The sequence below is a fragment of the Nymphalis io genome, chromosome 20 (genome assembly GCF_905147045.1).
Source record: "Nymphalis io chromosome 20, ilAglIoxx1.1, whole genome shotgun sequence".
Taxonomy (NCBI): Eukaryota; Metazoa; Arthropoda; class Insecta; order Lepidoptera; family Nymphalidae; genus Nymphalis; species Nymphalis io.
The window spans coordinates 3569255-3835116 of NC_065907.1; the positions used below are offsets into that span (position 1 = coordinate 3569255).

The 265862-nt window shown below is 34.1% G+C and overlaps 7 protein-coding genes across 22 annotated transcripts; 3 read left to right on the top strand and 4 right to left on the bottom strand.

Annotated features, from left to right (window-relative positions):
- The first annotated feature begins 1403 nt into the window (after positions 1-1403).
- LOC126776539 (CDC42 small effector protein homolog) lies at positions 1404-45783 on the top strand. Its single transcript, XM_050499135.1, has 4 exons — positions 1404-1565; positions 32234-32682; positions 43096-43190; positions 43848-45783. The coding sequence occupies exons 2-4, from the start codon at positions 32541-32543 to the stop codon at positions 43854-43856; spliced, it is 246 nt and encodes an 81-aa protein (XP_050355092.1). The 5' UTR covers positions 1404-1565; positions 32234-32540; the 3' UTR covers positions 43857-45783.
- A 565-nt stretch (positions 45784-46348) lies between these two features.
- Positions 46349-54559, bottom strand: LOC126776607 (serine/arginine repetitive matrix protein 1-like). Its single transcript, XM_050499255.1, has 14 exons — positions 54434-54559; positions 53336-53442; positions 52578-52655; positions 51663-51735; positions 51479-51570; positions 51112-51228; positions 50234-50348; positions 49329-50147; positions 49142-49252; positions 48689-48805; positions 47623-47733; positions 47167-47274; positions 46855-47023; positions 46349-46499 (listed from the first exon to the last, which is right to left on the bottom strand). Exons 1-14 carry the CDS (start codon positions 54557-54559, stop codon positions 46429-46431), a joined length of 2214 nt encoding a protein of 737 aa, XP_050355212.1. The 3' UTR covers positions 46349-46428.
- Positions 54560-55921: 1362 nt separating this feature from the next.
- On the bottom strand, positions 55922-150017 carry LOC126776558 (trithorax group protein osa). 11 transcript variants are annotated; one of them, XM_050499163.1, is made up of 19 exons: positions 148836-150017; positions 129047-129211; positions 115658-115807; positions 103976-104038; positions 81245-81374; positions 68416-68708; positions 67982-68156; positions 67405-67565; positions 66975-67016; positions 65871-66056; positions 64458-64674; positions 64152-64268; positions 63105-63179; positions 62077-62164; positions 61681-61972; positions 60837-60929; positions 59306-59581; positions 58425-58490; positions 55922-58181 (listed from the first exon to the last, which is right to left on the bottom strand). In XM_050499163.1, the coding sequence occupies exons 1-19, from the start codon at positions 149376-149378 to the stop codon at positions 56280-56282; spliced, it is 5034 nt and encodes a 1677-aa protein (XP_050355120.1). In that variant the 5' UTR covers positions 149379-150017; the 3' UTR covers positions 55922-56279. The 11 variants fall into 11 exon arrangements, with proteins under 11 accessions (XP_050355120.1, XP_050355121.1, XP_050355122.1 ...); XM_050499164.1 differs by having other exon boundaries at positions 64152-64265; positions 65871-66059; XM_050499165.1 differs by having other exon boundaries at positions 59306-59569; positions 65871-66059.
- A 1797-nt stretch (positions 150018-151814) lies between these two features.
- LOC126776572 (katanin p60 ATPase-containing subunit A-like 1) lies at positions 151815-186115 on the bottom strand. 2 transcript variants are annotated; one of them, XM_050499198.1, is made up of 10 exons: positions 185658-186115; positions 172145-172250; positions 163516-163645; positions 162407-162561; positions 158043-158201; positions 155280-155401; positions 154712-154891; positions 153818-153976; positions 153407-153630; positions 151815-153019 (listed from the first exon to the last, which is right to left on the bottom strand). In XM_050499198.1, exons 1-10 carry the CDS (start codon positions 185847-185849, stop codon positions 152821-152823), a joined length of 1626 nt encoding a protein of 541 aa, XP_050355155.1. In that variant the 5' UTR covers positions 185850-186115; the 3' UTR covers positions 151815-152820. The 2 variants fall into 2 exon arrangements, with proteins under 2 accessions (XP_050355155.1, XP_050355156.1); XM_050499199.1 differs by lacking the exon at positions 185658-186115 and adding an exon at positions 173607-173843.
- A 2267-nt stretch (positions 186116-188382) lies between these two features.
- Positions 188383-204102, bottom strand: LOC126776562 (trafficking protein particle complex subunit 10). Its single transcript, XM_050499181.1, has 15 exons — positions 203842-204102; positions 203553-203764; positions 202987-203379; positions 202584-202883; positions 201373-201582; positions 200843-201078; positions 199556-199738; positions 197938-198369; positions 196531-197014; positions 196157-196339; positions 195061-195291; positions 194348-194614; positions 193865-193946; positions 191771-191899; positions 188383-191583 (listed from the first exon to the last, which is right to left on the bottom strand). Exons 1-15 carry the CDS (start codon positions 203903-203905, stop codon positions 191450-191452), a joined length of 3540 nt encoding a protein of 1179 aa, XP_050355138.1. The 5' UTR covers positions 203906-204102; the 3' UTR covers positions 188383-191449.
- Positions 204103-204577: 475 nt separating this feature from the next.
- Positions 204578-218080, top strand: LOC126776568 (mothers against decapentaplegic homolog 4). 2 transcript variants are annotated; one of them, XM_050499192.1, is made up of 14 exons: positions 204578-204704; positions 205080-205318; positions 205575-205749; positions 206315-206524; positions 206629-207108; positions 207237-207356; positions 207554-207700; positions 208413-208511; positions 211591-211721; positions 212058-212149; positions 212713-212881; positions 213276-213402; positions 213851-213995; positions 214284-218080. In XM_050499192.1, the coding sequence occupies exons 2-14, from the start codon at positions 205082-205084 to the stop codon at positions 214351-214353; spliced, it is 2202 nt and encodes a 733-aa protein (XP_050355149.1). In that variant the 5' UTR covers positions 204578-204704; positions 205080-205081; the 3' UTR covers positions 214354-218080. The 2 variants fall into 2 exon arrangements, with proteins under 2 accessions (XP_050355149.1, XP_050355150.1); XM_050499193.1 differs by having other exon boundaries at positions 207249-207356.
- Positions 218081-223799: 5719 nt separating this feature from the next.
- LOC126776566 (putative uncharacterized protein DDB_G0291608) lies at positions 223800-237537 on the top strand. Of its 4 annotated transcripts, XM_050499191.1 has the most exons (6): positions 223800-223960; positions 230889-230947; positions 232472-232538; positions 232789-234902; positions 235116-235157; positions 236081-237537. In XM_050499191.1, exons 2-5 carry the CDS (start codon positions 230934-230936, stop codon positions 235132-235134), a joined length of 2214 nt encoding a protein of 737 aa, XP_050355148.1. In that variant the 5' UTR covers positions 223800-223960; positions 230889-230933; the 3' UTR covers positions 235135-235157; positions 236081-237537. The 4 variants fall into 4 exon arrangements, with proteins under 4 accessions (XP_050355148.1, XP_050355146.1, XP_050355145.1 ...); XM_050499189.1 differs by lacking the exon at positions 235116-235157; XM_050499188.1 differs by lacking the exon at positions 235116-235157 and having other exon boundaries at positions 223816-223965.
- Positions 237538-265862: the final 28325 nt, after the last annotated feature.

Below are 265862 nucleotides of genomic sequence, written 5' to 3' on the forward strand. Positions count from 1 at the left end.
GATGTGACAGTTGGATAGGCGAACATTGCTAATATAACCTACATAATATGATTGATCTATAACAAATTTAAATTACTGCGAAAATAGTTTCAACGTAATTAAAATACTGTTTCAGTTATTGATTTTTTATTTATAGTTTAATTTCATATCAACAAATAAAATATAAGTAATGTTTTTTATTTATTTACCGACACAAATGTCTCGCTCGTCAGCATTTCAGTCTTAAGTTTAATTATAAGACGCATTAGACTAGATTAGCCGTCTTAGTAAGGTAAATGTGCATGTACCTTCTTTCTGTTTAATAAGATAGTTTGGAGCTTATTCCACTACGTTGCACTACTGCGGATGGTGACACATGCGGCAGAATTTAATCTGAGACCTTTAACTCACGAGTTTTTCCTTCACCGTTTCAAATTAAGCACATGAAACTTTATTAAGATTTAAACAATTAAGATTCACGTATTTTGTCCATTAAGACGTTTCGTAGATAGAGCCGAAACGTCTAACTAAGGAGATCCTGCTGTAATTAAATCTATACCAGTATATCATGTCTGTATCAAAGCTTTATAGCAAGCTCTTGCAATGTCAACATCACTGTCCAAAACGCTGTTTTCACATGGTGTGAATAAGGCCGTGTAATTTAGCGAAGTCACGCCATTTTAAGGTAAGGTCAGAGTTGGGTGTGAACTAATTTATAATTGAATAACTAAACACGGTCATTGGAACGTGAAACAAGGGTTTATATAAATACCTCTAATGTACTTAACATTTCCTGGGACTAAATAGAAATAAAACGAATATGTTAAATCTTCTATTATTTTATAATTTCTAGAACTTAAAGCAGCAAATGTTTATGTCATAATGTTGTTCATGTTTTGTACATATTTGTATAATATAACATAATTATATGTATGTGACGTTGTTTTAAATTGTTTTGCATGCAAGATAATTAGCATTTACTTGCATTATATTAACGTCGTATCTAATTATGTATGTGTGATACAAGATTATGTTATATACCTTTATCTGACGGATTATATAGATAAGATAAATAAAATGTTATTTAAATAAACACAGTTATCTAACATTTCACTTTACGTCTCGAGGTAATCACAACCACACGCTGCAGACAAACATTAAGTCGCGATATCCTTTCGCCTTTTCTCTCCACTTAAAAGAAATGTGTAAACGGCCGTGGCATACACAATTTGTATGTAGAGCGAAACTAAAGAAATATAACTTAAGAATCAGCCAAGCGAAACACTTCATTAATACGCATGCAATAAAGGTGATTTTATTGAACAGGATATGGTATTTTTTAGACCTTTCAGAAACTTAGGGACAAGTCGACCGGCGCGGCGACTCTACCACGCTTGCTTCACGTCATCAGTCATAAACGAGACCGCGTTTGGACCGCACGCGTTTTTTCGCTTAAATTAAAATCGTTATCAAAACTTCAATTATATTTCAATTAACTTAAAAAACACTCAGCTATCTGTGTGACAATTAAACCGTGTATAATTTTATCTGTGTGCAACATTATCAACCGGGATTTTGTTTTATAAGTAAGTATCGATTGTACGTCCTCGGAAGTCTAAACTTTTGGAAAGTTTTCTTAAGATACATAAGTGTATTTGGCTATCGTATGTGATTAATTAGATCCATTTAATGGGAAGCATGTTGCGTCCGCAATTCCGTTACTTGCCTTCTTTTGAACTCGTCTGACTACTATTATTTTAATTTGTTTGATAGTTTGACGGCTGTTTGGACTTCTAGTTTTAGAATAATTGAAAACATAAGCAATCCCAGCTCATATTCATTGACTGCGTTTATTTCATACTGGTATTAATTGTATTGATCTATGAAGTGGATGGTTACCGCCATGAGTAATCTGAGGTTGCTCATGTGTATAATAAATATTTATAAGCGGTACGTTTATTTAGATATCAGTAACAAGTACGGTATTCATAAAACATCGAGTTAAAAGCATTCGTGACTTCCACGGACAAAATAATTGTGGAGGTATCCAAGTCATACGCTATTGTTCAAAGTTTGCATTTAGGTAATAATAGAAAACTCGTATCATGTATGGTCGAAAATCGCAGTTTTTTTGTGTGAATTGCGATAATTTTATTTGAGTACATCAATTACATTTTTCATTAATTTTTTTTTATTTTTAAATGACATAATTTTTTTTAAAGTATTAAGATAACAAAAAAAGACGTCTATTTTCGGTGTTCATGTGTATACATAGAGACTGTTAGGGCTCCCTTCCTGTCTCTATGATAGTTAAGCGTAGTGCTCATAAATATATGCTGTCGTTATGTTAATGCAAAGAACCCCAAAAACATATATGTATGTTTTGGCAACAATAAATCTTAATACAATATTTTCAAAACATCCATATATATATATATATATATATATATTTAATTATTTAAATTATTAATTAATGAAAATTCTATATATTTTTAACAGTTTCTTAATTGATATTATAACTTGTTCGTTGACATTAAAAAGAACTTAATATTTCAGTCTTTATTAAATATTAATAAACTTCTAAAAACATTTATAATACATGATATTATGCTGTTATTTTAAGTTAACTGGTATTAAATAAAATTTTAATTTTGTAACGTTAATCACATCAAACGTTTGATATTTTAAGCTCTATCTGAACTTGTCATGAAGTCCTTAGCTATTTGAAGAACATTTTTTTTTGACTAAGACATTCTGAGTAATGGATAATGGGGTAATGAATTCGCCAGTATTCTCAAAATACAATGAACAGCTAGTTTTGACAATGTTTTATAATTTTTAGAATCTTTATTCAATTTATGTTCTTATGCGAGTGCTGTAAAGTTATTTTTTTGCTGTTGCTGCTCTCAATTTATCGTTTGAAGTTATTTTCGACGTTAAACTTCCTCGGATGGGATTATTTTTAAATTTGAATTCTGAATTTGATTGTAACATTTCTCTGTTTCGTTTTTGACGCAAACAGATATACAGGTAACAGATTTACAGCAGTACTTGGTATTGTTCCGGTTTGAAAGGTGACTGAGACAGTGTAATTACGGGCACAAGGGACATCTTAGTTCCCAAGGTTGGTGGCATATTGGCGATGTAAGCGATGGTTAACATTTCGTACAATGTCAATGTCTATAGGCGGTGATGACCATTTACCATCTAGTGACCCATATGCTCGACCGCCGTATTCTTAAAAAAAAAAATATAACTTCTGTCACGTGTTCTGATTCTCACGAGCTGTTGTTTTTAGGATTAATTGCAATCCTTCATAACATTTTAAGCTATATATCTTGTAAATTACAATTAGCTATCTACATAGTAGAATTAATTTAAAGAAAACGATCGTGAAATGCCAGAAATTGATATGCGACATTGACACTAATAATTATAATATGTCAAGAATATACGCATCAAAACAGTATATCACTATAAGTCAGTTGTCAACATTTCACGGGTGAGTAATGTTGTGAGTTTTCAGTGAATAGCACTACTGGTTACAATCAAGAGAAAAAAAAATATGACTAATAGTTCTAACTAAATAAAACTAAACCTAATGAGGAAAAACGGTACATTCTGTTAAGTTGACAATGATTGAAGCCGGTCGCATAACAATGAAAACTCGGCTAAGATTTATAATGATAAGAAGATAAAAATATAAAGCGACCGGAGCCGGAAGTCTTTCTTAACAATGAACGATAAATATCTATATATCTATGGAAACTATGTCTTAATATTAGCATAATGACACACTGAGGTCAGATACGAACCGTTAAAGGAACTAAAAGGTAAAATTATTTAGCATCACAAATTTTACACTTGAATTATAGCCGTACCAATACTTTTGTATTTTTAAAATGTGCACGCGTGGCTAATAGGATATTGTCGTTAGGAATTTCTTACAAATTAAAAAAAAAAAAAACGGGATAACGAGCCCTTCAAAAAGAAAGGAGCTGGGTGAAAAATTTTCAGGTAGTCGAAAAAAGTTATTACCTCGTTAGTCTAGTGGTTAGCTTATAAGGACCGAGATCCTGGACTCGAATCCCTCGATTGGGTCTCTTAAAAAATGTTTGGTTCTTCGATTGAGAAATTTTCAGTAGCAGCTGAAATTACTGGCACTGACAGTGTTCACTAATCTTGTGACTCGGAAAGCAAATAAAGCCGTTGCCCCGGAACTCTTTCCGCCGTGGCCGAAATTGGTTAGGAGGATATCACACCATAAAAATAAAAGTAGGAATAAAGTTAGCTCATATTAAAACTTATACAAGTTACTCTCTTGTCACGCCACTTTAGTTGGTATTCGAAGGTGCCATAGTTACAAAATACAATAACATTCAAGAATGTCGATTATCGTAAATGAATTCAGACAGCCGTTTGCGGAATAATATCTTGCGTGCTGAGTGTTTTGTGAAAAAAATCTAAACTTATGTCCGTTTGTCACGAGCATCCTCACCAAGGTCGTCGACCGAAGAAACGAGCATTACTTTATGTCTATTTCGAAACGTGAATCATGTAAGTGTTTTGCCTTATAACCTCAAAATGTTTATTTAAGAAATTATTCATTTATACAATTCTGATGTTTCATTGAAAAATAAATCACATCGTTTTTGATAAACGATATTTTTCGTAATATTTCACACCATTAATAATGCTAATTCTTATTGATTATATAAAAAATACTAAGAGTAGAAATACGTTCACTTTCCAATTAAATAATAATAAAATATCACGAAACAAGACGACGAATCCAGACGATTCTTCCATTTTGAAAAGACTCCATTTTATTTTTGTCTAATAATATTTTAATCGTTCTTCGAGTAAAGACACGTATAATATTTAATGGTACCTAAAGATAATTAAAAAATAATAAATTTGAACAAGTTAAAAGATAAACGAGAAATAACTTTGAAAACTAATTGACTACAAAATTATCATAGTTATAATTTCATTTTCATGTACGGTTTGTAAAATTAATTATGTGAAGGTAAAGTACCATATAGAGTATAGATCAATTTAATCTGATTATGAATAATATTTAGATTGAATTCTATATATATATTTAAATAATATATAATTATATAGTAAATATATATATATAAATTTTTTTTTTATTACGTTGTCATCCTCACACTCTTCAAGAAGTTAGTTAAACATCCATTACATAATGTTCACTGCCTCCTTGGTCTAGTGGCTAGATATAAGGCTGCTAAATCCTGGGTACAAATCCCAGGTCGGGCCAATAGAAAATTATTGGGTATTTTCTGTCGAACATTCTCGTTAGCAGCCCAGAGTTTGGAAGTTAGAAGTTGTGCCTCGGAAAGCACGTATAGACGTTAGTCCTAAACTCTTTCCGGTCGTGTCGAATCGCCGGCCCATCGGATTATGAGAGCAAGGGAATAGAGAGTGCATCTGTGTTAGCGCACATACTTGTGCACTATAATATAAATTAGGTCAGAAGGACATCAATCAACAAAATTCCGCCTTCACAAAAAAATAAATAAAAAAAGTTAAAATTGTCACAACGAACAATGTCCTGTAAATGTAAATGTTCATTTATTCGCAAGTATATCCTTTATATTCTATTTATTACAAAATATAATAAAAACAATGAATATATTTCGCTATGTCAATAATTTAAACAAAAAAAGAAAATTCGGAAATTTAATTTAATTTATATAAAATGCAGCTGTACATATAAGTTAACAAAAGAGAAACGACCTTAGAAAAAGAGGTTGTTTCGATAATATGTCCAATTTCTTACCTTCACTTAATTTTACAACAATAGTGTAGCATTTATGAGATCGCCCGCAACAATAGATATGGAACCATATTTATTGTGTGACGTACGTACTCCGATCCATTGTTAAGAAGAATACAATGATTTATGTTGACGGTAACAGTTTGCTGAGCTAAATTAAGCCTTATGACTTTGCAATAAGAAATAGGACAATTACATCAAATGCAATAGCAACATCCCGAGTACGCTAAGCTAACGGTCGGAATTGTCAACAAACTAAGATAAGCTAATCTTTGCGGAGTGATATAACGAATACATCGGACCGATCTTGTGAAAGTTTGATTATGTTGCTTTTACTTTGAATAATATTATGATTGCCTAATACAAAACAACATGTTTATTGTTATTAATAATATAATTTGTTTCGACATTTGAATTTTTGGCTAGTTCAAAGCCATATACTTTTATATAAATGTTTATATTTTCAAAATATTGATATTTATGAAAACTAATTTCTTGATATTTTTTCATCTTAGCGCATAGGCTTCTGTCATGGCTTGCCATATATTTATTAACATAAGAAACACCATCAGAATCTTTTGATTTTCTTAATTGCTTGCATATTCTAATGAAGCAAGAGAGAGATTTTGTTGAATCGATTGTTCTAATAATATTGGAATTAAGTAAAGTCTTGAACACAAGTGCACTCTCATTTACCTCGCTTTCATTAATCGATGGTACGGTAATACGACTGGAGGACATCTGGTGTAAGCCCAACTGACTTACGTACTCTACGAGAGTGGAACATAACCAAGTTCCAATTGTGAATTTCTTGATATAAAAACTGAAAAAACATATTGGCTTGACTCGGATAATTGAAACGAGACAATCAAATTATATATCTAGACCTAACACTAAAAATATTTTAATAACAAATAAAAATAAAAAAAACTTAAAACCAAACTTCTAAAAAAATGTGTCTTTTGATCATGTTTACTATAATAATGCATTTTCATTTAAGCCGAATCAACATGTGATATTTCAACTCCCTCTAATAATAGGAAGTAGTTCAAATCCAGGTTTTACGATTTAACATAAACAAACCAAAAAACATTACCAGTTACATAAAAGCTTGTAAAAAAAGAAAATCTTAAATACTCTTTGCAATGTTGATGGAAGTATTAATTTTATTGCAATCTGCATTCTTCACCCCTTATTACATACCTAACAGGATCTAGTCCACAATTATAGAAACTGGCTACACTTCCCACGCGAATAAGCAAGATACTAAGATGTTATTTATTGCAAGAGAAATCGTCTATCAATTTATGGTTATTTAACTGAATCTTAATATGAAATTAAGATTGATTTGATTACGTTAACATTTTAATTGATACTTTGAAAAGTATAATTGATTGGAATTTTCGAAAGATTTAACATCCTGTACTAATGAGTAGGATTAAATTTTTCCAAAGATAATTGTGATTGGTAAATGGACCTGTTAGAAAGTGGTCAGCATCTATAGACATTGGTACCCACTCGCCAATACGGCACCAACTGCTAATATGTTTGTCCCTTGTATGTGTACACTGGCTCACTCCCTCTCAGATCGGAACACAACAATACGAAGTATTGTTACTTGACAGTAGAATATGGGTTGAGTAATAACCTTCCCTGGTGGAATTCCACAGAGCCCTACTAGAGTAATATGTATATTTAATGTATGCTAACATAAATACTCATATGATTAGATTTAGAAGGCTAATTATCATAAATAATACATTGAGATTCGTCAAACACAAAACGAGCCGACAGCATTTTTATACATCTTGTCGATGCAGTAATATGATTGATAGCTCAGTTACAATTCAATTAAAATTTATGCTTAGTATGGAACAAGAATGAACACCAAGGTTGAAAAAGGTTACTTTTTTATACATAATACCTGCACCCCCCACCCCAAACAATTAGATTTAACAATTTGAAAAAGAAATAAGATATAGGTAGGTGTTTAAAATCTGAGTTATTTACGTTACAGACATTCGCTAGTTTAAACATAATCGCTAAGGCAATCCATTTCTGGAGTCTTGCAAGCGGGAGGTTGCCATGACAACGTTAGACGATGCTATTTCGGTTGCGTGCCTTGATCTCGCTACGCGGAGAATTCCTCACATGTTACCGTTTCGACAGATCCCATGATGTGAATGAAATTTGCGTATGAATTTAAATTTATGTTTTAAGGGCCTAGACATTTAATGGATATCACAAATGTTTAAGTATAGTTTAATAATACTCTTATGCATAGATACATAATAATAATAATGTCCTCCAGACCGATTTCGGCCACAGCGGCTTATCTCAAGGGAGATTAGCCAACTACGCTGGAGATATTATAGAGTGCGTGCTTATGCACACAGGTGCACTCTCCGTTCCCTAACTTTCATAATCCGATGGGACGGCAATCCGATACGACCGAAAAGAATTCAGGCGCAGGACCAACGGCTTTACATGCTTTCCAAGGCACGGGAGTGTACACACTTCCAATTTCCAGACTCCGGGCTGCTACTAAGAATTTTCTGACAGAAAAACCCAATAACTTTTTATTCGGGCCGACCTGGGAATTGAAACCAGGACCTCCGGGTCTGCGGCCTTTCATCAAACCAATAGACCAACAAGGCAGTCAAGATAAATAATTACTTATATATAACGGATTTGTTATTAAACATCCCGACTAACATTTTAAGGCGGAAAGGTCTGTCTGTTTGTTACCTGATTAATATTAAATCATTAAACCGTAGGTAATATTTAAAAGAAAGGTTGTCTGGGATATGTTTAAGAATAAGCAAATAAAGTAGGATTTAGGGGATTTATAGGAAAACTAAGTTTGTCACGAGCGGTGACATGGTATACAGTACTTATTAATAAAATACAATTTTCATGAAATAAATGAACAGCGTACTATTTATGTTTTATAGTAAATATTTAAAATGTTTTTAAAACTTTTTGGTCAATATTATCATATCGTTAACATTATTATTTTGTTTTTAAACCAATAATACCTATACCAACCAATAATACCTGTTTTTTTTTAAATAAAATATTATTAAAAAAAAAAATGTTTTTCATAATTATACTCATTTAAAAGTCAACTTTTGATTCGTGAACTATTCTTGTCTCCACATTGATAGGTCAGTGAATCGTGCGCTATCTCACACTCATGGATGACTCAACTGGCGCTGTTGTCTGACCTCTGTTTTGACGTAAACACCAATCAATCGAAACAAATACCATCTACAATTGCCTAACAAAATTAACCTCACAATTTTACTGTCTCTTACTCTCTATGAAAAATAAAATGCACTGTGTTCGAAGAACGGCAAATGGGCTCCCCGATGATAAGTGGTCAGCGCTGCTAATTGACATTCGCGCCAATGCACCACCAACCTTGGGAACTAAGATTTATTTATTTATTTATTTTTTATCCCTCGTGCCTGTAGTTACACTAGCCCACTCACCCTTGAATCAAACAATACTATTGCTGTATTGTTGTTATGCGGTAAAATATCTGATGAGTTGGTCGCTCCTTCACGGCGAGATTGCACCAAGCCTTACCGCCAAGGAAAAGTTGGAGCTTACCACATCACTATCATGCGTGATGGTGGACATGTAGCAGAATATGAACCTACACATGTAGTTGTCCTCACCATACCACATAAATTCAAATATACAGTATGGATATAATTTCTTTTACACATTATATAAACATATTTATTATTTTCATATAAACACGGACAAACATTGTATAAGCACGACGAGTAAAAATAAACTTGTAACATCAAATTTCCGATTGCACGAAGTCAATAAATATTTCCTGAAGCAACGTATTTATTTCTGTAATAAAATCACCCATATAATATTGTATTTACCAATTAAAAGTTGAAAACCTTTTGTGAAAAGCATTAATAAATAAGGCATATTGTTCAATACAATGTGTATGTAATATACGTATTATGTAATAATATAAAACAGTAGCTGCTAATTTTCATACCGATTTTTGATAGAATCTACTCTCCGAATCGATACATTTACATCAATTTTTAATTTTGAAAAAAAAAACTCGATTAATTAAAATAGTTTTCTTTTTTATTTGGATTTTTAACAAATAAAGAATATTGATTGTCCATTATGATCATAATTAAAATTAACTGTTTTGTTTTTGATCTTAAACCGAGTGTGAACATTCCTTCATGCATAAACAAACGCATCTTATCTGACCCCATTCTATTTTAACTCTTAGTGAGTAATGTCTGGAAGTTACCAACTTGCTCTTTCCATACTCGAAATATAATACAATCAAGTGTACATGGTTAATAAAAAAATATTATTTATTAATTGATTTTACAGAATAAAAATAGACAATGACAAAATTGTAAAACAGATTATTAATTTTTTTTAATTTAACATTATAATTGTGTTCAAAAGTGTGCATAAACACAGGATAATTAATATATTCGTATCAGGAAATAGAGACTCCATTGGGATATGAGGATAACGATACACTGGACCAGAGTATACCCCGCAGACAACTTCCGTTTGATTATACATTTATATATTCTCATGCATAATAAGTGCATTGTAGTGAAGGGTTAGAACAAAGTGAATATTATAAAGTACCTTCAACATGTCAAATAAATATTTGTGCCAATTTTCATTGTAATCGGACGGTGTCGAATTACTTTTACCTCAAACATATGTATATTGTATATATGTACGAGGCATGCCTTTTAAGTTTTGTCGTTTGAAGAAAAAAACACAACTAGAACCTTATAGCACTGTTTATTGTTTTTCAAAGTATTCACCACGTAGCTTAATACACTTTTCCATTCGCTCAAACCAGTTATTATAACATATATTCCACTCTAAAGTGGGGGTGTTCAAAATGGCTGACTTGAAAGCGTCGACTGCGTCTTCACCGGACTAGAACCTTTGACCACGAAGACTTTTCTTAATTTTAGGAAATGTAAAGAAATCGTTAGGGCTTAGGTCAGGACTGCACGGAGGATGGTCAAGAATTTGTACTTTTTCTTGCTTCAAATACTCAATCGTTTGACAAGCGCTGTGTGAGCTTGCGTTTTCGTGGTGCAGGATGATGCGTCGCTTTGAGTTAGATTTTTGACGTTCGGCGATGACTTGTGGTAAACAAACTGTGGTATACAACTCTTCGTTAACCGTTCTACGATCTTCAAGCGCAACAGTCGCAAAACGTTTGACAGTCCACAGACATGGGGCTTCATCACTGAACACAGATATTAGCTCGTCAAAACACTGAAGCCGTGTCAGACCTCTTCTAAAGTTGTAGAAAATTATGGCACGAACATTTTCCTTAGAAAGATTCATTTTCGTACGTAACCTGACAGATTCCAATCGACGCTGTGACTAGACAATATCATTAATCCTAATACTTTCAACTGTTTTGAGATTCAAAATTTAAACACATTCGAATATCGAACAGTTCCAAATTCAAAATTGCCGGGAAATATAGAAACGACAGAACTTAAAAGGCATGCCTAGTATATAGCTATGGCATAATAGCCAATACAATTTTATTCGATCTCACAATAACAATAATGTAATTTTAAATATACAACGCGCTTACTTTCGAGGGTCGTGGGAGTGGGACTGAGTTAATGGTTGAAACAATAAGATCATTGTTCAAGCGTAAAATAATTAATACATAGATTTAATTTAAAAGAAAAACTCGCTTAACAGGAATCTTGCGATCTTATCATACTTTATTATGTCATATATCATCACCAATATATAATAATTAAATTTTAATATTAACAAATAAAAACACACAAATTTTAACTTTTTCCAACTTATAACAAAATATATATATTTGTCTTCCTCCCTTATTACTAATGGGATGTCGTTTGACCAATCAACGACGACAATAGTTTCGCGCCATCGTGATGAAACTTCTGGAGCGTGAGGCTGCGGCAGCCGAATAAAATATATGTGAAAATTCGGTGGTTAGCAAAGGCAGCTCCCCAACATCAACAAAAATCAAAGTTAATGATTGAGTAATTGTGAAGGACTAATAATTCAATTCTTAGGATTTAACTTATTAATTTATTAAATTATTTATATAAGAAATTTTCAAGGAGATTTTTTCATATGATGTGGCATCGCGTTCACACTTCCAGGCGTTCCTCGATCGTTGTCAGTTTTAAGTCCCTCGACAAAGGGTTCGATCGAATTAAATTATAAATCGATAGAACAAAACCATAACGTTGCTAATGTAGAGGGGCATAAAGTCCGCGGATCATGGCTAAAGTTCGTGGCCGCGATTCACGGGCAAGTGAGCCGGCTTTATACTATTGTTATATCTTTTATACATTGTTATAACTCACCTTTAGCTGCAGTATATCAACTTATATATACCATTTAACCGATCGCTATGATAATTTGTTAATATGATTTTTATACCTATACTTAAAGTAATGTCTTGATTGAAATATTATTGTTACCAACAATTTGAAAAACACTCTTGTTTTATAAAGTAAATGTAAATATGTGTATCATACAACCACATCAAGATAAATAAATACGTTTTTGAGATAAAAACGCGTCGAGCTGACAACTTAACAAATATATTATTGGTGGGTGGTGGATGACTGCCTCGTTGGTTTAGTGGCATGATGTAAGGCCGCAGACCCGGAGATCTTAGGTTCAATTCCCAGGTCGGGTCAATAAAAAGTTATTGAGTTTTTTTGTTTGAAAATTCTCAGTAGCAGCCCGGAGTCTGAAAGTTGGAGGTGTGTACGCTCCCGTGCCTCGGAAAGCACGTAAAACCGCTGGTCCTGCGCGTGAACTCTTTCTTTCCAGTCGTGTCGGATTGTCGTTGTGTTTGCGCACACACTTGTGCACTATAATATCTCCTGCGCAGTTGGCTAATCTCTCTTGAGATTCGCCGCCATGGCCGAAATCAGTCTGGAGGACATTATTATAGTATTGGTAGAGTAGTCATATTATCCTTAGTAATTGGTAGAAATATAATACAAAATCAAAATCATAATTAAGCTGCGATGGCCCAGAGGTTAGAAGACGAGAATCTTAACTGAGGATTTCAGTGCCGGGGACATAGCATAGCAGTGGGACATTCACAGGCTGTTACTGTATATATCCCCTATATAAACATAAATACTTTTAAAAAGGAAGCATGTAAGTTGTATTTCCAAACTACCCGCGTAAATTAGCCATATCAACTTAACGGCCATTTAAGTACGTCTCAAGTATACGCCTGATTCATTATAGCAATAAACTTGACGCTAGAGAAATATCTTATTTATCACTGATGAAAGAAATTGCACATTAAACGTTAACTTCACAGAACAACCATAAAATTAATGTTCATCATCGAGGAAAAGATATAGGGAGGAATAAGGATTCAAGGAGTCAATAAAATTCTGCAGACCATTTACAATTAAATAAATAAATTTAAAACTTAGAGGAGGCTTATAACTAAAGGCACACTAAACTGAGCGACATTTTGTAAACACAGAATAACAGCAACTATATTTAAAAATTTCAGAATATAAGGCTGATTTATTGAAATTTAACTCATATATTTTTTTTTAATAAATAAGGCTTATTATACTGTTCGGGATAAACTTAAAGAGCTTGGAGTTATTATTCGTTGTTGACCACTTAATATCAGGTAACCCTTTTCCCCTCCCACCTATCTATAACATTGTGTGCAAGTATCGAAGTATTTATTATATTTTACCTCATCATGAAATAATTCCAATATAATAATTTACAATATAGTAAATAATACTTTATCTATATAGTAAATATTACTTTGGCTATATATAATATATAAATAGCTTCTATACCTTATAACGTATAACTAAATAGGTCACAGATTCTCAATCCATTCCGAAATAGATCCCGGAACTGTTTAATGATCGTCCGATCGTTTTGCAATTCCATTGAATTAAAGGTTTACGTCTCTCTTGACGTCTTTATTGTCATTATCTCTGTTCTAAGAAGAGATAAGAATAATTTATAAGGCATCGCTGGACTAAACATTATTCAACCAATCGATGACGTAAGCTCTATCTTACTTAGGGCTTAACAAAGAATAGCAAGCGTTAAAAATAAATTATATAGTCACTATTTTTCATACCGCGTCATAATATTAAAAATAATTAGCTTGTTTTATTAAATTATGCAAAAATAAAACAATATACAATGTGAAAATTAAAACTCGCGTGTTTATATTATGTTAAAAAATGCGCCCACTTTTCTAGTTGGAAATCAAACTTTGCAAAAAATATACATATTAAAATCTGGTTAACAAAACAGCTGCGGCTATTTTTTTATATAGGTAACTTGTTTTCGCCCGTGGCTTCACCGCATATTAGAGGGGCATGTGTTAGGTTCAAGTTTGCTTCATAACAAATTTCATCAAAATCGGTTCTGTGGTTTAGTCGTGAAAGCGAAACAAACAGACAGACATATTTCCGCATCAATAATATTTGTATAGATAAAATAAATAAAAATTTTTTTTTTCGCAATAGATAATCTTTAGCGAAACAATATTTCAACAATGTCATAATAATTTATGGACAAAACGATTAAGTATACCTACCTATACATAAATAATAATGATCGTGTTATTTGTTATGGCTTTTCATTAAAATAAAGTTACTGAATAAAAATAAATTTCATTTGAAAGTCTAAGATTTACGTAATAATAAGAAATAATTTCTTGTGTTGTGTAATACGACTTTCAAACTTCAAAAGTTGCAAATAGATTCGAAAAATTAACTTTATGTATATGAATTCCGCATATTTGAAGTTTTATTGCTTATTATTATAATATCAGCCTTACTAATAAACGTTGCTTAGCTATCATTATTGATGTCAAATCAATAATGATAGAAAGGGTGGAAAGAGATTTAGGTAGTAAGCTAGCTCGTATATGCGTATATACGTACCTATAATAATACTTAAGCCGACGATTTATAGGCGGAAATAAACAAAATGAGGCGTTTGTCACATCTCATAGGCGTATGTAACTATACTAAATGTCTGGATGTTTATGAAATAATTACATGTCAAAATGAGCTTGAACAGATTTTAGCAGGGGTCCGTAATGCTCATTAATACAAAACGCAGGTCTCCAATTTGGAGTCTATTTATCTATTTATACTTTAAAGTATATTATAGATATACATAGATATGCAAGAAATCTGAGTTTAGGTAGTGTGTTGTTTTCAGTCCAGGATATCGTATTTTATAAACACAGAAGGTATTTACAAATATTTTGTTGTACAAAAACAATAAATAGTTTCGAAATATTTGTATCATTTTATTATCTTTATATATTTTTGTCAGAGGGTTTAAGATTAGCATAATACATTAATATAATACAAAGTATATTAATTTAACACCCTTACAAAGTTATTTTCTTGCATATATTTTAGATGACAATATTTATTATCACTGAACTATAGTGTCTTCTTTTGACAAGTCATGCGTGCGATGCATTTTTATAATACTAAGAAAAAAAAAATACTTCTATTATTAACAGAACTCTTTTTTATAATTTTACTCCATATTTATTTATAATTAATTATAATGTTGAATGTTTCATCTGCCGGACATCTCGTGACGGCGATATTTTTTTTTATTTAATATAATTCACCTTTACCAGTATACAACAACATTCTAACAGTAAAAAAAAAATAGGCAGAATTATTTACACATAAAAAAACTCAGAGCCTCTCAATATAAGCGTTAGGTAGATCAGGTTTAATTAATTGCCAGTTTACGACTGACGCTCAACCCACTTTTGAGGTTGTTTATTCGTTGAGAATATTATCTTAAATTTAACCCGGATACATAGATTTGTAGCTGATGAAAATCTAAAGTTCCATTATGAAGAATTTGTTTCTCATAATCAAGAAAGATCATGAGGACCAAAAGAGTCATTAAAAGGTGATTTGATTTTATTTGTCAATTTATTCTAGAGTTTGGAACCTTACACCTTGCGCACAGTCCCGTAACTCGCAAATAACTTAAAGCTGTTGCTGGTCCTACGGCTAAACTCTTTCTTATCGGATTATTTGAGTGAGGGAATAGAGAACTTATGTTTGCGCTCACACTTGTGCTTTATAATATAATAGTCACTCTTGAGAATGGCCGCAGTGGCCAAAAAAAAATCTGGAAATCCTTCTCGCGGACGATTCAGTAGACATATATGTGGCAGAATTCGATTCGACTAATACAGATAACTGTGGTGTATCTCATTGGTGTTGCTATGGATAAGACTCTCTGTTATACATGTTATTCGGGGTGTCATGGACAACTAACTCTTGAATAAACTAGCTAGCAAATGGACGTGTATTTCTTGTTATCCAAAAACATCTTAGTAATCTCATGATATTTCCCTTCAACGACGAGCATAAGATAAATAATTATAAAAACAAGTACATGAAAACTCAGTGCATATCCAGCTTGATCTAGAAATAATCGGTTAAGATTCACGTGTTCCAACCACATATGAATTCCGGCGCATATAGGAATAAAAAAAAACCAACAATGACGACAATGCAAATAATATGCTAAAAAATACTATAGTAACTTCAACAAGTAACATCGCCCTCCATTTTAATGTCAAATGACGCAATTTGGGGGTCAATGAAATTGTACGGGTAATACGGGTTGTGCCGACCCTGGGTGAAGCAGGAAATTTATTGAAGGTTAAGATTCTTCGTGGTTTATTCGATTTTTTGAACTTGTAATAAAAATATTTAAAAGTTTAAGTAGTACGGTATTTTTATACAAGTATTATGCATTCGAAAGTTTTAATGAATTAATTATATAAGAATAACATATGCACTCTTATATAATCAAAATAGTGTTTATAATCAAAATCAAAATATATTTAAGTTGATATTCCCAATCACTTTTGAATCGTCAATTTACAAGATAGTCTTGTCATCTTTTAAAGTATAACCGGTTCGGAATGTGGATTCTACCGAGAAGTGACAAGAAACTCGGTAATTACTTATTTATTACGCATTATAATAAAAGTATTAATGCATATGCTTTGCATGAAATCGAAAATTATGAAGCGCAATTTAACATTTTATATATAGATAGGCGTCTTTTAAAAAATAAAGCCATTAGGTCGTTGCAAATGTCTGCGGAATATGATGAACTATTTAAGAGGAGTTGCATTTGCGTATGGAATATTTAACAACATATTATTATTTTTATAATTTAAATTTAAAATATTTGTTTATAATATATATTGCACCATTAACATATATTAAGGTATTAATACACTACTATACTTGGTAACTAAGATGTTATGCCCCTTGTGTCGGAGTTATACTGACTCACTCACTCTTCAAAACGGAACACAACAACACAAAGTATTGCTGTTTTCGGTAGAATATGGGATGGGTGGTACCTACCCAGACGGGCTTGCACCCTACCACCGAGTGAATAAATAATTGTGTATTCCGAAACTATTTACGCTGAGTCTGTTTAATGGTAATTCACTTCCGATTTACTCGTTAAAATAATGAAATACACGAGTCAAACAACGCGGATATGTCGTTATTCACCGAGATTGGACAAAGACATTGCAGGGACGACTGGCCAAGTATAAACAATTATAAAAAAAACAACATTACGCGCTATTTAAGTGCATGGCGCATTACTGCGTGGATTCTTGGCGCCTTTTACGTAATGAAAATTTAATGAATATGAAAGATTCATTTAATGAATTATATAAACAAAAATTAAAATTTTAATTGAATTATTTTATATATATTTTTGTAATTATAAATATTAAGCTAGAGGATTGATCCGTCCTTACTTGATCCAAAATGATACTTATTAAAAACAATACATCCTTATTATTATCTTTTGATTGGAGTACGTTTGAAAGTGGCCCTTTTGTATAAATAAAAGATTTCGTCCCGGAAGGGTGTGCTTTAACCGCCAACTTGGGTGATATTTTCTCAAAAAATAAACATAAAAACTGTTGCCGTTGCCGTTTTAGTAAACATTATAGAAATCTACAAATCTTATGTACCTACATAGTTTCATATCGCTTATTTTTTTGGTGGTCGCTCGTTTCGGAAAGCGTAGGGACAGAGTTATATTTCAAAAAATTTATAATATATAAGCAAACTGTTTTTCGTGTTGACAGTAAAACTTGAGTTTAGGAAACATGTAATAATTTACAGATTATCGTTTAAAGGGCATTTTCCTTATTGCTGTATTCAATCCTAATTTAATATCCTAGTTTAATAAACAGTAGAAGTTTAATTATAATAGTTAAAAATGACATAAATATAACTTAAAGTAACAGCCTGTAACTATTTATAACACTGAGATATCCTCTTCTTATTGAGGAGAAGGTTTGAGTCTTACTCCATCACGCTGCTCTAATCCGGGTTGGTGGACATGCATATGGTTTCCGCACGATTCACCACAAACCACGAGATGAACTATAAGCAGAAATTAAGTACAAAAATTCAGTGGTGCTTGCCTGAGTTTGATCTAGTAAACATCGGTTAAGATACACGTCTTCTAACCATTGAGCCATCACGGCTCTGTAAACAACATATGTAATGCTAAATAAGTCATAAATAATTGTTTTTGCGAAGGAAATTCTTTGATATAAAATTGCATTCAACTGCTGTCTGTGTGTATTCCCGTAACATGACGAACATAAGCTCAATCGAAAAGGGGGAATATTTGCACCCCTCTATAAATAGTCGCAAAGTAAAACACCTGACCATTGAGTCACTCGCATTTCTTCGGGTATGATCGTGTCCTTTCGCTATATAAAGGTTTGATTGACGCTTCCTTGCTGTTTCATTGTTCATTTTGAGTTAATTTTAGATTATCTGTTCCTTTAATTAAGAATAAGAAACTGTTGTAATTTTTGTTTTGAATTTTGATTATTACGGTTTACGAAATTTTTTATTAAAAAGATTTCGTAGTTGATGAAATGATTTATTTATTTATTACATATTTTTACTTCTTTTAAAGTATAAACTAGTTTTTATTAATTAAAATATTTTTAGGACTTATGAATATTTTCTTTGCTTTTTTCATGCAATTTTAAAACGAATAAGACACTTTTTTCCTTAAAAACATTGTCATAGTTGGAACAATATTCGTGAAATGTAATATAAGATAATGTTTTCGTAAGTCGTTAATAAAACGTTAGATGTTGAGTCATCGAGAAATAACTTTTAGTAATTTTCTCATGGATTGCAGTTTTTTAGTATTTAAACTTTGATCATAAAATTAATTTTATATACTTGTTATGAAACTATTACAACATTAACAATCATAAAAGATGTTCGTTTCAGCAAACAAGCTTACTATTCATCGTACTGTTTTATGATTATTTATTTTTAAATGAAATATTTTAAACAACAATATAATGTAGTCATTAATATGGCTACATTTTGCAAACACCGACAAACAACACAAAATAGTTTAATAAGCAAAAACTTTATGATGTAATAATAGTGAGATTTCAAGCCCCCACAGCTTTATTTTAAACACCATTCCGCAGATGTCCGTGCACTTGTTTAAGTAAATTGCTATTTATTTAAACCAATAATAAATGAATGTATTTCGAATGCTAACCATACCACTATATTCTTTGAACATGTTATCTAAGTACAAATTATTAAGCAATTATGAATTGATCTTCACCAGAGAAAATGGTAACTTAAACAATGAAATCATAACGAATCATACTGGTGGTAGCGCTTTGTGCAAGCTCATCTGGGTAGGTACCACCCACTCATCAGATATTCTACCGCAAAACAGCAGTACTTGGTATTGTTGTGTTCCGGTTTGAAGGGTGAGTGAACCATTGTAATTATAGGCACAAGGGACATAACATCTTAGTTCTCAAGGTTGGTGGCAAATTGATGATGTAAGCGATGGTTAACATTTCTTACAATGCGAAAGTCTATGGGCGTTGGTGACCATTTAACATAAGGTGGCCCATATGATCATCCGCCTTCCTATTCTATATAAAAAATCATAATGCCTCCTCTTATCTTTTGGTAATTTAAGAAAAGATGTTATATCCATTGGATCATCTATCCATATATTCACCTATCCGCTAAGGACCTGGTCGTCAACATTCTTTCTTCGTCTAATATAAAAAGCTCAATTTCATTGCACAGAGTAACAATGTAACACATTCTATTACCGGTTCGTCCACATCCAAGCACAGATAACATCTGACATAAAACGTTGGACGTACAACATCATGCCAACGTCAGGGTCTGTCTCATAAACAAGTAAAGCATACTGCGTAAACACATTTTATTCTTAAAAATAATAATTGCTATGCATATTGTAAATTATATTGGCTTGAAAGGAGGTTTAAAAACGTGGTTATGTTGTTGTAAAGCCGTGAGTCATGCTATATTTTTCGATATTATAGTAAGTACACTTGTGTTTGCGTACACAGTTGTGCACTTTTATGTCTTCTGTGCAGATGGCTTGGTGTTTGAGTTTGGTCACTGAAATTTGGTCATGTTTGGTTTATGCCTAGGCCTACAAGTCACTGGCGCAGGGGGTCCACCAAGCAAAAAAAAATTATTTTACTCAAACCGATTAGGAAATTGCCTTGGATCTTTAAGTCTGAGCCTGTCAACCAAACCTTATCCTCAAGAGGAGAACTGTAACTTCCTCATTAGGTCTTAGCATTAGCAAGACTCCCAGACTTTACCTTAATCCGAAAATTAGATCCAGGCTTGTACTAGTCCTATTCATAAAGCCTTGAATTCTTTCACAACAGATTAAGTACAAAGTGAAACCATAAACCCTAGCGTGAATACGATTTCTTTTTGCACAGCAACGGGAAAGTTACAGCATAAAGTATATTATGTTCATTAAATTGAACGAGATCCTTCTTTTTACGTCGGGATGGAACTTTTTTTAGGTTTTGACTTTAGGGTTTTCGTATATGCGATGAATAATCGAAACCTTTATAGGGCCTCTCTTTTGTCTGTCTGTCCATCTGTCGAAGTCTATTTTGATTACAGTATTTTTGCTTTAATAATTATTTAGCAAAAATTAAATTTTAGTATTTTTTTATTGCAGCAAAAAATAAGGATAAATTTCACTAAATATACTAAAATGTTCGTCTTTTCCAGTGTAGCGCCTAAGCTAAAGCGTATATACAGTTCAGTGCGTTATTGAGTCCCTTTTGCTGCGTTCTGTGACGTCATATTAATCCAACATGGCGGAAATGACTTGCATAATAAACTCGGCAACAATCAAAAAGACGTATGATTCGCGTTTGGTATCAGTAAAACAACCCGAGCTTTGCGTGTAGTTTATAGTGTTTATGCTATTTTTAAATAAAGGAATTTGATGAACCTACTTTAAAATAAATTCCAAAAACATAAAACAAATGGACAATAATTATAAAGGTTCTGAGTTATTTAGAGCATTAAATACAAATATAGTTTTAGCTTATAACGATATATTGCATGATATAAATATCGTGTTAAACGCATAAGTTCGTCGGTTCGTAACAGACAGCAGTCAGGTATCAAGATTAACGCAACGCGACCTAATTTTTAGGATACCTATGACGTATTGAACCTCTATTTAACCAGCCAAACATTACTGACGATTGCAATTGTTTCGTAATTTGTAAATACATTAATGGTTACGATGAAATTATTGTTATTTTTAAATATTATTATTCTTAAGATTTCTTTATAGTGCTAATATTTTAAAGATTGTTTGTAGACTCTAATCATGTGATTAGGCATTATATAGCCCATTTACCGCTATAGAATTTTGAATTTTAGGCCATTATGGCTTGTTTTATTTTATAGAATAGGAAGGTGGACGAGCATATGGGCCACCTGATGGTAAGTGGTCACCAACATTGGCATTGTAAGAAATGTTGACCATCGCTTACATCACCAATGCGCCACCAACCTTGGCAACTAAGATGTTATGTTCCTTGAGCCTGTAATTACACTGGCTCACTCACCCTTCAAACCGAAATACAAGAATACCAAGTACTGCGTGATTCTGAAATCGCGTGAAGTGGCTATTTTATATTATAAAACTGGAGTGTTTGTATGGTTGAACATCCTTAGGTCAAAAACAAGTCCGATTTGAAATTTTTTTTTATTCGTCAGATACGTTTACTGTGGACGGTAACATGATAGAGAACTTTACGATACCGCCCTAAGGAGCGCAGTAGTTGCCATAAACGACAAGTAATACGGCAAAGTGTATAAAACAAATATATGTTTTATAAAAAAAACGCTGATGAAATCTCAAAGCATACCTCGTATTTGATAAAGTATACAGTTAAGCCTTTATACGCGACATCATTCACTTAAATATATTCATATTTATGCAGATAAAACTTATTTATTATCTTCTGAAATCATTTGACACATTTTCGAAATCTCCAACTAGAGTAAAATGTCCCACCATTATTATTTTTATAAATATTAAATTAGTTTAGTAAGTTATAATGTTACAATTCTGAAAACCCAATTTACTCTATAAGCGAATAGTAAAAATATATACACATTTTTTATAGCATTTTTTTATATAGCTTTGGCGCACCTTGGGAGAGGCCTATGTTCAGCAGTGGACAACGAGTAGCTGTTGATTGATTGATTGATTGAATAGTTTTATATTTACCTGTCCCAAGCTAGCAGTTGAACCTGGCAACACTAGCAAGCCGACCTATATGCTCAGGTGACCTAATTGGTTCTTTTAGATACTGTTTATAACATTGTGTAACGGATAACATCATCCGTTCCCATTCTTAAGCTCGTTTTGACTTAAAGAAATGTTTTATACGTTTCAAGTTTTAATTTAATCATGGCTACGACTACACTTTGAAAACAATGTAGTATTTTTACGGTTAAATACATTTATTTTCTCGAAAGATTTACATTCGAATCACTTACAGAAAAAATTACAGAACAGTAAGAATAATTTTTTTTTTTAAATCGAATAGGCGTACACAGTAAAACAATGAATGTTACAATAACCTAATAATACCATAATAATATCGGTGCAGTGCAAGCAAGTACGAGTAGTTTGTGACGTGAGTAGGGTAGTCCAGTAAAAAGAAAACATAAAAAATTTATAAATATAGTGCATCTATCCATCATCATCATCATCCATCCATCCATCAGATATGTTGAAGCGTAATAAAGCAATCATATATGCTAAACTAATGTCAAATATGTCAAGAATTTTTTTTTAATATGTGTGAATTAAGAAAATATATAATTTGAAATGGTGTATATATTTTTTTTAATTTTCAAGCCAAAGGTGTAAATGTATGTGGCATAAAAGGGGTATTTACATTCTCGTTTTTTTAGAAGTAAACATGTATGCTTACATTGTGCAATAGAATTATTTGTTCTCGTTTCTAACCTCGACTCGTTTTGACTCACAAAAGTGTTACACTGATCCACTGATACACTCCGAGAACTGGTTAGAAGCGTCAATTGCGACACAACTATCACTTTATAATCGAGTAATGACTTGACATTTCTGAACGAGTTTCTTCATAACTTAACTTTTTTTTATTTATTTTAGGATGTTATATAAATGTTGATATGTAATTTAGAAATTATGAAGTTATATACTGTTATTCGTTTCTATGTTTATTTTTAGAGTGAGAAATGAAATGTTGTTTTGCAATAAATGTATTTATCCTTGTACTATAAATAACACAGGAACGAAGCAATTGTCTTGGGCCGCTTTAGCTACGACTAATAACTGCGTTAAAAAGTGATATTATTCTATAGTATTACATTTATAATCAAAGATTCAACATTGAAAATAAACCGAATCAAAAAGAAGTAAGAAATACCAAGTAAAAAGCCTACGATTACTATGTATTATATATATAAAAAAACCTGATAAATTGACCTCACACTTAAGTATTACTTTACATAATTAACTTACGTCATTTTTAAATAATTATAATTATATATATAATAAATATTATTTAGTATTTACGCCAAACTAATATCGGAGAATCAACCAGTAAATAAAAGTAAGGAAGATCTTTCTACAGTTTGCACAACTAAAATTTAATAATAATAATATCCTGGGACATTATTCACACACTGCCATCTGATCCCAAGCTAAGAAGAGCTTGTACTATGGAAACTAGACAACTGATGTACTACATATATGTTTTTTTAAATACATACTTGTATAGATAATTACACCCAGACTCAGGACTAACAGACATGTTCTTGCACAAATGTCTGTCCTGGGTGGGAATCGAACCCACAACCTTCAGCGTGAAAGTCAAGTATCTACCAACTATGCCAACCAGCCCGTTCTTTATTTGATCAAATAAAATGATTATTTGCATACTATATATACTCAGTAGCGCATCTAGACAGCGCGATTCAGAAATGTGACAGATTCAATCAACGCCATCTATCGCTGCCGAGTAGTTATATACGCCTTTATATATTAAGCTAAGATTCGTCTGTATTGTACACGCTCTACGTTAATTTTTCAAGATTTTATTTAACTTGAAATGTTTGCTAGCTAAGGTCAAATCTTGCAAGCTTAATTAAAACTACTTCCTCTTATCCTACGGTGTTGAAATTTAACGTGTCGGATTATTTCTCATGATAATGTATTTTATGGGAAGCCTGATCTTATTCTACATGCTATTACTATTGCTACAGACGACGGCTCCTCAACGGTCATAGCATAAACACGATGTTTTATATAAAAGCCTGTTTTCGAACTTTAAATTCATTCTGCATTCAAGTTTCTTGCAATATGTCTAAAACTATTAATATTAATATGATAATCGAGAGCTATTTTTATATTTTTTAAGCCAACAAAAACTATCTAAGTAAGTGCATGTACTCGGTTGAAAATCCGTTCAATTCAAAACGACGCGGGAGACGGGATCAATCAACTATTTATAAGCACACGTAAATATGTATCATAATAATACGCTATAGGAACTTAACAATCAATATATTGTTTTAAAAGGAATATCTGTTTCTATAAATTATTTAAATAATACTACAAGACATATTGTTTTTCTTATATATTGAAATGGATTATTTTAGAAATGCGTACGTGTTTTATAAATTATAAACTAGCGAATATTTGCGACTTAAATGAAGTAATTAACTATATCTTAATTTCTTTCATTATGAAATCTATACATATATATAATAATGTTATTATATCTGTTTTTGATGAGTAGCTCGGACCGTTTGAACCGATCGCCATGAAAGTTAGCACATAATAGTACTCTGTCATGGGGCAGGTTTTTATACTATCCATATATTTCTAACTCGCCTCTATATGGCGCTGTAGCACGAAAACTTCTATACCTCTCAACAGACGGTCATGGCAATAGATCTAAGCACGGAGATCGCGCAAGTATCGGATATTACTTTACAAACAAAATAGAGGCATTGCTATGCAAGCGCAGCTTTAGCTGGCATATATAATTCCGAAAAAGGGTTTCATATATAAACGTAAATTAAAAAAACATATACAAATTAATTTTATATATTATCTAAGTTGTTTTGTTTTCCTTATAAAATATTCCGCTTAAGGAAGTTGGATCCAAAACAATCGTCGTGTAAAGCCTACTCCAATAGCAAATAATGAACACTGATCTTGAATTGAAATAACTTCATTGAGGTCTATTATTCGATGGTATTACTTTTATTATAGATTCGTGAAAAAATGGCGCATTGAATAAAAGTATATAAATTAAAGTAAAAAAGTATATAAGTAGTTAAGTGTAAAAGAGTTGTATTAAAAATGAATATAGAAAGAAATAGATTCGTTTCGTTCTTCCATTGAAAAAGACAAGATATTTACGTATTCAACTTTACTAGAATCAGCTTAATCGTTGATTGTGCAATACGTAATTGTGTCATTGCTAATCGAAAGCGTATGTCTTTTAAACAATACAAAAAGCCAATGAAACTAATGGAATTGTAACATTGCGACATTCGTATCGTATTACTGACTCCGCTACTCATTCATGTGAATAATTCCGATTAATTGCTTCAGAATGTAGAATGTATCGTGTGCTCCTTATTTTGTGGTACATTCGATATATAATAAGAGCCGAGATGGCTCAGTGGTTAGAACATGTGAATGTGATGACGATTGCGTGTTCAAACCCGTTTTTAATACCACCTTTTTAACTTGAATAATCGGTGTTTGTGATTCATCTCGAGCTCTACGGTGAAGAAAAACATCTTCAATTCAATCAATCAATTTCTCTACTACAAGTATATCTAAAACTCCAGCGTTGTGGCATAAACATATTTCCTCCTGACGTTTATAAACACTAATTACGAAAATATATATAAATCAAACTGTAGGAAAACAACAATGACTCTATAAAATCACATATTACTATTATTAAATTATTTACTGGTGGTAGGGCTTTGTGCAAGCTCGTCTGGGTAGGTACCATCCACTCATCAGACATTCTACTGCAAAACAGCAGTACTTGATATTATTGTGTTCCGGTTTAAAAGGTGAGTGAGCCAGTGTAATTACAGGCACAAAGGACATAAAATCTTAGTTCCCAAGGTTGGTGGCGCATTGACTATGTAAGCGATGGTTGACATTTCTTACAATGCCAAAGTCTAAGGGCGTTGGTGACCACTTACCATCAGGTGGCCCATATGCTCGTCCACCTTCCTATTCAATAAAAAAAAATATTTGAAGGTTGCCACGTTAACTCGACTATTTATATTTTTAAGTAAAATGTATTAAAAACAAAATACATGGTTATAAGTTGTTTCCTAAGTAATTTTGTTCAGCTTAGGTAAATGGCTTTCTATTCATTTTGAAAAAGCTAATTTGCTCAAAATAGCAGATTATTGCAGGTCTGAGTTAATTTCAATATTCTCGACAGTGATTAGTGACAGTGAGGAGAGACTTGAAAATGGGATTATCCCACTCAAATTGGGACGTATGGTCGTATCTGTTATGGTAGAATTTTTGTAGGTTTCAAAGTAGCCAAGAGTATATGACACATCACTCCTGCTTGTTATCACAAATACCAAACAATAACATTAGTCGACTCGAAGTAAAAAAAAAACATTCCATAGGATATCGGTAGCATGCTTTTTCACAAGCATGCTCTTCTTAACAATCGCTAATTGTATAAAAATTGATTTGGTGCTACTACATAGCAATACACCTGCAACAAAAATTGATAAATGGAATAACTCCTTTCATAACTATTACTTAACAATAACTTATAAGCAAGTATTACCGATGGTGTGATAACAATATTTTATCATGAAGTAACCGAGCAGTGAGTCGTGAAGCTGATCAAATTACCAACTGCGTAAGATGAAAGGGCTTACAAGTTATGCAACTCATCTCGAGTTCACTACTTTCCGGCTTCGACTTTACTTATATTAGCTAATATTGCTTTCTAAGCGTGATATATTTTTAAGCGTGAAATATTTTTATACTCAATGATATTTTTATAAAAAGATATATACGATGTTTGAAATATTGCAAGAATTGCAATTAGTCACCCCATTGTTGCAGATACTTCAATTTCAGAAGCGTGTGTCGAGTGTATCGTCTACTTCACGATAAGTAGAGCTTCCTGCATCTTAACTTGTTCAGGAAACTGTATATTTCACTAAGCTAGATATTTATTTATTTGCAAACGCAATCATTAGTATATAAAATGAATTATCCTGTAAATTATAAATATATAAATAAATATATCAACTTTATTTCATCTTAATCTTTATAGATAAAAAATATAAATTAAATTATATGCAATAAAAAATAAATAATAGATGTGAAGGAGATATTTTAGAGACATACAAACAGTTAAAAAATACGCAGTTCACATAGGCACTTCATATAGCAGTTAGCACGTACTTGAGCAAATTACTTTGCGCAGGCACGCGCTAAAGGAGAGTAAAACGGCAGACAGAAATTTTGTATAATCATTGGGTTTCTAAAAAACTGTACTATTTTAAAGTATCGAAAAAACATCAACAGCATAATTTTAAAGCGCGAAAAACATGTTGAAGTATCCTCCAGCGCTTACAAAGCAGATTATGCACGAAAGCGTCTGCTCGTGGATGTCAAAATTATACCTCGTTCAAGTCCAATAGCGTCGCTTATGTGTTTTCAGAGGCATTAACTTTACATGGATTACATTGTTGCCACATTGAAAAAATAAATAACGTGATCTAACTAGTACAAAGATTTTTATATTAATAATTTGCGTGAAACCGGCCAAAACTTTTGTCCGGTGTCTGTATTAATCAAGAAACGATTCGTTTTTCTTATGGATAGTAGGATTAGATACGAGGTGTAATTCAAAAGTGCCCAATTTAAAACATTTCATAAGTTTCGAAGTCACATATCGCATATTACTGTAACGGTTCCCAAAAACGAACAGTTCCTAATAATATTATTGTCATTAACGATTTAACATTAACATGCTAACGAATCGATACATGTACACGGGGTCTTTAAATAAAACAAAGACAATCACGGTTCAAATCTGTTTATCTTGTATCAGTGGTCAAGTAATCCATTGCACCGATCACTTTCGCTCCCCTTGTCATTCTCCGATCAACCATAAACTTTCACTGTTTTGATGTCAACGGTCCTCATGAGCTGATAAGCCTTTATCTCGACACGATAACCAGCACCGTTATGACGTAACATTTACAATATATATATAATAGGTATACAAGAGTTTCATTTATGCTAAGACAAAACTTTACTTGATTACTGTTACCTTTATTTATTTAATGTTATAGTTTTGTCATATTCATTTTTAAAGTAATATTAACAAGACCCTGAGATGTAATGCATCTTTAATTTCTTTTTCTAAAAAAATAATCTAGCACTAACCACGCGCCACTTTTTGACGGTGTTATTTCAAGATAACGTATTATCACAGCCAACATTATGTTTATATATGAGTACGTACGTGTCTTTACGTTACTTTACATAACATTTCAAATCCTACTAATAAACGCGTATATTTATGAGGATGAAACAACGAAGGGATTTGTATGAAATTTGGAACAGAGGTATCGTTTACCCCCACTTAACGCATAGGCTACTTACAACGTACAAAAATAATCCTACCCACGCATATCAACGCGGAGCCTAAGTGCGTTCAAATAAGACCCCAGTGATATACTATCCAACGTCATACAAACTAAAGTACGTTGAGTACGTATCCACTTTTGTGGCTACCGGCTCTAAAGTTGTCTCAGACAATACGAGTTCTCTGCTTGCTTGTCTGAGTTTTGAATTGTTACCTTTTGTTATCAAAGACAACTTCTGCCGCAGACGCCTTAATTACACAACGAACAAATGGAATGATAATGGGTCGTATGATACTTTTAGTGGTCAGTAGTAACTAACACTGTCAGCAATTAACGAGCCCTTTAGCCAGTTTAACTATCAGCGGATAAACTCAAATGTAACGATTTATTTTATTAATCGTTTGTCAAATCGTTATACACAAAACACGCATGATAAATAAGGATACATTACCAACCAGCGTTAGAGCAGCACGGAATAAGCTCCAAACTTTCAATAGAGCAAAAAGCCTAAGGCCTAAATACGCATTCAAAAGTAAAAATAAGATTGTTTGTTAAAGCAGTCGTAAGGGGTAATTACTATATATACCAAAAATATTATCTACCACTTAAAGCCAAAGATATTCGCATTATAGTTGTAATTTGTCTATTTACAATAGCCCTTATAAAGGGGCTGTGGAAATGTACTCATAACTTAATTTTTATTACAATTGAATGAAGAAATTCGCTAAAAATATTACATTGTTCTACTGAAAATACTCTACATCTAACTAGATACTTAAGCTAAGTGTCTGGCTCCATTCCAACGTTTCTTATTACTACGCCATTCCTTGTCCTTACATTGGAAGAAGGATTTTAAGACTTTTTTAAGTTCTTTATATATCTAGACAATTTCACATTTAATACTATTAAATAAGCATTACAATACAAAATATACTATTTATTTTGTACAATAGTAAACATTGGAAAAATATATTTTCGAAATTCTTACTACTATTATAAATACGAAAGTTAATATGTTAGCTCTCTCGTCTTAGCCATTCAACCGATCATCATGAAATTTTGCATACACGTTGTCAGGGATACAGAAAAGGAAATAGGTTCATAACGCCTCCCCACCTCTCCCTCCCCCCTCAAATATTTTAAGTATTGTATTTCTTTCATCAATAACTAAACACGGTAATTATTATATACTGTTTGACCATATTAAAGGTACCTTAATATTTTATATAATTAGGCTTACATATCGTTTTTTGAGAATATGACAGGAATAGAGGGTAGCCGTAATTAAATTTTACCCCTCCGCGGGATCAACGGCTTTCAAAGACACAAAATAATTATAATAGAGTATTTCAAAATAAATATAACTCGAAAATAAATCAAATACAATTAGCTATAACAAAAAAAAATCCTTTTATATAAGCATAATAAATAACACCAGTAAAATAATTGCACTTTCTGATAAAGTCGCGAACATTCAAACAGACATAGAAACAGAGAACTTTTCTTATTATGAAGTCGGTTTATAATACTGAACAATGATTATAATTGGTTTTAATTTGTCGGCTTACATCTAACGTATTATCTTTTCAGTTTTAACAAAACCGAATATGTCAACATGGGTAACTAGTTGCTCCACGCGGCTTCGCCCGCGTTAGACATTACTACCCCAATCTCATTGGTTACTGCGTGATGTTTAATAACCTTCATTAGATATTTGGCTGTCAAATACAAATATATTTTTTCTGTTTTTTACTTCTTGTTCCAGATCTAGTGTGTTTAATCAAATTAATTCCGAAGCTTTATTATATTAGTATAGCCTAATATACCAAAATCAAAATAATTTATTCAACATTGAAACATTAAACTTGCTTATTTAATGATAACAGACCAGAAACTACCACCGGTTCGGAAAAGAAACACCCAGACCTGAGAAGAACCGGCGAAAGAAACTCGGATACCTTTTAACGTTAGGTTGAATATTGCTCAATTAGAAGAAAAAAAAACTCAAGAGGCACGTCCAAATAGTGATATCCTTTTAATCTCAGCGATCATCGCGACTCTGTAGCAACTTCACATGCTCAGCGTCCGTCAGATGCTTATCTGAGTTATCACATCCATCCTCACAACTGACGAGATAAGTTAAAGATATGATTAATACAGGCATACTGCGTAAATTTATTATTAACAATTTAAACATAATAATCAAATTTATATAATAATCCAAATAATTATAAACATATTTATTTATTTGTCAATAAGTAGACAAATATAGATTGTAGCCGAAATTGATAATTGGACCGATGATGGTGGGACTGGTGTTATGATGCATCTTTAGAAAAGTTAATGTATCGATTATGATTGGCTAATGATATAAATAATAATAATAATTATACAAAATTCATATTGTTTTTATTTATATACGAAAAAAAATTCTATTACATAATAGAAAAGATTAAAAATATGTGGCAAGTTCAATATGGTTCAGCTAATAACCTAAAAATTTTACATTTATTAAAAAACACAAATTCAAATATATATATATATATGTTTGTATAAGTAATGAATAATATTCCTCTTGTGTTTGCATCTTAGCTCTTTAAGCAATAGTATAATTTTATACTAGCTGTGCCCGCGGTTTCAACAACATTAAACTCGCATTACTCATGCCTGTTTCATAAACGCTTTCAAATGGTACGCACTTGCTACAGTGTGTAAGATTGGTTGACGTTTATGGTTACTGCTGTTGATTGTAGCGCGTTTATAACCTTCCTTAATAACTGGTAAAAACCAGACCGGTTCCTGAGATTAGCGCACGCACAATCCTCAGGTTTTTAATATTATTTTAGGTATATTGCATTGTAATTTTTGCAAATCGAAGTATCAATCTTATTGAATAAATTTGAATGTTCATATCATTAATTATGCCTTTATTACATTCAAAGTTTAATATAATTGTGAATGTTCCACAGATTATAAATATTATTAAAAAAAAACTTAAAATACCTACTAAAACCTGTTACTTATTTACCGTACGATAATAGTATAACTATATATGATAAGGTATTTAATATTTTATTGTGACAAAAAATTTTTGCTAATATTATTTTTGTTTTCATTAAACATTTTTATAATTTACTTACTTGTTTGTTTTGCTAATTGGCAGTCAGATGTTACTTCATTATATCGTATTTCGAAATAGTTTACAAATATTAATTAGCTCATAGATCGTTAAGCGTGTCGTATTTACTGTATTTGATCGATTCGAGGAACATCACTTAATATTGTTTTTTCTTTACAGTTTATTGGCGAGCCATGCGGACATCACTATCAGTACACGCGAGATCAACGGAGAGAACGCATCTCTCAAACTAAGATAAACTTATCCGATAAAGAAATAATCTGCGTTCAAGTGAAAATTAGATCGAGCGAGAGAAGAAACATTCGTCGGCCATTTTGTTATATTGAAAGCTGAAGTGGCTCGTATTCGATTTTCAAAATTTTCAATAGTTCGATCACATAACATCCATTGTTAATTTCGTGCCGCGTTTAAACGCGTCACTACTTGAAAGACTAGTGTGGTGAAGTGGTGTCGTAGACTTTTAAAGATGGCAACTACGGGTAGTGAGATGTGGCTGCAGTGGTTTGCTTGCTGCTACCAGCCAGCTGCGCAGGCGCAACGTACCCGCCGGAGAATAGATAGATCTATGATTGGTGCACCTACCAATTTCCAACACACAGGACACATCGGTATGTTTTTACATTTATTTCTTTTAATTTTGTTCGATTTTTGTGGTGATATTTACAACTGTATGTTATATTTATTTTTCATTTGTCATCATCGAAAAAAACGGATTTTTTTTATTATAATTATTCCATATGTGTTGTATTTAGTATGGCACCATGGAAGCCCCATTTTAATTTCAATCAGACATCGAAGACCCACCAGTGAACTCCTCAAAATCATATAGGAAAAGTAAAGTGACTTAAGAATTGTGAGCCTCATGATAACTGTGGTTAAAGGGCGTACTGGACGGAACTGGGTTTTGACTACGAAGACACACAACGGAAACTTAACGAAAAACAACACGAACAAGTAGATTGTTCTCTGACTGATATTAATTATTTACTTAAAAAAAAACATACGTATTTTGGGAATTCGTTCAGTATTTACTTACTTCTATAGTTTAAAACAATTTAATAAAAAAACCAAATGATTTTTAGTCCAATTTCTGTCATGTAAATATGATATATTATTTAATTATTTTTCGTTATGTAAGATTAGATCGTAATTTAATTATTTTTATATCAGATTAACATAAACAGCATTCCCTTCAAGCGAAAGGAACTTACTCTATTATCAACAACTTAAATACATTTTAATAGTACTTAATGTATTATTAATATCATTTTTAAGTAGCATTTCAAGGTAATATTTACAATCGATGATTTGATATAATCCTTACAATTGATATATCTTTCAATCGATTAATGACAGTCTTTCAAACCGATGTGAACGACCCAATGATATTGCTAACAAGATACACGACTCAACAGCATGTTGTTGTGATTGCTTAGATTCTGTGCGTATTTGGTGTTACCGTTATCCAAATTATTAAAATTGTAACACTGGGATTGCTTACTATTATATTTTAAGCACGTTTCAAATTCACTAGGCATTCATCATCATCATTACGGAGATGCTATATACACATAGTAATAAAATATTTATATGAATATATAGCATCTCCGTAATAAAAAACGTTTAAATTGTAAAAAATAAACACTGCTATTAATAAATGATTATTTATAAGTTCCGAGAAATTGATATAAGAAAAAAAATGGAATTGTGGTTTGAAAGATCAATTATGTCCAAATAGAGTCGACATCATCTAGCGTTTTTTATTTGCAAATAGACTTAGTTGTTTAACTATTAAATTATTTTCTTCATACAAGCGACTTTATACGAGTCCTTAAAGTGTTATAAAAAACGAGACAAACGTCGTCATACTACCTTCTGTGGACTAGTTCTAGACATAACCAAGATACGCTTACTAAGTTCGTTACAATATATTGAACATGTTTTAAAATTTGAAAAAATACAAAGTGTATAAGGATGAAATATTTTATAAAAAAGGAGGCTACTAACGATTTCTCTGTATACATGATTAAGTCCTAATAGTACAAAGTCAGGACAGGGCTTACTACACAATGAATCAATAAGTGGGTTGGAATGTTTCCAACAAAAATGCTTTCCAAGCTCTCTCTAAAAGGGTGGGTACTCATCACGACTCCATACTAGGTCATTTTGTCGTCACAATGCAGAGGCTGTTATGTCTGCATCTGAGAAAGTACATACTTAGTACATACAAATAGCTATTCTATGTCAATTATTATGTTTAGAGAAAATAAACATAATTTAACGTAATATCCGTTAGTTTATTGGTTTTACAAGATTTTTTTTACGTAACTTAAAGTTTCGCAAACAACCGTTCGAAATGTATCGTATCGTCAAATAAACATGGTAAGCGGTAGCTTTTTCAAACGTCACAATATCTAGGCATTACTGATCCAAAGCAACGCAGGTCTTATGTCATTGAACATAAAGAACCATTTGAATATCGATGGTTACGTATTATAATTATAGTTACATAAAAGCTATATCATTAGTATGCTGGATATACACGTGTGTTCCCAATTCGGAGTCGGAGCAGCCAGTTGGACGTCTTCTTCCGTATATGGCAAAGAATTGTCGCAGCTTTGCTACAACGAATGAATTCATACAAATTACATGTAATGCGTCCGACGTCTGCAGTCTGGAATAATTATTGCGTTTATTCCATGGAAATACTAATTTATATCAGTCACGTAACACTTTGCATTATATAAATGCCCTGGCGTATTTTGACTACTACGTTTTCAATATTTTCGAGGCGTTTAAAATAACTCCCGTCGAAATTTCCGGCAACTAACGGTTATATTAGTCGCCCAATACGTATTATGTAGTGAAGAAGGACGATACATCTTGATGACCGATAGAACGGATTATGTTAATCAATACGACTTTACGTGCGATCATATGCGTTCAAATTATCATATCTCTAGATACAATTAATTCACTTTCTTATCGAAAACAATTGATCTTTCCAAAAGTACTTCATCGATAATGTTATCAATATTTTGATACTCAAAAAGAACAAAGAAAGAACAGTACTATATTCTATAGCGTTGTAATAGTAGAAAAATGTGCAAGATTTGGTCAGTACCGTATACCTACTCAATATAATCTTCACTAAAAATTACTAACGTTTTCGGATTACATATCACAACGAAGTGTGAATGAACTTATATGAAAACTATTTCAAAGTATTATTAACTGTACAATTATAATAACTATGTATTATTTGTACATCATACTAAGAGTAAGGAACCGGTTGGCGTGGTTGGTAGATATCTTTCACGCCGAAGGTTGTGGGTTCGATTTCCACCCAGGACAGACATTTGTGCGCATGAACACGTCTGTTTGTGTAAGTATTTACAAAAGAAAAGTAGTATATTTAGTATATCAGTTGTTTGGTTTCGATAGCACAAGCTCTGCTTAGCTTGCGAACAGATGGCCGTGTGTCAATAATGTCCCAGGATATTAAAAAAAATTAAAGAGTTTCAGTAATACAAACCTTCCTAACTTGTCAATATATAAAAACAGTAATTATATTAGTCTTACATATACATTTAAGTTAAAATGAGTCAGAATTACGAGATACTCTACAATTATCACTCGTTTGGCTTCAGTGAGTTTTAATCGATTTGCTGAACAGTTGCTCTGTTTTGGCACTCATTTAATTATTTCAGGAAGTATTATGTTACAAATCAACGCAAAGAATTTAATTTGTTTGTAATTTTTAAGTTAATTTCAACGAGTCCTCCTTCCACTTGATTAAAAAAACTGCTAAAGAATTTGTTTTACGAGATAAATCAATATTAAGTAAATTTTAGGTATTGATTGCGTTTACATTTAAGGTTTCATTACTATTGCAGATATAATAAACTATTTTATGAATGACAATTTTTTACGTAAAATATCGATACTTTTATAATATGTATAAAAAATACAATGACACTGATGTCGTTTAAATTTAAATTTAGAATACCGAAGTACACATTCAATGTTCAACCGACGTTCGAATGTTGAAAATAAACTAAGTTCGCCGGCCGAGGCGAGTAAGCAGGCGAGTGACTCATCTCCGTTCTAAACGCGCACAAATGCTGTTTACTTTTAACTTTTTTTTTCAAACATTTGACCTCGCAAAGAAAACTTTTTTTCAACTTATGGAGATCATTTAAATTGTCTATGAGTGTTTTTTTTAATACTATTATAATGACGAAAGCTTTATGCCTAGTGCTTAGTAAATGTGATTATATGAACAAGCACGTAGGTACTTTAAATTAGTAAAGATCACTAACCTAATTCGTCCGCCAAATTACTGACCAGCATACAATATGTTAGCTTATATTTTTAACAAGTCGATGTGTCGACATCGCACATATGGTTTCATATAACATGACGTGACACTGGGTTATTAATCGTTTAAACATAACATAGCTAACACACTGGCTTACATGGCGTTAGCGAAATAATCTGTATCCATAGACATAAATAAAATTAAAAGACGTAAAATTATGTTTTTTAAATTTGTTTTTAAATTCTTTCCTGTTTAATTAAATTACATTACCAATTTGATTAAAATATTACAGATGATTCTGTAAGAAACGAATGGACTGACTTGTAACGTCGCTAAGCGGCTGCTTAGTTAAACAGTGACTTCGCTCTTTATGTCATTATTGATTTGACATTTGAAAGAAGAAGACACAAAATTAACTAATCGCCGTTATAAGAAAGGCCGTAAGTTTTTTATTTATTTAAGAACAGTTCACTTTTACGCTTAAGTTAAAGATGTGAGTTTACAAAAGTATAAAAATATGAAACGATATTGTTTAAGAAAATACGTTACATGGAGAAATTTAAGATAATTAAGGTGCGTGTGGCATAGCTTAGAACATAGTTGAAAAAAAGTTTTTTTATGCGTTTTCAAAGCGAGGCGTTTCTCGTGTCACAACTCTTGATATAAATTCTATTATTAGCAATATCCGTCGCAGTTTCTACCCCGGAAAATAATAAATATGTAGCGCGGTTTTATCGCAGTAATATGTTTAATCCGACATACACATATGATCGTATTTATTTATCTCAGCGTGCTAAATGATACATCGAAATTCGAATCGAAATTACGCAAAAACCTCTCCGTTGCGAACCCTTTTTTTCAAGTTTACTACTTTAAGCTGTGTTAGGTGAGTTGTATTCAGTCAGTCAGTCAGTCAATCAGTCAGTCAGTTAGTCAGTCAGTACATTGTGCTATATAATAATCAAGTGGTTCTAAGGTATTTAAAAGAAAAACAGTTGTATATTAGTGTCATATTTATATTATGATTTGATAAATTTGTGATACAGAATTGCTACCAAATTACCCTCCAAAATATCTCAATGTAACAGTCTATAAATCCCCCAGCTGTGCTAAGGCGACCTTTCTTCTTTAAGAGAAGATTTGGAGATTAATCCAACACGCTGTTCCAATCCAGGCTAGAATATGTTACCAGTACAAATTGACCAGAAAACATGACCAGTCGTCATAAATGTATAATTCAACATATTGTTAATATCCGGCAACACCAACACGGCCTTGTAAATAGTTGTAACAGATAATAGATAGATAAAATGTCAGACACAATAAGATCGATTCACTCAATTGACTCAATATTATCTGGGAATTATTGACAGACGAGGTATTTATCAAAGGTTCATAATTCATCAATAATTATATCGTCTTTCCTTTGTATATTAAACACTATTTAAATGTAACAAGAGTTCTTTTCATACGGTTTTTGACAATTCGTTAATATATATAATTATTGACTGCATTGTTGGTCAAGCTTGATGTAAGGCCGCAGACCCGAAGGTCCTGGGTTCAATTCCCAGGTTGGGCCAAAAAAGTTATTGTGATAGAAAACTCTCAGTAGTAGCCCGGAGTCTGGAAGTTGGAAGTGTGTACAATCCCGTGCTTCGGAAAGCAAAAAGCACGTAAAGCAGGTCCAATGCCTGTCGTGTCGGATTGCTGTTTCATCGGATGATGAGAGTTAGGGAATAGAGAGTGCACTTGTGTTTGCGCACACACTTGTGCACTATAATATCTGCTGCGCAGTTGACTCTCCCTTGAGATTGGTCGCCGTGGCCGTAATCGGTCTGGAGGACATTATTATTATATAAAATATATTAAAAAAATATTGTATAATAACATATATAACTACGTCGTTTTTACTTGTAGAATAAAAAAAATACATGTAGGTAATACGCAATTCGGATCATCTTGCCGAAATATAAACCGACCTCCTTGTACCCGTATAGGCAATAAGACGGGTGTTATATTTTTAATAAGGTATAATAGTCTAGTGTATAAAAAATATAAACATAAAATATAGTTAATTAATTCATAAGTTTCAGAAATCTTCGTAATAAGGTTTATTAACTGAAAACAAAATATTTATCTTAAAATGTTTTAGTGCCTAGATATTTCTGATAGTCAAATTCATATTGACCTTAAACTTAAGGTCAACTCAATTTAAAATAAAAACATTTCAACCTTCACCTTTAGCTGCATATTAACCTTTTTTTTGTACAAAAATACAATATAAGAATTTAAAACATTTATTACTAGCTGACCCGTGCCCACATCGTTGAGCGGTAAATATTTTTACTTGTGATGAAATTATGATTGTGATTCGGTCAGTACTGAGTGCTATGATTTATTTCCTGACTGCCAAAAGCCGCGATGGCCAAACATTAATAAAATTGTCGCGTATTTGATATTTTAAATTATTTCTAAAACTATGCAACCAAAAAACATACCATAAAAACGAATTTTATCTAAATAAAATTTCCTTGGTGATAAAGCAATTTATTTATAAATATATTGACATATTGTACATGAAAAAAACCGTCTAATAGAATATCACCCAATAGATTACATCACAGTCGCAGTACCGTACCTATATCGTATTATCTCTTTAACCATTCGTCCAAATTAAATACAATAAAAGGGAAAAGTATTTTGTTTTAAACACTTTAGATGATATGTTTTCTTATTTTGATAACTATTCATAATTGTTGATATTATGAACAATAAACATGATCTAATGATTTAAATTATTTTTTTTAATATAATAAACTACTTTTTGTGATTTAAATACAAAAGTTAGACACAAGCTGTCGGTAACTTTTTTGGCATTATCAAGCTCTACAACTTTTCTCTAGAACTCAATCGTATATATCTCATCGTTAAGGTAGCGTTCGTAAGAAATGATTTCGTTTGGCCTTTTTTTCTCCGACTTACTTTGCAAATTCGTCCACAAAAAAGTCTTTTCATTTTTCGGGTTAATATATAAAAAAATGCCTATGACACTCACAAGTAATGTAGCTTTCTATCGGCAAAAATATTTTCAAAATCGGTTCAGTAGATCCGGAGATTACCCCCTACAACCTCACAAACTTTACCTCTTTATAATAATAGTTTAGAGATGATGTTAATCTAATATCTTCATTTTCTCGTAAATAAAGTATTTTTGAAGTTAAAAAACTATCTTAAAATAAATTCTAATATATTTTAATATCAATTAGTCGATTTGACTAGTTAGGTGATTTTCAAAATTTAAAGACCTATTCAATACCCGATTTTGTTTTTATTAATTTCTTCACCCTTCCTCATCCACAGACAGAGCCATAGATATCAGCTATTCCACAGATTGAGCTTTCAAATACTATATTATTTTACTGTAGTCTACTCGTTACAGGCCAGGACTATACATCGTCTTACACTGTTAACTTAAATATTATTCCAATGAGGCAACGTAACTAATTACCATTAGTTATTTACCTATACACTAAAATAATAAAAAATATAACGTTATAACGCTATATTTTTTAAAAGAAAACATATCATCTCAAGACATATCTTATAGGACATTATATTAATCTAGGGATAGGGAACTGTTTTATAGGTTCTGTTTTTAATAAAAAAAAATACAACGATACATTTAGGTATATCTTCCATAAAACGCATTGAATATTATATAACTTGTATATTTTACGCACATATAAAGTAACTTAAAGATGTATATAAAAATGGAAATTAATTTTCAATTCACGTATTAGTTAATTAAAAATTTTATCTCGCGGTCGAAGTAGAAAGCGGCTTGGATATCACTTCTAACCCATTAATACTGGCTTCGTTATTTAGAAAATAGAAATAATAATTTACACTCATAATTACTTATTATTAATAGCAGCTGTTCGCAGATTAATTAAAAAAAAAATAGCTCGTCAACTATATTTAACTCGCGAACCATTTAATTAAACGATTTAGTTTTAAACATATATTGAGTTATATATTATTTAATTGTTAATGTTGTATATTTCTAAATTTGAATTTAAAAAAAAATCACATCAGTTTCATTAAAATTTTTAAATCTCAAAAATATACAAGATGGAGTTTGAATATCAACTTTAATTTGTGAAAATATAGAGCATGACGGAGTACATCATTATAATATGAAAATACTACATTTCTCTTAATAAATAGAATTTTAGAATAAGTTCATAATTATAGCTTTAATTTGGTACATTTGACTTTCCTAATTTTGGTTTTTGCAAACTGTATTTAATCTATACTTTTTTTTTTCGCTGGAAAAAGTATTTAATCTATACTTACATTTCAACCTAATTAAAATTCGTATTAACTGCAAATTAATTCATATAGCTTTCATTTGTTACAAGTCAGCAGCTTTTAATTGAAGAAAGAAATTGAAATACTATTTATTTAGCACGGCTCATACAACAATAATTTTAATTAATAGAAGCAATTTGGAATAAGTCAAATTTAATCATCAAGTTAATAGTAACTTGTGAATTAATTTGAAGCATAACATAATCTCAATTATGGTACAGAAAAAAATGTAAATACATAATTTAAATTATTAGAAGCAATTTGGAATAGGATTCAAGGAACCCGCTTAATTCGAAATATAACTTTATCTTAATTAAAAAAGTTAAAGTAAGCCGTGCCAAATTGAAACATGTCTTCTTTTGAGAAGGTTTGGAGCGTGTATCATCACGCTACTCCAATGAGGGGTGGAGCTTACACGTGTGGCAGTTTTTGATCCGACACATGAAGGCTTCCGCGATACTTTTCTTATAAAACAAATATGAAATCAGTAGTGTTTGGCCGAGCTTGAAACCGCAAAATTTGTGAGTCACATTAAGAAAAGTCGCTTCTATTAGTAACATGGAAATTACTAAATAAATAACAATCTAATATCAATAATGTTGTTTTTATTTCATCTATATAAGAAACGACGATACGTCTTTTAGTAAATATATGTATATATAGGAATAATCAGAATGTTTCTTGAGAAAATATGACGTCTGGCAACCCTATTACATAAGTATTTATATTTATATTATAAGGAATTTCAGGTGAATCAAGGACGCTCTCACAGCCGACCCGAATGGCGCCGTAACTTGGCCGACGACTACTCGAGCGCAAGGTCGTTATTGTTGCACGGAAAGCTCGGATCACGTTTGTTCGTGCTGCCAAAATATGTTTTTAATTGTTTTTAAATATATCGGAACTAATTTTTATTATATTTTAGTCATCGAAATATAAATATGTTTTAATTAAAACATAGCAGCGTTTTCGTTTAGGTCGCTGCCATTTATAAATATTTTTTTATTTTAATATTAAGAAAAGATAGAAGAAAAGATTGTCAGTCATAAATGAAAATATATATGTTATATAAAACCTAATCAATACATACACATGTAGAGCATTGAGAGATATAAAAGTCTAGAGATGAAAGAAAAACCGTGCGTAATATCAAACACTATGTGTGCAGAAAACGAAACGAAAACACGACTTAAAGTAAACTAACTACTGGTGGTAGGGCTTTGTGCAAGCTCGTCTGGGTAGGTACCACCCACTCATCAGATATTCTACCGCAAAACAGCAGTACTTGATATTGTTGTGTTCCGGTTTGAAGGGTGAGTGAGCCAATGTAATTACAGGCACAAGGGACATAAAATCTTAGTTCCCAAGGTTGGTGGCGCATTGGATATGTAAGCGATGGTTGACATTTCTTACAATGCCAATGTCTAAGAGCGTTGGTGACCACTTACCATCAGGTGGCCCATATGCTCGTCCGCCTTCCTATTCTATAAAAAAAAAAAAAAACTAAGTGTGTGTGTGTATTACGACTTAAGTGTAGTGTAAACTAACCGTGTAACATAATGTGGTGTGTTCCGGTTTGAAGGGCGGGTGAGCCAGTGTAACCACAAGCACATGGGACTGAATATCATAGTTCCCAAGGTTGGTAGCTCATTGGTGATGTAAGGAATGAAACTAATATTTCTTACAGCGATGTCCATGGACTGTGGTGAACACTTACCAACAAGTCGCCCATTTGCCCGTCTGCCTACCTATATACTAAACGAAAACGGGTTAAACGAGAAGAAAAAGCGCCTTAAATTGACTAATCATTTATAATATGACCTAATTTTTACAAGACTCGCGTGACCAGGCCAATCTAATCCGTGCTATATAATTAATTCCAATAATTAACGTCAGTGTCAATTTCATTGTCTGGTGAACGCGTAACCTTAGAACTAATTAGATTGAAACGAAGATATCTTGAATGCGATTGAATCCTAATATTTATTATATATTGCTGTAGTTCGGCTCAATCAAAGTTAAGAATTATAAATACTTTTTCATACTAGTAAAATATTTATTTACGCTTCTTCTATTCGCTTGAAGAACATTTGAAGTAATTAACTACTAGTTTCCAATCGTGGCTTCCTCCATATGTAGAGGGGGTGTAGGTGTTAGGTAAAAGTAGACTATGATTGGGTCCTTGGGGTTCAAGCTTACCAAATATCATCAAAAACGGTTTAGGCATTATACATACATACCTTGAACTGAAATTATTTCTTTTAGAAAAAAATATCCCTATTTTACTTGTGTTTTAGTAATGTTTAATGGATTCTTTTTCTCATTCCAGGATCCACCGACGTGGACATGCCCTCATCGCTGCTTCACTCCATACAGAATCAGATGCAAAGCAAGGGAGGCTACGAGATGGCATATAGTGTTAAGGTGAGAAAAAAATACTAATATCAGCTATAATTATGTTGTTCGAGGTATGATTCAAAAGGGCTGATGATTTTTTCCCTTAATCCCACAATTTTCAGTACCTGAGTGGATAGTTTCTTTCTTGTAATTCACATTTAACGACGGCGGACAAGCATATGGGCCACCTGATGGTAAGTGGTCACCAATGCCCATATACATCAGCATTGTAAGAAATGTTAACATCGCCAATGTGCCACCAACCGTGGAAACTAAGATGTTATATCCCTTGTTCCTGTAATTACACCAGCTCACTCATCCTTCAAACCGAGACAATACCAAGTACTGGCGTTTTTGCGGTAGAATATCTAATGAGCTTGCACGAAGCCATACCCCCAGTGGTTGTCTCAAACGTTCAATCTTACCTAAACCTTAAACATAGGTATCACTTAAAAACAGGTGGACGTTAGGCTTAAGTTATTTATACTATATATATATTATAATTTTTAATTCCTCGAATTAAATTATAATATAAAAAAAACTACGAATAAACTATAATAAGTTAAAACAAATAACGTGTTTATTATTATATTTTGATATTATATTTTTTTATTTATATTATAAAACAAGGGAGGGTTTTAACTGTTCATAACATTACTGATTGTTTTTTTTTATTATTTCCAGGTTTATTGAGCGAAGGCGGCTTTATCAGAGACGTTTGTGACAAAATAGAGTGAAAATATTCTAATATGATCTTAATATGTATTTATTAAAGAACCTTTAATTTTAAGTTTAGATAGTTATGTTTTGTTGTGTATAGAGAATAACACCGGAGATAAAAATGAGTTACCTAAATTTAGACGATGCACGCACATAGCGATTATATTATTTTGTACCAAATAATTATAACAAGTCATTTACTATTTGACGAAGAAAATTTTCTATAAATTTATTATAATTTTTCTAAATTTGTACAATGAGTACGGTACTCCATTTTGCAATGTAAATTGTAAGGCATTTTTGTTCATATGTACCTATTTCTAACTAAGCCATAAATAAAATAGAGTAGGTAATTCGAAAGATCAATCGTGAAAAACATAATTATATTTCTGTATATGTGCACACAATCTGCTAATGATACAAGAATTTAAATAAAATTCATTAGCAAAATACAATAAAGTAGAGTTACTTCATACATACCTGGGTATATTAAATACCTTACCTTTTATTACTAAAAAAGGTAATTCTATGCAAGTTGACTTTGATAGTTAAATTAAAAAAGAACAAGCTAAATGTTAAAAATTATCCAGTTAAATATAACTTTGTATTTTTATACACCACGGACACTTTTTGTTTGTTTACACTTAAAAAAATTTAATAATAGCAATATTATTACTTATTGTTAAAACTAAATAAACATTATTTACATTCTTTATAAATGGATCATATGTTTATAAATCCACATATTAAACGTATTTAATGTTACTTATAAAGAACTAATTGAAAATATTGACACTGCCCAAGAAAAAAAAGGTTTTAAAAAGAAAATATTTACCTTCATTGGTAAACTTTCTTAATAAAAATATGTGCAAAATGTATTCGAATTTTAATCGTGACTTATTAAATTATTTGAACTTGTAAACCTGAACGCATTTGTAATAGCGAATAGAATAATTATCAACAGTTATACCAAATTGTAGCCTCTATAATCCCTTAGGTAAACATTCTGTGTGAGTTTTAAGAATTAGACGAATATTTCTCATGAATATATAGAATAAGATGTCTGTATTATCTTCCACGTATGAAATTAGTTGTAGTTTGTTGTGAATTATTAGTATAATGTCTTCATGCCCGAATGTTTTTGGGCATACGAATGACGAAGAGATTTCAACCCAAATCTACAATAGAAGGAAGTTCATTTATAGTCTATAGAGTTTTATATCTATTTACATCCTGTGTATCGTCGTTGCATTTGCAAAAACTGAAGTGTGTAGTATTCTGTGTAGGGCTTACTGCAAGCCCGCCTGTGTGCAGCGTGCCTCCCGCTTACTCTTCTATAACTTTTTATTTTATTTCATATTAGTTGGCAGACTGGCAAATGAGCCATCTTATGGCAAGTTATCAATACCGCCCATAGACATTGACGCTGACGGAAATATATACTATCCCTTACGTCAACGCAGCACCAACCTTGGGAACTAAGATTATATGTCCTTTGTGTCTGTAGTAACACTGGCTCACTTATCCTTCGGAAATCGAAACTTTTGTCGGTAGAATAACAGACGAGTGGCCATCAAGTAGCGTACCAATGTGCCGCTTTGAAGGTACATCACATCTTAGATCCCGCGGTTGACGACAATGTACTATTTGCATTGCATTGGCGATAGCACTAATGTACGTAAACATTAGTGTCATCCTAAAATAAATAAACAGACTATTTCCGCTCATGTTCATTTCGTTCAGTTTTTGTAAACGTAATGTCGATACAAACAAAATAATTATTTGCAAACCTGTTAATAATTTTGTCATTTTATTGTTAAAACGACAAAGTTGTCTGTAACTCGATATAGTGATTTATACATTGTAATTATATTTGAAAAAATATGAATTGTGAAATCATCATCTTTGGTTGTTTTATTTTAATATGAGATACTTTAAGGATCTTCAAAAGATATTAATTTATTAATCCGCCACATAAAAGCATGGATTAGATATTTATGTTTCTAATAAAATCGGTACTCTTTTTATTGGTAAAAAAAATCGTTTTTTTTATAAAATTCCATTAAAAATACCTATATAATAACATTAGATTACATGTCTAAATTTAAAATGAATTACGGTCTTACTTATAAACTTTGTTCAGCGCCTGTTTAGTTAACACTCATCTCACTCTTTCTGTCATTATTGCTCTGACATTAGAAAGAAGATGGCGGCATTGTTTAACTAATCATTCGCTAAACAACGTATAAAAAGGCGATAAATCACACTATACCAACTGGAATTTTGACCAAATTAGAAGCCTTTTCCACTTTATTTTATTCAACGATAGTGCTTAAATGTCGATAAATAAAACTACTACGATTGATATTTTTCTTTTAATAAACACTTAAAAAAGACTATCAAATCAAGAACAGATTATACAAATTTTTTATTACAATCATATATTTTTGGACAATCAACAATAATTTTAATATCACTTGAATATTTAATACAAACTAAAGTACAGCAACACTTTACTTAAAATAATAATATCATTGAATTTTTGTCATCGTTTTCTGTGTCTATGCTCGGAGCGAGCGCCGCCTGCCTTAGACTTCTCTTTGTACCTTGTATCATCTATAAAATTAAAAACAAATATATCAAATTTCATCGTCAAAATTACACCTTCTTGAAACCATATTTACAGTTATAAAGTCAGTTCTTTAATTATAGAAGGATATAAAATACATTTGTTATATAATAACATTCGTTGACAGATTTATAACTACAACTAAAGCTATTTCTTGTAATCAAATTTATTTATATTCTAAAGGTAAATGATTCGAACTCTTGACAGATATTGTTACCAATCTCTCCAAGGTATATACGTTACGTTTGGGATTCTATGAAGAAAATAATTTAAACTAATATTAGGTATAGCTGGAGAAGTCTTTGGAGGAAAATAGTTGATAGTTGAGATGTCTTTAATTACCTCGGTCCCTGTCCTTGTGTCGGTGCCGGCGCTCCTTGGACGTATGCGAGTCGGGAGAGGATCTCCGCCGGGGGGAAGGCGCGTGGTCTCCCGCCCACCACCACGCCGGTGGAGCGGACACTCGTGACTTCAAGGGCGAACCGACGTAGCCGGGGGGTATTGGAGGCATCTGACACATTGAGGAACTATTCAAAATCCCGAACTTAACCTAAATAAATGCTATGTAAATATACGTCACATATTAAGAAAGCCGAGAAAGTAAAAATAAATGTCAGAAAGTTGTAATTTATATATTTATATCAATAAACATACGGGAGGATAAGTGGGTGGCAGTCGGTAGGGCACTGCCGATGGACCCTCGCCCTCCACGCACACCAGTGGGGGAGCTGCGGCACGGGTAGGGCTTTCGGATGTTGCCAGCTGTGAAGAAATCGAGCTTTATTATCTCTTTTAGTCCTCTTCCCCCGAACCATTGCAAAGTGTTTTGTAGGCGTGCAGAGAGAGATTATTGTTTTACAAAATAATTATTACTAAAAATCAAAAGTATTTACACATAAATTGAATTTCATAAATATTGATGAGCACTGAAACGTTAAATCGGGGGTGACGCTATTGATGTGTCAGCAAAACAATGAAAGAGAACAAAGGCTTTATGTACATACAAATTATAAAGTCTGAGAACTGCTGCTACTGAAAATTTCTTGTCAGAGAAACCTAAAACTCGATCTCGGGATCTGCAGACTTTTTACTTTAATCAATTCAAATCACCTGTTGCTTGAGGTTGTTGAAGTCATTGCTCATGTCGCGGTATCGCTGCAGGCACTCCTGCCACATGTTAGCCATTTCTGACATTTCTGATCTTTGCTTGTTTATTTCCTCCTAAAAATAGAATGATAACAAATTCATGACAATCAAAACCTTGGTAATTTTGGTAATAAGTTAATATTACATCATAGTTCCGAAGGTTAGTGGCGCATTGACAATATAAACAACGTTTAATATTTTTACAGCACTAATATTTATGGGCGATGGTGACCATTTACCATCAGGTGGCACATCTGCATCTCCACCTTCCTATTTTATAAAAATAGAATAAATTTCATCCTTGTGCAACGCAAATATACTGAATGACTAGAAACGTTGCACGCAGTCGAGATTATGCTATTTAGAGTTATCACAAGCGTGAAGTGGCAAGCAGTCGTCAGCTTCATTATTCATTAGTCAATTACCATAAACAAGTCGCTAAGGGCCTCTAATGACAACGTGAGACTAATCTTCCGAGATAAGAGGCTGGTACGATTTTGTTAATTTAAAATAACACATATATTATTATAAGATTTCAGGAGTGATTTGATGAAGATTTCACATGTAGTTCTGGATGTACTCGTATCGATAATATTTATAACCTAAATTTTAATTGACGTGGTATATTCATAGTCAGAGCGCAAAATCTCCCATCACCCCCTTTTGCTAAGACGCGAAGTTTGTAGTTATATTCACGCTGCTTCGCGTGGATAAATGTAAGTATGGATATTTACGTTGAGATACTTTCGCCGATTATTCAGAGGTGTTTCTTTCCGAACCACTGGTAGATTTTTGACCATCAATAAGAAAGCGTAATAGTCTAAGTTTACTACCTTACCTTACTCCTAAATTTACTACCTTTTGGATATTAGATAAATAATAAACCATTGGCCTGGCGCTCTGTAAGTTGCCACTTAGACTATTGCTTTCTATATGCTTTTCTTATGTTAAAAAAAGATTTATCGATATATATTCAAGTAAGCCAATAAAAAAGTATCTATCTATCGGATGTTACGGGATACACGTGTACCATGAGCCTCGCGTCGGTGTCGCCGACGTCGCGAGCGACCGTCTCGTAGCGCCGCATGCACTCCCGCCACAGACGCAGCTGTTCGACGGCAGATTCGCGTACATTAGCCGCAGATTCCTACGTGCAACATTAATCATTTGAATCAATAATATAAACACTCATAGAACACTCACGTTGAATACGAAAATACATTTTCACTCATAATTGTTTTCTGACGGTTCTCATCCTTTTTTTTTAACAAGAGATACCTATATCATCATAATTATTGATATCATTATAATTATTTAAATTTATGAAATTTGATTGTGCGGGTTCAATGGTTATAGATAATAGTAGGTAATACGGCCTTTTTGTTTTATAATGTGAAGTACATTACACACACACCAGCAGTTTTGTTTTTTAATTCCACTAAAATTATCACAAACATTTCAAGCAAAACATAAAAATACTTACATCAACTTTATTCGGACTTTGTGTTTGTGAAACACCTTTGAAGCACCGCATCAACTCCTTCCATAATTTCATCATTTTGTCCATCGCCTCACGCTGCTCTGATATCTCTTGCTAAAATAAAATAACAAACATATAAATAAAAGTCAACGCAACCTTTCCTAAGGCATACTTTACAACAATCACTTACCTTAACAACTCGCAAGTAATTACTTTTTCCACTCATCGTACTGGTCTCACCGTCTGCTACGCTCAGTCCTGAATCTCTTTCTCTCTCTGAGTATCTGTCCCTATAGTCATCATCTCTCGATGCTACTGAGACACGTTCAAATTTTTCCAAATTTCTTCTCGATCTTCGTTCTTTACTCGGTAATGTTGAAAATTTTCTTTCTGGAATGTCTTTATCATAGTATTTTTCTCTGCCTTTACTTGCTTCATATCTTCGCTCTGTATAATCTCGGTCGTCGTAAGGAATGTCCTTAATTCCATCACTTCTGGCTGTTCTTCTATATCCTCTATCGTCAATGTACCTCTCTCGTTGCATATCGAAACTTCTACTAGCTTTTTGCTCGCATGGTCGACGTCTGTCGTCATATTTTCTATTTATTCGTTCATCGAATGCTCTGTTGTCTCTTTGTTCTGGCACGTTAGATCTATATTTTCCGTTAATACAACTTTTAGTTGGAGAAATTACTGGCGGGTAACTTCTGTATCTTTCGTCTTCGTAATGTTTTGTTTCAACGTTAACTTTGCTGGAATACCTGGCTGGTTGTTTTTCATATGGATCGCAACAAACGCATTTTTCCTTTCTGCTGTTTATCGGAATAGTTGTATTTTCTTGACTTCGGTTTCTACTATGAAAATGTTCATGGCTTCGAATTCTCGATGGGGACAAATTTTCTCTGGAATAGTCACGACTGCTATGTCGTACTGTTCGTTGTGTTTCATCGAGCAAATCTCGACGCGATGCAACTTCACACTGCAGTGATTTATGACTTTGCGAACGAGGCTATAAAAAACAATTAACATCATTAAAAAATATAAGAATACCTAAACGTAATGTATTATAATTGCAAGTGATAAATAAAAGCTTACAACTTGGTTAATGGGGGCATAGTGTGCAGTTTTCTCATTCATCTGGGCACAAAGCTTTGCAAATGTTTCGAAAAGTGCTGCTTGTTCAAGTCCAGGAGTTTCTTCTTTAGTTAGTCTAAATAATTGAAAAATAAAATATGTATACACATAAGTAGTAAATGGTTTAATTTTTACCAATAAACACGATTAGCCAACAATCTGATTCTGATATATAATTGTAGTCATATCATTCCTGCTTCCCCCTTCTTCTTAAGTCCACGCGAGCTGGTTCTCGATGTCACCGCCTAACTGTGACATCAATTCCATCGCGAACAAAGAAATTTGGCAACTCCTTTCTTTGTCGCACTTCCAAAAAATGGAATTCGTTACCAGCTCACGTGTCCTCTTACAACCCGGCTTCCTTCAAACGAGGCGTGAAGAGGCATCTTGCGGGCCGGCAAGGCGAAGGCGGCTAGTGCAGAACGTTTTTCCGGTCTGTACTGGCCGTCGTCGCGTTTGGACTCTACTACCACTTACCATCAGGTGGAGTAGTCATTTGCCCTCCCGGCGAATATATATAAAAAAAAAAGAAACAGTATGCACATTAGCAAAAATAACACTAAAGTAAATAGGAACATTTTAACACACAACATTATCCTAACCAAGTTTTTTGTCCCTATATATAATATCACAAAGGATTTCAGACATTTTCAAAGCGCCAGGGTTTTAAATAAATCGCGTTTGTCACAGGTACGACACTGTCTAATGTGCAACAGGTTCCTCAGGGTAATTAAGAACTGTTTGTAATGCATAATATCACATAATTGTTAGCAAATCTCTTGGGTTTGTTTATATTTACTTTAATAATGGCAGCATTGAAATACAGTAAGTATACATACTTTTCACGTTCCCTAATATCGTCTCGAAGTCTCCGATGGTGGTGTCGGCGCTCTCTCGAAATGGAAACATCACGATCGCGACTCTTGCGATCATCATGGCGTCGGCTATGACGATGTCTAATCATAAGCAAACAATTATTAGGTCACACAAGCAATGTAGTTTCCTCGGCTAAGTTCAACTAATACTTATTTCACTTTTGTAAGATACTTAAAATAAAACATTTCATTTAAGATTCTATTCATACGATAAAGAACAGACGATCGAGTGAAATCTACACCAAATAATAAAAATACACGAGATGATTTATTCATATTTATCTTTACTAATAAATTATATTGTATTATTGTTATTTTATAATTTACTTACTTTTTCTTATCTCTTTTTATGGCTTCTTCCAAAAATGCATAAATAAATGAATCTTGGTCCTTCGGAACAGATGAAATTTGGTCATCAGCGACCTGAATACATGCGTTACGTTGAATAAAGTTAAACACGATAAAAAAAGAAAATTTTAAAATTCAAAATATATGTGAAAAATGTAAATAATCACCGGCAAGTTAGGCGAAATAGACCGTGGCGTTGATACAAGACCAGCTTTTAGAGCCAGAGATATTCCATCTCGCCTGCGGTAAATAAAATTCAATGTTTGAGATGCTTCGAGCACATTCTCTAATTTATATAAGAATTAAAATAGGTACAACATAAAACAGGAGTTCTATGAATTAAGAAATTTAAATTAAAAAAAAATTAATTATATAAATTAACTAAATAATGGAGTAACTCTCATTTACCTGTATTATACATAGATATCAAATTTAATCGATTTTATATAATTTGCTTTTATTTTATTTCACATTTTTTTATGTTTAAGCACATTTTTATATACATTATAAATTGTTACAAATATAATCGAGGCCCATTTTTTCTATATACCATCGCGTCGATCCATTTTTCTTTAAATATATTTTTATTACATTGCGTTCATTTACGCAAATGAATCACATCGAATCAAAGTAATCAAATGAATCCATTTGCTTACCTAATTACTCTACGTCGATAAACGATCACTTCCAAGTAAAGTAGTAAAAAAAACTATGGCATGAAAAATTGTTTTAAAAAATATAATACAGCTGAACTTATTATTTGGATCTTGTCATGTCCGAGATAATTTATGATAAATAATTGGAACATTCGGATTTCCATCGCCGGCGTTCGTGTTTGCGATTATTAATGTAAACGATAAATCATAATATAGATATATTATAGAACATATAACTCATAATAGATAAATTCTATAATAAGATTTTTGTGAAGAAATTTTGATAAAAATTAGATGTTTTATAAAGACATTCCGAGTAGAAATGGATATTTTCCTACTAAGTTGTTCCTAATCCTTATAATGTGATTATGTCAAATCTGTATCATATTATTATATTTCTAGTAAATAAGTATTAAGTAATCATACGCTAGTCGACGGTGTCGGCGCGGTGAACGAGGTCGGTGTACGTCGTCGGGTGAACGAGATATTGAAGGACTGCTATCTCTGTATAATATATTATCCTAAAATTATTTTCCAGATTTCAAATTACTATAACAGCTATAGTTAACTGCGGAGCGAAGGCTCCTTTAAAAAAAGGTCTGAAAATTCAAAGCCTGGGTAAGTGGATGTGAGCCCGCCGTTATACCTACGTCCCACTTTTGAAAACAGCCATACTCAACCTTTTCTTTATAGGGGCTACAAACACATGTTAGTCATTATATCGCGGGCCGCAAACAAAACTTACGAAATGAATTAAACTACTATGAACGGATTTATCGCGCATATTTTAATTTTTTTTTATCATTTCCTGACATTTACGTGTCAATAAAAACCTTTGAAATTTAAAATAGTTGTAAAAGCCCTGCCGCAAGTTAAGTACAGCTGCATTAAAACATATTTGCACATCTTTTAGTATAGTATTATGGCAACTAAATTTGAAATACTTTGTAGAGTAGAACTACAAATGTAATTGATCACGTAGCGCAGCATACTTTTAAAGCTTTTATCCGGCAAGCGGCCGCATTCAACGAATAGATTCTAATTTATCACTCTACTAAGCCTTCCTTTTTTCTCTGGAACCAGTCTACGTGTCTACTTTTTAATCAGTGTTCTAGTCATACTATTAATACATGACATTATCAATAATATAAATTAATAGGGTTTATTGCACTTATTCCTTTAACCTCTTAATAAGATTTTGTTCATGATCCCCGTCGATACATTGAGCATTCGGAATGTCTTGAAGACTTGCCTTTGCCGATATCATCCGACGCCCGTTCCCTTGACAACCCTGAAGGAATTCTTTGATACAATATTTTGTATTTATGTAGAAAGCTTTATGACACGAACCCTATTATTGATATTATGTTATATTGTTTAACGCAATAAGTTATATTGCCATTCAATCAAGATAGTTGAAAATCCTTTAAATAAACAGAAATGATGATATGATTATGATTTGCAAGAAATGCGGGGGAAATCACGATATCTCTGGCGCCACAGATATTGTAATTTATAATCGTGCTAAAATGTCACTGATGTAATGTTACGTATTTTTTTACATACAAGACCGTAGATACATTTTGGTTTTATACATTCAAAATATATTTATCCCACAGAAATTTTATTTAAAAAAATACGAATTTTAATAAATAACACAAGCTGTAATATTACTTGTTTCACTGCTAGCTTGATAAAGCTAATTTCATATAAACAGGTTGTATTATTATAATAAGCTTCTATTACATTCTTTATGATAATGTTCGACATTTTTTTGTTAAGACTATTTCATCATATCAAGGAGCGGATGCGTATAGATGACGCCGCTGAATAGAACGTAAGTATATTACGGCTCAGTTAATTGTAATATACTTAGAAGACGGAACTTTTATTACTTTTTATTTTAGTAAATTTTATGTAATTTTATGAATTACAAGTATAGTAATAAAAACAAGCCGAGATGGCCCAGTGGTAAAAACGCGTGAATTTTAACCGATGATCGTGGGTTCAAACCCGGGCAAGCACGACTGAATTTTCATGTGCTTAATTTGTTATTATAATTCATCTCGTGCTTTACGGTAAAGGAAAACATCGTGAAGAAACCGGCATTTGTCTAATTTCACTGAAATTCGACCACATGTGTATTCCACCAACTCGCATTGGAGCAGCGTGGTCGAATAAGCTCCAAACCTCTCCTTAAAAAAGGGAGAGGAGGCCTTAGCCCAGCAGTGGGACTGTTACTGTCAATAAAAATATTCTCGCTGGTCCTCTGTCATACTTACGCCAGTGGAGTCGTCGGTAGCCATAGAATTACTATCGTCTCCTTCACGTTTCTTTCTGGTACGCTTACGTTTTGATGCATCGAACACTTTAAATACTTTTTTACTATCGCTCGGCTGACATTCCATCTTATATCGTCGAATGGATCGCGTAACATCTGATTAATTAAACTAAATTTTATACATTATTCTTACCGATTTCAAATATGTTACTTATAAATTACGTAATAATTTCAATAGTTAAAAATAATTCGGAATTTTCATATGTTGGATAACCAAAAAAACACGGTCAGAATTTATTGTGTCATATCCAGTAATTGAAAAAAGAATACTGTTTTATTGACAGATCTTAAATGCCAGGTTTGTTTTTTTAAGAAAATATAGATGTATGTGTGGCACATATTTTGACATGATTCGTCCCTTAATATGTCAACGAATAATATCCTAATCAATGCGTTGGTCCGACTTAAGTAAGAAATTGGTTTCAGCAGTCGATAAAGCTTTGGTCAGACATCAGACGGGGCGATGTAACGACGACGTGACTGCAGAGTGCGTCACGTCGTGGATATCACGATGGCTATCCCGCCGTACGTGGCGTGATTTCTCGAGAATTTAGCAACAAGATATCAAGTGTATCTGTTGTCAAAGCGGTGTTGCTTTTATGTTATATAAAAAAAAAATCTATATTATATATATAACTTATGCATTTCAGGCCGCTTTGCCGACGTGCTTCGTCCGCCATCAAATGTTAATCCGCATTGGTTTGACCGTAGCTTTTAAAGACGATTTAGAATCGGATATAGCCTTAGCTTGATAGAACAAGTGCATTTGATCATTTATCAGATATCACTTAAATTTAAAATGCTTTGTATACATTATTAAGAATAATATGTATTTGACTATTTTTTTGTTTGAAATCTTATTATTTTGTGGTAGCAGGCCATATTTTGATCCTATTTTTAGGACAAGAATTGCAACAATTTATTTTAAATGAAGGTTTTTTTAATTTGTTTAGATACAATCCGTACAAGATTTTTTGCTTAAAATTTGTAAACCACAACATTTTTTTTAATCATTCAGCACTGGATGCCATGAGCTCGACTCCCGCAAGCAAGTTATGTTTCATAACCACTTAAAATAAAATGGTTTTTAAATCAAATTTATGCAAGTATATTATAATTAATAATATAGTTATTGTATTTAGATAACGAGTTTTTTATACTTGCGCACTTATAATTAATCTTTATTTATATATAAAAAAAAAAAAAAACTTGTTGTAATTTTGGAACCAAGGTGTGTGGAATTTTAAAATGCCAATTAGAAAAGAAAATAATGAAATCAGATTCAATTTCAATATATTATAGATTATTGTAATATTTCACATTAAACTTAATTAAACTTATAGCCCACATAAGCTCCTCACTCCACTACTCTCTTATAGACAAGGCGCTAAGGTACTCGGTATAAAATCTCCATCATAAAACCAATAAACAGATTCAAGTCCCATTTTATTATAAAAATCAAAATTACGAGTTATAATACATCTGTTTCTCAATCGAACAATAGAAATCGATTATAGCACATTGACATTCTTGTAAATAAATCATCATGGACATAAATAACAAAAATCAGATTGTACAGCCTAACGCTCGAAGCTCCGGCGCATCGAGCGATCGCGGTCGCGGCAGGCGCCGTATCACTATATGTACACGTACCCAACGGTAGTCAGTCTGTCGCGCCCGCCACGCCGCTCGTTACGCGTCATGTACGAACGTCACGTCACCGCGTCACGATATCACGTCACGACACAGCATTACGTTTCCGCGTCACGTGGCACTGAATGTCCTCCTCACTTGTCCTCCTGTCGCGGTTCGTCAACTCGCTGTTGGCTGCAGTGGTAAAGCACATCCGCCAGCTCGTGCGCCACCTTCTGATCGAGGATCTGGCTCATGACAAGTGATAGCAGGCGTCGTTCGTGGCGTCGGATGAGAGGGCGGTTCTCGGGGTGTTCGGCTAAGCGCAACAGAGTAGCGGCGGCGCGGCGCAGCATGTCCAGCGACGTGCCCATCGCGTCGGGGTTGTCTCGTAGCGCCGCCACGCCGTGCTGGTTGGCCACGCCCAGAGCTGTCTGTTCGGCTCGCTCGATGAACGCCACCAGTTGCGCCACGGCAGGCGCGTGCAGCGCCACCTCGCGAGCCGCCGCACCACCCGCACCCGCCAGGTAGTGGAGGAGGTTGACGGCGAACTCGCGCACCACGAGTCGCTCGGGTCGGCACAGGTCGCGAGCGAGCCCCGCGCACAGCGCTGCGATGCGCCCGCGCGGCGGTGTCGCCAGCACCAAGTCGACGTTCGCGTCCGTCACGCACAGCTTGCACAGCGCCTCTAGCGCGAGCCGCCGCGGCGACAGCGGCGACCCAGGGGAAGCCGCCGGCGGTGCGTCGCCGGCTACGGCGGCCGGGCATACACTCCAGTGAAGTAGCCCGTCCAAAAGTGGTCGCGCTACCGCCTCTGGCTGCCCCGAGAGTTCAACGCTGCCGGCGATATTGGCGCAGCAAACGAGCGCATCTTCACGTAATTGCGCTAACGTGTCCCACCACCACTCGTTCTCTCCGCGTAAACTCGAGCAGCACGCGTCGGCGTCAACCTCGTCTCGCGCTGCCCGTTCGTAGGCGCGCGCTCGGGCCGCTCGTGGAGCGTGTTCGTGATGCAGCAACAATAACTTGCCGGCTAGCGCGAGAAAAGCACCCGATCGTGAAAATTCCGCTTCATTACCGGGCACGAAAGTGAGTCCGCGTAGAATATTGGAAAGGGCTATACACCGCTTGGCGAGGGCGTCTCTCGACTCGTTGACCAGGTTGAGGCTTGGCTCGTCCCGCGTGTAGCACTCGTCTTCGTAGTCTTCGAGCCGACGGCGCTTAAGAACGCCTGCAGGATCACGAATCTGTAGTGGCGGCCGGCGCTCGGGTTCAAGTTCCATGGGTTCAGCTTCGAGGTTATCGCCGTCCGGCTCGACGGAGACGTCTCGCGGTACGGGCTCCGGTTCGGGCTCGGCGCGCGGGGAAGCGGTGGGTGCGGTCACAGCGGGCGGCGACGGTGGCCTGGAGCCGGGCAGCACGCGCACGAAAGGCAAGTGTACAAATTCTCCTCGGAAGCAGGGCATTACGTGCGCTCCTCCCACCGAATCACCGCCGATCTGCCAGGGCTCGAGGACGTCTTCAACGTCGCGATCGGGCTCTGGGTCTTCCGGCGCAAACAGCTCTTCATCAGAACGGGTCGCGAGCGTCACGGGCAGACGGCGCCTGGACTCGAGCGTAAAGTTCTCACAGGAGAGCAGACGCACGCGGTCGCTGGGGTCAGGTGGCTCTGCTCTCCGCCGCGTCTTGGCCGCGGGCTCAGGGCTGGAGGGCGCCGCGTACCACGGTTCGCTTTCAGCCGCAGGTGCGTCGAAAACGTCGCTGAGACTCTTGTGGAAGTGTTCCAACAGTAAATCGAGCAGACCGGGCATGTGCTGGAGGCCGAAGTAACCTATGCAGTTGTCATCAAACAGGAGTATATTCAGGATATCTAACGCCCAGCAGGTTTCTGCGAGCAACCCCGACTTAAGCGCCATCATAATGCGCCACGCATCGACCGGGGCCACATCTGTCTTCGTCAATCGACGTCGCTTTTCTGCGGAAGGCACAGTCGCCTCTATACACTCCGCGGGAAAAGTTAATTCTCTTTTTATTTGCCCGACGCCCGAAGCTGCACCCTGTAAAATAAAATAGAAAGGATATTTTAAAATATAAATATTATAAAACTAAAATCGAATTACAGTTAAAGTAAAACCCGCTTTTAATTTTGATTTTAGAAACCCTGGTGCATGCATTACTGGTAGATGAAATCTTAAATAACTTATAATCGAAGTAACTGATATCTACTACGATATACGAAGTAGTTAGAGAAGCAGATGTATGCACGCGTGCAAGTGAGCGATGAGTGCGGGTGAACTCACGGGCGAGTGCGCGGCGGGCGGCAGATCCTGCGGCGGCCGCGCGCCCCACGCCGCGCCGCCCGGCGTCTACAACACCCAACAGCGCGGTTACCATCACTACCCCCTTCTCGACAAACTACACGACAAGCCCGAACACAACGCGATACCCTGACAATACCCTTTAAAATCTTTGTGACTACGATTATTGCTTTAAATTTGTGTAAGATATTTTTTTTATAAAGTTAAAATAAAAAAAAAAAGATAACATTCGTTAAGCGTGCTTGTATATTAATGTTATTAATATTAGTGTGTAAAAGTTTTTGTTCCACGATTTGACTAGGAATATCGTTCCTTTACACTTTTCATTTAAAAAAAAATATTTAAAAAAATGCAGTAATTATAAAGCGAAATGAAATTTTCAAAAGTAGCCCAGGATTCGTGTGCAAATTGATAGTCTTCGTAAATTTCGCATCGACAAGTCTACATACCATTACGTAAGTAATGTATAGCAATAAAAACTTACAATTTATAAAAATATTAACAAATCGTCACAAATAGGATTAGTTATATTATTTCAAGCACAAACAAACTTTAATGGCCATGTATATAAGCATGACATGAATTAATGAATGGATGAACGGGTTAAACATTGACTTAAAATTACCTACTGCTGATCTATCTTAAACTGTTTTAATAGACTTAATTCAAAGCAAGCGGAGCAGCGAAAAACTAGCCCTCAAATTATACTCTCGAGCTCTTTTTACCTAGTCTCGACGAGTTCGTGTGTTTTGAAATGTTCATAGTGGCGTCTACTTGGAGCACTCCGAACCCGGTATAATTGTCTTTCAACATTGACAGCTAGAGGTCGTGAACTGTGAAATAAGTAAGAGAAGTATCGTTACCGGCGGATGGTAGGGCTGGTGCTGGTGCTGGTGCGGGTGCTGGTGCGGCCAGGCGGGCTGGTGCTGGTGCAGCGGCGCGTGCTGCAGCGGGCCGGGCGCGCGCCAGGCGGGCGCGGGCGCGGCGCGCGGGAAGCTGCCGCCCCACGCGCTGCCCGCGAACCTGGCGCCGCCGCCGCCCGGGTACGGGCCCTCCGCCTTGGCGAAGTCGGGGTGCCGCCGCGGGGCGCCCGCCGCCGCTGCCGCGCCGACCGCTCCCGCTCCTCCCTTCACGCCGTACTGTCCGCGTTATATATGCATATCATTTATACTCGAGCTGTGTGCCCCGCTAAGGCGCGATCGCGGCACGCCGCCGAAATACCGATGAACCATTTATTGAACATTTTGTTCACATTCGATAGCGTCATATGGACGGCATCAAAAATCCGATGAAAATCACAGTTAAGCAAATATAACATTGAAATTTTATTGAATGTGTTTATGATGACGAATATTTGTAGTAAAATAAAAACATATCATTTTAAATTTAACCTTAGCGGAGCAACTTAAATAGTATATTTATTTAATTGGTTGTACGGGAAGCTGAACGTTTTTAAAAAATTAAATGTTAGTGCAATAATTTAAAAATGTAAAAAGTATTTAATTGAAAACAAAAAGTCCAGCTTCCGCGTTACGTATATTACACTAGCCGTGAGCCCAAATATGATTATAATGATGAATAAACCGTCGAATGTTCCGAACGCATCTCGACTATGCCATTTTATTAAATAGTTTTACCGGCTCGTTGAGATGAGTTGAAACGTGCCGCAATTTACAAAGCTACAACGTCGATGTTCCACTTATAGCTAAGCTTACATGATAACTGTGAAAGCATGCAAATGAATCAGTGACAATTTTTATCACGTAAAGCCACCACCACACACTCTAAACCTTAACTTCCATGTTCTGTTTTCTTTGTTAAATTTTGAGTCGGGTTTTTTTTTCGAATCGTTACGGTTCTTCGACCGAAAATCGAAAAGCCAATTAATCACACCGCAAGCCAAAATTTAGTTAAACGAAAACTGAAGAAAAAATTAATAGTGACAGCTTGAAATTTCGTTAAGCGAGTGGTATTATTTATAAAAAAAATAATTAAAAAATTAAATGAAGCCAAAACCACGGATGAGTTTCACCTTTGCAGTCCACCTGTAATTCTCGACACAGAGATATCGGAGTCGAACCTTACAGAGGACATCGACACCACTTCATAATTGGGATTTACCGAAGATGTAGCAGAGTGTACTAACGTGTTTAACGAGGGTGAGAAAGTGTTGAAAAATTCGCTCATAGTGTAACGCGAGTCCGTCGATCGTCGGAAGTGACATCCTAATGAAATCGTCTAGGAGGGTGCACTATATAAAATCGCTAGGGTCTATATGTGAGAGATGGTAAGTGCCCAATCACGAGAGCGGTGCGACGGTGATGCGGCGGGCCGAGACCGATCGCCAATATGGGAAGCGGTGTTGAGTGCGTGGTACAAACGGGGCGTCCGTACGTAGGGGCGGACGGGCGACGGCAGCGGCGCCACGAGCTGGCGCGCGAGCTGCGAGCTCATGAGCGCGCCCGCCACCTGCGCGCCGCCGGACATCTACACCAACACACTGCGTCAGCGGGCCTCGCGACTGAACCTACTCCCCCCCCCCCCCGCCTCGACATCTCTAAGCGCTACGTCGACAGTGCTTCGAGACTAAGTGTCTAACTGTTTCGCTCAATTCATTTAAGATAATAGTTTGTGTTCCCATAAAATAAGATTATGTACCGGATTATATAGATCTCTTAATATATTACTAAATAAGGTTTTTATTATAAAGTAAATTTAAATCGCAGCAGACCCATTCTTATTAATCTATGGCATAAGGCATTCCTTCATATCGAAGTGCGGAAACGGTTACGTTGTGGGATCTGTTTCTTTCAATCTCGCATATTGATAAATTTCTTAAAATGTATACAACTTTATATCAGCAGGCTCGCATACAATTACATGAAATATTTTCAAATTTCCTTATCCCAAAATATTTAACGTAAGTTTAACAACATTTAGAAAAGCACATGTTACAATATAGAAACATTTATATAAATCTGTTCCTTACACGCTAGTCATGCGTAACAGATACGTATCTACACAATACACTAGATATAAATATTAACGATATATTATATTTTATGTAATTTTTATTTAGAATCGAAACGTCGAACTGACGTCGAGAATCCATCGAGAGCTGTCGATCGACTCGCCAATTACGTTTATAGTCAAATACAAATGTCAGTAGAATGGCGACCGTCGGAGTTCGTAATGGATCTCAAATGTTCCGCTCGGCGCGGGACACGTCGATACACACCTCGTGCGGCTGCTGCGGCGAGTGCGGCGGGTGCGGCGGGTGCGGCGGGTGCTGCGGGTGCGGCGGGTGCGGCGGGTGCGGGTGCGGGTGCGGCGCGCGGTAGTAGTCGGGGTAGGGCTGCGCCGGGTGCGCCGGGTGCGCGGGGTGCGCGGGGTGCGCGGGCTGCGCGGGCGGCGGCGCGGCGGGCTGTGCGGGCGCGGGCTGCGCCGCCGCCGCGCCGCCCGCCGGCGCGCCCGCGCGGTACCCGCCGCCGTAGCCGCCGTAGCGGTACTCGCCGCCCGACCCGTAGCCCCTGCGACGACACATCTCGTTATTAGCGCTCGAACGAAACAAGCTGCGTACCGAGCTTTATACTTTATTAGACAGATTATAGTGGATATACTGTGAGCGACTGACCTGTCGCCGTCGGGGCCGTACGGCGGGTAGACGGGCCTGTTCGACGGATAAGGAGATCCATATTCGTACCCGTAACCTTGTTGGTAACCTGTAAATAAAAATGGCACGCGTTAAACGTATTCTACCTAAACGATGATAAATGTATAAATTTTATTTCAAGGAGTCGTTTTCTTCTATAGTGTACTTATTGCTTTACGTACGAAACTACTTTTACATTCCTACACTTACCATAGCTGTCTAAGCGAATTGATAGAAAGTATGCAACTTAGCAACTTATAGTAGCTAAACTCGAACAAAAACATTTATCAAGCAATAGCTAATTCACAAAGGTAAAAAAAAAGTCTGTCCATGTTAATAATTTCAAACTATGACCAAGCATCAAAAAATATAAACATTTTTATGCACGAGATAAATCTAAGTATCTACTAATAATATTATGATTCGATTAGATATTTATTTAATCGCACAAATCGTTTATTAATATACTATTTAAAAAGCTCGTGCACTACGTTTATTTGAATTAAAGATTATTAAGCATTTTATTTTGACAACTTCATATTAAAACAAAACAGTTTCAATGGCATTCACGGAATATATACATTTTTATTTTATATTAAGATAACATCGACATCATAATATTATTCAATAAACGAAAAACGTTTCAAAACTTACGGAGGCGATTGTAGTTTCAAGCTTTAATCGTTCACAGAAACGAGTACTTAACAACATCGATACTTTAATGGGCGGCTCATTAAATAATTTAAACTTTTATTATTAATAAAATTACGTCGAGAACAAGTTATGTAGATCTAATTACATAGTAACATAAGTAAATCTAACAAATTAATTGCTTTTATAATGAACGCATATTAAAGTATGGATATTTCTCTTTACACGTATTTTTAATTATGATTGAACAAAAAATTTGCAACACCCATTCAATTTTCGAACCAATATAATAAAAAGCAGCATCTCCGCCAATGGTTAGATGTGATAGGGGATTTCGGGGTCAAGCGTGGGTTAAGTACCTGGGGGTCGCCTCGGCCCCGGCGGCTCGTCGAACGGGTTGGAGGCGGCGAGGTTGTCGCCGCCCGGCCCGCCGCCTACAACCACACGAGGTTATACCACCCGTTACGTGCTACGTGGAAATCTACTGACCGCCGGGTTGGAGACTATACGAAGTATACTTTGAAAGTGGAAGTGGAAGGCTTAGTCGTTTACTTTTTAATTTTGACTTGTGCTCATTTACGTCATTTTAAATTTATAATATCATCAATATAATATAGTTAAATGTTAAATTTAAAACCATTAACTTAAGGTAAGATGATAATGACGCCAGTAGATTTCCTAAAAATATATTATTTTATCATGATAAGATCGCCATGAAAAATCATTGTATACAAAATTTATTTTTCGATTCTGTTATATATATGATTTAAATATAAACAAAAAATAACACAATCAATTTTTACGATAGTATTTTTAATAGCGATCTTTAAATAGGTCGAACTATGGTGCTCAATTAGTGAGGAGTTAGTGACAAGCAAACTAAAGCCAAATAATTTGTTAGCCATTGTTAACAAAACGAAATACACTTATGTATTGCAATACAGCAACAACTTCACTTACTACATTATAAACATGTAACACGAATATTATATACGTGTATTTCGTTCTGATCGGACAGCCAATGAAAATTATTTTATAAGGGTTAGTTCAGACCGCATAAATAAAAACAAGCATCGGGCGTCGTTCTCTGTAAACCACAAGGAAGCGGTTTCTCTAATACTATATCTATGTAGCGCTTATTTACAGCGAATAGAACTCGGTCCGTGCAATCGTTTTAAACTAATCGCTAGTGATTTCATGTTAAGGTTTATACACGTTAAAAGCGAAATAAATACACTTCCCCGTTTCGAATTAGCAATGAGACTGTATAACCACTGGGAGGGTCAAAATGTAAACAATGTGACGCTCGGTGTATATAATGTGTATCTTTAATGTGTTCTTCAAGTGTAAGAGGCGAGTCAGACAAATGGTCAGTTTGTTTGGGTAAGAGGCGATGTGCGCGGTACCTTGCGGCTGCGCGGGCTGCGGCGGGTAGGGCGCGTAGTGCGCGGGGTAGCCGTCCAGCGCCGCGCCGCCCTGCCCCGCGCCGCCCACGAACTGCTCCGCCGAGTTGGACGAGCCTGCTGCGCGGACACACGACATACATTCGACACTGTTCACATTATTACACGCTCCGATTTCAATTTCAGTTTCATTGTGAGGACTAATTATAATGTCCCATACGATATTCAGGTTGTACCTACCGTGAGTGGTACGCGTATTTATATATTTCTTGTAACAGAATATATTTTTGGAGAGCAAATATTAATTACCTGCACTAGTGGTGCTATTGGACTTGCCGCTCTTCTTCTTCGTGGAGGCCTCCACCTGGTTGATGATGGGCTGCGGGTCGATGCCGCCGCGGTCGAAGTGGCACTCGTACGCGAGCAGGTTCTTCGTGTAGTGCTTCCGCAGCGTGTACGCGGCCGACGACGACGCGCCGATCCCGAGCAGGCCGGCGATGTCCTTCCACGTTTTATTTTTCGTCACCTTGAAAATACATACATGTCCCACTTGTTATACGATCCGAACACGCAAACGCTTGTAACATAAACTATACAGATTTACTGAAGGCGAAGGGCGATAACTCGTATTATTAACGAGCGGATACCTTACCATGTTTTTCTAGTAGGCTACTTTGTACTAAAGTACGCGATGAAGAAACGTGCGCTCCGTTCGACGGTCAACGGTCTACTGTATAACAATGTTCGTGCAGTCGAAGCGTTCTAATGATAAAAATTTATTAACTATCGTTAAAACGCCAGCGGGTTTATGGCGGCTATTCACATAACACCGACCGCACATGCACTAACATAAATCCGACTTGAAGTATTAGCCTCTCTTACATCGAGTACTGTGTGAAGTTTTAATAGCACTCGCTCGAGTCGGTTTAAGTCTTATGAATGTTTGCGATCGCGCTTAAATATAAACTGTACGAAAGTCTAACTGCTGTTTACTTTTATAATTAATGTGAATCTAACATTAAAAGTTACAATATGACATAACGAACGGCCAATATTCGAACTTAGAACGATTTACGAGTCATACTAAGTCTTGTCATAATTATAATTGTTTATTAGTGCTTAGATCGAGGTGGTTTTGTTTTTGAAATTTTATACAAGACTACGAGATAGAGAAGTTAGATTTTTATAAATATATTAAATTCAGGTAATTCAGTTTAGAAATTTTTACGAATACTTTTTTTTGTTGACCCATGTAATAAATAGTTAAAAAGCCCTACGCCAAGTATACCTTGGCTAACGAACTTTAAAATATTCATTTTTATTATGTAATTCAATGATGCATGTTTACAATATGCTTGATAATGCGTGATCAAAGTGTTAAAATGAGTCGTGCTGTTTATGACGCATCGTTATATATTTCAAATGTTTTATTCTTTTTTACACAACAAGCAGTTTCTGAACGGCCTCACTGTTCAGTTGGTCGGCTGGACAATACGATAGCAGACGTGATGTATGTTCTGACTGTGATATCACCAGGTAAGTTAACTACAACTTGAATATACTATGTTATTAGTTTAACTGTATCCCAGTCCCCTTTCACCTTTGTCGTTGTATTTCTATATTTAAACTAGCACATTTTGTATAGAATTCAGTCGTGTTTCTGTCACGGTCCTCCTACTTTTCTAAGGGATAAGGCTTAGATGGATAACGCTGGGGGCTCACCTCGACGAACCCGCCGCGGTCGCGCACGAGCAGGTAGAGGCGGTAGAGGTCGAGCGGCTGCTTGGAGATGGTGGGGCAGGCGGCGATGGGCGTGCGGCGCTCCTCCATGAACGCCAGCAGGCGCTCCACCCAGCCGCGCCGCTCGGGGGCGTCGTCCATCTCGTACAGCTTGCCCAGCGAGTCCGACTTCTGGCGCAACCACACTCATTATACATACAGCGCAATCACATGCAATGTCGATCCGCGAAATATTATTGCGGTAAACGATGAATGCAATAAATATTAAAAAAAAAGAAATGTAACAATATACACGATATCAATTAAGAATCGGTGCATAGAATATCACATATTGAATTCATATGACTTAATATAATTAATGTTGTTAAGTAACCATAAGAAAAATACAAAATATTATAAAATTTAATATTTAACTATTGACCCTTATTATCTTATAAAATAAAAGAGTCGAATACGTTTAAGTCAATATTAATGAATTAATATTAATTAAAAAGTACTTCTAAATCATACAACATTCTACCATTTTTAATATTCTTTAGATTTTAAAGTATGCATACCTTATCCATAAACGCAACATGCTAAAATATATATCAAATTAAAAATAGAAACTATTACGAAGAGACATATATATATAAACTACCATACTCAATCAACGGAAAAAAGGCATAGATCGCCTTCTATATCTATCAAAAATATCATTAATAATACTTTTAAAAATTAAAAATCTTTATCATAGAAGAAATGTTACATTTTATTAACTAATAGGAAATACTAAAAGCTAAGTATACACTCATTATCGGATTAACGTATTAAAAAAAAAAAAAAAAAACCCAACACCAATAAGGAAATAGCTGGAAGCACAACAGATTGTAGTTTTTCAAGCTCAAGCATAATAAAGTAATTTTGGTTAATTTCGCATCACATTCCAGATAAGGTCTAATTATATTCATCTACGGGGCTTTATTGTGATCGCACGGGTTACGTTAACTGATATATAATATTATATGGCGCCATGCAATATTAAACGCGTTAACGTTACGTTTCGAGCACTACACATGCTTAGTGAGCTTTAACTTGGATATAAACCTTTGATCTGTAGGACTCCGGCGCTATGTGACTGTTAAACACCTGAAATACACGAACACAATGCAATGCTTCGTCTCCTACGTAAATAATGTTAGCATAATGGGGGGGGGGTTTGGTGTTCACATACATGAATGGCAATCTTTTAAAGGGGTAGTGTAGTTGAAAATTAAAATGTGCGGGTGTTATTATTGACAATTATACATGTATTTCATTAACTATACAGAAAGAGACCACTAAGATTAATTTAGTGTGGGAAGGTAGAAGGAAAATATTTCAAATCGTCTACTATTATTAACCAAGTTGACTTACAAAATAAAAATGTACATTTAATTTGTACAATGACAAAGAAAACAGACTTGCTCACAACAGAAGTGATCGAGTGAGACATTAAAACGGTGCGAGCAAGTGCGTTCCCTGGAGCGCAACTCACGGGGCTAGAGGGCGGGCGCGGCCACGGCGAGGGGGAGGCGTCGTAGTCGTCGTGCGCGGACGAGTGCGACGCGCCGCCCGGCGACGGCGACGGCGCCGCGCTGCCCGCGCCGTACTCCTTGCGCGAGCTCTTGGGCGTGCCGCACTGCTCCTCGCCCGACGCTGGAAAATCAAAGAACCTCTATCACTACCACCGACTTACTGCGTTATATGACGTCCAATTGTTTACATTCGGCCTACGGTACTCAATCCTGCTTAGACCTCTTTTTTTTTCGCTGGAAAAACGCGTTACGCGTTTCCCCCACGTGAAACGTTGGGATATATGGGGCTCGTCGGTGTCCAGGGCGTCGAGTGCGCCCCGAACATACCCACTAAAAACCAGCGGTATCCTTTCCTTTAGTACAGTACTATACAGTTTACAGTAGATGCGGTTAGAACCATAGCTCAGTTGGCGCTGACTCATTTCGTTTTCGTGATTAATACACCCATTTGGGAAAATCAGGTCGAAACTAGCACGAGCAGCCAGAGATACCGCTCACGAGTTGTATCATAGTGTGCATGAGGCGGGTGTCGCGTACCGGCGGAGGCGTTGCTGAGCGTGCTCTGCTGGCTGCCCTCGTCGAGCGGCGCGCCGTCGGGCCCGGTGGTGACGAGCGCGGTGGCGGGCGCGGCGGGCCCGTTGTCGTGCGCCTCGCCCGGCGCGGTGGGCGGCGGCATGGCCTCGCCCGGCGGGCCCATGTGACGACCCGCTTGCTGCAATGCAAACGAACAACTCGTTTGATTATTATATTCCTTATAATTACATAAAGTGGAAGATACACGTAAAAGTATTTCCAAATATATTCTGTGTATAACTTATATTTAGTGTTGTGCAAATGTTAAGTAATATAACCGATATTTTTACTATAAACCCAACAAATATTAATACATTTTATGCATTGTAATCATTAAGAATAAAATAAATCACTTCTTCTTTTTATATTTCTGATTACAGAGTTCTTTGTGCAATTACCTTGAGTGGCGGATAATGTTGTGACGGATGTGGCGGTGGAGTCGGCCGGTATCCGCCATACGGGTAGGGGTGGTGGTTGCGTGGCGGGTAGGCATAGGGCTGCGGCGGATAGGGCGCCGGTTTATATGGTCCGTGGTGGTAGGGCTGCGGCAGCATCGCTCCGGGCGGTGGCGCAGCGGACGGAGGCGGCCCTGCGCCCGGATTGCCTGCGCCAGCACCGGCCCTTACGGTCGGTCCGCCGCCGTCCGATAACGATGACGATGGCCGCGGTGGCATCGGTACGTTCTGGGTACCTACAAACATATATGTTTTTTTTTAAACATGTAATACTATAATGAAATATGTTTCATTGATATGAAACTACAACTAGGTAATGACCAATTGATCTTTCTTTCATCATCAATTCCACTTGTACTCAAAATCAAGGTTTTGAGTACAAGTCGGAGCCGAATTACTAAAACAACCCATAAATGTTTTGTTAATTGCTATAACGAGCTAATAAAGTTTAATATCATCATAATCATCATTATCATCATCACCATTTGTTCCTATTCCATTTATCTGTGATAGGCGTATTGTGTAAGCTGCATGTAAATATTTGGCAATTTTATGCCTGACGTAAATTACCTTCTTGGTAATGCTTTGACTAGAGTTGGTTTCCCGCCATCATACGGATTACATCTCAACATCGCCAAGTGTTGCTGGTGCGCAAAAATATCTTATTATTCTTACGTTTGCAAACAGAGCCACATTCTCATTAGAATAAAATTATTCTAATTTTCTTACTATAATTGTTCATATTAATTTGTTTCTTTGGTTTTTAAAGGATCATTAACTAATTAGTTAGCATTAGCAAACAAGGCAATAATAATAAGATTCAATGTTACGATAATCGCCTCACATTAAACAGAAAAGCATTTGAGATAACAAACAATTGAAGGATACTTTTATTGGGTCGTAAATATCCCACAACGGGTACGAGGTGCGCTGAGCTTTTGTTAAACAACTACCACTACATACGTAAACATATACGTTGCGGTTAGAACTTGAATTAAATTGTATTCGAGAGTGCAAGCGGCAAACGTTTCCGTGTGTGATCGATCCGAACGCTCACGGTTCCTCGTCGTACACACAATTTGAATAATACAGTTAACGAGGGCTCGCCTAAGCCGGGGCGCATCAATCGAGGGCGGAGAGACGCACCAGATCACTTTCGTTTTCCGGCGGCACGTGAGCCGCATACACCGCTAGCCTGCGAATTCTCGCTGCACTTTATTGCATCCGTATATGTGCATACGACACACGCAACACATTGACCGAGGCCGAGATACGAACGGCAGTGATTTGCGACGACGAAAGTGGTATTACAGCTTTTATGTAGGTCGATTTGAACTTATGCAGTTATGTCAACATTACATCATATAAGTCGCCCTACTCTCAAACGTTCGTACATACGTCTCAGCAATCGACTTATCATTCGTTTATAACTTATCATTACGAATATAAACAATGCGTTATCACGTGCACGAGACGACACTTTAATCTCGTCAGCGAGCAATTATCGGGGCATTATAATATTGTTGGTGCGATCAGACGGTCGGCAGACGGCGAGGCGCCAGTGAATCATATCGAATGAGGCATATGCGCCCATCTATAATGCATCTATTTGTTTACGGTGACCATTAACGGTTGTAGCCAGAATATCGGGGTCGGTCGGTCGGCCACCGGGTCGTAAAAGTAACGCAATATCAATCTGACCATAGTCACGGTGCTACTATCTCCAGTAGTTGTATTTATAAGGTGAAAATTAATACTCGCATTCAAACGATAACGGTAACAGCAGTAAAAAAAATAATCAATTAAATAAATTTATATGTCTGGGACAAATTATATTTTAAGGTACTTTTGTCTTTTGCATATATACTCAATTATAGTTCAAGTAGAGTATAGTTCGTACTTTTTAAATAATATATTTCGTATCATATGTCAATAACTCAATTCAAAATAAAATCCTTCTAGTATTATATAAAAGTTGGTAAGGTTTAAATCTTTGTAAATGGCAGATTCTGTAAGATTTTCGTGACGAACAGAATTCTACGGAGCAAAGCCGCGGGTTCTGCTAAGTAATAAAATATGTATATTGCAATCTTCTTGCTGTTAAACCGAATATTCTATAACGTATAGCCAGGTCCTTTGCGAACCCCTGTATATTAGATATCGTCGCGGGGGAAGACCTTTAAAAATTATATTATGTAAACATCAAGTTGTCCAACGCACAGTTGTAAGTTTCCGATATTCGACCTTTTTTGGTCGGCATTACAGTCCTACAAGTAAAAAACTTACATATACGAAACGATGTAATAAGTAAATACTTACTTATAGGAACGTGAAGTTTTCTCAAAAAATATTTGGTTTACATATATTGTATCTTGTTCAAATCACATAGGTGAACTAACGTACAACACTTCTATTTTAATATGACAAAGAAATATCACATAAATCAAATAAAAAAAATGTCTAAAAAAAAAATATACCGCTATCTCCAAAGACTACACGTAATGAAATAAATTAATTAACACATTTAAACATTAAAATTATCTACTGTACAAATCATGACCGCGTAGAATGGCGGCAAGAATGCTAAAAAAATAAATCATAATACTTATTATTATGATATAGAATAAATTATCAAAAAAAAAAAAAAAAACTCATAGAATATTTAATAAGTTATCACATGAATTAACCGAAAGATAATTTTATCATATTAAAATAAAACTACATCCTGTTTTGCATGTATGCCTTAATATCCTATTCAACCTTATTACCTTTTACGCAGCCTGCTCTTATCGCAACAGTAACACACACATACACCTACAAATTTATTTCAGGGAGAAATATTATTTCTAATAATTACGTTTATAATATTAGAGATTTGGACTCGAGCTGAAGCACAGATTAACTCTAGTTCAGTCTGTTTAGTCTTAGTAGCTAATTAATAAAGCTTTAAATAAATAGGATATTCAATTATTTTTTTTTACTAGTGTAATATTTATTATTTATAATTATTGTTTATTGTTTAATTAATTACTATTTTTGTGTCAATTTTACTGTTATAATGTTCAAAAAAATAATATTTTAATGAAAAATTCTTATGTTTTTCATACGACGAACTTAATACTAGGGATTGGGATATCTACAAGTTAACATTTTATTTAATTAAAACGGTGTTTTTAACCAATATAACAAATTATTCATGACGTTGCACTGTCATAGTTATATGGTTAGTTATAAGTTATAGATTACGAGGTTAATTATTTCTCTACATTGTCGTGGAAGTTGGTGATCCGTAAAAACTGTAAGAAATCAAATATTCAGATATAAGAATTTATTTATTTTAATATAATAATAAGCAATATAAATTTATTTCGTGTATTTCGGGAACAGCTCTTTTGTATTTAAGATAAAGTTTATTTATATTGTCTTGCGTGAAAAAACGCATTTTTTTACAAAAAAAAAATATTAAAAAAGGCGGTCGCCTAGATACTTTTCATAAAATATTCAAACAATGTAAGTTTTTTTATTCAACAAAGCGGACCTCTAGCAGCTATTATTATTATATAATTAATATATATGTAACTATAATATATGTTTTGAGTAAATCTATTTTTCAAAACTAAACATGTAAAATTTATTTACATTACTATAAATTGTGAGCTACTCAGTAGCAAAGCGTGTTCTACAGAGGCATAATGGCACTTAACGCACACAAACGCAACCAGCTCTGTCAAGGGCAGCAGCAGGCCACGACGAGGTCTTTACTTTCCCGCCTCCGACGGGCACGACGTGAACGTGATCGAGCCGTTCGAATGTATACTATCTTACAATTAATAAACTTTTATTTATCTTCTAACTTTTACTGTGGTAAATCGATTGAGTAATAATTTGTTTTCTTTTAAATTAAATTTTATTATTTATTACCTCAGAAACTACGTTTTCTATAGAGTAATAAATGCTCTGAGAAGTCGAATTAACTTTTCTTATAATTACCGTATTGTGCTGTCTTATCAATATTTTAGTGAATCATTAGACTCTTAGTTTAGTCTTATGTATTTATAAATTTCGTATTTTTCGTACGTTATGAAATAAATAATAACAAAATTATGAATTTAATTTTATTCAAATCCTTCAATAATTATTGTTAAAGTAAAGTTATATATTACAAAGATCTATTTTTATTGTCCTACCCATGTAACTTAAGAAAATCTATAAACAAATGATTGTTGCGAATAAGTCTACGTATTCGCCAAAAGATAATTAATTATGTTAATTTACAGTGATGTCAATTGAAAGACGTCGTTGTCATATATGCGTCATAGAAAAACTATATTTCAGAATACCCACGCAGGTGAATCATACCGACAAAGGGCACTTTTATAGGCAACGTCTCGGCAACAGGTGAAACGATTGTAATTTTCTGAATTTCGCGCCTTAGTCATGCCGCTCCACAGAGAACAGGAACTACACTATTAACGATCAATTAGTATAACAAACCCTAATCTAAGGCACGTAAGGTTTATTTCGCATCGGTTAGTGTCGTGCGGCTAACTAATTAGTGTCGGTGTAGCGCTACGCTGTAGTGGTGTACATGTATCGATATCACGTGTGGAGAATGCGGTGTTGCGGGCTGGTAATGTGCGGCGGGCCACGTACCGCTGAATCCGCCAACGGTAGTCCGACATTCCGTGAAAATGATCACATACACAATATACGATGCAGTTAACGAGCCAAAATGTAACCACTCTCTTTAGACAAACATTTCCATCGTGTAGCTTGATATACACGCTACATTTTATATGCATATATATATATTTGTACGGTATATAATTGACAACTTTCACTTTTTCTTTCGCGAAAAGTAACAAGGTTACATACATCTTTCATATGTAATTTGTGAGCCCTCTGAAAGTTATATGTATATATTATGTATAATTTAATTTTGTTTAATATATTTAAATACCTACTCGGCATTTGAGGTAATAGATAAACGACAAAAAAATACAAAAAATAAATAACATGATATACTAACAACTCCTTACATACTATACAGTATAAAATAAAAACTTAAAAGTAAGCTCTAATTGGGGGGCCCTTCTGTTAAAAAAAATAGTACAATAAGTTACACGTGTACGTAAAATTTCAGCTTTAAGCATTTGTTTACATAACATCTGATAAATATTCATACGTATAAATATATATCATACATACAAAAACGTGAAGTTAAATAAAACCTTTTAATTGCTTATTAGTATTTAAACAGTAGGTATGGATAAACAAGTAGATACTATCTTCTATAGAAAAACCGATGGTAACCATACCATGAAACCTGTTTTACAGCTACCGTACAATTACAATATTATTTAGACTTTTTTTCTTTACCGACTTTAAGTTACGATGACTCATAAGCAATTTTATCATTGTTTGTCAAGTTTGAAGTAAATCACTTTAAATTGATATTAATCACAAGATTATAAATGTTTTACGTGGAACACATAAAGAAAAAGCTATACGTAATAATTTAATACACTTATTTATATAAACCCACCATTCAGGTAAATATTTTATCTTTAAGAACAACATTTAATATTTGATAGAAACAAATTACTTCTATTAAATTTGAATACGTAGATGAAATTTATTTACTCAATTAACGTATAAAACCGACTGGCTTTCAATGTTAAATTAGAAATAAACTTGAATTACGAATAACTGGTTCATTATGCATCACATTGGCCCATTAAACCGATTACGTAAATAAATAGGTACCGAATGATTTCAATTTTATTAATTTTAAGTTAAAATATTTACATTTATAAATAAGGTTTTTTTTTTGTTTGCAGAGCTGAAAAGATCTACTAAACTAATATAGATAAAACTATAAGATAAGATATAATAAATATAAGAAAATACAAGAAGATGCAGCGCGATTCGGAGATGGTTCGTCGTATAATATAAGTAAGTGCGCTTCACAGATTCACTCGCTTTAAATTTTGACAATTGATCTGACAATCGTGATGGAACATAACATAGTTAAAAGATATATATATTTCATAATTAATTATTATGATATGGTGATATCTCAAGACGTAGGAACACAACGCTATTACAGTACACGAGAGACACGAAATGTTTACCTCCTCTTAGTCGACGTGCGCTAAGTCGATTGTGTATACAATGGGGAACGTAATGTACAATGTACACTCGAGTGCGCTAACAAGGGCGGCCTAGTTGAGACAAACGCTGGCGTCACGATGACCAAAACTCGTTTGTGGTCTATTTAAATTGATCGTCACCGACGCCAACATCTAATAAACACTGCTAACTTTCCACCCTGGAAAGACATTTGTGTGAATGAACATGTCTGTTTGTCCTGAGTCCGGATTTAATTATCTATATAAGTATGATTTTACAAAAGAAAAGTAGTATATGTAGTATATCAGTTGTCTGGTCTATTCTGGTCTACTATGGAAACATAGTACAAGACCTGCTTTGTTTGGGATCAGATGACCGTGTGTGAATAATGCCTATTTTGTGTTCATTAATACAGGTTGATAAATAGACCAATCGTTGTAACTATTACATAAATTACGTCTAATATACGGTTTCGATTTTAAGTTTAGAAGTGAGGTCGAGGTCACTGTCATGTATTAAAATTTATCAAATTATTAATCGACGTTACATAACAAATGTTCCTTTGCATAAAATTTTATATTAATACGCTCAGGCTGACAGTTACATGACAATTGACTAACTGAATGTATATATACTTTCAAAATTAGCCTCTCTATGCGACCTGTTTCGCCTAATTATACTGCAACTATTCACTTCATTAAATTCAATATTACATTATTATAAATAATATTTTTGTCTTATGTCTATGTACATAACTACATATGTATATATTTGACGAGCCGATTGGCGTGGTTGGTAGAACACTTGCCTTTCACGCCGAAGGTTGTGGGTTCGATTCCCACCCAGGACAGACATTTGTGTGCATGAACATGTATGTTTGTCCTGAGTCTGGGTGTAATTATCTATATAAGTATGTATTTACAAAAAAAAGTAGTATATGTAGTATATCAGTTGTCTGGTTTCCATAGCACAAGCTTTGTACAAGCTTAATTTGGGATCAGATGGCCGTGTGTGAAAAATGTCCCAGGATATTATTATTATTATTATGTGGAAATCGTAGCAAAATAATCCTGACCGGATTGTTAAGAATTTTAATCACATAAATAAAGCAACTAACTCTTTAAATATCGATTTAATTTAAGAAAAATATATGATAAGGAAACAAGACTCGATTTCGGTAACTGCAAAATATATTTAATTCAATAGATTTTATAATCTCTGTCTAACATACACAACGACCTTTTATAACTGGATGAGCCCTGATACCTAAAATAGTTTGTAACAGCAAATGCCTGCCACACCTCGCAAACAGATTGAAATGCCTAGAGTTCTATGAATTCCTGTTATCCGATAAATTTATATCAATAATAATATTGTCTAAATTTTATCAAATAAGCTTTTTCTTTCAATATATAAGATAAATAATCTTGTCCTTATATGTTAGACGCGAATATTTTATATTAAAGTCTATTTACTTTACTTTGAAGAGCACTAAATAATACTTTTACTGTCTTTTCGTGTTTGTATACTCTTTAATATTTATTGTACCTCATTTCACAATGTCTATGAAAACATTCTTCTATAAAAACGGTATAAGAATCGGTGAATGTTTTTTTTACCAAAGCGAGTGGAGTTAAAAGAATAACCCACACCGTTAACAGGGGGTGGAAAGGGGTGAATGAAATACCGAAGCTCCGGTTGACCTTGGCGGAAAGATTTATTACTTTCCGGGTAATACTGAATACGATTAAACGTTGAACTGTCCGGAACAGATGTCTTGTACCAACATAAAAATTTACAATTTTAAAAATAAGTATGTACTTGAACATGTAATATATTTATGACTAATATAAAGCTTGCCAATACGAGTATGTAGATAAAATGTTGACGTTAAAATGCAAACGTATCTTAAGTGATCGGGTTCGACTCGGGCCTCTGATACAGATAAGAAATAAAATATCCGACACAATTATTAATCGACGACTCAGTCGGACCGTGAAACGTCATGAATAATAATAAAGAACATCAATCTCGTTACAAACAAACAAACAAACAAAACCAAAACAAGATCTACGGATCGTTTACGTGAAAACGATCAAAACAAACATTATGGCTGGTATCGAGGCAAAAAGCGTTTTGTTTCTTTTTTTTTTCTCAATTCATTTAAAGGTCGTTGGCCTTGCCAAGGACGCGAGGCACGTGGCGGTCGACGGATAGGCAGTGCGACAAACATTGCAGGTGCCCGCGCCTGTACATGTACCCTCGGTTTCAAGGGGACATCAACTCTCCCTATTATTATTACTAATGATAACCACAAATTGGAAATGTAACGACTTTGTCAATTCAAATTATAAAGTTTGCGACCAAGTATTTGGGCATTTCCTTTTTATATACTTACATATAATTTTCGTAAGGTAAGTAAATACTCACTATTAAGCAACGGTCATTTTTCCTTTATAGGAAGGTTTTGGAGCTGTTATTTGAGCAACATAGTGCTTAATGGAGGGTACACCTGTGACTGAATTTTATAAGAAACATGCAGGTTCCTGACGATGGTTTTCTTCACCGACGAGCATGAGATAAAATACAAATAAATAAATAAAATCAAGCTGAGCACATGAAAAAATATCAGTGCTTTCGTTCGAAAAAATGTAACCCGCGATCTATGATTAAAACAAACGTGTTCTACTCACTGAGCCACCTGTCTCAAATGACTCAACTATCATAATCATTGCAAATACAATCGACAGAGAAGTTATTTAATACTAGGCAACTATTAACGTAATTGGTTTTCCAGAAACCGACTTACGCAAAGATCACAAATTCAATTTCGCGTGTCGAAACCTTACAAGCTCCACTTTGATACCGCTTGACCTTTGCCTTAAAATACACACTTGTGTTATTTATAAGGAAAATGAACGCAAGAAGTTGTAATTATTATTGTGAGTCATTCAATGCGTGTCTTTAGAATTATCTTATCAAATGATTCGATGCGGCTACTTATTTTTGTATTGTATTTACAATTTATTGTTGTTTAGTTATATTTTTGACACTTTTGCAAATTCTAATTTACTAAGAATTTAATTGAAAACAGTGTGTAATTAGATTTTTTCTTAATTTCATTATATTTTACATTTTCTATATCAAATTTATGACAAGGATTTAAACAAATATTTATAATATAGAAAGGTAAAGCAAAATCCAAATGTGTATCTCGTTTTTGGCTGAATCCGAGCTTGACTTATCTTTGTTGATGACATTCCAGCTCGACCACCGACAGGCCCAGCAAACGGACTGCGAAATGCTTTTAGCGCCCGTATTTAGCACGACAACTATTATATGTTGTAAAATGAACTTTAAAGACATCGCTATAGAACACAAAATAAGTAATATAGTAATTCGATACAAACGGCGAGCAAAAGAAACCTTATTCATCAAAATTTAAAGTCGGTTTCAAAAGTCACGTTGCATGCGGGCTTCGAACAATACGCAATTCACCTTCGAACGCGTCGGGTTGCGGTATTGCGGCTTCATTGTGTTAAAATAACGATGGAACTTGGATTGGAAACGGGCACAACGTGCCCGATAAACTGAACTTTATTTTTATTCATAAACGGTGATAACAACATTATTTTATATGGACTACATTACATAAAACAAACAGACGCGTATTTCACAATACTTTCGATATGAGGAAAAACATTATTATTTTTTTTCTGTCAATTTAATTCGTAAATATATACAAAATACTGTTTTAAATATTAATATTAATTAAACAACTCATAATAATTTACACTTTTGTGCTATATTATACGTATTTTAACTCTTTAGCATATATTCTCGGCTCTTTCCTTAAGCGCTTCGTATAATTTTCCAATGAGACTTCATATTCATTGGGTGTTTGTCGAGAGTCGAGAAGCCCGACGAGCCGAAAGGTTGACGTCATGTAGTCATGTTAAACTTCTACTGGCTTAGTGACTTGTTGAACGACAGGCACACTATTATATTATACATTGCTGGTTACGTTCGAAGCCTCGCTGGATATATACAGCGAGCAGGCAGCATTGGAATATATACACTGCATAGTCAGTTGTGATAAACAAGGTTCGGAGTGAAGGCGTATCGCGGTCACATAACCGGTATTCGAACGCTCAGTCGCCATTCGCCCAGTCCATGCTCCGGCCTGATGTTTTGAGAAAGCCGTGTTCGGCAATCGTTGACGTTAACAAAACAAGATTGCTACGGCCGTTCGTTACAGACCAGTGTGATAAAGCGAATACTTTTAAGGCATACTCGACTGAGTAAATAATGAGCAATGAAAGTAAAAGGGTTTTGTGTTATAATTATAATGGAGAATTTGGTCAACTTATTTATTTTAAACGTAGCGATATATAAATAACCTACGTCTGGGAGGATGACTGTCCATGTGTATAATAATAACAATTAATGCAAGACTCGAATTGTATTAAAGCAAGATAGATAAAAAGGAAAACTTAATATTTACAAAATACAATAAAACCGTGTTAGACGCCCTAATAAACACCGTAAACACACAACACGATTTATAATAATAATATCATAATTTACGTAATACATTGTTATTGGCCTCGATCCCCTCGATTCATGAATGAACTCTCCTAGTCTCGAGATCAAATATCTAGGTCTTTACAGTTGTAAAACAAATCTAAGTGGGGGTATATAATAGCAACCCCAGTCAATGACCTCGTCAAGGACAATCCGAGGGAAGCCCGACAAGGACGCAAATTATTTTTGTATTAACATTTTTAGGGAACATTCTTTTGTATTGAAACGAGGCGAGAAAAAACGTATAACGAACTTCGTCTGTATAAGATTTGACGCTTATTTATTCGTTTTTAGAAGTCGTTCAATTTGCTGATTGTCTAATTGTTCGTATCTAACTACACAAACGCACCAGACAAAGTATGCTGTTTGTTTTTAAAGCAAACATTGTATTCAAAATGATTATAAATACAATACAGTGATTGACATTACTTATAAGCTGTATTAACATTCGTATATACGAGATTTGATAATATACGAACGATATTTATTAAACTTTTTCATCCGTTTGTATATGTGGGTCCAATATTGCGACTGAATTAAAACCAATTCCACTTAACCGATTAAGTTGAAATTTTGCACATACTTTTAGCCGTGGTGACCAAATAATCTAAATACTGATAAATAAATACTTGTTTTTTAAAAGTTTTTTTGTAACTATAATTAACACTTTTATATTGGATAACTAAAAGAATTATTGTTTACTAACAGAACAATTTAATACGATGGAAGCAAAATTACAAAAGATAATATTTCATTGTGATCATATCGCTTATTCTTCGTAAGATCAGCTGATGCTCTATGCGGTCTCGGGGTTGAAACGTATCAACAAAGATTCGTAGTTGTAGTGAATAGTCTCGCTCCAATTTATCTCTATATACGTGTATATGTAAAGTAAAGAATCGTAAACAGAGGCTGTTGGTCCGGCGACTGGCACATAAGAGTGACGCGTCGACACCCGGCGCGGGTGGAAAGGTCCTGTTTTGCGTGCTCGCCGCCGGTGGGGGTAAGTTTTTCACGAGACCCTATATACCGCGACCACCCCTCACTCGTACATAAGGTGGGTGGAGGGTGGTTCGCGCCCGCAAAAGGGGCAAAATACGGTGTACTCTGGGCGCCCGCTCTATGTGGGTCAATGTCGGGAAAGCCCGCGTCTGCTAGTGACGAAGTATGCACAATGAATCTGATCAACACGCCTTTGGTGAAACTACGAATCCGGCGAACTAATCTACGAGTGAAAGTTTTTCGATTTTTCAATTTCGTTATTAATTTTATTTTTTTACGCAATACATAATCTTTTCATACATTATTAAAATATTATTCTGGTAGTGTAATAAAAAAAAATTGTAGTTAACTGACGCGACTCTTGTCACGATGCGCCGGCCGTGATCAAGAAAATAAATTATGCAGGACAACTATTTAAGAAAAACAAAGCAGATCATATTCAAAGACCTCCCACGTACTCCATCAAAACAACAAACGACCTAAGAAGAGTGTCCGACTAAGAGAACGACGCCGTGTAAGTGCTACACTTTGAGTCAAGTTATAAATATGTGTATATTTCCTGTAAGCTAAAAATAAAACATTGGCATGTGTATTTTTGTACAAAGTCGGTCTTGTATTTTTGTACATTAATTTGTCTACTGGAACAGTAATCATTGTCATTTTCCAATATTGGTAACTGAAGCAATACAACTTGCATCTAGTACCAATCCACCGTATATTTTTCTCGCCAAAATATAATAAATACAGGATTTTTTGCTCGTTATATAGCCGTTTTAGTCGTACTTAGTTAGGGGTCATTTCAACCTGAAGTATCGGAAGGGCCGACTAAGGAAAATATTTGCAAGAAGCTCATCCATCGGCACATTGCTATCAACAGTATAATGTCTCACCAAATCGTATGTTGTCTACAATATAACAAAAACATTTCTAAGGTTTAGACAGGCGACCGGCCGTAAAAATATGTCAAAACCATTTTTATGCTGTATAAACATATACAAACAAATGTTATAAGGGTAAGCGAATGATGAATGATGATGATTATCGAAGCACTCACCGACAGCCGGTGACATGGATCGCGATCCACTCGAGCCTGTCGGGCTCGGCGTGGGCCTCAAGTGCGGCGTGGAAGCGCGCCCCGCGCCGCCGCTGCCGCCAGAGTCATTGCTGTTCTGACCGGTCAGATCCTGAAACAAATTTATTATAAATACATTTATAATTTCATCCAGTTATATCATGTTTAAAAGTAATAAATGCCGAGTCATTTTGATATAAATTATTGAGAAAGGTCTTGTTTCACTATCTCTAAATTTGCTATAGCGGAAGTTTGTAAGAGTTTTAAAACCCATCGTACACTTATATTTTGAGAGTGCATATATTATTATACTATCTCACTATCTACAGATTGTACAGTAAAGTATGTCAGTGTTGAGATTAGTTTTCCTAAAGATACATTTACTATGTGAAAAAAAATAGCTTTTAAATGTTAATTTTAAGTCAAAAATTATTAATGCATTAAATTTTAATTTATTCATATTATTATAATAATAAACAAAAATATGTTTTCAAGTGTGTATGTTCACCTATTATGCAAATCATAAACGAAATAATTGTATTTAAAAAGAAAAAACAATTATATATAGTAAGATGCTAAGATTATAATATTTAAATATTGAAGCTGTTGTTAGATCTCAGTATCGTAGTTATTAGATTTAAATACATAATAACAAAGCGAGTGAAACACCTTGACATTGGCTACCTGTGCACCAGTACTGAAGCAACAATAGTTCGACTGTGTCAATAGAGCACGGCCGCTTGCGGTAATCGTCGCACAATAAAACAACTAGCAAAACTCACATTTTTTCCACTACCCACCAAAATAAAAACAAAAAAAAACAAACTCGCTCCTCTTTTATACCAAGATACATTCGTAATATTACAAATGTTTTGTAATTTATCCATAAAGCGATAAAAGCACACGCAAATATAATATAATTCACAAACTTTTTATCACTTATATTTTTTATCTCCAAAAGTTACAAGACTAGAAAGTAGAGGTGATGTTTGCGGCACTCACCGTTTCAAGCGACCAATGGTCCGCCGATCGTAAATCAATCGTTAGTCGCTTTCAATTGCGAAGTTATAAACAACGGTACCGGCCACTGGAATATAAAGTTCACAGTCGGAAGCGAAGAGAAGCAACGCAAAGTTGCAGCTTTTTAGAGTAGAAACTGAATCGTAAAACAAAGTGGCGAGAATGGTAGAGCGATGTAGCTCGTACAGCGTACACACTGGTTGCGAGAGCGAGCGAAGGAGCCCCGGCGAGGCAAGTTTCGACCCCCCGCTGTCGAGGTTAGCTCGGCCGCGAGAGGCTCCGGCGTCGATCAGACGAGTCCGGCCGCGGTGCGGCGGGGTGCGGGCGCGGCGTGCGGGCCAGGGAAGCGCGATAACCGCGCCGATGTTTTTGCCGTGCTCCAACTCGCTCGCTCGACGCAGCGGCGCGTTCTTCATTTAGTACAGAGTCCATTATCTCTCGCTCCGTCCCACTCGCACCCGCGGGCGACTCGTCGCGCCTCGCCGCACCGGCCGCTGTTTTATTGCCAGCCGACGATTTTAACGTGCGCTCGCAACGTCCGGAGCACAAAAGTTTTTATGGAAATTTCATTCCGAATGCGCCTCGCTCGCTTGCTCGCTCGGGAACGTCAATATAAAAGCACGATAACGAACGGACGAGTCAATTAATTATTATTGTTGGAAGCTGTCGGAACGTGCTGGGCGGCTCTATCTAGATACTGTACTGAATGTGTTGTGCTCTCTGAAGCGAGCGTATTTTACATTGTATTACAGAATTGATTCGAGTAAAGTTAAACTGCTCCACACGAGCCATTGCAAATTCGACCATAATATCGTATTTTACACACTTTTATTTTACTTTCAAGGTAGTATGACTTGGAAAGCGAAATCACATCGAGTATTGAGAAACGTATTAACATTAATCAAGATTTTAATATATTTATTCAATTCAATTATTTGCTAAAGGATTTCAGATGTGGCAAATGTTCATATTTCTTTAAAGCCTAATAAATGTTGTACCTTAAACAGATAAGACGCATTTGAAATCACATTATATATATCATTATGTATTACATTATAATCGCTATAAATTAACGATTTATTTATTTATTTATTTATTTATTTATTTATTTATTTATTTATTAGGGAAACATACAGCATATCGTATATTACAACTTAATATAATAATCATATTTTAACACTTATGCCAGTTAAGTTTCCACTACTGTTTTAACAGGGAAGTGGACTAATTTTGATGTTACATAAAATATAACTATTTATGACAAAGTAAAATTTTAACGTAAATATGGTTATGGTTAATTACTAATAAGTATTTTTCACAAGATATTATGAACTTTTAAAGTTTTATTTGGAATACGGATTAGTGTAACGCAATACATCAGGATAATTATAACCAATTTACTGAAATTTTTATTAATAAACTTAGAAATCAAAAATTATATTTAGTGTATATAGTGTGTGTACAGTTATTGCTTTAAGATACATTTTTTTTGTTAAATAGCCATTTACTTAAATTTAATTACAAATATTAAACATGGAACGTAACAATTTTGATTAAATATTTTAGTTAATATTATGTTTTTTAGTTAATGTTGTTTTATTCTCAAAAATAACTTTATAGTGTTCTGTCGGATAATTATGAGCTTTTATTTAACTTACAATGTTGTAAGTTTTTTAGATGAAAACTTGCAAGCACAATTAGAACCACTTCTCGTTCTACGGAGTTGAAATTTTACATTTTGGTTCAGTTCTGATGAAGTATGACCTGATGCTACACCCAGGATTAGGTTCAAGACGATGAAACTCTTCAACGGTCCACGGCATAGATACCAAAATTGTATATATGTTAATGTTCAAGTATTTGCATAATGAATGATACTACATCGAAACTAAACGTATAACCGTTTAGTTTCGATCGTTTTTGTATATATATTAAAAAAAAATCTCTACAAACATAACTTAGTACTAGATTTTATAAAGAGTTTTATTTTCCTATAAGTAGTAAATCACAAATGCGGTCTAATTATACATACACAATGGGCAGTTAAAGCCGTGATACATTGACTGTATAATTAAGAGATAAGGTTTTTGTTAAAGCGAACACAATATAATTAAAAATTATAAACTTGTTTTTCCATATTTTGTATAGGTACCTATTCATTGTAATGACAAGGAAAATGTAAGAAACTTCCCTTTGTATCTACTTTACAACTTTTGTCTAGTATTTTCAATGTCAACATTTTTATGATTATATCGATGGTCTTTAGTATTAATTGTGATCTGAAATCCACGTCAGTTTTGAAGAAAATATTATGAGAAATATTCCGTTTCATAAATATGTACAACATGTACAACTCTTTCGGGTCTGTTAGCTACTACTATCATCATGATCAGTCTAATTATTATTACAGGGATTAATTATTATATTATTACAGGGAGCTTTGGCGCACCTTGGGAGAGGCCTATGTTAAGCAGTGGTCAATGATTGGCTGTTGATTGATTTTGAGACTAATTATATCGACTAATTTCTTTCTCCTAAAATTCACCTTTAAAAAAAAATCTTATTAAATGATCAATTGATTTACGTAAATAAAATTAAATCAATCAACCGTTAATCGAAACTGTTGGAATAGTCTCATATTTATTTAAACTTGCGTAAATACAATTTATTATATTATATAATACCTACATCAAATATTATATATTATAAATAGAGGTCCTAAGTCTATTTGCTCCTATAAATTTAAATTTAAAAAGTAAAAAGAATGAAACGAAAACATTAATCAAACATTCATTATTCGAAACGAAATAATTTGAACACACACAGACACACACACAGGCGTTATCGTTTCAGCGGAGACGTTTTATTACGATTTACTAAGCAGTTGTCGGTCATAGTAATAACCAGTGGTACAAGATCAGTGGGACAAGCTACCCCTGTGCGCTGTGGCTATAAATACACCGACTGGTGATCCGATCTACATAGCTACGTGCACGGCATTTCGCCTCCGTATTTCTACAGCGATTATTAATGCTAATGTACGTTCTATTTTACACAACTATGCTCCACAAACTTTATAATAGTGTTCGCTGTATCGACTACGGAGAATAGTTCTAGCTGTGTTATTTGTTAAAATAACGTACTTATATCATATAAACTTCGGTTAGAATTGTATATTATTAGAATGAAGGGAATGTAAATTCTATACGTGAAATATATGTATGATCATGAATGTATGAATTTTTGAATGATAATGATAAGAGATAGTCTTGATGAAATTAATGTTTAATTCGTATTACATAGAAAAGGAGGAGAGTCGACGTCATCAAGACAAAGCCAAGATCTCGAGGTCTATTGCTTTAGTTACTTATTATTTAATTTAGAAAATAAAGCCAAACATTCAATACTCTTCCTAAAAAAAGACCGTATGGACCGTAAGTTGTACTATTTTTCGTAAGTTACTTGTTATATTCTTATTAAATAGTAAATGAATGTTTATTAAATATGAAAATATTATATGTAATATAAAAAGCAAAGGAAACGATTGATATTCTAATTAACGAAAAAAAAAATGCCCCGGTGAGTTTTAATTAGTTACCTTATAACATAAAAATCATTTTATTAACTGCGAACTTGAATTAAAATTAATTATTGTTGTCACTTTATGGAATAAAATCAAATATTTTACGAGGAAATAAAAACTAAAAATGCCTAAAGCAATATAAAACGATAGAGGTCGAATCGGATTGCCATATATCAGCCCTCTTCTACATAGTGATGAATGTGTTAGTTAATGTAGTTCGTATGTAATGCACTCGGTCCATCAAATCTGTAACGAGAAAACATAAAAGCGACAAGTGAAACGTTTCGACGTAGAGACGGTACACGGTTACGTATAAACATATGAAGACACATAACAAAAGGGTGAGCAATGTCACCCGAGGACACGGAGAGATTAATCGGCGTAAAAGCGTTCCAAGATCATTCGAAAGTTCGTCGACCGGCGTGTGAAAATGTTGCCTCGTAAATAAATAATTCACAAGGCTAGTATTCTCTCGGAGCACGTGGTCGCGGGCACGTGTAGTAGGTACATACGTAAACATTTACATTACATAACCGGCTCGTCATCGGCGACCGCGCCGTATCGAGAGCGAAATGCTGGCTGTATTGCGATTGCCTCCTCTCAGGCGTGCGCCCTAAACGCAGGCCTCGACCAATTATTGCGAACGTGCTACCTACGCTTAGTATCTCACTCGTCTACGCGACTGTACAAGTTTCTGTACACAGCTCCGTAGATAGGACAAAGGACGATAGGTTTCACTCTCGGTTGAGAATTTTAAAGTCGTGCCCTATTTTCTTTTCTTTATTTTTTCGATGTACTCTCAATTGGAATAGTTTAATTTTATAAACAAATATGTATTTCGTGCATATATTTCGACGTCATCTAAATCGACAAAAACGAAATCATTCAATCGCGTCCGATTATTAAACTATTTTTTTTACGAAATATTTTAATGTCTGACACATTCTTTAGATAATATTCTATATTTGTGTAGTACAAACATTTTTAAAAGGAAACACATTTTTGATGTTTTTAAACTTACCTTACCAATGTTTCTATTTTCTAATCTAAGACGACACGACAATAGTCCAAGGGGTCGTCAGGATCTAACGTACCTTAAAACTTATAAAAAATCTTGCAAGATTATAACCATATAACGTACGGGAAACGTGTGAGGTAGTAGGTCATTAATTTTCCTCTTTAAAATTAAGAAAAATTAAACATATTTTTTGAGAAATAGTATAAATGTTTTTAATAGACATTTTGTGTGTCAGAGATAAATTACAAATTCGTAACTTCAATGGAGTTAATTTGTTTCAGTTTACTAATTAAAACACGCCTATTGATATTTACTCATAAATAATCAAACACAAATAGAATTTCATATATGACTACTGTCCTGTAGTCTTAGTTACAAATTAAATATTTATTATTCATTAGTACGTCGTGTGGTCTAACCACTATTTTATAGGCATTAATAACCATGTTACATTGCAAGGCAGTTTGAAATCCTATATCGGAAATATAGCATGGAACTAACTCTTCGTAAATGAGTTAAGAATTTAACTATCCATATATGTAGATCTCTTTTTTCGGTATTTCGGTTGAGCTTATAGAAAAAGAAACAACTTTTTTCATTTTTAGTTACCGGATGATATATATATATTTTCATATAAAATAATTACAGTTGTTTTTATTTTTTTGAAATAATTGTATGAGTAGTCTCATCGTATCCACAGAAGACACATTATTTATAATAAAATATATCATAGTGCACAAGTGTATGCAAGCACAGGTGCACTCTCTTTTCTCTTACCCAAATGATTGGTTAGGAGGCAGTCCGACACTACCGGAGGTCTATGGAATTTAGATGCTTTTCGAGGCACACATTCCAATTAATTAATAACATAATTTAATAAAATGAAACTTGACATACATAATATTTAAAAGTAACTAACGTTAAAAAATGTGTTATCGAAACTGATAACTCCTTTTATAAGCTCCATGAATCAACATTTGCTGTTCGTTAGCGATCAAATAAATTCAAAGTATCATGATTTATATCAACATATGTATTTTTAACTTAACAATTTTCGTTTGCAAATATCTTTTTAGCACAAGTAAAAATAGAACCGAGTCGAGAGCATAACATTTGTGTTTGTATAAAATCGACATTGAAGTGTGAAGACGAGTAGAGTGGTAGAGTTTATTGAATCTCTTTATAGGCCACCTGTTACTCGGGATCGGTGTGGGGAAACAGCTGATCGGGCCCGAACGAATTATTATTATTGTCGAATGGCCCTTTGCTTATTTATTTGTAGCTGAGCGAGCGGGGGGAGGACTCAACTTTCCCCGACGACTCCTGTTTGATAACGTGACACGACGACCTAATGAACCAATCTCGGCAAGATTGCTTCAACTTTCATAACACCGAAATCAAAACCATCAAAGCGCATTCCGCATTTTTCCTAGCTATAATGACAAAACGAAACCGACTAAAAACAAGTGTTTTCGTCATCAAAACTATTCAAATATTAGATGTTGATAATGACTCAAAATTACGATGACGTGAGAGAGGTATACAAAAAAGGCCAAACTAAAACATCATTCAAAGGCTGCGTGTTGTCATTTGACAGTTAAAAAACAGGCATCGGACGATGATGAGTGGAGGCAAATAAGGCCGGTAAAATTACGGTGCGGCGACGGCGGAGCGGGTTGCGGGAGGCGCTCGTAATCACTGGTCTGCATGCTTTTTCTACAAATGAGACGTCCGTCGTCCGTTGCTTTGCTTCACGGGACAGTGTTATTTTCAAACCGTCAATATTATTCGAGCACGATGTTTGTACGGCACGTAGCTACGCCACAAGTTTCAATTGGAAAATTTTTAAACTTACCATCTATTCTGTAGTTTCAAGTACCAAACGTTCAACTTTCATCTTATAAGTACAAAGTTGAGAACTTTGACGGTTTTACGATTATGAACGAGAATTTACTGGCTACCGTTAACTTTAATAACTAGCGAAGATAGTTTCGAATAACATTACGTAAAAACCAAGCATAAGTGAATACTGGGCATGGTATATGATGTTCTACTTTGTCGTTATAATCAGGAATGATTAACAAAATAGCTTGGTTAATTGCGAAAAAATAGTTCAAAATGTACCTACACGGTCAACGAAGCGCATTTAACGATGTCGAAACTCGAATGGATTTTTCCCGTTTATTTAGATAAAGAATTCGTACGAGTAAATGAAAATAAAAAAGCGACAATCCACTTCAAATGCGCCAAGTGAATAAAATATAGGAGCAAAAAAGCGGGAACAATGCGAGTGTCCAATTAAACAAAGCTCGCTCACGTCATCAAAAGGTGTTTCCCGAAGAACGTAACACACACATGCGTGATCAGCTGATTGCTCCGATTTTAACTCACACTACTGAGCGACTGTTAGAGAACATAAATAATGACGGCCCACCTAAATAGCTATACGTAACATCGTATAATTTGTATAAACGACCGGCCGACGGAATAATGTGCGATACGCCAGTTTTCACCGTTATAGGTTTTACGGCGTTCGAATTAAAGCGAACTGTTCGATTTGATGTAGGCACTTAGGACATTTTATGATTAGGTGTCGCCGAGCGTGAGATCGCATTAAATAATCACTCTCATAAACACGCACACTCCCGATTGTTGTGCTCTACTATACCATTAAGAAAGTCGATTCTGAAATGTTTTTACGAAAGCATATTCTTAAAAGTTAAGATGAAAGCTGTTTCTATTCTTGTTAATGTTTACTATTTATTATGTAGGATTCAAATAAGTGTAGTAAAATTGATACTAACGATTAATCGTTAGTATCAATTTTACTTGGTACCGCTTCGCCTTTTTTTTCATTAATGTTTTCAATCTAATCGGTGTCTTTTGTAACAATGTAATTACTTTGCGATTAATCTGATCTGATCCGAGGCAAAATTAACAAAAGCGAAGGAACTGTGGATTTTGTTTTGTTATTGATTTTTATAATTACAATAGAAATTTTGATTTTATTACAAAGGGATCATTAAGTTTAAGTGTAATTTGGAGAAATCCAGTCCATATTAACACTTCAACATAAATTACCTACATAAAGACAGCGATTAATGTTTACGTATATTTTTATCATTTTCTAAATGCCATGAAATTATAATCTGTGTGCGTGTGTGTGGTGCAAAATACGCCTCAACAAAAACAAAACAAGTTAGAGATTAATTGATATTAAAGATCTCATTATATCTCATTAAAAAAAATACATTTTTATAGAAAAAAACTACAAGCCGATTCGCAGTAGAACTGTGCGCAAATACGCCTATAATTTTACCGACGGCAAGAGAAATTCAGAAACTGAGAAGGAATGTCACGTTCGAAACGATTCCCATCGTAGATAAGTTAAAATTAATATTAAACTTCCAAAGTAATCTCTTTATACTTTATAAGTATAAGCAAATAAATTGTGATAAATAAGTAATAATTTAATTAAAAATAAAAAATATATTTAATATAAAATAAGAAATACCTAATTTTACTTTGTACGTGATACCCGAATTCAATTCAAACTTTCCAGCAGTCACCGGTCATATGATAATAAAAACAAACATCTAGTCACACTGTCACAAAATAGAATCCACGAGTATTGAGCTAACGCACACCAACGAGAAAGCGGTCGGATGTCACGCACACATGAGTGATACCGCGTTCCTGTACACGCACACAGGGGAGAATCGGCAATAGATAAGAATCGTCCCATTTTACAATAAGGAGTCGTGGCTGCGATTACTTACTGTGTTCGCAGGCAGCCTTATGATGACGGCCGTCTTGAATCCTTCTTGGAACAACACCGATACACAGATTAGAGTTGCACGCACATGCACTCTACACACACACACACTTGACGGAAAACGATAAGACTCGACAATGTAGAGTCGAGAGATAAGTTCGGAACGTAGAGCGAGCTCTTAATTTGAACACGACGAGAAGAGTATTTATGGTGGGTAAGGGGTCTAGGGGAGTGCGAGCGACGGGCGACAGTCGTGTGGATATAACAGAAGTACGCTCGATTGCACTAGCGGTGCGCGCGTTTCAGTTGGCGCACAGCGACTGGCGCAGGCGAGGCGCGCGGTGCGGCGAAGCGGGCGGGCGAGCGATTTCACCGGGCTGATATTGCGACGGCGGCACGTCGCTCGACTCCGGCCCATATGTATAGCTATGACGGAGCGAGGGCACGCCGCGCGCCGGCGAGTCGAGCGGGGGGTCGCACTATGCCAGCACTGCACGCACCCAATCGACTCTCCTACTCGACCAGTTATTTGTTCGCGCACATATTCGCCTTCTATGCCAACGTACATGGCAAATCAGCTTAGTTCTGCTATGGCTTTGCTTTAAACGATACGTTTAATTAATACAAAACTGTAATATTTATCTTTATTTACTTGTTTATATTTCTTATCGATACTTATTTATGATACACAGTTAACTGTAGTATTGTTGTATAAACAATAACACTTAATCAAATCGGATATACATCTTATCATGGTTGTAGGAACAAATAAACTCCCGTGTCAAGTAATTAGTCATAATAACAATAAGACAAACATGTAGTTCTATATACAACGGTTCGTAATGAGCCTCAACAGGAAACGTGAGAGATCAATAAGCCACTAACGCCTAGCCTAGTAACAAATTAATTAGGCAATATTGATCGGTTTGTGTGCGGTTGTCATATAAATACATCTATCAATATAATGTTATGCATCTCATTACAGTTGCGGTACATAGTAATGGCCTATTGGGAATGCGGGTCAATTGCATTTGCGCACTGAAGCTTCGGTTCTTGTACTGGTAATAAAACTTAAAAGTCAAGAAAAAATATATACAAAAATTCAACAAATATGTGCAATAATACGAAGGGCATCATACGATATCTTGAATTATAGCAAAATAAAAAATAGCAGACGTGAAATAAGAGCTTGCGCAGTTAAGAATGAGGTAAGAAAGATAAAAAATCTAAATAATGCGAGGCTTAAAGGCCGGCGCCATTGCGGCGCCTTAAGGATATGGAACAAAAGACGCCTAACGGTCTGCGCGCGAGTTTATACTGATCCACATATTAATCGATAAATTTTAATATTACATCAAGGTCGAAAAATTGATAACTGAATTCATAAAACAATCTTTTGAAGGGCGTTTTTTTTTCTATATGTAGTCACTGTATAAGTACTATCTGCATTTTAAGTGAGTTGTATGAATCATTTACGAAAATTAAGAATATTTAAAAGATTTAAGTATGTATTAATTGAGTTGTATGAATCATTTACGAAAATTAAGAAGATTTACAAGATTTAAGTATGTATTAATGATGATGTATGATATTTATTTATAATTTCAAACCGTTGTTCGAATTACGATTATAGCGATTTTATCAAACAAACCAATTACTATATTAAAAGTTAAAACTAACAAATTTCGCCCATATCCAAGTTAAATTGAAACAAAATATGCAGAAGAATTGAAGCTGCTCTGGCACGGCGGATTAATCGTAATTTTTCAATATAGAAACCTGTTCTCTAAGAGCCGAGTGGAAGGCAGTAGGGTGTTGCGAGAGCGGGCGCTTCTCAAAATAAAAGAAATATGTTTTAGTAGGTTAGCGAGCGTGTTTACGGGCAGATTCCTCTGATGCGATTATGCTGCTATCAGTTACATAAGATCATGTAGCAATTATAATTTATTCCGTGGCAGGCGATATAACAAATGTCTGTCTTTCACAGATACTTCATGTAAATGTGGCTAGAGGGTAGAAAGAGTAGTTAATTTTAAATAAACGTTATATTCTATACGTTGGAATTTTTTAAACTTCGATAGAGCTCTACGATTTAAATATAAAGCGAGCTCGTGACGCCATCTGTCGGACGGCCAGCGCAGTTCGGACCGGATGCTCGACCAGTTTCGTATGACACCGAACACCTGCAAGCACTCGCCTACCGAGCCACTATCGCGTCAACTTATAACGTTGCATACACGACACTAACCTTGTTCATGTACGTAAAAGGAAAATAATAAATGGCCGTCGTATTAAAAGATTCAACGTATTAAAACGTTGTAGTTGAAAGAGACTCATCGACGTTCGTGATCGAATTCCTTTATATTCATCGGGGCATCTTCGGTGAGACAATAAAGTTACGTAAGGAAACGCAAGACGCGTCAATGGCATTTCGACCCTGCCTCCGTTCTCGTCACTGACCCACATTACTCACATACACAATCACAATTCCGGTGTAATAAGTTTATTTGTTATTACATCATTACCAACCGTTGCCGTGCTGACTGCTACGTATTGTTTGTTTGATACCAGATATAATTATTACATTACATGTAACTGTATACGTCTATATTGGAATATATATTTCAGAGTCGAATTGATCGAGTGTATTTAACACGTAGATATTAATTGAAGGTCGTAGAAATCCGGGCATGGCACCACAGAATTTTGATGTGATTTTATGAATTCACCACGTTCTCGGCTGTGACGGAAAACATCCTAAGATACCTTATGAATTACCTTCATACGTAGAATGAAATTTGACCATACGGCATATGTATAAATCAAGCTGCACTTGAACAGTGTTGTGTAATAGCTTCAAACCGTGTCCTTAAGAGAACTAGAGGCATATATAGGAGAGGAAACAAATAATAAACATTTTTATATTCGTATTTGATAACATAAGAGGTATGCTGAATACAAATTTAATAATTTATTGAGTTTGCTCCGTCAAACATTTAAATACAAGTATCCTTGTTTTTTTTTCTGTACATCCGACAACGTTTATACAAGAATTCAAACCCGAGCAGTGAAAAAGACATTCAAAACATTAAATACATTTAATTTTTATATAAATACTACTATAGAGATAGATGACTTGCAAACTATTTTTGCTAGAAAGGTGCTCTACCTTATATATCTTCACTTACTTCATAGTAATAATTTATTCTCGTTCATTTTTTTTACTTTTTTTTTTTAAATCGTTTTAAACTCACTTAAAATACATAGGTGTCATGATAAATAAATACATTTAGGATCATTCGCATAATAATGTAATTACGTTACATGCCCGCGTTAAACGAGATGCGTAAGATAGCAAAATTAACGTACAAATTCGCCAAGTACCTGTGGCATTGACAAGGTTGCACAAGATAAGAATAAAAATAGCCACATCATGTAGCGTCTCTTAAACACGTGACTATTATTTATAGTAGCGTCAAATGTTGAACACTGAATGAACTTTTCTTTTCGTGAGAAATGGCCGTGTGTGCGTGTCCCGGTGTCAATGTAGGCCACTGTCAAGGTCGAATGTTTAATATAAAGTCTGGCGTCGGGACATTAAAATGGTCGGCCCCTCCCTTAGACCCCCTTATCCCCGGCCCGGGCGGCGGTCGCAATCGTTGCAACTCGTTATTTATTATCTAAAGGCAGCCAGCCCCCCTCTCTCTCAAGATGCTACCAAGCTTCTCAACCTACAGACCTAAGTATTAAAAAAGGCAATTACAAAAGCGCGCTTATCAGAGCCGCATTGTGTCGGGGGCCAGAAACAGCTGATACGATAACATAAATACATCCCTGACCTATTCTACGTGTGACGAAGCCAGCGTCGGCTGATTACTAACATTGAGGTAGATAAATGAAAATTATAGGCGTGACAACGACTATCAGAACACGGTAAACGAACGAGTTGAATGACACTATAGATTTAGTGGAGTAATCGATTGCTTAGGTCGTAAATATTCGATTCGACTTATGTTATTGCATAGGATTTTGAATGCGATAAGTTCGCAAACCTTAATAGTATGTAAAAGAGCTAAACAAATTCGCGACGTCGCGCGTTGGTCGACGCATCGTAAAGCGTGCTCCCGAGAAACTTGGAACTCTCACTTTCGTACAAGAAAGGCTTGGTGGCTGTGCCTTTACAAGTTCACTATAAATACACAAACAACTAATACGAAACAGCTATGAGTCGAGCGTGACATTCACCCTCACACCCGCTCCAACGTGATACGCCGTTGTTTCAACAAAATACTGATTAATCTTTGATGAGTAGTGTTGCTTTTATTTGTTGCTTATATTAATGCGATCGTTTAGAAATCTTTATGAATGCACTGTGTTTACCCTAGTTTTAAACTTTCTATATTTATTATGGAATTAGTTAATGAGACTTTTGTGATATTTATTATCTACAGTCATTAAAATATTATTGTTATTAATATACTTTTATATATTTTTTTAATAATAGGACACGCATTAGTGCAAGTTATTATATAGTGGCTGTTTATGGCCGAATTGAATAATAGAGAAACCAAATTTAATTATCCGATGATTTTAAAATATAAGTTTCGTAAATGAGTATGTATATTTTAACACAAACAAAAATCCGTAATAATCAAATCGTCTAGTAAATGTTGGGGTTTCCCCGTTGGAGAGCTGCCAAAATCGAGGGGGCATCTTAAAATAAATTTCGGATTATAAAATTCGTTAATGACGCGATTATATTTGGCAGGTTTATTTACAGAAAATGAAAACTATTTATAAAAACAGAAACTAACACAAATAACCAACACGCTATAGAGATGGAATAATTAAAAAAAATAACAGATTGACAAACCTATGACAAACATATTTTTGTACTTGTGTATATAGAACATTTTCCTGATCTTAAACCTTAATTAAATATAGAGAAACTTAGTAATGGTTTGATGTGCTATAACGTGAGTAAACTTATCGATTTTCTAGTTCAACGACCACATCTAAACTTCAATGAAAGTATTATATAAAAACTCATCTTCCGCCCGCGGCTTTGCCCGCATGGAATTAGGTTATACGGCGCCCCACACGAACTGCTTAAAAACTGGTTAAAAAGTGTGTATCATACGTATATGTTGTTACAAGACTCAAAGAAACTAATATCCAAAATCTAAATCGTATAACCGAAGGCAGCTTTAGGATACGACGAAGACACTTGCGTACTAATATAAACATATTCAATTATAATATTTGTGTCATGTGATTTTATGAAGCTGAGAGAAATTATATTAAATTTGGGGTATTCAATATAAATGTCTCCAATGAATCCTCTCACGTACCGTTCAGACTTATTGAGTTAGACATTTAATATAAATATAATACTCTTGCATAGACCCCTTTCCTTATGGTAGAATATCTATCTTAGTTCAGCGATATTGGTGTAAAAATCTTACTTAAAATGATCGCCCTGCAAACTCTACCGTTGTATAATGTACCTATAACGCATAATTAAGATTTTCCCAATCTATTATCCGATTTATACTATATTTACAAACAAATAAATTTAAAGTCCCCCCCCCCCCGGGTTATATACATACACACATTCTGTATGTAAAGTCACCACTGAAATTAATAATTTATGTATGAATCCACTCATATACAAATCAACATCACTCTATCCACATATCCATTATGTATCTATCCATTATAAACTCTTCCACCAATATGAGAACCCATCTAAGTATATATCATTATTACCTATACACGTTAATATGAATTTAATATTAAAATAAAAAGTGTAATTTTTTACCTGTCTCGTTAAAAGCTAAAAATGGTAACTTAACGAAACTTGACTTGTGACTTAACTTAATAAAAGACAGATAGGTCGGGAGGAATTTTCAATATACATTTTTAAAATAGGAAATCTTACAAACAGCGTTATTGTGTAACTGTTATAGTTTTGGCAGCGTTTGCAAGGAAACGGGCCGGTCCGACAATTTTTCCCCATTTGCGTTGACATAATAAGCTATATCTCAAAGTATGCAGCATATTATATACATCCTCTCTAGTAGTAGTAAAAAGTTCAGGAAATTTCATCTATTTATGATTGAATATTCAGTATATATTTGGAGATTAAGAAAATAAAAAAAGAAACTTTGTTTTGAAGTTTTGACGACTAAATTTTTTTATTCGACCGATGAAAAAAAATCCTTTGGACAGCGATATCTGCTCTGCCTTGGTCAGTAAATCAGTATCTTCTTTTAATATATCCAAAAGATCTGTCTCAGCTTTTTAACCACTACAACAAATATAATGAATCAAATAAATCTATTTATAGAGGCAATAAGTTATATAAATAAGCGCAGTAACAGCCTGTGAATGTCCCACTGCTGGGCTAAGGTCTCCTCTCCCTTTTTGAGGATAAGGAAGGTCCCTTTTTACCTATGCTTATATTATATATATATATATATAGTTTTATAATTAGTGCTTATGATATTCCGCCATGTGTAAAAGTCCCAGTGAAGCAACGAGATGAAATAAACTTGAAACCCCAAGGGAAGGTTTTTTGTTAGCGATGGATCAAATATTTGTAATGCAAATATGCAAAATATTTCTATTATTTTTAGAAGTTTCACAATAAGTGTCAATTTATATTTAAATAATATAATAATAATTCAAATGCACGTTCCTGTGAATGTGTCTATATAACGTAAGCAGACTTACAACCTTAAAACTTAAAAACAAGCTTTAAACAAGCGGACGAATATCTTTTCGTCAGGTATAAAATATTTTATTACAGTAACAAGAAATAACAAAGTTATTATTAAATCAAGAACAAGTATAAATGCTTAAAATTATAAAATTTTAATAGAAGAAATTTAAAGATTAAAAAAATAAATAATTTTATCAAACAAAAATGCTTAAAACAAGTTTTAGTTCTAACTTAAATAGGAAGATATTTCTGTCTTCGTAGCATAAAATTAATTGCCTTTATATAGTACTTAATTAGAACACTTTATTTTTAAACATAATTTTGTATCCTAATGTATAATTATAAATCGTATAAGCTGAAATATCTTTATGTAAACAAACTTATTCTAAATTTAATAAATTAATCTATATTTTTTTTACAAAGCTTGAAGCTTGAGCAGAAACTACGAATCCGATTTAAATAATTTTATTTGCGTTAGATATATTTAAGAATTTTATCGGTAATAAACTCCACATTAACAAAACATATTTCATAATTCACATAAACAAAAACTTATGTGAATTGTATGAAATAGACGTGTAAAATCCAAGTTTAACACGGGTATAACCGCGGAGCTGGCTATTAACAATATAAAAAATGTGTTCAACTAATTAGTCTTATAATATTAGTATGTAATGTAAGTATAGTTGAATAATATGTTAAAGTTTTAAACCTTTATTCTTAAGGCCTTCCGAGATGATCACTTGAAATAAGCATTGACTTTGACTTGAGTCGGATAAGTACATATATAGCAATGTTTGCTCGGAACTCAAGTCAAACCTCCATGTAATTTATATTGATTGACACTTGATGTGAAATTATATTTATTTGCTTAGAACAATAATTTCAAGTGAATCTTTGATCATATATGAACGTAAAGTAAATGTCAAATGGGTGCCAATTGTAGTTGCAGAAGAGCGTCACTTTTTGCTCTATTCATGTCTATTGACATTATTGGTCTTAGGGTTTCGTTAGCATATATTTGTCACGATGAAACATAAAAAGCGCATCGCTGTTCGCTTCAAGAATGCACACGTTTGTTCAGCATGAAGTGCGACTAGGTATGCGTTGGACGGTCACGAAGCAAACGCGAGGCGTGCTCGTTCATCGCAATCAAATGACATCATCCTGCCGTGAATACGATTCACTTGTTGAATATTGATCCCGAACCTAACCAACCCCTAATCTATTACATGGTTTATATTTAGAAAATCTATATATTATACTATAGCAGAGTATGCAAACGTTTCTAGTTCTGCTTTTCGTCAAAGTCTAAATTAAAGTTTTTAATTCATTTAATTGAACTGACTTTGTATCGTTATTTGTTCACTTACATAGCAATTAAACGTTTTGTTTACAATTTAATTTATCATGTGTCCAATAATGTTAGTGTTGAAACGTGCGATGTCCCATTAAAGGCAGCGTCGGAAATGTCGACAAAACCTTTAATTAGAGGAACTACATTGTCCGGAATGAACGTTTGTTACGTTCTAACCTGACATGACGTAAATTAGACAATATGAAGTTAGGGGCCAGGTTAGTGCCGGTCGGGAATTGCGGACGGCTCGCAAAACGTCACAAACAGGCTCTTGATTGATGGCTGCGGTGACACTCGTTGCGTCAGACGTAGGTCGAGGGGTCAATGCCAGAGTTATCATAATAACCACGAGAAAAGAATGAAATTTTTAGTCTATCGAATCTACTATTTGCCGCATTTTAAGAAACCCAATCAAGACGAAAAGACAATTTTGAATCGTCATATTACAGGGTTAAATTGAAACTAAAGCAACCACCGTTTCAAAATATTGATCATATCGAGAAAAAACGATAAGAAACTTTGTAGTTACTCTTGTTACACCAATCAAATGACATGAGTGTAATAAATAAACATAATGCTATATATATATATATATTTATATTTATTTAATTTAACATGTAGTTTTAATTTCATTAGTACTGTATAACATTGTATGTGTCTAATTATAGTCATGTCCAGAATGTTAAATTATCATAACAAATGTTTATTAAATTGCATCTGCATTCCTTTTTTATTTTCCTCTTCCATATTTTATAAATGTTTCTAATGATAAAAAGGCACCCCCACCCCCGCACACATTCTTTTACTACTTAACATTTGCACAAACACGGCGTATTTTAAAACGGCTCTCTTCCAGAGAGATTGATACTTGAATATTACTGGGAAATGGAAGCGCAATCGATGCTTACATTGTTTAGTTTATGAAAATTCATGAACAAGTAAGGTTGGACGGTCTCCGGTTACGACCACCCGGAACGGTGACTGTTCGGCCCCATTTCGAATACGTGGGGTCGCCATAAAACGGTTCCTTTTACGACAACGGCAGAGAACACATACACATTAGAGTAGGCATTCTAAAACAATAACGATCCAGCGAGGGCCCGCGATAGGATCCTCTTTGATGTCACAAACGGCCCTTGTCGACACAATACGCCGTCACGTAAATATATTTTGCCCCACCTGTTCGCACCTTAATGTTATTAACTACCATAAAAGTTATATCTCGCTGTCTACCCTACTGACTGTTATCTAATGAGAATCCATATTGCAGGGTACGGGCTCGCGTTATTATTGGACCATCGGTTTTCTTGAGGGATTAAAGTCGTTTTATAAGCAAAACTTTTACATAAAATTGTTTGCTAAGAAGGAAATGGTAGGCACATTTGTTAGATGAGGTTATCATAATATATACGTAGTGAGCATTCGTGCAATAGGGTTTTGAATAATCTTTACAATACGTATAAGGTTTAATATCATTCTATGGATATACTGATAAAACTTAACGTCGCATATTCGTTATAACCCCTCTTTGCGAACAATGTATGAAGTTTAGCGTAAGCCTGTAATAATCTGCAAGTTAGCTTAGGTTGATGGATAAACGTTGGTGTATGTATGAACGAAATATGGTAATGCAGACATTATTAAAGCGTGTACTCGTGCAGTTAGCTAACAAAGTAACCGCAGAGGCGACAGAGCACGCTTACTCTACACGAGCTCGGCGGCTCGGCCACGTACTTTAGCGGTTCATTGCGGCTCTCTTAATATTTCGTTCTACATAACTTGTAATGGTTCTACAACTCGTTAGTCAGGAAAACGCAACACGTTCTGTTATGACACTATATGACAGCGCTTGGTTGAAAATTAATTACTTCGCATTTACAGTTCCGATTGTGACTCACGTGAGGATCCGGTAACAGGAAAACTACATTTTTAACTTGTTAAAGGAAATTACTGAACAAACTTCGTTTTAATTTAAATGGACTCGATACAGTGTTGTATGTAAATCAAGATAGCGAATCGATTTCGTGAATATGGATGGCTATTAAGAAACGATTCGTATGGTTGCGGGACGGGTCCGGTTTACAACCTCGTTACCGGCGATCCAAGGTTTTTACAACGCGATTATACCGCCCACTTTGCTCGACCTACGCACCCAGTAATTGGGGTAAATCTTTTTATTAGGGACCCGCTACATCCCGTATAAACATTTATACGACTATCTGAATTTCGAAATAAAACCTTATTTAACAGGTGATTTCAATTGAAATTTTAATCGAAACAAACAATAATTATCTATCAAAATAATAATTGGATGCATTCATCATTCGAAATATTTCATAAATACAATACTTTGTAATTAATGCATTAGTGCTTTTTGACGTATTTTCGGCGGGAAACAACACGAGAATGCTTTATCTGTTTTTGGAGCGGTATCAATTATTAAAATGCAAGTATAACGAGTGCCCGACCACATTTCGTTCGCGTTCGGCCTCGCGGCGCATTATCGAAATCGGACCGCAATAATTACATTCGAGCTGAATGCGGCCGGCCACTCCATCCATGTCCGAGCGACTGACCAAATAAAATATACGCCCGCGATAAACTTATCATCGAGGGATTCATTATTCGTCACGTTAAAAAGAACTCTTTTGAAACTACTTGCCCGTTCATTTAATGTTATCAATCCGTAATAAATATCAATACACTTACGAGTCATTCCGTTCTCAACCATCATAATGACATAACTAAATAAAGACAAAACTCAACTATAGCTACGGCTAGATAACGTATGTAAGTGCATATATTTAAAAAACTATTACTAATATTTTTAGTAGTATTTATAAATTGGTCCTAGCCATAGTCACTGATACAGAAAAAATATATTCTAAAACACAAAGAGAATGTTTCAAAAGAAACCTTCAATGTAACTATCAGCTGGCAACGTATTTCATTTAGTGGAATATATTATCGATGACACAGACCGTTTCATTCGGAACGGTAAATAATCTAAATGTATTCGACTACACGATGACATTTCATCTAAAAATTTTGGGATAAGAATTTTTGTTTTGTTTTTGCAAAGCGGTCGCCGGTCGCCTGTCGGCTGATTACGTACTCTACCGTCATTCATTTGCGTCTACACCGCTCTACTCAATCTCGTTTATTATGAACGTGCAGCGAGCGGCCCTGTCTCCCGCATTTTACATTGGTACATTTTGCTACGTAAAATGCTTTTAGTGTTACTGTTACGTAAGTTTTTATAGACATTATTACCGTGCCATGTTTAAGGGAATTACGGCCATAATGAACGTAATACTGACTACCGAATTCATTCGATGCACTTTAGTGGAACAATTATTTTTAATAAACTCTATTTAACATTTAACTATACATTACGCTAGGAATATTTTCTGACATTATTATGCCCCTAGTGTCTTGTATGTAACAATGAACTCTTACGTAAGCTTTTTTTTTCTTCTATTATATATCTTCCCGCACATTTGAAGCAATTACAACACGACGTAGTAGGGTGCATTCGTGACATTAATGAATAGCATTGTAAAAAGACATTCTTATAAAACCCCCCTCCCGTTTCTAGGATGCATAATATTTCTTTTGAGCTGTCATTCACCGCCCGACGTATAGTTGCATAAATAAATAATTCGAATCGGACCCTTCTCGACCTCAACTCGTTACTTGAATTGAATGACTTGCTTAAGATTTCAGAAAGTATATCGAAGAGAAAATTATATTTATTGCAGAATAACTTTATCGTCAAATTGACATGTTGGTTTTAATAGTAAATTCAGTATTTATTCTAACCCACATCTTAAAGCAAAGACTTAAAAAAAATGCTACATTAGGCAAAATATGTATTAAATATATCTTGAGTAAAGTTCTCAAACCGTAAAATCTCGTTGGAATTATGGAGGAGTATAAAAAGTTAATAAAATACTCCGGCGAAATTTCGTTCAAAACAGAAACGCGAGGGTCGACGACTCGGCAGTGGGCCGCGCTCACTCGCTACAGTAGAAAGGAGCGGTCCCCTCGATTTCGGCAGAACGTTCGGTACATTCATTACAAAAAGCGACACATAGCCCGGGCCCCGGTTTTATAATTCTACTCATTTGGTTTCCCCCGAACGAGTCGCGAGACAACGCGCTCGGCTAACTGTATCAATCAACATCAAACAAACTCGCTCTATCTTTACAAATATCGTTCGCTAGGGCTGGAAATGAAATTCTATTTTATTAGTTAAAATATTATACGACTAGAACCAACAAAAAATTAAAGCACTTCGAAAATGGTTTAGCGTGACTGATAGGGGATCCTAAAATAACAAGACTCGGGTCTATTCCTATTCAGTCGGCCCGCATCCAACCAACTGCGACCCAAAGAATAAATTCATACAAAGAACTCCTCGAGAATAATAAAGACGTTAAAGTATACGTATTATGCGTCGCGGCGACTAGTCATGTGGCAGCCCTATGAGTTAGGGTTGCAACTGCCACTGACAATTCTTTTTATCGTTCCATTTGTAAATGCAGTTCTGTTATCGTGGAAGTACGCCCGCGGCTGTGTGTCTCGAATAAAGAGGCGCGTGCTTTGATCTACGCTTAATGAAATAGCAGGACGATATACGCTTCAAAAGCAAATATAAATCCCGATCGAACCCTTTGCGTGAAGGTGGAGGCGTCCAATTCAATTGCGAAATATGTTCAATATAAATAACAACAACGCTCTTCGATTTCCTTCGTCATTTCATTGCATAGGAAATTGCTTTCATTTTTTAAGCGTGGAAACAATGCCGACTATAAATAATATTATTCACGCCTACACAAATTGGAGTAGGTTTTGCTTTTCCAGCGCGTCGGGTGTCGGGCGGCTGGCGGCACAATTTAGCAAACAAGCTTATTGTCAAGTGTCGCGGCGGACGGCTCGCTAACTACGTGTATGGAGTATGGAGTGTCGTTTCACAAACAGACACGCGAGGCTCACTTGTTTTCGCAAGCTATGCACTGATGAAGACACGACATTTATGATTTTAATTAATGTTATTTTTATCAACGTCATTTCGGATGCATTCGGCTTGCGAATATAATATAATCACATACATATATACTCACTCAGGTCTGGCAACTTTGTATTTCTGACTACGAAAATTTACTTTTGTCTTCATTACATTTTATAGGCGCAAAGCAATGATTGTAATAATTATTGTATTTAATTGACTTACGGAGTCTTGATCATGAGCGTTGGGTGTGGACGGCTGACCTGGCCGGGGCGGTGGTGGGTAGCCCTGAGAACAATTAATTTTAATTATATTAATTAAATTATCAAGCATAAAATATAGTCTAAAGATATTCGTCAATACATGAGAACTATAATAATGCATCAATAATAGCTGTATTTTCTAATAGTTGCATTCTATATAATGATGGATTATATTTGTGAATTGTCTGTTCATCCGCGTTTTGTATAATTTTGCTTAATAGTAAACTCTTATATACTATAGCAAGAATGGTAAAGGTATATAAATACAATTCCTGCGTTCGGTTTAACGGCGATCCTGCAACAAGCCTGACCATGTGGCATGATATTAATTGAGAGCGACGCCGGCGCCGTCTGCGCTACTAAACAATTATTTTCTTATCTCCTTAACGCTGAATCAAATTATTTAGCACTCGACTGTGCCTTTTACAGTATTACCTCTACCTGCGCACCTATATTGTTGTATTTTTTGCTTAACCTTACCTTCGTTTCTTTTAAAAGAATTATGAAATTAAAGATACACATGCATTTCTATAGCTAAATTAGTTTGTATTAACTATGACATAAATTAACAGTAAGAACGTATGTGTATGCATATTTTGCAACTTAATTATGAACTATCTTCAACGAAACAATTAATGTTTTGCACACATTTGACAATTAAAGGAAGAATAAATAAAGTTTTATTTTTATCAACGATGAGTGAATTAGATTTTAGCAACTTTACTGAATATAATATACTATTAATATTTATGTAATTATATAACACATTGTGTGCGTTCTAATGTGCTGTTTGACATACGACGTACATTTACTGTAGTTCGTACCTGCGTAACAAGACAAATGGCTACTAGATAAAACATTAAATCTAAAATATAAATTATAATTATTATAATTCCAGCAACCGACACAAAACAGTAATAATATCTCAAAATGTCAGCCACGTTTAATGTTTATCCGACGTTCCGAGAACATCTTTACAGTATTAACGTAGATGCACGTAATTACAAACGGTCCGCGTCGACAAGTCGAACGGGCTCGCTTCAAACTTTCTGAAACTCAGAGAGCAAAGACGCTTAAACGTTTAACGCTAAAGATATCTTACTCAGCTTGTGCAAAATTATATGAACTATATTATTAACTTTAATATGAGACGGCCGAGTCGAATTATATCTATACATTTCAATTGGCAATGCCGGTTAATATTATCTTTTGTACATTTAGAAGTTTTTACTCAAGTTATCAATTAACTATTCATAAACTGACAATAACGATCAAGACGAAATCTTCAACATCGAAGCGTTACACCCTCGTTATTAATAGCCAAATTCGTCCTTCTGAAAAGAAATGCCTCGGACCTGATAACAATCGGCGTTTGGAACGATTCGAGTCTAAGATAGGCATCATGGAACACAAAAATTACCTCTTAAGGTACTATCTTTTTACACGCTCGGGCTTTTATGAACTCGACCTACACATACATATGTAACAAAAGTTATAGAGGATTAATAGAGATAACTTTTTTGAACTATGTTTTATAAATATTAAAAATCATTTAATTCGAGAGAAATTACAACCGAATCGAAAATGAAATTATCACTAATATCAAAACGACTGAAATCGTTTTCATCGTATTGTTTAGAACGTAAATAAATTATATTTCACACGTTGAAAGCAATATATGGTTTAAACAAATTTTCAAACAACGCACGTAGCGAGAGGCAAAACAAGCCCGCAATTACAGAGTCGAATGCGCAAAATACACTAATTTTACTTTGTCGAGTCCGATGTTGGACGGGAGATCTGTGTGCTTAGCGAATGAAAAATGCAATTCAAAATTGTATGATTGGTCCCTTTGTTCACTGAATACGGAAACATGGACAAACGAACATATTTGGTTTACGTTGTGTACATTGAATTTGTTTGATGACGACAATAATTATACCGGTATGCGGTAAATACTGTATTTACTTTTTTTTGGGGTCGTTATCGACCGTCGTGACCAGGGTGAAGTATTATTTCGTACCAGTTATTGCACTCTGTTTTAATTGGCGTTTAATAAACTACCTGTCATTCACGATGACAGTTTTTATATATATATATATTCGATCCCTGAGGATTATTTCGTTAGTCACGTTACGAACTTCGTCTTTCTGCACTTAAATAAAAAAAATAATGATCGCTGGTGAAGGCCGTATATATTATGCTTACAAAAATGATAACATACATGGGATAATTTAAACCTGTACAATATAATAATAGTCTAGTACTTAACCTCCTTTTTTTAGAAATAATTTTAACGTTTAAGGTTTTTGTAATTTGGATCACCAAATTGAATCAATTGGAACTAAATCACAGAATTGAAAAAGTTAAAAAGCAATTAGTTTTCACGGTAGATGGTCTAAATGTATACGTCAATTATTATTTTTATTAACTGACCCAAATATCAAACTAATTATTTTTTTCAAAAAAATTAATTTTTACACATTACTGTATATGTTTGTGGTTAGATTATTTTTCCCTACAGACATGTTCATTCCATTTAGTTCGTATGCCCATTTTGAAAATTATTATATTTTATAATTTGCAAGTTCCATAAAAATACAATAAAAATTTTTTTTCATTATTTTAGTATGCATATTAATTAATATTACATAAGTTACTGTGTATGTGTGTGCCTGTAATTCTATATTTACAGGCTCGGAAATTTACCTATTATTTTAATTAATTAGATTTATTTATAATCAAAATTTTAGAATAAAAAAACTACTTATACTTCAACGCATTTACTACGATCTGTGAACTATAGTAGTTCTAAATAAACAATCTTGTTATGAATGTCTTATTCAAATAAAATGTTATCATAATAAACAAGTTTCGCATAAAACAGAAACATTGGCCGCCAATTAATAAGAAGAAAGGGAGCAGACACGTCAGTCGCAAGCGGGGAGGTTTTATTCTTCGAGTATTATTTGCGGGAATGGCAAAGGGAGCGAGCGTCATAATTTATCCAACACGGCAATTCCCGACAGCATCGCCGCTGCCACTCCGTACAAGAGAATGTAAGCTACAGTCAGCGTTTCATAGGTTTCCAACCGAGAGAACCCGCCGCGCTAAAGTTCCGGGAATCTAGAGCATTTTGCAGTTTGTTGTAAGCGTACCTACCGGCAACACGGTGGCGATATCTCGCTTTTTATGTAGAAAGAAAACATTGACACGAAATAAAATATCTTCTTACTTACAACGCAGCGCTCGACGACTTAAGCGAATGAGATATTAAATCGAGGAAAGTTATGCAATGGATGAGCAATCGCTGCGAATGATTGACATAAAGAGGCAAATCGTTAAGGAAAAAAGTTGTTCGATTACGACTAAGACTCGACCGACCCTAATGATTCATTAGCTTTAGCTCATGATATAGTCATTGTGTCTAACCTAGTTAGACAACAATTAATAAATCATTTCACTTTAAGGGAATAAATCAAATTAGATAAAAAGTCGTACAATTATTCGTACGGCCTGTGACAAATATATCTCTTTGATAATAAAATATAACGAGTTTTTATTCACAAAATAAATAGCGGACTAGCGAACGCAGAGCTGTCTCGAGCAACCGTTGCGCCCTCTTTATGTTGTAGAGGAATACAAAACGTACCTCTGTAGACAAAACATTATACCTTGTCACTGTCTCCGTTCAATATCTTACTGTAGAACACGCTCTGGCGTTTGATTATTTGGTTGTCATTTATATACAATTTTTAAACGTGCTGCGTCCATAGACTGTAATATAGAAGCTTTATTGATAATAAAGTATTAACGAATAAGTACTCGACAGCATATTTTTCCATAAAGCAGCAATGTAATTAATATTGTTTCAGTAGTGTAGTCCAGTAAAATATAATTAGTGATTCCTCATTACCGCGCGGCATGGCCCCTCTGGACGTTCGTGCGTCTGCCGGCTTATGGTTATTAATAACACCGGCCGCCCCGCCCCGCCCCGCGGCCCCCGGCCCCACGCTCGCCCGCGCTGCCGCTGCCGCTGCCGCACGTCTGACATTTTAATTCCGGAGCCGACTATACGTCCACCACGTGCCTATCTATCGATAAACGTTTTATCGACTCATTTCGTATAATATTGAGACCTAATACTGGAGTCTTCATTTGTCATACACTAAAGATAACATAGCTGGAAGTTATTTTAATTTATGTTATGTATAAGAGATAAGAACTTGTTTATTATAAATGTATTTTTGTATCTCACAAAATAATATGGAGAAAATGTAATAATCTGTCAGAATATACAATTTGGACAGAAAAAAAGGTTTTATAAAATATCATCGAGCAAAGCTATTGAACATCACTAGCTACAAATGCTACAATGGCGGTCGGGCGAGCGCAGGTCGAGCGCAACATGGCTGCCTAGTAGGCGGTTCGAGTGATAGAGAGGATAGAGGCAACGAGTATTGCTCTCCTGCTCACACTCGCACGCTACGCTCGCATCGATCTCTACTCGCTGTGCTCGCCCCCAGCACCAGAAAGGCGGAACTAACAAAATTACAAAGCGCTTTCGAGCCGCTAATCATAAAATAAGATACGACGTTTCATTTCGACCGTACGACTCTCGAGCGATCACGATGCTGGAATGGCCCTTGACTCTCAAAATTCTCTACTGACATCGTAGAGTATTAACCTCGCGTCGCTGTAAGTTTCGTTTAGTCATAGATGGAATTTTAGATTGAAGTCGCTGTTCGACTTAGATAGTGATTTAGTGTCCTCTATTCTGGGCTACATTTATTTCATTGTTCTGCAGCATAGATCTGAACAGCGAATTGCTTCCGCACACAATAATTACATCAGCGGCCACAGCGCCGTCGAGTTTGAGCTTAGAGCGGAATTTTTAATTACGTTTGTTACTTTGATTGGTAACGAGAATTGCTGCAAGGGTTGAGTGTTCTAAACGAAACGGGACAGTCACATTTCAGCACTGCTAGAGTGGCACCGGTTAGTTTGCATTAATTGCGCCGTTGATCGATTGTTTAATTCGAGGCCCGGGGAATTGAACGAGAACACCCCTACCGAGTGTTCCGCTTCCCCGGTCCCGTGATAGCTGAGTGACGTTTAATTTTTGCACCACGCGAGACAGACATCGCGTCTTGCGACGAAAGTCTTTTATAAGCCTTATTTATCACACGTCAATTTCGTTCTATTTTATTGGATTTACTCGCTACTTTCGTAGCGTTTAAGTTATTTTTATGCGTCCGCTATTACCATCTTTTTATGGAAATTATTTCTTCGATAAAGATAATAAAATGTAATATTTACTTGGATTTGTAATATATTAATTTCATAATATTATGGCATTAAAATTAACTTAATCTTAAAAGATAATTTTTGCTGCAATAAATCAATTTGTTAATTTATTTCAAGAAAAGCGTGAACTTCGTTATGAAGCCTTGATATAAATTGTAGCTCATCGTAATAGAGCCGGGTCTGCCTATTAATGTTGGAGCATGTGCGCTGTCTGTATTATAATGTCGGCAGCAGTCGGCCACGTGCTTTCAATAAATATCGTAGGGGGATTATATTGAAAATGTACTCGGTGACGATTTTAAGGAAGCTTTCGCAAATTTTGATATTGCTACTATAAGAGTAGCCCTTTTGATTTACTTAATTTTAACCTAATATACAGAATGATTCATTTTAACCTATTATTTGTATATTTTTATATTTCTGTGTTCTGATAGTTTAAGGTCGTTTGCTCATTAGAAACTTTATTCATGGTAACATTTTCAACGAAACGTCACGTTCAGAATGTCTCGCAGTATGTAGAATACATATATATACGTACTCAAATCCATTACGGTGTCAGCGAAGGCCACGTGCGTTTCATACATAGGAGTATGTTAATCTGGAGAGTTGTGCCAAAAACAAACCTAACGTGCAGAATGAATTCCGATCACAGTGTTATGACGGGATGCTTACGACTGTGTACTGCGTTGCAGTCAAACGGGGTATAACTCTTGCTTGTTTATTTGTAGATTCGTAGTGCTTTTGATAAAAGATACCGCTTTGACTCGTAGAGGGAATGTTTGCAGTAGATTTCTTTTTATGTAAGAAAGAAGTCAAATGGCTAACTGATTGTATTGTATATCACATTCCGGTTTAAAACGATTTTGAGTTCTGTGAATGTTTCATACATCGCTTTCTTGCGGAATGCATTGTTCATTACATTTTGAGCGTTAAAGTATATTGTTCTACCTATCTTTGATGTCAGAATTGTGTTAAAAACCTTAAGGACTTATTAAAAACATATGTTATATTAATCAAATTTTACTTTTTCAAATTTTAAGTATTAAAGTAAAGTATTAAAGTAGTAATTTTAAAAATAGAAAATGTTTGATAAATTTCGACGGATTAGCTCTGGCTGGTTGAATGGAGTACAAACGGATAAATCGAGTTTTATCTATATTATTATAAGGACACGTCACATTGAAAAGCCATTACTGGATTACCCCGAGTTAGGTATCGAGGATATCGGATTTAGAAAACACGAAAACTAAAACTCATATGACTAATACACACGTTTGTTACTAGCGGGATCGTACCCGCGACCGTGAGGTCAGCAGCTAATTTATATATTCCTGCGCTAATCAGAGAAACATCAATTGAAACTTGAGTCATGAATAGACGTCTAAAATACATTTATCAATTAAAACATGCGTTAAATAAGTGAGAAATTATTCCCTAATTATAAAAACAAGAGCGGATCGGATAACATTAAATAGCGCTCGGACAAGTCGGTCGCATTCACAAGACGAACGAGTCATTAATCGTGTCTTAAAATTAATTTGCATATCCGTTCGGCTTGAATATCTCGACTTGGAACACGAAGTCCATTGAGCGGATGTCGTTACTTTTTATATAAGAATTATAATACAATCAAGATAGAGACTTTGGTAGTTTAAGAGCCAGAATTACAAGTTTATATTTAATTTATATATAGCCTTGATTTGCGTAGAGTAGAAGAGTCGCCTCATCTCAATTATTGAGTTTCACAAGAGCCAACTATGTGTTTTTTTTGTTAAGTATATTTAAAGGTCGAGCACATAAGTTTCAGCCCAGATGTTTGTATGGTAGCGAAAATCACCCTACAAACAAAAATTATTTGTGTCAAGTAAGCAGTGGGACATCAATATTTACTCCATGCAATCTACACGCTGACCTCATACAAGACAAGGGCAATCGAATGATAATGGTGATGATGATGGTTTAATTTATATCTAAAAATATCTTAAGCGCGAGACAATCACTTCGCCTTTTTATATAGAATAAAATAAAGAAGCGTAATAAATTAATATTAACAAATAAACTGAGCATTGTATACAAAATACTAATTGGTTGACCGAGAAAATATCGTAGCTGTACGGTAAAAAGCCGAAATGGCCCTGTGGTAAGAACGCGTGAATCTTAACCGATGATCGTGGGTTCAAACCCGGGCAAGCACCACTGAATTTTCATGTGCTTAATTTGGGATTATAATTCATCTCGTGCTTTACGGTGAAGGAAAACATCGTGAGGAAACCTGCATGTGTCTAATTTCACTGAAGTTCTGCCACATGTGAATTCTACCAACCCGCATTGGAGCAGCGTGGCGGAATAAGCTCCGAACCTTCTCCTCAAAAAGTGGAGAGGAGGCCTTTAGCCCAGCAGTGGGACATTCACAGGCTGTTACGGTACGGTACGGTACTTACAAATGCCTTACATAATTCCACTATTAACTTGTTTAAAAAATAAATTATAAACAAAATTGAAATTTAGCGAAACTTCTTGTGTTGTATTGTTATCTAGATCGAGTACGTAGCGAAACCTAAAAAACGAACGAATTTTGTCGAAATATAAATACGGTTTGTAATATTTCATCGGTCATCATGTGCCTATAGTGAAAGAATAAAAAAATTTCAACTGAAAGAAGGCATCATTTTATAATATTATAATATTTTTGAAAAAGAAAAATAACATGAGTGATAATGGTATCGTAACTCTGTTATTACAGGTTTAATCCACATCATCGACAAACAATACTCAATGCAATATTAAACTTAATCATATTACATAACTTATTTAAAAGTAAACATTACACATACTATGACGTTTTTATCTTTATTATATATATATAGAACCTGGGCGAACGAGTTTCGCTTGACTCTAATGAATGATTATAATTTTTTTTTTTTTTGTATTAAACTTCTAGTAAGTGCCGTTAGAGTTAGTGTCGTTTCCGAGGCACACAAAACAAAATTATACATGTTTACATATGATCGCTCATTTAATATCATCAGATATACATATACAAATAAATGAGGAGACTTTTTTTTATAATCCCTAACTGAAAATCTACTACACCGATTTATATCAAACTTATACAAGAATATGGCATGCCTTTCGGAGAAGGTTTTATATAATGTAATAAAGTAGCTGCGCTTCGCAGTTTAAGCCGCTTTAAATTTAATCTATTTACATGAAAAGCGTAAATTTCATTATTTTATGATAAATTTAAAAAAAATACACGTTTAACATTCTTAAAAAACTCTTTGGGTGCAATAACATTTCTAAGTTATAAACGCGACTTTTCTTGATGTAAAGTTCCAAAATTAAACACTTATGATGTTTATCTTTTCACTCCTGATTTATTATACTACTACTTTTTATTTTTAATTATTTATTTATTTATTTAATTTAATTAAACCAAGCTCTTTTCGAAAATAAATACGTTTGAAGACTAGCTTTGTTAAAAATTGAAATGCTTAAATAAGCATTCGGTGCCGATAAAACATTTTTTAATATTCAAACATAATAAAATTTTCATGTATCTCATGGGATTAACGTAACTTCTTAAGCTTGTATACATTTTAAATAATAATAAAATAATTTACTTAAAAATAAAAATACAACCATATGAAAGTTCATTTTATTTATTTATTTTATTCTATCAAATTATATTACAAAGTATAAAAAATAAACGATAAAAAAGCCTTTCAAGCGCCGCGAAAATGCCCGAGTCCGACAAAGAAAAAAATAAAAAGAGCGGTGAAAAGTTCGCGAAAGTAAAAGTTATCCATTAGGATGAGCATGACCATAGACGGTTTATTGAAATAGTTATTGTTGGGGAGGTAATTTTTAAAAATTGCCTACATTTGGCAGCAGTTTAATGGCTGCGATAACAGTAAAGTTCATAGCCGGAGCTCGACGGTCGAGTTTCGTGGATTACCCGTACTATCCATACAGACGGTGCAATTTTGTTAACGTTACAGATTTCCATATAAAATAACATCACCCTGGGAGTCGTTATCGCACGATAATGTTTTAAGATTTACGAAACTTAAGTATTTTAATATTAACTGCAATACGTTTACAGTCTATCACGACAAGATTAATATGTCAATTACGTAAAATAAATCTTCACTTGAGCGAATGATTCAAATAATTTATTTCAATTATTAAAATAGTATATTATTGTTATTATTTGACTTCGAATCAAAGTTCGATAATTATCTATTTATATTATTATAAAGCTACTCCTGTCAATGCCAATGTTTAAGGGCGTTTGGTGACCACTTACCATCAGGTGGCTCATATGCTCGTTCACCTTTTTTTTTTTTTTTATAGAATAGGAAGGCGGACGAGCATATGGGCCACCTGATGGTAAGTGGTCACCAACGCTCTTAGACATTGGCATTGTAAGAAATGTCACCCATCGCTTACATATCCAATGCGCCACCAACCTTGGGAACTAAGATTTTATGTCCCTTGTGCCTGTAATTACACTGGCTCACTCACCCTTCAAACCGGAACACAACAATATCAAGTATTGCTGTTTTGCGGTAGAATATCTGATGAGTGGGTGGTACCTACCCAGACGAGCTTGCACAAAGCCCTTCCTATTCTATAAAAAAAAAAAATCACTCATCATCACAACAAAAAAAAATTACCGGAAAATGTAACCAAATAACAACAACTTAAGATTTACATTATTTATTTATATACCTCAACTCTCAGTATACGATACGATTCGACAAATATAAACCAAAATACACATACTAAATTTAATTAAACGATAGCAAAACAATCCCTAGTAAAGCTACCGTTCAAGTTCTAAAGTGTTGGAAAATAGCAAATATTATTGGCTCCGCTGAATGTAAGCGGTCCTTCATTCGGCTTTAGAGAAACTGTCTCTAGACGAAGTCTTGTCCGTGAGAAATAGTGCGACTTAAGAGGACTTATCAAAAACTCCCCTTCTGTAATTTAATTTGATAAACTAACGAAAATAAATAACTAAATATTATTTTCGATCATATATGCTTGGTGGTAGGGCTTTGTGCAAGCCCAATACTTGAGTATAATTGTTGTGTTCCAACAAGGCAGGCACAAAGGACATAACATCTAAGCTCTCAGGATCGATGGTATAGTGATGTACGGAGGATTGGAATGATTAATATTTCTTACAGCGCTAATGTATATTGGCGGTGGTGACTACTTACCATCCAGTGGCCCACTTAACCGTCCGCCTACCAATTTTATAAAAAAAACCACAAAGTTTAGCCGGACGTCAACACGTGAACAATTTAGATTAATAAAATAGTAATGTGTGTTTGTGACAAGACGCGTCGTTATCATGTGCGATAGGAAATGATAAATGTACTCGTATCGGCCGTTACTGAAAACCGATACATTGCGACAACGTTTCTATAATATTCCTCGATCATCATATTTGATACTTTGATAGATAAGCGTTAAAAACATACGATTTTAGACTATTTATCGTAATTATTATAGTACGAGACGGACGAGCACATATTATTTTCATTTGTTTTTAGTTTTACGAGTTAATGTCAATGTATGTCTAATAAGTGCCTCTTTTTAAATTAATATGGCTATTTGCGAGTTACCAAAATCAAAACAACATGTTTTTTTTGTCTGTCCGTTTGTTCACGATAATCATCAAAACGACTTAAAATTATAAATGCAAATAACTGATCATTATATTGATTTATTTTATTCCAAATTCAATCGAATCGTCTCGTATAAAACTATAAGCAAGTAGTCAAAATGTGATCAAATTGTTTTGGGATTCAAGCGCTATCGCTTGCTCTTGCTCTGTGATAATAAAAGCGCCGATTTACGTCCCATTGCGAGTGACGCAAATATATAATATATAATAATACAACAATCAAACAACAATATCTCGTGTAGTTTCGTTCCGGAACGTTGACCAACTGATATGATGCACTAAATCTTATTGTTATTAACGATTTGATAACGTCAGTAAAGCAAATTGGTATTAATGCAATAATAGCAGAGTATTGTGATTGTTACGTTAAGGGTCGTAATTATTATGTATCAAAAAATTAAAAAAAAAATCGAATATATTGTTCATTCTATCAGCGCAATTGTTTGAGTCCTTGGGAATATATACCCTCAGTTAATAAAGAATATATTCACGCCTAATCATTCACTAGGAAACCCTGTCTCTATGGTCTGAAGACCATAGAGAAACCCAGAGAGTATGAAGTAGAGATCGAACCTACGAACGCTAGGAACATAACCAGGAACATAACCAGTCGCAATATTTAACATGAAGCAATTTTACCTGGTGTGGCGGTTGCGAACCGGGCGGCAAGTGCGGCGGATGCTGCGAGTCCTGGGTCGGCGAGAGGCCTCCCACACTCTGTGCTGTGCCTGGGCTAGGTGCGCCAGGGGGATGAGTAGGTGGCTGTGGAGAACCACCGCGCTCGTAACCCTGCGAAAAATCATTCGTCATAATTACATAACATTTATATATATTTTAAAAGGTTTTATTTATTCCCTGTACATGAATAATTTCGCAATAAACCGAGTTCGTTTAATTTAATGAAAATTAATTTTAACACGTAACGTAATAATTTAATCGTCTCCCTTACCGAAGGGACCTAATTATAGAAGACGATATTAAGAACTATATCGCGATTTGCATGTTTATTTGTTTTAACTAAATAATAAGCACGTAATTAATGTAAAATGACAAGACCATATTTAATTAAATATAGTATACCAATTGGTATACTAAATTAACGCTAAAAAATAACATTAAATGCAGATTACGATAAAATCAACGAGAAATTGAGTTCTTGATCGCTACTTCAATTATACGGCTACGACAAGTCACTATGTATTATATCAGTAGTACTTAAAATAAACGATATTAGGATAATGAAAAAAATATGTCTCATAAGTTTTGTTTTCTACGTATCGCTTTTCATTAAGATTCGATCGTTCGATCGTATTCAACCTATAACTTATGTTTAAAAAATCTCGAATAAATATAAATATATATATATATATATATATATATATATATATATATATATATATATATGAGTGTAATACATACAATACAATAAAATAAATGTTCCGGCTATCTTTGTAAAGAATTTTATCAAAATTTATATAGCAGTTTAGCAGTGAATACGTTACCGATGAAGTTTCTTTCACAGTACCTATCCGTATTGTTTTTCTCAAACAACTCTTACATTATTACATTAAAAGTATTAAGTATTATTTAATTAATTTCATAAATCGAATACGGTATGTTTGATATGATAATGATTATTACCCGCACAATTAAACTATTAAATAAAATATTGTTCTTTTTTTCTATGCGCAGACATAAAATTCTTCAATTATATTATAGTTATATATAAATCTGACTCGTTAGTAATAACATATTATATATAACACATACGATTGTATGAATGATATCTATATTTACAGTACAGAGACAGTACAGTATATTTAATGTAAATAAATCTGTTATTTATTAAATTAGCTGTCTAGTTAAAATAAGTTAGCGTTACATGAATAATAAAGGCAATGAATTTTTTTTCTTAATATTATAAATTGTGTTAGGTTTTTTTTTTGCTTTTAAGAAATAAGTTATTTATTTTCATTTTTGAAATTTCTCTCGTCCTTCACCAAACGTCTCCATCACCACACGTCTCAACCAAATGCTTTGCAATGTTTCTTTAATTAACACGCGCGCCACCTTTTGTACGTTGATACGTTGGTACTATGCCAGTAACCTTCACTCAAATACTAATAACAAATGTATAAAGTTTCATAGAATACGAACAAAAACAAGCATTAACTTTTATATAGGAGATTGTAACCATAAAAAGAATCCTTAATTTCCATTTTGTTTCATACAATATTTAAATTGATTTTGTTAAGTTTTGTTTTTGAAAAAAATAAATATGACAATTAATAACAATCTAAAGATGCTAAATTTATTCCTAAGACACTATTTTTTGCCTGCGTGTTATGTATGTGTTAGGTAAAAAAAATAGCCATGTGCTTCCATGGAGTTAGCCATAACCTGCTTCGCACCGTACGTACGTTAAAATCGGTTCCGTGGATTAGCCGTGAAAACGTAACAGACAGGTAATTACTTTCGTACATATGTATTTTTCAACTTTGTAATAGAAAAGGAAAACTTCATTTGAAATGAGTACTTCCATTGTAATGGTATGCACTTTTCTACGTGTGCGCTCTCGTCACAAGTCATTAATCTAAAAAATATATTTAATATCTAAGTAAGAAAATAAGTATTCCAATACATTACATTATATATGTCAATATATGGTTGTTAATTTTACTAGTAACGGTATGCATACAGGACTTCTAACGCTTTACACGCGGCATAATTGGCATAATAATTCAGGATTGCTAAATACCAATTTCCAACTACCAACCTTATCGGTGGGTAATTTTATAAAATATATCTTATGTGTAAAAGAGCTCTAGCACATGCTAATTTTCATGGTGCTACCCACAGTTATTTGGTCAATACGTTGATATGTAAGTCAGTCAGACAGTTATTCTTTAACATATATATATTGTTATCAATTAATACTTCCGGTCCTACATATACGGCTAGTTCGGGTACATCTTGATGATTATTTATAAGTATAGATTAAAACTTCTGTTTAACAATTTAATTAGTAATTTCATAATCAAATAAATAGTTGATTCATATTTGTTTATACTTGGAACATTTTATTATATATTATTCTATTTATTAATGGCGCCTTCTGCTTGTCAGCTTCCGGCGCAATTAATAAATAGTGCTTATTGTTTATTTATATTTTCTCAAATTATGTCGATTAATCAATGCTATAATAATTTTGTTTTATTATGTATAATGTAAGGATTAAGCTACTAGAATCTTATTTTACAGATCTGGCTAGGTTATCTGCTGCTTATCAACTTCCGGTGTAATATATTAATCTTTAATATTTAATGTTACATAATCCTGTATTATTAAATAATATTTGTCCGTAAATAATCATTAGAATAATTAAGATAAACAATGTTTAATATTATCTTTTAAGTTTGTAAATTTAGTATTAAATTAGGTTAAGATGTTTTTGTATAAATACCGCCAGTTTAAATATATCGGGCATTGGTATTGTAACCGTTGTAACGAGCATTACAAGTGTTTTCTTATATAACGTATCGTCATTTTCGCCGCCACCCTGGTAATTCACCTTCTATAATATATACATATCATGTACCTAAAAATAGACATTAATGGTATGGTCTTGTTGTATGACTATGCAGTTATTTTTAGATAACAAATATTATACAATCAGTATCAAGGCAAGCTGTCTATCCGTTTTGTCCATTTGCCGCTTACCGTAGGACACACTTTAGTTAGTATTTTTTAATTTCAAGCTCTATATCCTCAAAAGTACTGATAAATTTTGTAAAGTTATTTGTAAGGATGTTAACGGTAATATTGTGTGATCAGCGTTCGCTTGGAAAAAATCGTCAATTTTCGCGTTTAATGCGCTAACATAATAAGCTACATATATAAAAAAAAACAACATTATAATCCTTTGATAGTTTCAAGTAAGTGAGGTTATGTTATTTGTGTAAATTAGAACAAACGATATATTTATATTATATTGTTATGATAACCATTCTACAAAATAATTACGACCAATAATAAATTGCTATCGTCAAGCACAACACGAATATCAACAAACACGCCTGTTATCAATTTAATCTTCAGTTTCCAAGAGCCAAACAATGCACGGGGCGAAACAATCGGGCACGTGGCACGCAAGCCTTGACCGTGCATCCATTATGCAAAGTTAACTTACGAATAAGTGCATTACAACATCTATGCATCTAGCCACGTGATAGACATAGCTTATACCGCTAGCTTCATTGACTGCGGACCCAGTGAGTAGATCATTGTTTCATATCCCTCGATATTCCGAGTGCTTGATGCGTTTAGATATCTGTTTTATATAATACTTGGAAGTTTCGATATAGCCAACATCGAACGAATATTTACGCTCGATTTCACATCAAAGTAGATAACTCTATTGAGGCTATTATATTTTCGGTGCTCACGAAAATTACACTAAAATACATTTGACACTTCAAATAGTCGATTAAAAAACTAATAATATAAATAAATAATTAATGACGTTGAAAATCATTTTAGGATGCAGTAGTTTTGAATATAGGTTTGCTTTTCAGCTAAAGCTGTTAACAATAGTATAAAAGCAAGGGAGACATAACTCAATTAAAATATGATTCTTAACAATTAACAAACCGTGATAGATTTGCCATAGCCTATATCGTCATATATAATTAATTTGCCGCTCCAATCACACTCGAGCAACAATCCGTGAAGACATAATAATTGAAGCCGGTTCATTCATTACAGATTTATTACTGAGTCGAGTCGTCCTCGACATAGTTCTCGCAGACTTATTGCATTAATCGCTAGATGCTTTCACTCGGCGACTACTTTCTGCGTCACGTTTCTGGGATGTAAACACTACGCTCAATCGTTATTTATGCCTTTTGATATACCGTTATCGTCGTATCAAATTCTATATATTTTAAAACCCCGAAGTTATACGGATAGTGATTTATTGGTTAAAATTGCCAGGTGTGAGACGTTTTAGACACTACATATAAGCTATATTTTTGCTTTTTACTTCCAATTAAACGATTGCTAAAATTCGATTCTGTGTTTATATTTATAAGATAGTTTGATTGTGTGTATGTCTTAAGTGTGGGAATACGAGTTGGTATTTACACCTCGTGATCTAGATGAGTGTATGAGAATCTAAAAATATGAATTAATCTGTTTAAAATGAGCGAAAAAGCGACACTATAGGGTTAGGCAATAATACGGGATATATTTGGAACGATTTCGAAATATTATGTGATGATGATATGATGATGATGATGACAGACTCGTTTAAGCATTCGATCGCACACCTATTTAAAACGAACATATTGTATATATTTAAATGTATAATAAATAAAAAAAAATAATTAAATAATCAATCACAACGACTCAGATAACGTCACCCAGATATTAACAAGTCAATGTCAAGGACGAGATGAGTCATTAACTTTTTGTATTTTCCCTTATTCCACAAAGATAATTGATTACAAAACGTTACGAGTTCGTGACCTCACGTTACGTAGTTGTCAATAATAATAATACAATAAACTGAAACATACACTTTATCGTTACGTTCATTAATAAATAAATTGATAAATAATTCATATAATGTTAAATTTATTTATAAACGAAGGTCTTTTATTTTACTCGAATAATAAAATATCTACGAGGTAATACTGAATAAGTATTACACTAATATTGAACAAATTATTCGATTCAATATATATATCTATATATAGTTAACGGTATTAATTTAAAAAATATCATATAAAGACGAATGATAGTTTTACAAAACGAGATTAGTTTTCATTTTTATTTTTTGAATGAAAGTATTATCGTCGGTGATCGCCAAACTGCCAGGTTATTATGAGATATTGAAAATTCAATTCGAAGCAATGTTTTAATCAGCTTAAAGAGGATCGAGTGTTATAACTTGAAGGGCCGCCTGAGGGGCCTTTGCTATGTTATTTGATACTCAACGTCTCATTCGTCAGTAAAACTGAGACCTAGTCATTACTTATCGATATTAACTATTGATGTAATATTTTTTTTTTATTACTAAATGCTTACAAGGTATAATGTTTATTACTTGTCTGATATCACACACACTTGTAGGAACACAATAAAATGTTATGTCGCAAAGTAATCTGCGGATTGAACCTTTACGAGTCTTACTAACAATCGTGTCACCGGAATAGCTCTAAAGGAGGAGGGGTGGATGGGGTGGAGGTTGGCTGTGGCCAAAACAAAACACAAAGTATTCCAAGAACTTTCACTGAATAATAATTCGGGGGTAAAAGTTTGTCGCTATAAGGCAGCAGGAAATCGGGACTGACGTTTGGTCGTGGAGTTTGGCTGCGTTTCAGTCGAACCATCCGCGCCGGTCGCCAACCAATCCATCAAAGGAGGGTGACTGAATCGGGTGTGAGTAGTCTCCCCCGTACCCACATAAATATTGCGGGTAGGTGAGTACAAACCCTTTGACCGAGTTCTGTTTACTTTCATTTTCACTCAGCTGACGGGGCCGCCACCCTGCCTATTCAACGCCACTATTATTATGATAATTAGAAGGTTATTAACTTCATATCTTACTAATTCGTAGAAACGAACACGCATAACGATAATCGCCTAGAATGTTATTAGTACATCATTTAAGTCATTGTAAACATCGTAATACGATTACTGTCGATAATAAGAACTAAATTTTAAGTATTTCAATGGAACACCGACGATCTTGGCTTTTAGTTTTGTTGTGTTATGTTACTTTAAGAAGACAAATTAGTGCTGTTTAAGGGTACAAGGCAAGAGGGGGTTGTCCCAGAGAGTACTCAAGGTTGCAACGGGTTCGGACGCGGCAGACAGGGCGCAGACGTGCATTATTAGGTGGGTGCCGGAACACCCGCGGGTGCGGTGGGCGGTTGTGGGGTGCGCGTATCGTACGTCATCACCTGAGGCGCGCCCTTGAAACCGTCGTCGCATTCATTGCACTCGGATGCGACCCGGATCCCAAGCCCGCGATACCCGCTCTCTAGATACTACAAACTACCGCCGCATCTACGTCTTAAGATTAAACGTGAACAGCACTTACTTGTTGATGCGTACAGCAAACATTCAACGTTTAGCGAACTAACAACTAAATATCCAATATTTGCTACATATTTTACGTCTGATATACTATGCTGTTACCGAATGATATGAAGTTGATTTTATATCCTTTTTTAATTATTAGTCGAAATATATTCGAATTATATACACATATACTGACTCAAACATTGACAGCAAGATATTAGATGCTTAAATGAAAAACATAGATTACATAATTAAAATCGTTTTTAAAATAAGTGCTATTTTAAATTACATTTACTACGTCACAAAACGAATACGTCACAACAAATGAAACAAATTAAATAACAAACATTTAAGATTTTTTTTATAAGTTATACAAAGTTTATTCCAATTAATATTTATCTCAAGTTTTCTTTAAAAACTTTGCGTAACTGTACGCTTGGAAATATTTACATAAACAAAAAAATATCAAAAATGTTTAAAGCCAGGAAGACTTTAAAATTAATAACGTTTTGTACGTTACTATAATAAATATGATAAATCTTCTTAAATGGTTAATATTTCATATATTATGAAACATTATATAATCATGAAATAATTTACATTAATACAGTTTAGATCGCTCCCAGAGCTCGAGTTAGTGCGTCTTGTGTGTGTATGTGTGTGTGTGTGTATCTTCAACATTTATCACTACGCTGACGAATTGAAAACGTAACTAATATAAAATCTTATTTCAAATAATAAATACTAATAGATATTAGTTGTTATAGGTTAATTTATATGAGTTTTAAAAAAATAAATAATTAAAGCGCCGTATAAAGTATAATGTTTTGAAATACAACTATAAAATTAATATGTATCGTTATATAAACAAAGTTATAATGATGCATCGTTAACGTAAAATAAGTAAACAAGTGTGAGCTTTAGATGCTTGCATTGGGTATTTATAAATATTATGTATGTAATTTAATTTATCCTACCTAACCAATTCAATACAAATTATATCTTATATATATATTAAATAATTCATAATACTTCATGGCGACCACGACCGCTCTGACAAAAGTGTCACGACGAAGAAGTGTGCAAAGACAAAACTCGCGATGCTTTTGGTTTTAGATATACATAATTAATTGAAGTAAACGATTGACAATGAAGATGACAGAAACTACAAATTTCTTTTAATATTATCCGATTCGATTTCGCATCTAATAGAAATCGACTAGTGAATTGCCTGATTGACTGATCGAGAGCCTTTGTATTTTACATCTACGTCAAGGCGTTTTAAGTATTATGATATTAAAATTGCCTTTAAGCTTTGTACATATACATATAAGACAGAGGTGCACGCGTTTCCACCTTTTTTAAATTTTGATTATATGCGTCTCTTTTATACACTGATTTACATTTAAATGTATACGATGAGTAGTTGCCTAGTTTACAAGATTAATGATTTACTACTGCAGTAGGCAAGTAACCTACCTACATGTCCTTACAATAGGCATGATGACAGTATTAAATAATTAAAAAATAAATTATTTTAGAGAAGAAACTATTTTAAAAGGATTCTAAAAAATGATCCCATTTAATATACACATTGAGATTAATAAGATTTTTAATAAAATAAAAGTATAAAATTCTGCAATCGGCCATTTTATTTGAAACACCAATCAGAACGAATGACGTCACGCATCTGTATCTATAACCATTTCTCTTGAACAGTTGTTGTGTTTACGCGTTTCAAAATTATTTTGCATCATTTAATTAGTTGAGTCGTTGATTATTCGCGTTTTTGTGAAGAAAATAAAACATCCAAGATCTATCAATGATGGAACAAGGTTTTGTTAAGGCAAATTCCTCTAATTTGCCCAGGATTTGTTGATGTTAGGAGAGTTTCTTTCATCAAATAAATTTCGAAATGTGAAAACTTCCTTTTAAGTACATTTTTATTTATCTTTAGTGTTATCATAGGTTTTAGCTATACAGTATTACTCGCATATGAAGAGCCCTAATATTTTTACCACTAAGAACTTTTAAGACAATATTTCAATTAGCTCCACTAGTATTGAATTTGTGAAATTACATATTTACGAATACTTCTATAAATCTAAATATATCATAAATATATAATAAATCTTTATGAATCTCTGCCTCAATTTCCAATTTTTTCAAAATGTTCTGTAACCATACTTTCTTTTAATTGCTTTTCACATTCTTCAAGAACCATCATCTTTCGTTGCTTACTTATATATGTTCGTTCTGCTTCTGTAGATTGTTCTTCGATCTGGTTGGCATTCGAATTTATTTTTAAACAGAGGTACCGACCGCACAACATTTGTCAACTTCGGAATTCATTTTTAACCTTAGGACACGAAATATTTCCTTTCTTCGTTGAATATAGACATAATACAACATTTACTGTCGTTTATTGAGGCGTGACGTCACGTGCAGGCGCCATGACACCTGCGGGTGTTTTCGAGCGAAATTCAAAATAGGTAAATGAAAATGCAATTATTTGCGTAAACAGTTAGTTTATTACTAGACATCATGCCTATTACACCTCGAAGTAAAACATGACTTACAAAGATAACTAAAATAAGTCACTATTTAACGTATATTTTTTCAAATCGTATCCTAGAATCACTACTCTCAGTGTAAGCGAAAGATCACCTCGTCCATCTGGCGGTAAACAAATACCTACATGGTATTTGTATTGATATTATTGAAGGAAAACCGTTCATTACATTAGATCACTTACTTTACGTTACTCTTTAACTCTTCATACTGAAATTACTGTTAAACGGTAAAATAGCTAGTGAGTGGGTGAGCCACTTGGTGTTAACAATACCTTAACCAGTGTTGTGGATAAAAGCTATTACATATGTTAATATTAAATGAGCATTTTTTGTATTTAAATTTATTTCGTGTATCTGAGTGAAACGGCTCTTACTAGTTGTGGTTTTGCTTTTAAAGTGTAACTATATCACCTATATTTTTAGTTTTTTTCAGGGAAGAAAGTGTATCTACTTTGAAAACGAAAAATATGTCACAAAAATATAATCATAACTAGGTACTTGTTAGAAAAGTTTATCATTATTAGTACATAGTATTCAGGAATAGTATCTATGAAATCTGGTTGACGTTTTATATTTTAATAGACACAGCAGTCTAAGCAGGCATCTCCATACATTTACCCTTCTATAAGCAATTCGTAGCCGTCCCATCCGAAGGTAGCTAACCAACGGTAACTTCGATTACGAAACGTTTTATCATGAGAACGATTTTGAATTAAACCTCATAGATAATTCTAACATCCGGGAGACAAAACGAATTATATCTTGTATACGGTAACCGGTCAACACTGTAATCGTAAAGTATATATGACACTAATAAACGGTTACTCTAATAAAATACTCGGAACTGACTTTTCAATCGCCTCTAACTTTTATGTGAAGATAAGTTTGACATTTTAACAAATTTTTTTATGGAAATATTGCCTAAATGATAATTTTATTCATCAAATAAAACTTAAAACGCGAATGAAAAATTCGCCCTAAATAAAATAGATTATATCAAAAAATTATTATGTAGAAAAATCCGGCTGAGAACAGGTCAAGTTACTAGTTAAATGTTATATAAAACGAGCGAATCGATTACTGTAACTGGTTTTAGGCCAGCAAAATTATTTAAATAGTTTCTCGAATCACTTGTATCCTGTGTTTAATTGAAGCAAAATAAAAAAAATAATGATCTACAGATACGCACATTAGGCTTTCGGGCTTAAGAAACTTTATTGTTTTCATAAGAATTAATAATTATTCGCTTACAGGCTAAAACTAATCAAATTTATACAATTTCGAGAGTACTTAACAAGAACATATTATATTTTAGAAGTAATCAGAAATATATATTTTAGTCATCGATCTAGGGTTACGATGTTATACTTAGTTTTACAAATTAATTCATATATAAAGCTTTGAAGAAATCATTAGTTTAGATTATGATTCGTATGAAATAAAAAGAGCAACAATAGTTTCCAAGTTTTTAGGACATTAAAAAAATGAAAGGAATCCCATATAGAATCATTGTCATACTTGGTAAAGCCATTTTCCAAGAAACATCTATAGCAATCAAGTGTAACTTAATATCGAATACTAAGCGGTACACGGCACAGCGGCACGGCGGCTCATAGTGCTAAAAAAATGAATTAGCAAAACCCTAAATAGTTCAATATATATCTTTTAAAGTGTGCCTTTCCGTGAAGTTAGCCTCTAGAATCTAGCCCATAAGGTTCACAGTTCTTCGAATTCGGCAAGTAGGGTTTATAGTACCGGTATGGAGCTTATTTGCTTTGGTATTAAATTTGTGTATATGTATATATATTATATATATCTAAACTTACGTTACGGAAACATCATTCATATTAACTATATATATATATTTTAGAAGTCACTATATATATATAGTGACTTCTAAAATAACTTTTTGTCTTGTAATTGGCGTGTTTACAGAAACCTACCAAACCCGTGTGTGACGTGAGCAAGTCTACGTCTTCAAACATTTTCCTCATTGAACAAAGAAATTTTTTTTTCTAACATTAATTATTTCCTGATCCTAGCTAATAACTCAATGTTAAATGGACGTAAACTATGCTTTTCTTGGTGACCAGTAAAACACCATACGATCTATAGTTTCTCTAACCACTTAAATAAAAAATGTTTTAATCATTAAACAAAATGGTACGTTAATATTCCCATAACATAAAGATAGATTTGCAATAAAATTTCCACTCATTACTAGCCTACCGACACTTATCTAGCAACGAAACCACAAAAATTGTACGTTTCTTTCCAAGGAGCGGAAGGTCGGTAATGCAAAGTACAGGTAACGAGCAATGATACTATGGTATTAAGGTAACCAACCGTTGGTGCTTTTAGTTATTTGCCCACGAGGTATGATTTCGAAACGACCTTGCGCAGTGTCGGTTCATTTCTTAACACCGATTTCTAGACGAGTTCGCTCCAACAGCCCTGCTTCAAAACGTACCTCGGGCTTCGTTGCACAACGAGCTTACGTCAGCTAGCTCGCAGAACGGCTTACGTCATTCGGACGTGATAGATTCAAGCTAAGATGAAGCCTATGCCTGTAGGTATATGGGCGTTGTTGCCGCGACGGGTGCTCTAGTATGATAGAGCGTTTAAGTTCACGTGAGTGGATGAGGCTGCGACGCCGCCGCGCCGCCGGCTCAACGATTCTGAGAAACGGTCGAGTCTCTCTAGTTTCGGACTTGAATATGAATCGTGTAATACGAACGTCTAAGAAGGTTATTTTGAGCGTTCTTTATAGACTTTTATTTTATACCTTTAAAGAAACTTGAAGGTACATTTTGTGTTATCATTACGTATTTTTTTGAGGTTTATTTTTTTGGGATGAAACATGAACGATTAACTATGTAAAATGACAAAGACTAGTATTTTTCATACTAATGATTCCCATGGGTATGTGAATACGAAATAAATGACATTTAAATCTGACAATCATAACATTATCTATATATAAGGACATATAACATGAATTATATTAGCATATATATTATATAAACATAGTCATATTTAATTCACAGTAAGATATTAACTTTAAAAAAAGTAAAATATTTAATTAAATTGTACATTAATATTTTACTGCGAATTTAATATGAATGAATGAATGCAAATTAAATTTGAAACATTTCGTAATAGATCATTGACCTTTTATTACGTTATTGCTTGATACAAAATAACAAAATGTATTTTCATAGAATGATTTTTTTATTATTCACCTCAGTAACATCGTTTTCTAATGAAAAGAAAGAACTTTATATGATAACTGTAATTACGAATAAAAATTAATCACTTAATAAATAATAATAACATGCCCTATTAACGCCTTATATTCAACATGTGTATTTTCTAAATGTCATTTTACATTCATATATTGAAATATTCGCAATGATACTCACAATCAGACATTCTTTATATTATTATAAGAATATTTTTAAACTTAACAATCGAATAGGAAAAAACATATATACTCGACACTAATTGAAATCTAAGATCAAGATGTATAAATATATACATATATACATGTGTCTGTAAATGTACATATTTGAATAAAAAGGGCAAAGACCCTTTGCAAAATAATGTTGTTTGGACACTAAAGTTTATTTCGACAAAACAACAATCAAGTAATTTAACAAAACATAGCTTTAGGTTAAAATTTACTTTTATGTAATTGTTCAATTTACGAGCAGTCATTGACAACTGTTTCAGATTCGAACGAGCTCATAAAATAAAGAAAAAAATACCGTCATCGTATTCTCAATAATAGGCATACGGGTGTTGCAGTTGATACCTGTTCAATTTATATTTTCTATTGAGGCATGCCTACTTTAGGGACTTGTAATTTAGATAAAGAACTAAGTTACCGCATAAAAATCTTAAATCCCTCACACGTAGTTATATTTATGGCTGTACAGTGTACACTACATATCATTTGAACAAAATGCACTATTTTCAAGGCGTTTCTTACACATGCACCTTTGAATTGTCATTTCGCACGTCTGTCGTGCCAGTTAAATGTGAAGCTATCTTTTGATATTTAATATACTAACATATAATCTTTAAATATATTTCTTGTGTACGAAAATTTTGTATGTCAATGAACTCCTCCTAAAAGGCTGGACCGATTTTGATGATTTTTTTGTGTGTTTCATTAGGTGAAACTTATTTCACCCGCGCAAAGTCAGAACGGGCAACTAGTTTTTCTGTATATTAACTTTAATGTTAACTTCGATAGCATTATCTCAACATAACACATTCATGTACACACCACAGTTCGTTGTAATCGAAGATTTACTTATAATTAAGATGGTCACAAAAACATTGGTTACTTGTCTGATTACGTTACCTGATGCGGAGAGAACGGTGGTCTCGAGTTGGGTGCGCCCGGTGGCCCCGGCGGCGGCGGGTACCGTGGCGGATACGAGCCTGGCGGACCATATGCGCCCGGCGGTTGCTGAGGGCCGCCTGGAGCGCCAGCTCCGTATGGCGGACCACCGTACCCTCGTGGTGGCTGAAAAGAAAATATATATTTTTAACAAAATAGTTTTGATTTTATATAATAAAGTAAAAGTAATAGCCCGTAAATATCCCACAGCTGGGCAGGAGCCTTATCTTCTCTCAAAGAGTAGATTTGGAGCTTATATCATCCTGTTTCTCGAAGTAGGAAATTTCATCCGGGACGCAAGTTTTCTAACAATATTTTTCTCCCTCACCATCAGCTACGCGAAGAATTATAATTAACACTAAGAGGCACCTTCGAATCCTCGATCTTCTAGGAAAAGTAAGTGGTAAAAGTATTCAAGAAGATAACAATATTGTCGTTTCTTCAAATCTATAATAACCTAAATCTATATTTAATAATTTTATTCGGTATTCAAACTGGTTTATTTCAAAACTAATTCAAATATAAATTCATCCCAATACGAAATGACTCAGATGTTAAATCAATAACCATACCTATCATCTTAATAGTTTCAGTGTCCTGTTTTATTAAACATGTCTAAATTTCAATAAAATTAAAATACTTGCTTATGCTTAATATAAATTGATAAATTTAACAAAAAACCTCAGTCTATTCCTGCGGAATAGTCAATGCTCGAAGTAAAATATATAGAACTATTTATTATTAGCACATAATATATAAATAAAAATATATTTAAGACTTATTTATTTAATATCTGTTCAACGAGTTCTCAGTCCGAATCATTGTCATATAAAATTAAAGAAAAAAACATTAAAAAATTATAAAAGTAATATTCATTTAAAATCAAAATACAAGTACATTTTTCAATTAAAAAAAAAACATCTTTCTATGTTTATCAAATATAAATACTTATCATAAAATTAAACATCATCAATAAAATAATCAATAAGATAAATTATAGTTCGAAATAATTGTATATATATATACTTTGCTGGCAGAATATTTTGTGCACGATTAGTACAAATAATAAATTGTTCAAATATGCTTATAAGAATAACATGATGTCCATTATTTAAAAAAATAAAATAATTTGTAACTAATATAATAACAACAAAACATATCGACAAAACTACATTTAGCTTGTTTTGCAATTATTATATAAATCTATTTTGGACGGATCTGAACTGAACTTAATCCTGCCACAAATGCGCTAATCATTCTTAAAATAAATTCTTGTATCGGAGTTAAAATATCATTAATTGAAATCTCTGATAGAACATAAACCTTTTAAAATAAAATAGGCGAAAAACAAAGCTAAAAGTTGATACAAAATATTATAATATGTCAACGCAACTATTATTGCTTTATAAATGGTAAATGGAATTGAAAATATACTCCTTTTTTCATATATATATCATATATTTTGAATATAATAGATATATACTATATGTATACGAGATATATGTATGTACTGTAATTTCCTTTTGTAAAAAATTTAATAACGCAATTCTAAAACGTTGAAAACGATAAAAAGGCAATAAGCATGAAGCGCTTTAACTAAAATCCTTTATCTAACACATTTCAGGCTCATCGTAACTATAAAAACAACACGCCTTTACTGTAATATCAATTTTCAGACAGATATCGCATCTAAATAATTGACGTCCAAAGTAATTCGCTGTGCCAACAATGCCGCCCGTTTCAGTTTTCAGCTCTCATTTTGTTCTATGATGAAAATTCAATTATTCCGTACGAGCCCCGCTCCGAGGCAAACGAGCGCCGAGAATCGGTCGGTACCCTTTGATCGAACGTTTTACATCTCGAAAGAACGGTCTCATACCGGAGGCTCTGGATCTAGTGGGACTAGGAGATATGAGGAGTTTGTCCGCCAATTAGACTTACATTTTTACGAACATTGGGGTGTTTTATGGCGGATTCAATGATTTATGAGGGCGGTGTGTTGTCGGGGTGCGGCGCGCGAGGGGTGGTGCGAGGGTTGCGCAAGGCGCGGGCGGCGGGGCGAGGCGAGGGGCGGCGGCGCGCTATTGGCGGACACTGCATCGATCGCACGACGAGCTCTGAGCGGCCCGCCCGCGGCAGCCAGCCTCCACCTACGTTAATAAGTAATCATTCGACCCCGCGATACCTCAGCGAGTTTTCCGGACAGAGCTGGAACCACTGAGACGGGCCTCGTATCTCCAGTCTGTTGGAACAAAGAGCCACCACATAGGGCGACATTCGTATTGATTTATGCAGTAATTGACCCGCGGGTAGGTGCGCAGCCCGCGCATACCTCCGCCCGCTACGCACCTATGCTGCCTCGACACGCACGTATCTCTATTATACGAATGAGAACAATGCAATTGGTTCAACGTTATACGATTAAATCGACCTATATTATGAACATTATTTATTCCAAGTAAATAATTTGTACACAATATATATAAACATTAAATGTAGGGAAAATTCGCCTTAAATCCCAAGATCATAATCTTAGGTTAAAATAGGTCCGACGTCGCAGTGACCTATTGCCTCACAGCCGAGGCCTCTTCAAGTCTCATAAAAGTTCATTTAATGCGAGGGAGGATTTTTGTAAGGTTTTGAGACCGGTGGGGTGTTTCTCTTTAGAATGAGAACAAAAAGTCGTAACATGTTATACGTATAATGTAAAATACATAAAAATAATATTTAATGGTATTTACATAATTCAATGACCATTACGTATATGCTTAATATTTTTTCTAACATGTTTGACCTATTTTCATTTGTAAAATATACAAATTTATATAAGACGATGATTACTTCGTTCAAAAACCACATATGGTTTGTATAAAGTTTCGTACATTGACGATTAATAGTTTATTTAAAACACGTGCATCCGTTGATACTAAAGCGTATTATGTTTACATAAACAATAGATACGATAAGGGATTTTTATAAATAATTAAATTATTCACTTTGGCATACATTATGAATATTACGATAAGAATTGTTACAACATTATACTTGCGTAATTTGATCATAATTCTTGTAACAATTTAATTACAAAGTTCAATCTTTGCGACCTCATCTTAAAGAAATTACCTTATACAATCTAGTATAAGGTAATTTCTTTTTTTATGTATATTATAACTTAAAATTTAACTCACTCGAATATTTTAACAAGAAATGACATGAACATTATTTAAGTTGACAATAGTTACAAATTGTACTTATATTATAAAGGAGTATTGTTCGTTTTTTCATCGAATTCACACCAAAACTACTCCTTTGATTGCTAATCTGAAATCTACCGAAAAACATTCATTTGAAAAGTTTATATCTGCGATTTGTAAGAATTCCAAAATATCTGCAAGGCATATATCTAACTTCAATTGATGAGTCATTGTTACCTTTGTTATTTTTATGAAAAATAAATGATAACTTTAGTGTTACACTGTATCTATCCTTATGACTAACATATTTATTTTAAATATTGTCTGTGTATGTTTTCATATATCTGGAGCTATTTTAATTATTCAAATTATTTCAATTCCAAGAGGTATTTTTAAATATCTTTTTAGAGGTATTAAATACCTATTTGAATAAAAACATGAAACACTTACACCGAACGTGAGGTAAAATACAGTATTACAGTAAGGGCAAATAGATAAGCTGGGTTTGATAGGAACTGATCGTATCATTTGCTTGTATTTTATTATTTCGAAAATATGGGTATAAAACAATGTGGCAAAATGGAATGTTTTGTATTGTTTTCTTGTACAATTTATATTTAATATATAATCTGATCTATAACCAATTAGTTTCAATACAATTAAAAAATATATATTCCGTGTAAGTCAATAATATTAAATAGTAAACGAGCTACTTTTTTCCATTAAAGGTCGTAATTAAGCAATTATGTAAATCAATAATCGTATTCGGTTTAAGTCTATATTATTAAATTGTATCACTCGATTACGTTGCTTTTTTAAACAGATCGTAAATATTTTATTTTAAGCGTCCATTAAGTAAATCTTTATATTAAACCTTTCATTATGACATATGGATACAACATATTAAAAAAGATTTCTACATGATTTTTACAAGTTACCCAATCTCATTACCCACATTATGTAACGTACTACTGGTATATTTATCACTTAAGGATACTTAAGGGTTTTTATTATCGAATCCCTTTACCGTAATGTGACAAAAATACAAGCAGAATCGAGCAAAAGTATTCCTTAGAAGAATTTGCATCAGGCATTTGCATCATTTTTAAATGAGGAAGCTTTAGATGCTGTAGAAGCAAAAGAATTTCTTGGTATCACCATGGATTCTAAGCTTCAATGCCCTCATATTAATGAATTGGCAAATAGATCAGTTCTGCAGCTTTCGCGGTAAAAAAAATTAGAATGTTGGCTGATGTAGTTACGGCACGCCTAGTGTATTTTAGTTATTTCTAGAGTATAATGTCTTATGGCATTCTACTCTAGGGTAATGCAGCTAATATCCCCGAAACTGTTCACCAACGCGTTGGAAGACGTTTTCAAAACGCTGGATTGGACTAGGTATGGAGTCAATGTAAACGGCGAGTACATCTCACACCTTCGATTTGCCGACGATATCGTCATCATAGCAGAGTCGCTGGAACAACTCACCGAAATGCTGCGTAGCCTAGGCGAGTCTTCCCGGTGTGTCGGTCTCGGTATGAACTTGGACAAGACCAAGGTCATGTTCAATAGGCATGTCGTGCCGGGACCGATATACGTCGAGGGGAAACCTCTCGAAGTTGTTAGTGAATATACCTACCTAGGACAGATAATACAAGTCGGTAGGAACAACTTCGAGAAGGAAGCCGATCGAAGAATTCGCTTGGGATGGGCAGCATTTGGCAACCTTCGTCAAGTCCTCAAGTCGTCTATACCGCAATGTTTGAAGACGAAAGTCTTCAACCAATGCGTCTTACCTGCCATGACATACGGTGCCGAAACGTGGACACTAACTGCGGGACTAGTCCACAAATTCAAAGTCGCTCAGCGTGCTATGGAGCGAGCTATGATCGGAGTATCTTTGAAGGATAAGATCAGAAATGAGATTATCCGGAAAAGAACCGGAGTCACCGACATAGCTTGCAAAATTAGCAGGCTGAAGTGGCAGTGGGCTGGTCACGTATGTCGTAGGACCGATGGCCGTTGGAGCAGACGAGTCCTAGAGTGGAGACCGCGAATCGGCAAGCGCAGCGTAGGGCGCCCTCCAGCCAGGTGGACCGACGACCTTATGAAGGTGGCGGGCACCAACTGGATGCGGAAGGCGGAGGACAGGGAGCTTTGGCGCACCTTGGGAGAGGCCTATGTTCAGCAGTGGACAACGATTGGCTGTTGATTGTAATGCAGCTGATATTAATACGATTTTTTTCTACAGAAGAGGCCTATTCGTGCAATTTATAACCTGGGCCCAAAAGATTCACTAAGATGTAAATTTAAAGAAATTAAAATAATGACTGTCGCTTCTCAATATATATTTGATAATGTTATGTATGTACGCAAAAACATAAAAGATTTTCCCAGAAATAGTGATGTACATACATGTTAACACCAGGTAGAAGTATAAACTTACAACCACTATTACCAGATTACACAGGTTTAGTAAGTCTTTTATGGAACAATGTATACGCTTTTACAACAGGATCCCAGAAAACGTTCAAAAATATTCAATTGTTAAATTTAAAATAATCATTAAGGACCGTTAGTGTGCTAAAGGATATTAAACAACCAATGACTTTTTAAATGGTTGCACAACTTGGGATTGAAACGATCGCCTCCAGGCTATTTCAAATTAAAAATATATATATTATTCGGCTATTGTTGTATATTACTTATAATGGAAGGACAATATATAAAAAAAAACCCGCGGAGTTTTTTTCGCCGGTTCTTCTCAGATCTGAGGTGTTTATTTCCGAACCGGTGGTTGATTTTATGACAATCAATAAGTTTACATATTTTAAGAATTTTTTTTCAAAAAAAAAATAATTACAATCCTATTCTACTATAGGGGTGTAGTGTTTAAGTCACAACCTTGACAAACAGAAGCTTACCGCTTTATCATATTAGTTATTACGTATTTAGGACAAGATAATTTGCTTAATTATTTCAATGAAATGAAATTTATAACACAAAATCGAAACCATTCATAGCTTCATTCAAATAAACATTTCGTCCTTTACTCAAGTATAACTGTAAATGAATGGAGTAAGTAAGTATGAGGCGGGCATATTTAATTAGATATAATATTCCGTGGCGGCAGCAACTGCATTGCATCAAACACGAGTGCAAGTGCGAAGCAAACCGTTAGGAATGTGACCGGATTCCAAACGGGCGCGGCCGCGTCACTCGCGTCACTATTATGTCATTAATAACCTAAACAACTATACATAACATATAATATCTGTAACACGACCTGTCCATAAATCTATACTAATTAATTGGTGCACATTAATTACTATTAATACAAACATAAAAAACATTTATTTTTAAATGTATTTCTGTTAAAGTAACAAACCGCAGTGTAACGTTTGCAACTGAGAGAATACATGATATTAAAAAGTAATTATCATATTCGCTTTAAATTCAAAACCAGTTTAAACATATTACATATTGACTTGGGAAAAGGCTTTGTGCAAGTCCATCTGGGTATTTATCACATAACGCCAAACGGCAATATTTAGTTTTGTTGTGTTCCAGTTGGAAGAGTGATTGAGCTAGTGTAACAAAGGACCTCTTAGTTCCCAAGGTGGCTCATTGGCGTTGTAAGTAATAGTTACTATCTCTTACAGAGTCATTGCCAAAAGAAGGCGGTAGTGATCACTTCCATCAGGAGGCCTGAACCGAATTTATAAAAAGAAAAGTGTTAAGTAATACCTGTTCAATTATATTTGCATGTTTAAATGACATACGAATTTTGTAAATAACCTTTCAAAATTTGGTGCTTGTTAGAGGAGTTCTGTTGAAGAACTTCTAGAAAGTATATTTTGGTCTTGACCATTTTAGTAAGACGCGGCATTGTTATAGCTTATTCTGTCCCAGGACCTTTGTCAATATAAAGGATTCCTCTACTCAAAAAAAAAAACATTGTTAAAATGCTACAAGACACTGTTGGACCTTGAGGACTACGACAGACAAGACGAGGCCTATATCCAGCAGTGGGTACAATTGCACGATAGCGTATCTCATACAGTGGTTGCTATATCGCGTCATACGGAAAACTTCATATTTTACACTGACAACAGCGACGACAAGTTGCGGACACTGGTGAAGACGGTACAAACGGCAACCGCTAAGGAGACTGTATTACAAAACTAAACATAACGATTTATAATAGAGGTGACCTGATTATGGTCAGACTGGCCGAATACTATCCAGACTAGGTGAGGAATCTTGAATCCAACTAAGATCAATAATACTAAATAAGACAACTGGCAATGATGAAGTCGCAAACAAACTTTAACATAATTAGCATATGAATAAGCGACAAATTATCATCAATTTGCCATCTGAAAATCTAGATTATGGTGATGCCCGCATTAAAATAACCTAAATTAATCTAAGTAAAAGGTACAAAAAGCACGTCTGTGGAAATAAGGTAATAATTTAAAAAATAAAAAAATTACATTGAAGTTTGCTCTACACTGTTTTTTTTATGTTGCTGTGGATGATTGTAATAAGTTTTAATACTATGTATTTTTATATAGTACACGTATACAAAGACTTTAAGACTTTATGTTAAGACAGTGATGTTGGTATTACGTCCATTAAAAGTTACACAATATAAACTGAGATTATTTTAAGCATATATTGCGAATATTTCGAGCGAGCATAAACTTATGTTTAGATGAGTACAACAATACCAACAAACTTTAAGAGTTTGCGTTTAACTTGAGATGTTACCAGACACAATCTCAATATTTTAAGTAATGTTTTAACTTAGTTTATAGTTTATTTTATATATACATATTCTATTTTTACTATTATATTTAACTAAATTCATCTGACATGCATAGTGTGCAACCAATTGGATTTTATATTAGTAATATATTCCTAATAAAATCGTACAATGATAGAATTATATTATAAGCAACGTTAAACGTAAAAATATCAAATTTTTTTTAATAACGTAAGTGTTATCTTTTTAGATTGGTTAATATGAGCCGATATGACCCAGTTATGAACGCGTGAATCTTGACCGATGATCGTGGGTTCTAACCCGGGCAATCACCACTGAATTTTCATGTGCTTAATTTGTGATTATAATTCATCTCGTGCTTTACGGCGAAGGAAAACATCGTGAGGAAACCTGCATGTGTCAAAATTCTGGCACATGTGTATTCCAACAACTCGCATTGGAGCAGTGTAGTGGAATAAGCTCCAAATCTTCCCCTCAAAAAGGGAGAGGGGGCCTTAGCCAAGCAGTGGGACATTCACAGGTTGTTACTGTAATATAATATAAATGCATTGTTCGCATTCATCCCAAAATGGATGCTATGGAAAAAGTAACTCTTGTTTTGATTGCATAGTTAATTGGAAATGTAAAAACTCTAATAACAATAAAATTGTGTCTATGGAACCAAAGTGACTTGCATAGGATGACAAATTTATTATTATAACTATCGGATATATAACTATAAATGCTATCGGAATTTTGCAAGTATATGCGAAATTTTATTCATTTGGTAAATTTTAAACTAAAGCTTGTTTTTTAAAATGTTTTTTTATACGTGAAAATTATTTTGTTATATAAAATAAAATATGATTGAATAATACAATAAATGTGATCGTTTGTTAGTTAAAGCCGTATCAATCGTTACTTACGAGAATCATATATCGCATAAATGTCATGTTTTTTTTATATATAATAGAAAGGCTGACGAGCAAATGGGCCACCTGATGGTAAGTGGTCACCAATGCCCATAGACATTGGCATTGTTAGAAATGTTAACCATCGCTTACATCACCGATGCGCCACCAACCTTGGGAACTAAGATGTTATGTCCCTTGTGCCTGTAATTACACTGGCTCACTCACCCTTCAAATGGGAACACAACAATACCAAGTTCTGCTGTTTTGCGATAGAATATCTGATGAGTGGGTGGTACCTACCCAGACGAGCTTTACCACCAGTCATGTAACAGTAACAGCCTGTGAATGTCCCACTGCTGGACTAAGGCCTCCTCTCCCTTTCTGAGGAGAAGGTTTGGTTGGATATAGGAATATTCAGTAGTGTTGGATTTGCACCCAGCGAAGCGGACAAGAAGCAACTACTTCAAATCTATTTGATATAAAATACATAACGAGACGATATAAAACTGTTACAAAATAAGAATTAGCTCGTAAGCCAGCCTACGAGGCATTTAAACGCAACATTAAATATTTCAGTTGTTATACATTTACCGTCAAGGACGCGAGAGCTATATAAAATGTGCAAAAAGTAAACAGCGTATAACAGAAATGTTAATGACCTATGACTAATACAAGAGGCCGGTAATGTATGTATAATATCGACATTCGTACAAACAACAGTAGCTGTGTACGCTGGCGGATACGAGCGAACATTACATAACTCTTTGATTGTGTTTGTAAAAAGTTGGGGATTCCCTCAACTACACGCGCACCTTACACCGATACACTTGTGTGAGTATAACCTTGCCTTCCTTTACATATTAAACGCCGTCGGGCTATCCCTTTGCGTATCTACAAAAAAGCCGAGCCATAACTGTATTGTCAGATGAAAAAGAGAAAATGAATGAGATAGGATTGACTGTTATTACTATTATTACTTTATATCAATGAGCTCCTGCGAGAAACGATAAAAGGCACGCTGACCGGTTTACTTTTTGTACTTGTTTGAGAATCAACAATGGAACGTAAACCGTATTCATCACATCTGTTCCGACCTCGGATGACACGTGCTGCCTTAAATAACCGATTTAATGAATACACCAATCGATTAAATAATTCACAGAAATCGAAAATTCTAATTGAATTAAATCTTAATTTGAATTAAATAATAAACATAATAACTGTGTCATTATTAAATTAATTATGAATCATAAACGAGACTATTGTATTGAATACAGATTGTAAAATAATCGTGACGACGACGTAAAGAAAACTAATCAATTAACTTTAATAATGACGAAATGAAACGCACGCGTTTAACGTCACCTCCCGCCTCATCCACTAGCTGGAGGTAAATAGAAAATGTCTGTGTATTTAATTATAAAGATCTATAAATAGACAGAACATTACGTCGTGTTATGCGGTTGGTTACGGCGTGTTATTTCGGTCTCTGGCGTCACGAGCCCCGTGAATGTCAAGCTCGCGATACTAAGTGCAGGCGGTTAAGCAACAGGTGGCATATAATACATTCTCATTAAATATCAAATAAGCTAAATAAACTGTCTTTAATTCATAGCGCAGCATTAATATTGCTCGGTTGTTTCTAGGGCACGGCCGTCATATGTGACGCGTACAATGAATACGGGCATATATTTCTAATGAACCGCTTGTTAACGTTGGAAGCGGTGAACTGGAATTACGTACCGAGGGTCACATTAAACTGGTTGATTATGTTCATTTATAGCATTCAAACATCTATTTTTATACATCTTAATTAGTTAGTTTGTGCCAAATTAATCTAAAATCGAAATGTTTACTCAAGTCGATAAATAAATAGTAGAAGAGACTTATTTAAAATTATTACATTTTTCAATATAGGATGTTAGAATATCGAGGCAATCGACGTGAAAAACTGAAGAAAGAAAACCAAAGAAAGATCTAGCTGGAAAAATCTACATGACCAGGGTCACCTGCGACTTTAACGGCGGTGATGATGATTTTTTTTTATAGAATAGGTAGGCGGACGCGCATATGGGCCACCTGATGGTAAGTGGTCACCAACGCCCATAGATATTAGCATTGTAAGAAATGTTAATCATCTCTTACTTTATACGCTTACATAGCCAATGCGCCACCAAAATTATAAAAACTTAAATAGATATATAATCCGTTTTAGCTGAAATACGGGCGAAAATAGATACTAAACACGCGTAATTTCAATGCTAAAACCCACGTCATCGTAGTCAATTACGTATCGAATCACGTCGTTAAATTTAATCAATCAATTCAATACTTAAATTAGATTATATAATAATTCATATTATCAAATAAGTTATTAGTGACAGGCTTGCATATCGATACCTCACACGCAACAAGTGTAAACAAAGGGATTACAAGTGTTACTGACCTAATAAAGCGACCCCTTTTCCACCCAAGACGGTTCAATAAAGAACTCCCTTTAGGTACATACTATCTGGCGTACATAAGAGTGGCGGTCGTGACCTTTGATGTAGATATACCGTAATGTATAAACGCCCGCCCGTTATGTACCCACCGACAATCCTAGGATTAAAAAAAATTATTTCTCTCGACGGAGGCGGCATTTTACAAAATTTATATTTAAACAATTTTAATTTACATCGCGTCAACATTTCATAACAATTCATTGTGTTTTTTTTTTGTGAAATCTAGTTCGAAACATTTTTTATTATGTATACAAGTAGAAAGTTTTTGCATATCTTGAAGTCTTGAAACTTATAAGAAATAAGATAACTAGTGTATTCTATACGTTACGCTTTCATACTTGTAACACCATTATAAGTATCACAAACCGTCAGTATCAACCAACCACATTGACCATTGACGAGAGTATAAATAACAAGAATATAAATATAAAATTTCTATCAAGTAAAATCGATGTATAAATTGTATTCATAACTCCGTGACGTCTTTAAAATCGTTTAGTAGATCAGAACTTGGGTATATATATATTATATGAATGAGTCATTTACCTTTCTGACTGCGTTCAGACAGAGGTCCTTGGCAATGGCCCCTTTTGCATTCATATACATTTATCGATGTAAGTTACGTCACATCGTTTGCATTATTAAGGCTAGCTTGTAATTAAATGCTTCATACAAGAAGCACGTGTGCATTTTTCGTAATAAAATGTATGGTGTTATTATAAAATTATTTTTTGAAAGGTTTAAATGTTGCCAAAGTTTAAATTTTGCTCAACTCGCGTAGAAATTGTAATAAAATGTAAATTTATATACCAATATAAATAATGATAATTTATTTTATCAAAGCGTAATTATCGCCTCATTACTAAATTAATGACAGCGCTAATGCGATATTATCATATTATATAATGTTATATAGTAAATGATCAAAACAATAAACTTATTAATACATATTAACGCTTGACAACGATTACGGAGACCAATGTATTATATACGTAAAAGTCATTTGATTTGTAACACGATGAATCGTGATTTATTAGCTTTTTGTAGACTGATATGTCTAGCGGCAAGGCATAGAGATAATGGGCTTGACCTACACAGGTTTCCCTTGTTATTAATCCGACGTTTTGATTCCAACCGAGGACGGGCAAAGGGGGCCGGCAATTACATGACGTCACGGTGGTTTAACGACCCCATTACAACATACAATATGAATGAATGCAAGCCGCGTGACGAGTGACGTTTTCGTTCGCCAATACAAATCGTGATGTAAGATTGTCTCTACATCGATCGAAATGACCGTGACGTTCATATTAAAGGAGATAATTAAGTAAATCGAGACGTTGCGGAGTGATGCCTCGTTAAATCTTATTATGGATAAGAACTATTAATGATTACGTTGCAATACCGCAATAAAGAACCGTGATGCAACATTAAACAAACAATTAAAATGTAACAAGTAATATTTTTGTATGACTCATCGCTACTGCTAATTCAGTTGTTTAAAACGAGAGCAGCTGATGTCAAGTGAAAATTTAATAGATGTAGTTACGCGGTCATCCACCCGATGCGGTAGACGAGAGCGGTCATTATCCAAGCACAACACAATGACACGATTATCGGGCACGCGGGTCCGAGACGGCTCGCATTGATTTTACGAAATCCACATCACGGACTCAGAATGAACGGTCTCCGTCGGCCCATTCATCTCGTTTTCATGTACACACCGCTATTGCGATGCGAAAGTGAGAGCGAAATTTACTCGGGCTTGCACTACGCACCGCAACGTACCGCCCTAAATACGAAGAGAATAGAATATCGAGCACTATCCCGTTAATTGATTACCAAAGGCGGTTTGTTGGATGAGGTTTACTTTACACAGCTAAATGGTTCCAATCGCCGATGGACTTGTACCATCAATAACAAAATGAAGACATACTAAAATATATAATAGAGATATTCAAATAAGACGAAATGTGAATCTTGGAAGAAATATGCATTAAGACGTTTTGATATTAGTTATTTCGTATAGGACATTGTAAAATTCCTTGAAAGAGATTAGATCGGATGCCAGAAACAAGAGCAACGTAGTGTATATCCACATCAAACAGCTAAATCTAAATATAGCGGGCGCCGATATCAGCGGCTCGCCCTTGAACCAGTCGCACGGAAACATTTTATTATTATTACCGAGCTGTCGGCGAGCACAAGTATGTCGGGTCGACGACCCCACAACCACGTGTCTCCTTATCGACAACTATCTAACACGATTGTGGGTAAACAACATGCCGAGATAAATGACTAATTCCACAACACTTGTTTATTAAGCCATTCATAAATTAAGTAATGTATAAATTATCGTCAAAACGATTTCGATGGCGATGATGCGATGATAACAGCATATTCAATTTAGGTACAAGTCTGATCAGATATCTTTACTTCAGCGCCTAGAAAGATTAATTAGAAAATTTACAATGTTTCTAATAAGCCCAAAAGTACAGCTTGGAATGTCATATATTAAGATCAAACCTTTGACGTGCGACGGCTTAACAAGACGTTCTGAAAATAACAAAAAGTTGCGTAAAAATTAAAAACACTAAGGCATAAGTCCTTAAAAGAAATGGGACTAATTGCAAGGAATCTTGACGGACGGACGAACGGAAGAACAGCCGCATCGTGGGAAGTGGGACAGTGTTACGTAACCGGTATTTGTTCGCCGGCCAGCCTACACAGGTACATCCTTACAAATGCGTACGACCTTGAATGTGAACTCAAAGTGTAAACAGCACGTGCTCGATGCATTGTTTTATGGCGGCTCGTTCGAAACGCAACGGCCGTACTAGGATTTTAACGTATTGTAACCGAATCGCATTACTGCACTCAGTGCTAATATTTAACGTTTACGAGCAGCAACTGAAAGAACGAATTCTCGGTTAGGTAAAATTTTTTACATTGAACAAGAAAACATGTTCACAGAAAATAAAGACCGACTTGTATATATTGAAAATAAACGAAATTTTAATCCATCAAAAAGCAGAAATTAATAAAAAACAAATTTTCGATTCAAAACACGTCGATGTAGACTCAGTAAAGACAGAGAGACACATGATATGTTGGGCACACAGTAAAACGAAACCCTTTCGAATTCACGCGAAGCTGGATACACGTGTCAGATGTCAAGTTCCATTCACGTTGATTCCATCAAACACGTCCCGACGCCGCTGCCTTTACATAATGTATGTGCGGAAAGTGGAAGCGGTAGAATGGCGTCGAAGCCTGGCATCGCGGCTGCTTTTACCCCGTTTTGTAATTGAGAGACGAACGCACAAATCTCTGCCTGGAAGCGAGTAATATTTGCCTACACATCAAACTTTCACTATCGTCGTACGCTTTCGTTTTTATATCCGCTAACAGCAACGGGCCAGCTTTGTTATTCTTCCGCGATTTTTTCTTTTTGTGACCAACAACCGACATTCAAAGCCGTGTCGAGGGCTTACACTACAAATTTAATACGTATTTTTTCGGTTCTATTCTTTATAAATATAAAAACGAAATTTAGTTTCTACAATACATAATTGATGGTTTTGCGAATATTTTGTTTTATAATTTTTAGTTTTTTTTAATTTCATATTTTGAAAATTGTCAAATTTCGATCAAATCACAACTATTATCGTTACAGCTGCGTTTCTCATTACTTTGTTAAGTACTATTGAGTTCGAATCATTATGACCGACATAAAAATATGTATTATTATTGTTTTTTATCAAAAAAATCATGGTGAAAAACAATGAAAAGTTCATCAACTTCGCTGTCCAAGACGAAAACATCGCTAAAATAAAAAAACGTATTGAAGAAACGTCGAATAAATATATGGACTATAGCAGAATAGCAATTTAGAAAAAAATCAGGAAATCATTTATGAAAAAAGAAGGGGGCAAAATTATTAAAGTGATCCTGTTTTTACACGACAATGCGTCAGTTCACGTTCACACGGTGCGCAAGAAACTGGCTTCGATGAATACAAAAATCCACCTTACAGTCCAGACGTATGTTTCAGCGACTACTTCCTATTTCAAAATTTTACTTCTGGAACTATTTTCTAGGACGATGAACAGTCATAGTGGAAAATTTTAAGGGCAAAAGCGCGAACAATTTTTTTAGCGGGATACAGGCTATACAAAAAAATGTAAAAAATGCACTGAAATAAAAAGGGATAATGTTAAAAAATATATACATATATAACATAGATTTATATTTCATCTTTTAATACTCTAGGCTCAGAATTTTTTAGCATTCCCTCGTATTTAATTAATTTTAATATTGATTCTATTTTATCAATCATTCGTCAATCACATCTATCATATAAGATTTGACTCTATTTAAATTCAAATTCATTGTAAATAGTCGCCGATTATTTGACTGGCGAAGTTCTTTCATTCAACCAGTCTACAGTGAATAGTAGATGATCAATGATGTACCTGATGGTATAGTCGATATGCCCCCATAGTCTCCTCTCCCTTTTTGAGGAGAAGGTTTTGGAGCTTATAACACCACGGTGCTCCAATGCGGGTTGGTGGAATACATATGTGGCAGAATTTCAGTGAAATTAGACACATGCAGGTTCCCCTCAGGTTTTCCTTCACCGTCAAGCATGAGATGAATTATAATCACAAATTAATCACATGAAAATTCAGTGGTGCTTGCCCGGATTTGAACCCACGATCATCAGTTATGATTAACGCGTTCTTACCATTGGGACATCTCGGCTTATAGTTGACATATCGTTTGTGAATGTAACGTGTTTAACATAAACGGAGTACGACATTGTTCTTGACGGTAAAGTAATTAGTAAATATCTACTTGTATACCAAGACGGTTGTGCGCTCTGGTACCACTTAATACACCAATAAAAGTTTGACGATGTTAAAATATCAAAAAAGAGAAAAGATATCATTACCCTTTTTTTTAAATATTTACCAATAGAATCTTAAAATTATGATAAATGACTATAATTACATTTTACAATTTTAATCCATTTGATTTTCTCCCATCGTATTGCCATTTTTTCTAACATTATATATATTATTACAACATAATATATATTTTTCACAACATAAAAACAACAATTTATTTTGTGTAGAACTTAACAATTTTAAAGTTAAAATAACAAAATACATAGATTTTTGTATAACACAACAGTTTAATGTAATGGTTTGCATAAACAGATGACATATTTATAGTGTAAAATACACTATGAATACTAAACGAGAACTTTTTTATGTAATGCCTGGCAGAAAATCCACTAAACCAATACACATAAAACTTATACCAATAGATGCAGCAGCATTTCGGTGATGGTTTTTTTTTAAAGTTATGGATGTGACAGGATGTGAATTTCATATTCTTGTTTCTAATAAAATATATGATTCAAAATTATTCTTATACATATACCAATACCTCACTGATGTTATAATTCAATAGTTCGAGTGAATTGTGATTTTTATTTAATGCTAATAATAGAGCACTACAAGGCAGCTTCACATGTGCAATGGTATTGATTTTATTCCTTTTAATTAATTATAGACTGGACTGTAAAGTTAAGTCTATAATTAATTAAAAGGAAAGTTCATTATTTTCCTGGCTATTGGGAAATTATGAAACACCTTGAATAACTAATTTATAGCTGAACAAGGAAAAATTTTAATATAATATAAAAAGTTTGCAAGAAATGGTTCTACAAATATAATAAGATATTTTTAACTTCCTTCAAAATAATTCATTTTAAGTACAAATAGAAAGTTTTATCATTGCAAACGAAAGATTTTTCGTCAAATACTTCTTTTTCATCTTATAATTTTTTAACAAGTGTAGAAATCTTAAGAACTTAGAAAATAATCATGCAGAATATCAATTTTTAAATAGTATACTTAAGACAAAAACTGATGCGTTGAACGACGATTAAAATTATGATTAATTTAGCAATTTTACAAAAATAGTAAAAAATAAAAAAAAAACATGTTACAGACAGAGAACAACATTAAGAAACAAAATTAAGTAGTAATATAACCACAACTGAATAAAATTTTGCACATCAAGCAATGTAAGACAATTTAGAAAAGGTATATTATTAGTTACAAATTGGCCAATGTGCAAATGGGCCGCCTGATTGTAAGTGGTAACCACCAGTCATAGACATTAGCGCTCTAAAGCCAATCCTTACATCGCCAACACACCGATAACCTTGGGACCTAAGATGTTTATATGCCTTAGGCACATTGGCTCACCCTACAAACCGGACTACAAAAAATTATGTGTTGCTGTTAACCACAAAGTATATTGACCTTAAGGATTAATGGTTACTTTTTTTAAATGGTATTTAATTTGTTTAAATAGAATACTTTTAATAGAGTTTGATTTATAATGAGTACATAGTATTTATGTAGGGTATATGTTATGGGAAATAAATATATATGTTGTTAGTTAACAAACAATAGTAAATCTTGTGTACATACTGACACTCCTTACAAATGCTCCATAATAGTGATGATTGATTATTTATTTGTATTTTTTGGTTAGTCACTCAGATGTTGAAGCTACTATTTTATTACTATAAAAGACACTAACAGTATTTTGCAGTAGAAGATGTTAAAAAAGAGCACTGAAAACTACTGAATGTTTTTTTTATTTGTTATTTAACAATTTGATTGAACGGTGATTGATAAAAACCAACTAACATCACTGTCCATTCGAAATGATAACTGTCTTAGGATGTTAGTGACTAAAACTGACATATATAAGAAATATGAAAAAAAATTCTTAATACTACCAATTGTTTTTGTTGCTGTAACATACCCACAGATACATTTTTACAATTCATATTATAGTTATGTTATTTTCTATATATGTTATGGGTAAATATTAATTTAGTGTGGTAACACCAGAATTATGTTTTAAGTATCAATTAGAACGCATTCTAAAGTATTTAATTTAAAAAAAGAATACCTTTCTAGTTACATGTTTTATTCTAGTATAAACTACACCTTGATGTGAGGAATTTTAATGATAAAATAAAATTGAATATAGTATTATCATTTTGTGGCCTAATAAATTTGGTAAAAGGATTCTACTGAAAATAGGCAAGACATAGTAATTATGTTTAAATTTGTATTGAAAGTGTTGAATAGTTATAAAATTTTCTGAAAATTTTTAGTTAGAAATGTTTAAGTATCAAAAGTAATCATATTTATATATTTGGACTAACATAGTGAAGCATCTTAAAAAAATGTGAATTACACTCTTTTAATTCAATTCTTTGTTATTAAGAAAAAACATACTGTTTGTTTTAAAAATAAAATACAAAATAAAAGTTATCATAATGAAAGTAGAAGAAAGACTATGTTTAGAAACTATATTTGAATATATTTCTGAATGTTCTAAAATTGTTATTTTCATTATAAAGATTTTATCTTTGTGGTCGTGACATATAATAATAGTTAATGTAATGTAGTTAACTCCAGATTATGCTTTATACAGTCCATGTAACAAAAATAATTATTACTCAAAGTATTATATATAATATAGTACAAATATTCGAGAGTATATAGTATAAGAAACATCGGAAAGAAAATATAAACAAACTATTTGAAATAATAAGACTCCAGAGTACATACAAGAACTAAATACTGATAATTGAGATTATTATTAATCATTATGTATTTTGAAAAGTATCCAATACATTGACATAATAAACTGTAGAATTTCAGACTGCATTGAAATATTGTGTCTAAATATCAATCAAAATGACAACAGTACTTCCGGCTAAAAAGCGAGTTCACAATTTGTTCTAAAAAATGCTCAATATTTTTAGCTAATATTTCATATATTTATTATAAATCCTACAAATCTCTAAGACACAAAATTGTAAGTAAATTTGATGTTTAAGTAAGACAAACTCTCGACTCAGTAAAAATTGAAATTAATAGAGAGTTTATATAAATTTTTAGACTACAAGGGGATGGAATATCAACATGTATGCCAAATTGGCTATGATTGTTAAATGTATTTCTATCCCGATTACTTTACATGTGTCTGCCTTTAAAAATAATTAGTTAATATGCAGTCCTGAACAATCTTAATTAGATGAATAATGACAACCACAATCATAGTTTCCATTTTTACATAACTAAAATCATTCAGTAAATATTTAGATGAATTTGATAGGTGTTTAGTCATTATCTTTTTGTACTCTAAATATTTTATGTATATAATAAATTTAAAAAACTTGATAACTTATAATTCATTACAGGTCATGTTTTCACTAAATACAATTCTAATATTATTATCCTAAATTAATATTAAAAATGAATAACTTACCGTCGAATTTCTATATGGACTTGATTGAGGATTATATGGTGGCATTGGCCTTGGCTGTGGCCACCCGGGCGCGGGCCCGTAACCTCCAGGTTGGTCATAGCTGTTGGGGTAGCGATGCGGTGGCGCCCCGCTCGACTGGAGTAACGAATTAAGTGTCGGCGTGGGCCCGGGAGCTTGTGACACCGCCTGCCCCGGAAAATATCTTTGCTGCGGCGGCGGACGCGGTTTGCCGGGAAAACCGGGCCGTTGAGCATAATAAGGATCCGCGCCCTCCGGGTAACGATACGATCCATACTGGTCCGGCAATGGCCGTTCACCGCTCCGATCGTGGCCCGGAGCTTCACCACCGTCGCGTGGCAGGCCCGGATCGGCCGACATCGGCGATTTACTCTTTGTGTTCACAACGCCATCGGGCGGAACGCGCCCGACGGACTTGTCGGTGCCGTTTTGTAATAGAACGTTCCGAGATTCACTGAGCTGTTCCGATGGACTCTGATCTACGTTCGCTTCGCTTCGCTGAGACTCAGCCTGCGTCGCAGCCATGTTCGGCTGGTAGCGGCCGTCCCTGCTTACACTAGCTTTGGCGATCGACCGGCTCACTTACGTTACATCGAAAACGGGCGTCGGATTGCAAAACCGCGACGCGGACACTTCCATCACTAATATGCCAAATAACTTCGCACTAATAGTAACGCGAATATGACGAAAAATCGTTCACCGTTGCACACACATCGATCACATATCTACTCCATTCGCGTAAACGAGGTTATGGAAAAGGTTACATATCTAGCGGGCGCTTTTGTCATATTCAAACTGAACATTTCATATCACTTGCACATTTATAGCACTACGGACGTAAACACTTGAAACTAAACTCATTCCAGCTTTTAAAAATGAATGAAATCCTCAAAAACAGAACAATAGAATCACGAAACTTCCAAAATTATTGGCGTCCGCCATTAGCGGACTTGAAATTCTACAGCGCTTGACGACGCTTTTGCCTATCTTCACTTCGGTGACAGAAAATAAAAATACAGAAATTATAGCATTTAAAGGCACGTTATTAATTTTAAGAAGTTATTTAATATATTTTTTATTTTTCTATAAGATATTTTTGGACTAAAAGCACCAAATACAGAAAATAAGGCAAAAATTATCTGTGCATGTTTACATTTCCGTAATACTGGGACCACGTAGTAACTACAATAATACCAACATTTAAAATAGTCTATGACCAGTTCCGCTGGCGCCAAGAACATCTGTACCTATATTCACTCTCTATAACTATTTGTAAGTTAATTTCAAAAGATTAAATTATTAAAAAATACATCCTCGAATTCATTATATGACTAATAAAATAATTATATATTTAAAATCTTAATTTTGTCCACTCTAATTTTATTATTTAGAAAAGAAAGTTCGCTTATGACTTCAAATACCAACTTAACGACATTAAAGTTTACTTTCTTGAAGTTTCTTACAACTCCAAAGACAATGAAGTATTATACTTAAAAACAGTAAGTGAGTAATCTTTTATAAAAAAGCTTAACAAATAAAAGTTTTTAAGTGCTATAAGTAAATATATTTAATGTATATATGTATATACTTTTTATTCCGATCAAAGGATAGGATTGCCTGCCTACGCTTTATACTGAATTCATTGACCTATATAAAAATTCAAAAGTAAATTAAATTATTTTTCCTATTATATAAGTATGTTAACTTTTTACCTATTCCTGTTAAAAAGTTTTGTCGTCAATAATGTTGTATTTATTTTAATATGGTAAATTACCAAACCAATAGTGAAGTGACTTAATGTCTGATGATTAAGTTATTATCATTAATTTCTGTAAATAATAATAGTGCCATGATAAATGTTAGTTTCACTAAGTAGTATTATATACAGTCAATTATGAAGGCATTAGTACATTCGAAAATTTATATTTCAGTTTTGAAGTTTTTGTTATTTTAGCTTTGTTTTTGTTTTTTACTTTTTAAAATATCTTTGGCAGAAATATAAATAATATGGTCTTTTTATTTTATATTTTACTTAAATTTAAACAATAATAAATTAATGATACAAATTAAAATACAATTTTACAAGTAGTCACAAAAGGGGTTGCCATATTTAACAATTTTGTTTTGTCCAATTTGTAATTTACATCTAAAACGCTAAAATATTTTAGGATTCTAGATTTGAAGTTTTTTTCAGCTCTGTATATTATGAATAATACCCATATATTAAATTCATGCATCATCAGTAATGTGAGAAAGATTTAGAAGGTTGTTTGTTTAATAATAATAATGTCCTCCAGAACGATTTTGGCCACGGCGGCCAATCTCAAGAGAGATTAGCCAACTACGCAGGAGATAATAAAGTGCACAAGTATGTGCGCAAACACAAGTGCACTCTCTATTCCCTAACTCTCATAATCCGATGGGACGGCAATCCGACACGACCGGAAAGAGTTCAGGCGCAGGACCAACGGCTTAACGTGCTTTCCGAAGCACGGGAGTAAGCACTCAACTTCCAGACTCCGGGCTGTTACTGAGAAATTTCTGACAGAAAAAACCCAATAACTTTTTATTGGCCCGACCTGGGAATTGAACCCAGGACCTCCGGGTCTGCGGCCTTACATCAAGCTACTAGACCAACGAGGCAGTTATTTGATTAGGGTTACTAGCAAATAGAAACATTTAATTTTCGGTACATGTAAGATATTGACAAAAAAAATTGATCTAATGAAAGGTTAAATAATTATATGACTATCATAGCGCAATTGCTACTAGCCAACATTTGGATGGGATTGATGTATAAATCTAATTGTGCCTCATTCCGGTACATCTGATGAGAAATACAACTTTGTTATGGAACACAAAAAAAAAAACTAATTTACTTGTATTATTTAGCATCCAACTGTCAATGAGCAATACAGATTCTACAAATTGTTTATAATAAATGAAACAAAGTAGAGGTTATTTAAAATTGTTTTTATTTTGTTGTACAAAGAAATGACCGTTAACACTGATGCAAAAATATTTTCTTTCGAATTTCAATAATATGCCGTGTAGACTTTTTTTTTAATTTAAGGCGTTAATTTTATTTATTATCACGAATTTAGCATTAGGATTAACATTAACAAGTTATGCATTAAGATTTTTATATTGTGTTAACATTTATTAAGTTAATGCATGATTGTGTTATTTTCTAAAAACACTTATTATTTGTCTACTTTTAGGTTTTTTAATAACTCTGTTCAATACTGACAGTTAAATTATTTTCGAATATTTATCGCAACAGAAATTAATGGTTTCAAATGATATTCTATTGAAGAAAACTTATTCGAAATTATAACCAACTACAAAAATCGTTAATTTCAAATTGAGCGAATGATTTTATATGCCAAATATATAATATGTATTTTTAATTAACAATAATAATTGGATAATTATAAAAATCTATAAAAGTAGGTATAAATTAGTTATGGCATAAAATTATTCTAAACAACTATAAATCTCGTAATATCCTAATTTAAGTACAAAGATCACGGTATATTCACATAATTATACTGACAGAATGTGATGACAGATCTTTTGAATGTAGCTCGCCTTGTTAAACATGCATAAGCTGCATATTTCTACCGCGTATTTTACAATTTTGTGCTCAATCTATACACATTTATACATCACACAAAATACATTTTAATACATTTTAGTTTATTCAAAAAGCAAAGCTGAGAATTTATTTACATCATTTTATTGAATGGGAATGTAATTATAGGATGTTTTTCAAAGTTTACAAATAAGTATGCGTAATTTAAACGCTTCTAATACTGAAAAGTTATTATAGTTTCAATAGTTCGATGCTGGAATATCTTTGTTTATCCAAAAATTTTCTATTTATTCTGCAACTATTTCTTTCAGACACTTGAGTTATTGTTATGTTTTGATAGTCACTTATTGTCTTTCGAATGTTCTACGTGAATCAAGAGGAACCGAATTCATCCATCCACGTCAGATATTTCTGTATGTCCCCTTTGGAGACGGATTTATTGCACTTAGCGAGCGCCTCCATGAAGTCCTGATGAGTAACGGGCAAGTCTAGCTCTTCCTTGGCAAGTTGTTTTATTTGTTCGGGCTTGAGACCCGCAATTTTTCGTCGCATAGACATCATTGATGCATCTCTGAAACAGACAAGAATTAATGAAATGTGTTATATATCTCTTTTATGGTTATATTGGTATACTCTTATCCTTTTCATGCGATCATAGACTGTTCATCAGCTCGTGACCAAGATGCAAGGCATCAATGTACTCATCTCTAAAATTATAATATTATATCGATATATGTATATTTATGTTATATGCAAAATAAACAAAGTAATGTCTTTGTTTCATGTATTCTGCGATGCTGACCAAATAAATAAAATATATACACATGTACACTTTTTATTTAGGCCCTTCATAAGGCTATAACAAATTGCAATTCATTGCATCATGATTGCAATAGCTTTCTATCAATGGCTAAGATATTTTACAAATATGAAATAAAATAAAAACCAATAAGCTAACCTGCAAACATTAGTGATGTCTGCTCCAGAATACCCGTCGAGTTTCTTGGCGATAGTTCGCAGATCTACTTCTGGGTCTACCTTGACCTCGCGGAGGTTTATGTGGAGTAACGCCTCCCGCCCCTCTTGCGTGGGGAGCGGTATGTAAATTCTTTTCTCGAGCCGCCGTCTCAGCGCCTCATCGATGTCCCATGGAAAGTTAGTTGCGGCTAACACCATTACCACCTGGTATTATGAAAATATATTTTTAGTGTCAATAAGTTTGCAACATTGGACGAGAATCAACATTTTCTAAAGTCTTCTGAATTTTTGTGAAGGTAGGTGATCATGATATCGCTTGAAGCTTACAAGTGACAGATAGACAGCAATGAGTTACAGTCGGCGTCTGTCTGTATGTTCGAAGTGCCGTTACCTTGGCGGGCTCGTCGGAGGCGGAGCCCAGCCCGTCCATCTGCACGAGCAGCTCGGACTTGACGCGTCGCGAGGCCTCGTGCTCGCTGTCGGAGCCGCGCCGCGAGCACAGCGAGTCGATCTCGTCGATGAAGATCGTGCTCGGCGCGTAGAACCGCGCCTGCGCACACCTCACTCGTTACCGTGTCCTTGTGACTCATTCTCTTATTTTACTGATCATTTAACATCAGTTAAGAAGAATAATACTGTTTATACTTATAATTAAAAACAAAAACTCATAGTTCTGTAGTCGATGGAATGTTCTACATAAATAAAATCATTTATTTCGACCAAAAAGGGATCATAAATACAAGACAATGTATAGTAAAATGTAAAAAATTACAATAATAATATTTTACAGATTTTATATATTATAAATTAGATTAAATTAATTCGAATTAAATTATAATACCAAATTAAATTAAAATGAATGAAATCATAATAAAATCTGATTTAAATCAAATTAATTCAATTTCAAACAAATCAATCACATTGAATTATATTAAATAAAATAAAATAAATAAATAAAATCAAATGAAAAGTAAAATAAATGATTTAATTATTTTTGTATTTATTTTTAATTCAAAATTTAAATATAATATATATACTTGGTATATAATAGGTAACTTGGCTCTACTTATAATTTATCCCATTGACATTGGCGCTGTAAGAAATATTAATTATAACTTACAATGTCAATGCATCACCAACATTGGGAACTAAGTTGTTATGTATATCTAATGACTGAGTGGGTGGTATTTAACCAGGGCTGTTACAAAACTTGATGGTATCAAGTAATTTATTAGTTATATGTCTTTGATTAAATTAAAATGATATAACACAGAAATGGAGTTACCATTTCGAACAGCAACCTGACCAGCTTCTCCGACTCGCCACGGTACTTGGACGTGAGCGTGGACGAGGACACGTTGAAGAAGGTGGTCCCGCACTCCGTGGCGACGGCCTTGGCCAGCATGGTCTTCCCCGTGCCCGGTGGACCCACCATGAGCACTCCTTTCCACGGTCGACGAATACCCTGAACGATGAACATGATTTATTAAAAACTGCAACTCCGATTGTAGTAATAAATTAAAGGAAATTTTTTATCGCAATATATTGTAATTACGATAAAAAAACATTACAAAAGAAACATTCCTGTTCGTATAATTTATTAAAATTACTTAAGCTTTTTACTTAAAACCGATACAAGTGAGTTAAGTCATTTAAATAAATTAATTTAAATGTACTTTATTCAAGTACTTTAAAATTTGACGCTTAAGAATGTTGGGTGTAATTGTTGTAGAATTACTATAATGGTGTGTCATACTGTACTAGCCTCTTTATTGTTAATTTTGTGAATATGCCGATAGCGTTTCTCATATCAATACATAATATAAGCGATTTTTTTTTTTCATAGATATAACCTTAAAAAAGTCCGGCATCCACATAGGCAAGACTACAGCTTCCTCTAACAACCTCTTCGCTTCCGTGAGGTCGGCGATATCGTCCCATCGTATATTCGGATTCTTCTGGACTATGTCTCGTTCTGGAATTAACAAAAAAATATCATCAATTAATATTTAAAAAAAAACTCAATATATGAAGCATTTTTGTATGCAAAATTTTATTGATGATTGGTATAACTTTGTAATTTATAAATGGTATAAAATAGTAAAAACTGAGATTCCAGCCGGTTCTTCTAGAATCTACATCCCGTACCGTTAGTAGCTTCACTTGTAAACAACTCATAGAATAACAATTTAAAAATGCTTGTTAGAGTATAACTAATTTTTAATATCGTTTCTCGTAATAAACTTTAAAAACAAGTTCTAACAAACTACACAGCGTTACTTTCGAAAGTAAGAAAGAAGACAAACAGTCGCGTCGTCGGTTTGTGTGTTTTAAACTTAGCCGTTCCGAAGTCTTGTACGCTCAGTATAAGCTCTAGTTCTCTCTTAGTAAAACTAAATTTCTATTTATAAACCTCGATATTGAGTTAGTTGTTTGTATAAACTTATCATTAAAGATATTACAGTTTTAATAATTATATTTTTTAAATGAAAGTGCGAAATCTTAGGATGAGGATATATATATACCTAATATACAAGGGTAATATTTTGAAGTCGAATTATAAAAGACGTTTTTTATAAATAAATTATCAGAATGAAACTGTTTTGATGCAAAGATGAGCGATGTGTATTAAGTAGTAGACGTAGATTAAAAATTCCTTATATTTTTAGTAAAAAAATTACTTGTATTACACTTTTTTCAACGTTTTCAATATTGTATAATTATTTTTATATATATTATAATTATAAAATTATCGTATACTTTTCAAATTAAAAATCAATCTTATACGATAATCTGGCAACACTTGAATGTAACCGTTAAAAAAAAAAAAAATCTTGATAGTGTTACAGAGTATGAAAACTAAAATAAATACGCTGTCCGAGAAATCAAAATAAAAAGTATAATAGTTAGTAAATATATAAAACATTTCTATTTAAGCACTATGGAAGAGAAAATAGAAAAATACTTTTTACAATATTTGTATCATCTCTTGACATGTCGCGCCCACTGCAATGTAAACAATGTGGGCGTTTCGTTAAACTGTGTTGTGAAATTCGTTGGTTGATTTGAATAAACCATTTTAGAATACATTTTCGTCAAATACTACACAAACACACTAAACAAGGTAAAAGATACAGTAAATATTAAAAGAGAAATGCATTAATAATCAAATAACTTGCGACAAATATCGACCTTAAACCATTTGTTTAAGAATTAACCAATCAGTTACAATGTTTTTTTTTTGACTACTAGTTATGTAATGTCACCTTAGTTATCTAAGATGACACGACGAATATTAATCGAAAGTTATAATTGAAACATTTAATAATTTAATTAAAATTGACAATTATTTTCAAGACGGTACTAATCCAACCACGGTCGGAGTAAAGACAAATAAACAATTTTGGCATTGAATTGACGCGATATCATTGGTTATATAGCCGAGATGGCCTAGTGGTTAGAACGCGTGAATCTTAACCGATGATCGTGGGTTCAAACCTGGGAAAGTAACATTAAATTTTCATGTGCTTTATTTGTGTTTATAATTCATCTCGTGCTTGACGGTGAAGGAAAACATCGTGAGACAAACATTTCATTGAAAGTATGCTACATATGTATTCTGCCAACCCGCATTGTGGAGCAGCGTGTTGGAATAAGCTCCAAACCTTCTCCTCAAAAGGGTGAGGAGGCCTTAGCCCAGCAGTGGGACATTAACAGGCTGTTAGTAATATCATTGGTCGAGATCTTGAATACTCTGTGATTTTAATTATTGTTTCGCGAAAAAACGATTCTTGAACGCCGACGGTGTTATTATCGGAACTTTGGAAGTAAAATTACAGTGGATATAAGTAGTAAAGCGGAATAGTGTTGTTTTATAAATAATGATACATTAAATCAAGAAGTAATTGTCGGTCATAATTTAGCAGAGCTATAAGAAAATGAAAAACGTTAAACTAAGGTTTGTTTATCTTTTCTCTTTCTTTGAATAGAAAACAGGCTATACGTTAAGTTGCCACATATTATTACTAGGCTTTTTTACAACAGTTTTTACGCGACTGTACTCATGGGAACTTTAAAATAAAACTCGAAACAGAACAGGATCACGAAATGTCAGAAAGTGATATGCGACATTGATTATAATAATTAGTTAATTAAAATATTCAAAGATATACTCTTTGAATATTTTAATAAGATTTTATGTATAGTCGAGATGGCCTAGTGGTTAGAACGCGTGAATCTTAACCGATGATCGTGGGTTCAAACCCGGGCAAGCACCACTGGATATTCATGTGCTTAATTTGTGTTTATAATTCATCTCGTGCTTGACGGTGAAGGAAAACATTTTGAGGAAACCTGCATGTGTCTAATTTCATTGAAATTCTGCCACATGTGTATTCTACCAACCCGCATTGGAGCAGCGTGATGGAATAAGCTCCAAACCTTCTCATCAAAAAGGGAGAGGAGGCCTTAGCCCAACAGTGGGACATTAACAGGCTGTTACTGTTTATATATATATATATATATATATATATATATATATATATATATATACTCGTGAAATGTTGGGCTAGCACTGCTGAGCTGCAAAGTTCTCATTTCAAAAATCGAACACTCACCTAACATATCCACCAGGTCGCCATCAACAGCTGAAGGTGGTTCGAACCTCCGTTCCTCCTCCTTGTGTTTCTCGTCGTCCGTGTCGCCGTTATTGTTGTCTCTGTCTTGCTTATCCTTTGCGTTGCTATTCTCTTTGTTACTCGTGTCCTTGGCTTTAGCTGAAGAGAGAAATTTATTTAAAAAAAAAACATCTAAGCCTATTATGAGAAGAGTGTTTCTTATTAAGTAGCATTCGATCCCGGTGGAAACATTTGATAAACAAAAATATAATGCTGCTGTGCGTTTTTATGAAATTAAACTAACTATGTCAATTAAAAATTTATTTCACTAATTACCGTTCGGTACTTTACTTGGAGGTAAGGCTTTGTGCGAGCTCGTCTGGGTTCCACCCTCTCGTCAGATATTCTATCGCAAAACGGTTATACTTAGTATTGTTGTGTTTCGGTTTAAGGGTGAGTGCGCCAGTGTAACTACAGGCATAATAGACATAAGATCTTGGTTCCCAAGGTTGGTAGCGCGTTGTATATATATATATGTAGTTTAATATTTTTTTTATCGATAATAATGGAGTTCAAAATTATAGAATAATTTTTCGAGTAAATCATGTAAAATTCTACTAAAATAAATTATTATTCATCTGTAAGCAATAACGTACATAACTTCTTAATTTCCGATGTATGTAAAGTAAATATATATCTATCTACACATACCAAATTATTAATTATTCAATGAGAGAGATAAAAGTTTCATTAATTTGATAAAGTAAGATAAAAAAAAATGTCAAATATTTTAGCAATTTTCCGAACACGATGATAAATTAATTAGCTTTATCTTTCGATTATATAAATAGCTATGTAAGTATATCGGATACGGGCAGACGTGTAATGATAAGTCAAGGTCGAAAAATATATCAATATCTAAATCCCCCTTTTAATTAGATAATCAATGTATTAATGATTGTATCGATTACACAAAAAAATGTTGCCTCAATAATACAAATTTTCGTCTCAATAGTTTCTAAACGATTACAGATTTTACCGCAAAACAGCAGTACTTGATATTGTTGTTCCGCTTAGAAGGACGAGTGAGCTATTGTAATTACAGGCACAAGGGACATAACATCTTAGTTCCTAAGGTTGGTTGCGTATATGCTCGTCCGCCTACCTATACTATAAAAAAAGTCCCACCGCTGGGCTAGTCTCCTCCCTTTTGAGGAGAAGTTTCGTAACTTATCCCACCCATATACACTTCTTCAATGCGAGATAAGCAGTAACTACTGATTTTCTAGCAGGTTCTTCTCGTAGAATATACCAAAAGGTAGTATCTTTATACTCAATTTAAGCCTGTAACATGACGATGTAGAGACGTATTAACCGTGGGATTTAAGACGTGTCTTTTGTGGACTCTGACTCACTCGCTTTTCAAACCGAAACAAAGCAATACAAAGTACTTATTTCTGACGATAGTATAACTTCTAACCGTACCTTAGTTACGGTACCCAGCTGTTCAGACGGGCCTGCATAAAGTCCTACCACCGGTATATGGTTCCTAATCTAAGAATTATAAAATATTGGTTCTTGTTATAACGTAGTTATATTAACTATATAATTCGAAGTCGATCTTTCAAATCAATCATAACATAAGTGTTTGTTTAATTTTTTGTTTGGACGCGCCAATTTCCGCAACTATCATTCGGATTTGAAGAATTTTTATTACATTTGAGGAAGGTTACAGCAGCGCTAATCTGTAAGAACTCGCGTCATTACTCACTTGTGAAATTTTGACAACCTACAAGTCGTGATATACTATTTTGATGCGTTTATTCTTGAAATATTATAATTATTATGTTTAATATCGCACGACCGTCTTCTGCTGCGAGTTTCGAGTTTGTTCTTAGAGAATAGCCCTACTGGCAACATAACGCTACGGGTGGAGCACAAACGTTTGACACGGGTGAAACCTGGCCTATATAGCCATAAAACAAAATACAAATAATATATTTATGAATATATATTATCTATGGATGAGACGAAATTTTAATTGTAAACAAATTTAGTTAGCTTTATAATCACGTCGTATATAATCCTTAAACTTATCTTGACAACAGTAGCGCGTAATATTTTTGTAATTATAAATAAAATAAATCGTCATCGGTTCTAGAGTTATGATTTCATTTCAAATTGTCATTCATACGGTCACACCCAACCGAATTATCTAGTAATGACTTCCTAACATACTATCTACGAATTTATTGATGTATGACGAATTTTATACAAATCATAATATGGATTTTCTTTTTTATTATGTTTTGTACATCATTTTCTCTTTAATCTTAATCTTTTTTAAAGTTCGTATTCACAAAGCTCCTGTTTAACACAATTTATCTTGTAACAACTATTTCTGCCCGCAGCATCGCCTGCGTGTGAGTGAGGGTAGGCGTTAGGTACCTTATGTCCTTTTCTGTACCCCTAACAACGTGTATGCAAAATTTCATGATGAACGGTCGAGTAGTTAACACGTGAAGGCGTAACAAACAAATAAACTCACTTTCACATTTATAATATTAGTAAGGATACGGCAATATAATTCACGGCTATAACACTAAACCGATTTTGATGAAGTTAGGTATAAAGCTGGCTCGAACCCGCTTCCTCGGGGTTCAAGCCAGCTTTATACCTAATTTCATAAGCATATATAAAACATAAGCTATTTTTTAAAAATACCCCTCCTGCCAACAACTTCTCCCCACCTAAAATGTGGGTCAAACCGCGGGCGAACACTAGTATTTTCAAAATAAATAAATAATGACTTCCTGCATATTTAAAGTACATTTTTATAAGCTCAAGAATACACCGTTAAAGCCTTACAAACAGGTTTAAGTGCGTTGTTTCATAAAAAGAATAATAAAGTGTATCGGCAGTGCTATTCCGTAAGAATCCACTTCGTGTCTGATCAATGTTGAAAACCGACTTACGCTGATACGCTATTTTCATACGTGTGTCCTTTAAATGTTTATAATTCTTAGTCAAAATCGCATACCAATTAATGACATATCACGATTTTATTCTGTGGTGAGTTTCGAGTTTGTTCTTACAGAATAGCTCTAGAGTACTTTTATCGAGTATACCTTGCCCTATTTTTGCTTTCGTGTTTTATAATGTCGTTAACATCACGTGATTTAAAAAATATGTAGTATTTTTATCGCTGATAACTGTTTAAAAGCCTAATTTTTTTCTACTTATTACCATTTTATTATTATCATGAATAAAAAAAACAATGTCTTTGAAACCGTACTATCAAGCCGTAATTTCAATTTACAATCTCTCCAAGGCAATAGAGTTATAGGAGTATAAGAGCAATAACACAGTTAACCCCCAATTCTTATTTAATATATCGTGGTGGTCGGGATTTGTGCAAGGTCCTCCTCTAAACAGCCATTACCTAGTACTGTTGTGTTCATGTTTAAACGGTGCCTGAGCCAGTGTAATTGTAAACCCGAGATGTTACATCTTAGTTCCTAATATTGGGGGCGCTTTGACGATTTAAGGAATGGTAATTATTATAGCGCCAGGGTCTATGGGCAGTGGTCACCACTTACCAAAAAATAGTTATATATAAATAAAAATAACGAGGAAAACATTGTCACCATTACAGTATTAGCAGACGAACTTCAAGACTATTAACTTAAAGATACGCAGGTTATAATGCGAAGCCTAATGTTTATCTACGCAATGTTTTAATTTTGATCATTGGCAAAGGGTGACGTTAGCTTTAAAGATGATTCCGTGCGGGCGCTAACGCTGCGCTTGATCGCACAAGCGCGTTCCATCAATTCATTTTCTGACAATTTTTGTTTTAAATTTTGTACATTCGACTTCACTAGTATACCCAATATTAATACCCAATGTTAAGAAAATGTTGTCTACAGCACAGTAAACATTTTTATATAATATATGGTTTATATGTATATGACATTAAAAAAAACTTTATTAATTTATTATTATGTCTTCCTGTTGCCAATTATATCAATGGGCCATAATCAACCCTTGACTGGACAATGAACATATATTGGTTGATTTATATAACATATGCATTTTGCGTAATATTGTTGGTATGTAAGCAATGTTAAGCGTAAAAAATTTTTTTTAATTTTTAAATGTTTTGGCAAATGTCAAATGTGGTTTACATTTTACTCGAATATATATTGGACATTTTAACACCAGCCCGCATAAATAGTCACGTTTAAATCTAAATACAATTTTATAATAAGACAATTTTGACGCTACACTGGTTATTTGTGTAGGAAGCCGTTTTCACAAGCTGGCTGTAGTATGACTATATCGTGTTAACTGGTTCGGCTTACCGCTATGCCCTTTGCTCGTGTTTATTCTAGGATTCCTGACGTCTGAAGTCTTTCGTTGTGATGTGGTCGCGTTCCGAGGGCCGGTCGTCTTCTTGTTGTCTGCGATTCTGTTGTTACGAGGATTGTTTCTTGCGGATTTCATTGCCGGAGGTCCTCTAAAGAATTGAAGTTTATTATGAATATTCTGGAAAACATCAATACCAGCGGGAGATTAACATATATTACTCGGTGGTAGCACTTTGTGCAGGTACCACCAACTCATCACATATTCAACCACCAAACAACAATGGAGGAATGGTTTGAATGATGAGTGAGCCAGTGTAACTACAGGCACAAGGGACATAACATTTTAGTTTTCACGGTCAAATGCAAACAATGGTTAATATTTTTTTCAGCGCCAATGTTTACATACGATGGTGACTTTACTATCGGATGGCCTCATCTGCCCGTCCTTCCTATTTTATAAACAAAAATAAGCATTATTATTATTTTGTTTTCGCTATTCTTCCTTTTTGCTTAGAAGGTTCATGCAAGTTCACTTCAAAAACGGAATTTAATTTTTTTTTGTTTTAGAAATTGTGTTGGTATGTTTCCGAGGCTATTCGTACGTGATAGTTAAAAAAAAAAGCTGACCGTAACCCGTATTGATCTTGGCATTCGTAGTCGTTTTATCCATATATGTATTATGAATCTAGACATCGATCTGAGGAACTTGTTTTAACTCATTTTCTTGAGGAGAAATTTAATTAAGTTCACATTACTTCGGGTCAATGATGACTAGAAAGTGACATCGTGATGTCCCGTAAAATTCAAAATCATTGATGTTAATCATAAACACTAAGGTTTTTTTTTAATAGAGTCCTAATAAATATGTTTATTGAATAAAATTACTGGTATTTAACACTGGAAGTAGATACTATAGTAGTAGTAGTAGTAATTCCTCTCCTTTTTTAAAAGGAGAAAGTTTGGAGACTGTAGTCTTCAATAAAAGAAGACACATCAATATTGGTCCATAATCAACGATTATAACGCGTAACATAAACACAAAAAACAGTCGCAATATACATTAAAACGTTTATAATTGTATGGTACATTCGTTATTAACTAACTTGTGCTCGACGCTGGTAGGGGACGGCCAGGCTGTGGGGTCGCGGTCGGGCGGCGGAGGCCAGATGTCCGGATCTATCTCATGCGGCGCCGGGCCCCACATTTGATCACGGGTTGGCAGATCTTCAAACGCTGAAAGAAAATACATCGTTAACTTCGTCTGAGAATAATCTAAATTTATAACATAAAAAGGTGCAACTTAATTAAACAGTAGAAAGAAATAACGTAGTGGATAATGGAGGTAAATATCTGGTAGAAAAAAAAGAGATTAAGAAAAGAATCTCGTTCTTTGCGGTGACAGAAAACATGTACGAAAAAACTGTACGTGTCAAATGAAATTCTGCGACATTTACATGCATACTGCACTAGACCTTAGTTGAAAAAGATCTTAACCACCTTCACCCAGTGGGACATGCACAGATTATTACTTGAATAAATACATTTACGTGTATTCACTTAAGACATTTTTTTTTTGCAGCCTTTTGCCGTCTACTGCTGGACGAAAGCCTCATACATAGAACGCCAACCATCACGATCTTTCAACCATCCCGATCTTAAGACATAATTCTTGTATAATTTTAATAATATTAAATATAATGCATATCAAAGAAATTAAATTAAAAATTTCAACTAGTTTTTCAACATCTTACGAAATCGCCAATGCCGTTAATACATATGTAGTGAATAAAATACACTAATCCGACTAAATCAACTTTCGCTTATCCATAAAAATTACAATACAAGAAGCACAAATTCTCTTTCATTCGAATACCGCTAATTTTGAAAGAGATAAACACGGCAACAATATCAAGTGTTAAATTTTATATCCAAATTAATTTATTAACTACTTTTATATATATTTTTTAATTTCAAATCAGAGTACAATATTTAAGGGTATTTGTTTAGTTAAGAAAACATTTTTTTTCGTTGCTAGTGTGATAGGTATCTCTATATTTATTAAATAAGGATCCTTTCTATTTCAGGTATTGTTCTCATGGTATGGTACTCATACGATATACAGCAGTGATATTCTGTAAGAACACTTCATTGCTCACGAGTTAAATGTAATTGACAACCGACTCACGTTGATATACCATTTTGATGCGTGTATTCTTGATATTTTATGATTATTATGGTCAATGTCCCATATCACTTTTTGACATTTCATGATCGATATATGCGGTGAGTTTCGAGTTTGCTCTTATAGAACAGCGCTATAGGTCGACTAGCGATGTCAACATTGCAGTTTCAGTCTTGACCCTTTAACCTACTATCATACCCATTCCTAGCATAAGCCACAACCATTTTTTAGAAAACGCGGGTTTAACTTATGACAACTTTTGAAGACATGGTTGCTCAGTAGCTAGAAATTATTTAAACACTCATTATAAACCATTATATATTCAATTGTTTCGTTATATTTTAGGAGATATTATATATTCAATTGTTTCGTTATATTTTAGGATTTTCGTTATATTACTGGTGGTAGGGCCTTGTGCAAGCTCGTCTGGGTAGGTACCACCCACTCATCAGATATTCTACCGCAAAACAGCAATACTTGATATTGTTGTGTTCCGGTTTGAAGGGTGAGTGAGCCAGTGTAATTACAGGCACAAGGGACATAAAATCTTAGTTCCCAAGGTTGGTGGCGCATTGGCTATAAGCGATGGTTGACATTTCTTAGAATGCCAATGTCTAAGGGCGTTTGGTGACCACTTACCATCAGGTGGCCCATATGCTCGTCCACCTTCCTATTCTATAAAAAAAAAAAAAAAGGAGATGCGAACAAGCAAGATTGAACATATCATGTTGAACTATTGTCAAGGTAACATCTGAAAAAACTTAAAAGGAACAGAACATATATCATCAATAACTCCTTCAATACAAAACAATTACTTCATTATTGCTAATCGGATTTAAAAAAAAAAAAAAAAAACTGAAAATAACTGATTTCAAATTAAAAAGCTATTCAAACCAAACGTTCGTACTGAGAATTCAATATTAACGCATTTCCAAGTAAAACGACTGTCGTGTTGACTCACAGAATTGCTCGATACGTAATCCTTATAGCTACTCTAAAAAAATCCATGTAAATACCGTGCACCGGATGAACGTCACTTTAAAAGGCTATCTCGACTCTTTGAATTTATTCTCGACATACCGAGTCCCGTCCTTTAATTAGCTTTAATGGTGTCTTTAGGTGTTGATTCATGGGATCACTTCATACTGTTTTCATTCTTAACGGGTTATTAGACCGATTCTTATTTTTATTTTGTTTAATTTTGTAATCACTCCTATTTTATCTATACAAAAAAATGTCTCTGTGATTTGAGATATGTCCAACATGGAATATATTGTCAGAAATCATTATAACTATTTTTGTCTGTATGTCCAGGACTAATCTTCAAAAATATAACAAAATTATTTACCGTTTATTTCTTTAAAATCAGTTGTGTGTGTGTGACAAAAGTTATAAAAACTTAAAGATTACGCACATGTTTGTTTGCTATTGTTTTAGGAATCGAAACTCTCAGAGATAAGGCGTTTTTTTTTTGCTTCCGTTGTAATATACAACATTCCGTTGTAACATATTGCTAGAATTCCATGAATACAAAATTAATGCGCGTAAAACCGCCTTTAGTTACTACTAAACTACACTTTAGATGTATTTAAATTTATAAAACTATCATCATAATCTTACGCATATCACAGTTTCAAAAAACATTGGGGAAAATTTCTCTTTTATTTTTTTCTTTAAATTCGACCAAACGGGAAGCATAACCAAATAAAACAAATAATTTTGATTAATAAATGACGAAGTGCTAATGTAACATAAAAAAATGTGAACTTCTCCTTTTTTGAAGTCGGTTAAAAGTATATTTATGTATATATAAGGCTTCAACATATCTATTGAATATTCCAATCATTAAAATATAAATAAAAGACAAAAACGACTTTCCATCTACATATAATTTAAATTAAAGAATGTCGTAACAATTTTGTCTCATTACTCCTATTATATATTATAATATATATAAACATTAAAATAATGATTTCTACGTGAACGAAGCTCGTGGCTTTAAAGAGCGCTTCTTCATTATGCAAAGTGCTAACTGCTAAGAGATTTAAGGTCACAGTTTTAATTAATACGAAAAAAGATTAGCAAGTATCAACTACATATTTATACATAATAATAATAAACTGGCTCGTTGATTTTGGTTAGCTTTTAAGGTGGCTGGTTCCATACATTGAGAAACTGAACCCAGACACTCGGGGTGTCTGGGTTCAGTTTCTCAATGTATGGAAAACACATAAAGCTACCGGTTGTAACATGAAGCGTCTTTTATATAATATAGGTAGGCGAACGTCGAGATGGCGCAGTGGTAAGAACGCGTGAATCTTAACCGATGATTGTGGGTTCAAACTCGGGCAAGCACCATTGAATTTTCATGTGCTTAATTTGTGATTATAATTCATCTCGTGCTTTACGGTAAAAGAAAACATTGCGAGGAAACCTGCATGTCTAATTTCACTGAAAATCTATTCTACCAACCCGCTTTGGAGCAGCTTGGTGGAATAAGCTCCAAACCTTCTCCTCAAAAAGAGGAGAGGAGGCCTTTAGCCCAGCAGTGGGACATTCACAAGCTGTTACGGTTACGGTTATGGTAGGTGAACGGGCAGATGAGCTCAAGTGGACGCCATCGTCCGTAGACATGGCAACGTATGAAATATTAACCATTCTATACATCACCCATATGCCTAGCTAAGATGTTATGTCCCTAGTGCCTGTAGCTCCAGTGGCTCATTCACACTTTCAAACGGAACACAACAATAGTAAGTGTTTCTATTTGGCGATATATATTAGGTATTAAATATTGTTGGTCTCGCCTCTCTAGAATCATTTCGAGTCGAGTCTGATACTGCAATCCACTCACTTATTTCCATATTAGGAATAGCAGCACCCTTTAAACTTTTACGATGCATATTGTACTATTTTATATATTATACTACGCTGCCTGGAAACAGCATATAGAAGAAATAAAAATGTAATTCAATTCGATGAATTAAACGAACTCCTAAGCAACTCATGACAATGACAGACGTCACTCTAATCGAATCGTAAGGCACAAGTTAAGATCACGGTCAAAACCCGAATATATGATAAAAAAAAAACTTTCATTGCCTTTAGACTGCACCGATAAAATGACCGGTCGAGTATGAGAAAATTGCCGCATCGAATCTCCGCAATAGTGCAGCCGCAGCATCTCAAGTCAATCTTGATAAGTGCTTGCACATCGCCGTGAAGATTGGAAATTCATTCCGATCTTTATACGCAATGCCCAAGCACCGATTTATTTATGCGTCTATGAAGTTTGGAGGGGTAAAAGGCATCTTTTATAGTACTAGTTATACTAAAAGTTTAAGCTGAATCTATACATTAAAAAAATTTTTTTTTTTATTGTTCTTTTTCTCTTTGACATCTTTTGGAAGATGTTTTTTCTAATTATATTTTGAAAAAGAACTTCTGAGGCTCAAGACTATCTCTCTATTGCTCTCACCTGCAATCGGGGTTATAGTACGTCAAAATTTAATAAAAACATAATTTTATTAAGGTTATTAATAATAAACTTTTATATCAATTTTTTTTTTATAGAATAGGAAGGCGGACGAGCATATGGGCCTCCTAATGGTAAGTGGTCACCAAACGCCCTTAGACATTGGCATTGTAAGAAATGTCAACCATCGCTTACATAGCCAATGCGCCAACAACCTTGGGAACTAAGATTTTATGTCTCTTGTGCCTGTAATTAAATTTAATGACAAATGTCTAATCGAGCTGAAAATAGGTACTACAATAATTGTAAGTGTAATCCTTTAAACTATAACTATCTTATCGCTAAAATAAACAGGGCTTACGTTTGTTCATTTAAACGCTTCTGGGAAATACTTGAAAAATAACGCAAATTAAAATTGGAAAATAACGGAGGAAATATTGAAGCTAATAATTTACAACATTTTGTTTCAATTAATTTTAATTATCATTTTTTTCAATTATATATTTACAACATACATAATTGCAAATTGAAATCAATTAATATATTTTTAATAATAAATAAATATTAAATATCTTATGTATAAAAGTTAATGTTTGGTTTTATTTGTAATCTGTGCGTTCACGCATCGATCATTCGATCTCGAGCTGAAAATTTGAATAGTGCCAACAACGCACTTGGGTGAAGGCTTTTAGGTTAGTATCATTGACGCATAATAAATCGCGTGCAATGTAGAATAATTTATTTACATAAAACTTTAATGAGGAATTACGTCTCATTCTGTTACTTTTTTTTTTCTGTCCTTGTCAATTAATTTTTACTATTTTTTATTATTGATTTTATATTTTCTTTATTCTTTTTTTTTTGGTTTACACTATCGATAATTTATTAAATTAAAAAATACTTAAAATTTATCTATTATTGTTTGCATAGCAAACTAATTGTTGTCTTGTAATGTCCGAAGTAAATGTTAAATAGTACTGTGTTTTGTTAAACTAAGCTAACACTTTTGACACAATCATTTTTTGTCAAATTGAGATGTTCAGTTCTGCAATATGTAGCAATAAAAAAGGTCCTTTATAAGGTCTGCATATCAATATTATAAAAACACGAATAATATATTGAACGTTAATTCATTCCATTCACAAGTATTAAACACAAACAGCGAACACAGCTAATAGTTGACAAGCATATGTAAAGGTTAAAACAGTGAAAAAAAATTACAAACACTACATAGAAGAGTAGCAGAATACATCAAAGAAATATTCAAAACTAGTCTTTAACTCCATCATAAGAGAGGTTATAATGCAAAGAAAAAATGATTATATAGTTATCGTAGTTCATAAATCAAATTTACACAGAAAAGTACGCTTTAGATGTATGCAAATAAAGGTTATAGTTCATAGAAGAGTAGATTATGGCTGTAGGAGTATGGACTATCGCAGAACATGCAGATTGGAAAGTAGTTTTATCAGATCGCCACGGTCGTATACGAGCATCGAGGCCTCACTTCGTGCTCGTATCTAAGGCGGTATGTTTGGTTTATTCTTGATAACAATAGCGCCGTTTACCGGTAGAATACCTGATAGTACTATACCAAATGGGAGCTCTGCATTACTATGAAATACCGACGAATGGTATAAAAGGCTGTATTGCTGTTTATTAAATACTTAAGACTTACTACCATATTTTTCATAACGAAGTTTCTAGCGAAAAGAAAAAGACATCATATTACAAATTAGTTTATATATATCTTCCACAAAATGAACTGATAGTAACTTGTTTATTGCAGACGTATCTAGAAAATCTGGATAAATTATATATAGTCCATAGGACATTCTTCTTTTCTTTAAAGAATATTAGTAAAACTAAATCTGCTATTCCATACCTGGGCAACTTAACTACAAAACCGGCTCACGGTGATGTGTTATTTTGATAAATGTATAAACATTATAAAGTTTAAAGGTTTGGTTGGTATATTTATCACACTCGGACGCATCAAGATTGTGTTCTGCGGTTAGTTTCGAGTTTGTTCATACCGAATTGCTACTTTGTTTACTCAACGTTATTGTTACTCTTAAGTGTTTTTTTTAAATGTCTAGGCTAGTTTGACTGTTATCACACCTGATCGAAAGTGAAGATATAGTCTAAGGTGGAGCGCGCTTGCCTAGAAGATGCCTATTCACTCTTGACTTGAAGGTAGGTGCTACCCATATTGTAGGTGTAGGTAGGAAAACGGAGGTCGGGAGGGTATTCCAGATCTTGGCGGTGCGTATCAGAAACGAGGAAGCAAATCGTTAAACGTTAATTTTATGTTATAAAAATGTTTATTATATTAAAACATAATACGATATACAATCAACGTATGAAGTAAGACGCAAACGGCATGCCCGCATGGTTACCGCAGTATATTTATAATATTCATTTAGCTGTTCATTAGCTAAGTTAAAAAGCTTGTACAAAGATTTCAAACAATCGCTATCTGCACTGCGTCGTTTATTTTAATTTTAAATTATCCTACTTAAGTAAACGCACTAAAAAGAAACAGTTTTTTTTATCAATTTAATTTCAAATGAAGTCCTTGAAAATCAGAGCATAATCTCTGCACCAACCGGTTCGATTTGTAATCTTATTTATGCGTTTGATAATCCTTTTATCGAGGATGATGCAGAAATCATAAATGTCACCCAACAGAGCATGTATAGCGCACGGCACGGCTAGTATAAGGGTCAAGTACATGAGACTGTACAAGTATATTATGATTGTCATAGTTGCAGTTACAATTCAATTTTTAATTAGAGATTTCGAGTTATATTACAGACATTGTCGTAAAATCTACATATATTAGTACTGGAACTTTTCAAAACAGACTCAAGGTGTTGCGCTGTTTTGAGGGATGTTGCCTTTAAATGTTAATTCAAATGAAAAATTATTGTTGACAACTCGGTTGGTACCACTTTATAGGACTTCAAACAGAAATAACATTTATAGCTGTGTTTCGATTTGACAGATGAATGAGTCAGTATACCACCAGGGACATACATCTTAGATCCTAAGGTTGGCGATGAGTGTGCGGTGAATGTAATGATTAATATTTTTATATCACCCATGTTTATGGGTGTTGACTTATCAGCAGATAGTCAAATCTTAACAACCTTCCTACATTCAATAATAATAATAAAAAAAATACTTTCAATAATCTGTATAAACATTAAAAAGCAATGACCCAAATAATGAAATGAAAAAAAAACATTAAAGTGGGTGTTAATAAAATACGTCAGTGTTTAACGAGCTATGATCACAATCGCCACCAGCCCTAGAATGGAAACTATCGTTTTGGCTAACAATCGTTACGAGCTGTATGTGAATGTGTTAAGTCCGATTGTTCTCTGTACCGAGGTTGTGTTTCTTGCATTAATTATATCCTACCGAGAACTTTACAGTATAAACTATGATGTGACAGACGAACGGGAAATAAAAATCGATTATATAAAACCTTCTAAAGGTTACTATGTAGGAATTACGATTAAAATTTGTAGGAAATTCTTGTTTCCTATGTACAAGTTCACGACATAATAAAAAAATGTTATTTTTCTAATTGATCAAATAACATAAAATTGTTCACCGTGCGCTGCGACTATTTATATATCTTCTATAAAAATAAAAATGAATTTTTATATATTTGTACTTTGAGTTTCTTTATTTAAGCCTGAAACGAACTTATCACATCGTAATATTATATATTAAATAAGTCCCAACTTCGTTTAGGTGAATTTATAAGAATTTTATGTATGTTTTTAAAATCTTTAAACCCGATCTTAGCGCCACCTACCGAGTCCAATTTAATACATCCAGTAACGTACTTAAACACAAAAATATGAAAATCGGTTCAGCCGCTTAGGCACCTCCTAAGTGACATACACGCGTACAGAAGAACTGTATTACAAAGAAGATTAAATTAAGAGAATTAAAATTTGTGAGCGGCATACATTAATAACGAGATTAGGAATTTGTGTATATATATAGGCCGAATAGGAACTTATATATATAATGGGCGATAGGGTGAAATAATACTTACCAGTGGTCAATGGTGTGATGGCTTTCTCGCCTTCATGCTGGAACATCTGTAGGGTTGCCACTGTCGCTTTCAGCTGCTCGTATTCCCGCGCCATCTGCTTTTGAACCTGTATCATAAAATATTTAGTTTATTTATTTATTAGGGAAACAAACTTTACATAAATATAATTAAAAATATCTAGTTTATTAATATTTTGAACAAATAAATATTTCAATTATTAAACGTCATATGTTGAGTATTTGAGTGAGATGGTTCAGTGGGCGAAACACGTAAATCTCAATCGAAGCGAAATCAAATCCACGGATGCATCACTGAATTTTAAGAGCTCAATTTGAGATTTTATTCAATTTTTTATATGTTGGACGAAATCCTGCAAAATATGTAAAGCAGAATGTCGGAATAAACTCCTTATCTTCTTCTAAGCGAAGCAGAAGAGGTGTTTGTCCAGCATAGTGACATTTCAAGGCTACTTGTTACCTTATTTATAAATGTTCCTCAAATCGATATTTTTCCTATTATTATTAGGAGCAATGACCGTCAATACATTTGCGTGGACTTTCAATAGTCAAAGGACTAACATGTCTATTATTTATTTAAATATAAATTTTTATTCTTTATTTAAATAGCGTAGAAAAATTTAACAAGTTTTTTTTTTAAAGTAAAATCAATATTACGTTATAGCTATCATATTTGTAATTAAAATAAACATAATACTTAGCAAAACGTTACGTTTGTCTTTTCACATTAAAATTACTGTCTTTGCAGTAAATTAATATCGTATTTCGTAATACATGGATTCTAACAAATTTAATTGAATACCGCGTACGAATATTTTTAACTTACTATTAAGCAATAGAAAATAAACATTAAAAATGTTTATCATAATGGAATTTTGGGGTTTAATAATTATAAGAAAAAAATTCTCCTGCATTTTATATATGTCGATTAGATTGGATTTAGTAATATGTACTTATAAGAGCAAGACATTGGATGAAAATTAATTAGTAGCATATTATCATAGACTATCTAGACTACGGCTAGATAAGTGCTAGGTTTTATTTACTTTGTATTTGAACGCACGACAATGAATAAACCACATGTTTAAGTATTCAGACGCATATATTTGTTGTAACTTGATTAATTTCTTAATGTCATATGTAAATTATTAAGGTCGCTTATAAAAAAGTAAGTCAAGGCCTTATAAAAACAACCATATAAAGAAATACAGTTGGTTTCTCGGAAATCACTTCATATTAATTATAATTAACGCTTTAATGTCAAAAAAGTCTTTTTAGGTTACTTTGTAATAATGAACGTAAAGCAATCATTTAAATTATAAAATACCGTTGCTTCTGGAAGTTTAATATTATAAAGTAATTTTACTATTAAAAAAAAAACGTAACTACAGAACGGGTTATATTGTTGCAAAAAAGAAAATTAATTAGTCACAGTCACAACAAACCGCGCTTCTGTCGATTGTTGCGCGAATTTCCAACACATTTCACAGAAAGTACAGTGTCAAATAGCACACAATGGACGACGAACAACAATGCAGACATGAGTAATTTCCTTGATACACAAAAGCGAAATTTAATATCTCACACGATTAACACAGCTAATAATAATTAAAAAAAAACACTTCCCACACAGAATGTTCAATTCATCGAGTTGAGACATTAAAATATATAAATATTAAATATTATTCCGACCGCCTTGACCGAGTTTCTTTAAGGAATGGCTATGTTGAGAGGGTGTTTAATATGCGGCGATTAAAACTACCCACATAGTTTGTAGCTTTGGTTGAAGATTGACTGTATCGCTTAAAGCGAGCGTGTAACTAAAACGTTTCGGCGTCGAGCGCGTTTAGTCCTGAACAACATCACGTTTGTACAAGTTTAATTTGTTCTAGGTATTAAGTATAGGTTACGATGTTGGTGAAAACGTGGAATTTATTATTTTATCGATCCGATTTTATGGGACTATAAGACTATTTAATGCTGATGAAAAATCTTCACTTTTATCACATAAATATATTTTTCAAATACACATTTTGCACTTACAAATGAATGATAGGATAATTACCAAAAATAGAAAACGAATTCACTATTACGGCACTGAGACAGAGAATCACAACGTTGAGGAAAATTATTACACTAATATTAACATATAATATTAATCTATAAACTGCATATTATTAAACGCATACTGCAAGATAAGATACACCCCCGGACGATACGCGACCGACATAAATTATGCAGGTTCAACGAACTCGCCTGCAGACCGACAGCCGAATGCTATCAACATGCGTGACTATACGAACATCCATGACGAACGGACGCCACAATAGAACAAATGCTTGGCGACAATCCAGACACCGAATTAGACTAGGTGACCTAAACTGTGACTCAAAGCCTATCCTTCTGAGCCACCCCTTTACCTCTCTCAAAAATATTACGTACTTAAACATGTACTTCATTTGGCATACATATTTAATATGTATTTATACAAAGCAATAGTTCCCGGATGATAGTTCCGACAAAACAGAGAAACCGCAGCGACCAAAGTGAAGTTTATTTACGAAACATATATTTATAAATTGAATTAAAACTACTAGTAATAAAAGATATAACATATTGCACTAATTTGAGCTATAATAAACTCGGATTTTAAAATCAGTATATCATTCAGTATAATGGCGAGTAGAGCTAAAGTCGAGTGCACATTGCGTACCGAGTAAGTCATTAGTTAAACACTTTATGGTAATATAGGCAGATGTATATAACTTAAGCAAAACATTTGTGAATATTTACATTCAGCAGAAGCGAGGCGTTGTAATAAATTGTGATAGATTTAGACGATATAATAACATCGATCACTTTCCTAATGTTATAGGTTATCGAACTTTTCAACAGACGCAGTGCGTATCGTAAAATCCATAATCGGAGTTCGTGATTTCAAACACAAAGAACCACTTTATATACTGTCAATTCTGTCGATCGACAACTTATTGTAAACTCTGTGAGTGATAGTATATAGCCTATTTCAATCACTGGAGGAGTAAAGCAAAATATATAACAGTGAATTTGGAAGAGATCTTAAGTAATTTATAGTATTCATAATGTATTGTTATGTGGAATAATGTTCTATTATTGACGAGCCAGTTGCCTTGTTTGGTGGATGCTTGCCTCTCACGCCGAAGGTTGTGGGTTCGATCATCGACAGATATTTGTGTGTCATGCACTGCACATGCCTGTTTGTCCTGAGTCTGGGTGTAATTATCTATATAAGTATGTATTTACAAAAGGAAAATAGTATATGTAGTATATCAGTTGTCTGGTTTCCATAGTAAAAGCTCTTTACAAGCTGAATTTGGGGTCGGATGGCCGTGTGTTAAAAATGTCCCAGGACTTATTTATTACACAAAAATATATATCTATAGAAAACAATTTGTAGCGCATTATATAGCAGAGGTACTAGCAAATCTTTGAATATGTAAATTTCACTTGATTATGATTTATCGTTACTCCTTCGATTGTAATTCACTATATAGAGTCGTTTGTGTCGTAATTTTTCTTATTTTCGTCGTCATATTCAAGTGTATCCGTTGTGCATCTTTATTTATGTTGTCGCGTTGGTTTCCTCTCAGGAAATACCATTCCAACATTCCAATGTGAGCCGTAACGAATTAGTATACCTATAATTATGTCACGTTCGTCCTTCCTTTAGAAAATACATCTCTATACTTATCTTTTTTTTGTTATAGGCAGGCAGACCGGCAAATGGGCTACCTGATGAAAACTGGTCACCACTGTATATAAACATTGGCGATGTAAGAAATAATAACCATTCCTTACATCGCCAATGTGCCACCAACATTGGGAACTAAGATGTTATGGCTCTTGTACCTGTTGTTACACTGACTCTCACTCACCCTTCAAACCGGATTGCAACAATACTAAGTATTGCTGTTTAGCGATAGAATATCGACGAGACGGGTCGCGTGGTTGGTAGATACTTGCCTTTCACGCGGAAGGTTGTGGGTTCGATTCCCACCCAGGACAGACATTTGTGTGCATGAACTAACATATATAATTATCTATATGAGTATGTATTTACAAAACAAAAGTAGTATATGTAGTATATCAGTTGTCTGGTTTCCATAGCACAAGCTTTGTACAAGCTTAGTTTGGGCTCAGATGGCCGTGTGTGCAAAATGTCCCAGGATATAAAAAAAAAAAAATCTAACGAGTTGGTGTTACACAAAGTTCTTACCACAAACTACATACAGACATTACATTACAGAAACAAAACTAGAGACACATACTAGTCTCACCACACTATGCTCATTAGACCACGGCTACTATTTAATTGAGTAAGCAAAAAAATACAAAACTAAATAATATGTATTGCATAATATACAATGCACAATGACTTCGTAATACTAGAACAATGGCGATACTGCTATTAGAGAGCTTGCATATATATTATACTACTACAGTACAAAGCAAATTTTAATTAAAATAAAAAAAGTCAGATTAACAGGTAGATGGTTCATCTGATGGTAAGTGGTCATCGCTTATAGATATTGCCAACTTGTGATGTCATTCCGTACATTACCAATGCACCACCAAGCTAGGGAATTAACTTAAATGTTGTATGTAATTACACTGGCCTACTTACCCATCAAATCGAAATAAGGCAATACAAATTTTTGCCATTTAAAGAAAGCTAAAAAAAAATCTAGGCATTTATGTACAAGGCCCTCCACACCAAGTAAAATGTATTGAATGTATACCAATGAATAAAATTGAAGTGTCTGCCTGTGATTTTAAAATGACTGCCATTTTTAAGTGCTCTTTTTAACATATATATTTAATATAATAAGCTGGACTACCGGTGCTCTAATTTAAATATTTTATATGTATAATTCCAATAGCGTGTACGTTAAAATGGCAAATTTTGAAGGATTTACGTCACATAACGAAATCCATGACCGCAAAGGCACGGGTTTTGCAAGATGTCAAATATAGTGTAACATCTTAAAATTTTATTAGTAAATTGATCCAACAAATGATACAAATTACTCTCTTAAGTACATAACAGTACATAATATAGTCTCATCAGACAAGATGTTAAAGTGACGCAAGCATACGTTTAGAACTCAACACCAAAATATCGAACATTTTGAAAAAAAAATTGCAATTCCCATAAAAAAATTGTCTCAATATTCTACCAAATTGTAAAAAAAACTGCGTAAACTAATATTTAAATAAAAACTTCTTCGAGAAAACAAATGACACAAGGAAATTCTTTGAAATATATAAATCTTGACAATAGATACAATGTATGCATAACAATTAGTTATACATATAAGCAATGATCAAAGAGTACTGAATACAAAATTTGCATATTTATTGAGAAATAAAATTTATATTCATTCGTTAAGTATTTGCAAGACAAATATGTAATAGCGAACTATAAGGCTCTTCTGTAAAATACAAACTCGAAACATTCCACTGCCTGAAACGATTTGTAAAGTCATAGTAACAGCCTATGTCCTACTGCTGGGCTAAGGCCACCTCACGTTTTTAGAGAAGGTTTGGAACTTATTCCATCACGCTACTCCAATGCGGGTTGGTGGATACACATGTGGCAAAATTAGACAATTGCAGGTTTCCTCGCGATGTTTTCCTTGACCCGCGATCATGGGTTAAGATTTCCGAGTTCTAAGTACTGGACCGTCTCCGCTTTTTCAAATAAATATCCCACTACTGTGCTACTCCTATTTTTAAGATTTACAGCTTAACTCATCACGCTGCTCCAAAACAAGGTGGTACATACAAAAATATGTGACAGATGTTTATTTAATTTGACTTGACATGCAAGTTTCTCCAAGTTGTTTTCTTGCAAATCCATCAAATCCAAAATGAAAATACAAATGAAGCACAAAATATTCGGCGATTAATCCGATTTGAACCTATAATCTTTGGTTCTTGTTCGAGCCGTCTCGGCTCTTGTTTTATACGAAATATTAATTATAATAATCATAATATTTGAAACATGAACACACACATCAAAATAGCAAAGTCCATTTTCAATACTTTACGAGTGAAATTTCATTTCCGAATGAAAAAACGCTACGCCCTCTGCGTCAGCGGATGTTTAGAGAAATTATTTTGTTGAATTTATTCACGATGAATCGCAGAGATAACAATACATTGACGCAATTCTTTAATGATAACTAAGAAAAGAATAATTTATAAAAAGTAGCTGTGTTTTGTTTATCATTATTATGTAAATTACTGAAAGGTATTTGTCCATATCTATATTTTACGTGACATAATCTGTGCCCTAATCTGTAAAGTATTTGAATTAAATTTATTTCGTAAACATTGAATATGCTCCCGAATTCCACCATAATAGATATGATACATGATACATATTTTGCCCAGCAATGGGTCGAATACGAGTAGTTACTTAATTTCACCAGCTGGTGTCCGACATGCGTTCAATGGCTTTTTTAATAACCACTTACGCGCCACCATTGAGGTTTGCCTTATGCGTTCAATTGTCAACAATGATTCAAAGATTCAATAATATCGGATAAACGATGGTTGAACGTATACGAACAGAATTTTTTTTTTTTTTTTTTTATAGAATAGGAAGGCGGACGAGCATATGGGCCACCTGATAGTAAGTGGTCACCAACGCTCTTAGACATTGGCATTGTAAGAAATGTCAACCATCGCTTACATATCCAATGCGCCACCAACCTTGGGAACTAAGATTTTATGTCCCTTGTGCCTGTAATTACACTGGCTCACTCACCCTTCAAACCGGAACACAACAATATCAAGTATTGCTGTTTTGCGGTAGAATATCTGATGAGTGGGTGGTACCTACCCAGACGAGCTTGCACAAAGCCCTACCACCAGAATCAAACATGAAGCCTTATATATAAATAGATAATACGTCATTTCCGACGTTTACATTATTAAAGTAATAATGTAATAATAAATTATTGAGTTGATTGGACAGTGATGAAATCATATGATTAAGATATGTATGTTCGAGGCTAAAACGTGACGTGATAATATGCAAATTCACGGAAAGACAAAAAGTGCACGCCGATACCGACCACTTCAGACATATGTAGTAAAAGTATATAATTAATTCGTTTTATGAGAACACCGTCTTTCCATAGAACAATAATGAAGAGCGTGATAAGTGCAAATTTAAAACAATACAATTTCGTTTTCTATTTCGTCCCGGGGGCATGTCCACGTACTATTCCGAATGTACCCGTTGACGTGCGGTTTTTGTTCCCGAGGGGTGAAAGTCGAATTAAAAGACAATGGCCTTTTAACTAAAACACACACATAATAAATAGTATTGTTGAATTACATACTATATATTCATTAAAGTATGTAAAATATTTTTATTAATATTCAACTTCGCTTCGCTTCATAATCAAACTTAACAGTGTCCAGTACCCGTGAAACTGAGCTGGGACCACCAGGGATCTACGCTAAATCCAACATAAAAATATTATAAATAAATATAATATACATACAAATATATTATACGGAGAAATCGAGAACCTTTAATAAAGTCTGTTAAAATGTTATGAATACGTTTAGTTCGGATTATTTTCGTCAATCTTCTTAGAATTTAATATTGAGATTTATATGAAGTAATAACGAACATAGACCAACCCACAGGATTCGTATAGTAAAGAAATAAAACAACATATTAAATAAGAGATGTACTACAATTAACTTTCTAGTCTTTGATGTTCCGCTGCCGGAAAATAAGATGACAAAGTATAGAACGTCTAATAGTAGAATGAGCGTTTTACATTCAGGTGATTTAATTTATAAACACCCTTATATTTAACAATCATTTTTCAGAAACTAATATAACTAACTTGATATAGTTAAACTCGTAAAAAAAAACTAAAAGTACATTAAATATTATAGAACCACGTTTCATTGAAGTGTCCAGAAAATAATATTTTATAAAATATAAAATAATGTATATAGAATATCAAGTCTTCTGAAATGAAATGTAACAAACTGAATAACAAAATAAAACTAAACTGATTCTGGTGAGGTTTTAATAATTTATACAATTTAAAGCTCCAATAGGTCATGATTCATTAAACCAGTTTCAGCTCTGGCTCATTTTAAGCAATTATGTTTTAAGTATTTTATTTGTATCCTAAGAATCAAACCCGTTTTTGTTTAGCTACTAATATTGCAACTGTGGAAATAAAATCGAATTTACGTTTCTTTTGATTTTGAATTTGATAATAGATTTTTATATAGAAAAAGTGCTTATAAAAGCCCATCAAAGATATAATTCCGTACTCTTTGACGTCTTAAGACAGTAATAGTCGCATCGTAAATTATTCAAATTAAGATAAGATTAACGATATAATATATTGTATTTTATAATAGTCCTTTAACAAATTAAATATGCAGATTTTTATTACGGCTCATAGAATGAACTGTTCTTATCTACTTCGAAGAACATTAACTGGATCTACGTCTCAACGATGAACGCTCTACAATTTCGTTTATGGCTTCATAAAAACCATTACTAATTAGCTATTATCCACGCTATTCGATCATTTTAGGTCCCGTACTTCTTATAGTTCGTCGGAAATAACTTCCCACTTTAATAATAAAAAAAAAACTATCATTACTTTGAGAAGAAAGTTTTGTGTCAGTTTTTTCTGAATTCACGCAAAAACTATTGATAGACTTGTCAGAACTTTCACATGATGGCCTGTACTCTTAAGATGGATGTTGGCTATTTATTATGTATTATGATTATACATTGTATGTATATGAATTATAGATAAATGTGTCAACGTAATCAAAGAGAAAATTAGCAAACCGTTATACTGGTAAGCCTGTAATACATTATACCAAATCTTTACGAAGGAGTTAATTTAAAAAAAGCCTACTAGTATATGCTATTTTCTATGCTATTTTCTTTGATTGTCTTTCATTAAAAAAGTCATAATATTATTAACTTCACCACCTCAAAGCTAACGATAGCTTTAGCTCCATTTATTTTTAAACAGTATGAAATATTATCAAGGGCCAGTTTATCATAAAACTGTTACCCAATAATCCATTGAAGATGAAAGCTAAACAAAGTGAAAATCATTTCAATAATTACTCCTTAATTTATTTATTAAGTGAATTAGAAAAGATAATTGAAACATTAAAAGATTGACACAAATAGATTTTATATTATAGACCAATAACCCTGAAGGTTTCACGACTGGATTTATAGTGTTACGTTACAGTAAATTCAGTCAGGTGTAAAACGCTTTTGTTTGGTTTCACTCAGAAAAAAACCTCTGTAAATATCGTGCAATGACAAGGACATTAAAACAAGTGTTTCGTTAAATACCTATTTATAAACGACGTATTATAATCTACGAATCGATTTTATAAAATTGAAAAACTACCAAAATATAACCGAACTAAATTCCAGGGCAGCAATTCAATAGAATAGCTTAAAATTGTAGTCGTGATATTCGAGATTATAGAACGAATGATTACTATGTTATTAACCTTTTAAACTGATTAAACACAATCCGATTTCAGACTCAATATTGAATGCTACACACAGAAACATATTTATGACGAATGGGTCTGGTGTTTTTTTTTTACTTCGTCAATGTTTAACAAGCAAATGTGTCAACTGTTGAGAAGTCGTAACCAATTATTGTAACCGTACGTGAGTCGAGATAGGCTCTTCCTGGTTGTACTTCAAGGTGCTTGTCTGCCTTTACAAAGTTTTAATTAACTTGTCAATATGTTTAGGTCAAATCTTGCAACTAACTTTTATCTAACCTAACTGATTCAGCTGAAATTTTTCGTGATGATGACAATACAACTTATACTAAATATTGAAATTGGTTGTTAAATTGTTGCAAAATAAAAGCTATTATTTAAATAAAATATTTTAAGTGGTGGATTTGTAAATGACGTCGGAGATTATTTTATGCCCCGTTTGCCGTTTCGAGACGCGTGAATGAATAATAAGACAGAATTGAGTTAATAAGGAAGCAGTAAGAATTAAGCTCATTTATTAACCTAAACGAGAGAGAAAGGCTTGTTTGCCGCAGGAGTGAACATTTATACTTTAACTTGTTCAAAATGAAAGTCGGCGTAAGACCTTTAGAGCTATTATTTAAGAACAAACTCGAAAGTCAGCGCAGATATATACGAACGTGAAATGTCAGATATGCGACATAATAATAATTTAAAAGAAAGACACATCAAACAACCGCATCACCGTAAGTCGTTTTTCAAGAATTCACGAGCGAGATACGAAGTGAGTTCTTACAGAACACACTGTTAAACCTTATGCATATTACGTCTTAAAAAATCTTTAAGTTAGTTAATTTACGTAGGAGAGACAAACACGACTTCAATTCACGTTGTCTTTAAAAATAAATAATACATTTATAGTGTTGAATATATTTGATTTAATAAATAAGTATTTTACAAATCGTTGGTTTTTACAAGAAGTACATTTCATGACCGATTCTTTCGGCAAACAATTAACTAGCCCTTATTTCATACTAAGACATAACCCTCCAAATAAAATATAGAATTTTTTTTTTTTATAGAATACGAAGGCGGACGAGCATATGGGCCACCTGATGGTAAGTGGTCACCAACGCTCTTAGACATTGGCATTGTAAGAAATGTCAACCATCGCTTACATATCCAATGCGCCACCAACCTTGGGAACTAAGATTTTATGTCCCTTGTGCCTGTAATTACACTGGCTCACTCACCCTTCAAACCGGAACACAACAATATCAAGTATTGCTGTTTTGCGGTAGAATATCTGATGAGTGGGTGGTACCTACCCAGACGAGCTTGCACAAAGCTCTACCACCAGTAAAACAGATTCGACATTTACGTGTAGTCACCAAAGAAATAATGTCACAAACAAGTACCTACCGATATATTTGCGTAGGCGAACCGGCGACTTGTTATATTTGCGCAATGTTAATTAATATTCAATGATGTTTAATTACAGTTATGACAAAAATTACTTTATTAGGTAAGGTCTCGTTTAAATATACAAATATAATAAGAGTGTCAAAAAGGCAGCGGTTTACGGATGTCGATGTATAATTTGAAGGTACGTTCCCGAACCGTTGGGCTTTTGTTTCTAGTTTAAGCTTAATTCGAGGGGTAGATAGTAATACTAATCATCATTACTCATATTATAAATGCGAAACTGAATTATTTTGCCACGCTCAAACGTCTTAACTAAAGAAGCGATCATCATGAAATTTTACACACGTTCTCAGTGATACAGAGAATATAGAGCACCAAATACCTTTTTTTCTCGCTGGAAAAACGCATTTCGCGTTTCCCCCACGGGAACAGTTTATGTGGGGCTTACCGGTGTTTAAGGCGCCGAGTGCGCCCCGAACATCGGAATAAGCACTAAAAAACCAGCGATACACGCATGGAAGGAAATCAGGAGTTAGATTTTTATAAATCATGGCTTATGGAGTAATTGTCATATACATATCTATCTCAATTTTACCAAATGGCTACAAAATATTTTGCCAATGTCACGTCACGACGAGATGACGAGGTTGAGATATTCTAGATCAACATATACATTTTTTCAAAGGAATTAAAATAATTATTAGGAACTATTCAAAAACTTTCTGTATCTCCTTAAGAGGGGCAGGTTTTAGGTACCTTATGGACTTATCTGTACTCTCTGATAATGTGACATACATACTATGATGATTTGTTGAATTGAGAGACGTGAAAATGTTAAAAACTCATGCAATTATAATATTACTTAGAAATCAGGTTAACTGTTTTTAAAACCAAATTACCACACTTCAGTCTAAGCATATAAAACATTAAGCGCCTCTATGGTTTTCTGTCACACAATTGCACTTTTTGGAATTGATTTTGGTTAACATTAAATGAAAGTATGTTGAGACCTAGAACTTACAGTAATTCTCTTCTTTATAACTTATTAGAGCTGTTTTGTAAATTAGATTATTGTTAAAATTCATTAAGAATATTATTTGTAGAGAAAAGTAAAAATTGTGAAGTTTGTGCAATTATATTTGTAAATATGAAGATGAATACTAACTTGCCTTAGTAGATGTTTTTAATATTATTAATTGATATTACATTGCTTACTCACATCACAAACCAGAAAGCAGCAACATGGAGTATTTCGTTTTTACATTTTTTCGATAAGCATGGTATAAAGAGGAGCTTCCCGTCTCAGTACTAAAATATTGTAAATTCTTTTGGTTTAAATAAATTAATAATGTCTGGAGACAGAGAGGAGGAGAGGAGATATTCTGTATTGAACTGTATGTATCAAAGAGGATAAAACTATTATTTATTTACTAAATCAACTACTTCTGTTACAAAATTCATGATATAATTTTTTACAGAAAATATTTTTTAAATAAAGCCTAATTAATCAGTAAAAATACTCGATTTTTTTTGTTTCTAAGTGCTAACTATGTATTCATTTCACATTCATTTAGGTTACTGTTTATTTTATATTATAATTAAATCTCACATTAAGAAAATTTGTATTAGACAAAAGAATAAATTAAGTTAATTTAGCATGTTTAGTTAAATTTAACATTGCTTATAAACTATGCTCAGAAAATATTTCAATGAGGAATATTAACATAAACATTGACATCACGAGCTTATGAAACTTAGGTCAATGACATTTTTTATTTTTATTTTTCTTTAAAGAAAAAGTTGAAGACATGCTTGCTAAGGGACCCTTTGTATATTCACTGACTTACTCATTCATAAAAAGTATTTGTGTCTAACTGACTCAGATCTGGTAGCATTGACCTGGGCTTAGTTAACTAGTTACAATTGTGACGAATCAATGATACAATGAACTTCAGCAACAGTTAAACTTGGGGGATTGAAAGGTCAAATACATAAATAATTTTATGTTTTATTAATTTTATTCTCTTTAATATTATTTGATTGTTCTACGATGTGATTTAAAATAAAATAAAATTACTAATATAACAACATGAAAAATACTTTAAATTCATGTTTTTTATTAAATTGTTAATGAATGTGACAAATTACTTAAATATAAACTTGTCATATTATTCATATGTTTCTTATTCTATAAGTTGTCAGTACAGTTTAAGTTTATCAATCATGTTACGTGGAGTTAAATGCCAATTATAGAAAACTTATAAAGAACCTCATTGTTTACTTATTCAGATTGATGTTAAAATAGGTAAAATACCACAGATCAACTGTAAACAAACCATCTAAGAATACCATTATAGAACGCGGGTGGCCTTCCGTATTATGCGAAACTAATTAAATGAGATATCATATAAGGAAATGACACTACATACAAGGTTAACATTATGTATCAAAATAAAACTTAGGTACACACATATTACATACAATAGCCGCGTACTGCTAGTTAATGCTGTACTTACCAATTGCCACTTGGACTTTCGTGTGGGGTCCGCAATCGTAATCAAGAGTCTGTGGATCATCTGCACTGTCCCTTCGTAATACACCAAAGCCGATTCATAGTTTCCCATCAATGCCATTTCCCGAGCTAGCTTCGTGTTCTCGCAAATTTCGCCAACAGACACTGCCATTATTGTCATTCCCGCTGCGTACATATAACGATTCTTTCAAGAAAATACAATTTTTCTACTTGGAGATAGAATCGCGTGTGACAATCGGTTATCCAAGAACACTTCTCATTTTTAATATTAAACACGACCCGATTCCATCGTATATTTTGTTTTCATCTATAACTATGATATTTTTTTAAATTTTAATAATATATTATCTCATGACGACTAGAAATTTTGTTAAATGATATTCATACTTCTCAGACAAAACAAACTTTATCAATTTTATTCGACGACTGTTCACATCACAATCACACACTGACACACTCTAATAGCCAATAAACAGTCTTGCCATTAATAAAAACCTTATTCGAACTTTAAATCATAAAACGATATTAAAATACTTTTAGGTATTTAGTATACTATTTACTTATTAAAGATATCTTAATATTAATAATTACTTCCTACGAATTTAAAAAGACTGTAAATAATTTTACTTAAAAAATAAAAACTTCAAATACACAAGTTGAGTTGAATTGACTGACACGTCAAATAGTTTGAAGAAATTTTAAAATTTTCTTGTCAGATTATCTGCGTATTATTAGTTTTTATTTCCTGTATGCTCCCATTATTAATAAATTAAAAGTAAATTAGTAGTTGTGGTGATGTAAAATAATGTCTATTGTATTTAATGAGCATTAATAAAATAAAATAAATTGATTTAAAATATTATTCTTAGCTTGAATTATGATTTTTACAAATTTTTTAAATACTTTTCTTGAAATGTTGTCTCACATTTATAGTGTAATTTTATTTATATTTCAAAAAAACTACAAAGTTGCCATTAATAAATCAATAATTCGCAACCGCTCCACACTTAGCAGTTTTCTGCCGCTGTATCTAACAAGTTGATATTTGAAAAAAGTATATTAGTATAAAATTAGTATAAAATATATTTCTTACTTACAATGTTTGTTATTGCTTTGATATGTGAAATATTAGTTAATTCTTGGTGTGACGATCTCGATTAGGTCCATTGTCATCACAAGCGAGTTATAGCCGTTCTGTACTAAAATACGTAAATTTAAATAATATATTTTTCAGTATTGATAGATCTTAAATATCATAAAACTTAGACTCGGGCAAAATGTAATCAGATTATTAATACAGTTACAATATGTAATCATCGATCACGTTTACAGATTAACTTTGATTGATTTTGAAGAGGGCGCGGGTATGCTCTGGAATATTTACTTGACTCACTCACTCACTTTACTTTTTTAAATAATATCGTTATACTGTAAGCGTGGTTGATGATAACATATTGTAATCTTAATCGTTAATCTGATTGTATTTTGTTTAAGTTTGATACACCACACCAGTTTGGTCACATTGACAAGAAAAAAATGCAAGAACATGTAAATGCCCTACAGCTGGTCGAAGGTACTTTTTTTTCACTGGAAAAACTCCTTACACGTTTCCCCCACGGGAACAATGGGGGGGGGGGGTATGTGGGGCTCACCGGTATCCTAGACGCCGAGTGCGCCCCGAACATCGGAATACCCACTAAAACACCAGCGGTACCCTTTCCGTCTTAACGAGGAGCGCCATGGGATCGCTTTCACATGCTACCGTGACGCTCTGATTGGTCGAAGCTCTTAATCTAATGTGGGTTAGTAGAGACACATGGTATCTTAATAATAATTAATACTATAATTCGAGCAAATATATTAAAAACAATTATTAATAATAAAATGGGTAAAAAAAGTTATATTATATTCTTAATATATATATTTTTACGTGATGAAATTGGGTAAGCATTATTTAGTAGCAATATTGTTTATTTAGCATATCGAATTGCAGACACATGGTTGCCCACGGTGCGTGACATTACGGACGGACACGAACGCGAGCGCACTGACACGCCGTGGGAAGACGTCTGTGGAAGCGCAGACAAATCCGTAGTTGCAGTGTGAGCTCGTGCGCTGCGGTCGTTCAGGGTTATCCATATTCACATGGACGAGCATGTTAAAATTAATTGATATCAAAATGGACCAGCTCTTAACTAAAAATAGACTTTTAGTATACGCCGACAGCGAGCAGCGTAGCTTTTCTTCTTCACTTTTCTTTTTGCACATATTATAATTATTGGGACCTTAACACTATAAGAATATAGTAAGTGTATGTGACGTTACATGTACTACAAAAGATCGCCATGTAGATGATGCTTCACTCGTTGAAGTTCGTTTTTTTCCTATTTATATTGAGCTGAGCTTAATAACTTCTTTTGCTTATTTTTTATTTTTTGTTTTACGTTGTGCACATGATTTGTAGGAGGTAGTGGAAGTCATGAGCGGAAGGCGAAGAATCAGATCTTATGCACACCTTGGATGACTGTGTTTAGCTATATCCAGCAGAGTGTATTTTGTTTGATCTTCAATGATACTCTTAAGGCGAGTTTTGTTCGATTTTTAAGCTTATATTATTCAAATTTTCTAAAAAGTTAAATTATTTGTTTAAACAAAAATAAAACGGAACTCGTAACAATAAACATTATATTGATAGCCATAAGTATTATATATGTAATTGAATATAAATAAATTCTTCAGTTATACAGTTTGAATAATATTTACAATAACAAACATGTATTTTTGAGAAATAGTTTTGCTTGTTACAAAAAATAATAATAAATTAGTCGAATGAGTCTACCACGACATTTATTATGACAAAACTTATATCTATGTATACAATTTTAGATTTCAATTAAAAAATTAAATTATATCCAGCCAATATAATATGAAATTATTTGTTCATATTATATTTAAAAAAAAAATAATAATTAGGATGGTCAAATTAAATTGAGTAACCTTTGGTTTTTGGCGCTTTTATACTCGAAAACAAATTACTTGTTTCTTGTGCTTATGTTAAAAAAAAAACAAAAATACGTAATATGAAATAAATACCATCTTACTTGTACATTCAATTATATAATAATTAAATTAAGTATAATTTTTACATCCAGTAATGCCACGGTTATTAAGCCAAATACAATTTTTCTTAGCTTTACAAATTAAAAAAAAAAGAATATAATTATTATGTTCTATTTGGTAGCATGATATATAAATGATTCCTACAAACCTTTGACGTTACATCCGAAGCTCGATGTTATTTTAATTCATTTAAGTCGGGAAATATGTGTTATTTTATTACTTTATCGTTAAACAATAAAATATATAAACGTAAATAATTTCTTAAAAAACAACTGAGTAAACATTTAAGTTATATTAATACGACGCAGTACATTACATATTAAATGTAAAGGAGCACAATTGAATGCATAATTTAAAATATTCATACATTAAATATTTCGGTGAGAATCATTTTAGCACCCAAACATAATTCGAATGTCATAGATGAATAATAGACAAGAACAAAGACTAGTTATTATTAATCTATGATAACAAATATGGCGTCGATGTACTAAAACCAAATAGCAGACGATTTTGTACTCCAATCTCATGGAAATTAAGTTGATATTTATATATGAAAATAAACAATAACAATGACTACACATATTAAATCGTTGTTTAATAAATAATAATTGCTGAAATGAAATAACGTATGGCTTCACTTACATGAATATATTTTAAAAGCTACAACTAATACAGTTACAACAGACAACTGTAATATTGCGAAAGCTCCATTTTTAACACTATTTATGTACTAGATTTTATATAACAAACATTTAATAATATCTAATGAAATTAATGAGAAAATTGAAGTAATATCAATAGCTAATATGATTACGATTTGCCAATATGTTTTTAATTATTACAAATATATTAGCAGAGCATCTATTTGTAAATATAATTAACATAGCTATTGACTACCACTAGAAAAAAAAAAAATATCGAAAATATTTACACTCAGAGACTTGAATTAATATAATTAATTGGAATAATTTGATAAGACCTTTTACATCTATACATTTGTCTGATTAATTTGAAAAAAAAATAAGTAATATATTTTAAGCCTCAGAACAGAAAATAATCTAACCCTTAATCATAGAACATTTGTATAAGATTTCAATGATATTTCAAACGAGAATTATCAGCACACACAAGTAAATATTATGAATGATCTTAAATAGCCTTAACTGTAAATTTCATAACTGCACAATATACAAAGATCTCCATAAATACATTTATCACATATATTGTATGGTCCAAGACTTCACAGACAACGGATGGGAGTTAGAAGCATATGGCTTGTTATTTAGCAGAATAACATTGCCATTTCAAAATAAATTGCACACACAAATGTCTTTTTTTTATAACTGATGATAAAATATAAAAAAAAGTTTTTTTTAATATTTGGACACCTTGACATTTGTTTTTTGTAGGTCTATTTCAAAAATTTTGCACACGCTAATATCCTTTTCCATTTCTTTCAAGGGATATTCCTGTTTTAGACAATTTCTTTTTTAAAAAAAAATTAAAATCTTTATTTTTTTTTTTAATTTAAGATATCTTTTTAGTTTTCATAAGCAAAGTACTTTGTCACTGTGCTATGTACAGATGTGCCTTTTTCTTGACGTAATATTTTATTAAGTTTCGTTGTTTTTTTTTTGTTACAATAAATACTAAAACTAAGCAATAATAAATTGTAAATTATAACGGCATTTAGTGATTGCCAACCATTGTCTTGTATTAGGAATATTTGAAGCTCAAACTGAACCCTTAATCTGTCTAAAGCCATGTATTGTATATTTTAATGACATAAAATTTTGAAATAGTTGACATTATAGAAATTACTATTCCAAGCAATGATATTTATCTTCCGACTATAGTCCTACAAAATATATTTGAAATGTGGTTCATAATATAGTTTATATTAACAGAGAAATTTCTATCAGCTTGTTAAAAAGAATACCTTTTTCTCAATACATCGTAGCAGATGAAAAAGAGACCAAAATCTTCATTAGATTAGGGCATGATCATTAAATGAGGTATGTATCGATACTTTTTTAAATATTTCTTATATACCATTCATATCCAATATAGTTTTTTAAATTAATTATTAAATTATAGCTGAATGGTTAAAATAAAATGATTTTTTTTTATATATTATAAAATGAATAATTTTTATATGTGCGTTTTAATTGACATTACCATATAACTTTTAGCACAGCTAACAAGCGGTCCATTATTTTATTCAGAGAGCAAGCAATCAAGCAACATTCTTTCCCATTTTTCTATTATTAAAGCCAATGAAATCCTACGGGGGTAATGTACATACATAAACCTTATATCCAATTTAAGAAAAGAACTAGCACAAGTGGCAGCATTATCTATAAACAAAATGTTTACAAAATCCGATTACCAGACTTCAATGTAATACGGTGAGTTGCCATTCAATTAGTTTGAAATTTGTGTTTGCAACTGTTTACTTGAAAAGTCACGAACAATTACACAATATTGTAACAATTTTCGTTGACAACTTAAGGTTAGTTACATTTGTCACTAACATGTGTGGACAACACAATATTTCCAAATGTGTTTTTTAGTTAGCACCATGCCCATGTATAGAATCATAAGTATTCATAACGATATTGGAAATACAATTTACATACATTCAAGAACAATTTAAATAGTTATATCCAAGTGTTCTTTAGGAGCCGGCGGCAGCACGTGAATCTGCTTGGCCTTGCCTGCGTGGTACACTTGACCCGGACTGAAGGGCTCCAATCTTGGGTGAGCTGATATATCTTTCTTTGGATCTGTAAAATGTTTCAAAATTATAATTTATTTTTATTTTTTGACTTTTTCCGGTTCTTCTCAGCTGTAATAAATACTATGTAATAAATGTAATAAGTACTATTTTTGATTTATAATCAGTTTCCGCCCACGGTTTCGTTACGTGAAGAGGGGGGCGGTTGATAGGTATATATTGTTATCTAGTATTACCTCGTGTGTTCGCGGCGATGTACTTGGAGAGCCTGACGGCAGGCAGCGGCAGGTAGCCGGCACCCAGCGGCATCACGTCCAGCGACACGCACTGACCCTCCGTAGAGCTGGACTCCATCGTTATCACGCCTGTTGATAAAAATATTCACTTGGCGGTTGGGCTTCGTGCAAGCCCATTTGGTTATGTACCAAACATTCATCAAATATTCTACCGCTAAACAGCAATTCTAAGCATTGTTGCGTTTTTTTTTATATGCGCCGGGATGGCAAATGACTCTACTCCACCTGATGGTAAGTGGTAGTACAGTCCAAACGCGACGACGGCCAGTACAGTTGGGAAGAATGTTCTGTACTAGCCGTCCCCGCCTTGCCGGCCCGCAAGATGCCTCTTCACGCCTCGTTTGAAGGAACCCGGGTTGTAAGAGGAGGGGAACACGTGAGCTGGTAAGGAATTCCATTTTTTGGAAGTGCGACAAAGAAAGGAGTTGCCAAATTTCTTTGTTCGCGATGGAATTGATGTCACAGTTAGGCGGTGACATCGAGAACCAGCTCGCGTGGACTTAAGAAGGAAGGGGGAAGCAGGAATTAGAGAGAATAATTCCTCAGAGCACTCGCCGTGATACAGTCGATAGAAAGCGCTCAGTGCTGCTATCTCACGACGCAATTGTAAAGGTTCAAGGGTGTTTGTGACCTTTACGTCGCCAATAATGCGTACGGCACGTCGCTGCAACCGGTCCAAGGCCTCAAGTAGGTACTTAGCGGAGCCATCCCAAAGGTGCGAGCAATATTCCACGCAAGACCGTACCTGTGTTTTGTACAGCAGGCACAGTTGTTGTGGCGTGAAAAAGCGCCGCACCTTGTTCAGAACTCCGAGTTTCCGTGAAGCTGTTTTTATAACAGCCTCGATGTAATCCCTTGGACTAAGGTCGCAGCGAACGTCAATCCCCAGCATGGCGATTTTGCTTTGCATCACCAGCGGAGTACCACAGAGGGAGGGATGAGGGTAAAATGGTGACTTTTTCGCTGTGAGAGCGCAACCTGTGTTTTCTTGGCATTAAACTCAACAAGATTATCAGAACCCCATTTGGCGATGAGCTCTAACGTCCTATCGAGTTCAATGACAAGATTCTCCCGCCTCTCCTCAGTTTCCGCCCGCCCAGCCACTGCGCGTCCGTGGTATCCACCATGCATTGTACTGTATCTGCATAGCAATGTATGTTCCCAAGAGAGAGCATATCATTGATATGCAGAAGAAAGAGTGTGGGAGATAGCACAGATCCCTGGGGGACACCAGCATTCACTACAAAGAATTGTGAAGCGCAACCATCTACTAAAACACGAAGGCTACGCTTTTGTAGGAAGCTGTCAATCCAGGTGCATAGCTGAGCAGGCAGACCATATGCCGGTAGCTTGGAGAGAAAACTTCTGTGCCAGATCCTGTCGAAAGCCTTGGAGATATCGAGGCTGACAGCCAACGATTCTCTATGCTTGTCGATAACTTCACCCCAGAGGTGTGTTACGTGCGTTAGAAGATCACCTGTGGACCGTTTTGGTCGAAACCCGTACTGACGATCATTAATTAGACAGTGATCTTCTAGGTAATGGATCAGTTGGTTGTTTAGAATCCGTTCCATCACCTTACAAAGTACTGAAGTGATAGCTATTGGTCGATAATTTGCCGGGTCAGACCGATCCCCTTTTTTTGGGAACCCCTTGCACATTAGCTCTTCTCCAAGCCTCCGGCACACATCCCGAAGAGAGAGAAAGTTGGAACAGGCGCGTTAACACAGGAGACAGCTCCGCCGCGCACTTCTTCAGCACTATGGCTGGTATTCCATCGGTTTCGGTTTGAAGGGCAAGTGAGCCAGTGTGAACAAGGGACATAACATCTTAGTTCCTATCTTAGGTCCTGTTGATGGTGCATTGGCGATATAAAGTAGTTTATATTACTTACAGCGCCAACACAAAATGGGCAGTTGTGACCACTTACCATTGGGTTAGTAAAAAAGAAGATATTAATATGTACATAAGTTGCTTGTACATTGGCATCAATTGTTAATATATAAATACTATTATATTTTTAATAATTCTAACCTGCTGTGCGGCCAAGCACCGCCCACATAGTTTGATCAGCTAAAACTTCATACATCAGGGAGGTGTGTTCCGTTTCATTTACCTATAAATTAAAAAAGTACTTATAAGCTATATTAAGATATTTTTTAGTCTATGACCACATTCCTATTGCATATGAATATGATAATATTTATTAATATTTTGTTGTTGATTTGTATTCAACGTTTAATTTATACCATTGTTTTTTATAAATAATATTAAATTTTTTAAACTATGCATTACTTAAGACATCATATGTAATTAATGACAAGAATAATCAATCGGTAAAATTTATCTAAATTATATATAAGATTATTGTTTAATATATATTTCGTGATATAATATTATATTTATTTCCAAACGTAGAAGTTTAAAACAGTTAAAATAAAATATATGTTTAATAATAGAACACAATATCTACTTGAATGAAGAGGGTAGATGCTTGTTGATAATAAATACACTCACCCTCTGCACATTTAGCTGCAAACAGCAAACCTGAGACGCTCTACAAAAGTCCGAACCTTTCCCCGGTTCCAATTTCGTCCTGATAACAAATAGCGTTGTGTAATCCTGAATGTCAAATGGACAAGAGAATCTTCTAGAAGTTTCCTCTTTGGCCGATTTAAGACGATAGTTGACTGAAAATGTCGCTTTCATCGGTCCAGCTTTCACTAACGGGTCTTTGAGCAACTCCCACATGAATGATGCAGTCGTACCATCTGAAGCAACCACCTGAAAAATATTAACTTTATTAAATATTTCCTTGATTTATAAATGTTTTTTCTTATTACTAAATATTAAAAAAATGTAACCCCTCTTTTCACACTTAAATTTCTAAATTTGATAACAGACTCGAAAGAATTACTATCGCTGGTACTAGAAACGCAATTCGCCTTATGGGATTAATTAGTGGCAGACCCGCCTGGATAGAGACTACACCCTCATCACTTATTATATCACTAAACGGCAATACTTTATAGGATGCGTTTTTGTGCCAATGTAAATACTGGAGCAACAGCTAGTGCATTTTATGTCCTATAGTTGGCAGCACTTACCATCAAATACCCATTTGCCCAATCGTCTTTTAGAAAAAAAATCGAGTAAGACCTTTTATTTTGATGAAGGGTGTGAATGCGTTACCGGAACTCGACTGCCACGTAGCCGGGGTAAGGACTCACCAGATCCCCAGCGTTCTTCGGGTTCAAATCGGAGACATTGTTATTTGAATCACAGTCTAAACTGGGGTCGGTGAGAAGGAAGTGCATTGGATGTGCGACGGTGGACTTGAGCGTGATGTGCACCAGCTTCCTGGTGTTCGAGGTCAGCAGACGCCAGGAGGCAGACATGGGTGGTACGAAGTGTAGCGGCACCTCCATGGCTGCTTCCCACCATGGACAGTTCAGCCAAACCTAGGGTATACATGACATATTTTAAATTAAGAATGGGCAAAGTCAGTTAAATCAACTTTGTCATCACTATTATTTTAGTGTTAGTGTGTGGATGTATATGTATTGAGTACAATAAGCTCTCCAAATAGTACACAGCAAACAGCCTTTTTGTAAAATTACACTTGACATAATTTGCATCGCACCAAAACATTAAATCAAATTATTTTACTATTATATACTATGTATATAATAGTAAAATATATATAAATATAATATATAATAGTAATCTGTTGTATATTCAAGACTTTGACTGCCTCGTTGGTCTAGTGGCTTGATATAAGGCCGCAGACCCGGAGGTCCTGGATTCAAGTCCCAGGTCGGGCCAATAAATTTTTTTTGGGTTTTTCTGTCAGAAAATTCTCAGTAGCAGCCCGGATTAAAGCACGTAAAGCCATTGGTCCTGCGCTTGAACTTTTTCCGGTTGTGTCGGATTGCCGTCCCATCGGATTATGAGAGTTAGGGAATAGAGAGTGCTCCTGTGTTTGCGCACATACTTGTGCACTATAATATCTCCTGCGTAGTTGGCTAATCTCTCTTGAGATTGGCCGCCGTGGCCGAAATCGGTCTGGAGGACATTATTATTATTATTATAAATATAGAAACTGACAATATGACTGGACAAACACATTTTTGTGATTTAAAAATAAAATAACATAAGAGTTGATACTGAATTTCTTTGCCGTTTCTTTCGATGAACCTCTTCTAGATTTCAAACTTTCAACTATATTAATTCAATTTGGGAACATGACGATTTGGTTTTTTCTGTGATTTCTAGTTATGGTCACGGTTAAATCTTATAAAAAAAAAACTGTATAATATTACTCACAGTATGTTCAATACTTTTCTCCCTCTTCGGTTGTAAGATCGCAAACAATCGCAGTTGTATTTTAGTAGTTTCGAACGGTCCAATCGCTGCAATTGGTATAGAGAGTTCACGAGACATCGCTGATTGGTCGTCCACGAAGCGCATGTGAAGGCCAGTCGACGTGCGCAGTTCGATTGTCGCATTCTGTAAATTTTAAGGCAAACACATATCTTACTCTTAGAAGTCTTGTAAGTTTGCTTTATTTTAATTTAATTATACATTTATCCGATTTTGTGCTCTATCCTTTTAAAAATAGAACCTATTTTTTTATGTCGGAATACGGAACGGATAACAAAACTATATTAAAAGTCCACATATGACCGTGAAACACTTACCTCTTCAATCTTCGAACTCCCACTGTTCACCACCAGCTCCATCTCTTGTTCCAAGCCCGCTACCAGATCCTTCTTAGCTTCGACTTTATTCAAATAAACGCTTACTCCTTGCGTTTCCACCTCATAACCAATTTTACTAGTCACAAGAGCGTTAGACAAGAACTCCAGTTTACCCTCAATTACCAGAGAAATCTGCCCTAATTTGAATTTGCCGCACTGTTTCGCTATATATTCGACGGTTATATCATTTAACCCTGGCTTTATTATAATGTCGTTCGCAGAGAAACACATTTCGTAACTATTTCTGACAGTGGCTGAAGGTTTTCTATATTTGCTGCTATCAGATCGCTTCAGTGTGACTTTAGGGTTTTGACATTCGACAGTCGCTTTCTGAAGTGTTTTATCCTCTTTGTAATGTAACTTAGACGTAATGTTCATTGGATTCAACAATGGGTTTTTAGGTTTTAGATCATCTAGTCTTATACTGAAACAAAGAAAAAAAAAATTCTAGATCATTCTATTGAATATTATTGTAACGTGTTTCCTAGTTTTGATTTAAGTTTTATCTACCCACTACAAAAAACATTGTATAACAAGGCCATCTCAATTAGTGTCAGATTAATTAAAATGATATATTAACATTATCTATGTACATGGTCATTACACCACACTAACGAAAGACATTCGAAACTCAAAACAACGAATTACTATTACAGGCCCAGTTTAAAGTCTTTAACAAACGATATATTATATGAGTTATTAAAGCCTTATCCAAAAAACGTTGTGAGCCAAATACCGATTAACAGTATTATAGAAATTTTACTTTGGTAGGTGGAAATGTTACTTAGTGATAGGTTACTAAAACCAATATTTAATATTGTTATGTTCTGGTATGAAGCGTGAATGAGCCACTGTAACTGCAGGAACGAGGGACATAACATCATACTTCCCATGGTTGGTGGTGCATTGGCCTTGAAGTAACGTTTAATATTTCTCACAGCGCCAATGACTATGAGCAGTCGTGACCACTTAACATCAGGTGGCTCATTTGCCTTTTTTTTAGGATAGGAAGGCGGACGAGCCTATGAGCCATCTGATGGTAAGTGGTCACCAACGCCCATAGACATTGGCATTGTAAGAAATGTTAACCATCGCTTACATCACCAATGCGCTACCAACCTTGGGAACTAAGATGTTACGTCCCTTGTGCCTGTAATTACACTGGCTCACTCACCCTTCAAACTGGAACACAACAATACCAAGTACTGCTGTTTTGCGGTACAATATCTTATGAGTGGGTGGTATCTACCCAGACGAGCTTGCACAAAGCTCTACCACCAGTAAAACCTGTCTGCCTGTCAACCTTCCCACATTATTAAAATCTTTAAGCTCTAGAATAACACTTACCTAGTAATTAAAGTATTGGATTCATTTTCCGAAGTATCATCAGGCGTCGATCTCCTCGGTGAGTTGGACTGTGAACCTACGCTAACACTTAAATCAGTCTTATTATTCTTGACGGGCGTCCTCTTTTCTATTTGTTTGTCTTGATATACTTCTACGCTAATAGCCGCCCGAGTACAATTAACATCTTTGGGCATATAACTATCGACGACAAAACGACATTGTATTTTATTATCCGTGATGTAAACATCACGTTCGGACGGCAGTAACGTCGCGGATACTATCCGGAAACAGTCATTGAGCTCGGTTAGTACTGTTTCCTCTTTATCCGCGAGATTGTCGCGGATCGATTTCATCATTTCTTCGAAATAAAAATTTCTGACTAGAATCTCCAACTCGGCCGTACTAGCAATTCTAGCAGAGAGCTTAGTATACCTGAAATGTACCACAGTATATTTTAATTCGTATTTTTATCTATACATTGGGAATATATACATATAAAATCGAGTCTGTCTCGATAACTATAGGCGATAATAATATGCCCGTATATGCCGTTTGGATAGCGTTTTTTATGATTGACCGTAATATTGACATTTTAACATTCAAAAATGTATTTCTTCATTGCTGTAACAGTATTGTGATATTCTTAATTTTCGTAAGTACGTAGTTTAATAGTCTAATATTTTTCTTGAAAACTGGTATTTTTTCCTTCTTTATGTTGCTATTTGCTATTGTTACGTTTACGTTTGTTGTTGATTACGTTGTTCTATAAACATCGTGAGGAAACCTGCATGTGTCTAATTTAATTGAAATTATGTCACATGTGTATTCTACCAATCCGCATTGGAGCAGCGTGGTAGAATAAGCTTTAAGCCTTCATCTCAAAAAGGGAGAGGAGGCCTTAGCTCAGCAGTGGGACATTAACAGACTGTTACTGTACTGTAAGTGATTTTTATTTGTGAATTGTAACAACTATGTGTGAACATGTTCAGGGTTGTCACATACCTCTCTTTTTTTTCGGACTGTGTTTTGCTGTTGGCTCTACTGGCCTCTACAGCGTCACCGGGCGGGATGGGCGAGTTAAACTCAGCCGGATGTTAGGAGCCACACGAGGGGCTCAAGAGAGACGGAGTTCCTAAGAGTGCCTCCTGTGAGGCCGGACCTCGGCTTAGGAAGCCGTTGAAATCGAGAGGGACGGACGTGTGCATTATAAACACCGTCATACGCCTAGGCGTTGACGGGACGTAACGTATGAGGGTCGTCGACCCCACCGGCGGGGTCGGTGTGTGTTAATTGCATTTCCTAACAAGTGCATGTTGGCAGCGGTGAGTCTATCGACGGGATCGAGTAGGACGTGCTTAGGTCGCCTCCGGGTCGAATTAGATAGCTAAGGGGCTACACATGTTCGCCTTAGAGATGAGCGGGTTAGGGTGATGCGACGTTTTATCAAAATATCTTTTTGAGAGGTCTTTAAATAGTCTGGCCACTGATTCTATTACATAGCTCTCACCTGATGTATAATTAGATATCTTACCCGCTAACTGCGCCATATTTAATAAACAAATAAATATAAGTATGCACGGTTCATTTAAGCGGTGTGTACAGCCCTAGCTAGCGGTACCTGTGCGCGTCCCGCACGCGCTGCGCGGCGGCCACGAGCTCGAGGCGCGCGTGCGCGGCGAGGTCCCGCCAGCCCTGCTCCTCGTACGAGCGCAGCGCGTCCGTCAGGAACACCACCGCCTTGCCCGTCTCGCCCAGCTCCGAGTAGAACGCCGCCAGGTCGCGCCCGATGTGACGCGCGAATCTGGTCCAATGGGTTCTCCGTTAACAGAGCTAATATCTTTTTCTCTGTTCAGGACAAGTCTTTTATCATCCCCCCCCCCAAAAAGCGGGCGAAGCCGCGGGCGAAAACTATTATGCTAATAAAATATTCCTTTAGCATAATAGTGAGTTCATTTATAAATATACATTAATGAAATACATATTTTGCTATCAATAATAAGTATTGATTTGTAAACTATTATATTAAAAAAAAATTACTTGATTTTCAAATAGATATTTTACTAAACATTTTTTTTTTCTCGCAGTGGAAATCTTCAGAAAGGTACCCGGGTCCTATGGGGGTGGAACCAGGTTATGTGGGATTCTTACCCACTATAACCACTGCGATGCGTCCTCAGCACGGATCGGAGAGGCTGCGGGATCGTGTTGATATAACGCATCCGCGGCCTCTCCCGTGCTTTGCTCTACTCGTGGCTCGGCGGAGCTCTCATCACCCCGCACTCCTCGATAGTGTGTACGGCAGCGCAAGGCCATCACGGCTGCCGTCCTCCACAGGGCCGTCTGAAATAGGACACGTGAGGCCCCCACCTCACGCATCCACGGCCCCAGGATTACGCCCTATCTTTTAAACCCCGGGCGTCTGGGCTATGGGAGGGCCGAGACGACGCCGTCGTCGTCTCCGCCAAGCAGGATCGGCCCTTTCCCGTTCCCGCTCCGCCGTCTCCTTCTGAACCATGACGGTCTCACACAAGGAGGCTACGGCCCTCCACGCCGATTCCCTGCGAAGCATCGCCGACACGATTTCTCGCAGGGACAGGTCTTGTCCGACTTCACGGACCAGGATCTCCCTCTCCGCACTCCACGCGGGGCACACTTCCAACGTATGTTGAGCTGTGTCCCGGTCCGCGCCACAGTGGTGACACATCGCCGTCGATTCGCGTCCGATCTTACACAGGTATTCTCCAAAACAACCGTGACCGGTCATTACTACTATGAGTCATCATACAACAATCATTACACTATGCGGATGGCCACTCTCCGCTGCGAACTTTGGATCTTAGGCCTGCATCGGCGGACGTCCAATAGTCTGTGAGACCAAACGGGTGCCCCATTTTACCAAACTTACCTTAACCTTCCGATATGTTTGTACGTTCCCATAGCGAGCTCAGCCAGCTCTAAGTAGTACTGTTGGAAGCTGTTCCTGCTGCACAGTGCCTCCTTCAGTCTATCTGTCGGACTCTGCTGGTTGTTGGGCTCGCTGTCTCCCATGCCGGCGGACAACATGACCACCAAATGCAGCTGCTCGGACGACGGGTCTGGCGAGCCCGGCAACAAGCCACAGAGCTTTCCGAGCTCGTGCAACTGGAAAAGATTACATTACTTCATATATATAACAGAAAAATATAATTAAAATATAAGTAACGAAAGAGAAAATGTTCATGTTTCATGTGCTTAATTTGTGTTTATAATTCATCTCGTGCTTGACAGTGAAGAAAAACATCGTGAGGAAACCTACATGCGTTAAATTTCACTGAAATTCTGCCACATGAATTATATACTAATGACTAATTCCATGATTTGATAAACCATTTATACATAAAAATTTATTTTAATCATTTTAAAGTTTGAAAAAGTTATGATATTTTGCTGGCTTACCTTATCCTTAGCGTTATGTAACAAGGGCGCATGCATAGCGGTACAAGCCTCCAGCGCAGTGTTGGTGGAGGACAGTCGCTCGCAGGCGCGCAGCGTCTCCACGCACGCCAGGTGCGCCCAGCACGCAGCCGCGCCCTCCACCGCCTGCGCGCCCAGCAGCGACAACTCCACCAGCGTGTTGTGGACCGTTGTTAGACAACGGGACGCTATCTGGATGTTTTAACTTATTGAATATTATTGTATCAAAAACAGACCCAGTGACAGGAAAGCTGTAAGGAATTGATTACCACAGTATGGGCATGAAAGTTAAGTTTCAATCTGGATGGATGGACTTATGAATGGCCTGTGTGGAGTAAAATGTAACTAAGAAAAAAGAACACTCTTTTAAGGTTCTTGGTAAAATTGCAATTTATCCAAACCGACAAATTTAAAAGTTCTCATGTGAGACTATTTGAATTGATAAAATTTTGATTGAGATTATATTTACTTATATTTAATTTAATTTTTTTATTAAATTAAAAATAAATAATTTAGATCTTAAAATAAAATTGTTAATTATCAGAACATAATATTCAGTATTCATTCACGAAGTAGCACCCCATCACATTTTAAGAATGTAGTTGAATATTTTTTTATTGAATATATAATATTCAATAAAAAGAATATATTTTTGAAAATAGGATATGTTATAAATATTTTATAACATCCTATTTTCAACATCTAGCTAAAATTATTTCAAATAAGAATAAACATGAATTTAAACAAGTGTAACTCAAGCACACTGAGACTTGAAAATGGAGGGGCAACTTAGTGAGTGAATAGATTTATGCTTATAATATAATACATTTACTTTTTATTATTGCAATCAGATATAACAGTTTGATATGAACAAACATCAATTAAAAGCAACTAAATAGGCTGATATATAAATATAATTGCACCAATTACCGTTAATGTGCTTTACAGATGGGTGATCAAGTAGAAAAAAATTATAATGGAAGCAAGAAGGTAATTAGAGAAATAATATTTTCAGTAAGAAAGGCAATTATGAAATTGTAAAAATATAAAATTGTTTATTTTAAAGTTATATGAATTTAGTGAAATTATATGTGGCTCATTACGAATTAATTACATCTACAAATTACTCCATTACAATTATTGCACTTTCATTTTATGTTCTTCTTATCAATTTAAAAGGATGATATGCTCACCTCCCACGGCTTAAAAGTAAGTAGTAACATGGCACTTTGTCGTTGGAATAAATAACTTCTAAAGTCTAATAGAGATGCCTTTTTCTTAATAATTAATTCCCTTAAATTCTGCGGTACTAATGCTGTCAGTCTTACTGCTTGCCAGGATGTCACTTGTTGCTTAAATGTGTCAAGCCATTTTGGACTTTCAGCTATATTAGAATTGAGTACAAATTGCGAAAATAAAGCATCCAATTCATCATACTGCACTAAAGCTTCTTCATAGAGACCAAGCATTTCAAGTACAAATGCTAATTGCTCCTGTAACCAAAACAATTTATTAATGAAAAGTATGTTGCATCAATTAAATTAAAAAAGCTATGACATATAGCATTACTAATATTTGTTTGTAAGTATCACTTACTTGTAAAATAAAATATTTACAAAAATCCCATTCTGGATCATTTCGTTTCTCTCTCTGTTCCCTCATGTGCTCCTCGAACTTAATGAGTGCTTTGTTATAGGCTACGAGAACGAAATGCCTCACTTTCGCTACCAAAGCTCTCCATGACTCAGCACTTCTTGCTTCAGACTTTATTGGATTAATAACTGAAATAAATCTATCCTCAGTTTGTTTAACTGAAAAATCACCCTTTATTTTATCTAAAACTGTTGTTCTTGGTAATAATTTGTTTGTTTTTCTTATATCGTAAGTCTCTACTAAAACTATCATCCAGTCTGTTACATTGTTTTTCTCTAAATATTTGAGCCATGCTTCAATGTCTTCTCTGAGTGTTGTTTTATAATACTCTATGTCCTGTAAATTTAAACCATATTTTATAAACAGTTTATGAATATATAGCTTTAAAATACTCAATATTGGTCTAATCTAGAATTATAGATGTATAATCAACCGCCCATATAATATGAACATTGTCTATTAAAAATTAGGTAAAGAAAATAATATTGAAATAATATTAAAATTCTTACTACACAGTCAGTCCAATAAACGTGGAATATCGGTCGTTTTAGAAGATTTAATTCAGATTGATTCTTGTCCTTATTAAATTTTACAAAGGATGCTTCTAAATACACGAATTTAGTGATTCGACCGTAAGACCTTCGCCATTCACACGAATCTTGAGGAATTGCAGCCACTAATGGCGCTTCCAGAGTACAGAATAAGTTCCAATCTCCAGCACCTGATTATCAAAAAATAAATTTTAAGTGTCCCATAAACTAAACAAAGATAACATGAATAAAGTAACTTTAAGCTTACATGTTATTATTGGTTTGTTTGTCATCCCTTCACGATCAGCTGGTGAATTATCGACCCCCTTCATTTTTCATCATCAGAAAAGTTAATTTCACCTGCATAACACTAAAACACTGTCTAATTAGCGACCTAGGTCCACCCACTTTTATGACCTCTTTTAAAAAGAATCATATATGGATAAATTTAAGGAAACAGTGAAGCTTTAAGGTAAATATTCCAAAACCTACTTATTTTTTTCCCTGTTTTGACTTACAAAAGAAAATATTGAAAAGAGAATTTTGACAAAATTGGGCTGTCAATGTCAGCACCTCCACGAATTAAAAATTTGTATTGTGATGGTGTATTTCTTACCACGCATTATTCAAATCTTATATTGTTTTAAATGAAGACTAAATTAAATCTATACATAATTCCAAAAGCTTCTGTAATTTTTGTATTGTATTATCAGCAGTTGAATGAATTATTTGCAATATACAATTTATAGGTTTCATGCTTTTATTCAAGTTTCATGCATATTAAATATTATAATTATTGTATAATTAATTATTAAACTATAATTTGTGTAATAGTTGTTTTTTTAAGTATTTATTACAAATAAAAGTAGTTTTTAAGTATTTATTACTCACTTTAATACGCTGCATAGAATTTGTTCTTTGCTATAGTCTCTACTATTATAGTTCTCTATTGACTCTCTATCTAGTTTCTCTATTGACTAATTTGACTATGGATTGTTAAAATGTCGTGTTCTGTTTTGGTATCATCTCGCAATAAAGGAAATCAATTTTCATAATATATCCATGAATTTAAAATTATACATTACGCGTTTTACATATGAAAAATTGACGAATTTTAAATCTAATCAGCAGGTAATTGTGTGAACTATCTGAGCTTCATCTATTGTATATTTTACGCAAATGATTATTATATTTTCTAATGATCTATTAATTTATATAGATTTTTAATTATATATCGTTCTAGCGTTGTGTTACTAAATATTTAAAGCGGTCTGATTGTTGATATTGTATTAAATTTGTTTAATATCTTTATTTTGTATGAAGACTTAATAATTATTCTACTGATATAAATAGACGGATAATTTCTGTGTGTTATTACAAATACGTTAGTGTAATTAATACATTATTATGTTTGAAATATGTGCTGTACTTTATTTGTTTATTATTTATATAGACTTTAAGATATATACAGAAGATATTGATATATTTTGATAATACTTTTTGCAGTCATGAATACCACAGCCCCAACTTCGGCGGATGCCTGCTTAAGTATAGTTCATTCGCTGATGTGCCACAGGCAAGGGGGTGAAAGTGAGGGTTTCTCCAAAAGAGCTATTGAGTCATTAGTCAAGAAGTTAAAAGAAAAACGAGACGAATTAGATTCATTGATCACAGCAATAACAACAAACGGTGCTCATCCAAGTAAATGCGTTACTATTCAACGAACTTTGGATGGTCGTTTACAGGTAATCTTATTAAAAAAAGATTTAGGTTTTGTTGTCTTCACATTTATCATAAGATAAAGTTTTTATATTGAGATTACATTAGTTAAAATGTCATTAAAATAAGCTAATAAGAGGTTATATGTCTTAACAAGCTTAATTAATGAATTTGATCTGTTTTATTATGTATGTGTACATTGCTAGTGTGTTATTTATTAAATGAATTTTTAATATTATTCATATTATATAAGTAATATCACTTCTTTATTAATTGTTTTAGGTCGCTGGAAGAAAAGGTTTCCCTCATGTGATCTATGCTCGTATCTGGCGGTGGCCAGATCTACATAAGAATGAGCTTAAACATGTTAAGTTCTGTCAGTTTGCATTTGACTTAAAATGTGATTCAGTTTGTGTTAATCCTTATCATTATGAAAGGGTTGTATCTCCTGGAATTGGTGAGTTCTTACTTTTAAAATATAACTTTTTTTTTCAGTTATGGCTATGTAATTGAAATAGTATACTGTTTATAAATTAATAAAAGAATAAACTTTACATAATATAGTATAAGTAGTACACTGTAATATCCAAATGCTGGTTCAACTTCTTTATGTTTGAGAAGCTTATAAGGTAATTTCATAATGCTGCTCCAATGCAGATTGGTGAATTGTTGAAGTAAGTCATCAGTACAAAAATAAGTAAAAAAAACAGTCTGAATGTCTCACTGCTGGACTAAAGCCTTTAAAAAGAGGCTTAGAGTTTATTTCACCACACTGCTGTCCAATGTGTGTTAATGGATAAAAATGAGCCGACATTTCACAGTCAGTAGGTTATTGCATTTTGAACATTCAAAATAAACTTAAATCTGTGCTATGGTACTTTAGAAATGATATTTACACACACACACTCACACATATATACATTGTACATATATATACATATATACATTATGTTTCAATATATTTTAATAACGTCTTTCTTTTTTGAGTAACAACAAACTTTGAGTAAAAACCATTGTTTTAGATCTCTCAGGACTCACACTTCAGTCCGGACCTAGTCGATTAGTCAAAGATGAGTATACTGCAGGTCTAAGCGGTAATGGAATGGACATGGATACTGGCGAGTTGGTGACCATCCAGCATCATGCTACAAGCCCAAGACATCATCACTCTACCATACCTCACCATCATCAGCAATTTCAAACTACAAATATTATTATTAATCAAGGCCAGAGTAAGATACCAATACTTTGTGTTATTTTCTTTTATTTTGTTTACCATGTGTGTGTTTAATTTGCGATGCATGTTAATTTTCTTTTGCATTTTTCATTTCATTAGCGCCCGATGGCGTTGCGAATATGTTTTCTGCTACACACGGCTCGCGAACCCCATTACGACCCGGAGCACCGTTGGCCCCACCTCAAATGGTACATTCACCTGGTAATCAAATGATCACAAATCATTCTGGTGGCCAAATGCCTGGTACTCCACAAATGGGTCCGGGTACACCTCAAATGGCGCCCGGTACCCCTCAAATGGGGCCGGGAGCTCCTCAAATGGGACCGGGAACTCCTCAAATGGGTCCAGGAACTCCACAAATGGGGACAAACGTACCACAGATGGCTTCGCCGAGACTAGCATCCGCGCCTAACCAGATGTCCCCAGGAACCCCACAAATGCCAAACATAAGCCAGGGAATGTCAATACCAAGCCCTCAACAGATGGCAATGGCACAACAAAGAGCTATAGCCCCTAAGTTGGAACCACCCGACACAATGGACGCTCGCGCGATGTGGCTGCCAAAGAGAATGAATCATTGTAAGCTTATGTATTTATTTTGCACTTTATTTCGAAAGGCTGATCACATTTGTTTTTTTTTCTTGTTTTTATGTTTTTTGGTGTTCTTGTACTTTGTTCCATTTTGTACTTTTCTTGATCATTTTCAGCTGCCATGCCAGTCAGTATGTCACCGGGTGCTACGACACCATTACTAGATGGTTCAAACAACACATTCTTCACTACAGAGCCGACAGCCACAGACACCCAAATGACACAAACTCTACCAAGTAAATTTGAACATTATTCCTTATTTTTAGAATATAAATATGTTTTTATGTGTATAAAATATAGGTAGAACTAATAAATATTAAATGTGAAATAATAAATTTAAAACTCAGTATAATATCCATTTATTTGGCTCTCTTTATTCATTGCCATATAAAGTTCATCTGCATTTGTTTGTGAATAGATTGTTTGATTTCAGCGGGAACAGCAGCAGTGTCTGCAGTATCGGCTGTACCAGTGACATCAGTATCAGCTATGCCCACTGAGCCTCAGCAGAATGGCTTTGCTGCTGGCAGTCCTGCTCCTCAGCAAAGTCCGGTCCCTCATCGTACTCAGCACCAGCAAGGTATGAGATTTTGATACTTTAAAAGTTATACACCACAATTATTATATACTAAGAGAGTTAGATACGGAATGTAAGCTTCCAAAAAAAAGGGTTTATTTTTTATAGAAAGGAAGGTGGACGAGCATATGGGCCATCTGATGGTAAGTGGTCACCAACACATTGACATTGTAAGAAATGTTAATCATCGCTTACATCACCACTGCCCTACCAACCTTGGGAACTAAGATGTTATGTCCCTTGTGCCTGCACTGGCTCACTCACCCTTCAAACCGGAACACAACAATACCAAGTACTGCTGTTTTGTGGTAGAATATCTGATGAGAGGGTGGTACTTACCCAGACGAGCTTGCAAAGCTCTACCATCAGTAGAGATCAGGGTTTCATAATAATCTTATTAATGTTGTAGAGTTTTTGTTTTAGATTAAAGTTCTAATATAAAAAAAAAATTCTAATTTTTATAACTTGTCATTAATAAGTTGTCAAGAAATTACTACTATTGAGAAAATTTTACTATCAATGATATGCAATAACATTAACCATGTTATAATGTTGATAAGTCTTAAAATATTGAATAAACTATCTGATTAAAGTTAATAGTTTATTGTAACTTATACGTATTATTAGAATTTGCATAGAAATAAATTTTATGTAATATGTACAAAGTACATACATATAATTTGGAATGATATTTACTGAATGTGCGCACACCCAGGCACGTGGACGGGCAACAACACGCTGACGTACACGCAGAGCCTGGCGCCGCCGCCCGCCGCGCCGCCCGTGGACGCGCCCGCGCACCACCACCACTATTGTGAGTTGCGTTTAAGGCTTAAGACATTTATTTCCTAAAAAAGAGATCAAAATCCACTTAAACTTGGAAAATAACATTGAATATATATTACTATACCATAACTTATAAGTCATTTATAACATCTTTTGGTAATGAATTGTAAAGCTGTATGTGCTCCTTCAAATAATATAGTTTTTGTGCCATACTTAGTTCGGAATTTGGGTAATTCGATTTTATGTCGGTGTCGAGTACCATATCCAAGCGAGCATTTCATTCTCCATCATTGATCTCAGTTTCGGCATTGAAACAAATAAACCATTGTAGAAAATCGTTAAATTTGTATTTATAAAAACATATATCGAAAGGATTTCTTAAACAATTATATGTATCGGTGTGGTGGGATTTATTAATCTTCTTTAATTGGTCCAGCCTATAACTAATACAGGGTTCACCTCTTGTGGTTGTTGTACATCATTGTGATTTACTATAAAAAACTTACTCTTTCCGCTTTATGCATGGGGATTACCATTGTTAACATTTCTTACAATGCCAATGTCTAAGGGCGTTGGTGACCACGTACCATCAGGTGGCCCATATGCTCGTCCGCCTTCCTATTCTATAAAAAAAAAATCGCTTAGAAATATATTTAAGAAGTCAAAATTTCTTATATAATAAACAGTACGGTTATAGACAAAAATCTAATACTCTATCCGCAACAGTAGATCTGATTACAAAAATAAAACAAAGTATTGATAACAAACAAATAGCCTTAGTAATATTTTTTTACCTTTAAAAAGCTTTTGACACTATAAGCCACAATCTGTTATTACAAAAGTTAACGGCTGTAAACACAAATTAAGCACATGAAAATTCAGTGGTGCTCGCCAGGGTTTGAACCCACGATCATCGGTTAAGAATCACGCGTTCTTACCACTGGGCCATCTCGGTTTCTTATTTTATTTCTTATATATATAAGTAACATCCAAAATATTGGATTAAAAGGTGACATTACTCTTTACGCTGATAAGACTTCTCTGTTTTATTTTGGTAACTCTATCCATACCATAATGTCAGAAGCCCAAGAAAACTTAAATAATTTAAATATCTGGTTCCGATATAACCTACTAACAATAAATACCACCAAAACAAACAATACATTTTTTTCAGCAAAAAATAAGAAAACACCACAAGCCATAAATAATAAATAATCAAGTTATAAATAAAGTAGGGGAAGAAAATTACTTAGGATTAATTTTAGATAGCCACCTAACTTCGAAACCGCATCTTGACAAAATTAAAAGCAAATTAACATCATTAAACGGAATTATAAGAAACATTACTAGATGTCTTCCACGCCAAGTAAAGTACACGATTTATAACTCCCTATTGTGGTGTGTTATTTTCTTATTTTTTGCTGAAAAAAATGTATTATTTGTTTTGGTGGTATTTATTGTTAGTAGGTTATATGGGAACCAGATATTTAAATTATTTAAGTTTTCTTGGGCTTCTGAAATTATGGTATGGATAGAGTTACCAAAATAAAACAGAGAAGTCTTATCAGCGTAAAGAGTAATGTCACGTTTTAATCCAATATTTTGGATGTTACTTATATATATAAGAAATAAAATAAGAAACCGAGATGGCCCAGTGGTAAGAACGCGTGAATCTTTACCGATGATCGTGAGTTCAAACCCGGGCAAGCACCACTGAATTTTCATGTGCTTAATTTGTGATTATAATTCATCTCGTGCTTGACGGTGAAGAAAAGCATCGTGAGAAAACCTACATGTGTCTAATTTTACTGAAATTCTGCCACATGTGTATTCCACCAACTCGCATTGGAGCAGCGTGGTGGAATAAGCTCCAAACCTTCTCCTCAAAAAGGGAGGCCTTAGCCCAGCAGTGGGACATTCACAGGCTGTTACTGTACTGTACTGTTATATAGCAGGAGTATTGAGTGAGTTAGAAGTGAAGAAAACAGATTATACATAAACAGACAGTTTATTTAGACACAAACACACTCAGAGATGCTAGTTATAGATGCTTGCTTGATTATGATGCTAGCTATAGTTATTGATTGCGAGATTATAAGATAGACAGAAACAAAGTGACGAGTTGTTTAGCGCGCAGCGTACAGCTGACTGACGGTCGGCCTATGCATCGGCGCGAGTGCCGCCCCTCTGTGACGCACACGTTCTGAAGACAATGGGAACGGGCTGCGGCCGATCCATCAAATGCTCACTAACAAATGATGTTTGCATGCCCGCTTTACAAACAAATTATATATATTTTTACAATATTTAATATTTTATGTCTTACAATTTATTATTATTTTAATATTTATTTACTGATTTTTTATTTATTTTTTGATTATGCTACAACATAAAACTATCAAAGTGTCGTACTATTGAAGAAAAATATTATGTTAGACTGAGCAAAACGATTTAATAATTTTTAAAAAAATATTAAAGAAGCAAAAAGTATGTGTCAGTTTAAGAGACTATTAAAAATGTATGTTTAAAGCAATATAAAATAACACAAATACATAATATGAAACAAACTGTACAATAATGTGAAATAATTTATTAAATTTAATAGCAAAAAAGAAGCAATAAAAAATAAATAAATAGAAATAAATACATAAATCACTCACTCATACCACTTTCTAGCTGTACTTAATCCGTGTACTTGCCATAAGACCACAATAATGCAAGGTTTTCACAGATACCCTCTTCAAAATTGTATTTTTCTACCATTTAATAATTTCACTTATACATGCTGCTTCGTTGCGCCGTTAGGCAATTGTTGTAGTAATATTATGTTTCCATATTGGTGTATGTGTTTCTTGATGAAAATAAAGTTTCTTTAGACCGAAAATTACATTTTTGCATACAGACTTTTTCTAGATTCTAATATTTTTGTAATGGCATTATAATGTTAAACTTGAGATAGAAAGCTTTGTCCGTAGATTAGTTATTATATATTAAATCTATGTATATATATAATTATTTCATGTTTAAATATACTTATATATTTTTAGTGTGAAGAATTTAATATGAATATAAAATTGAAATAAAATACTAATTTTTAACCTTTACAGACAATGGAAACCCTAGTGGTCTTCTTTCAAGTCAGCCTGCCCCAGAGTATTGGTGCTCGGTGGCTTACTTTGAGTTGGATACTCAAGTCGGAGAAACATTCAAAGTGCCCTCAAGTCGGCCTAATGTCACTGTGAGTTTGTATCTATTCTTATCATTTTAAATAATGCTATTTAACATTTACCATATAATATATTTAAAGTTTAAATGAAAATGTCAGTAATAAAATAGATAACTCATATTATTAAATACAAAATTATACATAGATGATTAAAAAGTGAATGTAATGTCATGTAACACGAGATGAAGGCACATGTCAGCCGGTTCTTCTTGGCAATTTTTTTGCCAATTAAACATAAATGTAAAAAAAAACTTATATTAAAAATGGTGGAGCTTATAAATTGGGCAATTTTAGTTTGTGTGAAAGTTATTTCGATTCTTTATTTTTAGAATTATTTTTTCTTTTTAGGTCGATGGCTACGTGGATCCCTCCGGCGGAAACAGATTCTGCTTAGGTGCTCTTAGTAATGTACACAGGACAGAGCAGAGTGAGCGTGCTAGGTGAGTTTTAAGCATCTCATTTTATGCATAAAATATTAAACTTAGAAGAAAAAAATATTATAAATTAATTAGTATTATGAAAAGATGTCAAAGAAGTCAAGATGGCCTAGTGGTTAGAACGCGTGAATCTTAATCGATGATCGTGGGTTCAAACCCGGGCAAGCACCGCTGAATTTTTATGTGCTTAATTTGTGTTTATAATTCATCTCGTACTTGACGGTGAAGGAAAACATCGTGAGGAAACCTGCATGTGTCTAATTTCATTGAAACCTTGCCACATGTGTATTCTACCAACCCGCATTGGAGCAGCGTGGTGGAATAAGCTCCAAACCTTCTCTTCAAAAAGGGAGAAGAGGCCTTAGCCCAGCAGTGGGACATTAACAGGCTGTTACTAGTATTATGAAAAAAAATACCATATAATTAGGCAATTTGAAAGATATCAGAGTATTTTCAATTATTTAAATACAGAAATGTTTAATCTGCAACTGGGATCGGTAGGGTCAGTTGTTCTAGTTTATAGAAAGGCTTTTTATCTACAACCGTGCGGACCTCCATGCCCTCAGACTGCACATCGGCAAAGGCGTGCAGCTGGACCTGCGCGGCGAGGGCGACGTGTGGCTGCGCTGCCTGTCGGACCACTCGGTGTTCGTGCAGTCGTACTACCTGGACCGCGAGGCGGGCCGCGCGCCCGGAGACGCCGTGCACAAGATCTACCCCTCCGCCTGCATCAAGGTGCGCCCTACCCGTGTAGACGGTACCGCCCCTTTTTTTTCACGCAGTGGAAACCTTCCGAAAGGTACCTAACTCCCATGGGGGGGGGGGGGTAACTGGGTTATGTGGTATTTTTGCCCATAAAAACCACTGCGATGGCCGTCCTCGGCACGGATCGGAGAGGCTGCGGGATCGTGTTGATATAACGCATCCGCGGCCTCTCCCGTGCTTTGCTCAGCTCGTGGCTCGGCGGAGCTCTCCTCAGGGGTCACCCCTCCGGCTGAATCAAGTTGTCTGATTGACAATTGATGATTAATTAGTTACATTTGTCTTACCACCACGACCGCCAATTACAAAGAATATCTCTTTATTGATTTTCGCTTAAATAATTTCTAACATGTCCGTTACGTGTCAGGTATTCGACCTGCGGCAGTGCCACCGGCAGATGCAGACGCAGGCGGCCACGGCGCAGGCGGCCGCCGCCGCGCAGGCCGCCGCCGTCGCCGGACACATCCAGCCCGCGCACCCCGGCATGAACAAGTGTAAGTCACTCTCGTTACCGTTATTGGCTACTCGTATCAAACGTTATTATTTTTTTGACTAGAATAGGTGGATTATAAACACGTTGATCAAATTCTAGTTTTCACCACAGACCACTAAATTTTCACATGCTTTAATTGTTTTTATAATTCATCTCGTCCAACGTCTCGTCAACGATTTTATTTATTTATTTATCTCCAACAATTGTACATAACACACATTAAAATCACTTTTTTACATTAACTTAAACTAACTATACAGAATCATTTAATTAATTAACGAATGTAAATTTCGTGTATTAAGTAAAAGTCGGTCAGTCAGCGCTGTAAGAAATATTAACCATGTCTTGGAACACAAAAATAGTAAGTATTGGTTTTTGACCCGTAGAATACCAGATGAGTGTGCGGCGTACAACCCTAACGCCAACTTAACTTTTTTTAACTGTTTTAGGCTTGTCAGCGGCGGCTGGCATAGGCGTTGATGACCTGCGACGGCTCTGCATCGTGCGGTTGTCGTTTGTCAAGGGCTGGGGACCGGACTACCCGCGCACCTCCATCAAGGAGACGCCGTGCTGGGTCGAGGTGCATCTGCATAGGTTTGTACTATACTATTCTTTCAACTGTACTTTGTTATGTCCAATATGACATATGTATTATGTCAAGCTGTTTGGTCATTTATCTCAAAAACAATTAATTAAAAAAGTCCGAGTTCATTTGCACTTCATTTTGTTGTGATCATATTATATCATAATTATTTGAATAAGATTTAAATTGAAATTATGTATAATACATAATAAATATTATGCAGTTTTATAAAGATTTTAGTATGTTAATGATTGCTTTACTGTTAATTTTGAATAAAAAAATTAATGCCGTGTTTCCAGAGCACTGCAACTGCTGGATGAGGTGCTGCACACGATGCCGATCGACGGTCCGCGGTCGAACATCGAGTAGGAGTTGATCGGCTTCTTTTGAGGCCTTCGAGCGACTCCGCACAGCCTGGCGCCTTCGCCGGTACACTGCTCAAACTACCCTCTTTACCCCTCCACTTTGTATACCTTATCCCCTCTGATCATTTCGACGTAATTATGTTATACATGATATGGTAACATCTTTTACCCTCCAGTAAATAAGTTTATAGTTTCTTTTTAACATAGAAATGCTGCAAGACATTTAGTCACATGTATTTTCACGGCATATTTAATGCAAGTCAGAATACATTAATATTGTAATGTAAAAAGTTTTTATTAATCCAAATTCGCTATATAATTAATTACCACAAATACGATTATAATATTTTATATAGCATATTTTTGTATGTCCCAAATCCTTCCTTACCTAGTCTTTGTCCTCTTGATGTATCAAAGAACAGAAGCACACAATGGAGAGTGCATAATGAACCTTAGTGCTATGATCTTAAAGATGCTTTTCCCTCGAGCGGTGTCTCGAACGCAACCAGGCGAAATGTGCAAGTTTGTTTAATTAAGGAAAGTGTCAAGGATTGAGTATAGTGTTGAACGGTTCATGGAGCTGGTGGATTTATATTTAATATTGCCATATGATTAGCATTTATATATTTGTTAATTATTTTTATGTTGTATTTTAATATAGATACGTTTCGGCTAAATCCGTCTTCCAAAAGATTACATTTTATTTTTCTATTTCGTCTTCCTTTGTCTAAATTGTTATCATTAAATGGTTTGGTTATTATTTTGTACGGTAAGGATTGTTGATTGGAAACAAACGTTGCACATTGTATGAAGGCGCATTCGCTCGCGTTTATATAAAAAGGTGAACTATTAATTGATGTCTTGTATCTATTTTACAACGTAGATCAGATTAGAATATTAAATAGCACCAGTATTGTTATAATACGGACTAAAGAATATATAAAACTGATCTCAATATATTTTTCACAAATCCTAATTGAACTATCGTTAATAGTAATTAAGTAAGATATTAGTTTTATACATTTAACATATATATGTTGTAAAGTTATACGAATTTTAGTAACAGCGATACCAAATTAAGGCATTTTCTTTTTATATAACTTAGAATAAATATAACAAGACATAATTATGGTTCAACTTGAAAGAAGCCAAATAGTAATTAGCTTTCGATAGACGTAAGCTAAAGTACCGCGGTTAAGTTTATACAGTAATTTATGATATTTAGGTATAGATATATTTTTAAGTGATAATGGTATACGCGGCGCGGGAAAGGCTGTATTTTGTTAGCTGGAGGAACTGTACGCTGGGGTTGCATGAAGCGTTACAATTGTATGAAGTGACTAATATATTAAAGGACTTGCCATATACAAAAAATATATAAATTGAATAAAATTTGTGTTGTCATAAATGGTAAATTAAAATGAATTAAATATTATTACGGTAAATAATCGATAACAGATAAAATAAAATATAAAGTAATGATACAAGCAACCTCATCGTTAGTGGTGATCTGTGATGTTCTAACAAAAGGAAAATAGGATAGGTCGCGTAATCAATTCGATGAAATTAGATATTAAGGCAAATGACATATTTTGTGTACGAGAGTTAAATGTTTAAGGTTATAAATGTATGTCGTGTTTTTGGAACTTTGAAATATTTGAGATTTTTTTTGTTTCGTTTGCTATATGTATAATGTAGATTTGCTTTAATCCTTTAAATACTTCTCAGTTTTATATGTGTTGCATTGTAATACTGTTAGTGAGGTGTTTCGATTATATTTTTTTTTATATCGATTATTTTATTTTAAAGATTTGTATCATGTAGGTTTTACCTACTTTTAAGCTTTTTTTTATGTTTTACTTTTGTCTCATTTTATATAACAGATATTATTTTTTTGTGTTTCGTATAATATTGCACGATTTCGCATATTGGATGAATATCATCACAAATTATATTATTTATTGTTTATTCATTGTTCACAATATTAATATTGTTACCAAGAAATTTGTATGTGCAAGTGTGTATAGTACTAAAATATGATATTTTTAATAATATTGTGACGTGTGACGGTCGGCCGGCTGGAACGAACGGGGGCTGCGTAACGTTACTTAGAAATTATACCCGTTTAAATTTTTCTCTTAAGGAGTTTTTCGCGAAGAGTAAATAAAAAATAAGTGACAATCGAAAATACCTCTGTAAAGTGATCAAAAAATAAATAAATAAAAGGAATCAAAGGGTTTTTAGATTTTAATAAGTGGTAAGGTTTTAATGATGTTAATGTTTTGAATAATATTTGACAAATTCTACATAACACAGTTGGACTTACCGTTGATCACACGTGTGTCGTCGAATCGATCGTTTCATAAAAACCGTAAGCGAATAACTTAGACGGCTTAACTTGTGAACCTGTACAATAAGTTAAACCTTAGAACGTATAATGTTTTATAATTGAAAAGCTATATAAGGAAATAAAATGTTGGTAAGTTTTTTTTTTAAATGGAAACACATTCAATGAGTGTTGACAGCTTTAATATTATGTTCAAATATTATTTACAATCTATCCATAAAGTATGCCATAGACGGTTTTTGATGTATTTGTTTATAAATTTATAACTGACCCGTGTTAGTGAAATATTGAAATATGAATAGTTGATAAATACGAAATACTCTCTGGGACCTATAATAGGCGCTTATAATTAGTCTTTAAAATGAAGAATTATATATATATAAATGACTGAAGGCATTCTAACACCATTAAATGCTACATTTATTCAATGGGACGTGTTTATGTGGCAGCTATTTAAATTTGCACATTAATAATATTTGCAAATGAAGGTGTCTGCTAGGACAAGTCGCGTTTCCATGAATAGTTTTCATGGTTTGTCTGACTCGGATAAGATTAGTGTGTAGATTCTTGCAACTGTAACTTAAAGCACATGTTTACATATGTCAGGTTAGACTTTTGAAGGTGACGATTGGAAATATGAATGTTTTTAGTGATAATAAAAATACAAAACTAATTTTTTACCGTCAAGATAATTAGGTAAGGTTGAGCTCTGTTGATTTTTATGATATCATTATATTTTCTAAGGATTTTAATTACAAAAAGGCATAGCATACTTGTAAAGGTTGTGAACGTAGTTGTGAATTAACATGATATTTAAACGAAAATCATTTTTTTTTATGAAACGATTCGACTTCACATAATATAAAAATTTCATTCAATCTACTACCTAAACAAAATAATTAGATATCACAATACTAAAATGCATTAATTGTAAAACACCACCAAATTGAAAAGACACCGTTGTTAGTATTGTCTTATCTGTTAAGACTGTCTACTTATTTTGGTCGGGTATTGTTTTGAGCAGTGTGACAGTTATTGGATATAGATTATGAAAAGTTGGGTATTGTTAATAACTAAATATCCGGAGTTTAAGTATAAAATGATGTTTATAAATGTCTATCGTGAAACATAATGCAGATTTTTCGGCTATTTGGTATATTTTTCGGATATTCGCAAAGCGAAAAAGAATTCTATAACTGTTTAAGAGACTAATGTATGAACTTGATTATTTGTACGACATTTTATACGTGATTTTGTTCCCAATATTTTTTTTCTCATGTAGTAAGGAGAAATACCGCACACGGTGAAACATAGCCTTAAGTGCATACTTTAAGAGTGACTATAAACTATGGAACAGAAATGAATATAAAGGTTATTCCTCTAATTGTAGTTTTATTTATTTTAATTATCTTTTTTTTATATATTTTTTAGTTATCAAAACACGCGTTTGGCAACCATATTTTTTTTCTTTATGGATGTAGCTAATTGATAATCGGTTGTAAATTGTAAATTAAGTAATATAAATTAATGTCGAATTACATTGTTACCAAAATAAATTGTAATTGTATTAGTTTTCAGTGAAATTATAAAAAAAATCTGGCTCGAAGGGCCATTTCTTGCATTTACGTTTCACCATATATACCAATGGTTAAATGTTTCACTCAACTTTTAGCTATTTTTGTATATATTTATATCCAAACAATAACTTTAGATAATGTGAATAAACTCTTTAACCTATACGAAATAAAGGTACGATACTTATGACCGTGATCAATTCTTCGACTGGCAAGAGCACTAAAAATACCAAACTACTCCCGCGCATCTACTGTCAGCCCCATTTTAAAGAACCATCGGTCTATGTTTCAAGCGTATATATCTTTTAGATAATAACATTTAACTATACAGAGCAATATAAGCCGAGATGGCCCAGTGGTTAGAACGCGTGAATCTTAACCGATGATTGTGGGTTCAAACCCGGGCAAGCATAATTTGTGTTCATAATTCATCTCGTGCTTAACGGTGAAGGAAAACATCGTGAGGAAACCTGCATGTGTCTAATTTCATTGAAATTATGCCACATGTGTATTTTACCAACCCGCATTGGAGCAGCGTGGTGAAATAAGCTCCAAACCTTCTCCTTAAAAGGGAGAAGAAGCCTTAGCCCAGCAATGAGACATTAACAGGCTGTTACTGTTACTGTTTACAGAGCAATGACCGTTCCAACGATGCTACTCAATGAACTACTTGTATGAGCTATATGACGGAAGTAAGATGAGCGGAACTGCTCAGCAGTTTTGCAAAGTGGAAAAAAATCTTATGGTTAACAAGATACACACGAGAGTTTTTTCCATCTCACGTACATAGAAGTTCCCATTTTATATGCAATAACTAAACTGATACTGAAACTAAAAACGGCAATGCAAGCCCTCGGGTGTTGCGGATGTCCTTGAGTGGTGGTAGTTATTTTCCATCAGGTGAGCCGCCTGCTCGTTTGCCCACTTTTACATAAAAAAACTAAATCTTAACTGAATACTAAAGAAATACTTCGGTGAAGGTGTAAGATTTAATTTCGTTTAATCATGTATGTACCTTTTACCCCGTAGGTATATAAACTAAACATGTGCGATAAAAACGAAATCAAAAAACCATACAGGAGTATTGTAGTTCTTATTAGGGCTAAGCAATAGTTAATGATTTACACATTCCATGTATCGGCTTTGTAATTTTGCCCATCGGTCCCTGAGTCTTATTTTCATTGTTATTAAGGAATTTTGTTGTAATTAAATTGGAAGCTTAGGAGGAAAAATTAATCGTAAAACGTCTTGATGATTTCTTATTGCAATACAACAAATTTACTTCTTACAATTTTATTTTATGTCCTTGCTATCTAAGTAGATACAGAATTATTAAATATAATGACTTAAACTTTTGGGCCCATCATGTCTGTCGCTCTAGACGCAACCTTACTCAGCCTGCATGAAAATCCATTGAACAACATAATGTTTGAGTTTCAAAGAAGCATTATCCTATGATTTGTACCACACTATCTCATGGCCAGTATAAATATTTGGCGACTCCCGCGCACCAACTGTCGACTGAAATCTAACGCGCGATTTTCTATCGATCTATTTCAACAGTTGTCTATTATTTACATATTGTTTTGTGCTCTTGTTGAACGTATTTGATAGTAACTTTTCGTACATAACATTATTAAGCGAACGTTTCATGTACCTAAGGTATTATTAACAAGTTCTTCAAGATAAAATTAAAGGATTATTTATTTAATATAGGTATAATATATTATTAATTTCAACACTTATCTCAATAATTAAATTCATTTTCGACTTTAAAATGTTTCTGACTCGGATAAATACTAAGAAACGAAAGATATAAGTTTATATATACAAATGCCAAATATTTACAAGTAAGGTCGGATCTGCGCGGGCGCAATGGGAATATTCCGAAATATTGGGTATATTTAGCATCGAGGCCGGCCCTGTTTACAAGTTTTTTCTTTACGATCGTCTTATTTTTTGGCGAACCCTGTTTTTTTTAACTGTAACAGTAAAAATGTATAAGATATTGAATACTTGAATGGGATTCATATAATAAAATATATCATCATATCAATCTTGGGTCGTGGGTTCGATCGCGTTTCCTTGATCTATTATCATGTGCATTGTCCTATAGTAAGTAACAGTAACAGCCTGTTAATGTCCCACTGCTGGGCTAAGGCCTCCTCTCCCTTTTTGAGGAGAAGGTTTGGAGCTTATTCCACCACGCTGCTCCAATGCGGGTTGGTAGAATTCACATGTGGCAGAATTTCAATGAAATTAGACACATGCTGGTTTCCTCACGATGTTTTCCTTCACCGTTAAGCACGAGATGAATTATAAACACAAATTAAGCACATGAAAATTCAGTGGTGCTTGCCCGGGTTTGAACCCACGATCATCGGTTAAGATTCACGCGTTCTTACCACTAGGCCATCTCGGCTTTATCCTGTCCTATCCATAGAAATAATCCAGCATATCTTCTTCATATATTCTACCTCCTTAAAATTGTAATAAATTTAATAAGGCATTTATATTATATTTTTGACAAAAAATAAATAAATTATAAAGCGCATTTCATAGACAAAAATAAATAAAAAATTGATAATAATTAGGATAGTGAATTTTAATTGAATTGAAAATTTAATTAAAAAAATAAACTTAACAAAAACAAATTGGCAAAACAAATAGAAACTTAGTGAAACTAAATGTAATATATATTGTTTTTTTTAAGCATATAATGATTCATAAATTATGACGGATGTTTTCGTGTCCTTTGGCACCAAATACATTACCATGGAATATTATGATGGCAGTTAAGTATAAAATAGTTTCGAAGTCAATATACGTAGTTTATGCAAACTCAAGATCATTTGTTCCAACCTCGTTTCAACCATTTCAATGTGTGGGAGGAACATACCGTACCAATAAATGATTTCAAGCGATTTTGGGCACCGCAGAAATATATCGTAATCATATATATCTTACTTCTGTGGACTGATCTGATATTTTGTCAAAAATTTTATAAGCAGCTCATAATTAGCTATTTTAACTTAAAGTCTAACTTCTTCGACAAAACCAGCAGTATAAAATACTAAAAGCAACCATTTTCGTATTCCATTAACCATTCTTATTAACTCAACTCTCTTTTACTTTTTTTTTAACTTGGCCTGTGATTTAACATTTAAATACATACAATTGTTTAATTACTCAATGATTGTGGAATCAATTCGCAAACTTGAAACGGGTTACGTTAACAGGTATTTCGATTATTCATAGGTAAGTGTGCACACGCTAGTGTAGTGATTCATCGTTCACACAGAACCTTGTCTGACTGCCAACTGCTATTTCCGTTGAAATAAAGCTGAGATTATATACTATGTTTTGTAGTTTTATATATACAAATATATATATTATATACAAGGAATAAAATAACATTTTATATAACTATTTTTCTATTATGTTATTATATTTACTTGGTTGAAAGGTTTATCAAGCCCGCCTGGGGAAGTACCACTTATTCACCCCATCTTCTACTGTCAGCGCTGCTGTTACCAGTTTATTGGTTTAAAGTAAGTCTGCCCGTGTGAGTGAGCCCGTTAATTACCTACAGGCACAAGGGACAAAACCTCTTAGTTTCTGGGGTTGGTGGCGCATTAACGATTGGCAGTGGTTTAGGCGGTAATTTAGGGACCATTTTTTTTAAAGTTATTTTTGTTAAAACTGACGCAGCGCGACCATAATAGAAGACTTAAGACATTTTACCGATGATTTTTCCTCTATCCTTTTTACTGTTGGCTACTAGTATAGTATTATTTGATCTTTTATAGCTCGCATGTACGTGTACATGCGAGCTATAAAAGCTCTTTGTGCAATTTGAAATTATTAAATTACAAAAATGAACCCAGACATTCAGGCACATAATTATGTAGTAAAGGGGCAAAAATTAAATAACCTGTGTTTGGAAAATATGTAAATCTGTTACCTTATATTGAAGATGATTTAATCGTTAGTTAATTTTCTTTATTATTTAACTCTGGATAAAATTTATTCTTTTGAATTAAGCGATTAGAAGTGCTATTCTGTAATACCTCACTTCATATCTTACTCATGAAATATTGAATATCGGCTTACGATGATATGTTTTAGCGCTTGTGACCTTTAAATGTTGTTTTTATTACAGTTAATCTTGCATATCACTTTCTACGGTGGAATTCTTCAGTTTTCTATTATAGAATATATCTATAACAGCTGGGTACGTTACTCTAGAGACCAGTTACTAGTTTGTCTACCTATTTTTAATTAATAATAGTCCGCAGAATTTTCAAAAACGTTTCCAGCGCGGTACGTTTATCGATGCCAAACATATATGAACATATTGTTTTGTTGTGATAACACTGAAGTGGTCTATCGTCAGTAGGGTCACATTTCAAATGAAAACCCGAATTTCAAGTGTATTTATCTAATAATATATATTAATCACAATAGTTTTTGTATCATTTGTTCGTTTTTGTTAAATACAATCGTTCACCATACATTTATCATTTTATTCTAGGGCCGTTGTTGTCCAGTGATTAAATTTTATCGAAAAATTGCGGGTTCAAGCACGTGCAAGCTACGCTGTATTTCCATGTGCTTAATTTGAGCATAGATCTATCTCGTGCTAAGAACAACATTTACATATGTCGAATGAAAAACTGTGACATGAGTATCTACAAGCCTCCATTGAAACTTGGAGCAGAGTGGTGTAGTATGCTACAAAAAGCATCTTATACGTGATTAAATAAATATACAAATACTTATAATAATTATAAAAACTCAAAAAGAAGAGGTCTTAGCTCCACAGTGATAAGTCTAAAGGCTGTTACGTACTTTTTTCTACTAAGACTTTGTTGTATTTTTGTTTACGATTAAGCATAAAATGGTAAATAAAATATATATTTTTCTGAATGCAAGGCAACACGTTTATGATTTATGATAATATTTTTAGAGAATATTGTATTTTTAAAAAATATAAATGAAGTAACAGATAATGTTAGAGCTTTTCTATAAATAAGTTTACGGACGGCGCGAGGTTATTTTAGTTTTTTACATCAAATTGAAGGTTGTGAATTAAAAAAGCGTGGCTCGTAATAAGTGGTGAGACAGACTAATCGTGAGTCTGCGTCCGAAATAAAACTATTTGCCAATCTAGTGTTGGACCTATTATATCGATAAAAAGTTTGATTTAAAAATCCAATTCTAGCGAGTTTTATTTAAAATAGCGAAGTGTGTTACTTTAAATAGTTATATTTAAAATACAAAATTAATTACAGAATACAATTATAGTGATCGTAATAAGTCAATAGACATATAATAGAATGTCCAAGTACGTTTGTATGATTTCTATTTTTATGATAATTCTTTTTTTTTTGAATAAATTCGCAGATGTGTGTCCACCACATAACACACTATAAACAATATATATTGAATGTAATATTGGTTTTAATTATTTCGTAGGAAACTATATTAAAAGGCATTTAGCGACATCGATATTTCCCATTCCTACGTTCCTACGACGCCCGTGTGCTGCCCGCAATCGCCGACTGCCCGGGCGCCCGGCAGCGCATCCGAACGAACGAAGTCCACGCGACCGTGTTTACGAACGTTACCCCATTCAAATCATTTGAGTGCAGTGTGATCACTTTGGATTATTTGACCCTAAAGCAGAGGTGAGGTATTGTAACATTTATTTTATAAGTAAATAAAAACTGGTTAATTTTTTTCTTCTTATATTATATACAAATTTTGCAAATTTATAATTTTTTTTAAGGCTGTTTTTCATCTTACTTCGAACATTCATACGTTCGGAAATTTGATAGTATACGTAATAGTTTGTAAGTAAAATTATTTGAGCCTTAACGAATTATTCTGGCATTTTTTATTGAAAAAGTTGTAAGTGCGTTAAAATAGTAATAATATCATAATAAGTAATGAAATTGTTTAAAAGTATTTATAATGTGACGTTTTAACTTATAACTTTGAGTTAGGGTTTAATTTGATTTAATATCATTATTATTTTTTAAATACCAGTTCGCAATTCAAAAGAATACTAAAATAATAAATATTTATATTGTTAGCTGTAACTTTTGGTGAAACAAAGAATTAGTTTAAAAATTAGAAATTGTTTTAAAAAATTAGAAATTTTAGATAGTTTTAAAAATAAATTCAAGGACATTTATTAATTTGTTTCTTTACTACATTTTAATTTACTAAAAATATTAAAATATTGTCTAGATTTCATACAATAAAAATATAATTGATGTTAATCGGTTTTTAGGTTATTATTATTATTATATATATAGATAATATGGCTAAATCGCCATTACACGTGCGCAAGCGCAAGTTTCATACGTAAGTCGTGAGTAATGACACGCAATCGCGTCACTTACTCAAAGCTCATATTTAGCGCATAAACACATTCAAGTAGTATTCAAAGGAGATAAATAAAAATCTTACATCTGTCCTCGTATATAAATACTGAGACAACGATACGTTTTTCGTATTTTTAATGATAGTTAACCTCTTTCGTTTTTATTTTTTTTTCTTCTTTTTCTGGCGTGTATGTACGCTGTATGCTAGGCGAGCGCAAAATATTCTGTCAATGTCACGTATAAAAGACGATACATGAGATCAATCGGTTGAAGGATCAAATGTTGAAGTATTTAATTAAGGTTTAATTAATTTAAATTTTTATTAAGGTGATAAGTAGAAATTATGTTATACTACAGTAGATATCTAAAACAACATGTTAATTAAATGAATTAATTAACGTAATAGAACACATAAATAATATAAAATTTATTATTTTACAATTAATTTCATTTGACATTTCTTAAGAACTATGTAGTCTCATTATATGTCATAAAATTTACCGGTCGTAGGGCTTTGTGCTCGTCTGGTACCATCCACTAATCAGATATTCTACCTCAAAACAGCAGTACTTGTTATTGTTGTGTTCCGGTTTGAAGGGTGATTGAGTTAGTATAATTACAGTCACAAGGGACAACATCTTAGTTCCCAAGGTTGGTGGCGCATTGGCTATGTAAGCGATGGTTAACATTTCTTGCAATGCCAAGGTCTATTGTCAATTCTTATAATTAATTAAGAACTTAGTAAAACTTAATAACAGTCATTAAGAAGCAAGGCATTCTTCATTAGTTTATAATTAATAAAAAAAAATATATAAAAATAGTTAAAAATAAATATTTTATAATATGTGCAATTTCTCTTTATATTATTTCCATTACACGATTAAATGAAGATAATTCACTCAAAACTAGCAATGTTGCAAATTAAGCAAAGAAAAAGTCCTCTATTTTTCTTGACACCGGATTTTAGGTTCGATAAAATATTTTTTTAATATGAGTTAATAATTTATCTCGTACTCGGTGGCGAATGAAAACATTGTGTCCAATAATATAAAATGTGACATGTGTATGAAGTTACCCGCATTGGAACAGCGTGGTGGTGTAGTCTCAAAAGGTACCACATATCGAAAAAAAGTCTCTAAGTTTTAAATAAATAACTTATATAGGTGTAACTGTATTTTGTAGTATTTACAATATAAATAAATATTTAATAGCCGTAGAATTGCCATGTAAACGAAAGCCTTACTTTTTTCTTTTTACCCACCTACAACAATGTTAAATTATAACAAACTAGATTTATAATTTAATAATACCCATCCGTTCCATAATATTTATACTTACTTATATGATTAACGTGTATTTCGTAAATGAATTAAATGAGATTTATCGTTGTAATCATTAGAAGAAATTATAAGTTTAACTAAATATTATTATTACTATTTATAAAAACATTATCAATTTTTGGATATTAAAATAAATATATACATTGTATATAATTAAGTCGTTTGCCTTAAGCATTTGTGCAGTGAATGATATCAAAGCATTAGTCATGCCAACATGTGTTCTTTCAAGTACAAAAATTGACACCAGTGTCTGGTAATTGTATCGTAGACATTCAGACGCTGAATGCTTTATAAATATAATTAACATAAAGAATTTATAAAGTTTTTGTCTATTATATAATATTTTGAATGAACTTTAGCTATGTATGATATTTGTTGAAATTTTTGTAGACTGGAGTTTCACCCGTGTGTTAGAGGGAGAAGGGCGGTTATTAGATAAATAAAAAGTAGAATTTGTTCGTTCTTAGGGTTCAAGCTTGCTTCATATCAAATGTTAACAAAATCGGTTCAGTGGTTCAGAATTTAAAGTGTAATCCTAGCCAGTGAGACCATCTCCGTTTTCATATGACGTTGTGTCTGTTAAGCCTTATGTACTAATATAATTGTGACAGTATTATGGAGTTTTAAACATTTAAACAAGAAGTATACCAATCAACGTTTAATAAATATTTAATAATAATTTAAATTAAACTTGCATTTATATTTATTTCATAAAATACCTAGGCGTACATATTATTATTTTATATTAAGCATGACACAATGAAAATACTATGTATTAATGTGTTAAAAATATGTATTAAAAATACATGTAAATTAATCTGTATCAAAAAAATAACGGACGTTTTTTTTAAATACAGTATGAGATTTGCGGAATATGTTGATTATGCCATGACATACAATTCTGTTTTTATTTTATAGAAAAGTAATGCCTGTAAGCCTGTAAAGGTCCAATGGGCAAACACCTCCTCCACGAGGAGAAGGTTTGGAGTCTATTTCTGTTTGTGATGTGCATGTTTTACTTCACTGCAGGGACCGAAATGAAGTACAAATGTATATATGAAATCGCTAGTGGTGCTTATTCGGGTTTGAACTTGCAATATTCAATTAACATTCACATGTTCCAACCACTGAGCCATCTTGGTTTTTCGAAGAAAAAAAAATAAGATAATTAATATGATTGAGATTTAAATAAATATACACTTGTACTATTCTTAACGTAAACTTATCCAGCATCGGATTGGATACTATATAATAAGGGTTTACTTGGTGGTAAGGCTTTGTGTAAGCCGAGTCTGGGTAGGTACCTAGACTGATGTGCGGGTACCACCCACATATCAGATTTTCTACGGTTAAATAGCAATACATAAAAAAACTATGTCTTTATTATATTTTTATCATTCCTGGCGAACACTGTGTAATGGACGCGAACAGGCGTTAAGCTCAGTGTTTACTGTATTTGATATCTCCATAATGGACAGTAGAAGAAAACACGGCTGTGTTTCTAAGAAGTTCTAATAGCGTCATGTTTACTTTTTTAAGTTTTTATTTAACTTCACTTGTGTATGTAAACTTACAAATAATTTTGAATCACTTCCATAAAACCGATTGAGCTGAAATAATTGGATACACTTTTTCTGGTGACAATTCAATCTTGCTATCTTAATTTCATTCGTTTTAAAATAATATTACCTTTGTATATTTATGTAATGTAAGCAAAAGTAACAAGCTTGTTATTGAATAAAGACTTTTTTTAATTAAATTAATTTATTATTATATCTTTAAACAACAGAATTTTAATACATCAATATGTAAATAGAAACTGAATATTTTCAGCGTTCATGTGTTTTATACACAGTTTCCTACATATGTAAGTGTGTTTATATATATGTACTTACATTTTTCTGGTAATGAATTCACGAATCGAATCGAATTTCAACCCCCATTGGGCGAACACAGGTTAAAATATGCCAATTATCATAAATATATCGTACTAATTCTCTTTTCTATAGAATATTATAAATTTTTGTTTGACATTACAAATTATGTATGCTTTTGATATACATTAACTAATTATTGTTTACTGTGCTTAAGGGGAGTTAATTATTATCAGTATTACTTGCTAAACGATGCTGAACGGTTGTTTAGTTAAACACTGATTTCTCTTTTTAAGTCGTTATTGATTTGATATTCGAAAACAGAAGACAAGGCATTGCTTAACTAATCACTTCATTGACATTTATATGCAAAGCCGTCTATGATAATTTTCAAAGTCTTTTACTTCTCAGTCAGTTACTTTTGTCATTACTTACTCGACATGCGCTAAAGTTGTTTTTAGGTAGTGTGTTAAAGTGTGTTTTTGGGTAGTGTTTAGAGTAGTAGGTAAGTGAATACTTATTTATTGTTTTGTTATCGAAGTGAAACATACACAGCTATATATGTAGAAGGGCACAGGTGTTGAAGTATAGGCTTATACTACTTACATTATACGTTTACGACACACACATAAACACAGAGCACAATATACCTACATACAACAAATTAATGTACTACAGAATCATAAAAACTCGTACATACGAGTCCGCGATGACAACTTCTATTTTTTACATATAACTCACAGTGACAATTTTTAGGTTAAATTCAACTTGTAACACAGTGTATCAAAATAAATAACCAATTAATATTAAACGTTTTCTGTAAATAAACATTTCTATTTTGAATGTATTTTGGACCAGTAGCTTCAGAAACGTTTGAATAAATGCATTAATCAAGGGTATGCGGTATTATCTATGTAAGTACAAAACGTGCTAATAAATCGCTTGATACTGATTATATTATAATAATTGCTTATATTAAATATTTAAAAAAATCTTGAGGTTAAATTCTTATCCTTTCCATGCAAAGTCGTGGTATGTTTTATAATTAAATTAAAAGTACTCATATCAATCAAATGAAAAATTATAAAATCATTCAATTAATCATTAATGGTCCATTGGTGGTAGGTCTTTGTGGAGATCAATTTGAGTACCACCAACTCACTAATTATTCTACAGTCAAACAACAATAATTGCTGTATTACGATTTAAACAGGAACAAGTATAAAAATATTTCATTATTAAATTTAGTATAGTCTTATTTACAATATAATATTTTGAAGTCAGTTACCAATTAGTCCAAACATATTTAATTTTTGCTTTTGTACCGACCTCGCTAGCTGTCCTCGTGCCAACAATAGACGTCTACAGCTGTGCTGCAAAGCATGTTTCGCAAGACCTGTGTATATGAACGTTTCCTCTAATAACTCTTTTTTAACAGGCAACATTTATTTATAAACGATATAGGTTAATTTCAAAGATTAAAAACATATTAATTTTAAATATCATATTTAAGTAGATTTGTTATGTACAGTTCTTAAATATTTTTATGACGAGCCGGTTGGTGTGGTTGGTGGATGCACGCCGAAGGTTGTGGGTTCGATTCCCACCCACGACTGATATTTGTGTGCATGAACATGTATGTTTGTCCTGGGTCCGGGTGTAATTATCTATATACGTATGTATTTATAAAAGAAAAATAGTATATGTAGTATATCAGTTGCCTGGTTTCCATAGTACAAGATCTGTACAAGCTTAATTTGGGATCAGATGGCCGTTTGTGAAAAATGTCCCAGGATATTATTATATTTTTACAAGTCAATTGTAAGTGAATATAACGTCACTTTTACATTAATACGAGTATCAATGAATATAATAATACACTTTCCTTGATTTCTTGCTTCTTTATCCTTTAAGTATATAACAATTTTAAAAAAAATAGTATTCGTCTGTGTGTTAGGGGGAGAGGTATTAGATAAAAAACGTAGCCTATGTCCTTGGGATTCAAGCTGGCTTTATACCAAATTTTATCAAAATCAGTTCAGTGGTTCAGTCTAGAAAGCGTTACAGAACGACAGAGTTACTTTTGCATTTATATATAATATTAAGATATATATGTTTTACTTTTAAATTATTTTTAATAACTGTAATTATGACTTATAATGAGGCAAATGTAGAAAAGTAGCCTTTAAATAATCATTGCAAGACAAAGGCCTCTCTTATGGAAGTAGAATATAAGATACTAAAAAATACAATATAATTACGCTTGTTGTTTTTGGATAATGCACATGATTTTGCTGCATATCCAAGTATAAAATTTAATGTTTCCGGTAATATGTCGTAAACTTTTCTTCGCAGTGAAAATGAATGGTAAACGAACGTTGGAAAAAAGGAAATTTATAGCTAACGCTGTGGTACGTAAGGCGTAGTTGAGCTAAAATCGTATTGGCGTCTAGCCATCAACTATAATTATAGTAAGAGTGCCAAAATCTGCCATCGCATTCCATCTCTGGCATTTATAGATTTTACTAGTGTTTTCTATGCTTTTCAGAAAACCCCTTGTCGATTCAATTATTATATTTATTCAAATAACAATCTAATTATTTATTATATTATTATTTGTTTATTAAGGAAACTATGTACAGACATTTTTATAATTTATAAAATTAAAATAAAAAATCAAAATACATATTAAAAATTTATAGCAAAAACACGCCGTCTAAAAGATTGTCCTGTGGCATTGTACCCAAGATGCTGGCACTCTTTTATTTATATAACTATTACAGATATGTCAGACATGGATTATTGAAAATATTAAGTTAGATTTTAATTTAGTAATTTAGACTAAAAGTTATATAAAAGATTTGCATATTATTAGATAAAAAATTGTTTCCTAGCTAGTGTACTGACAAAAATAGAAGATAATCAGTTGCGTTTTCTTAACCTTCAACAGGTGGAAAACCGCGTTCTCCATTACATCTATACATCCACTAATACACATGATCTCACTTCCAGTCGGAGCTGGCATTGAAGCTGCATCCACAGCATCGTTAAAACATCATGGCTGCTAACGGGTAAGCGATTTAAATATTTTAATTTTAATTTATATCTAAGTACCGGGGTCCTTTTTTTCAATTCGTTTATTGAGATTTTAGTAAATAGCGTTATATTTTGTTTTTCGTGAACTTTTTAATTAGTCAAATCTCGAGTTTAATGAGTCAAGGCATTCGACTTAAATAACGTTTGAGATTTTTATTACGGCTGCTAGTTTTATTTTACGCTTTTTTTTTATCAAAGTTATGACTTCGAACTTTCATCTTTATATAAACTAGTGGTTTTATAAGTAGCAATTCACTTAGAGTATAATTACCATACTATGTTATAAAGTATTAGACAATTTATATACAAAATAAAGAAACTTTAACAATCTCTATATATATAATCTCTATGTATATTTGCATTTAAGTAAAACGTTTGCAGAATAAGGTGTTTGTCACTGGAACAGTTTCTAATTTCTGTTTTTTTTTTAAATTGATAATTTCACATAAATAAGTATGTCACTTACGTTTTTTGTGAAAAATTAAGGAACCGTATTACAAGTTACAAAAAAAACGGATTATATTGTATTGTTATAATATAATTTTAACAAAATATTTTTGTGATATATTGACTAAATTTATTGTGAAGGTCGTACATATTTGAATCTCAAAATTAGTATTAAACAAATATACCAAAATGACTCATACGCCATTTGGCGTTTCATTTACAAAGTCTAAAATAGTACTTCATAGTTTGTTTGTCATTCGGTCCTTTGCCAATAAATTGTTAGATTTATTTTAATCAAAATGTAATTCAAGTGCTGTTAACATGCAGCCTAAAATAAAAATGAAAACTGAAATCTTGTGGTCTTTCATTTCTGCAATTACATATTATAAAATTTTAAACAATCATGTAGAATAAAAACTTGTAAGCATACAATTTAGCAATTTGAACTCTTTGAAAATAAACTCTCTGTCAGAACAAATGAAAAAAAAAATTAAACAATTCCTTGAAGATAGCATGCACAAATGTAACAGATTTTTATTTTTTAATTTAGTAAAGCAGACGAGACCACTTACAAACAAGTAACCCATTTAGGGTCACCAGATATAGAATATCACAGCAATATAGAAGATATATTAAGCTCTATTCTTCTTTTTTTAAATCAATTCTTCCACTGGCAATACGCTATCAACTAGGATGTTAGATCCCTTTTACCAGTAATTGTACTGGCTAACTCAGTGAGTTCTCAAACCTAAAAAACATTGATATAAATACTCTGTGTATTGTTTAGTTTAGACGATAAAATAATTAATTTCATATATTATTTTATATATATGTACCTTTATGCTTTCTTATTCTTTGAAACATAACAAACTATTTATTTTTTATTTCGAGTAAACTCAAAACTGACGTCGTTTTCATCGTTTTCGTTTTAAGCAAACTTTATCGAGCTTTCGAAGAGCTAAAGCGAAATGGGTCAACAATAGCTTTCAGTGTTTGTGTCCATCGGTGTTGTCATACGGGTAAAAATAACGTGATGTTTGGCTGTTTTCCAGATACGGCCCTGCGCCTGTCACTGGACACGTCGGCCGGATCCCGAACTATGGCAAGACTCAGGTCAATGTAAGTATATATTATTGATTGTAATCATTAAGTTAAAACATACCTGCATTGATCTAAAGAGATCATAATATAAAAGTTATGGATTGGTTTTGAAAGGTGTATAAAAAGTTTTTTTTTTAATTGTAATTGTAAATTTTTTAGTTGATACAATGTAAAGAAAAAAACATATTATTCGTTTGTTTTTATAAACGTAATGTAATAATACTATTTTTACAATAATTTAATATATTTTTTTTTATTTAAATTCTAGCCGATGGGTGGAGTCGAGCCTCCGGCATGTATTCAAAACGCAATGATGACTAAAGATAAGAAACCATTCACGTATACTCCTGGAGGTTTAGACCTGTCACAAATTAGGACACCGAGTATGGCGAGAAGGATGGCTCGTCAACGCTCGCAAGAGGAGCATGAACATGCCTACACTCAACCACCACCAAACAGTGTCTACCAACCCCAGAGAGGCCCTGTGCCACCACCCCCACCTCCACCACAAATACCAGCTCCTCCACCACCGCCACCTCTTGTTATTGAAGCTCCGTCAAAATCTCCTAAGCCAATAGCACCAGGAGAACGACCTGAAATTGTTATACCCGAAAATCCCATTGGTATGCTGAGAAAAACTAATAGCCCTTACCACTGGGAGGCTGAAAAGGCAGAATTACAGCGTATCGGCCCTGTTCCTAAATTTGTTGATAAAGTACCGAGTCCTTTGACTGTCAAGTTACCAAACAACTCTTATCAAAACTATTCTCCTCAAAACAATATTCAGAGACCGAACTACGCCTATGGTAATCAGAATCAAGCTCCTGATAGTCCGCTGCACAGACCAGAAGCACAATATGCTCACCAACAGTCAGCTTCACCAAATGTTAACGGTTCACCGCAAACTAGGGACATGTTATTGCGTCAAGACTCTCAATTTAATAAGAGTCCACAACCATTCGGAAATCAGTCACCACTAACTAACAACCAATCACCACAAAACTCTTGTTCACCATATATACCTAATCCCACAAATCATTGGAGGCAACCAGATAGACGAGATTCTCCGGCAAGTGCACAAAATAGTCCACAATCTCCACAGTTAAATCGAGGACCATTTTCCACGGCTGTTAAACAAAACTCTCCTAATTATACCCAATCACCGCCTAACAATTCTGTATTTCATACATTGCCTAGAACTGGACAAAGAAATCAGGATAACTTTCCCAATAATCAGGGTATTTATAACAATACCATTAATGTAAAAGAAATGCAATCGAGTCAAAATAATGAGTCACCAAATACACCTCCATGGCGAACAAATACACTTAATAGGTACCCCAAAGATCAAACTACTCCCAACAACATTCAGAATACGAATCAACAGCAGGCATACAATCCCCCATGGAAAGCAAATGAAGCTAACAACAATCATGGTGAAAATAACTATAGTCAGCAATGGAAACAAGACAAAAGTATTCCCAATAACATTAACCAGCAACAATACTCTCCACCGTGGGCTGCACAAGAGGCTAATAATAACAGGGGACAAGATAATGTGCCTTGGCGGTCACAAGAAAACACAGGTAGATCCGCTGTTCAGCCTACCTCCCCTGAAACACGTTATCAATCTTCTATATCAATACCCGTGACACCAAGAAAGCAAAATTCACAACCAGAATATAATAACACCCAGAAAGAGGCAGTATATGTCAATCAGGAACCTGTTTATTACTGTCCCGAGAGTCCAAAATCAATACCACCATGGGTCAAAACACAAAAGGAAAAAACAAAAACACCACCCCCCGCTTGGTGTCAGAGACCATTAGAAGGAAGAAAGAGTTCCTCAAGGGAGTTAGCAACACCACCCAGAGATACACACCATGAACCAGAATGGGTGAGAAAAAGTAATGAAATGCAACGGGGTGCTCGTGAAGTTATTAGTCCTCCTAAATATCAACAGCCCGTTCAACCTAATTGGTCAACAAGACCCTCCGAAAATAGAAAAAGTTTACCAAGGGAAAATACACAGAGCACAAATACAGGAAGAATTATTCCGATCCAAATGGAGGTCTCAAGTACGGAAACAAGAAACCAGGGTAAACAAGGAGGTAACCAGAATCAATTGAGAATCGTTATTGATATGAAACAAAATCCTGAGTCTTTTAACCAAAATAACGCTCAGGTTCAATTTTCTCAACCGACTCAGCGCATTATGAGGGTACTATCACCGCAACTAGTAAGGATGGACGAGCCTGGACAAAATCAACCAGACTTGCCGGTGTTGAATAGAAGTTTTCAGAATACTCAGGACAGTCAGCCAAAAACGCGAATAATTCCAATACAAATTGAAGATGGCACCAACGGTGGGGCAAACAAAAGGTAAAGTTATTTTAATATTTACAAAGATAATTTTATTTTTCGTTTATAAATAACTGATGTATCTATTATAATGTATTATCTATTCTAAATAATAAATTCAAAATATTTATGTTTATAGAACGATGATATGTTTTTCATATACTCTGTGGTAATATGTTTCTATATTATGTCATTTAAAAACATCCTCAAGAACTTGAATGTTATAATTTTCAGCTTCGGTGGGCGGTATTAAGGGAGCTGTTTGCACTGTCCAAAGTAAACATATTTTTATTGCACTGCTTCTAAGATTCAGGCACTTGCTCTATAATTAGCAATATTAGCATCTTCACGCTTCGCGAACGCGCTCTAATTCTGTTTACTTCATTCATTTAACAAATTTGCTCTCTCTGTAATTAGCTGCTAAATATCGATAGAGGTAATTAGTATCTACTACATTTTTTCATTAAAGCGTTGTTGCACAAAAAAAAATTAATTTGCTTCTCTAACAACTGCTTTGTTGTAGAAATTTTTTGCACTAAATTTGATTTTCTTTTTTCGTAAGCGCACTCAAAATTAAATGTGTAATTTCAGTGTTGAAATGTATGTTATGAGTTTTTCTTATCTTGTCATATGTAATATCGTGTCAAGACCATTTTAATAAGATAAATTTAATGTATACTTTTACTATGTTGAGTTGTGTCAAATAAAAGAACAATAGTTTAATAGTATCGGGTCACCTAGATATAAAAGTGAAAACGTTTTTAAGTAAGATCGTAATTTATAACGATTAGGATACGTTCCCTATTTAATTTCGATCCAACTTTGAATCATCTGTATTTATTCAAGTCGGAACCTAACCGATAATATGTAAACGTATAACGTTATGTCAAAACCAAACGTAATTGTTAACTTTAATGGCAATAGTCGATAATTAAATTAAAAAATAGGAAAACGGAAAAACGGCAACGATCACGCTTCGGTTCGATTGCAATAAAGTGACAATTTGTTAGAAGAATTGGCCCCTAATTTGACGTCCGATAGAAAAAGACTAATTTTTTAACTATATTGGTAAATACCTTTATTTATAGGTAAAATATTATTATTTTTAAATACTCTGTTAGTGAAATTGATATTACAGTATTCTTTTTTCAGATTAAATTTAGCATCATTTTGATTTTAATTTTTTTACACGTTTTCAGCGTGTACTACCACCGATTCACGCAAGATAGTTCGCCACGGCAGTCTAAGGCGTTCAAAGTTCTACAGGTCATAACAGGAACGGGTGACAATATTAAGATAAATATGAAAAATCATCAAGGTTACTCTGATTATTAATAATTATTATATTCTATATAATATGTAGAAATGTATACAACTAAACTCATATACATGTCTTTTTGGTGAGGCAAATAAAATGCGGCATTATTTTGATCTAGGACACAAAATTTTAATTTTGAAGTTGTTCGTCTTTTACATGTATGTTATTTTCTTTTGTTGTTAATTTTCATATTTAAAGTAACCATAATTAATGCGCTTTTATACTTTTACTTCGTAAACACGGTAGGGATATATGTTTATGTAGACATCTATATATTTTTAAGCTATAATATTAAAATGTTAACGCGCGGGAATATAACGAGCTATATAAAATTAATAATTAATTTAATTATTATATATGTATAATAATATTTAATTTAGTATAATTATAAGAGAAAACAAAAATCTATAATAAACATACATTATGTGCTGCTTATGTGATTATAAAATTAAAACTAATGCTCATAAAATACGGCTAATATACCAAAGAATAATTAGGATTTTATTAAATTATAACTAGTTTTATAACTTTATATCGTTATAAAACGTTATATTTAAATAAGTTTAGTTTTAACTTAATGTTTAACTTATGGTAACAAGTTACCATTAGATAGAAAATATTTGTTTTATAATTTAACAAAATAAAGTAACGATATATATTTAAAAAATATATCTTGAAATATATATTTATTAATATTTATATTTACTACCAATATATATTTTATTTATTCATATATTTTTATTGATTTATTTGTGTAGTTCTAAATATTATTATGTATTTATATTAATCAGTATTCCTATAGTATATATTTCTTATTTTTTTTTTAACAATAATTATATTCCTACTAATTAATTAACAAGGTTCCGACCAAAGAGTTTCTATAACAATTTAATTTCCAATATTATAACGCGTTCCCATAAACCTGGTTTGTGATTAATTTGTTTGTGATTAACAAAAATTATAAAATAATGATTTACCTACGTATCATGGCAATACTGATATGAAATTACAACTTTTTGTATGTAATATTATTTTTATTAAATTATGAAATAAAAAATTATCTAAATAATGTATTGTTTTCGGAAAAAATGTTTTAGGATTTTTTTATTTATGGATATGATTTTTATTTTAATCAGCAGATGTTATGGTCGTAGGTAAAATTCAAACAGACAGGGGTGTGGCAATCTAGTCAGTGTGATCTTTATATAAGTATTTTCTTTATTTTATATGAATTTACTATGTTATTGAATTATTTAAGTTTAGTTATATGTATAATATTTTATTTGATAGATAGTAAGAATGAAATAGTTATTTAATAAATGTCGATAAATGCTTAAAGTTGTTTCTATTTATGATTATATTTTTTGGAAAATTTACTTATGTATGATTATAATGTTGGTAAATAAATGTTTGTTTTTTTTTTGTAAGTTATATACGAATGTTTTCTTTTGTAATACAAAATAGATGATTAAGACCTTTTTTAATTTTTCGAATTAAACACTCATAGATCTTGTAATCAGAAATATCTTACGTGTTTATTTAACCTTACTCGAGATACAAAACGAATTCATAACTTAACATTAGACGTTATTGGCTTCAGATTAAATCCTCATCAATTAAGTGAAGTACCTTAACACTTAGCTATTGTAATTATTTAATAATTTCTGCAAAGTGCTTAACCATTAAACCATTATATAATCCTAGTAATAAATAAAAGAAAATTGCTAATCTTGGTTGTAAAAAAACCCTTTTAATTATTGTTGTAAGAAAAATTAGAAAAATACAATGTGAAAAAAGTATAATGTTGACTTAAATTTTAATGAACCATAAGTGTAAAATATTAGCCTGATAAGCAGGCCCGACTTAGAGATCTAGGGTACAGATCTTGGTTTTTTACTACCAAGATTAGTAACTTTCTTAAGTAATTATGCACGAAGGTACTTTGACATTTAAGACCCCTACCATTCACTATCTAAGTATTTAATATCCTATTAACCATTCAAGAATCAACTTTAAACAAATGAAGGACAATCATTGCAGTTTATATACAACAAAAATGTCAAAAGATTATTTATTATTTTGATCATTCACTATTTTTAACTCCAATCATATTATTATATACAGTTCACGGTGAGAAATAAGAAATAACACTAAATTTTGTTTTGGATACTGAATTCTTGATCCGAACCACAAATTTGAGCTGAGTTCTAGATTAATCTTTTCAGAGCTTCAAGAAGGAGCACTTTTTATACATACTAGCCTCGAACTTTAAATTAAAACAACACGCTGCCTATACTTGTCCTACTTTAACAACATAGACAGTTGGTTTCCGTTTTGAGGGGTGAGTGAGCCAAGTTGCACAAGGGACATAAAATTTTGGTTGGTAAATGGAATTTTGGTTGGTTGGTGAATGGAATGGTTAATATTTCTTACGGCGCCAGTGTCGATCTGTACCGGTCTGCCGGTTAGGTGTTTACAACATTAAATAGTTTTTTATTATATTTTTTATTATGAAATTATACACGAAGTCTAATTTAAACTAACTTGATAAGATACCATCGGACACCATCGGAATATTCACAAAATTAACAACAAAAAAAATACGATAATAGTAGGCTAGTATAAACCATTACAGGCTTACAACTTACAATAATACAATTGAATGACACTACACTCAAATTAATAAAGGTATAAAGAAAAAACAATATATATAATAAACAATATATAATATAAACAAAACTGCAATGCAAAAACCAGTTCAATAGAATAATATAAAAACTCCTTATTCGTAATTTTATCAGTGACGTCTCTATTTAATTTATTATTATTATAGAGAATATAACTGTTTTTTTTTCTTAAAATGATTTTTTTTCTTAAACAGATAAAAGATTGCCTTACGTCGCCTGACTTAAAAACTTCAAGTTAAACACTATCTAATACACGTGAACTACAAAATATAGCATTACTACATAAGCTCATGAACGGGGATGGATAACTCTGATCTGTTGAGCCAAATCTCTGTTAAAATTCTCTCTCATAACGCGACGTAATACTTCGTTATTCACCCACAAGTCCTACAGAATTAATCTCGGTCATCCTTAATACCTAAGCTAAGTAGATTATAGAATGAATTTATTAATAAAGATAAGTCTATGGGTTTATTTAGTGACAATCTAGAAAAAAAAATTAATATAATTATTAAAACAAAAATTAAATGGTTAGGAAGCAATACTTGACATCAAAGTTATTTTATGTCTAATAGATTTTTACGTTATTTTTCTTGTTTTTTCTTGATTTTATATTAATTTGCAAATAATAGGCTAATTTACAAAATTATTTCGAATACGAAGTTCTTGTACGTTAACTAGTCTAAATTTCCATATTGTGACTCCCTGTAAATGGAATTATGTGCAACTTAAGGCTTTGTTACTATAAGACTAAGTCAGATGTTAATATATAATATTAGATGTGTTACGAATTATTATTAAATATTACTGGAGAGTATCTATCATTTTTCATATTAATAAATGAATTATTATTTTTAATCTGGCAACAATAACATTGACAGATACTCTTTATGGCGGGAAACTGATAGATTTTGAATTCTTTTTACGAGCATTTGCGTGTTGAGATCTAGTTCTTACGTTATTTATAACATAAAAATACAAATAACGTTGTTTGTAGTTCTATTATTAATAAATAAATGTTATCTTTATATGGTCATTTATAATGCGAAAAAATATATAGTAAGAAAGAACAACATGAACTAATAAGTATAAACACGATTTGAATTGTCACAAATATTTTTAAGGATTAATTAATAATTTATTAATTATAAATCGCGTTATTTAGAATGTTAATAGAACTTGCGATATCAAAGACAATTTCTAACGGGGCGGCCAAACAAATGATCGCTTGATTGATTTGAAATTCTTTTTAGAATAAAAGACATCGTTCTTCACACTGGCCAGTATTAAAAATCAGTAATTTAATATGTATTATGGTATTAAATATCCATTCCAAGTACAGTTACATTATTTTTAATTTAATTTTCACACATTTTATAACACGATAATTTAAAGAAGTGAAAATATTTCGAGAATATAACAATATATCTTTGCTTGGCCAGTATTCATTATTCAACGATGACAGCCTACGACAACTGTTTTAAAATAAGAATATCAAATTGTTGATAAAATTTTAGTGCAACTGACACTATACTACGTAAGTCTATTGCGTGTGAGATTATTTGTAGAGCGGTGGCTGTGACGTAGATTTGGTTACAAATAGATATATCTTTGATTTTATAACATTTGTGTTCAAGGAAAATAACGTTTATACAGCTTTATACTATAAAGAATAGAAGTTACTTATCTTTAGCTTTATAATAAATTATTCGTACCTATTTCATTTTCTATAACAGTAACAGCCTGTTAATGTCCCACTGCTGGGCTAAGGACTCCTCTCCCTTTTGAGGAGAAGGTTTGGAGCTTATTCTACCACGCTGCTCCAATGCGGGTTGGTAGAATACACATGTGACAGAATTTCAATGATATTAGACACATGCAGGTTTCCTCACGATGTTTTCCTTCACCGTCAAGCATGAGATGAATTATAAACACAAATTACGCACATGAAAATTCAGTGGTGCTTGCCCGGGTTTGAACCCACGATCATCTATTAAGATTATCGCGTTCTAACCACTAGGCCATCTCGACTTTTCTATTTAGTTAATTTAAAAAAAAGCGTGTGACTATTCCCAGGGTTATAGCTTTCATATTAAATATTATTATAGAATAGGATAAAAAATATATTTATGTTTCAAACAAAGATTAAATAAAAAAAATACATAAAAAAGAAAACTTAAATCAAATGACACAAGAAATAAAAATATAAAATAACAAATTATATAGAACGATAATAATGAGTCTGCAATAACAATATAATCTAACAAAATACTACTTAATCTAAGAAAATTTTAATCCTTAAATTATGAAACATATCATAATAATAATAAAAGTATATTTATATAGCAGCGTATTCAGTGATTTAGCCGTGATAACGTATAAGAGAGTTACTTTCTTTAATATAATATTTTGTTTTAGATATTTTTGATTTGGCTTGCAATTTTGATTGATTGCTAATAATTGTCGATGAAGTTTTATAAAACGAAGTTAATAACAATATATTTTATATATACTTAAGGACGCTTACATTAAAACTAAAATGAACACTACGATATCTCTTGCACGGTTGACAATTCTCAATCAAATTTCTATCACAATCTTTTGAGATGAAAAGCGAAAACAATACACCTTTGAAATTATTTTGAAAAGTGCTCATTGATACAAATTATGTTGTAACAGTAAAACCCTGTACACATTAAATCACATGCCAATATCGTTACGCAACTCATTGTATACAGCTGTTTCACAGCATTAAACTACGTCTTAACTATTTTCTGTAATCTTGTATTTTGAATTAGACCGGCAAGAAAATATTTTTGATAATATTCAATTTACGGGACTTTATTCCAAAACATGCACATACTCTATTTTGGATATATTGTTCAACTAGAAGCTTAAATCAATGTGAAATTTTGCTTCCATTTCCATCGAAATTACCTAACATATTTTATTATTACACGCTCAGTTTTCAAACATTTGATTACCATTTAATATAATTTTAAGCTGAAACAACAAACGTCTACGCGGAATTTTATCCAACGCGTGTAGGATTCCTCACGATGTTTCCTTTCACTGACAGGCACGAGATGAATTATGAAACACATCAAACCGGTGGGGTTTGCTTAGATTTGATCCGTTTTCGGTTAAGATACAACAGTTTTAAATAACGTTCGTTAAAAAATCTTACTATTTATGATTAATATTATGCTACAATCGTTAGTATAAAAAAAAATAAACTTATTATAATAATAATTAATTCAAACAACGCTTAAGATTGATTGAGACACTGATAGGAAACAATTTCGTCCTACCGCCCTTTTGGTAAATTGAGTAACATTTAATCCATTTGGGTCTGTAATCACTGGATTAATCCTACCAAGGGTTGGTTATCGATTACAATTTTACGGCTTTGATGGCAAAATGCCAGAGCCAGTATTTGAATTGCGTAAGCGTAGCTCGGATGTCGACTTCACGATTTTTAAACGCGTTTGCTTTTTCCGCAATCAATTTTTATTCCTAAATCAAAAGTTAAATCTTTCTTATTCAATATTCAAATTATATTTTTATTGAAACAGAACATTAAGAATCAAATAAGCTCTTTTGATCACAACAAACACCATTAACAGAAAAAAACCTAGAAATATCATAAATATATTTTTTTAAACGAAGTCGTAAATAATTTGGCTAAAAATACGTTTATTATTATGACGTTGAAGATTATTCATTAAATCGATACTAACACTCAAAAGATAAACAACGAAAATAATGAGTTGATATTCATTAAAAATACAATGAATAATGATCACATTGTACGGTATTGGATAGCACTATAAAAATCAATTGTCCTATAAGCATATTACATTGACATACATATGTGACTGACTGACATGAGGAGACTGAGTCGATGGACGACAAGTGAACAATCAAAGGATAACTGAATATCAAATGAACAAGGTATTTTTCAGTTAACTTTTTCAGATTGTCATCCACTCTAGACATTTTAAAAGCTACTAATAAATAATAATAATAAAAATATATAGATTTAGATATAACTAAGTATGTACCAACATTAGAAACAACCTAAGTTATCTAGTAGTAGATCTACCGGTACTTGCAATAGTAGTACCTGCTCTTTCATAAACACTTCATACATTTATTAAGAAATAAATATTAGGTTTTTTTTTATAGAATAGGAAGGTGGACGAGCATATGGGCCACCTGATGGTAAGTGGTCACCAAATGCCCTTAGACATTGGCATTGTAAGAAATGTCAACCATCGCTTATAGCCAATGCGCCATCAACCTTGGGAACTAAGATTTTATGTCCCTTGTGCCTGTAATTACACTGGCTCACTCACCCTTCAAACCGGAACACAACAATATCAAGTATTGCTGTTTTGCGGTAGAATATCTGATGAGTGGGTGGTACCTACCCAGACGAGCTTGCACAAAGCCCTACCACCAGTAAATATGAATAAGCAATAGTGTACAATATTTATTTTTATAATATAGCAAGGTGGGTGGACAAATAGGCCACCTAATGGTAAGTGGTCACAGATGTCTATAGACATCCCTGACATCGCCAATGTCAAAACCTTGAAAACTATGATGTTATGTCTCGTGTGACTGAAGTTTCACTGCATCATACCCTACTAACCGGAATACAACTTCCTACGATAACTCCCTAACGGCCCGAACCGGTGTTTGGTCCCAGGACCTTGGAGTCTACGACTTTATAAGCTAGCCACTGGTGCTACGAGGCAGCCAGTTAGATTATTCAGAAAGTCTATTGTAATATGGCTTCATTTTATTTTTAGTGTGCTACGTAACTACTAGCTAAAACCGATTTGCAGTTAAAACTAATTGAACGGTCATTAATCCTTTCAATAATGATCTCCGTTGTAACGTGTTACTTTCGCCAATTTTAACTAACCCTATAAGTTCGTTATCCAATAAAACAATATAGGGTGGGTCCGAACCAGTGTAGATTGTTCCGTTGTCCGTTAATTAACAATTTCATGAGCGAACGGACGTGAAGATTACCTACGTACAATAGACTATCACCTGCGTTGATGGCAAATAGATCCCCATAAAATGAACGTGGACTTATATGACTGTGAGCATCAAAATAAGGCGACTAGATACACTAAAGGCTATGTCGTCGATTAATCCCGACAATCTGTGTCTATATTTTTTTGATTTGATTGAGTGATTGATTAGTATATATAATAGGTATAATTTTTACGATTGTCTGTAAATTTCATGGATTTTCAAATTTCATTTCTTTTAATAATATTACGCCAGTAATTTCTTTTTTATTAGATATTATTAATGTTCTATTTGAAAGATTTGTAACAAATTAGATTTTCGAAAGTTTTGACAATATTTCATGTTTTGTGGTTTCAAAAAATCAATTCTATGTAATGTAATGTAATTAATAAGATGTTAGTCAAGTTTGTTTGTATGGTGTGTGTTGCGTGTATATGACTGTGTCTTGCATATCTTAAGGAAAACGATGAGAAACTCTTAAATTCTTTACTTAATTCTTAATTAATTCTAATTTTTAAACTTAAAATAAGAATACGTTGTCAGTAGATAATGATATATGTAAGGGCATCAAATGAAAAATAAAAAGTTTAGGCAGTCGAGCCTTCCTTCGGACGTCGGTTTTCAATAATTTTATATCATCTTCCAATAATCTTTAAATTTGCCCAAGGGTACAAGAAAGTCCAACGAACGCACATATGACTCTCACATCTCAGGGTAGCCCACTTATCGCTTAAAATTGACTACATAGAATTAAAAGTAAATTGTAAATTATAATTTTTTGTATATATTTTTAAATCAATTGTGCCCCTTGCATAGGTGGCTACATGTGTAACCAACCAGTAATAGAGCAGCGTGGTAGAATGAACTGCAAACCTTCATCTCAAAAGGAAGAGGAGGCCTGAGCTCAGCAGTGAGACGTTTAAGAGCTGTTAATTTACTTTGTTCATATAATAAAGCTGAGGAGTTTGTTTGTGTTGTGTTTTCAAAATTATTAAAATATATGCGAAATATTCGTGTTTGCATCGAAACTTCAATTTATCGTTGTAAAAAAATATTGTGTTATTTTCTTTTGTGACTTTTCTGGTATCTCATTCGTATTTCATATTAGAATTTTAAAACATTTTTGGCTATTGAATAGTAAATACTATTTTGGAAATATTATATAATATTATATTGGCAATTGATAAATTAAAAAAAATGTTTAGTGAAAATTAAAAATATGTATTTAAATAAATCGCACACACACACAAAACTTGCAGTGGCGACCATATCTTAAAATACTGATATACATACTTGCGTATACGAGTATATCTGTATTCGTTGGAATCGTTTTCCGTGCAGCTAATTTTGTTTATAGTAACATCAATAAAATTCGTTTGTCTGAAGAAAGACTTCGAGGTCATCTTTAACGACTCTACAAATACGATTAACCTCGAATTGAATGCTTCGGCAGTAAGAAAAACGGTAAAAATATATTTTATATATTCGTTTAGATATGATTTAGATATGAGTCGGTTAGTTTTTAGACTATTGTTTGTAAATAGTTCCTCTGTGTAGTGTTGTGGCATTATATACAGCAAAGCTAGTAGTATTATACATTTCCGCCAAATATTGCGACTGCCACGTTGGTCTAGTGGCTAGATATATTCAGACGGCCCTGAGGAAGACGGCAGCCGGGATGCCCTCGCGCTGCCATACGCACTAGCGAGGAGTGCGAGGGGGCGAGATTACCTTCGCCCCCTGAGAAGAGCTCTGCCGAGCCACGAGCGGAGCACAGCACGGGAGATGCCTCGGATGCGTTATATCAACACGATCCCGTTGCCTCTTCGATTCGTGCTGAGGACGGCCATCGCAGTGGTTTTAGTGGGTAAGAATTCCACATAACCCGGTTCCACCCCCATGGGACCCGGATGGGACCTTTCTGAAGGTTTCCACTGCGAGAAAAAAAGTGGTTAGATATGACCGCAGAACCCAAGGTCCTGTGTTCAAACCCATACCCAATAAAAAGTTATTGGGTTTCTTTGTCAAAAATTCTCAGTAGCAACCCGGAGTTTGGAAATTTAAGTGAAGACACTCCCTTGCCCCGGATAGCATGTAAAGCCGTTGGTCCTGCGCCTGAACTCTTTCCGGGCATCGGGCTGCTGTCCTATCGGATTATGAGAGAATAGAGAGTGCACACACTTTGAGATTGGCCGCCATGGCCAAAATTTACTTGATCTGATCGCTTACTTTTCTGATTTAATGAACAAAATAAATAATTATATATATCTTTACAATACAATACTGGAGAGCATATCATTTATCTTATAGTATTTATTAACTTACATTTATAACAGAGCATATAATAGAAAATAAAAAGGAACTTATTTGCCTACGATTATATCAGGAAATGCCCCAAAAAAGATCCAGTTAGGTTTTTATTAAAAAGATTTTGGTACCATAAAGAAGTATGAAATCGTTCTATAGAATGTATACTCCGATTAAAATAGACATTTCAATTAACAATAATTCACATATCACTGAAAATTGGTACATATCTTATGTTTTATATTTCGATTGAAATATTGAATATATCCACCAAGTCTAGAGAGTCTCACGTCTACTAAAATATATTCAAGGTCAAAAGTCAAAAGTTGGTAAATAATAAGTTATTAATAATAGTAGTATAATAGTATTTTTCGTAGAATATCATATATTTAATGAATAGACGGAATATATGTAACTTTTTATTGTACATGCATACATGTACAACTTCGAATTTCATCATTTTTATGAACAATTTCCTACAACCCAATCAAGTTTTTGTTAGCACGAAGCCAAACCAAATGTTTCATTCTATTTGTTTTACTGTGAGCATTTTTCAAACTGGCATGTTTTACTAAAAAAAAATTACAAACGCCATTTAAACTAACCGTTTATAAAAAGAAACATGAATTATGGCATTTTTTAAATTAAATTTTAGATATATATATATCCATGACGCTTACGAGCGATCTATTTCATCTTTTCGATTTATATAGCTTTTTTTTTCCCGCTGGAAAAACACATTTATGTGTTTCCCCCACATTAGGTGGGGGGGGGGGTTTGTGGGACTCACCGGCGCTGAAGGTGCCGGAATACCCACTAAAAAACCAGCGGTACCCACTCCGTCCTGTCGGGGGACGTCACGGGATCGCTTGCGCATACTACCGTGCCGTCCCGACGGTTGGCCCCCTTCTGCGGGCCTCCAAATCCTAGGGGGTTCTCGGGGTACAGATACCGCCTAGCCCCGGCGACACTCACGGCGGGAGGAGAAGATGCGCATAGCGCCAACGTCTTCGCCCCGGTCTTCTTCGGCGAAGTGGGTCAGCGGAGGCACTCTCCTCGCGCTCTCGCTCTTCGGCCTTTTTCTGCGACATGACATTTTCGCAGAAGGAGACCATCTCCATCCAGCACCTTTCGCTACCAAGCATGGCATTTATCACGCTCGGCAGTGAAAGGTCTCCGCCGATTAAAGTCGCCAGGGAAAGGCGCTGAGGCCCCCAAGCGACACACTCCATCAGAGTGTGGCATGCCGTGTCCGTAGGCGCACCACACTCGTGGCAGGAGGGCTTTACCGCCTGACTATTCCGTGGTATTGAGGTACTTACCGAAGCACCCATGTCCAATAAGCACCTGAGTCAGTCTGAAGGTCAGTGTGCCGCTTTTTCTCGTTACCCAGCGACTCAAGTGGGGACGGATCGCTTCCACTGTCGCCAGGCCTGCTGATGGGGACCTCAGATCATCCTCCCACCTGCGAATCAGGGCTTGCAGGGCGAGAGTCCTGATTCGCAGCACCTCCTCTAACCCTGGACGGTCGCCACGCGACCTCACTTTCGCCCGGAACCGGTACACTTCCGCGAGCACCTCCACCAGGAGCTCCCAAGGCGGATCGCCCGCGAGAAGTGCTGCTCCGTCCGCGACACCGTACGATATCCGCGTATCACCCTCACCGCTATGATTCTCTGCAGCCTTCGCAAGAGAACCTTGTTTCGAGCGGTAAGAGCGTCCAGCAAGATGGGCGCACCGTACAGAGCCATGGACCGCACAACACCGGCGTATAATCGCCGGCATGGCGTTTCCGGCCCTCCTACATTTGATAGGAGCCGGCTTAAGGCAGCAGCAGCGTTGATGAGCTTAGGACCAAGTTGGACGAAATGCTGCCCGAAGCCGTCCAGACGAAAGATGGAGCTTCGGGCAGCATTTCGCCCACATGAAGTATCTGGGCCTGACCCTGGGGTCAGTCAGCCTGCACACGCCCCTCGAGGGGGGCTCCGTTTTTGATGGATTGATGGAGACCCTCAAGCTCAAAATTCCTATGCGGTAGACTGTGAGCGACGTACCGCCTTCGGCCAGGCGAGACTCCTCCTGAAAATTCCGATGAGAGTGTCGTCCGCATAGCACAACACCCCCATTCTGGGAAGGACGGATGCCCGCAGGAGCCAGTCGAAGCCAACGTTCCACAGAATTGGGCCGAGAACTGACCCCTGTGGAACGTCACAGCCTACCCGACGCCGGACAAGACGCCTATCGCCCCCCTCCCAGAGGACTACCCGGTCCTGGAGGTATGCCACCAACAGCCTCCTGAGATAGGAAGGCACCCCGTGGTATCGGAGTGCCTCCCCAATAGTCTCGAAAGGAAGACTATTGAATATTGCCAGAACTACGGCCCCTAGTGCCACCGCCTCCGTGGTCCGGGTTTTCAGGGCGTCCAGGGCGTCGATAGTTGATCGACCCGCCCTGAACCCGTACTGAGCCTCTGACAGACCCGGCCCTATCTCGTCGAGGTGCTGAATAAGACGGGCAGCGAGAATTTTTTCGAAGAATTTGCCCGTCTCGTTCAGCAGCACAATCGGCCTGTATGCCGAGGAAAAATCTGGCGTTCGACCTTGCTTTGGTAACAGGACCAACTTTTCCTCTTTCCAAGGCTTCGGAAACTGCCCGCTGCACAGACATTGGTCGAACAGCTCCCGAAGCCTTACGCCTAGGTATTCCAGAGCGTCACATAAAACACGTCCTGGAATCCCGTCTGGACCCGGCGCAGTGTTTTTGGCACTCAAGCGGTCAAAGGCCACCTCCATCTCCCGCTCCGTGATAAGTGGTGGAGCCACTGTGTCGTCAATCATGGAGCGAGGGACCATCTGTGGAGGGACATGCTCATCTGGATGGGGGAAGAGTTCCCTGAATAGGCGCAGGAGGAGATCCGGCGACATTGTCTCTGTCACGGGGGCACCCTGCGTGAGGAATTTTCCACGCACACCGCGGAACGGACGCCCCCAGGGGTTCCGTTTCAGGCCCGCCAGTAGTTCCTCCCTAGCTTTCTCCTTGGCCTGACTTATCGCCAGCTGTAGGTCTTTTTATATTTTCGATTTATATAGCTGAGACTACGACCTTTTCAACAAATTATCAAATGTCATATGTTAACTCTTTTCTATGGTTTAGTACCTTAATTTTGTCTTTGTTTCTTTTTGGTGTATAAAGTTATTTATTATTATTATATTTGTTACATGTCTATATTTTAGATGAAAAATACATTCCAAAAAGAGCACCTAATCAAATTTAATACACATCTCATCTAGTGTCTGATACTGTTGAGCGAGTATCTTCCAAATGATGGAATGAATATTATTTCTTATATCGCCAATATTTATGGGCGATGGTGACCATCAGGTGGCAAATTTACTAGTATAATAAAAAAAAATCTGGTTCAAGGTATATTTTTTGTAGTTTAAATTATTACGAGTATAATATACATTTTTTATGTTAAATTCATTCTTAAAGTATTCAAGTTTCTTTTATTTGCTCTTTTATTAAATAATAGGAAGTCACCCGTTAACATGATTCTGTCAACAGTATTTCCAATAAAATGTTATGATCGTCATCGTTATCAAGCTACATGAACTCACGATTATTTTTATTGGTGGTAAAAATGGTATGGTATGGTATAGAGCTTCGTGCAAGCTCGTCTGGGTAGGTACCACCCACTCATTAGATATTCTACCGCAAAACAGCAGTACTTGGTATTGTTGTGTTCCGGTTTGAACGGTGAGTGAGCCAGTGTACGAAAAAATTATAAGAAAGATTTGAGTTTACACAACTATCAAATATACTAATAACACATCCGGTTAATAATTTGCTACTTATAGTTAAGAAGAATATTTTTAAATATTATCTTAGGTTATAATTATATGCAGAGTTAATTGTTCGCTTTAATTATAAATGTTGTTTAGGGAGTGATTCATTAAACAATACTGTCTTCTTCTTTCTAATGTCAAGTCTATGTGACAGAAAGAGAGAAATTCGTGGTTAAACTAAACAGTCGCTAAGCATTGTCCATAAGTACTTATGGACAATGCTATTTATATAAACCTAATGACCGTACGGTCATTAGGTTTTTTAAGGTCATGAATTTGATTGAAATAATGACCATGTAACATGATGAATATTGGATTATTTGAATAAATAGACACATACATAAATGTATAAAACAATGAAGTTAAATTTATAGGTCGTAATCAAACTATATATATTATGTGCCAGAATTTGTAATTAATCCAAATATTTACATTTAGTACAGAACATTTTTATATCTATACATTTCTAAAGCCGACCTAAATTTTACGACCCTACGTTGCAGTTATCACTGCAAATGCTATTCAGGCCTGTGACAAATGTATAGGCCATTAATTTTTGTGGTGGTCCAAGTAATTTTTTTGGTTTTTTGTTCCACACATATATAAAAAGAATATGGTAAGCATAAAATGATGTCCTCCTAACCGATTTCAGCTACGGCAAACCTCAAGAGATATTAGCTAACTGCGACGGACATATTATATAGGTGCACACTCTATTCCCCCACTCTCATAATCCGATGGATGAGAGAGTTCAGACGCAGGACCAACGGCTTTATGTGCTTTCTGAGGCACAGTATTGTACACACACTTCCAACTTCCAGATTTCGGCACAATTTTTTTTTCATGCTGTGGAAACCTTCAGGAACCCAGCTCCCATGGAGGGGGACTGGGTTATGTGGGATTCATACCCATTAAAACCACTGCGATAGCCGTCCTCGGCACGAATCGGAGAGGCTGCGGGATCGTGTTGATATAACGCATCCGCGGTCTCTCCCGTGCTTTGCTCCGCTCGTGGCTCGGCGGAGCTCCCCTCAGGGGGCGAAGGTAATCTCACCCCCCCGCACTCCTTGCTAGTGCGCACGGCAGCGCGAGGCCAACCCGGCTGCCGTCCTCCTCAGGGCCGTCTGAAATAAGACGCGAGGCCCCCAACTCAGATTTCGGCACTAGACCAACGAGGCCGTCTAGTGGTCGTTTTTAACTAGGACAACTAAACATTATATTATTTATTTATCAACACCATCGGTATATATGTTACTATTCTGACATGATTTATCATGAAAAATTGTCTGTATAAAAAGAAAAACCTACGTCCAATAAAATACAAGCCCATAAAAAATAGGGGATTAATTTACATTCAGGGTGGTATTTTTTCTTTTAATTTAAATGAGACCAAACGGGAAGTATGTTCCTTCGAAACAAAGAAATAATTTTCCAAATTGGCACATAAATGACGGAGTTCTGAGGTAACAAACACAAAAAAATACAACCGAATTAAAGGTCTCCCATTTCTTGAAATAGTTTTTGAATCACATTTATATTTATGTTTTAAAAAATGCAGAGAAAAACAACAATATAGCATAAAAACAAAACGAACAGATTAGAAATATAATTTCCATATTGAATTTTAAGCAAAAAATAATTCTGTCAATTGTTATTCCTATTTGAAGTAATTTGTTTAATTAAATATAATTAATTTACTCGTATGTATATGCGAGAAGTTAGTACTTATGGATTTAAATATTTGATTGTATAAATCATTATTTGTTACACTGTTAAAGTGCGATTTGCGTGTAGGCTCTACACGTTACAATCCACCTAGAAACAGAAATGAACTATATTTTATTGTTTAAGTGTATTTTTTCAACATGCAACTAATCTTATGACATAAATACTGTACCCACACACACACACACACACACACACACACACACACACACACACACACACACACACGCATTGTAATGTGTGTAGTTACACTGGCTTAGTTATCCTTGAAGCCGGAACACAACAGAACTGAGTAATACTGCTTGGCGGTAGAATATGTGATGAGTGAGTTATCCACCAAGTACGAGTATCAATAGCGTATATTTAGATTTTGGTGTAAGATTATTGAAGATAATTATACTATTCCAATAATTAATATAATTACAGGGACAAGGACATAAAATCTTAGTTCCCAAGGTTGGTGGCGCATTGGCTATATAAGCGATGGTTGACATTTCTTACAATGCCAATGTCTAAGGGCGTTTGGTGACCACTTACCATCAGGTGGCCCATATACTCGTCCGCCTTCCTATTCAATAAAAAAAATTAAGATTATTCAAGCGCGCTACAATATTCAATTATTGAGCAGAAACTAAATGTTTGAATGAAAATATTGTTAAAAATGTTCAGACTATAAAATAATATACAAAAGGAAGGAAGGAAATTGGTTCACTCTCTATACTTATTGAAGAATGAATTGTCAATCCTTTTCTCTTCGAAATTGTGGAAATTCCGACTCCTAGCAATCAAAGTTATTGATAAAGGGGTATACTGAAATTCAACATGTATTGTGAGTTTCGACAATCATTATAATTTTCGATAAAAATGTTATATTACTTACTATTTTCTCTTAAGATTCCGTAGACAAATTAAGTTTTTTTTTTCGTTTTATTGTCTATTTCGTCTGGCACATTGTACAATTCAAAGGTTTTAAAAACCTTCTAATGGGGGCGATATATTATAAGGTAGAGTATCGTTATTGAGCAGAGCATTTGAGACACGCTTCTCTAGCCTACTCGCTTACTTTTGAAAACAGCGCGCAAAAAAGTGAATTCGTCCATTGATTTATCCATAATAAAATGAATTAACGCGATATAATTGTTCCATCTTGAATAATCTATGATGGAGTGGATAAAATACCGTTTTCAATATCGGCGATGTTATTCTCGGAACTTTGGAAGCAAAATTAATATGGATATAAGTAGTTAAGTGGTATAGTGTTGTATTATAAATAAAAATATTTTAATCAAGATCATTTTGTAGTGTATAGCAATGTGTATGTATAATAGTGTAAAGCAGCAATAGTGGAGCTATTGCAAAATCGTATGGAATATGCAAATCTAATGTTTGTTAGGCTATAGTTATGTCGCCGTCGAATGTCTAATGCGTTTCTGAGCGTTGCACATATTGTCTCAGTAGGGCTATTTTGTAAAAGCAAACTCGTAACTCACCTCAGAAATCTGTCATGAAATGTCAGAAAGTGATATGCGATATTGACCATAATTATAATAACATTTCAAGAATAAACGCATTAAAGTAATATATCATAAGTCGGTTGTCAACATTTCACGGGTGAGTAATGAAGTGAGTTCGTACAGAAAAGCACAATGTAATCTCATGTCACTTTAATACTCTCGATGACAGTCGTTTAGTATTTTAGATTTATTGAAATTGAAGAAAAGCTTCATCATATGTGCGTAAGGTTTTAACTTCCTATTCAACGGCCGTAAAGAAAATATTTATAAAAATAGTGAAAAACTAAAGTGTTTATTTTGCTACTAACATCACTTGTATGGTTTAATTCATTTGAGAAATACGTTTAATAATAGAATTCATGCTAAGCTAAGATATTGTACAATATTCTTTTTTGTATTAGTACCTAATACTTAATAATCGTTAAAACCGTAGAAAATTTTTAAAACACGCCTATTTATTGCCATCGTAATATATTTATAATAAATTTATAATAAAACGTATTTTCATTATAAATTTTATATTAACGGTATTCTAATCTGTCCTATCTTATATTTAAGTGGGTTTTATGACTTTTTGGGACGTCGGATAATTCGCTTTGAGTATTTCATTTACAACAAGCTTATCTCTTCTTTTATATGTAAATCCTTTAGGATTTCGTTGCAAAATAAAAACAAATTAGAATACGGAAACAATTATAGAATATAACAGCACAGCACCGGCTTAACATCACTTCAGTCTAATGTTATTTTTATATGATTCTTTTTAAAGTATTCGGTATAAATATATGTATTAAACTTATATATAGGACCACTCACTCAATATGTTAACAACAATTTTATGTATATATTATGTATATCCATACTAATGTTGATTACTTAGATAATATACGTTGATTTCCATTCAAGGTTAATAATGTAATTACATTTAAGTATTAATATAACTAATTATTAATAAGTAAGTACTGAGTTTCTTACCGGTTCTTCTCGAAAGAGATACATTTCGTGCCGGTGGTAGCTTAAAATTTAATTTAATTTTGTACTCGATTTGAGTATATTTTTATTTAATTTAATTGATTACCGTTTTCTACCACCAGACCTCAATATAAATGAAAAGATGTTTGAGTATTGCTGGGTTCAGGTTTGAAGGGTGATTGAGCCAGTGTACGTGCAATAACTTAAGATTAAGATGATCGTTATTTTTCCATTATAATTTTAACTTTTTTTGTTTTACATAATAGGAAGCTGGACGAGCATAGGCGGCAGGCCACCTGATGGTAAGTGGTCACCAACGCCCATTATATATATATATATATATATAGACATTGGCATTGTAAGAAATGTTAACCATCGCTTACATAGCCAATGCGCCACCAACTTTGGGACCTCAGATTTTATGGCCCTTGTGCCTTTAATTACCACGGCTCACTCACCCTTCAAACCGGAACACAACAATCCCAAGTACTGCTGTTTTGCGGTAGAATATGAGTACCTACCCAGATTTGCTTGCATCTCCTCCTCCTACCACCAGAAACTTGATTATTAAAGACAAAGTAGAATCTAATTACATAATAAGCCCATATAACATGTAATTTACCTAAACCTTTATAAGTGTAGAATATATATTTGTCTGAATAAATACAATGTAATTAATTACGGTCCATAACGAAAGTAATGGACGTAAATATATTTTGTGTTATTAATTTCGTGTCTCTAATTACCTTTGACAATTAAAACTATCTTGGGAGAGCGCCATTTCGATTAACCATACTATATATAAACTATTGTGGCATTATAAATTAATTTCGTAACTATTTCAGGATTTTATATAAATTTATTATATAGTATGTTAGTGCATATGTACGTGCTAATAAGTTACGTAACAACAGGTTTGCTGCTGGCAAAATGCCAGTCCTCAGAACAAAGGGGGACTCCAATTCTAAGGCTTTGTAAAAAGATTATCCGATAAACGAAATGTATGACTCTGGTCTTATTTCATGTCGTAGCACTTTCCTCAGTATCTATACTTGTTTTTTTTGTAGCATTATCAAAGATTTACAGTTTTAAAACACATTAATTTTTTTAACAGTTTATTGTTATGAATTTCTTCACCGCACCAATTGGCCTAGGCTGCCATTTTTAAGCGAGAATAGTTAAATGCGAGGGACATGTTATAGTGCATCCACTATTTCTTCATTCTTGTAATGCGATGAAATGGCGATTTCGAAAAGAGTTTGCCGTGGAGAAAATGAAAATGAGAGAGAAAATGATTGCCGTGGAGTACCGGCTTAGAATAGTACTCCCCCAATCTCATCCCGTGGGTGTCGTAAGAGGCGACTGAGGGACGGGGAAAAGGGGGGATGGGCAGCAGCGTCCCCCCTCCCATAAACATCTTACCCCCTACTGCGCTCGCCAACACGCCTGCCCAGCGCGGCGAGTATGGGCAAACCCCTCCCTTAATGGCAGATGCGCCCAAAAAAAGGCCCCCAGTTACCGGCAAGCCCGCTAGGCCCGACCAAGGTAGCGGTCGCGGTATCGGCAGGGCAGGGGGTGCTAAGAATCACCGGTTCACGGCAGGCTACCGTATAAAACGACTGAAAATGGCAACGTATAATGGACGCTCGATGAGGCTGGACCATCACCTCGCCGAATTAGAAGTAGAGTTAAGTCATATAAACTGGCATATACTGGGGTTATCTGAAGTCCGAAGACAGGGGGAGGACACGATAACTCTAGAGTCCGGTAACTTACTCTACTTCCGCGAAGGTGATAACCTCTCCCAGGGTGGTGTCGGTTTTCTAGTCAAAAAGGATCTCATTAGCAGCATTGTGGAAATCAGTAGTGTGTCGAACCGGGTAGCGTACCTTGTCCTAAAACTTTCCGACAGGTACTCCCTGAAGGTTGTACAGGTATATGCGCCAACTTCGACATACTCTGATGATGTGGTCGAAGCGATGTACGAGGACATCGCAAAGGCCCTCAACGACACCTCGAGGGCCCACTACAATGTTGTTATGGGAGACTTTAATGCTAAAGTGGGAGTACAAGATAGCGGTGAATCGAAAGTCGGACCTTACGGCTTGGGCTGCAGAAATCACAGGGGGCAAATGCTGGTAAACTTTCTCGAAGCGCAGGGGCTTTTTTTGATGAATTCTTTCTTTCAAAAAAAGCCTCAGAGGAGGTGGACCTGGCGAAGCCCCGATAACGTGACAAGGAACGAGATAGACTTTATCATTTCGAATAAAAGGCACATATTTAGAGATGTTTCAGTGATCAACAAGTTTAATACCGGAAGTGATCACCGCTTGGTTCGAGGCACTCTAAATATCAACTTAAAAGCCGAAAGATCGAGAATGATGAGGTCTACTCTCCGACCTACCATGCTCCAAGCTGCTCAAGGCTCCGAAAAGTTCCAAATGGAACTTCAAAATCAATTCACCGCGTTGGAAACCATAAGCAGCATTGATGAGAGAACCGACACGCTGGTCAAAATACTGCAAAACACATCCCGCAAGTGTTTTCCGCCACAGAGAAGAGACAACGCACCAAAACTCTCTGCTGAGACACTCGAGCTCATGAGAAAACGACGAGAACTACCATCGTTTTTGTCAGATAAGGCCTTAAACCGAACAATAAAAACGCTGACGCGACGCGATCTCCGACGCTCCAATACCCGTGCCATCAAGGCTGCGATTGAGCAAAATCGGGGATCGAAAGTGTTCGCTCGCAAGTTTGGGAGGCCGCGTCTGACAAAACTTAAAACTGAAAATGGTGGGGTCGTTACCTCTAGGCCTGAGATTATCGGAGAAGTAGAGAGGTTTTATGGGCAGTTGTTCTCTTCAAGATCGGATAAACCCGTGGGAATCAGTATTGATGACCAGCGCGCCCCTCTTATGCGCCATTACTCCGAGGAGCTCCCGGTCGTTGACCAAGGAGAGATTAGGGCGGCTCTAGAACAGCTTAAAAACAACAAAGCTCCGGGAGATGACGGAATCACAACAGAGTTGCTTAAGGCAGGCGGGACTCCGGTCCTGAAAGAGCTAGCAAGCCTCTTTAATTCCGTCATCCAACATGGCAAGACCCCGGAAACGTGGAGCGGGAGTGAGGTGGTACTGTTTTTCAAGAAAGGTGATAAAACCCTCTTGAAAAACTACAGACCAATCTCCCTCCTGAGTCACGTGTATAAGCTGTTCTCAAGAGTCGTCACGAACCGTCTCGCCAGACGACTTGACGAGTTCCAGCCCCCAGAGCAAGCCGGCTTTCGATCAGGCTACAGCACCGTGGACCACATCCATACTGTTCGGCAGATTGTGCAGAAGACCGAAGAGTACAATCAGCCGCTGTGTATGGCATTTGTGGACTACGAGAAAGCCTTCGACTCCATCGAAACCTGGGCAGTGCTCGACTCATTGCAGAGATGTCATATCGATTGGAGATATATCGAGGTACTGAGATGTCTGTACAACGCCGCTACAATGACTGTCCACATCCAGGACTGTAAGACGAAGGCGATCCAACTGCGCAGAGGGGTGAGACAGGGGGATGTAATATCCCCGAAACTGTTCACCAACGCGTTGGAAGACGTTTTCAAAACGCTGGATTGGACTAGGTATGGAGTCAATGTAAACGGCGAGTACATCTCACACCTTCGATTTGCCGACGATATCGTCATCATAGCAGAGTCGCTGGAACAACTCACCGAAATGCTGCGTAGCCTAGGCGAGTCTTCCCGGTGTGTCGGTCTCGGTATGAACTTGGACAAGACCAAGGTCATGTTCAATAGGCATGTCGTGCCGGGACCGATATACGTCGAGGGGAAACCTCTCGAAGTTGTTAGTGAATATACCTACCTAGGACAGATAATACAAGTCGGTAGGAACAACTTCGAGAAGGAAGCCGATCGAAGAATTCGCTTGGGATGGGCAGCATTTGGCAACCTTCGTCAAGTCCTCAAGTCGTCTATACCGCAATGTTTGAAGACGAAAGTCTTCAACCAATGCGTCTTACCTGCCATGACATACGGTGCCGAAACGTGGACACTAACTGCGGGACTAGTCCACAAATTCAAAGTCGCTCAGCGTGCTATGGAGCGAGCTATGCTCGGAGTATCTTTGAAGGATAAGATCAGAAATGAGATTATCCGGAAAAGAACCGGAGTCACCGACATAGCTTGCAAAATTAGCAGGCTGAAGTGGCAGTGGGCTGGTCACGTATGTCGTAGGACCGATGGCCGTTGGAGCAGACGAGTCCTAGAGTGGAGACCGCGAATCGGCAAGCGCAGCGTAGGGCGCCCTCCAGCCAGGTGGACCGACGACCTTAAGAAGGTGGCGGGCACCAACTGGATGCGGAAGGCGGAGGACAGGGAGCTTTGGCGCACCTTGGGAGAGGCCTATGTTCAGCAGTGGACAACGATTGGCTGTTGATTGATTGATTGATTGAAAAGAGTTTAAGGTCAGAAGCTACAGTGTAGTAGACTATGTGATTATTTATTGGTCTGAGCCGGGATTTGAACCCAGGACCTCGGGTTCTATGGGCTTATAAGCTTATAGGCAGAGCTATTGTGCCTTGTAGATGAGAATATTTGAAGACACCTACGCTTGAATTAAAATAATTTTAATCGTTTAATAGTGTTCGGCACGCTATTTATTCGCAGACAGATGCCTGATAAATGTCATCGAATCTGTATTGATAATTATAAGGAGCAAATATATTTTGGAGTTAAATAAATATATTCGGTCTAAAGTATGTAAATGATAAAAGTATGTAAATAAACAAATTTTTGTTTGCCTTTAAATTATTTGAGTATAAGTAATTAAAAATGTGTTTATTGGTATAAAATATCGATAAGCAACATTTATTACAATTTCCATGAACAAGAGATTTTATACAGTTAAAGTTAATAATGAAAAAAACGAGATAAATCAGTGTTTATAAGTAAGGCGCGTATCTATTAAAATGACAATTTTTAGACACGACCCAGCAAGCGTATTGACGATGAATTCATATTGAAGGTATTCATAAATTAAATATATAAACTATATTTATGATAATGGCTTATAAAGTAGTCGTCAAATATAATGATATAAATATAAAATGCCTTTATATTTTTATTTAAGTCTGTCTGATTTGTTTTAAACATGTCAGCTAGAAAGGCGGAAGTGTAGCTAATTATCACTTCTGAAACTGAACGGTTGTTACGCAATGACGACGAAAATACGCGCTTTCTCGACCCACAAACGTGACCTTGATGACTGCGCTGATAGATCACACGTCTACTTTGAACTGGTAATGGCCGCGCTGTTTGGGTGAGCGTGTTAAATGAGATACAGTAGGTATTTATACACCACATTGTTTGTGTGTGTTTGAAATGTTCGAATGTGTTTAAACATACGCATGCATTTTAGATGTTGTGTTTTCTACAAGAATTTATTAATTTTATAAAATATTTTGGATTAATTCCAAGTGTAATGTATTAGTTGTGGCACGCGGCTTCACCCGAGTTACATTTTTACAATTACCCGTACATGTGTATTATAATTGAAATAATAATGAATTTTAAAATGTAACAAAATTAACGGAAGCAAATTTTAATTGAACTTTTGATACAATAAGCCGATTTTGATGAAGTAAAGACTGGCTTAGATCTTGAAATACTCTTAAAAATCATAATTTTATTTTATATGTAATTACGCGTTTTAAGGTTATTAGAAAAAAAGATAGATAAAATAAAAAAAATGATTGTTTTGGTTTGGTCGCTTGCGCATATTAACTTTTCTTGAAAACAAACAGACATTACAATTTTAGTTATTTGTATATATAAGAAGTCTTTTTTAATTTTATCGTCTGTTAATTCAACCTTCCGTACCGTAGATTTCGAAGAATGAAAACAATGATTGGAGGCCATTGAATAGCTATGATTGCAAATAAAAAAGATATTTGGTTGTTTGGTTTTTTATGAACAGTTCATGTTTTTTTTTTCAATTTTAATCTGTAATCATTTTAATTGCTCGCTTCTATTTTTAAAAACGTTGAGGTAAAGAATAAAATATTATAAGATAAATTAAATAAAATGTCTAAATATCATAATTCATATTTTGACTATAAAAATACTATACTGATATAAAATTATTATATTTATTATATAAAATAATATATTATTGCTAAAATCTTTTTATTATTAAGTAATTTTTTTTAAAAATTGATGTTATTTAATCTTTTAAATTATTTGAAATTACATACATGATATGTGTAAATACAATCCACGTTCATTTACGTAATCATAAATTATGTGTCGTATTATATGGTTTGAAAGAGGGATAAGATCTTCGAGTCAGGGTGCGGGAAGGCATATGTTCGAGATCCAGACAAGATAATTCAATTCGATTACAATCATATATATATACTGGTGCAAGCTCGTCTGGGTAGGTACCACCCACTCATCGGATATTCTACCGCAAAACAGCAGTAGTGTACTGGTCGACAGAAATATATTTAATGAATCGAATATTTTCAGATTAGTAGTAAGTAGTAATAGCCTGTTAATGTCCCACTGCTGGGCTAAGGCCTCCTCTCCCTTTTTGAGGAGAAGGTTTAGAGCTTATTCCACCACGCTGCTCCAATGCGGGTTGGTAGAATACACATGTGACATAATTTCAATGAAATTAGACACATGCAGGTTTCCTCACGATGTTTTCCTTCACCGTCAAGCACGAGATGAATTATAATCACAAATAAAAAAAAGCCGAGATGGCCTAGTGGTTAGAACGCGTAAATCTTAACCGATGATCGTGGGTTCAAACCCGGGCAAGCACCACTGAACTTTCATGTGCTTAATTTGTGATTTTCAGATTACCGATAAGAAATAAAATTATTAAGTTCAAATACATACTTATATACCATATTCATAGTAGCATATGTGCTGTTCTTAGACGATCTATTATATACCGTAAATATATACATATCAGGTGTATTTTATACTGTCGATGAAATATTTTAAGCTTTGAGAAATGCATGCTTATCGGTTTAGTGGCATTACCAACCACGTCACATATAAAGTGCCAATCTGATTCTATTTATTTAAAGGGACCTACCAAAGAGAACCTTTTACATAGTATGTGTTTGAAAATGAATTTCCGTTTTACGAATACTACTATATATACATACGTATATCACTTTTTGCAATCTCTATATCTATCTGCCTGGTTGGTCTTGTGAGTAATGTCTGGCTAGAGATCCAGGCCATTAAAAGGTGAATTCCCGTTGAACTTCTTTTCCTAGACGCAAACTTAGACTTGCTGTTTAGCGGTAGAATATCTGATGAGTGTCCGGTACTTACCCAGACGGGCTTGCACAAAGCCCTATCATCAAGAAAATAAAAAGCAAGTGCTATACTTCTATATTAAATAAAGATTTTCCCTTTAACTTTAAATAAATAAGTATTCTATAAACAGTTTACATAAGTAATATATTCTAAAATAATTCGCGTCTACACAAATTCCTTTCTATTTTCCTCAAGCATTTATATGGAGCATAAATTATTTACTATCTAAATGCTGATTTAAGCGTAAGCACGCCATTTTGTAACGATTCAGGAAATCGGGTTGTTAGGCATTCATCACTGAGACTTTGGGGTTTCCTTCCTCATAAGTAATATTCCGTTTTACATTGTTATGTATTATAATAACAAACGTTTGTCGAATTTGAATGCTTCGAAAGGTAGCATGAAAAGGTGTTTGTTAATGAGGAATTATTTTTAAAGTACAGTAACAGCCTGTTAATGTCCCACTGCTGGGCTTATGCCTCATCTCCCGTTTGAGGAGAAGGTTTGGAGCATATTCCGATACGCTGATCTAACTCGGGTTGGTAGAATACACATGTGGCCAAATTTCAATGAAATTAGACACGCACATGTTCACTCACGATGTATTCCATCAGTTAGATGTGAATACATTAGTTAGAATAAAATTATATTATTCTTGACTGAGCGGGGCTGGCAGGATCCCTAGGTCGGTGCCTTGTAGGCCTAGGTATAAATCGTGGGCTGAAGGCTACCATCTACGCACCATTTATTCCACCACCTAACATTTTTATATTGGATTCATTGGTCAGCTCACTCGAATACTTTAATAAAATAAATAATTAGTAAAACAAGATTACTTACTTAAAAAATCAAATATCGAACGCTACACAAAATACTAGTTTGTTTTCAATACGAAAATACAAACAAAGTATATAATGTGATTGAATGTATATATTGTGTTGTAAAATGTGAAATAAACACTGGCGAAGTTTATGGAATTCCCAGTGCTGTAAGACGCGGTAACAAAACGTGAGGAACGGAAGATTATATTTTAGGAACGCTGGGATCAAGACTGGACCGTAAACAGTTTTATTTAAAAATATTGTCAAAGAGAAAATCTTTAAAAATCTAGAAATATATTTTAATGTTGGATATATTTAATTGATTGTTAAGTATTTTTATAATCAGTGCAAAACGATATTGAGTATCTTTCCATGTAAATTCCATTTCGATCGTTTTAATAGTTCTTAGATCTAAGCATCTTGCTTCTTTATAATATTTGAGTGTAAGTCTAGAAAATTCATGTAAAGTAATATTAAAATAGCAAATCGACATTAATTACAGTGTCCGTGAACAGACAGCATGATCTATTTTATTAGTACACTGTAGAACATATTAACGACGCCTTAAATTTTTATATTGCATTTTTATTATAGTGTAATATTTATTATTATTGACACTACCTACAGTCAGTTGAAACGAGTAATTAAATGTATTTAAAGTTATATATTTATACTTGTGACTTGGCATTTATATACAAGGGGTATGCAAAGACTGTAATAAAGATAAGATTAGGAAAGGATGCAAAAAAATATAAAAGAAAATATTTAATAAAAAAAAATCACTTAAATATATATATTTGAGTAAGTATAAATTAATATTAATTTGATTTTAACATAATCAAGAAACATAAAAAAGGTATACTTATTGCAACTTATATTTAAACTTGTGTACCGAAAAAATATTTAACTCCGTGATACGTAAACGGACAAATTAATTTTAAATTAGTACATAATATTGTGTACACATTGTAATATAATGTATAGCGCTATATCGTTTAACGGTGCATTTTCTTTTTCTTTCTAATTTAAAATTACTGATGACAGAAAGGAAGAAATCGGTGTGAACTTCGGCCAGGTATACCACGTTTATTAGTATAAATTATTCTATAGGTTAATTTGTCCGTTTACGTATCACGGAGTTAATATAAGCGTAACACCGAAATTTATATAAAATAAAGATTTTTTGTAGAAATTTTGACAATTACGAGAAATAAGTGATAAAAAATAATATTAATTAAGAAATATTGAGGTATAGGTTAAATTTAAATTATATTGTTTTTTATGTGATAAATCCAAAATAAATATGGTGAAAAATAAAAAAAATATATGGATGTCAGCAACAGCGCCATCTGGTCCAACTATAGCTAAAATATTTCATCAAAACCTGTCAAGCTGTTTAAGGAAGAATTACGAACACACGATACAACCGATATTTAATACATAAATATGTTTGCACACGCATAAATTTCAATTACAAAACTCGAGTATATTGCGTAATGTGATTAAGTGATTTCGTGAGTTGAGCAATTTTGTTTTTCCAAAGAATTTTTCCTTTGATTCCGGGAATTGAAAATTGCTCCGCAGTAAATATTTTATTCCATTTTTATGAGTTCCCTGTGTGTGATCAGGGCCGGGATTATGCCGTGTTCGGCTTAAGTTGTTTAAATTGTATCGCTAATCTTTCATTCTTTTTGAAACAGATTAATTTCTACTTCTTTAAAATAACAATTATAGTTTTGTAGCCTAATAAAAGGTAACGACGCGAAATTTACAAACAATATTGTTATCTACGATTATTGAAATAGGTATTTTTTCATATTTTTTTTAAAAATTAGGTAGGCGGACGGGCAAATGGGTCACAAAATGGTAAGTATTCACCACCGCCCATTGACTTCGGTGCAGTAAACAATATTAACCGCAGCTTACAACGCCAAATGCGCCACTAGCCTCGGGAACTAAGATCGTCGCTTGTGTTACTCTGACACCCTTGAAAGCGGAACAAAACAAAGTATTGCTGTTTAGAGAATATTTTGAGTGGTACCCACCCAGACGCGCTTGCATAAAGCCCTACCATCAAGTATATTTTATGTTGACACTATACTAAATCTAATCAAAGGTTTTTATTATAATTAATGTAAAATAAGAAATAAATCTTTTTTTGTAAACATTATTAAAAATTAATAATTAAAAAATAATAATTCGCGTGTATGTGTATGTGAATGTGATGATTATCAAGTTTGTCACTGTATACAAACAATTATACTAAGACAATATAACATATTTAAGTAAATATCATTTATTATTAAGTTTTTAACATATTTAATTATCTTAATTTAAAATCTGGTTTCCAGAGAATAGTCAGACGTAAACGCTAAAAGTAGTTCTCTCTATTCTTATTTAATAACACGAATAATGTTACACATTCAATTAGGTCTCTCAAAAGACATACTATAATATATTATAAAGGAATATCATTGATAATGCAATCTTTAATAAAGATTGAGTTTATTGAACTTTTTTACTTAACTCAACAGAAGTATCTAGATTGACTTTGATGAATGTGGCGCTCGCTGTAGTCAAAAAATAATATAAAAGTTGGGAATTGCACGAAAATCCTTTTAACGGATCCAGACATTGACAAAACGGAACTGTTTTTTAAGCCGATTTTCAAAACAAAAGTGTCAATAGATATAAGGTTTTCATTAAGTTTTATTAATCGTAGCACTCATATATGAAATATTACTGTTGCGATTGTTGTCTCGTTGGTTTAGTGGCTGCTGAATCTGGGGTCCCCGGTTTAAATCCGTTATTAGGGTATTCTGTAGGTAAAGGAAGTACCCCGCCTCGGAAATCACGTTACGCCGTTGTTTCCGTTGTGACTGTCAATCAGAAGAACATCATGTTGTACAATATGGTACATATGTAAAAGGGTTGAGTCTAGATTTGCAATACTGTTACTATTAGCGCCAATTATAATGATGAATTTCAAAATTGTACCCTTTCTTTGTATTTACATTTAAATGAAAAGAAAGATGTGATTTTCGTATATAACGTGGTGGTGCAAAAGTACTGGCAATATATAAATTAGTTATATTTTTTTAAATTGTAGTCCCCTATTTTTTTTGTGTTAAAAGTTGTGTAAACAAACGTTAGATAAAAAAAATAAACATGAAACGTTTTACTCCTCAAGAATGTGGAATAAACTTCTTTAAGTTTCCAAGTAAAACTCAGACGATAAAGTTACTATGTGGTGTGACGTCTGTATTAAGAGTGATCGGACCCTTTTTTTCGAAAAAAATCTTATCAAAATAAGAAACATATCACCGGAAGTGGTACAACAAGTTATGGAAAATGTCATAAATAGAACTCAAATGTGCAATAACTCCCGAGGTCACCAT

Bases quoted from the DNA above. Each gene is read 5' to 3' on its own strand.
- LOC126776539 (XM_050499135.1), top strand. From the start codon at position 32,541: ATGGCAACTACGGGTAGTGAGATGTGGCTGCAGTGGTTTGCTTGCTGC. The intron at 32,683-43,095 runs GTATGTTTTTAC...TTCTCATTCCAG, and splicing joins CCAACACACAGGACACATCG to GATCCACCGACGTGGACATG.
- LOC126776607 (XM_050499255.1), bottom strand. From the start codon at position 54,559: ATGGAATGTCAGCCGAGCGATAGTAAAAAAGTATTTAAAGTGTTCGAT. The intron at 51,736-52,577 runs GTATGATTACTT...TATTTACCGCAG, and splicing joins CGCCGACACCGTCGACTAGC to GCGAGATGGAATATCTCTGG. The intron at 47,734-48,688 runs GTACACGTGTAT...TTCTATTTTTAG, and splicing joins ACACCGACGCGAGGCTCATG to GAGGAAATAAACAAGCAAAG.
- LOC126776558 (XM_050499162.1), bottom strand. From the start codon at position 149,378: ATGGCTGCGACGCAGGCTGAGTCTCAGCGAAGCGAAGCGAACGTAGAT. The intron at 68,709-81,244 runs GTGAGTGCTTCG...ATATGTTTGTAG, and splicing joins ATCCATGTCACCGGCTGTCG to GTACCCAGAACGTACCGATG. The intron at 64,675-65,870 runs GTGAGCCCCCAG...TGTATTTTCAAG, and splicing joins ACCGCGGCGGGTTCGTCGAG to GTGACGAAAAATAAAACGTG.
- LOC126776572 (XM_050499198.1), bottom strand. From the start codon at position 185,849: ATGTACGCAGCGGGAATGACAATAATGGCAGTGTCTGTTGGCGAAATT. The intron at 163,646-172,144 runs GTAAGTATTATT...ATTTTCTTTCAG, and splicing joins CATCACACCATTGACCACTG to CGTTTGAAGATCTGCCAACC. The intron at 154,892-155,279 runs GTTATATCTATG...TTCATCGTTCAG, and splicing joins GGATGCCGGACTTTTTTAAG to GGTATTCGTCGACCGTGGAA.
- LOC126776562 (XM_050499181.1), bottom strand. From the start codon at position 203,905: ATGAAGGGGGTCGATAATTCACCAGCTGATCGTGAAGGGATGACAAAC. The intron at 203,380-203,552 runs GTAAGAATTTTA...TTAAATTTACAG, and splicing joins TTTATTGGACTGACTGTGTA to GACATAGAGTATTATAAAAC. The intron at 198,370-199,555 runs GTACCGCTAGCT...GGTACATTTCAG, and splicing joins CGCGTGCGGGACGCGCACAG to GTATACTAAGCTCTCTGCTA.
- LOC126776568 (XM_050499192.1), top strand. From the start codon at position 205,082: ATGAATACCACAGCCCCAACTTCGGCGGATGCCTGCTTAAGTATAGTT. The intron at 205,319-205,574 runs GTAATCTTATTA...TAATTGTTTTAG, and splicing joins CTTTGGATGGTCGTTTACAG to GTCGCTGGAAGAAAAGGTTT. The intron at 207,357-207,553 runs GTAAATTTGAAC...GTTTGATTTCAG, and splicing joins AATGACACAAACTCTACCAA to CGGGAACAGCAGCAGTGTCT.
- LOC126776566 (XM_050499189.1), top strand. The intron at 232,539-232,788 runs GTAAGTATATAT...TTTAAATTCTAG, and splicing joins ATGGCAAGACTCAGGTCAAT to CCGATGGGTGGAGTCGAGCC. The intron at 234,903-236,080 runs GTAAAGTTATTT...ACACGTTTTCAG, and splicing joins AACGGTGGGGCAAACAAAAG to CGTGTACTACCACCGATTCA.